We start from the raw sequence: 288,358 nt of genomic DNA, 5'->3' as shown, positions 1-288,358 counted from the left end.
CTTCACATGAACATTGGATAAAATACGCAAGTGCCTACCCTTGTGTGTTGTTAGTTGGTCTGATTGGACGTGGATAAGGGTGAGTGTGAGGGATGGCTAGTGAGATGGGGAAGTGATAATGTCGATAGAGATGGATGGGTGGAGGTGCAAAGTAAGTTGGTGTGAGTAAGGATGTGCAGGAGTAGGGTAGGGAAGGCAGAGTGATGGGAATGTGATGAGAGGCACAGCAGGGTGAGGTTGATTGTGATTTTGCAGTAATCTGTTGAGATCTTCTTTGGAATGGTAGTAGCAAAGCAAATCAAATGTCAATATTGAAGTTGGATGTCCAGGCCAAAGCTTCCGGTGTAACATCGTGGTATGTTGTAGGCTGGCTGAAAATTTCCTCTGAGGGCAGTGCTTAATGATGTGCTCCAGGGTCTGATTAATAGCTCCACAGTTGCTGATGGGGATGCTTTAATCTTCTGCCTATGGAGAAGGCAGCAGCATCTACCATGAAAGGTTCTGAGGCAATTGATGGTTGTCCACTGTTTGCAAGGGAGGTTTGATCCTCCAGGTTGTACTGTGGGGTCCTCTATAAGGAATCCATAATGTAGGCCACAGTTCATCCAAGCATTTCGCCATCGGTCATCAAGGCTGAGGGGAGATCGCTGAACGGCTTCTGCTATGATCAAAAATGGTCTCCTAAATTTGAGACGGGTTGGTGTTAGGTTATTCAAGTCGGTCTGGATCGGCATGTCTTTGCGGTGCAGTGGTTGTATTCTCTGGAGACTGAATATTTGCAACGTAGGAAATGGTGGTGCGATGTTTGCAAGCATGCGCAGCCAAGGTGTTGGTGTCAATAAAAGCGTGCCGGTGATATTTCTCAAAATACAATTCAGCTGGACATCAACGGATTTGACATGCGGGCTTGATAGCCGTGCGGAAGAGCAGTACTCCGCAGTAGAGTACACCAGGACGAGTGCTGGCGTATGAAGGCTTTGTGTGTCTGCTCCCCATGTGGATCCGGTGAGTTTCTGGATCAAGTTGACCCTACTTTTTAGATTCTTCCCAAGGTTCTGGAGATGTTGTCTATATGACAGGGTGCGATCAAGCATGACTCCTAAATAGGAGGTTTTTTTGCCATGGTTTCCCTCTGCGCCGCAAAGGGAGATTTTCAAAGCTTGATTTGCTTGATGGGTATTGAGGTGGAATGTCGAGGTGATGGTCTATTGTGGGTTTGGTCGGAGTCGCCATCCTTTGACACAGTTCATCATTCTATCCTTCCCCAACGCTTCTCCCCCATCATCCAGCTGGGTGAGACTGCACTCGCATGGTTCCATTCTTATCTATCTAATCATAGCCAAAGAATCACCTGCAATGGCTTCTGTTCCTGTTGCCGCATCTATACCTCTGGTGTCCCCCAAGGATCTATCCATGGCCCACTCATATTTCTCACCTACATGTTGCCCAGTGGCAACATCATCTGAAAACACAGCGTCAGTTTCCATATGTCCGCTGATAACACCCAACTCTCCCTCACTACCACTTCTCTCGACCCCTCCTCGATCACTAAATTGTCAGGCTGCTTGTCTGATAACCAGTTCTGGATGAGCAGAAATTTTCTCCAATTAAATATTGGGAAGACATAATCTATTGTTTTTGATCCCCGCCACAAACTCCGTTCCCTAGCCATTGACTACATCCCTTTCACCTACTTCTGTCTGAGGCTGAACCAGACTATTTGCAAACTTGGAGTCATATTTGGCCCTAACATCAATCACAATATGATTAGATGGTTGTTCAGATTTTAAAATCACCTTAACAGCACTCACAAATTAATTCAAAACTCCCAGAACTTGAAGCAGCCTTTTAAATGAGAAGTCCTCCAATTTACAAAATGGCTTCCATAACGCTGGGTTAAGGTCAGGTGAGTGCATCTTTTACTCAGCGTTTTTTTTGTGCGAGCGATGTTTCGCCGATATATGGGCGAGATGCCGAAAGCAAGGCTCAGCATTATTCTGGGTGGTTTCTGGGTGTTAGTTTCCATTCTAAACAGTATTCTGGGTGGTGCACTATTGTTGACGTCATGATTTAAAAAAAAATATGGGCGGGTGGTTTAACTCATTCTCGGTGTTAATTCAATGCCGAAACTAACACTGTCGATAAATGGGCGCTAAATGGACGTTAGTTTCCATTTTTAGGGAAAATGGGCGATAAATGGGTGGGAACCAGGTGAAACTGATGGAAAGTCTAGCCCAATTATGTTACAAACTTTATTGTCCTTTGGTCGACAAGTTAAAGAGAAAAAATAGCTCATACAATTTTTTCAAGAAGTGCAATACTTGATTTACCTGCTTCACTTTGAAAGAAATTTGCACAGGACTGAATTACAATTTAATACATTTGACAAGAATATTATTATGATGTAACTTTAATTTAATCAGTAGTGCGTTCTTTCTGACACAAGCTGCCTGCGTGAAGGAACTTTCCAGCTGATGATGGTAACAACTGCTTGTACAGTCGGCATGTGGTCCCTCGACCAGCAATTTAATCCACATCTAATTGGAAGCAGTGTCATTGAGCTGAGCAGTCAGTGACTGTGAGGCCCAGCTTTTAAAATGGTCAGTAGGCAACCTTCCACTAACCTTCTGCCACTCAGACAACACTTCATCTCAGGAATAAATTAGGAACTACATAAGTAAATTAGCTGGCACAAAGGGTAGTTGCAGTGTTAAGTAGTTGTAGAAAGACAGAAAATATTTTGCTGGCAATTCCTGGTGAATATTGTTGTTTATATTAAACATGGCTTGATCACAAAGTTCTGGTTCATTTCCATGTCTGCTTTCAACTTTTTGCCACTGAATAATGGCAGGGAAATTGTAGACTTTTGTTTCATGAAGGATTTGACAGACTGTTGATTAGCTTGCCAATCCTTCCAGTACTTCACAATATTCTTCCAAGGGAAGAGTGAAGACGCAAAAACAACAACAACTGATTTCTACAGAAGTTTTAACAACAATGAAAACAATTGTAAAGGTGATCGTTTTTGGAGTTGCTGTGTATTGATTTTTTAAGGAATGTTTAGAGAATATAGCAGCATTTTTAAAATATTCTTTTAATGTGTATTTATATCCACATTGTATTTGGCTAAACAGTTAATCACTTCAGTGATATCCTTCTCCATGCAAGACTCTCAACTATTGGAATGCTCCTCTGAGACTGTCACAATATTAAAGCCTGGCCCAAGTGTGCCTTACCACAGGAGTTACATAAGTGTTCAGTAACATCAGAAAAATAACTCTGTCCTTAACTTATTTGGATCCACCTCTTGCTTGTCTCAGTGGTTGTTCGTATTCTGTTTGTCCATTAATGGGAAACATTTCGCACAGGTCTGAGCCCAGATCACAAATTGTGACTTGTCACTAATGCTGTCTAACTGAATATTAAAGCTACATTTGTCATATTTTGACTTACACTAAGTTGGTGCACAAATTGCCAACACTCAGAACATAGCTCCCATTGTCACATGAAATCAAGGAAGCTGGTTATCAATGCAAGATTGACATCACAGTCAAATTTCCCATTACAGGCAAATTTCTAGCACTATATTGAATCTCTACATTGCGTGTTCACATACAGTGCCCGGGACAAGCAACTCACAGGTAAGGACTTGATATTGCTTTCCTAACATTATTCTATCTGTATTTTGCACTATTTGTGTATGGGTTGACAAAGTAGGATGAGGATTGTAAACCTGCTGGTTTTAATTAACCTTCCTGAATGAAATCGAGCATTGAACAGTTAGCACGATGAATGTTGTGTTGGGCATGTTCAGGGTTAATCCTACACCCTGCTTATTGCAAACTTCAGAACACATATATTTGGTGTGATACTAATGGAGATTTTATAATGTTATTCAGAAAATGTTCTGTGTGAAGTATTTTGTGAACCTATATATAAGTACACTGTTTAGTGGACTGTTATACACACTGGTCCTGAATTTCCTTAGGCCGAGATCGTGCCTCACATTTCCCTCCAGCACTGACCCTGCCAGAGTTTGCAGGATCTGCAGTGGGCTCCATATCTGTCGGGGACAGGTGCGCTACTTCGGGTGTAACTCTGGTACCTGCCTGCCCCAGGTTCTCAGAAACTCCTACGATCCTCTGCCGAGGTGGGTGGGGTCCGGGAGGCGGGTGGGGAGAGGGAGATTTGCCTGAACCTGGCAATGTTCCTTTCAGTCTTTGTGGTAGTCGGTGCTCCACTCACTTGGTGTTCCACCCTACGCACAAACGCTGGGTCTTGGCTCCGGATCAGGAATGGATCTCTGAGTTAAGGGAATTCCTGCCCATGCCCATCATTTGTGAGGAATTGACAGAAGTCCCACCACTTCTGTGTTACTGTGGAATCTCACAGAAACAGCGACAGCCGGTGTGCCCAGGGTTAGAATTTCAGGGCCACTATTTCTATCTTCCTGTTCTGGTCTGCTGTACATCTGACTAATGCAATATAGGTTTCTCATAATGTATGAGGGGCATGAGTACTGCCCCAGTGTGGCGCTGAAATTAACGACTGACGGATATTAATTCATGGTTTAAGATTTGGTGTCCTGTGAATGTAAAGCGGTTGATTGGAGAAGACTTTCCTTTGAACAAGTAGACACAGACATAAGATTAAATGTAGGAGATTTAGGACAGAGGAGATACATTTTTGCACAGAGAATCGTGAGGCTGTGGAATACACGACCAGAGTTAGTATTGAAGCAGAGACCATGTCAACATTTAAGAATAGGTTAGATAGGTGGGTGAGGGAACAGGGGATGTAGGGAAATGGGAACTGGATGGGCACATTAGATTAGGGCTACTGTTCATGTGGAGGATAAACACCATCACGAACTAGACCCCTCACCCACAGGAAACATTCTGTTTCTATCCACTCTGTCCCAACGTTATCTAAAGGTGGCTGCGCACCCAAACAAAATTAGGTTGATTATTGCTCTGTCCCCTCCCTTCATAATTCTAAACACCTCTCTCAAATCCTCATGTAACCTCCTCTGTTCTAATGAAAACAGACCCAATTTTTCATGTCTTCATATGTGTATTTCCTCACATCCGGCAGTATCCCAGTAAATGTAATCTGTGCCCTCTCTATTGTCTCGATATCCTTCCTATCGTGTGGAGACCAATAAGGCACACAGAACACTAACTGTGTGTTACTAAGGTGTTGTATAGATTTTTCATTACAATTTGATTTTTATATTCAACACCTTTTGCCATAATGCCAGTATCCCTAAATGAGACCTGCGAATGAGAAATGTGCCTATACTTCTACCATCGTCAATATGGCGGGTGGCAAACCTCTGGCGCAATATTGGACACGTTGGCACCTGTTTTATGCCAGGTGCAGTGTGAACACATTTCTGGCTCTATGCGCCCAAGTTTCCACATGATTTGCGCCTGATTTTTAGGAGAAACTGGTGGAGAACAGACTATCTTAGAAATCGCAATTCTCCACATTTTTTTTTCTGCAGTTCTAGTCAGTTAGAACAGTTTCACTTTGGAACAGAATTTTTTCTTCAAAAGGGGGCGTGTCCGGCCACTGACGCCTGATTTCAAAGTTTCCACAGTGAAAACGTACTCCAAACTAACTTAGAATGGAGCAAGTGAAGATTTTTGTCGAACTGAAAAAACCTTGTCTACACATTAAAAAATCAGGCGCAGGTTACAAATTAGGCATCCAGAACGAGGTGGGGGGGGGAGGGGAGGGAAGGGAAGTCATTAAATTCTATAATAAATCCTTATTTATACTTATACAAATATTATACAAATAAATCTAACCTGAATAAACATTTATAAGCAAAGAAAAGATTAAATAAACCATCTTCCTACCTGTGTGAAAGTGCTTCAGTCAGCTCAGCAGTGTGGCGTCATTCCCACGAACGGGAGGGAGGGAGGGGCAGTCGGGCAGTAAGCAGGCAGCAAGCAGACTTCCACTTGAGGTGGAAGCCTTACAGTCAGTTCAGCGGTGTGGCGTCGTTCCCGCGAACGGGAGGGAGGGAGGAGGCAGCCGTTCCCGACGGTGGGCCGGGGGGGAAGGAGGCAGTGAGAAGGCTGCAGGAAGCCTCAGAAGTTGAGCAGCCATTCCCGACGGCAGCCGGGGGGAGAGGCCGTCGGGAAACGGCTGCCTCAACTTCTGAGGCTTCCTGCAGCCTTCTCACTGCTGCAAGAAGCCTCAGTGCTGATCATAGAAGGGCAATGTGCTTTTATTAAAACATTTTCAAAAATTAAACAGCTACAAAGAATTACAAAAATGGCCGAGTGCCAATGTTTCCTTCACACTGCGCGTGCATGAACGCTCCAACGCGCACGCGCAGGGTTGCCGGCAGGAAAAAAACTAATTTAAATGGTACCCGCCCCCTCCCACTTACAAAATCGGCGCGAGTGGTAGGCTCCGCCCCCCTGGGCGCCGCGCCAAGCAGACATGGAGCTGCAGGGCGCTCTAGAATCGCGTGTTTTTTTTCAGGCGCCGTTTTTGGCGCGAAAAACGGGCGCCCAGCTCAGAGGGGCGCCCGTTTTGTAGCGTGTGGAAACTTGGGGCCTTTGTTTCTACTTTGCTGCTCGACAGATTATTCCAAATGTTTATTGCTCTTTGAATATAGCTCTTACTAAAATCTGTCTTACATTTATTTTAACCAAATTTAAATTTATTCACTCTGGTCATATTCTCAGTTGCAAGGCTAGTCTGATTCCTTACCCATATCTTTTGTTCTTTGATAATAATATGTGACATTGTGTGGGGTTAAAAACATGAGGATGAATGAAGTATTGACACGGCACTATAGTTAAAGATAGCAAAATGTATATTTGCAATTAAGATTTTGATTGATTGAATCTAAAATGGCTGGAATAGTTACATCATGCTACAATATTTATGTTGAAATCAGATTCTATGTTCACCTTATCTGTAACATTTAGGGGGAGAAATTGCCCCTTTTTTACGCTCCGTTCGTGCTTCTGAGGGGCGCTAACGGGACAAAAGGCAGTTTTTGCCTGGGGGAGGGGGGCACTAAAGTCTCCTGGGAAATTGCCCCGGAGGTTTGGGAGGCGAGGCCTCGGCAGCGCTGAGCCCCGCAGTTAATGCCCCGGACCGCCGTGCAACCAGCGATGACATCATCGCAGTGCGCACCAACCCCTTATCGCCCCGCGCCGACCCCTCAATGCCCCACGAGAGAAATTGTCCTGCAGGCCGCAAGCCAGACATAGGCAAATCAATGCCAGCTTCACGGGTCGGGCATTCGCTCTCGGGCGCTGTTTAATGGGGAGGCTTGCAGCTCCCTGGGACGCCATCTTGTTTCAACGGGCAACTCTCCAGTTGGCTTGACGATGGCAGCCCCAGCGTGGTCCGGGCCACCATTGTGCAGCCTGACGTTCCGTCTTGGGTGCTGGGCTGCTGGCCCGGTCTCATGCTACCCTGGTAGCCCAGTGGCAACTTCCAAAGGGCCAGGCAGAGTGCGCAGCGGCCCTCCCCTTTAATGGAAGGAAAGGGCTGTTGTAGCGCATCAGCCGCACTACCGCCCCGGGACCGCCCCCACAGGAAGTGGAGCACCAGAGACTGCGCTCCACTTCCTTTGAGGGGAGGTAGGCCCAATTCTGCCTCAGGGGCGGGACTTCTGTGCCGAGCAATAACAGTCCCGGTCCCAGAAGGTTACCAGCCCCGATCGGAGCGGGGCAATTTCACCCCCTTAATATTTAATACGCATTGATGATATCCTCCCTAAAATACCATTTTAGACTGCGCAGATTGAGTTTTATTTATTCGTTCATGCGATGTGGGCATGCCTGGCTAGGCCAGCATTTATTGCCCATCCCTAATCGCCCTTGAGGAGGTGGTGTGAGCCGCTTCCTTGAACCGCTGCAGTCCTTATGGTGAAGGCTCTCCCTCAGTGCTGTTCCTCTTCTTTGTAATGAATGAATGGCTTTCCAGGTACATTGCTGTGGGTCTGGAGTCACATATAGGCCAGACAAAGTAAAGACGCAGATTTCCTTCCCGAAAGGATATTAGTGAACCGGATGGCTTTTTACGTTAATCCAGTAGTTTCATGACCACCAATGCTAGCTTTCTATTCTAGGTTATGACCAGATGTAAACACAGTACTCCAAGTGAGATCTGACCAGTGGATTTTAAAGTCTTGGCCTAACATTTTATAGACTTGCATTCTGATATTCTGGCCATAAATCCCTGCATTCTCTTAAATTGTTTTTCTCATATTGTTCAGGCTATTGAAAATGTCATTCTCAGATCCCTTCCCAAATCTCCTCCTCCCAATTCAGTTCTGTTCATTACATGATGATGCACATTTTTTCAACTATTATGCACTATTTTACAGGATGTGTCGAGTGGCAATGGCAGTGTCAATAGCAGCATTAACAGTTTCTGCTATTGACGGTCTACTGCAGTATATAACCCTCGCATCAACCTGTGGCACGAATATTAACCCAGAACCACAAAACACTAATGGGAAAAATTCCACTGCTTCCCATTTAAGAGCAGTAACATCCGGGAGGAGGAACAATTTGCGCCAGGCGCGAAAGTCCCACCCCGCTCGCTAAATACGGGTTACCGCCCCCGAAAGGAAATGGAGCGCAAAATAACGTGCTCCACATGGGGCGGACCCGTTGGGAGTGGGACGCAGCGCTACACCCTGGGCCATGTAGCACTGCAGCATGGAACAGGCGTCCCCTGAAGCTGTCACTGGCATCGTCCTGTGCAGCATCAGGGGACGATGCCGAATTTAGCGTCTTGGATGCTAACGGGATGCTGCATGATGACGATAACATCATCGCCGGTGCCGTGGAGCGGGACACTATGGGTTACCGCCACCACGAAACTCCTGCTGAATTTAGTGGGAGTCATTAGTGGCACTGTACCTGAGCGAAAAGTGGTTAGTGTGGGATGTGCAAATGGCCCAAATTTCTAGGACTGGTACAATAAGGGTACAACAGTTATCATTGGTGACTTTAATCTACATATTGATTGGGCAGTCGGGAGCAGCGGCTAGAGGTGGAGCAAGCAGCAGCCTATAAAGGCCCAGCGGGAGTCCGGAGATCGGCGGCAGTCGGGAGCAGTGGCCAGAGGTGGAGCGAGCAGCGGCCTATAAAGGCCCAGCGGGAGTCCGGGGTCGGCGGCAGTTTGGGTACAGCTAGCTGCAGCTGCAACTGGGTCAGAAATAAGAAAGAAGTAAAAAGTAATCGAAGGGTGACGTCACAGCCAAGAGCGTAAGTGATTGTCTGGTTGAGTGGTGAGTAGGTTTCTTTTTATTTATTTTTCTTCTTGTTCTTAGCAGTAAGAAACCTTGTCATTGTTGCCAAATTAAGTAATCATAGAGTTAAGTCATGGCAGGAGAGCCCAGACCCGTGTCATGCTCCTCCTGTGCTATTTGGGAAGTCAGGTGCACTTCCAGTATCCCTGACGACTACATGTGCAGGAAATGCATCCAGCTGCAGCTCCTGACAGACCGCATTGCGGCACTGCAGCGGCACATGGATTCACTCTGGAGCATCCGTGATGCTGAGGATGTCGTGAATAGCACGGTTAGTGAGTTAGTCACACTGCAGGTAAAGGTTACACAGGCAGATAGGGAATGGGTGACCATCAGGAAGAGTAGTGGAAGGAAGGTATTGCAGGGGTCCCCTGTGGACATCTCCCTCCAAAACAGATATACCTCCTTGCGTATTGTTGGGGGAGATGACTCATCAAGGGAAGGCAGCAGCAGCCAAATCCATGGCACCAGGGGTGCCTCTGCTGCACAGGAGGGCAGGAAAATGAGTGGGAGAGCTATAGTGATAGGAGATTCTATTCTAAGGGGAATAGATAGGTGTTTCTGCGGCCACAAACGAGACTCCAGGATGGTATGCTGCCTCCCAGGTGCCGGGGTCAAGGATGTCTTGTAGCAGTTGCTCCACATTCTGGAGGGGGAGGGTGAACAGCCAGCTGTCATGGTACATATAGGCACCAATGGTATAGGTAAAAAACAGGATGAGGTCCTGCAAGCTGCGTTTAGGGAGCTAGGAGTTAAATTAAAAAGTAGGACCTCAAATGTAGTAATCTCAGGATTACGAGTGCAAGCCAGAGTAGCAATTCAGATGAATACGTGGCTTGAGGAATGGTTCAAGGGGGAGGGATTCAAATTCCTGGGGCATTGGAACTGGTTCTCGGGGAGGTAGGAGCAGTACAAACCGGACGGTCTGCTCCTGGACAGAACCGGAACCAATGTCCGAGGCAGTGTTTGCTAGTGCTGTTGGGGAGGGTTTAAACTAAAATGGCAGGGGGATGGGAACCTATGCTGGGAGACAGAGGGAAGTAGAATGGGGGCAGAAGCAAAAGATAGAAAGAAGAAAAGTAGAAGTGGAGGGCAGAGAAACCCAAGGCAAAAATCAAAAAGAACCACCTTACAGCAAAATTCTAAAGGGACAAGGTGTGTTAAAAAGACAAGCCTGAAGGCTCTGTGCCTCAATGCGAGGAGTATTTGTAATAAGGTGGACGAATCAACTGTGCAGGCAGCCATTAACGAATATGATAGAATTGGGATGACGGAGACATGGCTCCAGAGTGACCAAGGCTGGGAACTCAACATCCAGGGGTATTCAACATTTAGGAAGGATAGACAGAAAGGAAAAGGAGGTGGGGTAGCATTGATGTTTAAAGAGGAAATTAATGCAACAGTAAGGAAGGACATTAGCTTGGATGATGTGGAATCCGTATGGGTAGAACTGCGGAATACCAAAGGGCAGAAAACGCTAGTGGTGGTTGTGTACAGATCACCAAACAGTAGTAGTGAGGTTGGGGACAGCATCAAACAAGAAATTAGGGATGTGTGCAATAAAGGAATAGCAGTTATCATGGGCGACTTTAATCTACATATAGATTAGGCTAACCAAACTGGTAGCAATACGGTGGAGGAGGATTTCCAGGAGTGTATTAGGGATGGTTTTCTAGACCAATATGTTGAGGAACCAACTAGAGAGCTGGCCATTCCTAGATTGGGTGTTGTGTAATGAGAAAGGAATAATTAGCAATCTTGTTGTGCGAGGCTCCTTGGGGAAGAGTGACCATAATATGGTAGAATTCTTTATTAAGATGGGGAGTGACACAGTTAATTCAGAGACTAGGGTCCTGAACTTACGGAAAGGCAACTTCGATGGTATGAGACGTGAATTTGTTAGAATAGACTGGCGAATGATACTTAAAGAGTTGACAGTGGATAGGCAATGGCAAACATTTAAAGATCACATGGATGAACTTCAACAATTTTACATCCCTGCCTGGAGTAAAAATAAAACAGGGAAGGTGGCTCAACCGTGGCTCACAAGGGAAATTAGGGATAGTGTTAAATCCAAGGAAGAGGCATATAAATTGGCCAGAAAAAGCAGCAAACCTGAGGACTTGGAGAAATTTAGAATTCAGCAGAGGAGGAAAAGGATTTAATTAGGAGGGGGAAAATAAAGTATGAGAGGAAGCCTGCTGGGAACATAAAAACTGACTGCAAAAGCTTCTATAGATATGTGAAGCGAAAAAGATTAGTGAAGACAAACGTAGGTCCCTTGCAGTCAGACTCAGGTGATTTATAATGGGGAACAAAGAAATGGCAGACCAATTGAACAAATACTTTGGTTCTGTCTTCACGAAGGAAGACACAAATAACCTTCCGGAAATACTAGGGGACCGAGGGTCTAGCGAGAAGGAGGAACTGAAGGAAATCTTTATTAGTCAAGAAATTGTGTTAGGGAAATTGATGGGATTGAATGCTGATAAATCCCCAGGGCCTGATAGTCTGCATCCCAGAATATTTAAGCAAGTGGCCCTAGAAATAGTGGATGCATTGGTGATCATTTTCCAGCAGTCTATTGACTCTGGATCAGTTCGTATGGACTGCAGGGCAGCTAATATAACACCACTTTTTTAAAAAGGAGGGAGAGAGAAAACGGGGAATTAGATACTCACTGGTCTGACATCAGTAGTGGGGAAAATGTTGAAATCAATTATTAAAAATGAAATATCAGCGTTTTTGGAAATCAGTGACAGGATCGGTCCAAGTCAGCATGGATTTATGAAAGGGAAATCATGCTTGACAAATCTAGAATTTTTTGAGGATGTAACTAGTAGAGTGGAAAAGGGAGAACCAGTGGATGTGGTGTATTTGGACTTTCAAAAGGCTTTTGACAAAGTCCCACACAAGAGATTAGTGTGCAAAATTAAAGCACATGGTTTGGGTGTAAAGTATTGACGTGGATAGAGAACTGGTTGGCAGACAGGAAGAAGAGAGTAGGGATAAACGGGTCCTTCTCAGAATGACTAGTGACTAGTGGGATGCCGCAGGGCTCAGTGCTGGGACCACAGCTATTTACAAAATACATAAATGATTTAGATGAAGGAATTGAGAGTACTATCTCCAAGTTTTCAGATGACACTAAGCTGGGTAGCATTGTGAGCTGTGAGGTGGATGCTAAGAAGCTGCAGGGTGACTTGGACAGGTTAGGTGAGTGGCCAAATACACGGCAGATGCAGTTTAATGTGGATAAATATGAGGTTATCTACTTTGGTGGCAAAAACATGATAGCAGAATATTATCTGAATGGCGGCAGATTAGGAAAAGGGGAGGTGCAAAGAGACCTGAGTGTCATGGTACATCAGTCATTGAAAGTTGGCATGCAGGTACAGCAGGCGGTGAAGAAGGCAAATGGCATGTTGGCCTTCACAGCTAGGGATTTGAGTAATAGGAGCAGGGAGGTCTTATTGCAGTTGTTCAGGGCCTTGGTGAGACCTCATCTGGAATATTGTGTTCAGTTTTGCTCTCCTAATCTGAGGAAGAATGTTCTTGCTATTGAGGAAGTGCAGCGAAGTTTCACCACACTGATTCCCAGGATGACGGGACTGACATATGAGGAGAGACTGGATTGACTGGGCCTGTATTCACTGGCGTTTAGAAGAATGAGAGGTAATCTCATAAAAACATATAAAATTCTGACGGGACTGGACAGGTTAGATGCAGGAAGAATGTTCCCAATGTTGTGGAAGTCCAGAACCAGGGGTCACAGTCTAACGATAAGGGGTAAGCCATTGAGGACTGAGATAAGGAGAAACTTCTTCAGAGAGTTTTTGGTTTGTGGAATTCTCCACGGCAGGGAGTTGTTGATGCCAGTTCGTTCGATATATTCAAGAGGGAGTTAGATATGGCCTTGACTGCTAAAGGGATCAAGGGGTATGGAGAGAAAGCAGGAAATGGGTACTGAGGTGAATGATCAGCCATGATCTTATTGAATGGTGGTGCAGGCTTGAACAGTCGAAAGGCTTACTACTGCACCTATTTTCTATGTTTTTATGTTTCTAACCAAACTGGTGGCAATACTGTGGAGGATGATTTCCTGGAGTGTATAAGGGATGTTTTTCTAGACCAATATGTCGAGAAATCAACTAGAGAGCAGGACATCCTAGACTGGGTCTTGTGTAACGAGAGAGAATTAATTAGCAATCTGGTCGTGCGGGGCCCCTTGGGGAAGAGTGACCATAATATGATAGAATTCTTCATTAAGATGGAGAGTGACACAGTTAATTCAGAGACTAGGGTCCTGAACTTAAAGAAAGAAAACTTCGACGGTAGCTAATGTCACACCACTTTTTTAAAAAAGAGGGAGAGAGAAAAGAGGGAATTGTAGACCGTTTAGCCTGACATCGGTGGTGGGCAAAATGCTGGAATCAATTATTAAAGATGTCATAGCAGCGCATTTGGAAAACAGTGACAGGATCGGTCCAAGTCAGCATGGATTTATGAAAGGGAAATCATGCTTGACATATCTTCTAGAGTTTTTTGAGGATGTAACTTGTAGAGTGGAAAAGGGAGAACCAGTGGATGTGGTGTATTTTGGACTTTCAAAAGGATTTTGACAAGGCCCACACAAGAGATTAGTGTGCAAAATTAAGGCACATGGTATTGGAGGTAATGTATTGACATGGATAGAGATCTGGTTGGCAGACAGGAAGCAAAGAGTGGGAATAAACGGGTCCATTTCAGAATGGCAGGCAGTGACTAGTGGGGTGCCACAGGGTTCAGTTCTGGGACCCCAGCTATTTACAATATACGTTAATGATTTAGATGAAGGAATTGAATTTAATACCTCCAAGTTTGCAGATGACAAAGCAGGGTGGCAGTGCAAGCTGCGAGGAGGATGCTCGGAGGCTGCAGGGGGACTTGGACAGGTTAGGTGAATGGGAAAATGCATGACAGATGCAGTATAGTGTAGATAAGTATAAGGTTATCCACTTTGGTGTAAAAAAAAAAGGCAGAATATTATCTGAATGGTGACAGATTAGTAAAAGGGGAGGTGTAACGAGTCCTGGGTGTCATGGTACATCAGTCATTGAAGGTAGGCATGCAGGTAAAGCAGCCAGTCAAGAAAGCAAATGGCATGCTGGCCTTCATTGTGAGGGGATTTGAGTATAGTAGTAGGGAGATCTTACTGCAGTTGTACAGTGCCTTGGTGAGACCACACCTTGAGTATTGTGTGCAGTTTTGGTCTCCTAATCTGAGGAATGACATTCTTGCTATTGAGGGAGTGCAGCGAAGGTTCACCAGACTTATTCCTGGGATGGCAGCACTGACATATGAAGAAAGACTGGATCGACTAGGCTTATATTCACTGGAATTTAGAAGAATGAGAGGGGATCTCACAGAAACATATAAAATTCTGATGGGATTGGACAGGTTAGATGCAGAAAGAATGTTCCCGATGTTGGGGAAGTCCAGAACCAGGGGTCACAGCCGAAGGATAAGGGGTAAGCCATTTAGGACCGAGATGAGGAGAAACTTCTTCACTCAGAGAGTGGTGAACCTGTGGAATTCTCTACCACAGAAATTTGTTGAGGCCAGTTTGTTAGATATATTCAAAAGGGAGTTAGATGTGGCCCTTATGGCTAAAGGGATCAAGGGGTATGGAGAAAAAGCAGGAAAGGGGTAATGAGGTAAATGATCAGCCATGGTGTTATTGAATGGCGGTGCAGGCTCGAAGGGCCGAATGGCCTGCTCCTGCACCTAATTTCTATGTTTCTATGTTACACAGATGCGGTAGCAGAAGGACTGGGGTGGTAAAAGGATGCTATGCACGGTGATGTGACATCATCGCCGGTGCCGCGGAGCGGGATGCTACGGGTTACCACCATCGTTAAACTCCCGCTGAATTTAGCGGGAGTCATTAATGGCGCTCCACCCGAGCGAAAAGTCATTTGCGCGGGAGGTGCAAACGGCCCAAATTTCTAGGCCTAAACCCTTAACCTTGACCCCAACTCCTAATCTTAAACCCCTAACCTTAACTACTAACCCAAACCTGTAAATGACACGTTGTTATTAACATGATGCAGGGCTGGCTGCGCTGTCAATAGCAATTGTGTGCGTAATATTGCATTTTCCATCTGTTTCCCCAGCTCCATGGCTGGTCTGGTTCCTTCCCCAAATCTTTGCTGCAGTATACCTTTGTTCTTCTTTTATAATAATAATACGTGACATTGTGTGGGGTAAAAACATGAGGAGGATGAAATATTGACATCGTACTACAGGTAAAGATGGCAAGATTTGGATTTGCGATTAAGATTTGGGTTGTTTGAATCTAAAATGGCTGGAACAGATACATCGAGCTATGATATTTACATTATTGTGACTGTCTCCCTGCTCCGCCAGAACCTCCTGCGGCACTTGTTGAAATATTTTGCTATACGTTGTAGTTGCTGCAGAGACCATTGCATCTGTTAAGGGAAAGGTTGATAAATATTTGAAGCAGAGAATGACACATGCCAATAGGGAGGGAGCAGGGCAGTGGGATTAGCTTCAGATTGCTCCAATGAAGACCCAGCATAGACTTGATGGATCAAATGGCCTCCTTCGTTCTGCAATTCCTTGGTCCTTTGTGAGGTCAGGTAACTGTCTGGTGTGAAACACCCACTGTATGGAGTACACCACGTGCCCCCGACAACCTCTGACCTCCCAGTGCAGTCTTTGGCTGCCTGAGGAAAAGAGTGTTCGAAGACCAGGCCCTCAAATCTGCTACCGAGCTCATGGTCGACAGGGCTCCACTAATACCCGTATTCTGTATGGTTCAGAGACATGGACCAGGTACAGTAGACACCTCAAATCGCTGGAGAAATACCACGAACGATGACTGGGCAAGATCCTGCAAATCGCTTGGAGGACAGACGCACCAACATTCGCGTCCTCAACCAGGCTAACATCCCCAGCATTGAAGCACTGACCACACTTCATCAGCTCCGCTGGGCAGGCCACATTGTTCGCATGCCTGACACAAGACTCCCAAAGCGAGCGCTCTGCTCAGAACTCCTTCATGGCAAATGAGCCAAAGGTGGGCAGAGGAAACGTTTCAAGGACACCCTCAAAGACTCCTTGATAAAATGCAACATCCCCACCGACGCCTGGGAGTCCCTGTCCAAAGACTGCCCTAAGTCGAGGAAGTGCATCCGGGAGTGCGCTGAGCACCTCGAGTCTCATCGCCGAGAGCATGCAGAAAACAAGCGCAGGCAGAAGAAGTGTGCGGCAAACCAGTCCCGCCCACCCTTTCCCTTAATGACTGTCTGTCCCACCTGTGACAGGGACTGTGGTTCTCGTATTGGCCTGTTCAGTCACCTAAGAACTTAGTTTTAGAGTGGAAGCAAGTCTTCCTCGATTCCGAGGGACTGCCTATGATGATGATGATAACTCCTGGAGTAACCTCTCTTCATCTTCTAAAAAGGTCATCGAAATGTGCACTGTATGCCAGACTCACACTGTCGCAAACACAAAAATACTGCTTCCTCAACGTTGCTCTTTAGTTCCACTGTGGAATCTTGCCAGCTCACTTCCTGCATTGCAGTAGCACCTGCTTTAATTGTGTGTTGTAAATGCACAAATGTGTGAAGTACCACATCACTGTGATTGCCTTTTAACAAAGGTTTAAGAAGCAAAACTAACTTACCCACATAATCGTGTTACACCAGGTGGAGTTTTGGGGGAAGCAGTAAAAGCAGGGAAGTGTTGCATGAACTTAGGGGCGGATTAACACATAGGCTAATAAGGCTGAAGCCTTTGGCCCTCATAGTTTTTAGGCCCTCGACTTTAGGCCCTAATTCTTATATCATTAACCCTAAATCTTTGTCACAAGGTTGGTTAAGCAATATCATATCTAACTGCATAATTATATCTTCAGAGGTGCAAAATATTGCCTCCTTATGGCTCAAAGTATGTATAAGATTCTGTGACAATCTTGAAATATGTATAAATATCCAAAAAAAAATCACCTGGAGAGTTATGTACATAGGATAAACGCATAAATAATATAAAGTTTTGAAAATTGTGAATACTTACGAAAGGATGAAGAATTTTCATTTATCTTTTGAAAGTTGAAATGTTAAAGTCAAAAGTATTTAATAGAGTATGTATGTCCTCATAGATATCCCTAGATATATTCCTCATAGATACCCCGAGATATCCCTCATAGATACCCCGAAATATCCTACTCGATACTACTAGGGGTAAAACAGGAATATTCCAAATTAAGTCTGAAAGACTATATTGGAATTATGTATTTGTTTTTTGGGACAGAGACCTTTGGTGTCCTGGCAAATTGTTCACATAATATATCAAGCTTCCAAGTCAGTGAAGGTATCAGACGCTTATGTCAGAAATATCCAGATGACCTCTAAGTAGATTTTATTAAAGAATTTCTCCAATTTGTTGAATTTTCAACGTTCTCAAATATAGAAGGAAAAGAGGATGAGAATAGGTCTATTTGGATGTACCATGTCATCATTGAATCCAATGTGATGGAATGTTTCCCAAATGTAGAAACTGCATTACGGCTGTATTTGTCATTAATGGTCACTAATTGTAGTGGAGAACGTTCCACCTCTCTTCTCAAAAGGATAAAACATTTCTTACAATCCACCATGAATCAGGAGCATCTCGCTGATTTGTCTCTTTTGAGCATTGAGAGTGAAATTGTCAGGTCTTTAAATGTTGATGATATTATTCATGACATTGTCACAGCTAAGGCCAGGAAGAAACCAGTCTTTGTTTGAATTGTATGCTGTTTTTTAAATGTACATAGATTTGACTTTTGTTAGTTGTTAAATTTGGATAAATATACAATTATATGTGTTTGATGATTTTATGAATTATACGCAATATATAGTACATATATAGGCCCTTCCCTCCTATTGGCCATAGGCCCCTCACAGCCTTAATCCGGCACTGCATGAACTTCATGGGAGGATTCAGGAAAGAGTAAGTTTAAAAGCAGCAAGAGAAATGTCAAAGCTCTGGAGCAGAGTAGAGATCTGGGTAAAAATTAGCAGAGTGGGTCAGGAAGGGTCAGAAAAGTAACAAAGGTAATAAGGCATCAGTAACTCAGGTAACATCAGGGATAAATGGAAATAAGGCAAAGCTAAAGGCACTGTACCAGAATGCACGAAGCATTCGCAACAAAATAGATGAATAGCGCAGATAGAGGTGAATAGGTTTGATCTAATAGCCAATACGGAGACGTGGTTGCAAAGTGGCCAAGTTTGGGAACTAAATATTCCAAGATACTTAACTTTTAGAAGAAATAGGCAAAATGGAAAAGAAGGAGGAGTAACATAGAAACATAGAAACATAGAAAATAGGTGCAGGAGTAGGCCATTCGGCCCTTTGAGCCTGCACTACCATTCAATAAGATCATGGCTGATCATTCACCTCAGCACCCCTTTCCTGCTTTCTCTCCATACCCCTTGATCCTTTAGCAGTCAAGGCCATATCTAACTCCCTCTTGAATATATCTAACAAACTGGCATCAACAACTCTCTGCAGAAGAAATTCCACAGGTTAACAACTATCTGAGTGAAGATGTTTCTTCTCATCTCAGTCTAAATGGCTTACCCCTTATCCTTCAACTGTGCCCCCTGGTTCTGGACTTCCCCAACATTGGGAGCATTCTTCCTGCATCTAACCTGTCCAATCCCATCAGAATGTTATATGTTTCTATGAGAACCCCTCTCATTCTTTTAAACTCCAGTGAATACAGGCCCAGTCGATCCAGTCTCTCCTCATATGTCAGTCCTGCCATCCCAGGAATCAGTCTGGTGAACCTTCGCTGCACTCCCTCAATAGCAAGATCATCCTTCCTCAGATTAGGAGACCAAAACTGAATACAATATTCCAGGTGAGGCCTCACCAAGGCCCTGTACAGCTGCAGCAAGACCTCCCTGCTCCTATACTCAAATCCCCTAGCTATGAAGGCCAACATGCCATTTGCCTTCTTCACCGCCTGCTGCACCTGCATGCCAACCTTCAATGACTGATGTACCATGACACCCAGGTCTCGTTGCACCTCCCCTTTTCCTAATCTGCCACCATTCAGATAATATTCTGCCTTCATGTTTTTACCACGAAAATGGATAACCTCACATTTATCCACATTAAACTGCATCTGCCATGTATTTGCCCACTCACCTAACCTGTCCAAGTCACCCTGCAACCTCTTAGCATCCTCGTCACAGCTCACACTGCAATCCAGCCGAGTGTCATCTGCAAACTTTGAGATATTACTCTCAATTCCTTCATCTAAATCATTGATGTATATTGTAAATAGCTGGGGTCCTAGCATTGAGTGCTGTGGCACACCACTAGTCACTGCCTGCCATTCTGAAAAGGACCCGTTTATCCTGACCCACTGCTTCCTGTCTGCCAACCAGTTTTCTATCCATGTCAATACATTACCCCTTATACCATGTGCTTCAATTTTGCACACCAATCTCTTGTGTGGGACCTTGTCAAAATCTTTTTGAAAGTCCAAATACACCACATCCACTGGTTCCCCCTTTTCCACTCGACTAGTTACATCCTCAAAAAATTCTAGAAGATATGTCAAGCATGATTTCCCTTTCATAAATCCATGCTGACATGGACCGATCATGTCACTGCTTTGCAAAAACGCTGATATTTCATCTTTAATAATTGATTTCAACATTTCCCCACTACGGATGTCAGGCTAACCGGTCTATAATTCCCCGTTTTCTCTCTCCCTCCTTTTATAAAAAGTGGTGTTACATTAGCTACCTTCCAATCCATAGGAACTGATCCAGAGTCGATAGACTGTTGGAAAATGATCACCAATGCATTCACTATTTTTAGGGCCACTTCCTTAAGTACTCTGGGATGCAGACTATCTGGCCCTGGGGATTTATTGGCCTTCAATCCCATCAATTTCGCTAACACAATTTCTTGACTAATAAGGATTTCCTTCAGTTCCTCCTTCTCGCTAGAACCTCGGTCCTGTACTATTTCCGGAACGTTCTTTGTGTCTTCCTTCGTGAAGACAGAACAAAAGTATTTGTTCAATTGGTCTGCCATTTCTTTGTACCCCATTATAAATTCACCTGACTCTGACTGCAAGGGACCCACGTTTGTCTTCACTAATCTTTTTCTCTTCACATATCTATAGAAGCTTTTGCAGTCAGTTTTTATGTTCCCAGCAAGCTTTCTCTCTTACTCTATTTCCCCCCTCCTAATTAAACCCTTTGTCCTCCCCTGCTGAATTCTACATTTCTCCCAGTCCCTAGGTTTGCTGCTTTTTCTGGCCAATTTATATGCCTCTTCCTTGGATTTAACACTATCCCTAATTTCCCTTGTTAGCCACGGTTGAGCCACCTTCCCCGTTTTATTTTTACTCCAGACAAGAATGTACAATTGTTGAAGTTCATCCATGACATCTTTAAATGCCTGCCATTGCCTATCCACTATCAACTCTTTAAGTATCATTCGCCAGTCTAATCTTTCAAATTCACGTCTCACACCATCGAAGTTACCTTTCCTTAAGTTCAGGACACTAGTCTCTGAATTAACTGTGTCACTCTCCATCTTAATAAAGAAATCTATCATATTATGGTCACTCTTCCCCAAGGAGCCTCGCCCAACAAGATTGCTAATTTGTCCTTTCTCGTTGCACATCACCCAGTCTAGGATGGCCAGCTCTCTAGTTGGTTCCTCGACATATCGGTCGAGAAAACCATCCCTAATACACTCCAGGAAATCCTCCTCCACCATACTGCTACCAGTTTGGTTAGCCCAATCTATATGTAGATTAAAGTCGCCTATGATAACTGCTGTACCTTTATTGCACGCATCCCTAATTTCTTGTTTGATGCTGTCCGCAACCTCACTACTACTGTTTGGTGGTCTGTACACAACTCCCACTAATGTTTTCTGCCCTTTGGTATTCTGCAGCTCTACCCATACAGATTCTATTTCATCCAAGCTTATGTCCTTCCTTACTATTGCGTTAATTTCCTCTTTAACCATCAAAGCTACCCCACCTCCTTTTCCTTTCTGTCTATCCTTCCTGAATGTTGAATATCCCTGGATGTTGAGTTCACAGCCTTGGTCACCCTGGAGCCATGTCTCTGTAATCCCAATTATATCATAATCGTTAATAGCTGCCTGCGCAGTTAATTCTTCCACTTTATTACGAATACTCCTCGCACGGGAGTAAAGAATGGGATAAAGACAGTAGAGAGAAAGGATCTTAGCTCTGAAAATCAAGAAATAGAATCAGTTTGGGTGGAGCTAAGAAAAAGCAAGGGGCAGAAAACATTTGTGGGAGCTGTTTATAGGCCCAACTCAATATTTGTAACGTAGGGCAATGATTAAATCAGGAAATTAGAGGAGCATGTAACAAGGGTAATATCATGGTGGAGTTTAATCTACATATAGACTAGGCAAACCAAACTAGCAGTAATAGTGTGGAGGACAAATTCATGGCATAAAAGATAGTTTCCTCGATCAGTATGTTGAGGAACCAAATCGGGAACAGGCTATTTTAGATCTAGTATTGTGCAATGAGAAAAAGTTAATTAATAAGCTCGTAGCAAAGGGGCCACGAGCAAAGATTGACCATAATATGACAGAGTTTTATATTGAGTTTGAAAGTGATTTAATTAAATTCGAAACTAGGATCTTAAATCTAAACAAAGCATAGTACATAGATATGAGGAGTGAGTTTGGCTAAGGTAGATTGGGAAACTACATTAAAAAGGTATGATGGTAAACAAGGAATGGATAGCATTTAAAGAATTAAAACATAATTTACAACAAATATACATTCCTTTAAGGCACAACAACCCCACAGGAAAAGTGATCCAACTGTGGATAATAAAAGAAGTGAAAGATAGTATTAGATCAAAGGACAAGGCTTATAATGTTGCTAAAAAGAGTAGTAAGCCTGAGGATTGGGGGAATGCTAAAATTCAGCAAAGGAGGACGAAAAAACTGTTAAAGAAAGGGAAAATAGAATGTGAGAGTAAACAAGTAAGAGGCATAAAAGCTTCTATAGGTATAGAAAAAGGAAAAGATTAGCAAAAGTAAATGTGGATCCCTTACAGTCTGAGACAGGAAAAATTATAATTGGAAATAAGGAAATGGCAGAGAAATTAAACAAATACTTGGGCCAAGAAATTCGGGTGCACCCAATTTGGGGCAGTAATATGCGCGAGGCGAGAGACTTTGCGCCATGTGCAGAAGTCGCGCTTCTTGCGATAAACTGGGGTTACTGTCCCGCAAAAGAAGTGGAGTGCTAAATGAAGCACCCCACTTCCTGTCTGGGGCGGTAGTGGGGCGCATGGCTCGGGAGTGTGGCACACGGCTCAGCAGCGTTACGCACTGGGCCGCGTAACACTGCCACATAGGAGGGGCTCTTTCCTGAATGAAAGGAAAGGGCCCAAGCTGCACACTCTACATAATCAAACAGGTCCTCCCTGGGCCATCAGAGAGCTGGGGTGCAGCGCGATCAGTCTGACAATCATGCCTAGTGCCGGGCTGAGCGATCGTAGCATGGACCCTGAGTCCAAATCGGCACCGGCCTGGAAAATAAAAGCCGACATTTTTTTCAGCAGCAGCCAGCCACTTCGCCGTTAAATTTCACCCCGCTAGCGGCCAGCTACCTGGGCCGTGTCCCCTGAAGCTGTCGCTGTCATCGCTGGGTTGGTAATGGAGGATTGTGCACGCCGATAGTGTTACGATCTCCGGGCGCAAGGTATTGGAGCACAATGCAGTAGCACCGCCACTAAATCCCGCCGAATTTAGCGGGAGTCATTAGCGGCACCGCGCCTGGTCACAAAGTTTTTTGCGTCCTGTTAGCACCCCCTAGGTATGATAACAGGAGGCGTGAATTACCCCAATTTCTCCCCACTGTGTCTATCTTCACGGAAGAAGATGCAGAAATCTTCTTGGAAATAGTGGAGTACCAAGCAAGAATGAGGAACTCTATATTATATTATATATGAAAGAAATTAGTATTAGTTAAAAAAATAGAACTGTAGGAATTAATGGGACTGAAAGCCAATAAATCTCCTGGACCTGATGGCCGACATCCTCGGGTTTGGAAAGAGGTGGCGATAGAGATAGTGGATGCATTGGTTGTCATTTTGCAAAATTGCATAAATTCTAGAATGGTTCCTACAGATTGGAAAGTAGGAAATGTAAACCCGATATTTAGAAAGGAGAGAAAGAGAAAACGGAGAACTACAGACCAGTTAGCCTGACATCTGTATTAGGGAAAATGCCAGAATCTATTATAAAGGACGTAGTAACAGGGGACTTGGAAAAGAATAATAGGAGTTAACACAGATTTATGAAAGAGAAATCATATTTGACAAATCTGTTAGTTTGTTGAGGTTGTAATTAGCAGAATAAATAAGGGGGAACCAGTGGATTTGGTGTAGTTGGATTTTCAAAAGGCATTCGATAATGTGCGACACAAGAGGTTATAAAACAAAATTAGGGCTCATGGATTTGGGGGTAATATATTAGCATCGATTGAGGATTGGTTATGGGACAGTATACAGAAAGTAGAAATAAATGGGTCTTTTTCGGATTGGCAGACTGTAACTAGTGGGGTACTGCAAGGATCAGTGCTTGGGCCTCAGCTATTCACAATCTATATCAATGATTTGATGAGGGGACCAAATGTAATATATCCAATTTGCTAGGTGGGAATGTAAGTTGTGAGGAGGATGCAAAGAGACTTCAATGGGATATAGACAGGCTAAGTGAGTGGACAAGAACATTACGAATGGAATATAATGGGCCTAAAATTCCGGCCTTGCCGGGTCTGTACGGAGTATGCACGGACCCAGCAAGGCCTTGCAAAAGCTGGTTTTCGGGGCGCGATGCACATGCGCCAAAAACTGGCTTTTCCCATCTGTCAAAATTTTCCGAGACAGATCTTCCGAATCCCCGGAGAAGAGAATTCGCTGCGGGAGAGATTGGGCTATTTGCCCAACTCATGCCCAGCAAATGTCCTTCAAAATTTTACACCTGGTAAAAGCAGGTGCATAGCTTACTTTTACCAGCGTAAGAGTTTTAAATCATAATTTTATATTTAAACACTAATTTATATATAAAAAATTGTCCATAAAGTTAAGTTTATTTTTAACTCGAGTAAAACATGAAAAATAATTCCAAAAAAAATATTTTTTCTGCAACATTTAATTACATTTAATTTCAATTAATTTAAATATGTGAGGTGATTTATTTATATATTATGCTGTGTTTCGGTGTTTTAAGGGGTTATTGTCATTGATATTAATGGGAACTCATACAAACCGAGTAACCATTTTTATCACTGAGAATACTGTATAGTGATTGGTGGTCCAGGACCACATGACTCCAGCTTGTACATACGTACCTCAAAGACATCTCCCCATGCGTGGCGCAGTGAATCTAGGCCTCCGACTGGAATCCTATGTTCCTCCAGGACCACCAGGTACTTTCGTAGATTTTTTTTGCGTTCATACGAAGGAAGTCTCAGACCGCAATTTTCCTCCCAATATGGAGAAATGTGAAGTTATCCACTTTGGTAGGAAAATAGAAAAGCAGAGTATTTTTTAAATGGTGAGATATTGGGAAATGTTGTTGTTCAGAGGGACTTGGGTATCCTTGTACACGAAGCACTGAAAGTGAATATGCAGGTACAGCAAACAATGAAGAAAGCAAATGGTATATTGGCCATTATTACAAGAGGATTTGAGTAGAAGAGTAAAGACATCTTACTGCAATTATATAGGGCCCTGGTGAGACCACACCTGGGGTACTGTGTACAGTTTTGATCTCCTTACCTAAGGAAGGATATACTTACCATAGAGGGAGTGCAACAAAGGTTCACCGGACTGATTCCTGGGATGGTGGTTGTCCTATGAGGAGTGATTGAGTAGACTAGGCCTATATTGTGTAGAATTTAGAAGAATGAGAGGTAATCTCACTGAAACAAACAAAATTCTTACAGTGCTTGACAGGGTAGATGCAAGAAGGATTTTCCCCTGGCTGGGGAGTCGAGAACCAGGGCTCACAGTCTCACTGAAAGGGATCAGCTATTTAGGACTGAGATGAGGATAAATGTCTTCACTCAGTGGGTGTGAATCTTTGGAATTCTCTACCCTAGAGGGCTGTGGAGGCTCGGTCGTTGAGTATATTCAAGATGGAGATCGACAGATTTTTGGATATTAAGGGAATCAAGGGATATGGGGATAGTGCAGGAAAGTGGAGTTAAGTTAGATCAGCCATGATCTTATTGAATGGAGAGCAGGCTTGAGGGGCCGAATGGCCTATTCCTGCTCCTATTTCTTATGTTCTTTTATTCTTATGGTCATGGACCACAAGCTCCTCCACATTAACACCAATTCATCCATTGAATCTAAATAGGTGAATCTAAAGCCTGATGCAAAGTATAACCCAAGAAACTTTGGATTCCCTGTTTACTCCTGATAGATCAATGGTTGTAACAAGCAGACTAACTGGAGACCAGCTCTGCTGCACAGACCGAGCGTGCACACATATTGCAATGTGGGCTGGCCCGTGCTGCCCCTGGGCCCTCACCTCTTCTGGGCCCCAGATTCACGCCTCTCCTGGGCCCCGGTCACTTCCCTCTACAAACTCTTGCTGCTCCTGCTGTGCCTGCCCACACTGCAATCAGTGACCTGGCTTAGCAGCCATCGCCCTCCTGCAGCAGCACGCGCTGCTCCCTGCAGTGGTGTACAGCCGCACGCTGCTCCCTGCAGTGGTGTGGTGTACAGCCGCATGCTGCTCCCTGCAGTGGCCCCGACCTGCTGATGGTCTTGCAGGATGGGACCGTGCCGATTTCTGGGCCAGGCCGCCGCACGCTGCTCCCTCCAATTTAAACCTTGCCACTGGACCAAGACCTAGCTCTGTCAAGCCCCTGTGGTGGCTCGTGTGCAACGTTAAAAAAATCCAAGCACAGGCATCTTCCACCCTTCAGGATGTAAGTCGGGATCTGGAATATTAGGTCCTTCATTGAAACACCTGTGAACTCATCCCTTTTTAGCGTGGAAGCAAGTCATCATCGCTTCGAGGGACTGCCTATGATGATGATGTAACAAGCAAATCACATTTATTAATTGCTAATGTATTTATTTCTGGTCACACTGCCTCCGTTTTTATTTCCAGTCTCTGGTGTCCTCAGGTTATGAATCAGCTGTGGAAAGAGGACCGATGAGCTGCCCCAGCTTCTATCAGTGCTGTTTGACGTGGCCACTCACAGCTGTGTCCGAGCAGCCTGAGGACAGCTCTCCATCTGACCTTTTCTCTCCACCAAAATCTAAATCATTCACCCAAGCGATTCGCTGATCTCGATGACCACCAGTGTGAACTACATCCTGCCATTTTGTGTCACTGAATGTTGGTGCTCCAATGAGATTTAATCTTTTAAATAAATTTTAATTTTACACATTTCAGATATAACCAATATTTAAACAGTATTGACTTGGTGCTCTCATATTCAAAATGTTGATTTTCCAGAGGAGGAATACAGTGGAAGATGCCTCCCAAAGCAAGTTCCTTTCACAGACTGATGGCCTGTCGATGTCTTCTTTTATATTTCTTCTGGTTTCACACTGGAAAAGGTAATTGGTTTTTCAGCACTTCCTTTGTTTTCCATCTTTAAATCGCATTTCACTTTCAATGGTTGCACCGGGCTGGCGATCCAATGGGATACATCATGGGTTGTGTATCGCAGGATGAATGATGACCCGATTTAAGAATTTGTATAAACGCAAAGGCTGCCACTCTCTTAATGTGTAGTTGTTGTGGATCACACCCAGCACATGATGGTGAATGGCCAGTATCCTGGCAGCAGTCATGATGCCTTTATCCTGCGCCAGTCCGCTTTGCCAGCAATCTTCCAGCCACCTCATCGAACCCGAGCGTGGCTCCTTGGAGACAAGGGCGATCCGTTCTTCACCTGGCAGATAACTGCACTTTGTAACTCCACAACTCATGGCCAGCAATGAGATCCATGCTGCCATGAGAAACCTCATTGAGCAGGCCATCGGGTGCTCAAACAACGGTTCGACTGCCTTGACCGTTCGGGAGTAGCTCTCTTCGGCCTGGGTGGCAGCAGTCTGGGCTGGCTGGCTGACAGGCAACTGCGTGATTGCGATGGAAGTATGAATGCTGTCATCCTGAGAGAGGACTGCAGGTTCTTGATCTACAGAGGCACTGCCACTCTCCCCGGAGCGGCCCCTCAGCATTCTTCGCCATCTGTTGGAGGACAGAGTGCTGGACTGCTGTAAGCCCCTTTCCACACTCGTAAACCCAGCCACAATGGCAGCAAGCTGAGCCAACCTGGCAGAAGTCTGAGCTTTCACAGCAGCCCTGAGACCTTCGGTCGCTTCCGCTTGTGCTGCAATATCACTCATCACACCTGTCCCATTGAAATCCTCGTCTGAATCCTGTGCAGCAGAACACGTGTGTGACCTCGCCCTCTGCAGAGCTGACACCTGCACTATCCTTGCCCCCTGGCCTGGCTGTAGCCCACTCATGCCCGGTGACTCACCACGTGCAGAGCCCACCTCAATACTATCCTCTAGTTCACGCAGTGCTATTTTCTGAGCTGGTGCCTGGGAATGTCAGATTGAGTGATGCCTCTTTGCTATCCTTTACTTCTTGCTGCTCAGGCTGGGCTGCTGGCAGGTCTTGGGTATCTGAAAGGAGAAAGGCACAAGGGTCGGGTTGTGGTCAGGGGTGGGGGTGGAAAGAAAGATGTGGATGCATACACCATCAGTAGCTTGTAAGTGAGAAGAGATTGTGGGATGAGGGGGAAGTGTGATGTGAGAAGAAGGATCAGGTATGAGCATACCATCATCATCAATGCTTTTAGCCTTGCCGATCACCTCGGCCTCAGTGACGGCCCCTCCAATCATCTCCAGCAGAGTCTCCTCCAGCTGAGTCAGATTCTGCAGCTGTGCCTGTTTGTTCAAGCTCATATAGAAACATAGAAAATAGGTGCAGGAGTAGGCCATTCGGCCCTTCGAGCCTGCACTGCCATTCATGAGCTCATGGCTGAACTTGCAACTTCAGTACCCCATTCCTGCTTTCTCGCCATATCCCTTGATCCCCCGAGTAGTAAGGACTACATCTAGCTCCTTCTTGAATATATTTGGTGAATTGGCCTCAACAACTTTCTGTGGTAGAGAATTCCACAGTTTCAACACTCTCTGGGTGAAGAAGTTTCTCTTCATCTCGGTTCTAAATGGCTTACCCCTTATCCTTAGACCGTGACCCCTGGTTCTGGACTTCCCCAACATTGGGAACATTCTTCCTGTATCTACCCTGTCTAAAACCATCAGAATTTTAAACGTTTCTATGAGATCCCCTCTCATTCTTCTGAACTCCAGTGAATACAAGCCCAGTTGATCCAGTCTTTCTTGATGTCAGTCCCGCCATCCCGGGAATCAGTCTGGTGAACCTTCGCTGCACTCCCTCACTAGCAAGACCATCCTTCCTCAAGTTAGGAGATGAAAACTGTACACAATACTCCAGGTGTGGCCTCACCAAGGCCCTGTACAACAGTAGTTGCACCTCGCTGCCCCTGTACACAAATCCCCTCGCTATGAATGCCAACATGCCATTTGTTTTCTTAACCGCCTGCTGTACCTGCATGCCAACCTTCAATGACTGATGTACCATGACACCCAGGTCTCGTTGCACCTCCCCTTTTCCTAATCTGTCACCATTCAGATAATAGTCTGTCTCTCTGTTTTTACCACCAAAGTGGATAACCTCACATTTATCCACATTATACTTCATCTGCCATGCATTTGCCCACTCACCTAACCTATCCAAGTCACTCTGCAGCCTCATAGCATCCTCCTCGCAGCTCACACTGCCACCTAACTTTGTGTTATCCGCAAATTTGGAGATACTACATTTAATCCCCTCGTCTAAATCATTAATGTACAATGTAAACAGCTGGGGCCCCAGCACAGAACCTTGCGGTACCCCACTAGTCACTGCCTGCCATTCTGAAAAGTACCCATTTACTCCTACTCTTTGCTTCCTGTCTGGCAACTAATTCTCAATCCACTTCAGCACACTACCCCCAATCCCATGTGCTTTAACTTTGCACATTAATCTCTTGTGTGGGACCTTGTCGAAAGCCTTCTGAAAGTTCAAATACACCACATCAACTGATTCTCCCTTGTCCACTCAACTGGAAACATCCTCAAATAATTCCAGAAGATTTGTCAAGCATGAATTCCCTTTCACAAATCCATGCTGACTTGGACCTATCATGTCACCTCTTTCCAAATGCGCTGCTATGACATCCTTAATAATTGATTCCATCATTTTACCCACCACCGATGTCAGGCTGACCGGTCTATAATTCCCTGTTTTCTCCTCTCCCTTCTTTGTTGAAAAGTGGGGTTACATTGGCTGCCCTCCACTCCATAGGAACTGATCCAGAGTCTTTGGAATGTTGGAAAATGACTGTCAATGCATCCGCTATTTCCAATGCCACCTCCTTAAGTACTCTGGGATGCAGACCATCAGGCCTTGGGGATTTATCGGCCTTCTGTCCCATCAATTTCCTCAACACAATTTCCCGACTAATAAGGATTTCCCTCAGTTCCTCCTTCTTACTCGACCCTCTGACCCCTTTTATATCCGGAAGGTTGTTTGTGTCCTCCTTAGTGAATACCGAACCAAAGTACTTGTTCCCAGTTATGACTTCCCCCGATTCTGATTGCAGGGGACCTACGTTTGTCTTTACGAACCTTTTTCTCTCCATATCTATAGAAGCTTTTGCAGTCCATTTTAACGTTCCCTGCAAGCTTCCTCTCGTACTCTATTTTCCCTGCCCTAATCAAACCCTTTGTCCTCCTCTGCTGAGTTCTAAATTTCTCCCAGTCCCTGGGTTCGCTGCTATTTCTGGCCAATTTGTATGTCACTTCCTTGGCTTTAATACTATCCCTGATTTCCCTTGATAGCCACGGTTGAGCCACCTTCCCTTTTTTATTTTTACGCCAGACAGGGATGTACAATTGTTGTAGTTTATCCATGCGATCTCTAAATGTCTGCCATTGTCCATCCACTTGTCAACCCCTTAAGCATCATTCGCCAATCTATCCTAGCCAATTTACGCCTCATACCTTCAAAGTTACCCTTCTTTAAGTTCTGGACCATGGTCTCTGAATTAACTGTTTCATTCTCCAACCTAATGTTGAATTCCGCCATATTATGGTTACTCTTCCCCAAGGGGCCTCGCACAACGAGATAGCTAATTAATCCTCTCTCATTACACAACAGCCAGTCTAAGATGGCCTCCCCGCTAGTTGGTTCCTCGACATATTGGTCTAAAAAACCATCCCTTATGCACTCCAGGAAATCCTCCTCCACCGTATTGTTTCCAGTTTGGTTAGCCCAATCTATATTAGCCCAATGCATATTAAAGTCACCCATGATAACTGCTGCACCTTTATTGCATGCACACCTAATTTCCTGTTTGATGCCGTCCCCAACATCACTACTACTGTTTGGAGGTCTGTACATAACACCCACTAGTGTTTTCTGCCCCTTGGTATTCTTTAGCTCCACCCATACTGATTCCACATCATCCAAGCTAATGTCTTTCCTTACAATTGCCTTAATTTCCTCTTTAACCAGCAATGCCACCCGCCTCCTTTTCCTTTCTGTCTATCCTTCCTAAATGTTGAGTACCCTTGGATGTTGAGTTCCCAGCCTGGAGCCATGTCTCCGTGATGCCAACCACATCATATCCGTGAACTGCTACCTGCACAGTTAATTCGTCCACCTTATTCCAAATACTCCTCGCATTGAGGCACAGAGCCTTCAGGCTTGCCTTTTTAACACACTTCGAGCCTTTAGAATTTTGCTGCAAAGTGGCCCTTTTTGTTCTTTGCCTTGGGTTTCTCTGCCCTCCACTTTTACTCATCTCCTTTCTGTCTTTTGCTTCTGTCTCTAATTTGTTTCCCTCTGTCTCCCTGCATTGGTTCCCATCCCCCTGCCATATTAGTTTAACTCCTCCCTAACAGCACTAGCAAACACTCCTCCTAGGATATTGGTTCCGGTCCTGCCCAGATGCAGACCGTGCGGTTTGTACTGGTCCCACCTCCCCTAGAACCGGTTCCAATGTCCCAGGAATTTGAATCCCTCCCTGCTGCACCACTGCTCAAGCCACGTATTCATCTGAGCTATCCTGCGATTCCTACTCTGACTAGCACGTGGCACTGGTAGCAATCCCGAGATTACTACTTTTGAGGTCCTACTTTTTAATTTAGCTCCGAGCTCCTTAAATTCGTCTCGTAGGACCTCATCCCATTTTTTACCTATATCGTTGGTACCAATGTGCACCACGACAACTGGCTGTTCACCCTCCCTTTTCAGAATGTCCTGCACCCGCTCCAAGACATCCTTGACCCTTGCACCTGGGGGGGCAACATACCATCCTGGAGTCTCGGTTGCGGCCGCAGAATCGCCTATCTATTCTCCTTACAATTGAATCCGCTATCACTATCGCTCTCCCACTCTTTTTCCTGCCCTCCTGTGCAGCAGAGCTAGCCACGGTGCCATGAACTTGGCTGCTGCTGTTCCCCCCTGATGAGTCATCCCCCTCAACAGTACTCAAAGCGGTGTATCTGTTTTGCAGGGGGATGACCGCAGGGGATCCTCACTACCTTCCTTGCACTGCTCTTCCTGTTGGTCTTCCATTCCCTCTCTGGCTGTGGACGCTTTACCTGCAGTAAGATCAACTCACTAAACGTGCTATTCACATCATTCTCAGCATCGTGGATGCTCCAGAGTGAATCCACCTTCAGCTCCAATTCCACAACGCGGTCCGTCAGGAGCTGGAGGCGGATACACTTCCCGCACACGGAGTCTTCAGGGACACCGAAGGCGTCCCTGATTTCCCACATAGTACAGGAGGAGCATAACACATGTCCGAGCTCTCCTGCCATGACTTAACCCTGAGATTAATGTAAATTGGCAACAAGTGTTAAAAGTTACTCACTAATATTGAAGAGAGAAAAGAAAGGAAAAACTACTTACCAATCACCAGCCAATTACTTACCCCCTTGGCTGTGACGTCGCTTTTCTATTTCTTTCTACTTCTTTTTGCCTTCTCCCTGTAGCTGCACAAGCTTGCCTCTCCACGCACCTCTGACGCTGCTCCCGACTTAGCGACGCACCACCCGACCTCGCAGCCTTTATAGGCCTCTCCACGCACTGGTTGTGAGCCACCTTGGCCTGCAGGAGAAAGGGAAGTGTGTCCATGAGTGTGGTGCAATGTGCTTGGGTGATGGGTCTGTCATGGTTCAATAACTGACATTGTGTGCAAGGTGCGAGATGTGGGTGTGAGACTTGCAGCAGTGGTAAGTGTGTGAGGGTGAGCTGAAGCTATGATTGTGAGGGATGAGTCATGATTGCTAGAGGTTGTTGATAGACGAGTGAGAGGGAGGTGGTGCATTGAGCAGTGTGTGAGGCTAGTGGTGCAGTTGGTGGGATGTGGCATTTGAAGATGCATTCACTGACCTTGCCGACTCGTGGGAGTCATTAAACTTCTTCTGGCACTGGATAGATGGCCTAGGGGCAACAGTGTTAGCATCGACAGCTTCTGCGATCTCCTCCCAGTCCTTCATTCAGTGTCTGGAAGGCCTCCTGCCCCGCTCCCCCTGTGGGTAAGGACCCGTCTCCTCCAGTATACCTCCTGCATCAAGGCCTTCAGAGCTGCATCGGAGAACCGAGGTGCCCTTTCTCTCCTCTGCTGAGACATTACTCCAGCTCCAGTCACAATGAGGTACTTCTGTAACAAAGCCCCTCCCCTTTATGATGTGCAGACAGCCTTTCACTCTGCAGGCAACTTTTAAGGAGAGAGCATACTACACACAATATTAGTCTCCCTGTTAAGTGCTGAGACAACCAGCAGTGTGTTTAACGCTGGGCTCAGTTCATCAAAGTAACATATTAAAGTAACAATGCTGCTTTGCCCTCCGGACCCCTCCACTGTCTTTGCTTTGCCAGATCGCTTGTCCAATATCCTGCCTTGGATGAGCAGCAACTCCCTCCATTTAAATGTTGGGAAGATCAAAGACCCTGACTTCGGCCCCTGCCACAAGCCCCTTACCCTCGTCACTGGCTCCATCCCCTCATTGCCCTCTGTCTGAGGCTGAAGCAGATTGTTCAGAACTTTGCCGTTCTGTTAGACTCCGAGCTGAGATTCTGAACCCATATCCTCTCCATCACAAAGACTGCCGCCTTCTACCTCTGCAACGTCACCCACCTCTGCTTCTACCTCAGGTCATCTGCTGCAGAAACTCTCAGCCATGCCTTTATCACCTCCAGACTCGATTACTAGAAAGCTCTCCTGGTCTGCCTCCCATCCTGCACCCTTTACAGACTTCAACATCCAAAACCCTGGTACTGGTATCCTATCCAGGATCAATCCTGCTTTTCCCCAACACCCCTGGTCCCACTGACCTGCATTGGCTCCTGGTCCCCAAAGTCTCAAATTTATTGACTGTTCACACCACTATTCCCCTCAAATCCAGATTTAAAGGTAGAATTACACGAATCTCAAATTCTGAAGAGCTTGATCTCAAATAGATGACTGTTCACAAGAGTTGCTGTGACAGAGTTGTGATGAATGCTGAAACCTGACCTCCAGTCAGCTCCTCCACAGGCACATTCCAAAATCCACAGGGAATGTATTGCAATTACATTGAAGAGGTGACCTCGCAGAATGTGTTCATGTCAGTTGGGCACTTCAATGGTGCAAAGACCTGTGGGAGCATATTGACCCTGGTGCCATTTCAGCTGGGATTGATGAATTGGTCCTTATGTGCACAATCTGTAAATAATTGGGATTTTAATTCAATTCGATGTTTATAGTTTTCACAGTATGTAGTATTTCTAGCACCTTTTGTATCCTGAATGCCATAAAATCATTGTAATTCTGTGGTGGATGTGGCTGTAGAGGGTTTGGATCTGCAGCCACTGGGACCAGGTTAGGAATTTGCGCACACAATTTTGACAGACTGAAAACTGAGGGGCACATGTTCCACACCGGGAGGACAGTTTCATAAGAATCCCTCTTGCAGCCTGAAACCTATTCATTGTCACTGAATGCAAAGGAAAGAAAGAACTTCAGTCTATATGGCGCCTTTTACATCCTCAGGACATCCCAGTGCTCTCCCGCAGTACTGCAATGAAATGTCAGCTTATGTTATGTGGTCAGGTCTCAGGAGTGGGGCTTGAACCCACAAATTTCCGACTCAGAGGTGAGAGTGCTACCACTGACCCAAGGGTGATATCCAGTTGAATGTAGTTTTAAATGAAAATTGTTAGATAGCATACAGTGATTTTAATATTACTTTTAATCCTCTAAATTCTCTGTTGTGTGTTAAATGATTTGTACCACTATTCTGTGAACAATTTTAATATTAATAAAGTCTATATATATATTTAAATTTATATATAATCTTATGTTAACATAGAGTGGCATTTGCAGGTTAAATTGATAACAAAATGGATTTTCCCTGTAACTGAAATACCATAAAAAGCTGAAACACAACAAAGTATTATGGTATTTGCTGTTGCCAGGCATCTCCTGATTGGCTGCCATAATTACAGTGAAATCCTGGTCACGCAATTTATCTGGGATTTCGGTCAATCTTTGGCCAAAGTCACAGTGATTGATTGGGAGAACCCCCGAGGAAATTCTCAACGTCTTTCCTCGAGGTTGATTAATGGTTATCGTGTGATTATATTTGCAGTGATATTTGGAGCTGAATTTACATTTTGTGGGTACCTACACCACAGCATTAATAAGTCTCATCACCGTATTGAGCCTGGCCCCGGCCCCTGTTCATTGAATGTGTCCATAAACCAAGCAGGCTTACGAATAAAAGCTCGGCTCATTGGGAACGGCCCACCAATCTGTGCGGAAGATATTGCAACAACTGCACCCGATGGTTCGTCAGATGTCTGCGTCACTTGGAAAGGACACGTTGGCAAACTGTTCATAACTCGTGGTGCTGTCGTTAAGTCATATTCAACTGCCATGTCCACTAAAAGGAAATGTTGTCAAAATGTCATTCTTACCAAAAGCACTTCAAGTAATAATTCCCTGTTGCTGAGCGATATTATTTTCATAAATGGATCAAACTTCAGTCCTGTTCACATCGAAAATGCTTCTTATTTAGAATTTACTGGATCTGAAGGAGCGTGTGGTAAGTGGAATAAATTACACACTGTGAATCTCTCTCACAGTTTTAAAAGCTTAAGATTTCTAATAGATGAAAAATAAAACCGATATATAGGCCCAGACTTTCTGTGCTTCATCCTTGCCAATGTTTTGGTGGATCCACGGCAGGTGGGGACAAAATGTGTGCAGCGTTGTGCTGTTCCCTGTCCCCACCTCTGTGCACCTTCCCCCCAACACCCATCTCACCATTTCCCAGGGGGATTGGTCTGATCAGCTCAGAATATTCCTGCCCATATATTGATGGCATGGATGGCAATAAAGAAAGACTATGCAAATGAGAGAATTGTGGCTTCCACCATGTTTCCTGCCATTTCAGCTGTTTGAACACCGGATACAGGACTGTTAGTCCAGCCCAGGCATTCAAAGTTCATGGCTGGAAGAAGGGGTCAAAAATCAATCATTTAATAAGCAGAACAGAGGCTGCCTGTATCCTAATGCTGTGCAGATTCCCAGAAGACAGCCATATCAAAACTAATGTCTCCTTTCGACAGCACTCCTCGGTGGAGACCGGTGACCCTGCCTCCAGTATGCTAATGACCCTGAGGTCAGACAGTTGGCTGGGGTCAGGGGAACAGCTTCATGGAGGGCAGAGTGCCGCCCCTTGGAGATGTCCCCCAGTCAATCGGAGGAGGACATGGAAAGCCTGGGTTATGTTATTTAAGCCGCAAAAACCACTGAAAGAAAAACCTTAATTATGAAAACAATAATAATTAAATATCACTGAACAATTCATTTTCTGGCCTGTTTACTGAATCGAATGTTCTAAACACAGATTCTGAACTATGTGTTCCTTTAACCTTGAGACTATGTTCCTCAGGAAAACTACTCACAGTGTTAAAGGAATATTGGTCCCTGTCCAGTTAGAACTGAGCATGTCTATTCTAACCAGACTAATATTTAATCTTTATAAACATGTAATTAGTTTTGTTGTGAAGCAGTTTAATTGAAATATTGACCCTAACAGCAATAGATACAGAATCTTAGTCCTGGCTTTTGCCACATGGCAGGACCAGAGCTCAGGGCCTAATGTTCCTGTCTTCTGTCAGTCCCACAAGTGATTTACTGTCGTAGCCCGACGCTCTCATTCTCCCAAACTTGTATTGTTTTTGTTTCTCCCAATGTGCCTTTCACTAGGCTGAGACCACAGCAAGTTATCAAAATAAATAATCGTTGCAATGATTAGAATAATCAAAAAGTAAATATTAGGGCAGCTAGAAAATAAGACTTGGATCAAGTTACAAGACTGAAGATATTAAAATTCGGAGTTTCTCTGCTTGGGTGGATCAATAGAGAAAGGTAACACTGGGACCCCATTTTACCGTTGTGTGTGGAAGAATAAAGCTAAATGCAGGGCAATGATACGATGGCAGCAACATTGTTATTTTAGATCTGATGAAGGATTGTGGCCAACTCCAGGACAGGCAGAAATTTGGTCATTCTTACATATGGTGAGATTTTCTTTAAAGGACTCTGGTATGTTTCAGGCTCTCCCTCTCTGGATACTTTATATTTGTGTTCATTGCAGAAGTCATTTTGCTCAGGTGAACACGCAGTTCCGATGAACTGAAGCTGGACATTGTTGGCTGCCACATTTGCCTCCATAACATTAACTGCACAAAAAATAAAATCATTAGCATTCATAGCATTTTGAGACGTCCTGTTAGCAAAGGGTTAATTAGATGGGACTACTTTTAACACAAAAGTAAAATACTGCGGATGTTGGAATCTGAAATAAAAACAGAGAATGCTGGAAATCTCAAAGCGTCAGGCAGCATCTGTGGAGAGAAAAACAGAGTTAATGTTTCGGTTCGTTGAACCTTCGTTAGAACTGCCGAATGTTCGAAAAGAACACATTCTTAAGGATGCGACTATTTGTACTAACTGAAATGCAGCATTTCTCTCATTGGCTCTCCAGGATTGGCCCCCTTGGAGGTTAAGCCACACCCTGAAGTTCCTCTGGAAACACCCAGCACAAGTTCTGAATTTCCAATTTGTAATTCGATCCATTTTGACTTCAGAACCCATAGAGGATAGATCTTCCCAAAAGCCACTAAGTTCCAGCCAAAGTCCCTTACCCCAGCACAAGTGCATCCCTCCGCCAGCTGAAGACCCTTACCCCAGCAATCCCTCCGTCACCTGAAGATCCTTACCCAAGCGCAAGACCTTACCCCGCTCCCGCCCCCCACAGATGGGGCATTGTGTGCGGATTGTTAATGTTATGTATGAATGAAGAGTCTGACGAGATACTGTGAGCTCAAAGTAAAGTGTGACCGTAGCCTTTTATTGCAGGTCTCCAGAATGCCTCTCTAGCCTGTGAGGCCTCCTTAAGTACCTGTGCTCCCAAGGGATTGTGGGATCCCTTCGGACTCCAGGGGATGAGCCCTCTGGTGGCTATACAAGGTTTACAGGTTTACATATATAACAGTTAACATGTTGATTGGGTATGAAGTGAATAGTGACAATGTTGGGACTTCTGGATTTCATCCACCCCATTGATGTCCCTTGTCACACAGGCACTGAACTTGCACGCACCAGGGGGTAGGAAGACCATGATCTGTCTTCAGTAAGTTCCCTCTTTCCCCTCCGATTCCATCCTCACCACGTGTGTCTCTCTCTTCCCCCACCCGTCTCCGACCCAGGCTCTCTCTCCACCCCCACGCTCTCTCTCTCTCTCTCTGTCCCCTACGCCCAACCCATCTCTCCCCCACCTCAGGCTCTCTCTCACCAAGCTCTCTCTGCGCCGCCCCCCCGCCCCTCAAGCTCTCTCTCCCCCCTCAAGCTCTCTCTCCCAATCCCCAAACTCTCACTCCCTCCCCCAAGCTCTCCCCCCCAGCTCTCGCTCACCCCCAAGGTCACTCTACCCACCCCAAGCTCTCGCCCCCAAGAAACTCTCTCTCCCCAACCCCCCCACCCGCCAAGCGCTCTCTCCCTCCGCCCCCCCAGCTCTCCCCGCTCGCTCTTGCTCACCCCAAGCTCTCGCTACCCACCAAGCTCTCTCTCTCCTCAAGGTCACTCTACACTCCCCACCCCGCCCACCACCAAGCTCTCTCCCCCCAGAAGCTCACTTTCCCCCCCAAGCTCTCTCTCCCCCCTCCACCACCCAAGCTCTCTCCCCGCGCCCCCCCGCCTCGCTCTCTCTCTCTCTCTGCTGCCTGCTCTCCCTGGTGCTGTGGGGGGCTTGGGTCTGTGGGAGGCTCAGGGGATGCGTTCGGCTGCTCGGGCCTCAGGGCTGCTGCTGGATGGATCGGAGGCAACTTGGTGTTGGACACATCCGCAGAACAGGGTTCGTGGGAATTGCGCTGGGGGGGGGGGGGGAAGGGGGGCGGAGTCATCGATATTTGTCCTCACTCTCTGAGGAGATTAGAGACAAAATGGATGATGGGCCGAATTGAAATGGTAATGATAGAGGTTAGACAAAGGTTAATCTGGATAGGGTGTGAATGGCGCAGTAATGACGAGCTGCGAGGGACTACTTTTAATTTCTCCATATTAATTTCAACCCATCCGCCCTTGGGGGTTAAAATTCCCCCCGAGAGATGCTGTTGGTGCAGGTCTTGCCCTTTAAATAATTCCTTCAAATGCAATAAAAATATCTATACTTGTTTCAAAACATCTGCTAAAGGTCCCAAATCTCTTTCACTGTCTTTTCATTCAGAAACACCAGGGTCTGATTGTATAAAACTGAAAGACAAACTGACTCAACTCACAAAACTACAGCATGTCAATCTAAATGATGCTCGTTATGCAGTGCTAATTGTGAGTGGAATCCTGGAGGAATGTAATGCCAACATTTCAGTCGGGTAAGTGTCAACAGAGTGAAGTTGGGAAAAGTGTTGATGGTTCAGAAAGGACACGTTTTAGAAATCTCTGACACTAGAATTCAGCAGATTATTTGCTGGTTTTTCTGTTTCTCTGTGCTTCTATAATTTGTTCTGCAGATATTGGTCATCCAGTTTGCGTTTCCCCACAAATGGATACAATCTATTCCTCTTAACACAAAACTGCTTTTTCAAATTAAGTTAATTTCAATCAATATCGGACAAAAATGCGACCCATGAAAATACATCGAAAATGTGTTGCTTAGTTCAAACCTCTTGATTCTAATTTGTATTCCCACCACAAATGGGCTCTGAACAGTGTATTCTGACACTTTCATCGAATTCAACTCCATGATCAACACCAGGTGCCGAGGCGTCACAGCTTCTCCCAGTGGATGCACTGCATCATCAGGCGGAGGCAAAGCAGTTTGGAGAGTATGGCCAGCCAGAAGTAGAAGATCATCAAATATGTGGAGAAGCACCCTGGAGAAATGAAGAAAGTTGTGGTACAGAAATGTAACATCCCTCCCACCCGAAACAACAAGGAGAGTCGGTGCTGACTGCCAGCAGACCTTCTGCAGCCAAAGGAAGAGGACGTGCACTTCAATTTGTCCCAATATCCAATTTGTTGAGCTGGTTCAAGCAGGCGAGAGCAGCTAATCTTCCTGGGCTGTCCAACCTCGACTTGCAGGGAAAAGCGAGTGAGTGTCAGCATCACGGATCGGCCACTTTAAACACAGTTGTACAATCTCATCCACGCCCATACATGGGGAGGCAAGCGATGTTCTGACAGATAGTGTCAGCAACTGAATACCTGATAACAATTCCAGAAATGTTATCTTGTAATAAGCCTAAGTATATCTTTAATGCTTCTGAAATGGGCCTTTTTTAACGAGCTGTACCCATGCAGAGCACCAGCTTTCATCAATGAAAAATACTCAGGTATGTCTGGATACCTCTTCAAATAGTAGGCGTAGCCATGCATTGTTAAAAAGTGTATCAATGGTTAATTACGTATATAAAATAACAAGTGAACCAACCGGCACACACAGGAGCGAGGGTGAACAATGGGAGGTCACATGACGATGACGATGACGCAGATGCCACTCACAGCAAACGTGTGCCCGGCGTCACAAGGTGAAAAAAGTCAATCAGTGAATTGCCATCAGAGTTTGCATTAGCATAACTGAAGAAAAAAGAACGCTGGCAGTAACTGGGAGTGTGAAAGAGGCTCAAGTGTGTGGATCCAGCGAGCAGACGGAGAGAGGAACCAGTCTCAATTGTGAACTATTGATAACTAAGCTAAATGTCTCAATGGAACATTTCGCTTCATAGTTGCTGCTGGGTGGGAGCCTTGGGAATCAATCATAATGCTCATTTGCAATGTGACTCTATGTGACAGGCTCGATGGACCAGCTGGTCTTTTCCTGTTGGTCATTTTTCGTATGTTTGCAAATAGAGACAACAATTTTGTTGATAAATGTGCTGTCAGCAAGAAGCAAACCATAATCGCAGAGGTTTCACAAAGTGACTGAACTGTGCATTGTACACCTTGTACAGTACTTGGGTTTCAATCACATTCATTTAAATAGTTGCTTTGATGTTTTATGGTGTTTAATGGTAGTGTTTTCCTGCGTTGTTTTATTAAAATTGCTGAAGTCGCACTTGTTGGATTAATCAAATTTATTTCAAACAAGTAACAGCTCTCAATTAAGAGTAGATTGTACTCCCTGTTTCTTTACAAACTATCCTCTGTTGATTTGTCACTTTCTTATTTCCTGCTCAGAAGTTTCTAATCGCTGTTACCTGTTGGACATCTATCATTAAGTTGTAGGTTTTCTGTTCCTATCCTTCTCCTTTTCATCCATAACTAGAGGATTCTCCTTTCCATTCTCTTACCTGCTCCAATACTCCTGGAACTGAAAAGCCAGCTGATCTGTTGGTTTCTAGTAAAGCCATGCTCATCCTAAATTATCCTTTTCACCAATTTGCTATCCGGAGTGTTCCCTCTTCCAGATAAAGTTATATTTTTGAAAAAAAAATCTTTATGTCTGAGGCAAAGAAAATTGGTCAGACAGGATAGTCTTCGCCTGATTTAGACTCATATGGATGACCTTGCAAAGAGTAGTGAGAGAGGATTAAATGTAGCGAGAGCGAGGGGCAAATAGAGCAGACTCAATGTGGGAGAAAATGAACACTGGAACTAGAAGAGCTACATAGACCGAGATGTTATAGAATAGAAGCGGGGATGGTGGATGTCAGTTAGAGTACAGGCAGTAAAATAATAATAGCAGGTTTCTCAAGATGTGCTCCTGCTGAGTGCTGCTCCCCATTGGGAGTGCCAGATTGTGGAAGTACCCCTGTTACAATGGGACAAAGATGGACTAAGTGAGTTGGCAAAACTATGGTGGATGGAGTTCAATGTGGGGAAGTGCGAGATCTTGCACTTTGGATGTGAGAAAGAGGAATTGGAATATTTTTATAATGGTGAGAGATTAGGAGCTGTGAAGGAGCAAAGGGATTTGTGTCTATGTACACAAATCTATAAATCACTGCTGCCATTTAGTCATTTCCTGTTGTCCACTTTAGCACTTAGCAGTGCAGTCTATTTCTTTTCTCGTGTATGTGTTTATCCCAGTGATGTGATGATGGTGCAGCACAAAGCCCGGATCATAGGATTACACAGGATATGCGGCACAGAAACAGGCCATTCAGCCCAACCAGTCCATGCCGGAGTTTGAGCTGTCATTGCGGCCTCTGCTGTGTGGCCCTGGAATTGCTGCTGGATTCTTTCAGGCTTGTTGTCATTTGTTAGGATTTTCTGGACAGATCCTTCAATGAGCCCCAATCACACACACTCAGACAGCAAACTTCTCTTCAAGGCTGGGCTGTGGCGATCTGATTTGCCTCAGCAGCTGGAGAGGGAGTTGACCTTTTCTGCTGGCAAGTGGCTTTCTGCTCCTGTCCACCCATGCTCTGTGACTCATCACTTATGCAGCCTGTGTGCTGGCTGTCTGACCCTTTGGGAGGGTATGTATTGGAGTTCCTCAATGGGTGGGGTAAGTGCAGTGTTGGGGGTGCTGCTACTGGTGCTACTACTTCTCAAGTTTCCAACTCATCCTGGGACCAGCCAGTTCCAGAAACCAGAGCAGATCTCACAAAGGCACAAAAAGGACAATAATACAGAAAGGAAATAAGTATAGTAATACTAACACGGTACAAGCAAGTATTTCCCATGGTCCTACTGCTCCTGGACAGTATGTGTGAGAGTCCTTCTGATAGGATCTTACTGGACAATGTTCTGGAAGGAGCCTTGGGATGAAAACCCATTTAAAGGACATGCCCCCTCCTACTTCTCCATCTGTCACAAGCTCCAGGATTCAGTGTCCTTGGAAGGCAATGGCCCACTCCTTAAAGGGGCTGCGGTTCGTTATGGCTGCTTCCCCTCCTCCCATTGCCAGATGCTGCTTTCTATTGTGGACCCCATTCTCCTCTACAAAATTAAATGGGGCTGTTGCATTCTGAGAAGTGATAGTTACAAAGCTCATTGTCAGAAGGGGTAGGGGCTGGTGAGGAAGTGATGCGTATCCTACAGCTGAGGAGGTGGACAAGCTTGAAGCTTTTATCAGTGGGCATTCTTGTGCTATCGGAATGAGTACTGTTCAAAGAAGATGTAGAAAGGTGAAGACAGGTGGGCTTCAGAACCCACACAGAACAATACAGACTGTGAGGGACAAAGTGTACTGAGGTGCCCACAACAATCACCCTGTCCTTGCTGAGAAGCATTGCCAGCCAATGCCCGACATTGCTCCTTCCTAGTGACTCTCTTTTGGCACTGTATCCATGTGTGCTGGAACGTACAGACACCTTCAGTTCCTCACCAATTTGCTGCCATCTGTAGCTTCGAGCTGTTTTTCAGATTTTCCTGCAGAGGAGAAAGTGCAGCACCACCTTCCGTCTCTACAGCCTGCAGCAGCACTTCTGTGCTTGTCTCAAACTGAGAGAGAAAGAAAGAAAGAAAGAAAGAAAGAAAGAAAGAAAGAAAGATAAAGACAGAAAAAAAGAAAGATAGAAAGAAAGGAAGAAATACTTAAATTTATTTGGCGCCTTTCACGCCCACCGGACGTCTCAAAGCGCTTTACAGCCAATGAAGTAATTTTGGAGTGTGGTCACTGTTGTAATGTGGAAAACGCGGCAACCAATTTGTGTACAGTAAGCTCCCACAAACAGCAATGCGATAATGACCAGATAAACTGTTCATTGAGGGATAAATATTGCCCAGAACACCGGGGATAATTTCCCTGCTCTTCTTCGAAATATTGCCGTGGGATCTTTTCAACCATCTGAGAGGAAATAGGGGGCTTTGGTTTAATGACTCATCCACAAGATGGCATCACTGACAGACCAGCACTCCCTCAGTATTGCACTGGAGTGTCAGTCTAGGTTTTGAGCTCAAGCCACAGGATTGGGTCTTGAACCAACAACATTCTGTCTCGGAGGCGAGAGAGCTTTTTTAAATTGGATTTATTCAATATTAAAAACATTTACAACACAGTGATCATTCCATTGTACCATACAATCACCCTTCACCACTTCCAGCAGCAGAAAAAACTCATCACTAAAACATAAACAAGCTCACCACCATTCTGCCACTCTGCACAGTCATTCCTTTACCACATAGTAGTATCAAAAACGAAAGTTTAATTTGTCTCCCAAGATATCATAGAATCATAGAAATTTACAGCAAGCCCATCGTGTCTGCGCCGGCCGACAAAGAGCTATCCAGCCTTATCCCACTTTCCTGCTCTTGGTCCGTAGCCCTGTAGGTTACGGCACTTCCAGTGCACATCCAAGTACTTTTTAAAAGTGGTCAGGATTTCTGCCTCTACCACCCTTTCAGGCAGTGAGCTCCAGACACCCACCACCCTCTGGGGAAAAACTTCCCCTCAACTCCCCTCTAAACTTCTTACCAATTACTTTAAATCTATGCCCCTTGGTTGTTGACCCCTCTGCTAAGGGAAATAGGTCCTTCCTATCCACTATATCTAGGTCCCTCATAATGTTATACACCTCAATAAGGCCTCCCTTCAGCCTCCTTTGCTCCAAGGAAAACAACCCCAGTTTATCCAATCTTTCCTCACAGCTAAAATTTACAAGGAAATCTCCTTGTAAATCTCCTCTGTACCCTCTCCTGGGCCATTCAAATGAGGGAGTAAAAAGAAACATTGTAGTGGTAGGGGACAGTATCATTAGGGGGATAGATACGGTTCTCTGCAACCGAGAGCTTGAGTCCCGAGGCAATGTTGCCGCCTGGTGCCAGGGTTAAGAACATCGCCTCAGGGCTGGAGAGGAACTTGGAGTGGGAGGGGGAAGATCCAGTTGACGTGGTCCACGTGGGTACCAACGACATAGGTAGGAGAAAGAAAGAGGTTCTGCTGAGGGAGTATGAGCAGCTAGGGGCGAAATTAAAAAGCAGAATCACAACGGTAATAATCTCTGAATTACTACCTGAGCCATGAGCAAATATGCATAGGATAAATAGGACCAGAAAGATAAACACATGGCTCAAAGACTGGTGTGGGAGAAACAGGTTTTGGTTCATGGGGCACTGGCACCAGTATTGGGGTAAGAGGGAGCTGTGCTGTTGTGATGGGCTTCACTTGAACCATGCTGGGACTAGTGTCCTGGCAAATCGAATAACTAAGGATGTAGAGAGGGCATTAAACTAAATGGTGGGCAGGGGGGAAGTGGGGGTGAGGGTTCAGGTGAGCAGAAATTTAAAAAGTTAAAGAACAAGGAGAAGGCAATAGAGCAGGGTTGCACTGCTGGAAATGAGCGTGACAGGAAGGGACAGATTGCATAAACATAAAAATGTATCAGAAAGTGGGGTCAAAGCAAGAAAAAATGGTAAAAAAAATAAAATTAAAAGCTCTTTATTTGAATGCATGCAGCATTCATAACAAAATAGATGAGTTGATGGCACAAATAGATATAAATGGGTATGATCTGATAGCCATTACAGAGACGTGGTTGCAAGGTGACCAAGGCTGGGAACTGAAATTCAGGCGTCATTGACAATTTGGAAGGATAGACAGAATGGAAAAGGAGGTGGGGTAGCTCTGTTAATAAAGGATGAGATCGATGCAGTAGTGAGAAATGATATTGGCTCAAAAGATCAAGATGTTGAATCAGTTTGTGTGGAGATAAGAAATAGTAAGGGGAAGAAGTCACTGGTGGACGTAGTCTATAGGCCCCCTAACAGTAGCTAACATAGAAACATAGAAAATAGATGCAGGAGTAGGCCATTCAGCCCCTCGAGCCTACACCACCATTCAATAAGATCATGGCTGATCATTCCCTCAGTACCCCTTTCCTGCTTTCTCTCCATACCCCTTGATCCCTTTAGCTGTAAGGTCCATATCTAACTCCCTCTTGAATATATCCAATGAACTGGCATCAACAACTCTCTGCGGCAGAGAATTTCACAGGTTAACAACTCTCCTGCACCTATTTTCTATGTTTCTATGTTAGCTACTGTTAGGGGGCCGATAGACCACGCCCACCAGTGACTTCTTCCCCTTATTGTTTCTTATCTCCAGACAAACTGATTCAACATCTTGATCTTTTGAGCCAATATTATTTGTTGGATGGAGTAGAAATCAAGAAATAATGGAGGCTTGTAAAAAAGGAACAGCAATAATCATGGCCGATTTTAATCTTCATATTGATTGGACAAATTAACTTGGCCAAGGTCGGCATGAGGAAGAGTTCACAGAGTGTATCCGGGGTGGTTTACTTGAACACTATATTGCGGAACCAACCAGTGTGCAGGCTATCAGATCTGGTACTGTGTAATGAGACAGGCTTAATAAATGATCTCCTGGTAAAGGATCCTCCAGAAATGAATGATCATAGCATGGTTGAATTTCAAATTCAGTTGGAGGGTGAGAAAGTTGGATCTCAAACCAGTGTCCTAAGCTTAAATAAAGGAGACTCCAAAGGTATGAAGGCAGAGTTGGCTAAAGTGGACTGGGAAAATAGATGAAAGTGTAAGACGGTTGATGAGCAGTGGCAGACATTTAAGGAGATATTTCATAACTCTCAACAAAAATATATTCCAGTGAGAAGGAAAGACTTGAAGAGAAGGGATAACCATCCGTAGCTAACTAAGGAAATAAAGGATGGTATCGAATTGAAAACAATGGCATATAAAGTGGCCAATTATAGTAGGAGGCCAGAGGATTGGGAAACTTAAAAATAAATAGCAAAGGACGACTACAAAAATAGTAAAGAGAGGGAAGATAGATTATGGCCCCAAGTTTCGCCATGATTTGCTCCTGATTTTTAGGAGCAACTGGTGTAGAACGGAATATCTTAGAAATCGGAATTCTCGCCATTTAGTTCGCTCCAGTTCAAGTCAGTTAGAACAGTTTCACTTTGGAACAGAATTTTTTTTTCAAAAGGGGGCGTGTCCGGCCACTTACGCCTGTTTTCAAAGTTTTGTCAGTGAAAACTTACTCCAAACTAACTTAGAATGGAGTAAGTGAAGATTTTTGTACGCTCGAAAAAACCTTTTCTACACTTTAGAAAATCAGGCGTAGGTTACAAATCAGGCAGAGGGAATGGGCCGGGGTGGGGGGGGAGGGGGTGGTATAATGGGAAGTTTACAAACATTAAACACTTCAGTTTTACAAATAAAGAGCCATCATCAATAATAAATGATAAAAATATCAATAAATCAACCAATAAATCAATCAAAAAAAATTAATAAGAAATAATTTTTCAAAAAAATCAATAAATAAAACATTTTCTACTTACCGACTGCAGCACCGGGAGCCCTCCAACAGCGTGCTGGGATGCCCCACCCCCCCAGTGTGTCTCTGTCAGTGTTTCTATCTCTCTGTCTGTCTGTCTGTCTGTGTGTGTCTCTCATTCTCTGTCTGTCAGTGTCTATGTTTCTGACAGCGAGGGGAGGGGGAGGAGGGGGGGTAGAGGGAGAGAGAGGGAGGGAAGGGGGAGAAGGGGGAGGAGGGGGAGAAGGAGGGGGGAGGGGGAGAAGGAGGGGGAGGAGGAGAAGGGGGACGGGGGAGGAGGAGAATGGGGAGGGGGGGTGAAAGGAGATGGGGGAAGGAGATGGTGGGGAAGGAGCTGGGGGGGAAAGGAGATGGGAGGTGGGGGTGAAAGGAGATGGGGGGGGGAAAGGAGATGGGGGGGGGGGAAAGGAGATGGGGGGGGTGAAAGGAGAAGGGGGAGGGAGGCTGAACGGGCCGGGCCCGGCTGGGCCCAAGACTTCGGGCAGGGCCCGTCCACAGCACCAGATTTACAGGTAGGTGGCGTTGGGTCGGGTCGGGTCGGGATCGCGGGTCGGGTTGGGGGGGAGCGCGGGTCGGGGGGGTGGTGGGAGGGAGGTCGGTTCGGTTCGGGTCGGGGGGAGGGTGGGAGAGGGAGGTCAGGTCGGGTCCAGTCCGGGGGCGGGGCGGGGGGAGGGGAGGCGGGAGTCGGGTCGGTGTCGGGGTCCGGTCCGGAGGCGGGGGGGGGGGGAAGCGGGAGTCGGGTCGGGTCCAGTCCGGGGGGTTGGGTCGGGTCGGGTCCGGGGGCGGGGCGGGGGGAGGGGAGGCGGGAGTCGGGTCGGTGTCGGGGTCCGGTCCGGAGGCGGGGGGGGGGGGGGAAGCGGGAGTCGGGTCGGGTCCAGTCCGGGGGTTTGGGTCGGGTCGGGTCGGGTCCGGGGGCGGTGGGGGGGAGAGGAAGCGGGAGTCGGGTCGGTGTCGGGTCCGGTCCGGAGGCGGGGGGCGTGAAGCAGGAGTCGTGTCGGGTCGGGAGGAAGCAGGAGCTGGCCGTGGGAGGAGCCTTATTCATGCAGCCCCAGTGAGACCATTCGGCCAGGGCTAGGGGCTGCGTGCTTCAACCCCTCCCACACAGTTTTGGGCGCCTGGAGCTACTGCAGATGCGCGCCCACTGTAGCACGCATGTGCAGAGGTCCCGGCACTGTTTTCAGCGCAGGGACCTGGCTCCGTCCCCTACAGCTCGTGCTGCACTGCGCCGAGCTGCAAACGACCTGCAGGGAGCTGGAGAATCTGGAAGTTTTTTTTAGTGGCGCGAAAAACAGGTGTCCAGGTCGGGACTGCGCCGATCTTATGAGAGTAAACTAGCAAGAAATATAAAAACAGATAGTAAGAGTTTCCACAGGTATATAAAAAGGAAGAGGGTGGCTAAAGTAAATGTTGGTCCCTTCGAGGATGAGACTGGCGAATTAATAATGGGCAACAGGTAAATGGCAGAGACTTTGAACAACTATTTTGAATCGGTCTTCATGGTAGAAGACACTAAAAACATCCCAATGTGGGATAATCAAGGGGCTATAGGGAGGGAGGAACTTAAAACAATCACTATCTCTACAGAAAAAGTACTCGGTAAAATAGTCGGACTAAAGGTGGACAAGTCCCCTGGACCTGATGGCTTGCATTCTAGGATCTTAAAAGAACTGGCTGCAGAGATAGTGGATGCATTGGTTGTAATCTACCAAAATTCCCTGGATTCTGGAGAAGTCCCAGCAGATTGGAAAACCGCAAATGTAATGCCCCGATTTAAAAAAGGAGGCAGACAGAAAGCAGAAAACCGTAGACCAGTTAGCCTAACATCTGTCAATGGGAAACCTCTGGAGTCCATTATTAAGGAAGCTGTAGCAGGACATTTGGAAAAGCATAATACAGTCAAGCAGAGTCAGCATGGTTTTATGAAAGGGAAATCATGTTTGACAAATTTGCTGGAGTTCCTTGAAGTTGTAATGATAAGTGGGAACCAACAGATGAGGTGTATTTGGATTTCCAGTAGGTATTTGATAAGGTGCCACATAAAAGGTTACTGCACAAGATAAAAGCTCACAGTGTTGTGGGTAATATATTAGCATGGATAGCAGATTGGCTAACTAACAGAAAACAGAATCGGGATAAATGGGTCATTTTCCAGTTGGCAAATGGTAACTAGTGGGGTGCCACAGGGACTGGTGCTGGGGCCTCAACTATTTACAATTTATATTCATGACTTGGATGAAGGGACCGAGTGTAATGTAGCCAACTTTGCTGATGAAACAAAGATGGGTGGGAAAGCAAGTTGTAAGGGGGACACAAAAAATCTTCAAAGGAATATAGGCAAGCTAAGTGAGTGGGCAAACATTTGGCAGATGGAGTATAATGTGGGAAAGTGTGAAGTTATCCAATTTGGCGGAAAAAATAAAAAAGCAAATTATTATTTAAATGAAGATAAATTAAAAAAGGCTGCAGTACAGAGAGACCTGGGGTTCCTTATACATGAAACACAAAAAGGTAGTATGAAGGTAATCAGGAAGCCAAATTGAATGTTGGCATTTGTTGCAAAGGGGATGGAGTATAAAAGCAGAGAAGTCCTGCTGCAACTGTACAGGATATTGGTGAGGCCACACCTAGAGTACTGCATACAGTTTTGGTCTCCTTGTTTGAGGAAGGATATACTTGCATTAGAGGCAGTCCAGAGAAGGTTGACTAGGTTGGTTCCTAAGATGAAGGAGTTGACTTATCAGGAAAGGTTGAGTAAGTTGGGTCTATATTCATTGGAGTTCAGAAGAATGAGAGATGATCTTATTGAAACGTATAAGACACTGAGGGGGCTCGACAAGGTAAATGCAGAGAGGATGTTTCCCCTCGTGGGGGAATATAGAACGATGGGGCATAGTTACAAAATAAGGGGTCGCCCATTTAAAACTGAGATGAGGAGGAATTCCTTCTCAGTGGGTTGTAAATCTGTGGAAGTCTCTGCCTCAGAGAGCTGTGGAGGCTGGGTCATTGAACATATTTAAGATGGAGTTAGACAGATTTTTGAATGATAAGGGAGGGAAGGGTTATGGGGAACGGGCAGGGAAGTGGAGTTCAGCCCAAGACCAGGTCAGCCTTGATCTTATGGAATGGCGGAGCAGGCTCGAGGTGCCAAATGGCCTACTCCTGTTCCTATTTCTTATGTTCTTATATACCAGTGCAATCACATCTTTCCTGTAACATGGTGACCAGAACTGCATGCAGTACTCTAGCTGTGGCCGAACTAATATTTTGTAGATTTCAAGCATAACCTCCCTGCTCTTGTCTTCTATGCCCCAGCTAATAAAGACAAGTATTCTGTGTGACTTCTTAACCATCTTATCTACCTGGCCTGCAACCTTCAGGGATCTGTGGACATGTACTCCAAGGTTCCTTTGTTTCTCTATACATCTTAGTATCCTACCATTTAATATGTATTCTATTGCATTGTTAGCCCTTCCCAAATGCATTACCTCACACTTCTCCCAATTGAATTTCATTTGCCACTGTTCTGCTCGCCTCACCAGTTGATTGATATCTTCCTGCAGTCGACAGCTTTCTTCTTTATTATCAACCTCACAGCCAATTTTTGTATCATCTGGAAGCTTCTTAATCATATCCCCTACATTCAAGTCTAAATCATTGATATTTACCACAAAAAGCAAGGGACTGGGAGTTGCTGTCAAAGTAGCCTTGATGAATTGCTGCAGTGCAACTTATAGATAACACATTCTGCATCGGGGAGAGTGGTACCTGAGTTTTCAGAATCTAATGAATAGAGGGAGCAAGGATAATCCTGGTGGTCTTTTCACATCTTTCTTTTTAGTGTATATATCTGTAAACAAAATTTCAGATGATGTGACATGATGAATATAAAATATCTTACAAATGTTTTATAGCAATGGGCCCTGCCACAGGGCCCCTCAGGACAGGAAATTTGGGCACTCCCGTGGTTGCACATGCAAAGGAACTTCGAGTGTGCTGTGGGAGCATTTGTTTCAAATTCTGAACAGTTCAGTTCCAATTTAAAGTAGGAATCTTCATTGTCGGAAAATTGAGTTATGCTTATGTAGAACATGCTAACATATTTGCTTTTCAAATAAATGTAAGTATTTTATATATTAGCATAAATACAGATTATATTATGACAAGGACTGAAGTGCAATAACTAAGTAACATATTTGGAAAACTTTCCCAGGAAAAGCCACATGGTGTGATTATTGCAGCTGTGACTTGCCACACCCTCCATCAGCGTGACACGTCACAGCAGTGGTGCAAAGTCAGTGGGGTAGAGTGTGACTTTGTGCAATGATGTAAAACCAGTGAGAGCGAATCGGCAGCCCGGTTTACATCTCTCCCGAATTTTATTATCCGTTTTACACGAACGGACAAAGTTAAAATACACCCGACTGTCAATTCCTGTTTTATTATCAGGTCCAGTGCTAACTGTCTGTTTATTTTACAGCCTGGAGTCCGATCTACATAATGTACTGATGAATGTCAACTTTCCCGAGGACAATAAAACCTTTGTAACTCCGAATGTCAAGGCCACTGTGATCAAAGTGAAACTGACATCCAATCTCGAATTTGTTGTGACTGCCAATTTCTCTTGGGTAAGTGTTTCCACGATTAAAAGTGTTGGAGAAAGAAAATGTTACATTGTGTGTCTGGTGATAAGGGGATCACAATTGCCCCTTTCTATAAGGCCTCTGCCCGCCTGAAAGTGGCGGCCATGGGTTGTTGGGGAATGGGCGCCAAACCGCGGGGGACTGGCCGATGTTCGCGGCATTGACCTCATGGGTTTTTCGGTGGTGAGGATATCCGCCCCGCTCCTGCAGATATATCATTAATGACAACATCAGAGCGTGCCGGAATGTAAATTCACCTCAAATTCACTTCCAGCCAGCTGTCGGAACCAACGACAGGTTTTTGAGTCGATACACAGTGCTTGCTCAAGACCGGCAGCGGCCTTTAAAGGCGTGTTGCATGTAGCAGCATTCTTGTCGGGGAGATTTTTTTGACTTTTCCAAACATTGCGAGTTACCTTGTTGACAGCGGGATTGAGTTATAGTGGGCCAGGCTCTTCAATCTCTACAACAGGGAGCGGTGATTGTGGAGGCTCTGCTTATAGAGGAGAACTAAATGGAGTTAATGCTGGCAGCGAAATGCCTCCTGCACATTGTGTGTGGCAGGGAGGCATGCAGGAGAAGGCGTCGCTGGATCCAACGGCTGGAGATGCAGCAGGCAAGGGACGCAGCACACATGGCTGAGGGACATGCAGAAGGCCATGGAGATGGAGACAGAGCTGAACCCAGAGAGGTGCCCCAGGAAGGACCTCAGGAAAGGCCTGCCGTCAGGAGGAGGGTCAGGTACGCTGACCCCTCGCACAACATAGTGGGCCTGATGGACAGGAGGCAGCATGTACAGGAGGCAGATGCTTTCCAGCAGCAGGCTGCAGAGGGTGAGGACCAACAAGAGTAGGAGGGAGAAGGGATTGAGGCAGCTGTGAGAGGAAGAAGCCTGCAGAGATGTGGTAGCAGTAGGCCCTATCGACAAAGGGTCTACAGACAACAGTTCTCATACATGGACCTGATGGATGACCAGTATCTCCGGAGACTATAGTTCTGCAAAGACATCATGAGGGAGCTGTGCAATCTTCTGCAGCCAGACCTGCAGCCTCAAACAAGGTTGAGGACAGTTCTGACTGTCGCATCAAAGGTGACTCTCGCACTCAATTTCTATGCGACTGGATCTTTTCAAGCTGCAACTGCAGATATCTCGAACATCTCCAAGTTTGCCGTGCATAACTCCATCCGTCAGGTTACAGATGTTCTGTATAAGAGGAGGAGGGAGTACCTAACCTTCCCCATGAGCAGGAAGAAGCAGGTGGAGCGGCAGACTGGATTTGTGAGGATTGCGGGCTTCCCCAGGGTTCAGGGCACCATAGACTGAACCCATGTGGCATTAAGGGCACCATGGAACAGTCCAGAGATCTTCAGAAACTGAAAGGAATTCCACTCCCTCAGTGTCCAGCTGGTGTGTGACCACAATCAAAAAATCATGGCAGTTGATGCCCGGTATCCTGGCAGCAGCCACGATGCTTTCATCCTGTGCCAGACCGGTGTGCCAGGTGCCTTTGCTGGGCCAAACCAAGATTGCGGCTGACTCCTTGGAGATAAGTGCTACCCACTCTGCGCTTGGCTGCTGACTCCCCTTCGACACCCCAGGACTGCAGCGCAGCAATCGTACAATGACTCGCATTCAGCCACCAGGTGCAATATTGAGCAGACCATCGGAATCCTTAAACAGAACTTTATTTGCCTGGATCGCTCAGGAGGAGTGCTGCAGTACTTGCCTGAGCGGGTCTCCCTATTCATGGTCAGCTGCTGCATGCTTCACAATCTGGCAATCATGAGGACACAATCATTGGAGGACGAGGCAGCATTACCACCTGAGGAGGAGGACCATGAGGAGGAGGTGCAGGAGCATGACGTGCAGCAACAGGCGAGGAGGAGGAGGCAGAGGAGGAGGCACAAGAGGAGGACCAAGATAGGGGTCGCCGGGCACACAGGAGGCAGCGTCACCACCCAAACCCTGCAAAGGGAATTCCTAAACCATCTCACTGCTGCTCGTTTCCACTGAGTTCTTGTTCACTTTAGCCTTCAGCTGTGAATCTCCATGGGCAAACCAATGAGCCCTGTCACACAGTGTTCCCCACAATCAAATGAGAGATCTGCACAGATAATCAAACCCAAAATAATGATTTATTACACCAGAAATGATGGATCCAAAAAACATACACAGAATCAATTCTCACCCTTGTGCATTTCCTTCGAACCCCTCTTACACATTCCTGTTCTGGAACTACACTGCAGTGTCTCCACTGGCTGCATCATGGCTCTGGGGAGGCTGCTGTGTTTCAGGTGTAGAAGATACAGATGTCCTTCTCCGATGCCCTTGACCAGCTCTGGCCCTGAAAGGGCTGGCTGCAGACTGGGCCACATCCTCCTTGGCGCCTTCAGTCGGAATTGGCTGGGACAATTCCACGGTTAGCAGCAATGGCTGATTGGCAGGTCTCGGATCAGGACTACTGTGATCGTGAGAGACCACATCAGGATCCTGCCCCGATGAGCCTGCGCCACTCTCCCGGGGGCAGCACCTCACCATCACCACCAATTTGCTGGAGCACGTCGGTCGGGTGGCGTGGCACCGGAAGGTTCCTCATGGACCGTGGTGGACCCAGCCACGATGGCAGCAGTCAGATCTCACGTGGCATCCAGCTGAGACTGCATGAGAGCAGACACAGTCTCGATGCCACCAGAGACAACAGCAGTAAGATGCTCCGTGACCTGTTGCCGAAAGTGCATGAGAGCATTCTAAGCTTCCAGGCCAGTGGCCATTCTCCCCCAAAGCAGCACTCAGACATTTGTTCCCTTGAGCCTGTGCTGTAATGGCAGCGGTCACATTGCCCATGACATGCGGCATCACAGCTGGATCCGCACGGTCACTCTGGGACTCCACCATCGTCTGCACACTGGCAATGATGGGCTCCATGGTGTGGGCAGAGCTATCCACAATGCAGGAGGCAGACTCCTCCATGCTCCTGACCACTTGAGACAGGCTCTCGGGCACCCTTGTCATTGCCCCCAACATCTGGGAGTGCATGGCCTCCACTCTTATTTCATAAGCCCCAACATCGATCGACTTGTCTGATTCCTCTACATCAGAACTCGCGTGTGAACTCGCCCCCCAGAGAGATAGCACCCGAGGTTCCCTTTGCCCTTCACCATGCTGCAGCCCGGTCAGCCCCGGTGCATTACCCAGTGCTGACCCCTCTCCGAAATCTAACTGTAACGACCGCGTACTCCCAGTATCGGAGCTGGTGCGTGCAAGTGTAGGAAGCAGTGATGTGGTGCTGGCAGCAGTGATCCCTCTTCATCATCCTCATCGGACATACCGCCAAACTCTGCACTCGGCTCCAGGGTCTCGTCCTGACTCTGGCTCACACTCGGGGTCTCATCTGTAATCATAGATGTCACAAGGGGTCCCGTCAGGGTGAGGTAGGGCGCTGTACCATGTAGCGAGCAACTTGCACACAATCATAAGCAATTGAATGGTAGGTGCTTGGACTTTCAGGGAGAGATGGCATTAAAGGAAGGCCTTCACTTACCCATGCTGCCCCCAGCGGGATCCACACGACCGGCGGCCACAGGGAATGCAACATGTGGGCCCACTAGCCACTGCACCCTCTTCTATATCACTCAGCAGCTGGATATCGGCTCGTTCCAACAGTCCTCTGTTGCTCCAAACGCTTGTGCGAGACCTTTGCCTGCAAAGCAAAGGAGGGTTGCTGAGTAGCAGTGTCATGTGATCTCGGCAATTAGTGCAGGTGTGGGTCCATTACATGCAGGTATAACTTGATACGTCCTTACTATACAGTATAAATGCACACGAGGTCCATGCTTGAGAGAAGGTCAGTCTGTGACCTGTCCTTTATCCCATAGCACTCAAGTGATGAAGGTGGGTGGAGCTTCCCCTTTTATACCTGAAGGTCCAGGTTAGGAGTGTCTCCCAAAAGTTCACCACCTAGTGGTCATTATTCTTTTAGTGTGTAACTTGTCAGTTTATACATGAGTTACAATGCTAGTTGAATACATGACATCACCCCCCACCCCCCAAAGTTTTATTGGGATCACAGGTTGAGTCTCTCTGGTGGTTTACGCTCTCTTGTAGAGCGCCTGAGTTGGGGCTTCGGTTGTTGGGCGCTGGCCTGAGTGTCTGCTGTTTGCGGTGCCTCAGGCCTGTCCGGACTGCCCACAGTGACTGGGCTCTCCTCCCTTTGGTTCTGCTGTTCGGTCACCTGTGGTGGAGTGAACTCTATATCGTGTTCTTCCTCTGCTTCTTCTATGGGGTTGCTGAACCTACTTTTTGTTTGATCCACGTGTTTGCGGCAGATTTGTCCATTGGTAAGTTTAACTACCAGAATCCTATTCCCCTCTTTTGCAATCACGGTGCCTGTGAGTCATTTGGGCCCTGCAGCGTAGTTGAGGACAAAGACAGGGTCATTTACATCAATACATTGCACCTTCGTATTCCTGTCATGGTAGTCACATTGTGACTGATGCCTACTCTCGATAATTTCTTTCCTGGTAGTGTGTATAAGGGATAACCTGGTTTTGAGCGTCCTTTTCATCAGCAGCTCTGCAGGTGGAACCCCTGTGAGCGAGTGTGGTCAGGATCTGTAGGCCAACAGGAAGCGTGATAAGCGGCTTTGTAGGGAACCCCCTTGAATTCTGAGCATCCCCTGTTTGATTATCTGCACTGCTCGTTCTGCCTGACCGTTTGAGGCCGGCTTGAACGGTGCCGTTCTGACATGGTTAATTCCATTGCCTGCCATGAAGTCCTGGAATTCAGTGCTTGTGAAGCACGGGCCATTGTCGCTGACCAAGATATCTGTGGGCGGCAAACATTGCCCGTAGACTTTCTACCGTGGCAGAGGATGTGCTTGAATTTAAAATGTCACACTCGATCCATTTGGAGTAGGCGTCTACTACAACCAAAAACATTTTTCCCATGAAAGGACCCGTGTAGCCCACGTAGATGCGTGACCAAGGCTTGGCGGGCTTCCCTGGGAGCATTGCCCAGCTGGGCACACGTGTTGCAGCTGCGAACACAAAGTTCCAGATCTGCGTCTATCCCTGGCCACCAAATGTGTAATCTGGCAATTTCCTTCATCATGACAATGCCCGGGTGCCCATTGTGGAGTTCTCTGATGAACACCTCTCTGCCCATCTGGGGCATGACTATGCGGTTTCCCCACAGTAGGCAATCAGCCTGAATCGAGAGTTCATCGCTGCGCCTGTGAAATGGTTTAAATTCCTTAGGGCATGCCCCGTACATGGCTGCCCAGTCCCCATTCAGGATACATTTCATGTCTAAAGACAAAAATGGGTCTCTATTTGTCCAGACTTTGATCTGACGGGCTGTCAGGGGTGAGCCTTCGCTTCCGAAAGCTTCAACAGCCATGACCATCTCAGCAGCATGCTCGGTAGCCCCCTCAGTCGTGGCTAGTGGCAGTTTTCGGTGCCCGGTCTGTGCCGAATTGTATAGTCATAGGCGGCTAACGTGAGTGCCCACCTCTGTATACGGGCCGATGCATTTGCATTTATGGCCTTGTTGTCAGCCAAAAGGGACGTTAGGGGTTTGTAATCTGTCTCCAGCTCAAATTTCCTGCCAAACAGGTACTGGTGCATTTTCTTTACTGTATATACACATGCAAGCGCCTTCTTTTCTACCATCCCGTAGCCCGTTTCTGCCTGGGACAGACTTCTGGAGGCATAAGCTACCGGCTGTAACTGACCCTTGGCATTGACATGCTGCAACACACACCCGACACCATAGGACGACGCATCGCACATTAAAACTAGTTTCTTACACGGGTCATATAAGGTTAACAGATTGTTGTAGCATAACAAATTGCGTGCTATATGAAAAGCCCTTTCCTGGCTGTCCCCCCAGACCCATTCGCAACCTTTACATTGGAACACGTGTAGCGGCTCTAGCAGCGTGCTCAATTTGGGAAGAAAGTTACCAAAATAGTTCAGGAGCCCCAGGAATGAATGCAGCTCCGTCGTGTTACGGGGTCTGGGTGCTCTCTGGATCGCTTCCGTCTTGGACGCAGTAGGGCTCATCTTATCTGCTGCTACCCTCATCCCCAGGAATTCTACCTCTGGAGCTAGGAAGACACACTTCGCCTTTTTCAGTCACAGCCCTACCCGGTCCAGTCTGCGTTGCACCTCCTCCAGGTTGTGGAGGTGTTCTTCAGTATCGCAACCCGTGATGAGGATGTCGTCTTGAAAAACCACCGTCCCTGGAATCGACTTGAGGAGGCTTTCCATATTTCGTTGGAAGATCGTGGCGGCTGAGCGAATCCCGAACGGACATCTGTTGTACTCAAACAACCCCTTGTGTGTCGTGATGGTGGTCAGCTTCTTCGACTCACTCGCCAGCTTCTGGGTCATGAAAGCTAAGGTCAGGTCCAATTTTGAAAAAAGTTTGCCATCGGATAGCGTCGCAAAGAGGTCCTCCGTTCTTGGTAGCGGATACTGGTCTTGGAGTGACACCCGATTGATGGTGGCCTTGTCATCACCACATATCCTGACCGACCCATCCGCCTTGAGCACCAGCACAATCGGGCTCGCCCAGTCACTGAATTCAACTGGCGAGATGATGCCTTCTCTCAGCAGACGGTCCAATTCGCCTTCTATCTTTTCCTGCCTCACGTATGGCACCGCTCTGGCCTTGTGGTGTACTGTCCTGCCATCCGGGTTTATGTGAATCACGACCTTGGCCCCCATGAAAGTGCCAATGCCGGGTTGAAACAGTGAGTCAAATTTGTCCAGGATCTGTGAGCATGATACTCGCTCCACAGAGGAAATTGCATTGACATCGCCCCATTTCCAGTTCATGACAGCAAGCCAACTCCTCCCCAGTAGTGCGGGACCATCCCCCGGGACAATCCAGAGTGACAACCTGTTCTCTGAATTTTTGTGGGTCACGACTACCGTGGCGCTGCCTAGCACCAGAATGATCTCCTTTGTGTAAGTCCGTAGCTGTTCGTCAATCGGTGATAATTTTGGCCTCCTGGCCTTGGACGCCCACAACTTTTCGAACTGTTTGATACTCATCAGGGACTGGCTGGCCCCCGTGTCTAGCTCCATTGATACTGGGATGCCATTGAGGAGCACTTTCATCATTATCGATGGCGTCCTGGTGTATGAACTGTATACATGCTCCACATGAACTCGCTGAACTTCAGCTTCCAGCAATTTCCCCCAGCGTTCATTTCTGCAATTTCTGCAGGTATTTTGCTCATCTCTGCAAACTCTGGCTGAGTGTGTGCCTCCACACCTCCAACATGAGCTGTTGTTGGAAACAAAAGGTCCCTTGCCAGTCGATCGTCTCTGACTGCCTCTGTGACTGTCCTTAAGTGCGCTATTAACAGGTGTTGATGGCCCCATTACTGGCCGCATTGTCCCTTGCAATGGCGTGAATCGCCGTCCAGCTAGCCATTGACTCTGTCGAACTCCCCCTTTGGGCTCGACGACATGTTGGGACATGCCCAATTGCCCTTTACTGGCTGGAGAACTGCGTGCTGCTTTAACAATGTTGATTCTCTGTCCCAACCATTCCTTAACACAGTATCTCTCGTCTGTTCTGCTCGTGGCCATGCTCACGTGGTTTAAATCCCAGTTTCTCGTCGCCATTGATATGTCCTTACTATACAGTATAAATGCACACGAAGCCCATGCTTGAGAGAAGGTGACCTGTCCTTTATTCCATCGCACTCAAGTGATGAAGGTGGTTGGAGCTTCCCCTTTTATACCTGAAGGTCCAGGTTAGGAGTGTCTCCCAAAAGTTCACCACCTAGTGGTCATTGTTCTCACAGTGTACAACTTGTCAGTTTATACATGGGTTACAATGCTGATTGAATACATATGACATAACTCTCAACCCTCCATTGTGAGTATACACATACAGAAATACATGCCTGAGCAATCAAATTGTGCTTCACTGACTATATAGTGAAGGTGGGAAATAAGAGGTGAAGGAGAGGCTCGCAGATGGAAGGTGAGAAGTTGGGAGAAATGTACTCACTTTCATCAGTCGAATGTGGTCGTTCAGCCTTTTGCGACATTGGGTGGTGGTGCCGTCATGAATGGAGATCCCTGACACCTCCACAGTGATCTCTCTCCAGGCATTCACAAAGATGGTGCGAGTGGGTCTGCCTGTGTCTGGATACAGAAGGTTCCTCCTTCCCTCCACAGCTTGGATCAGGGTCTCAAATTCTACATCCGAGAAGCAGCTGGCCCTCCTTAGACCACTTGGATTATCCATTCCTTCGCAAGCAACAGAGACATACTCCGTGCTCGGGGCCTAGCTGCAAAGCCCACCCTTTAAGTCGGCCAGGTGAGGTGAGCAATCCTTCAATAGGTGGACTGAGAAACACTTCAGTGAGAAGAGACCTGGTGTGAATTGTAAGGCTGCTTTATTTTACAGATAGCAAGTTAACATATAGAGTAACAGGAATGTGATTCTACAACTCTGTTTTGACTGAGAGTCACTTCCACTGCTTTGACGTTGCAGTTTCTGAGCATTGAAAGGTACTTGTGAAACTTGCTGAGAATTTAAAGGGACCACTGGGTAGTGAAATAATGGATTTCTCTCTGGCGATCCCTTTGTTCCTGAGCTTTGAGGAGGAGGATGATGAGGATATGGAGGAGGAAAGAATGAAGACCAAGAGACTGCAGCAGCATGTACGAAGGCAACACCCGACCTGCAGGTATCCACATCACAGGGTCTACAGACTATGCAGGACCCATCTGGGTTTGTCTGTGTCTGAGAAGGCTGCGTTTTCCCTCTGACACCATCACAGAGATGTGCCAGCTGTTGGAACCTGACGTGCAGACACTTTCCACCAGGGCAGTGCCTTGTCTGTGGCTGTGAAGGTAACAGCAGCAATTAATTTTTATACACCAATTTGTTTCCAGGTGGCCTCTGGTGACATTAGTCATGGTAGTTAATCAGCAATTCATCACTGCATTAGACAAGCCACATCATCATCATCATCATAGGCCCGATTCAAGAATGCATCTGAACTTATTCAGCTCCACATTGTCCCAACAAAGGAGTGAGAGAGAGAGAGAGAATCCAGGATACCTGTACTCAACGGCTGCATTGTATTTCTCTTGCTACATTGCTTGTCTGACATTCAGTCCTGGATGGTTCTCAATTTCTTCTGGTTAAACATTAGGAAGACTGAAGCCATTGTCTTCAGCACTCACCACAAACTCCGTACCCAAGCCAACAATTGCCTGCCCTTCCCCAGCCACTGTCTCAGGCTGAACCAATCTGGGTATCATATTCAACCCTGATTTGAGCTTCTGACCCCATATGCTCTCCATTACAAAGACCGCCTTCATCCACCTCCTTAACGTCAGCCACCTCCACCCTGCCTCAGTCCACGTGCCGCTGAAACCATCATCTATGCCAGTGTCAGTTCCCAACTCGATTATTCAAACTCACTTCTGGCTGGCTTCCCATCTTCCATCCTTCATAATCATCAGCTCATCGAAACTCTGCTGCCTGTATCCGGTCCCATACCAGACCCAGCTCACCGCTCACCCCTGCTGTACAAACCGACATTGCCCCAGTGCCCCAATACTTTGAATTTAAAATTCTCATCCTCCTATTTAAATCTTTTCCTGGCACCACCTGTAATAAATCCGACCCTGATACCTTACGGGTGGTGGCCAGATACTTTATTGAGTTGATCCAATCAAGCATAAGTTAAGACAATTACAATGCTCGAGCGATAGTTATAAGAACAGAAGAAACTGTTGGAGGCACCGTGCGGCGGCCGCAAGATATTTGACCTGAATTGTGCTTGCGGGGCGGGAGATCGGCGGGGCGCGCTTTGATGACGCACTGAGAAGGGTTCGGCAGCCGCGAGCGGCGGCCATTCAACAGAAAAACGGTGGACATTCAACACTGCCGCGTGGCCGACACTTTTTGGCGGTAACAGGCCTTGTCGGGGAGGCTGAATTTCGGCACCACCGTCTCTAAACTACCCTCGACATTTCGTGCAGGACCATTTTCTGAGCTGGTGCCCGGAAGTGTCAGATCGAGTGATGGTGCATTTTCTTCTCCATAACTCTCCTCCTTTACTTCTTCCTGCACAGGCTGGGCTGCTGGCAGTTCCTGGGTATCTGAAAGGAGAAAGGCACAAGGGTTGAGAGGGGGAGCAAGATGTGCATCATCAGTAGCTTGAAAGTGAGAAGATATTGTGGGGTGAAGGGGAAGTGAGAAGAAAGATTAGATATGAGCAAACCGTCCTCATCAACGCCACAGCCTCAGTGATGGCCCCTCCAATTACATCTAGAACCGTCTCCTCCAGCTGGGTCAGGTCCTGCAGCCGGGCTTGCCCCCCGCCTGTTTGTTCCTGCTCGTGCTGGTTAAGCGCCACCTTGGCCTGCAGGGGAAAGGGAAGTGTGTCATTGAGTGTGGTGTAATGTGTTTAGGTGCTGTGCCTGTCATGGTTGAATAGCTGGTTGAATGTGCAAGTGGTGAGATGTGGGTGTGGGGCTTGCAGCAGTGGTAAGTGTATGAGGGTGAGGTGAAGCTATGATTGTGAGGTATGAGTGGTGATTGCTAGAGATTGTTGGCAGGTGAATGATGCGGGTGTTGTACATTCAGCAGTGTGTGAGGCTAGTGGTGCAGTTGATGGGATATGGCATTTGAAGATGCATTTACTCACCTTGAACACCGGTGTGAGGTCACTAAACTTCTTCTGGCACTGGATCCATGTTCTGGGGCAACTCTGTTAGCATTGACGGCTTCTGCGATCTCCTCCCATTGCCTTCGTACAGACTGTCTGGAAGGCCTCCTGCCCCCGCTGTGGGTAGAGAATCTGTCTCCTCCTGTCGACCCCTGAAACAAGGCCTCCAATGCTGCATCCGAGAACCGAGGTGCACTTTCTTTGCCCTGGTGTGACATTGCTCATTTCCCGTTTGCTTAGCTCCAGCCAGAATGAGGTAGTTCTGCAACAAAGCACCTCCCCTCTAAGAAGTGCAGACAATGTTTCACTCTGCAGGCACCCTTTAAATAGAGAGCAGACTTCCCACGATATTGAATCCCTGCTGAGCGTGAGCCAACCAGCAGCACGATCAGTGCTGGGCTCAGTGCTTCAATCATGTTAATGAGCAGGCAGCACACATTTCACATGCTCCCAGCATTAGTGTCAATGGGTGCGGAGAGATCACACATCGCCATCCCTGCACCCGTTTTCGGGCCTTATCCAATTTAGCCCCCCATAATTTCACTGAGTCCAACCTGAAAAAACCCTTCTATGAAATAGAACAGAGGAGGGACAGAGTGCTGTGGTAGGCACTAATGGGGCGCATACCCCTTTTTGCCCGAGGGTGGGCGACGGAAGCTCCACTCCCAGAATTGCCCCCATCATTTTGGGGCCGATAATGGTTTAGCGCTGTGCCTCCCACTTTGCGTCCAAGGTTGGAGTGCGCACGGCGATTATGTCATCACCGTGCGCTGACCTCTCATCACCCCAAGCCCCACGGGGGTATTGCCTTTTTCTTTGGCGGCCCGATAAAGGGGGCCGTTGTTTCGGCCGGGCCACCATCATGCAGTCCGGCACCCTCTCTTGTGTGCCGGGCCGCTGGCCTGTTAAAAAATGTCGGTGGTGGCCCAGTGCTGGCCAACAAAGGGTCATGCAGAGTCTGCAGCAGGTCTCCCCTTTAAATGAAGGGGAGGGATGTTGTGTGAGTCAGCGCTACACGGAGTGGGCGCGTAGTGTTGACGTCTTCAGCGCCATGCTGACCTGTTGAGCGCGGTGCTGAGCTGTGTGCCCGACCCCACTGCTGCCCTGGGAGCCCCCGAAATGACGTGGAATGCGTGAGACAGCGCTCCGCCTTGTTTCAGGGCGCTAGGGCCCTTTTCAGTGAGAGGGGCAGGACTTCCGACACAGGCGCAAAAAGGCCCAGGGCCGGAGGTTACCGCCCCAAACCCTGGCGAGGGCAATTTCGCCCCCTTTTACATTTATACTCATAACCTCTTGTAATAAAGGCCAACATACCATTTGCTTTCTTCATGGCTTGCTGTACTTGCATGTTAACCTTCAGTGTATAAGGACACCCAGGTCCTGCTGAACACCAACATTTCCTAACCTCTCACTGTTTTAAAAATACTCTTTGCATTCTCCTATCAACTTACATTCCCACCTAGCTTTGTATCATCAGCAAACTTGGATATATTACATTTGGTCCCCTCATCCAAATCATTGATATAGATTGTGAATAGCTGAGGCCCAAGCACTGATCCTTGCGGTTCTCCACTAGTTACAATCTGCCAACAGGAAAATTACCTGTTTATTCTTACTCTCTGATTTTTGTCCATTAACCAATCCTCAATCCTCAGAACCTTGCCCACTGCCATTTTGGGCTGGATGTGGTAGGTCTACACTCCTTTTCTCTGGTCAGTTGATTGTGGGACTGCTTAACTGTCTGGTCGCTTCATCAGCTTCATACCTCACTCTAAGGTCTGCCAGCTCTTGGTCCGAGCACCCTCGCCACTCTGCATTGAACCAGGGTTGGTCTCCGATTTTGATAGTGATTGAGATGTCAGCCATGGCTCAGTTATAGCAGTCTCATCTGAGAAAGAAGTTTATGGATTCAATTCCCACTCCAAGAACTGGAGCACAAAATCTAGGTTGATACTCCGGTGCAGTAGTGACAGAGTGCAGTCTTTCAAATGAGACGTAAAATTGAGTTGCCATCTGCTCTCTCCAGTGAATGTAAAAGAGCCCATGGTACTATCTCGAAGAAGGGCAGGGAAGTTCTCCCTGGTGTCATGGCCAGTAATAAACAAACATCACGAAAAAAATTGTCCGGTCCTTTTCACATTGCTGTTTGTGGGACCTTGCTGTGCAATTGTGGTCAGATGTGTCTGTCACAGGTAGATTGCTGAGGACAAGGATACACCCGCGTGTTGGTTCCATCTGACACAGGCTCAGTCTGGCAGCTATGTCCTTCACGATTTGGCCTGCTTGGTCAGTGATGGTACGACCGAGCCATTCTAGATTGTGGTCATTTAAGTTGCATGTTACTTTGCAAAGTGTACATCTGTGTTTTTCTATCCTGAGTACAGGTTTGGACATTGTTAATGGGCTGGTGAATGTGGTGAATGTCTCAGCAGCCCCTGGGATTGTGGTCGGACAGGAAGAGTGTCATGTATCCGACATGGTTACTGTTGGTACTATCACAAGGTGTGCCACCAGAGGGCACAGCAGCGGGAGACTTGTAGGTTACCTGTACAGGTGTGCCTGGCCTAGTATAAAAGGCAGGCCACCAGGTGTGATCCTCACTCTGGAGTTAACCAATAAAGGACTAAGGTCACTACAGTTCAAGTACAACACATTGCCTCGTGGAGCCATTACTAGAGCATCTAAGGACACAACAAAGAGCATCTACTTTGTATGGCTGATGTGCCGTCTGATGTATATATTGAGAGAAGGTTCCATAAAAAGTCTTGCTGCCACAGCACTATGTGCCATGATGTGTGTCCTTTCTATGGTATATATTAATGGAATTTCTATTCAATATTTTCATCCCACATGAAAGTGACATGATGCCACGTTCTAAACAAAAGAACCTTCAAAGGATGAACATTCGAAACCCACATTTCACAACAACAAATTAATTAGCAATTCAGCTGCATTTTATTTCCAGCTGCATTGAACCAATCCACAGAGGAAGACTGTGCACCATTCAGCACCTTTGTTTGATTATTTTTAGTGTATGATACAAACAGAATATATTCTTCCGAGATGCCTCAGTTGGTAAAGACACAATGGGTTGGATTTTCCTCCGCTATCCTACCCCAAATCAGGCAGAGTGGCCGGGGAAAGGCAGGAAAATCGGGCAGCGAGGCCTCCCACCACATTCCCAGCCTGACATCAATTTACCTCCCCACGTCCCAGCTGGGAAGGCTGCCAGCTACCTCTTCACCACCCATCACATGTAAATACCAGCAGGGAGGTGGGACCGAGCAATCTGTCCGATTCCCCTGTCTTCCACCGCTGCTCCTCGCCAACCCCAAGGACCACCAGGAAAATGTGTTGGTGCTCCCTGGGGCAAGGTTGTCAAATCCTTTAAAGTTCACTGTCTGCCTCCTTCAACTTATCATCATGGAATTATAAAAAGCAGTATTTCATTGCAGGTGGGTTGTTCAGCAAAATGCAATCAAAGGCGTTAAAAATATTCTTATCATTGTTGTACAGGTGGGCCCTGATGACCAGCCAATGATTGCTGCTGTTCAGCTGAAATTTCGAAGTCAGGTGCTCGCATTTCCTAAAGCCGTTGTCACTCAGTTCAAGAACAAAACCTCATTCCAGGTAATGGAGCTAATCTACTCCATCCGAATCTGCAATGGTATGGATTCCACACTGTCAGTGTTTATATTTGTTATTAAGTTTGTGGTTTAAGTCTGGGTACTATTCACTCTTTATGGGTAACATGTTGTTTGTACAGTATTTTTGGAGTGGCTCCTAATTATTTCAGCTAAAGCCAGTCTTTAATTCATGGGTTTCAAGTGAACAAGTCCTTAAATTTTCAAACTTGCTCACAACATCTGAGCTCTGTACTTCCATCCCATCTCCTCTGGTAACTCAATCAGGAAACACCAGGACCGGTTGATGAGAATGGTCAGGAGATTCAAGACTTAATAGATTGCGAGCGCAGGGCATTTCTGAACCTAAAACAACAACCCAACTTGGGAGCAGCAAAGCAGCATTACAGACGGCTAAAGGCTAAGGTCCAACAAAAAACCCGGGACCAAAAGAACAAGTGGTGGATGGAGAAAGTGCAGGAGATACAGCAGCTGGCCGACAGCCATGATGTGTGAGGAGTCTTCATCGCAGTCAAGGCCACCTATGGTCCAAATACCCAAGGCCCCACCCCGCTGCTGGCCAAGAACGGGGAAATACTCATCAAGGACACCAAGGCAGTCAGGGCCCACTGGAAGGAACACTTCGAAGATCTCCTCAATCGAGACTCTGCCTTTGACTCGAGTGTTCTCGACTCCATTCCGCAGCATGCCACCCACCAGCACCTCAGTGAGACCCCAACACTGCACGAGATAGAAAAAGCCATAAGACAGCTAAAAAACAACAAGGCTACAGGAGCGGATGGAATCCCTGCTGAAGCACTGAAGTATGGCGGGAAGGCACTGCTGGCGTGAATACACGACCTCATCTCTTTCATCTGGAGGCAGGAGAGCATGCAGTGGACAAGTCCGACTGCGGCAACTACAGAGGAATTTCCCTGCTATCAGCCACTGGGAAAGTCGTCGCTAGAGTCCTCCTCAACCGTCTTCTCCCTATGGTCGCGGAGCTCCTCCCGGAGTCGCAGTGCAGATTTCATCCTCTCCAGGGCACAACGGACATGATTTTTGCAGCGCGGCAGCTGCAGGAAAATGCAGGGAACAGCGCCAACCCTTATACATGGCCTTCTTCGACCTTACAAAGGCCTTTGACACTGTCAACCGCGAGGATCCATGGAGCGTTCTCCTCCGTTTCGGATGCCCACAAAAGTACGTCGCCATCCTCCGCCTGCTCCACGACGACATGCAGGCCGTGATCCTTACCAACGGATCCATTACAGACCCAATCCACGTCCGGACCGGGGTCAAGCAGGGCTGCGTCATTGCCCTAACCCACTTCTCAATCTTCCTCGCCGCCATGCTCCAGCTCACAGTTGACAAGCTCCCCGCTGAAGTGGAGCTAAACTACAGAACAGTGGCAAGCTGTTCGACCTTCGTCGTCTACAGGCCAGGTCCAAGACCACTCCAACCTCTGTCGTCGAGCTACAGTAGGCAGACAATGCATGCATCTGTGCACGAACAGAGGCTGAACTCCAGGACACAGTCAACGTAGTTACTAACGCATATGAAAGCATGGGCCTTACGCTAAACATCAGTAAGACAAAGGTCCTCCGCCAGCCTGTCCCCGCCGCTCAGCATTGCTCCCCAGACATCAAGATCCATGGCGTGGCCCTGGACAACGTGGACCACTTCCCTTATCTCAGGAGCCTCCTATCAACAAGAACAGGCATTGACGACGAGATCCAATACTGCCTCCAGTGCGCCAGTGCAGCCTTCGGCCACCTGAGGAAAAGAGTGTTTGAAGACTAGGCATTCAAAACTGTCACCAAGATCATGATCTACAGGGCCGTTGTATTACCCGCCCTCCTGTATGGCTCAGAAACGTGGACCATGTACAGTAGACACCTCAAGTCGCTGGAGAAATATCACCAACAATGTCTCCCTCCACAAGATCCTACAAATCCCCTGGGAGGACAGACGCACTAACATTAGCATCCTCATCCAGGCCAACATCCCCAGCATTGAAGACCGACCACACTTGATCAGCTCCGCTGGGCAGACCCCATAGTTCGCATGCCAGACACGAGACTCCCAAAGCAAGCGCTCTACTCGGAACTCGTCCACAGCAAACGGGCCCCAGGTGGGCATTGGAAACATTACAACGACACTCACAAAGCCTCCCTGATTAAGTGCGACATCCCCACTGACACCTGGGAGTCCCTGGCCAAAGACCGCCCTAAGTGGAGAAAGTGCATCTGGGAGGGCGCTGAGCTCCTCGAGTATCGTCGCCGAGAGCATGCAGAAATCAAGCGCAGGCAACGGAAGGAGCATGCGACAAACCAAGCTCCCCGCCCACCCTATCCTTCAACCACTGTCTATGACAGAGACTGTGGTTCTCGTATTGGTCTGTACAGCCACCGAAGAACTCATGCTAAGAGTGGAACCAAGTCTTCCTCGATCCCAAGGGACTCCCGATGATGATGATCACGACAATATAGCTGTGTCCCCACGGAACATTTACCTACAGAAGCGTATTATTGATCCAGAATGCAGAATCAGGATCTTATTGAATGTAAAGGTGGAGACATGGGTGTCGATTCTAATGGCAAGGCCTGATTTAAATAATTCTGTGCAGACTCCTGCCTGACAGCCGGCTGGATTGACTGCCTGGCTGGAGGCGGGAGCAGAGATTTAGCGGCAAGAGGCCGCAGTCTGAGACCCGGGATGGTCCCTGCAGTCAGTGTGGGACGGGGTGGGGTGGGGGGAAAGCCTCGAGTTGCGATTGGGAGGGAGGAGCCTGCTGATGGCCCTGATCGGGATGAGGGGGGGAGGGTGGGTGAGGCAGAACCTGCTGATGGCCCTGATCGGGAGGGCGGGGAGGGGAGGGGGTTTAGGGAGCCTGCTGATGGCCCTGATCGGGAGGGCGGGGAGGGGGTTTAGGGAGCCTGCTGATGGCCCTGATCGGGAGGGCAGGGAGGGGAAGGGGTTTAGGGAGCCTGCTGATGGCCCTGATCAGGAGGGCGGGGAGGGGAGGGGGTTTCGGGAGCCTGCTGATGGCCCTGATCGGGAGGGCGGGGAGGGGAGGGGGTTTAGGGAGCTTGGTGATGGCCCTGATCGGGAGGGCAGGGAGGGGAGGGGGTTTAGGGAGCCTGGTGATGGCCCTGATCATTCGTTGTTTTGAATGCTTGTAGTCCTGTGTTTTTGCTCCATCAGGTTGGCTTCTCATTTTCAGCTACGCCTGGTGCTGGGAAGACTGAAGCCGTTGTTTTCGGTCACCACCACAAACTCCGTTCTTTAGCCACTGACTCGATCCCTCTCCCTAACATCTGTCTGAGGCTGAACCTCACTGTTCGCAACCTTGGTGTCATATTTGACCCTGAAATAAGCTTCCGACCACATATCCGCAGCAAAACTAAGATCGCCCATTTCCACCTCCGTAACATCGCCCGTCTCCGCCCCTGCCTCAGCGCATCCCTTGCTGAAGCCCTCTACCATGCTTTTGATACTTCTAGACTTGACTATTCCAATGCACTCCTGGCTGGCCTACCCTATGTAAACTAAAGGTGATCCAAAACTCGGCTGCCCGTGTGCTAACTCACACCAATTCCTGCTCACCCATCACCCCTGTGCTTGCTGACCTACATTGGTTCTGTTCTGTCTTGAATAAAGGGTCAGATTAGATACTGCAAATTCAAAGTAAGGTGTGACCGTAGTTCTTTATTACAGATCTCGGAGTGCCTCTCTAGCCTGTGAGGCCTCGTTATATACAGGTGCTCCCAAGGGATTGTCCAGGGGATGAGCCCTCTGGTGGTTAGACATGGTATTTACAGGTTTACATAGAAAACAACATTCCCCCCCGCCCCCGCCCCCCAAAGTAAATAGTGTAACTATTTACAATGTGAGTCAATCTGGTGCCTTCCTATCCCTGGTTGATCGTCTCGATGCAAATGCTGGTTTTGATGAGTCGTTTGTTGGGCTCTCGCTGGTCTGCTGTGCAGCTGGCCTTGCTGGGCTGCAGTGGGTGGTGAGTCCTGCTGGGCTGCTGCGGGTGATGGGTTCTGCTGCATGGTCAACCGCTGGGTCGGTTGCCACTTGTGTGTGTGTTGGAGGGTCGAAAAAAATAGAGTCTATTGTGGATTGTTCATGATAGTCCGTAAATCTGAGTTTGGTTTGGTCCAAGTGCTTCCTGCAGCTGAAGTCCATTTGAGAGTTTGACCACAAACACCCTACTCCCCTCTTTGGCCAAAACAGTGCCAGGAAGCCACTTGGGACCTTGTCCATAGTTCAACACAAATACAGGATCATTTATCTCTATTTTGCATGACACATTTGCGCGATCATGATATGTATTCTGTTCAAGCCGCCTGTTCTCAACTTGTTCGTGCAGATCAGGGTGGACTAACGAGAGCTTTGTCTTAAGTGCCCTTTTCATGAGCAGTTCAGCAGGAGGAACCCCGGTGAGCGAGTGGGGTCTTGTGCGGTAACTAAGCAGGACTCAGGATAAGCGAGTCTGCAGTGAGCCCTCAGTTACCTTTTTCAAGCTCTGCTTGATTGTTTGAACTGCTCATTCTGCCTGACCGTTGGATGCTGGTTTAAACGGGGCAGACATGACATGTTTGATCCCATTGCATGACTCCTTAATTCGGCACTGGTAAAACATGGCCCATTGTCACTTAAAAGGACATCAGGCAGGCCGTGCATGGCAAACATGGCCCTTAGGATTTTAAAGGTGGCAGCGAACGTGCTTGCCGATATTATCACACATTCAATCCATTTGGAATATGCATCTATAACCACTCAAAACATTTTCCAGAAGAATGGGCCTGCATAGTCGACATGGACCCTAGACACGGTTTGGAGGGCCAGGACCATAAACTTAGTGGTGCCTCCCTGGGTGCATTGCTTAACTGGGAACATGTATTACATTTGTGCACACAGGACTCTTAAGTCTGCATTGATACTGGACCACCACCCATGGGATCTGGCTATCACTTTCATCACTATGATGCCTGGGTGGGTACTGTGGAAATCCTTAATGAAGGTGTCCCTGCCCTTCTTTGGCACCAATACCATATTACCCCATAGGAGGCAGTCTGTCTGTATAGACCTTTCATCTTTGCGCCGCTGGTACGGCTTTATTTCTTCCTACATCTCTAATGGGACACGAGACCAACTCCCGTGGAGCACACAGTTTTTTACTAAGGACAGTAAGGGGTCCTGGCTCGTCCAGGTTCTAATCTGTCGGGCGGTAACAGGTGATTGCTCACTCTCGAATGCTTCCATTACCATAACTAAATCTGCGGGCTGTGCCATCTCCACCCCTGTGGTGAGCAATGGCAGCCTACTGAGAGCATCAGCACAGTTTTCTGTGGCGGATGGTGTAGTTGTATGCGGACAACGTGAGCGTCCATCTCTGGATGCGGGCCGATACATTTGTATTTATCCCCTTACTTTCAGAAAAGAGGGATATAAGCGGCTTATGGTCGGTTTCCAATTCAAATTTGAGCCCGAACAGATATTGATGCATTTTCTTTACCCCGTAAACTCATTCTAACGCTTCTTTTTCAATCATTCTGTAGGCCCTCTCAGCCTTAGACAGACTTCTGGATGCATAAGCAACTGGTTGCAATTTCCCAAATTCATTAGCTTGTTGCAATACACACCCGACCCCGTACGACGATGCATCACATGCTAGTAGCAAACGTTTACATGGATCGTACAACACAAACAATTTGTTTGAACATAACAGCTTCCTAGCTTTCGCAAAGGCATTTTCTTGGCTTTTACCCCATTCCCATTTATCTCTTTTACACAGTAAAGAGTGCAGGGGTCCTAACAATGTGCTAAGACCCGATAAGAAGTTAACAAAATAGTTCAAGAGTCCTAGAAACAACCGCAGCTCCGTCACGTTCTGTGGTCTCGATGCGTTCTTGATTGCCTCCAGCTTCGAATCGGTGGGCCTGATGCCGACCGCCGCGATTCTTCTCCCCAGGAACTCCACTTCAGGCACCAGGAAAACACACTTTAAGCGTTTTTGCATGAGCCCCACATGATTAAGCCGACTAAGAACCTCCTCCAGGTTCTGCAGGTGCTCGACGGAGTCCCGACCTGTAACCAAGATGTCGTCCTGGAAGACCATGATGCGTGGGACTGACTTCAGCAAGCTTTCCATGTTCCTTTGAAATATCGCCGTGGCTGATCGAATCCCAAATGGGCACCTGTTGTAAATGAAGAAACCTTTGTGTGTGTTGATGCAGGTGAGGCCTTCGATGATTCCTCCAGCTCCTGCATCATGTAGGCCGTGCTCAAGTCCAGCATCGTGAATGTTTTTCCTCCTGCCAGAATCGCAAATAGGTCATCTGCCTTTGGTAGCAGGTATTGATCCTGCAGTGAGAAACAATTGATAGTTACTTTGTAATCACCACAGATTCTGACGGTGCCGTCTCCCTTGAGGACTGGAACAATCGGACAGGCCCACTCATTGAATTCGATTGGCGAAATGATGCCCTCTCGTTGCAGCCTATCCAGCTCGATCTCCACACTCTCTCATCATGTAAGGTACCGCTCTCGCCTTGTGATGGATGGGTCGTGCCCCCGGAATCAAATGGATTTGCACTTTTGCTCCTTGGAACTTCCTGATGCCTGGTTCGAACAGCAAGGGGAACTTGCTTTGGACCTGGGCACATGAGGTGTCGTCGATGGACGAAAGCGCTCGGACATCGTCCTAGTTCCAGCATATCTTTCCTGCCGAACAGCGTGGGGCCATCGCCCGGTACCACCCAGAGTGGTAATTCGTGCACCGCTCCATCGTAGGAGACCTTTATCGTGGCACTGCCAATTACAGGAATCAGTTCCTTTGTGTACGTTCTCAGTTTAGTGCAAATGGGAGTCAGGACTGGCCTTGAAGCTTTGCTGCACCACAGTTTATCGAAAGTCTTTTTGCTCAATATGGACTGGCTTGTGCCCGTGTCCAGCTCCATGGACACCGAGAATCCATTTAATTCAACCTTCAGCATTATTTGGGGACACTTTTTGGTAAATGTGTGCAGCCCATATACCTCTGCCTCCACGGTCTGAGGCACTGGCTTGTCGTGATCCACCGTGGATCTGTCCTCCTCTGCAGCATGGTGGTTTGCAGATTAGCAGGGTTTGCAGCTTGCCTGTACATACATTGGAGGTGTCCCATTGTTCCACAGCCCTTGCAAACGTAACCTTTGAAGCGGCATGAATGCATACAATGATTGCCCCAACAAGGTGTGAATGGCCTTATATTCACCACCCTTGATGGTGGACTCAGTCATCTGCGGACATGCAGCTGCACGGGTGTAAGTCCTGCTTTGTACATTTCGATTCGAAAACAACGTTTCTTTGTTCACAGTACTTGCAGCAGCACTCTGTGCAGAGACATTTGTTTGGTATTGTCAGTGGTGGCGATAAACGCCTGGGCTATCTCTATGGCTTTACTCAAGGTTGGGGTCTCTACAGTCAAAAGTTTGCGAAGTATTACTTCATAGCTAAGGCCAAGTAAAAAGAAATCCCTGAGCATGTGCTCCAAGTGCCCTTCAAATTCACAATGTCCTGCAAGGTGCCTTAGCTCGGTGGCGTAGATCGCCACTTCCTGGCCTTCAGACCACTTGACGGTGTAGAACCGATACCTCGCCATCAGAACGCTTTCCTTCGGGTTTAGATGCTCCTAGACCAGTGTGTACAACTCATCGTACGACTTTTCTGTGGGTTTCGCTGGAGCAAGCAGGTTTTTCATGAGGCCATATGTTGGTGCCCGGCAAACGCTGAGGAGAATCGCCCTTTGTTTGGCAGTGTTCGCTTCTCCTTCCAAATCATTGGCCACGAAGTATTGGTCGAGTATTTCTCCAGGATGCCCCTGGTTCTCTGCATTGTTGCGGTGAGGTTCATCATCTGTATCTCGTTGCCAGTTGTTATGTCTTGAATAAAGGGTCAGACTAGATACTGCAAGCTCAAAGTAAGGTGTGACCGTAGTCCTTTATTACAGATCTCAGAGTGCCTCTCCAGCCTGTGAAACCTCCTTATACACAGGTGCTCCCAAGGGATTGTAGGATCCATTGGGACTCCAGGGGATGAGCCCTCTGGTGGATAGACATGGTATTTACAGGTTTACATATATAACAGTCCTGATTAAGCAACGCCTCGATTTCAAAATTCTCATCCTTGTTTTCAAATCTCTCCATGGCTTTGCCCCTCCCTATTGTGTAATCTCCTCCAGCCCCACAAATTCCTGAGATATCTGCGCTCCTCTAATTCTGCCCTTGTGAGCATGCCTGATTATAATCGCTCAACCATTGGTGGCTCTGCCTTCTGTTGCCTAGGCCCTAAGCTCTGGAATTCCCTGCCTAAACCTCTCTAGCTCTCTTTCCTCATTCAAGACGCTTCTTAAAATCTACCTCTTTGACCAAGCGTTTAGTCAATTGCCCTAATTTCTCCTTTGTGGCTCGGTTTTATAATACTCCTGTGAAGTGCCTTGAGACGTTTCACTACATTAAAGGGCTATATAAATACAAGTTGTTGTTGTTGTTGTTGCTCCTGGTATGCTCTTCTACACTCCTCCTTGAACCAGGGTTTGTTCCCTGGCTTGGTGATAATGGTAGGGTGAGGGATATGCCGGGCCATGCGGTTACAGATTATGATATAATTCTGCTGCTGCTGATTGTCCACAGCGTCTCATGGATGCCCAGTTTTGAGCTGCGAGATCTATTCTGAATCCATCCCATTTAGTATGGTGGTAGTGCCATGCAACATGATGGAGGGTGTCTTCAGTGTGAAGATGGCACTGTGTCTCCACAAGGACTGTGCGGTGGTCTCTCCTACCAATACTGTCATGGACAGATGCATCTACGACCGGTAGATTGGTAAAGATGAGATCAAGTCGGTTTTTCCCACGTGTTGGTTCTCTCACCACCTGCCACAAGCCCAGTCTGGGAGCTATGACCTTCAGGAACCGGCCAGCTCGGTCAGTAGTGGTGCTAAAGAGCCACTCTTTGTGCTGAACATTGAAGTCTCCCATCCAGAATACATTCTGTGCCCTTGTTACCCTCAGTGCTTCTTCTATCTGGTGTTCAACATGGAGGAATACTGATTCATCAGCTGAGGGAGGGCGGTTGTTGGTAATCAGCAGGAGGTTTCCTTTCCCATGCTTAACCTGATGCCATGAGAATTCATGGAGAATGGAGTCAATGTTGATTACACTCAAGGCCACTCCCTCCCGACTGTCTCCCACTGTGCCACCACTTCTGGTGGATCTGTCCTGCTGGTGGAACAGGAATTGGGTTGGAGGAGTCTGGAACATTGCCTGAAAGTTTTAATTATGTGAGTATCACTATGTCAGCCTGTTGCTTGACTCGTCTGTGGGACAACTCTCCCAATTTTGGCACAAATCCCCAGATGTGAACCAGGAGAAACTGGAGTGTTCCCCCCAGATCCTCAAAAAAGCCTCGCGGCTGAGTTCGACCGACTGCCGCCCCCAACCCCTGCTCCTGAACCTCCTGCCCCTCGATTCGCCGAATCCCCCCACCACCAACCCCCGATCTTTGCCTCCCTCCTCATTGCAAGACTCCGATCCCTCCCACCAACTCCAGATCTTTCCAAATTGCTGGGGACCATTCTAGTCATGGTGAAAGAATGCCCCTTGTTTGTCCTTGCCCAATATTTTGGGCAGTGCAATACCGGCCGTAAATATACCCACGCATTTTCCCTGCCATATAGGTGCCTTAGTAGAGTCTGAAAAACATGGCGCTGTGCGGACCAATTTCTAGGCCTGTCTACTCTGTGCTGTTAATTTACTTTCTCTAGCTCTGAGTCTATTATTTCGATAAGGTGTTCCCTGAGTGAGATGAGCTTGAGCAGTGGGCAGCTGGGATAGTTCCCCCAGTGCCCGAAAAAACTGAGGTGATTCTTATCTTAGTGAAGTGTATATCCCAAAGCAACCAGCCGTTCTCTTGAGTGTGAAGTGGTATCAGACCCGACTCTGAAGCTCCTTCATGCACCGGTATTGGAGGGGGACTTAAGAAAGCAGCTTCATTGCCACTCTCCAGGGAGACAGCAACATCTGTGGCCACTTCTTTCTTCCCAGTGGTGCCGGAGTGCTACTGCTCAGTGTCATTAAACTATTCTCCACCAAGTCTTGGGAGTGCTGTGTAAGTGTAGCAGTCAGGCTGAGCTCAAGGCATCTATTGAAACAGTGCTAGCTGCCACTCCGGAAACCACCAATGTCCTTACTGCTTCCTCCAGGTGTCTTGTTAATGCAAAATTCCCCAAGAATGTCACTGTCTCCTGGGTATTCTGCATATTGTGAGAAACTTCCTGCATTGTGTCGTGGATTCCTCTTACTTCTTCACCATCTTCACTGCCTGCACACAAAATCAATGTTCCCTAATCATAGTTCTCTTAAATATTGGTCCCCAGAGATCTGGATCCCGAGGCTCTTGAGCTGAGGGCAGCGGTTTCTCCACAGTGGGGAAATGGCTCTCTCCCTCTCTTCCACTAACCGGTCCTCATGCTCATTACTGTGCAGCACTTCACTCAATCTAAACCCTTCTGACTAACTACTTTCCCCCGAGCGAGTGTTTCTCTGCTGGTGCTTGCACAGGCAAGATGTCATGACAGTGACATTTGTCCGTGAAGAAATAGCATGGACTTGCTTTCCTCTATATGAATGCATGAAGATGAAAGGTGCAAGTGTATTGTCCGTTTAAATGAATAGACCTTGAAGATTAGCAGAACACATTGTGGAAGGCTATGTGAGTTGACAGAGTGACTGTGAGTGCAGTTGGTGCTTGAGTGTTTGAAGAGGTTACCCAGGAGATGAGAAGGATAAGGAGATGAGTGAATCCTCTATCAATGGTACAGGATGTGGATAGCTAACTGTTCCTTGCCTTATCTGGGCCACCCATGTGAGGTCATTGAACCTCTCTGTGTCGTCATTGAACCTCTCTGTGTCAGTTCCTAGAGTGGTGGAGGTTTCGCTGACTGCCTCAGAAACCTTGTTCATACAGCCTGAACCAGTCTCTTATGGGGCTCACTGCCCTCGATGCTCAACAATCAATCCCTTGTCAGCCAGCAACACCTCCATGGAATCATCAGACAGTCTGGGAGCTCTCACTGCTGCTGACCTCCTGCAAGGCTGCCGTTCCTTGAGATTTTCTCATAGTCGTGCATCCTGTCACTCAGAAACTGATTCCATCCCTTATTAGTTGCTGCTGTTTAAAGGCTGAAAAAGGGCCTGCACATTCATCCTCCCAGTAATGGTAACCAGTGAGGAACAGTATCACAGAGCAACATAGGAACAGGAGTAGGCCATTCAGCCCCTCGAACCTGTTCCACCATTCAATGAGATTGTGGCTGATCCGTATCTTAACTCCATCTACCTGCCTTGGCTCCATATCCTTTTATACCCTTGTCTAGCAAAAATCTATTGATCTCAGATTTAGAATGATTAATTGAGCCAGCGTCTATTGCTGTCTGTGGGAGAGAGTGCCACACTTCTACCACCTTTTGCTAGAAGACGAACCTCCTAACTTCTCTCCTGAATAGCCTGGTTTTGATTTTAAAGTTATGTCCCCGTGTCCTGGACTCTCCCACCAGCAGAAAACGATTATCTTAATCTACCTGATGAATTCCTTTTGAAATCCTAAAGACCTCAATTAATCTTCTATATTTCAGTAAATACAAGCCTAGTTTCTGTAATTTCTCCTCATAATCAAACACTTGGAGCCCTGTTAACATTCTGTGAATCAGCACTGCATTTCTTCTGTTATGTATTTATTCTTGGGGTCACCAGACACCAGGGGGCGCCACTGTCGGAGGTCATCAGGCTGTACGCGCGCATGCGCGGTCACTGGTAGATAAGTGTGGGTACCATGTCATGTGGGTTACTTTGGGCGCGAATAAATTTGGATCAGGTTTACACCTGATGCAGTTTACAGTAACAAGTCTTTTGAGTCATTACATTCATTACATTTGGCGACGAGGTAACTTAAGAACCTTCACATGTTCAATGGGCATTATTGGAATTCTGGAGAGATTCGCGGATGGCGAGGATTGGGCTTTTATCGACCGCCTGGATCAGTATATTGTGGCCAACAAAATGGAAGGAGAGGCTGACACAATTCGGCGCAGAGCTGTTTTCCTCACTGTTTGTGGTCCAAAAATGTATGTCCTCATGAAGAATCTTCTCTCGCCTTTATGTCCAGCGGACAAAGAATACGGGGATTTGTGTGCTTTGATGCGTGACCATCTTAAGCCAAAAGAGGGGATTATCATCTCACGCTATCGCTTCTACACACATGTTCATGCTGAGGGCCAGGATGTGTCGGGATTCGTCGCCGACTTGCGACGTCTTGCTGAGCCTTGTAAATTTGGGAACGTGTTGGAAGACATGCTGCAAGATTTTTTCATGATAGGCATCAACCATGATGTGATTCTTCGGAAGTTATTGGCGGAAGAGAAGCTGGATTTGAGCAAGGTCATCGCGACTGCCCAGGCATGCATGACGACTGATGATAATTTGAGGCAGATATCATCGAAGAGTCGGAGCTCCACAGCAAGTACTGTAAACAAGATTGTGTCGTCGTCTGGCAGAACTGCTTATGGCAGGGCCTACTTGACTGCTTATGTGAAACCTGTAGCTGCTGAAAGTCTGCCAACTGGTACGAATCCGATTTTACCCTGATGGCGTTGTGGGGGCAATGATTGGCCTCATCAGTGTCGGTTTAAACAGTACTCCTGTAATGGCTGTTCCAAAGTGGGGCATCTTCAGAAAATGTGTCCACAACTGAGCAAGCGTGCTGCCGCTCATCACATTGCTGACGATGACCAGTCCAGTGCTGGCCCGGATACTTAACCTGAGGAGGAAGTGTATGGTCTGTCTTCGTTCTTGGGAAGGAGCCAGCCGATAATCGTTAATATGAAGCCGAATGGCATGCCTGTATCAATGCAGCTGGACACGGGTGCGAGTCAGTCGATAATGAGCCAAAGGACATTCGACAAGCTGTGGGACACTGAGGCTGTGAAGCCTAAGCTGAGTCCAGTCAATGCCAAGGTGCATATTTACACTAAGGAACTAATACCGGTGATTGGCAGTGCAGTAGTCAAGTTGTCATATGATAGTGTGGTTCATGATCTTCCATTATGGTTTGTCCCAGGCAATGGTCCAACGCTGTCGGCAGGAATTGGCTCGAGAAAATCAAGTGGAATTGGAATGATATCAAAGCATTATCATCGGTGGATGACACTTCGTGTGCTCATGTGTTGAGGAAGTTTCCTTCTTTGTTTGAACCGGACATTGGTAATTTTACTGGAGCCAGGATGCAGATTCACCTGGATTCTGATGTAAGGCCTGCCTATCATAAAGCTCGGTCTGTTCCCTACATGATGAGGGAGAAGATTGAAATTGAGCTTGACAGACTCCAGCGTGAAGGGGGCATATCACCGGTTGAGTTTAACGAGTGGACCAGTCCTATCGTTCCTGTGTTGAAGAGTGATGGCACTGTCAGGATTTGCGGAGACTACAAGGTTACGATTAACCGATTTTCGAAAGAGGATCAGTACCCGTTACCGAAGGCTGATGACCTGTTCGCCATGCTAGCTGGTGGAAAGTCGTTCACTAAACTGGATCTGACGTTGGCCTATATCACACAGGAGCTTGTCAACACTTCGAAGAAACTCACCTGTATCAATACCCATAAAGGACTGTTTGTCTACAACAGGTATCCTTTTGTAATTCGTTCGGCTGCAGCCATATTTCAGAAGAATATGGAGAGTCTACTGAAGTCCATTCCTAGAGTTTTCATGTTTCAAGATGACATTCTGGTCACAGGTTGCGACACTACTGAACATCTGAACAATCTTGAAGTCCTACATCATCTGGACAAATTGGGACTCAGGCTGAAACGTTAAAAGTGTGTCTTCATGGCACCTGAAGTTGAATTCCTGGGGAGGAAGATTGCTGCTGATGGCATCAGGCCTACTGATTCGAAAACCAAGGCCATCAAAAATACACCCAGGCCTCAGAATGTGACAGAGCTATGTTCATTCCTTGGGCTACTCAACTACTTTGGTAATTTCTTACCCAGATTGAGCACTTTGTTAGAGCCACTGCACGTGTTACTCAGAAAAGGCGACAACTGGTCTGGGGTGTATCTCAAGATAGAGCCTTTGAGAAAGCTAAGAATTTTCTCTGTTCCAACAAGTTGTCTTGTTCATTATGATCGGTGTAAGTGTCTTGTATTGGCCTGTGATGCTTCATCATATGGGGTTGACTATGTACTCCAACAAGCAAATAAGTCGGGTAAGCTACAACCTGCTGCATATGTTTCGAGAAGTGTTTCAAAGGCGGAAAGAGCTTACAGCATGGTAGAAAAAGAAGCTTTGGCCTGTGTGTATGTGGTCAAAAAGATGCATCGGTACATGTTTGGTCTTAGTTTTGAACTCGAAACGGATCACAAGTCACCCATTTCATTGTTTTCGGAAAACAACGGTATTAATATCAATGCATTGGTCCATTTCCAGAGGTGGGCGTTGACATTGTTTGCCTATGATTATGTTATTCTTCATAGACCTGGCACTGAGAATTGTGCCGATGCACTGAGTCGTCTGCCGTTGCCCACACCTGAGGTGGAAACACCTCAACCTGCAGATCTACTGTTAGTAATGGATGCTTTTGGGAGTGAAGGAACTCCTGTCACTGCTCAACAAGTTAGGATCTGGACCAGCCATGACCCTATTTTATTGGTTGTGAGATATTGTGTCCTCAGTGGTGATTGGTCTGCGATACCTATGGAAATGTGTGATGAGACCAAACCTTACAACCGTTGCAAAGCTGAACCGTTCATTCAGTCAGATTGTTTACTGTGTGTTAATCATGTTGTTATGCCCAGGAAAGGTAGAGAAGAATGTATAAGTGACCTACATAGCACTCATCCTGGTATTGTCATGATGAAACCCATTGCTTGGGTTCATGTATGGTCACCTGGAATTGACTCTGATCTGGAATCATGTGTGCATCAGTGCAATACTTGCATGCAGCTAAATAAAGTACCAGCGGAATGTCCGCTGAGTCTATGGTCGTGGTCATCTAAACCATGGGGGAGGTTCCACATCGATTTTGCGAGCCCTTTCCTGGGAAAGATGTTTTTTGTTGTGGTCGATGCATATTCCAAGTAGATAGAGTGTATTATTATTTCATCCAGTACGTCTACAGCTACTATTGAGAGCCTTCATGTCATGTTTGCTACTCATGGTTTGCTTGACATTGTTGTGAGCGACAACGGATCTTGCTTCACAAGTCTGGAGTTTCAAGAGTTCATGAAACTCAATGGTATTAAACATTTGAGGTCAGCCCCATTCAAACCTGCTTCTAATGGTCAAGCAGAGCGTGCTGTTCAAACGATCAAGCAGAATATGAAACATGTAACTCGAGGTTCACTGTAGATTCATTTGTCCTGTATAGTGCTTAGTTACAGGACCAGACCTCATACGCTTACTGGGATCTCCCCTGCTGAACTACTGATTAAGAGAAATCTCAAGAACAAGCTCTCTCTTGTTCATCCTGATTTGAATGACTGTGTTGAAAACAGACGTCAAAGTCAGCAAGGGTATCATGATCGTGCTGCTGTGTCACATGACATATCTGTCAACGATCCGGTTTATGTACTGAACTATGGTCAAGGTCCAAAGTGTAAAGCCAAGGAGGGTAACAGAGTGGTTATTGTCATGCTCAAGAAAGGGCAAATATGCAGGGATCATGTTGATCATGTTGTGTATCTGTAAAGCATGCACTCCCATGTTCCGCCACCAGGGAGCTCATCCCCTGAAATTCCAAGGGATTCCAGCATCCCTTGGGAGCACTGTATATAAGCCGGCCCCTAAGGCCTGTTGCTCACTCTGGAATGTCTTATTAAAGATTGAGGTCACTGTTACTTTAACCTCCCTGTGTGCAGCCTCATCTGTGTGAGGAACACAATAACTGGCGACAAGAATACGAATCCAACGCAAAGATGCAGCAAACTGTGGGCATCCTGGAAAAGTTCTCGGAGGGTGAGGACTGGGAAGCCTATGTCGAATGGCTAGACCAGTACTTGGTAGCCAACAAGCTGGATAGAGAAGGAAACGCTGCAAAAAGGAGAGCACTCCTCCTCACGGTCTGCGGGGTACCGACCTTGAGCCTCATGAAGAATCTTCTGACTCCGGTGAAACCCACAGATAAGATGTATGAGGAGCTGTGTACACTGGTTCGGGAGCATCTTAACCCGAGGGAGAGCGTGTTGATGGCGAGGTATCGGAACTACACGTGCCAGCGATCTGAAGGTCAGGAAGTGGCGAGCTACGTCTCCGAGCTAAGGCGACTTGCTGGACAATGTGAGTTTGATGGCTACCTAGAGCAAATGCTCAGAGACTTTTTTGAGCTGGGCATTGGACACGAGACCATCCTACTTTTGACTGTAGAGAAACCGACCCTCTGTAAGGCCATTGCGATAGCACAGGTGTTTATGTCCATCAGTGATAACACCAAACAAATCTCTCAGCACACAAGTGCTAGCAATGTTCATAAATTAACTGGAACTGTGTTTGCGAGCAGAAATATACAGGGCAGAAACCACGAGTCTGTAACTGCCCGCAGGCCTCAGGTAACCCAGATGACTCAGAGTCTGCAACAAAGGATGAATGCAAGGCAATTAACACCTTGTTAGCATTGCAGAGGCTTCCATTCAGCCTATTCATGCCGCATGAAAGCGTATGTTTGCAAGAGCTATGGAACAATGGGGCACCTCCAATGAGCTTGCAGACGAGCTGCAAGCTCTGCAAAACCTGCTAACCACCACGTGGCAGAGGAAGATCGGTCCATGGTGGATCAAAGCAATTTTGAGCCTCAGAGAAAGTAGGCAGATACTGAAATACATGGGGTGCACACACTTTTGACAAAATGTCCACCTATAATGCTAAACGTAAAATTGAATGGCTTACCCGTAGCCATGGAACTGCACACTGGCGCTAGCCAATCCATCATGAGTAAAAAGATGTTTGAGAGACTGTGATGCAACAAGGCACTCAGACCAGCCCTGAGCCCCATCCACACGAAACTGAGAACATACACCAAAGAGCTTATCACTGTCCTGGGCAGCGCCATGGTCAAGGTCATCTACGAGGGCATGGATTGTCCCGGGCGATGGCCCCGCACTGTTTGGAAGGAGATGGCTGGGCAAAATCCGCTGAAACTGGGATGACATCCGAGCGCTATCACATGTCGATGAGGCCTCATGCACCCAGGTTCTGAACAAATTTCCTTCCCTTTTTGAGCCAGGCATTGGAAACTTTTCCGGGGTGAAAGTTCAGATCCACTTGGTTCCAGAGGCACACCCATTCACCACAAGGCGCGAGCGGTACCTCACATGATGAGGGAGAGAGTGGAAATCGAGCTGGACAGGCTGCAACGCGAGGGCATCATTCCCCAGTGGAATTCAGCGAGTGAGCCAGCCCGATTGTTCCAGTACTCAAAAGTGATTGCACGGTCAGGATTTGCGATGATTATAAAGTAACTATGAATCGATTCTCGCTACAAGACCAATAACCGCTACTTAAGACAGACGACCTATTTGCGACGCTGCCAGGAGGCAAGACGTTCACCAAGCTCGACCTGCCTTCGGCCTTCATGACGCAGGAGCTGGAGGAGTCTTCGAAGGGCCTCACCTGCATCAAACATGCACAAGGGTCTGTTCATCTACAACAGATGCCCATTTGGAATTCGGTCAGCTGCAGCGATCTTCCAGAGAAACATGGAGAGCCTACTCAAGTCGGTACCATGCATGATGGTTTTTCAGGATGACATATTGGTCATGGGTCGGGACACCGTCGAGTACCTACAAAACCTGGAGGAGGTCCTCCAGCGACTGGATCGCGTAGGGCTGCGGCTGAAGAGGTCGAAATGTGTCTTCATGGCAACAGAAGTGGAGTTTTTTGGGAGAAAGATCGCGGCGGATGGCATTCGGCACAAAGACAGAGGCTATCAGGAATACGCCCAGGCCACAGAACGTCACGGAGCTGTGGTCATTCCTGGGACTCCAACTATTTTGGTAACTTCCTACTGGGGTTAAGCACCCTCTTAGAGCCTCTACGTGTATTACTGCATAAAGGTGAGAACTGGGTATGGGGGAAAAAACCAAGTAATTGCTTTTGAGAAAGCCAGAAACATTTTATGCTCCAACAAGCTGCTTATATTGTATCACCCATGTAAAAGACTTGTGCTAGCATGTGATACATCTTCGTACAGAGTCGGGTGTGGATTACAACAAGGTAACGTTGCGGGGAAGTTGCAACCTGTTGCCTATGCTTCCAGGACCTTGTCTAAGGCCGAGAGGGCCTACAGCATGATTGAGAAAGAGGCATTAGCGTGTGTGTTTGGGGTAAAGAAAATGCATCAGGACCTGTTTGGCCTCAAATTTGAGCTGGAAACCGATCACAAGCCCCTCATATCCCTGTTCGCTGAAAACAAGGGGATAAATACTAACGCTTCAGCCCGCATACAAAGATAGGCACTCGCGCTATCTGCGTACAATTATACCATCCGCCACAGGCCAGGCACCGAGAACTGTGCGGATGCTCTCAGTCGGCTACCATTGCCCACCACGGGGGTGGAAATGGTGCAGCCTGCAAACTTGTTGGTGGTGGCGCAGCCCGCAGACTTGTTGATGGCCATGGAAGCATTTGATAAATCACCTGTCACAGCCTGCCAGATTAGGACTTCGACCAGCCAAGATCCTCTGCTGCCGCTTGTAAAAAACTGTGTGCTGCATGGGAACTGGGCCCATTGAAATGCAAGAGATAATCAAGCCGTTCCATTGGCGAAAGGACGAGCTGTCCATTCAAGCAGACTGCCTGTTGTGGGGTAACCACGTAGTGCTATCTAAAAAGGGCAGGGATATGTTCACCTCTGATCTCCACAGCACACATCCGGGTATAGTAATGATGAAAGCGATAGCCAGATCCCACGTGTGGTGGCCCAGTATCGACTCTGACTTAGAGTCCTGTGTACGGCAATGCAGCATCTGTGCTCAGTTGAGCAACGCGCCCAGTGGGGCACCACTAAGTTTGTGGTCCTGGCCCTCCAGACCATGGTCGAGGATCCATGTTGACTATGCGGGCCTGTTTCTCAGTAAAATGTTCCTGGTGCTTTTTCAAAATTGATTGAATGTGAAATAATGCCGGTGCACCGTCACCGCCACCGCCACCGCCACCATTGAAAGCCTGAGGGCCATGTTTGCCACCCACGGCCTGCCTGACATACTGGTCAGTGACAACGGGCCATGTTTCACCAGTGCTGAATTTAAAGAATTCATGACCCGCAATGGGATCAAACATGTCACCTTGGCCCCGTTTAAACTTGCCTCCAATGGGTAGGCAGAGTGGGCAGTACAAACAATCAAACAGAGCCTTAAACGAGTCACAGAAGGCTCACTCCAAACCCACCTGTCCCGAGTACTGCTCAGCTACCGCACGAGACCCCACTCACTCACAGGGGTGCCCCCGGCTGAGCTACTCATGAAAAGGACACTTAAAACCAGACTCTCGCTGGTTCACCCCAATCTACATGATCAGGTAGAGAGCAGGCAGCAGCAACAAAATGTAAACGATGGTCGCGCCACTGTGTCACGGGAAATTGATCTGAATTACCCTGTTTATGTTCTAAACTATGGACATGGTCCTAAGTGGATTACGGGCACGGTGATAGCAAAAGAAGGGAGTAGGGTGTTTGTAGTCAAACTAGACAATGGACAAATTTGCAGAAAGCACCTGGACCAAACGAGGCTGCGGTTCACAGACTGCCCTGAACAACTCACCACAGACACCACCTTTTTCAAGCCCACAACACACACCCAAAGGATCAATGACACCACGCCGGACCAGGACATCAAACCCATCATGTGCATCAGCCCTGCAGGGCCAACAACACGCCAGCCCAGCTAGGGCACAGCCAACACACCAGAACAGACATTTGTACCGAGGCGGTCCACCAGGGAAAGAAAGGCTCCCAACTGCCTCACCTTGTAAATAATTTTCAACTTTGACTTTGTGGGGGGGGTGGAGTGATGTTGTGTATCTGTAAAGCATGCACTCCCATGTTCCGCCACCAGGGAGCTCATCCCCTGAAGTCCCAAGGGATCCCAGTATCCATTGGGTGCACTGTATATAAGCCGGCCCCAAAAGTCTGTTCCTCACTCTGGAGTGTCTTAATAAAGACTGAGGTCACTGTTCCCTTAACCTCCCTGTGTGCAGTCTCATCTGTGTTAGAAACACAATAGATCAGACAAAACTGCGGCACACGGATGAACTGGAACCGTTTGCGGAAGATGCGGTCAATGAACAACCAACCAATGTTCATTCATCAGAGGAAGTTGCTGTCATTATTGAAACTGGACCTCCAGTCTCTGATGTGGTCATTACCACTCCCATCAGATCGGTTACTCAGCCTTCAGTCACAACTGACTCAGAACGCTCGCCTAGAACTGAAGTTGAACTGAGATGATCAACTCATGAGCGGAAAGTCCCAGACCATCTTAATTTGTAAAAAGACTGATATTAAGATCTTGAAAGGGGGATGTTGTTATGTATTTATGCTTGGGGTCACCAGACACCAGTGGGTGTCACTGTCGGAGGTCATCGGGCTATACGTGTGCATGCGTGGTCACTGGTATATAATTGCTGGTACCATATCACATGGGTTACTTTGGGACTGAATAAAGTTGAATCAGGTTTATACCTGAGGCAGTTTACAGTAACAAATCTTTTGAGTCATTACATTCATTACATCTTCCAAGGTCAATTTATCATTTGTAAATTGCAGTACCCAGAACTGTACACACATGACTTCATAGGTGGTCTACCCAAGGCTTTGTGTAGCTGTATCAAAGCATCATCCCCTTTATATTGTTGCCCTCTAATTATAAAGGTTAACATTCCATTAACCTTTTCGATTAATTTTTGTAGCTGACATTAATGTTCCCTTTAAGCTGTGAGGCTGCACAGTGCTCTGCAGCTCCCGCGCAGACGGCTCCCCGGTTTTAAATAGGGAAAGCCGTGCATGCGCGGTATTTTGAATGCTGCACTTTAAAGGGGCCGCGTACCTCAAAAAATGAATAGCTACATTGCCGGACATATATTTCAGTGAACTGTGCACGGAACCCTAAATCTCTCTGGACCTCCACTGTTCCTAGGTTAGCATCATTTATATAAAGCCATCCTATCCTGACCAAATTCTCATGGGCAGAGAGGACGATCTTCTGCGAATCAAAAATGTAATAGGGAAGCAGGTAATCGATCATTTTGGGGATTGATCACCTTCCAGAGATGCCCAGACAGGTCATTTGGGAGTTAGAGTCGGGCCACTCTGGTGTACAAATGTGACTGTGCAGCACCTGATTTTCGGGCTCTAACTGGCCCACTTAGCCCTCTATATGGCAGGAATGAAGTGCGAGATTGGGAAAGGAAAGAAATGGTCTCCAGGGCCCATGCCTGAAACATGCGTTAGACCATTTACATATGTAAATCAGGGGCCTAACACCTGTTTGAAGCCCTCACTTCAAGATTAGTTTGCCCTGAGGCAGCCAGCGCTGCCTACGCTCAGTAAAACCAGACCTTGGGACCTCCAGTGACACTACAAGGTAAGCTTTTCACAATTACTTACCTGAATATGGAGCCCAGAGGAATAGGAGTGCTCCTCCTGACCCACATTTTACAAAAAGCTCACCACTGCTCCCTCCCTTCTGGTTACTACAGCTCCAGACCCCACCCCCCATCCAACCCCCCTCGGCCTCCGAATCCAACCCCCCATCCTCCTGACTCACCCTCCGATCCTTTCCCCCCAGCCTCTGACCCGACCCCCGGCTTCACTCACCTGAGGGTCGCTGCGACTCGACCAACGGCCTGATCTTGGTCTTCTCTCCGCCAGGTGACTGTTGCGTCACGCTGGCTCCTTTTGTAATAAGGCCCAAGGCCCAAAATCGGTGGCACCTTGGGTCTCACCATTAGGGCACAAGGCATGCAGCCAGCACACGCCACATGCCCAAAAATGGGGGCACCCGAATTTCCAAACCTGTATCTGGGCATGGTGTCACTCTGACTTTCTGGGGCAACTGGGGTGGGCATCACTGCTGTGCTTTTACGTGTTAATGACTCCCTCACTGCAATTTGGGACAGGGTCTGCAGAAGGCTTCATGGGCGGCTTGGAGTTGTGGGTCACCGCATTTCTGCCAGCAAGGAGGCCTCCCGGAATTTTAGCCCCCAAGAAAATATTTGTTACACTGATAAACCTGCACTGCTCACCATCACCACAGAAATGAACATCATTGAAATGTTTCTGTGTGTAATTAATCCTAAATCAGTAGATTTTCAGTAACTATTTTTTGTGTTGTTATAGGGTCAGGAGAGGAGCCCTGTTTCACCCAACATTATAATCAGAGTGAGGAGTTCGAGCATTGATGACCTCACATCCCCTCTGACAGTTACATTTCAAGACTTGTGGCTGTACCTGGTAAGATAAAACCGAACAAAATCATTGAGCTCACCGTGTGTGTGGCCATTTATGGGATTGGAGTTGTGCCGCAAGTCCATATTATAATCTCCAGTGTAAATGTGGAAGTTCGGCTGAATGACCCTGACATTCATGGCCCGAGGCCTGTAAATGGGGCACTTTCTACAGGTGGGGCAGAATTTGGAGCGGATCTCCTCACCTCATTAATGTCCATCAGAAGTTCTGATCATGATGGGGGTGTGGCCATATTATGATGCCATGCAAATGAGGAAAATTGGGTCTTGTGACATATTTTCCTTCACTTGCGCCCTGAAATTCCTATGGAGGATTTAGAAGGGAGGATCTGGGATAGGGCACAATTTTTGCCCACCCCATGGATGCGGCCCTGGCCCCTGGTCTCAGGGGCATTTACATATTGCCGATGGATACCCTCAACATTCTTGGTACATTAGGTTGCCCACCTCAGGTGAGGTGCCCCTGTTTAATCAGGCTTTTGTAGGTGTGGGGAATGATTAATTGAAAATGATTACGTTCTGGTTTTGCCACTTTACGAAATGCAATGATCGCAGAACGTCCCTTGTACCCCAGCATTACTGGGGCACAATTGGAAGAAAGTACTTCAATGATGTATTTTCCTCATTTGTGTGACATCAATAGGCCGACCCCAGCATGGCCAGAACTTCAGACCATCAGAAGAAGGGCAGGGAATCGGTGTAACCGGGCGATGCCCCTTTTTCATCCCGTCCGCCCAAAAAATGCTCCATTTACAGCCCAAGGGACGCAGAGTTTTGGAACCGTCACCTTTACTTCAGTAGCAAGGTCCCCATTTCAGTAAAATTACTTCCCCAAGTTCCATAAAGGCACTGTCCACTTTTTGTGAAATTAATGAAAATACAGAAACATTTATTTCACAGCCAGCACGACATTTCCTCCTAATTCTATGCTTCATCCCGTTACTCAGGTAAATGAAAATGTCTCACTGTTTAAGAACTTACACAGCTGATTAAACTGTTTTAGTGCTGGTTAATCTAATGATAAGATTTATCTTCTCCATTTTAGTCAAATGCTAGAGAGTGCGGCTTCTTGGATTCTGGACAAATAGGTAAATAAAGAGTTTTTAAAATGCTGACATCAATCAGTACTGGAATATGTAAATAAGGCAATGATTCTGATAATTAGTAACTCTCCATTGCAGTCGATCCGAATGGATGTAACTTTCAGACAGGAGACAATATCACCTGCAGGTGTGACCGTTTGGGTTTCTTCTTTGCTGTAACGCTGGAACCAAAGGTATGAATAATGTTCATCATTACAATATAAATAAACTTCAATATAATTTTACATTATCTTGGGAGACTAGACTGGTTTTAACATTCTCACTGCAGTCCAGTGGGGCTCTGCTCAGGTCTTAAAGACCCCTGTCCAAAATATTTTCTGGCCCTCCCACCCCAATATCTGAAATGTTTACACCATTGCCATCGGGGCGGCTCGACCTCCAGGGAGACTCACGGAAACAGCGGGCTGTATTACGCTTTAATAAAATGTTTGTTTTCAGAGGGGCTTGAGATGGTCTGGTGAGCGCAATGAGTGGGAGAGGCCCTCTGCTGTAACTCTTGCTTTAATAAAATGGCCAATTTGAATTTCCTCCCGAGACCCTGCTGTGCCCCTGATCCACCCCAGAAGCCCGTCCCACTAAATTTAAATGAAGCAGGGACATGTCCAAGGGTCCTCCGAGATTTCCCAGTATTTCCGCCCACTCATCACAGCAACAATAAGAACAAGAACTTGCCTTTATATAGCGCTGCTAATGTAGTAAAACGTCCCAAGGCACTTCACAGGAGCAGAATCAGACAAAATCTGACACCGAGCCAAAGAATGAGACATTAGAAACAAAGAAACAAAGAAATTTACAGCGAAGAAGGAGGCCATTTCGGCTCATCGTGTCCGCGCCGGCCGACAAAGAGCTGCACGGCCCTTGGTCAGCAGCCCTAAAGGTTACATATAAACCTATGAACAATGACGGAAAGGCAAAGAGCACCCATCCCAACCCATCCACCTCACACAATTACAACACCCCTTATACTGAAACATGCTACACTCCACCCAACTGGAGTCATGTGATCTCCAGGGAGAGGCAAAAACCAGATAAAAACCCAGGCCAATTTCGGGAGAAAATATCTGGGAAAATTCCTCTCTGACCCATCCAGACGATCGAAACTAGTCCAGAGATCACCCTGGCCATATTTGATTCCCTGTACTTACCATTATAGAAACATAGAAACATAGAAAATAGGTGCAGGAGTAGGCCATTCGGCCCTTCTAGCCTGCACCGCCATTCAATGAGTTCATGGCTGAACATGCAACTTCAGTACCCCATTCCTGCTTTCTCACCATACCCCTTGATTCCCCTAGTAGAAAGGACTTCATCTAACTCCTTTTTGAGTATATTTAGTGAATTGGCCTCAACAACTTTCTGTGGTAGAGAATTCCACAGGTTCACCACTCTCTGGGTGAAGAAATTCCTCCTCATCTCGGTCCTAAATGGCTTCCCCCTTATCCTTAGACTGTGTCCCCTGGTTCTGGACTTCCCCAACATTGGGAACATTCTTCCTGCATCTAACCTGTCTAACCCGGTCAGAATTTTAAACGTTTCTATGAGGTCCCCTCTCATTCTTCTGAACTCCAGTGAATACAAGCCCAGTTGATCCAGTCTTTCTTGATAGGTCAGTCCCGCCATCCCGGGAATCAGTCTGGTGAACCTTCGCTGCATGCCCTCAATAGCAAGAATGTCCTTCCTCAGGTTAGGAGACCTAAACTGTACACAGTACTCCAGGTGTGGCCTCACCAAGGCTCTGTACAACTGTAGCAACACCTCCCTGCCCCTGTACTCAAATCCCCTCGCTATGAAGGCCAACATGCCATTTGCTTTCTTAACCGCCTGCTGTACCTGCATGCCAACCTTCAATGACTGATGTACCATGACACCCAGGTCTCTTTGCACTTCCCCTTTTCCTAATCTGTCACCATTCAGATAATAGTCTGTCTCTTTGTTTTTACCACCAAAGTGGATAACCTCACATTTATCCACATTATACTTCATCTGCCATGCATTTGCCCACTCACCTAACCTATCCAAGTCGCTCTGCAGCCTCATAGCATCCTCCTCGCAGCTCACACTGCCACCCAAATTTGGAGATACTACATTTAATCCCCTCGTCTAAATCATTAATGTACAGTGTAAACAGCTGGGGCCCCAGCACAGAACCTTGCGGTACCCCACTAGTCACTGCCTGCCATTCTGAAAAGTTCCCATTTACTCCTACTCTTTGCTTCCTGTCTGACAACCAGTTCTCAATCCATGTCAGCACACTACCCCCAATCCCATGTGCTTTAACTTTGCACATTAATCTCTTGTGTGGGACCTTGTCGAAAGCCTTCTGAAAGTCCAAATATACTACATCAACTGGTTCTCCCTTGTCCACTCTACTCGAAACATCGTCAAAAAATTCCAGAAGATTTGTCAAGCATGATTTCCCTTTCACAAATCCATGCTGACTTGGACCTATCATATCACCTCTTTCCAAATGCACTGCTATGAAATCCTTAATAATTGATTCCATCATTTTACCCACTACCGATGTCAGGCTGACCGGTCTATAATTCCCTGTTTTCTCTCTCCCTCCTTTTTTAAAAAGTGGGGTTACATTGGCTACCCTCCACTCCATAGGAACTGATCCAGAGTCAATGGAATGTTGGAAAATGACTGTCAATGCATCCACTATTTCCAAGGCCACCTCCTTAAGTACTCTGGGATGCAGTCCATCAGGCCCTGGGGATTTATCGGCCTTCAATCCCATCAATTTCCCCAACACAATTTCCCGACTAATAAGGATTTCCTTAAGTTCCTCCTCCTTATTAGACCCTCCGACCCCTTTTATATCCGGAAGGTTGTTTGTGTCCTCCTCAGTGAATACCGAACCAAAGTACTTGTTCAATTGGTCCGCCATTTCTTTGTTCCCCGTTATGACTTCCCCTGATTCTGACTGCAGGGGACCTACGTTTGTCTTTACTAACCTTCTTTTTCTCTTTACATATCTATAGAAACTTTTGCAATCCGTCTTAATGTTCCCTGCAAGCTTCTTCTCGTACTCCATTTTCCCTGCCCTAATCAAACCCTTTGTCCTCCTCTGCTGAGTTCTAAATTTCTCCCAGTCCCCGGGTTCGCTGCTATTTCTGGCCAATTTGTATGCCACTTCCTTGGCTTTAATACTATCCCTGATTTCCCTTGATAGCCACGGTTGAGCCACCTTCCCTTTTTTATTTTTACGCCAGACAGGAATGTACAATTGTTGTAGTTCATCCATGCGGTCTCTAAATGTCTGCCATTGCCCATCTACAGTCAACCCATTAAGTATCATTCGCCAATCTATCCTAGCCAATTCACGCCTCATACCTTCAAAGTTACCCTTCTTTAAGTTCTGGACCATGGTCTCTGAATTAACTGTTTCATTCTCCATCCTAATGCAGAATTCCACCATATTATGGTCACTCTTCCCCAAGGGGCTTCGCACAACGAGATTGCTAATTAATCCTCTCTCATTACACAACACCCAGTCTAAGATGGCCTCCCCCCTAGTTGGTTCCTCGACATATTGGTCGAAAAAACCATCTGTTATGCACTCCAGGAAATCCTCCTCCACCGTATTGCTTCCAGTTTGGTTAACCCAATCTGTGTGCATATTAAAGTCACCCATTATAACTGCTGCACCTTTATTGCACGCACCCCTAATTTCATGTTTGATGCCCTCCCCAACATCACTACTACTGTTTGGAGGTCTGTACACAACTCCCACTAACGTTTTTTGCCCTTTGGTATTCTGCAGCTCTACCCATATAGATTCCACATCATCCAAGCTAATGTCCTTCCGAACTATTGCCTTAATTTGCTCCTTAACCAGCAATGCTACCCCACCTCCTTTTCCTTTTATTCTATCTTTCCTGAATGTTGAATACCGCTGGATGTTGAGTTCCCAGCCCTGATCATCCTGGAGCCACGTCTCCGTAATCCCAATCACATCATATTTGTTAACATCTCTTTGCACAGTTAATTCATCCACCTTATTGCGGATACTCCTTGCATTAAGACACAAAGCCTTCAGGCTTGTTTTTTTAACACCCTTTGTCCTTTTAGAATTTTGCTGTACAGTGGCCCTTTTTGTTCTTTGCCTTGGGTTTCTCTGCCCTCCACTTTTCCTCATCTCCTTTCTGTCTTTTGCTTTTGCCTCCTTTTTGTTTCCCTCTGTCTCCCTGCATTGGTTCCCATCCCCCTGCCATATTAGTTTAAATCCTCCCCAACAGCACTAGCAAACACTCCCCCTAGGACATTGGTTCTGGTCCTGCCCAGGTGCAGACCGTCCGGTTTGTACTGGTCCCACCTCCCCCAGAACCGGTTCCAATGCCCCAGGAATTTGAATCCCTCCCTGCTGCACCACTGCTCAAGCCACGTATTCATCTGCGCTATCCTGCGATTCCTACTCTGACTATCACGTGGCACTGGTAGCAATCCCGAGATTATACTTTTGAGGTCCTACTTTTTAATTTAGCTCCTAGCTCCTTAAATTCGTTTCGTAGGACCTCATCCCTTTTTTTACCTATGTCGTTGGTACCAATGTGCACCATGACAACTGGCTGATCTCCCTCCCTTTTTAGAATGTCCTGCACCCGCTCCGAGACATCCTTGACCCTTGCACCAGGGAGGCAACATACCATCCTGGAGTCTCGGTTGCGGCCGCAGAAATGCCTATCTATTCCCCTCACCATTGAATTCCAAATCACTATTGCTCTCCCACTCTTTTTCCTGCCCTCCTGTGCAGCAGAGCCAGCCACGGTGCCATGAACTTGGCTGCCGCTGCCCTCCCCTGATGAGTCATCCCCCTCAACAGTACCCAAAGCAGTGTATCTGTTTTGCAGGGGGATGACCACAGGGGACTCCTGCACTACCTTCCTTGCACTGCTCTTCCTATTGGTCTTCCATTCCCTATCTGGCTGTGGACCCTTTCCCTGCGGTACGACCAACTCACTACACGTGATACTCACGTCATTCTCAGCATCGTGGATGCTCCAGAGTGAATCCACCCTCAGCTCCAACTCCGCAACGCGGACTGTCAGGAGCTGGAGGTGGATATACTTCCTGCACACATAGTCGACAGAGACACTGGAGTCATCCCCGAGTTCCCACATGGCACAGGAGGAGCATAACACCCGACCAAGCCGTCCTGCCATGACTTATCCCTTAGATACACTTAAATTGGCAACAACAATGTTAAAAGTTACTCACTGATATAGAAGAGAAAAAAGAAAAAGTACTCACCAATCCAGCCAATCACTTACCCTCTTGGCTGTGATGTCACCTTTTGATTTCTTTCTACTTCTTTTTTGCCTTCTCCCTGTAGCTGCACAAGCTGTGCCTTTTATAGGCCGCTCCAAGCACCTCCTCGACGCTGCTCCCGACTGCCGCCGACGCTGGGCCCCGGACTCCCTGCTGTGCCTTTTATAGGCCGCTCCAAGCACCTCCTCGACGCTGCTCCCGACTGCCGCCGACGCTGGGCCCCGGACTCCCTGCTGTGCCTTTTATAGGCCGCTCCACGCACCTCCTCGACGCTGCTCCCGACTGCCGCCGACGCTGGGCCCCGGACTCCCTGCTGTGCCTTTTATAGGCCTCTCCACGCACCTCCTCGACGCTGCTCCCGACTGCCACCGACGCTGGGCCCCGGACTCCCTGCTGTGCCTTTTATCGGCCTCTCCACGCACCTCCTCGACGCTGCTCCCAACTGCCGCCGACGCTGCCGTCCAACAAAAGATCTAATCCCAATTACCAGCTCTGGGTCTGTAACCCTGCAGGTTACGACACTTTAAGTGCCCATCCGACCACCTCTTAAAAGTGGTGAGGGTTTCTGCATCCACCAATCATCCAGGCAGCGAGTTCCAGATCCCCACAACCCTCTACGTAAAGAAGCCCCCCCACCTCAAATCCCCTCTAAATCTTCCACCAACAACCTTAAAACTATGCTCCCTCGTAATAGACCCTTCCACCAATGGAAATAGGCCTTAATATCCACTATGTCCAGGCCCCTCAATATTTTGTACACCTCAATGAGGTCTCCTCTCAACCTCCTCTCTTCCAATGAAAACAAACCCAGCTTTTCCAATCTGTCCTCATAACTAACATTCCCCATTCCAGGCAGCATCCTAGTAACTCTCATCTGCACCATCTCTAGTGCAATCACGTCCTTCCTATAATACGGTGACCAGAACTGCACGCAGTACTCCAGCTGTGGCCTAACCAAAGTATTATACAATTTAAGCATAACCTCCCTGCTCTTATATTCTGTGTCTCGGCCAATAAAGGTAAGCATTCCGTATGCCTTCTTAACCACCTTATCCACCTGGCCTACTACTTTCAGGGATCTGTGGACAAGCACTCCAAGGTCACTTTGTTCATCTGCACTATTAAGTGACCTACCGCTTATGTGCATACCCTTTCCTTATTAGCACTCCCAAAGTGCATCACCTCACACTTCTCTGAATTCAATTCCATTTTCCACTGCTCTGCCTACCTGAACAGTAGATCAATATCCTACTGCAGCCAATAACTTTCCTCTTCATTATCAACCACACAGCCAATTTTCGTGTAATCTGCAAACTTCTTAATCATGCTCCCGATATTCAAATCTTAATCATTGATATATACCACAAAAAGCAAGGGACCCAGTACTGAGCCCTGTGGGACCCCACTGGAAACATTCTTCCGTTCACAAAAACATCCATCAATCATTACCCTTTACTTTGGATCCAACTTGCCACTTTGCACTGGATCCCATGAGTTTTTACCTTCATGATCAGTCTACCATGTGGGACCATATCAAAAGCCTTGCTAAAGTCCATATATACTACATCATACGCACTACCCTCATCGACCCTCTTGATTACCTCCTCAAAAAATTCAATCAGGTTAGTCAAACACGATCTTCCCTTAACAAATCCGTGCTGACTATCCCTAATTAATCCTTGCCTTTCCAAATGTAGATTTATCCTGTCTTTCAGGAATTTTTCCAATAATTTTCCCACCACTGAAATTAGGCTGACAGGCCTGAAATTACTCGGCCTATTCCTTTCTCCCTTCTTAAACAAGGGTACTACTTTAGCAGTCCTCCAATCCTCCGGCACCATGACCAGATCCAAAGAGGACTGGAAAATGATGGTCAAGACCTCTGCTATTTCCTCTTTTATTTTGCTCAACAGCCTGGGATGCATTTCATCTGATGATCCCTCTAACATATCATCCCTCCTCACCGCTATAATAGTTTCTTTAATCAGTACTGCGACCCCCCTCCTCTTTTTTACCCCCCTCTCTATCTTGTCTAAAAGTCCTGTAGCCAGGAATATTGATCTGTCAAACCTGCCCCTCTTTTAGCCATGTTTCTGTAATATCTTACTCCCAAGTTTCTACCTCTGCTCTTAGCTCATCCGTCTTATTCGCTATACTCCTTGCATTAAAGGATATACCATTCAGCACAGGAAGAACTCCTTGCTTACTACTTACCAAGCCTTGTTTCCTCTGTCGACAAGATTCACTTTCTAGATTCTTGCTATCCAATTTCTGCTTTACTTCCTTCCCTTTTGAATTTGTTCTCAGGTTCCCATCCCCCTCTCAAGCTAGTTTAAACTCTCCCCAACAGCACGAGCAAAACACCCCGCGAGGATATTGGTCCCGGTGCTGTTGAGGTGCAACCCATACGGTCCCATCTCCCCCAGAAGCGGTCCCAATGTTTCAAGAATTTAAAGCCCTTCCTCCCACAACAACTTTCCAGCCACATGTTCATTCTCTCTATCCTTCTATTCTTATACTCATGAGGACATGTCACCAAAAGCTTTGTCTTGATGCACATTTTAAGGAGCAGCTTAAAGGAGGAGAGAGAGGTGGAGAGGCCGAGCGGTTTAGGGAGGGTATTCCAGAGCCTGAGGCCTAGACAGCTTAAGGCACAACTCCCAATAGTGGGGTGAAGCAAGTCGGGGAGGCACAAGAGACCTGAGTTGGAGGAACTCAAGAGATCTCAAAGGGCTGTAGGATTGGAGGCAGTTGCAGATATAGAAAGAGGTGAGGCCATGAAGGGATTTGGACATGAGGGTGAGAATTTTAAAATTGAAGTGTTGCTGAGCCGGGAGCCAATGTCGGTCAGCGAGCAGAGGGGTGATGTGTGAAAGGGTCTTGGTGCCCCATCCAATCACTGCTGTTGAAAAGATGGCCGTGCTGAGCATGTAGGTGACCCACCGGCAGGAACAGATTGGGAAGGTGACCCGTCACACACGAGTGAAATTCTACAACAGTGTTTTGACTAGGAGTCACTTCCACTAGTTTGAAGCTGCAGTTTCTGAGCATTGAAAGGTACTTGTGAAACTTGCTGAGAATTTAAAAGGAGCTCAGCACAGCAAAATAATGGATTTCTCTCTGGAGGTTCCATTGTGTCTGAGCTTTGAGGAGGAGGTGGATGAGGACATGGGGGAGGAAAGGATGGAAACCGAGAGCGAACAGCAGCATGTACAAAGGCAACACTCGACCTGTGGGTGTCCACATCACAGGATCTACAGACGATGAAGGACATGTCTGGGTTTTTCCGATAGGCAGTCTCTGAGAAGGCTGCGTTTCCCTCTGACTCTATCACAGAGCTGTGCCAGCTGTTGGAATCTAACTGGCTGGAGTCATACCCAGCACAAAGGAAGATAGTTGTGGTTGATGGATGCCAATCATCCCAGCCCCAGGACATCGCTTCAGGAATTCCTCAGAGCAGTGACTGAGACCCAACCATCTTCAGCTGCTTCACCAATGGCTTTCCCTCCATCATGAGGTCAGAGTGGGAATGTTCGCTGATGATTGCACTGTGTTCAGCTCCATTCGCAACTCATCAGAAAATGAAATAGTTCATGCCCACATCCAACAAGACATTCAGGCTTGGGCTGAAAAGTGGCAAGTAATATTCGTGTGACACAAGTGTCAGGCAATGATCATCTTCAACAAGTGAGAGTCTAACCACATCCGCTTGATATTCAACCACCATTACCATCACCAAATCCCCCTCCATCAACATCCTGGGGGTCACCATTGATCAGAAACTTAACTGGACCAGCCACATCAATACTGTGGCAATAAGGACGGGTCAGAGGCTGAGTATCTCACCTCCTGACTCCGCAAAGCCTTTCTACCATCTACAAGGCACAAGGCGGGAGTGTGAGAGAATACTCTCCACTTTCCTGGATGAATGCAGCTCCAACAACACTCAAGAAGCTCAACACCATCCAGGACAAAGCAGCCCACTTGATTGGCAGCCCATCCACCACCTTCAACATTCACTCCCTCCACCACCGGCACACCGTGGCTGTACTGTGTACCATTTACAAGATGCACTGCAACAACTTGCCACAGCTTCTTCAGCAGGACCTCCCAAACCCACAACCTCCACCACCTAAAAGGACAAGGGCAGCTGGTGCATGGGAACACCATCAGCTGAAAGTTCCCCTCCAAGTTACACACCATCCTGACTTGGAAATATATCGCCATTCCTTCATCGTCACTGGGTAAAAATCCTGGAAATCCTTCCCTAACAGCACTATGAGAGAACCTTCACCACAACGACTACAGCGGTTGAAGAAAGCGGCTCACCACCACCTCCTCAAGGATAATTATGGATGGGAAATAAATACTGCCCTTGCCAGCGATGCCCACATCCCAGAACAAATTAACAAAAGACTATTTCCACCAGTGCACTGCCTTGTCTGTGACTGTGAAGGTAACAGCAGAGAGTGAGAAGGAGAATCAGATTTACAAGAGGGCACAGCGAGAGAGAGAGAGAGAAAGGGAGCGAGAGAGAGGGGGAGAGAGAGAGAGAGAGAGAGAGAGGGCAGAGGGAGAGAAAGAGAGAGAAAGGGATAGAGGGATAGAGAGAGAGCAAGAGGGAGAGGGAGAGAGAGAGGGGGGAGAGACAGGGAGAGGGAGAGAGGGAGCAAGAGGGAGAGGGAGGGAGAGAGAGAGAGAAGGGGAGAGAGAGAGGGAGAGAAGGAGAGGGAGAGAGAGAGAGAGATGGAGGGAGAGGGAGAGGGGGAGAGAGAGAGAGAGAGAGAGCGAGGGAGAGAGAGGCAGAGAGGAAATGAGAGAGAGAGGGAGAGAGAGACAGAGGGAGAGAGAGAGGGGAAGAGAGAAACGGGAAGAGAGAGGGAGAAAGAGAGGGGGAGAGAGAGAGAGGGGGAGAGGGTGTGAGAGAGGGAGAGAGAGAAGAGAGAGAGCGGGCGAGGGGGAGAGAGAGAGGGTGGGAGAGGGCGAGAAAGGGGGAGAGAGAATCGGGGAGAGAGAGGGGGAGAGAAAGCGAGGGGGAGGAGAGAGGGAGAGATGGAGAGAGAGAGAAACAGGGAGAGAGAGAGAGAAACGGGGAGAGGGAGAGAGGACAGGGAGGGTGAGAGGGAAGGAGAGCGAGAGAGAGGGAGGGAGGGAGAGTGAGAGGGGGAGAGAGATAGGGGGAGAGGGAAACGGGGAGAGGGGGAGAGAGAGAAAGAGGGATGGAGAGGGGAGAGAGAGAGAGAGGGGGAGAGAGAAACGGGAGAGAGAGAGAGAGAGAGAGAGAGAGAGAGAGGGCAGGGAGGGTGAGAGGGAGAGCGATAGCGGGAGAGAGGGCGAGAGAGGAAGGGATAGAGGGAGAGAGGGAAGGAGAGAGAGAGAGAGCGAGGGAGAGGGAGAGACAGAGTGAGGGAGGGAGAGAGGGAGGGGGAGGGAGAGAGAGGGGGAGAGAGAATGAGGGAGGGAGAGAGGGAGAGATAGAGAGGGAGAGAGCGGGCGAAGGAGAGAAAGAGGGAGAGGGTGGGAGGGAGAGAGAGAGAGAGAGAGAGGGGGGAGAGAGGGAGGGGAGAGAAAGAGAGAGGGAGGGGGAGAGAGAGAGGGAGAGAGAGAAAAATGGGGAGAGAGAGAGGGAGAGGGCGGGGAGGGTGAGAGAGCGAGGGCGAGAGAGAGAGGGAGAGAGAGAGAAGGAAGGATAGAAAGGGAGAGGGAGGGAGCGAGAGGGAGGGATAGAGGCAGAGAGGGAAGGAGAGGGAGAGAGAGAATTGGGGAGAGGGGGAGAGAGAGCGGGAGAGGGGGGGAGAGAGAGAGAGGGGGCGAGAGAGTGAGAGCGGGGAGAGAGAGAGACTGAGGGAAAGAGAGTGAGGGAGAGGGGGCGGAGAGGGAGAGGGGGGAGTGGGAGAGAGGGAGAGAGGGGGGAGTGGGAGAGGGAGGTAGAGAGAGTGAGAGAGAGAGGGGGGAGAGGGAGAGGGGGAGTGGGAGAGGGAGGTAGAGGGAGAAAGAGAGGAGAGAGGGAGAAAGAGAGAGAGGGAGAGAGGGGGAGAGAGAGAGAGGGAACGAGAGGGAGAAAGAGAGAGAGAGGGAGAGAGAGGGAACGAGAGGGAGATGGAGAGAGAGAGAGAGTGTAAGAGAATGAAAGGGAGAGGGAGAGAGAGAGCGAGAGAGAGAGGGGTAGAGAGAGAGAAGGAAGGATAGAAAGGGAGAGAGAGAGAGAGGGGGCGAGAGAGAGGAGGGAGAGAGAGAGGGAGGGATAGAGGCAGAGAGGAAAGGAGAGAGAGGGAGAGGGAAAGAGAGAATCGGGGAGAGGGGGAGAGAGAGTAAGAGGGGGGGATAGAGGGAGAGGAAGAGAGGGGGGAGAGAGAGGGAGAGAGAGAGAGCGGAAGTGGAAAGAGGGGGAGAGGCAAGGGGCAGAGGGAGAGAGAGAGGGAGGGAGAGAGATGAAGGGAGAGAAATAGAGGGGGGGAGAGAGAGAGAGAGAGGGAAAGAGTGAGGGAGAGGGAGAGGGGGAGGGAGAGTGAGGGAGAGAGAATGATTGAGGGAAGAGGGAGAGAGAGCGAGTGAGGGAGAGAGGCAGAGGAGAGGGGGAGAGAGATAGCGAGGGAAGCAGAGGGAGAGCGAATGAGAGAGAGAGAGGAAAGGAGAGAGAAAGATGAAGGGAGAGAGAGAGAGAGGGAGAGAGAGATAGGAGAGAGAGATATGAGAGAGGGGAGAGAGTGAGGGAGATAGGTGGAGAGAGAGGAAGGGAGAGAGAGGGAGAGAAAGAGAGAGGGAGAGTGAGATAGAAGAGAGGGAGAGAGTGAGGGAGCTAGATAGAGAGAGAGGGAGGGAGAGAGAGAGGGAGAGAGGTTGGGAGAGAGCGAGAGAGAGAGAGAGAGAAGAAGAGGGAAAGTGAGAGAGAATGAGCGAGGGAGAGAGGGAGTGAAAGATAGAGTGAGAGAGAGAGTGGGTGAGGAGAGAGGAGAGAGAGAGAGAGGGAGAGGAACGAGGGGAGAGAGAGAGAGGGAGAGAGAGAGAGTGAGGGAGAGAGGAGAGAGGCGAGAGGGGGGAGAGTGAGAGAGAGAGAGTGGGGAGAGAGGGGAGAGAGAGAGAGGGACAGTGGGGGGAGAGGGTGAGAGAGAGCGACTGAGAGAGAAAGAAGGTGAGAGGGAGATAGGGAGAGAGCGGGAGAGGGGGGAGAGATAGAGGGCAAGGGGAAGAGGGCAAGAGGGAAAAGAGGGGGGAGGGAGAGAGGGAGAGGGAGCAAGGGAGAGAGTGGGAGAGTGAGATGGGAAGGGAGAGGTGGAGAGAGAGAGAGGGAGAGAGGGAGAAAGAGGGGAAGGAGAGAGAGAGAGAGAGAGTGAAAGAGGGAGGGAGTGGGAGAGAGGGGGGGAGGAGAGAGAGAGATAGGGAGATAGAGAGGTGTGAAAGGAACAGGGGGAGAGAGAGAAAGAGAGGGTAGATGGGAGAAAGAGAGGGGGGAGAGGGAAAGAGGTAGAGAGAGAAGGTGAGGGAGAGGGAGAGAAAATGAGTGAGGAAGCGAGAGAGAGAGAGAGAGGATGGGAGAGAGAGAGAGAGAGAGAGAAGGTGAGGGAGAGAAAATGAGTGAGGATTCGAGGGAGAGAAAGATGGAGAGAGAGAGGGAGAGATGGAGAGAGAGAGGGAGAGAGAGGAGAGAAGCGAGAGAGATAGAGGGAGGGAGAGAGAGGAGAGAAGCGAGAGAGATAGAGGGAGGGAGAAAGAGAGTGTAGGAGAGAGCGAGGGAGAGAGAGAAAGAGAGAGTGGGATAGAGAGGGAGGGAGAGGTGAGAGAGGGGAGAGAGAGAGAGGTGAGAGTGAGAGAGGAAGAGAGGGAGAAAGAGGGGAAGGAGAGAGAGAGAGAGAGAGAGTGAAAGAGGGAGGGAGTGGGAGAGAGGGGGGGAGGAGAGAGAGAGATAGGGAGATAGAGAGGTGTGAAAGGAAGAGGGGGAGAGAGAGAAAGAGAGGGTAGATGGGAGAAAGAGAGGGGGGAGAGGGAAAGAGGTAGAGAGAGAAGGTGAGGGAGAGGGAGAGAAAATGAGTGAGGAAGCGAGAGAGAGAGAGGATGGGGAGAGAGAGAAGAGAGAGAGAGAGAAAGTGAGGGAGAGAAAATGAGTGAGGATTCGAGGGAGAGAAAGATGGAGAGAGAGAGGGAGAGATGGAGAGAGAGAGGGAGAGAGAGGAGAGAAGCGAGAGAGATAGAGGGAGGGAGAAAGAGAGTGTAGGAGAGAGCGAGGGAGAGAGAGAAAGAGAGAGTGGGATAGAGAGGGAGGGAGAGGTGAGAGAGGGGAGAGAGAGAGAGGTGTGAGAGTGAGAGAGGAAGAGAGGGAGAGAGAGAGAGGGCAGGAGAGAGGGAGAGTGAGAGGGGGGAGAGGGTGAGGGGGAGAGAGGGAGAGGGAGAGAGGGAGAGAGAGAGGAGGGGAGTGAGAGAGAGAGAGAGGGTGAGTGGGGAGAGGGGTGAGAGAGAGAGTGAAGAAGAGAGGGAGAGAGAGAGTGGGGGAGAGGGAGAGAGGGGAGAGAGAGGGGGGGAGAGATGGTGAGAGAGATGGGGAGAGAGATGGAGAGAGAGAGGGGAAGAGAGATGGGGAGAGATGGAGAGAGAGAGGGAGAGAGAAGAGGAGGAGAGAGCAAAGGAGGGAGAGCGAGAGAGGGAGAGACAGAGAGAGAGAGGGTGGTTGAGAGAGAGGGGAGAGAGAGAGAGGGGAGAGAAAGATGGGAAGGGGGAGAGGGAGAGAGAATGAGAGGAGAGAGAGAGAGAGAGTGATGTGGAGAGGGGCGAGAGAGAGACTGGGAGGGATATAGAGAGAGTGAGGTAGAGAGGGAGAGAGATAGAGAGCGAGGGAGAGAGAGTGAGGGAGAGAGAAGGGGCGAGAGAGAGAGTGAGAAGGGGAGAGAGAGGGGGAGAGATAGCGGGGGGAGGAGAGAGCAAGGGGGAGAGTGGGAGAGAGAGAGAGCGCGAGGGAGGGAGAGAGGGGTAGAGAGGGAGAGAGAGAGAGGGAGAGGCAGAGACGAAATGAGAGAGGGAGAGAGAGAGAGAGTGAGGGGGGGAGAGAGAGAGAGAGAGAGGGGGAGGGAGAGAGAGAGATGGAGAGAGAGGGGAGAGAGAGAGGTGGGGGAGAGAGATAGAAAGATAGGGAGAGGGGGAGAGAGAGGGAGCAAGAGGGAGAGGGAGAGTGTAAAATCCTGTCCCTGCAGTACAGATTCATACGAGGCACATACTGAAGTCAAGGTCACTCAGGACCTGCACCTTTATTACACAGCTCTCGAATGCCACACTTGCCTGAGACCTGTCTTTATATACCTATCTGGAACAGGTATCCAGTGTCTCCTGCAAGTGCACCCCTGGTGGTAAGGTAATCTTGTGGTTACAGGTCATCTCTAGTTACAGTCATGTACAGCATGGTAAGATACAGTTATGTATAGTAGTGTGAGATACATGACAGAGAAAGAGAGAGAGAGAGAAGGGGAGAGAGAGAGAGAGCGAGAGCGAGAGGGGGAGAGCGAGAGGGAGAGTGTCATGTATTCAATCAGCATTGTAACCCATGTATAATCTGACCTAAGTTGTACACTGTGAGAACACTGACCACTAGGTGGTGAACTTGTGGGAGACACTCCTAACCTCGACCTTCAGATATAAAAGGGGAAGCTCCACCCACTTCCATCATTTGAGTGCTATGAAATAAAGGACAGGTCACAGACAGACCTTCTCTCAAGCATGGGCCTCGTGTGCATTTATATTGTATAGTAAAGACGTATCAATGGCGACAAGAAACTGGGATTTAAACCACGCGAGCTTGGCCACCAGCAGAACAGACGAGAGGTACTGTGTTAAGGAATGGTTGGGACAGAGATTCAACATTGTTAAAGCAGCACACAGTTCTCCAGGCAGACAAGGGCAGTCGGGCATGCCCCAACATGTAGTCGAAGCCAGAGGGGGAGTTCGACAGAGACAATGGTAAGCTGAACGGCGATTCATGCCATTGCAAGGGACAATGCGGCCAGTAATGGGGCCATCAACACCTGTTAATGGCGCACTCGAGGACAATAACAGGGGCAGTCAGGGACAATCGACTGGCAAGGGACCATTTGTTTCAAATAGCAGCTCATGTTGGAGGCGTGGAGGCACACACTCAGCCGGAGTTTGCAGAGGTGAGCAAAATACTTGCAGAAATTGCAGAAATGAACGCTGGGGGAAATCGCTGGAAGCTGAAGTTCAGCGAGGTCATGTGGAGCACGGATACAGTTCATGCACCAAGACGCCACCGATAATGATGAAAGTGCTCCTCAATGGCATTCCAGTATCAATGGAGCTAGACACAGGGGCCAGCCAGTCCCTGATGAGTATCAAACAGTTTGAAATGTTGTGGGCGTCCAAGGCCAGGAGGCCAAAATTATCGCCGATTGACGCACAGCTACGGACTTACACAAAGCAGATCATACCGGTGCTAGGCAGCCCCATGGTAGTCGTGACCCACAAAGATTCAGAGAACAGACTGCCACTCTGGATTGTCCCAGGGGATGGTCCCGCACTACTGGGGAGGAGTTGGCTTGCTGTCATGAATTGGAAATGGGACAATGACAATGCAATTACCTCTGTGGAGCGAGTATCATGCTCACAGATCCTCGACAAATTTTTTTCAACCCGGCATTGGCACTTTCATGGGGGCCAAGTTAGTGATTCACATAAACCCGGACGGCAGGCCAGTACACCACAAGGCCAGAGCGGTGCCATACGTGATGCAGGAAAAGATAGAAGGCGAATTGGACCGCCTGCTGAGGGAAGGCATCATCTCGGCAGTCGAATTCAGTGACTGGGCAAGCCCGATCGTGCCGGTGCTCAAGGCGGATGGGTCGGTCAGGATATGTGGCGATTACTAGGCCACCATTAATCGGGTGTCACTCCAAGACCATTACCCGCAACTGAGAGCGGAGGACCTCTTTGCGACGCTATCTGGTGACAAACTTTTTTCAAAATTGGACCTGACCTCAGCTTACATGACCCAGGAGCTGGTGAGTGAGTCGAAGAAGCTGACCACCATCACGACACACAAGGGGTTGTTTGAGTACAACTGATGTCCATTCGGGATTCGCTCGGCTGCCGTGATCTTCCAACGAAATATGGAAAGTCTCCTCAAGTCTATTCCAGGGACAGTGGTTTTTCAGGACGACATCCTCATTACGGGTTATGATACCGAAGAACATCTCCACAACCTGGAGGAGGTGCTATGCAGACTGGACCGGATAGGGCTGCGACTGAAAAAGGCGAAGTGCGTCTTCCTAGCTCCAGAGGTAGAAATCCTGGGGATGAGGGCAGCAGCAGACGGGATCAGCCCTACTGCGTCCAAGATGGAAGCGATCCAGAGAGCACCCAGACCCCGTAACACGACGGAGCTGCGTTCATTCCTGGGGCTCCTGAACTATTTTGGGAACTTTCTTCCCAATTTGAGCACGCTGCTCGAGCCGCTACACATGCTCCTACGCCAAGGTCGCGAATTGGTCTGGGGGAACAGCCAGGAAAGGGCTTTTAATAGAGCACGCAATTTGTTATGTTCCAATAATCTGTTAACGCAAGTTTCTTACATGGGTCATATAGCATTAACGTGCGATGCATTGTCCTATGGTGTCGGGTGTGTGTTGCAGCATGTCAATGCCAAGGGTCAGTTACAGCCGGTAGCTTATGCCTCCAGAAGTCTGTCCCAGGCAGAATGGGGCTATGGGATGGTAGAAAAGGAGGCGTTCGCATCTGTATATGCAGTAAAGAAAATGCACCAGCACCTGTTTGGCAGGAAATTTGAGCTGGAGACAGATCACAAACCCCTAACGTCCCTTTTTACCGACAACAAGGCCATAAATGCAAACGCATCGGCCTGCATACAGAGGTGGGCACTCACGTTAGCCGCCTATGACTACACAATTCGGCACAGACCATGCACCGAAAACTGCGCCGCTGCACTCAGCAGGCTCCCACTAGCCACCACTGAGGGGGCTACCGAGCATGCTGCTGAGATGGTCATGGCTGTTGAAGCTTTCGGAAGTGAAGGCTCACCCGTGACAGCCCGTCAGATTAAAGTCTGGACAAATAGAGACCCGCTATTGTCTCTAGTCAAGAAATGTGTCCTGAATGTGTCACAGATAGATAGATTTTTAACCAATAAGGGAATTAAGGGTTACGGGGAGCGGGCAGGTAAGTGGAGCTGAGTCCACGGCCAGATCAGCCATGATCTTATTGAATGGCGGAGCAGGCTTGAGGGGCTAGATGGCCTACTCCTGTTCCTAATTCTTATGTTCTTATGTTCTTATGAATAGGGACTGGGCAGCCACGTACAGAGCATGCCCTGAGAAATTTAAACCATTTCACAGGCGCAAGGATGAACTCTCGATTCAGGCCGATTGCCTACTGTGGGGAAACCGCGTAGTCATGCCCCAGATGGCAGAGAGGTGTTCATCAGAGAACTCCACAATGAGCACCCGGGCATTGTCATGATGAAGGCAATTGCCAGATCACATGTTTGGTGGCCAGGGATAGACGCAGATCTGGAACTTTGTGTTCGCAGGTGCAACACGTGTGCCCAGCTGGGCCATGCGCCCAGGGAAGCCCCACTTAGCCCCTGGCCATGGCCCGCCAAGCCTTGGACACGCATCAATGTGGACTACGCAGGTCCTTTCATGGGAAAAATATTTTTGGTTGTAGTAGACGCCTACTCCAAATGGATCGAGTGTGACATTTTAAATTCAAGCACATCCTCTGCCACGGTAGAAAGTCTACGGGCAATGTCCGCCGCGCACGGTCTACCGGACATCTTGGTCAGCGACAATGGCCCGTGCTTCACAAGCGCTGAATTCCAGGACTTCATGGCAGGCAATGCAATTAACCATGTTAGAACGGCACCGTTCAAGCTGGCCTCAAACGGCCAGGCAGAACGAGCAGTGCAGATAATCAAACAGGGGATGCTCAGAATCCAAGGGGGTTCCCTACAAAGCCGCTTATCACGCCTCCTGTTGGCCTACAGAGGCCGACCACACTCACTCACAGGGGTTCCACCCGCAGAGCTGCTAATGAAAAGGACGCTCAAAACCCGGTTATCCCTTATACACCCCACCATGAAAGAAATTGTCGAGAGCAGGCGCCAGTCACAATATGACTACCATGACAGGAATGCGAGGGCGCGATGTACTGATGTAAATGACCCTGTTTTTGTCCTCAACTACGCTGCAGGGCCCAAATGGCTCGCAGGCACTGTGGTTGCCAAAGAGGGAAATAGGATTCTGATAGTTAAACTTACCAATGGACAAATCTGCCGCAAACATGTGGATCAAACAAAAAGGAGGTTCAGCAATCCCATAGAAGAAGCAGAGGAAGAACACGATGTAGAGTTCACTCCACCACAGGTGACCGAACACAGGAACCAAAGGGAGGAGAGCCCAGTCACTGTGGGCAGTCCAGACAGGCCTGAGGCACCGCAAACAGCAGACACTCAGGCCAGCGCTCAACAACCGGAGGGAGCCCCAACTCAGGTGCTCTACAAGGGAGCGTAAACCACCAGAGAGATTCAACCTGTGATCCCAATAAGACTTTGGGGGGGGGGGGAGGTGATGTCATTTATTCAACCAGTATTGTAACCCATGTATAATCTGACCTAAGTTGTACACTGTGAGAACACTGACCACTAGGTGGTGAACTTGTGGGAGACACTCCTAACCTAGACCTTCAGATATAAAAGGGGAAGCTCCACCCACTTCCATCATTTGAGTGCTATGAAATAAAGGGCAGGTCACAGACTGACCTTCTCTCAAGCATGGGCCTCGTGTGCATTTATACTGTATAGTAAGGACGAATGAGAGAGGGAGAGAGAATGAGAGAGGGAGAGAGAATGAGAGAGAGGGAGAGAGTGAGAGTGAGAGAGAGAGAGTGGAGACGGAGAGAGAGTGGAGACGGAGAGAGAGAGCGAGAGGAGAAACAATGAGTGAGGGAGGGAGAGAGAGAGGGAGAACGAGAGGGAGAGGAGAGTTGCGAGAGAGAGAGAGATGGAGGGGGAGAGAGAGGGAGGGAGAAGGAGTGAGAGAGCTAGAGAGCGCGAGGGAGGGGGAGAGAGAGAGAATGAGGGGGAGAGGGGAAGAGGGAGAGAGAGTGAGGTGGAGAGGGAGAGAGAGAAAGAGGGGGAGAAAGAGAGGGGAGAGGGTGTGAGAGAAGGGAGAGGGAGAGAGAGAATTGGGGAGAAGAGAGAGCGGGGGGGAGAGAAAGCCGGGGGGAGGAGAGGGAGAGGGAGTTAGGGAGAGAGAGCGGAAGAGGGAGAGAGAGAGGGGATGAGAGATAGAGGGCGAGAGCGGGGGAGAGAATGGGAGAGGGTGGGAAAAAGAGGGAGAGGGAGGGAGAAAGAGAGAGGAGGAGAGAGAGGAGGAGAGGGAGCGTGGAGAGAGAGAGGGAGAGGGAGAGAGGGAGCAAAGGCGAGAGTGGGAGAGAGTGAGGAGAGAGAGGTGGAGGGAGAGAGGGAGAGAGTGAAAGAGGGAGAAGGAGAGGGAGAGGGGGAGAGAGAGAGAGTGGGGGAGGAGAGAGGGAGAGGGAGAGAGAGGAGTGAGGGGGGAGAGTGAAGGGGCTGAGGGAGGGAGAGAGGCAGGAGAGGGAGAGAGAGAGGAGCGAGGTAGATAGAGATAGAGATAAAGATTGAGGGGGAGAGGGAGACGGCGACGGCGAGAGAGCGGGAGAGAGAGAGAGGGGAGAGAGAGAGAAAAAGGGAGAGGAGGAGAGCGAGAGGTCGGGGGAGAGGGAGACGAGAGAGGGGAGAGAGAGAGCGGGGGGAGAGAGAGAGAGAGTCAGAGAGAGGGGGGGAGAGTGAGAGAGAGGGGGGGAGAGTGAGAGAGAGAGAGAGGGACAGTGGGGGTAGAGGGTGAGAGCGCGAGAGAGAAAGAAGGAGATGGGGAGAGAGAGAGTGGGGGGAGAGATAGAGGGCGTGAGAGGGAAAAAGAGAGGGGGAGAGGGGGAGAGTGAACAAAGGAGAGAGTGGGAGAGAGGGAGAGAGAGAGGTGCGAGAGAGAGAAAGAGAGAAAGAAAGGGAGAGGGGGAGAGAGAGGGAGCGGGGGAGAGAGAGAGCGAGAGAGGCACCTGGAGGGAGAGGGAGAGGGAGAGAAGGAGAAGGAGAGGGAGAGAGTGGGAGAGGAGAGAGAGAGAGAGAGAGAGGGAAGGAGAGAGTGGGAGAGGAGAGAGAGAGGGAGGGAGGGAGAGAGATACAGGTAGAGAGGGTGGGAGAGTGCGCGGGGGAGAGAGGGAGGGGAGGGAGAGAGAGAGTGAAATGCACGAGGGGAGAGAGAGAGAGAGAGAGAGCAAGGGAGGGAAAGGGGAGAGAGATAGAGATAGAGAGCGAGGGAGAGGGGGAGAGAGGGAGCGAGAGAGAGGGAAGGAGAGAGAGATGGAGAGGGGGAGAGAGATAGAGGGGGAGAGAGAGGGATAGAAGAAGCAAGATGGAGGGTGTAAAGTCCTGTTCCTGCAGTACAGATTCACACGAGGCACATACTGAAGTCAAGGTCACTCAGGACCTGCACCTTTATTACACAGCTCTCGAATGCCACACTTGCCTGAGACCTGTCTTTATATACCTGTCTGGGACAGGTATCCAGTGTCTCCTGCAAGTGCACCCCTGGTGGTAAGGTAAGCTTGTGGTTACAGGTCATCCCTAGTTACAGTCATGTGTAGCATAGTAAGATACAGTTATGTACAGTAGTGTGAGATACATGATAGAGAGAGAGCGAGGGAGAGAGAGCGAGGGAGAAGGAGAGAAGGAGAAGGAGAGAGAATGAGAAAGGGAGAGAGAGAGAGAGAGAGGGGGGGCGAGAGAAAGAGCAAGGGGGAGAAAAAATGAGTGAGGGAGAGAGAGAGAGCGAGGGAGAGAGGGAGTGAGAGAGCAAGAGAGAGAGAGAGAGAGAGGGGGAGAGAGAGAGAGAGAGCACGATGGAGGGAGAGAGATAGAGAGAGGTAGAGAGGGAGAGAGAGTGAGGGGGAGGGAGAGGGGGGGAGAGAGAGAGGGAGCGAGAGAGAGGCAGAGAGGAAATGAGAGAGAGAGGGGGAGAGAGAGAGAGAGAGTGCGAGGGAGAGAGAGCGAGCGAGGGAGGGGGAGAGAGATCCAGGGAGAGAGAGAGAGAGAGAGGGAGGTTGAGAACGAAACGGGGAGAGAGAGGGAGAGGAGGAGAGAGAAAGAGGGAGAGAGAGAGGGAGGAGAGAGAGAGAGGGAGTGAGAGAGGGGGAGAGAAAGCGGGGGGAGCAGAGAGAGAGGGGGAGAGAGGGAGAAGAAGAACGAGAGGGGGGAGGGTGAGAGAGCGAGGACGAGAGAGAGCGTGGTAGAGAGATGGAGAGGGAGAGGGAGAGAGAAGGAAGGCGAGAAAGGGAGAGAGAGAGAGAGCGAGGGAGGGAGAGGGAGTGCTAGAGGGAGAGAGGGAAGGAGAAAGAGGGAGGGAGAGAGAGAGAATCAGGGAAAGAGAGAATCGGAGAGAGGCAGAGAGAGAAAAAGAGGGAGAGGGGGGAGAGGAAAGGGGCAGAGGGAGGGAGGGAGAGAGAGAAAGAGGGAGAGAGAGGCAGAGATAGAGAAAGAGGGAGAGAGAAGAGAGAGAGGGGGAGAGGAGAGAGGGAGAGGAGAGAGGGGGGAGAGGGGGGAGATGGAGGGAGAGGGAGAGCGGGGAGAGAGAGGGAGAGGAGGAGAGAGGGAGAGAGAGAGAGAGGGAGAGAAGAAGAGGGAGAGGGAGAGAGAAGGGGAGAGGGAGTGAGAGAGAAAGTGGGTGAGGAGAGAGGGGGGAGAGAGAGGGAGAGTAGAGAGGGGAGAGAGTGAGGGGGGGAGAGGGAGAGAGAGTGAGGGGGAGGGAGGGAGATAGGGAGAGAGAGTGAGGGGCAGAGAGAGCGGGAGAGAGAGAGGGGGACAGTGGGGGGGGGAGAGAAGGTGAGAGAGAGAGCGAGTGAGAGAGAGAGGGAGAGAGCGGGAGAGGGGAAGAGAGGGTGAGAGAAAGGGAGAGGGTGGGAAAAAGAGAGAGAGAGGGAGGGAGAAAGGGAGGGCTAGAGAGGGCATGGAGAAAGGGTGAGAGGGAGCAAAAGAGAGGGGGGAGAGAGAAAGAGAGAGAAAGGGAGAGGTGGAGAAAGAGGGAGAGAGAGGGAGGGAGATGGAGAGGGAGAGAGAAAGAGAGCGAGGGAGAGAGAGGGTGAGAGGGGGAGAGAGAGTGAAAGAGGGAGGGAGAAGGAGAGAGAGAGGGGGAGGAGGGAGAGAGAGAGAGGTGCGAGAGAGAGAGAGAGAGAGCGAAAGGGAGAGGGGCAGAGAGAGGGAGAGGGAACGAGAGCGAGAGGGAGAGAGCGAGCGGGAGGGAGAGAGAGAGAGAGGGAGAGGGAGAGAGAATGAGAGGGAGAGCAAGTGAGAGAGAGTGGGAGAGGAGAGAGAGACAGAGGGAGGGAGAGAGAGAGGTTGGGAGAGAGCGAGAGGGAGAGAAAGAGGGTGGGAGAGAGCGAGGGGGAGCGAGAGAAAGGGAGAGAGACCGGGAGAGAGAGGGAGAGAAAGGGAGAGAGAAAGGGAGAGAGAGTGAGGGGGGAGAGAGAGGGAGAGGAGAGTGGGGGAGAGGAGAGAGGGGGAGAGGGAAGGGGCAGAGGGAGGGAGAGAGGTAGGGAGAGAAGGAGAGGGAGAGAAGAAGAGGGAGAGGGAGAAAGAATGAGAGAGGGAGAGTGATACGTCCTTACATTATAGTATAAATGCACACGAGTCCCATGCTTGAAAGAAGGTCAGTCTGTGACCTGTCCTTTATTCCTCAGCACTCAAAGTGATGAAGGTGGGTGGAGCTTCCCATTTTATACCTGAAGGCCCAGGTTAGGAGTGTCTCCCACCTAGTGGTCATTGTTCTCACAGTGTACAACTTAGGTCAGATTATTCATGGGTTACAATGCTGGTTGAATACATGACATCACCTCCCCCCCTAAAGTCTTATTGGGATCACAGGTTGAGTCTCTCTGGTGGTTTATGCTCTCTTGTGGAGTGCCTGAGTTGGGGCTCCAGTTGTTGGGCGCCTGAGTGTCTGCTGTTTGTGGTGCCTCAGGCCTGTCCGGACTGCCCACAGTAACTGGGCTCTCCTCCCTTTGGTTCCGGTGTTCGGTCCCCTGTGGTGGAGTGAACTCTACATCGTGTTCTTCCTCTGCTTCTCCTATGGGGTTGCAGAACCTCCTCTTTGTTTGAGCCACGTGTTTGCGGCAGATTTGTCCATTGGCAAGTTTAACTACCAGAATCCTATTTTCCTGCGAGCCATTTGGGCCCTGCAGCGTAGTTGAGGACAAAAACAGGATCAGTTACATCAATACATCGCGCCCTCGCATTCCTGTCATGGTAGTCATATTGTGGCTGGCGCCTGCTCTCGATAATTTCTTTCATGGTGGGGTGTATAAGGGATAGCCGGGTTTTGAGTGGTCCTTTTCATTAGCAGATCTGCGGGTGGAACCCCTGTGAGCGAGTGTGGTCGGGATCTATAGGCCAACAGGAGGCGTGATAAGCGGCAGCGTAGGGAACCCCCTTGGATTCTGAGCATCCCCTGTTTGATTATCTGCACTGCTCGTTCTGCCTGGCCGTTTGAGGCCGGCTTGAACGGTGCCGTTCTGACATGGTTAATTCCATTGCCTTCCATGAAGTCCTGGAATTCAGTGCTTGTGAAGCACGGGCCATTGTCGCTGACCAAGACGTCCGATAGACCGTGGACGGCGAACATTGCCCGAAGACTTTCTACCATGGCAGAGGCTGTGCTTGAATTTAAAATGACACACTCAATCCATTTGGAGTAGGCGTCTACTACAACCAAAAACATTTTTCCCATGAAAGGACCACCGTAGTCCACATGGATGCGTGACCAAGGCTTGGCGGGCCATGGTCAAGGGCTAAGGGGGCTTCCCTGGGCGCATTGCCCAGCTGGGCACACGTGTTGCACCTGCGAACACAAAGTTCCAGATCTGCGTCTATCCCTGGCCACCAAACGTGTGACCTGGCAATTGTCTTCATCATGACAATGCCCGGGTGCTCATTGTGGAGTTCTCTTATGAACACCTCTCTGCCCATCTGGGGCATGACTACGCGGTTTCCCCACAGTAGGCAATCGGCTTGAATCGAGAGTTCATCCCTGCGCCTGTGAAATGGTTTAAATTCCTCAGAGCATGCCCTGTACGTGGCTGCCCAGTCCCCATTCAGGACACATTTCATGACTAGAGACAATAGTGGGTCTCTATTTGTCCAGACTTTAATCTGACGGGCTGTCACGGGTGAGCCTTCGCTTCCGAAAGCATCAACAGCCATGACCATCTCAGCAGCATGCTCGGTGGTGGCTAGTGGGAGCCTGCTGAGTGCATCGGCGCAGTTTTCGGTGCCCGCTCTGTGCCGAATTGTGTAGTCATAGGTGGCTAACGTGAGTGCCCACCTCTGAATGCGGGCCGATGCATTTGCATTTATGGCCTTGTTGTCGGCCAAAAGGGACGTTAGGGTTTGTGATCTGTCTCCAGCTCAAATTTCCTGCTAAACAGGTACTGGTGCATTTTCTTTCCAGCATATACACATGCTAGCGCCTCCTTTTCTCTCATCCCGTAACCTCTTTTTGCCTGGGACAGACTCCTGGAGGCATAAGCTACCGGCTGTAACTGACCCTTGACATTGACATGCTGAAACACACACCCGACACCATAGGACGACGCATCGCACGTTAACACAAGTTTCTTACATGGGTCGTATAATGTTAACAGAGTGTTGGAACATAACAAATTGCGTGCTCTATTAAAAGCCCTTTCCTGGCTGTCCCCCCAGACGCATTCATGACCTTTGCGTAGGAGCACATGTAGCGGCTCGAGCTGCGTGCTCAATTTGGGAAGAAAGTTACCAAAACAGTTCAGGAGCCCCAGGAATGAACGCAGCTCCGTCATGTTACGGGGTCTGGGTGCTCTCTGGATCGCTTCCGTTTTGGACGCAGTAGGGCTAATCCCGTCTGCTGCTACCCTCATTCCCAGGAATTCTACCTCTGGAGCTAGGAAGATGCACTTCGCCTTTTTCAGTCGCAGCCCTACCCGGTCCAGTCTGCGTAGCACCTCCTCCAGATTGTGGAGGTGTTCTTCACTATCGTAACCCGTAATGAGGATGTCGTCCTGAAAAACCACCGTCCCTGGAATCGACTTGAGGAGAATTTCCATATTTCGTTGGAAGATCGTGGCGGCCGAGCGAATCCCAAACGGACATCTGTTGTACTCAAACAACCCCTTGTGTGTCGTTATGGTGGTCAGCTTCTTCGACTCACTGGCCAGCTTCTGGGTCATGTAAGCTGAGGTCAGGTCCAATTTTGAAAAAAGTTTGTCACCAGATAGCGTCGCAAAGAGGTCCTCCGCTCTCGGTAGCGGGTACTGGTCTTGGAGTGACACCCGATTGATGGTGGCCTTGTAATCACCACATATCCTGACCGACCCATCCGCCTTGAGCACCGACACGATTGGGCTCGCCCAGTCACTGAATTTGACTGGCGAGATGATGCCTTCCCTCAGCAGGCGGTCCAATTCGCCTTCTATCTTTTCCCGCATCACGTACGGCACCGCTCTGGCCTTGTGGTGTACTGGCCTGGCATCTCGGTTTATGTGAATCGCCTACCTTGGCCACCATGAAAGTGCCGATGCCGGGTTGAAATAATGAGTCAAATTTGTCCAGGATCTGTGAGCATGATACTCGCTCCACAGAGGAAATTGCATTGACATCGCCCCATTTCCAGTTCATGACAGCAAGCCAACTCCTCCCCAGTAGTGCGGGACCATCCCCATGGAAAATCCAGAGTGGCAACCTGTTCTCTGAATCTTTGTGGGTCACGACTAGCTTGGCGCTGTCTAGCACCGGAATGATCTGCTTTGTGTAAGTCCGTAGCTGTGCGTCAATCGGCGATAATTTTGGCCTCCTGGCGTTGGACGCCCACAACTTTTCAAACTGTTTGATACCCATCAGGGACTGGCTGGCCCCCGTGTCTAGCTCCATTGATACTGGGATGCCATTGAGGAGCACTTTCATCATTATCGGTGGCGTCCTGGTGTATGAACTGTATACATGCTCCACATGAACTCGCTGAACTTCAGCTTCCAGCGATTTACCCCAGCGTTCATTTCTGAAATTTCTGCAGGTATTTTGCTCACCTCTGCAAACTCCGGCTGAGTGTGTGCCTCCACGCCTCCAACATGAGCTGTTGTTTGAAACAAAAGGTCCCTTGCCAGTCGATCGTCCCTGACTGCCCCTGTGACTGTCCTTGAATGCGCCATTAACAGGTGTTGATGGCCCCATTATTGGCCGCATTGTCCCTTGCAATGGCATGAATCGCCGGTCAGCTTACCATTGTCTCTGTCGAACTCCCCCTCTGGGTTCGACTACATTGCCCTTGTCTGCCTGGAGAACTGTGTGCTGCTTTAACAATGTTGAATTTCTGTCCCAACCATTCCTTAACTCAGTACCTCTCATCTGTTCTGCTAGTGGCCATGCTCGCGTGGTTTAAATCCCAGTTTCTCGTCGCCATTGATACGTCCTTACTATACAGTATAAATGCACACGAGGCCCATGCTTGAGAGAAGGTCAGTCTGTGACCTGTCCTTTATTCCTTAGCACTCAAGTGATGAAGGAGCTTCCCCTTTTGTACCTGAAGGCCCAGGTTCGGAGTGTCTCCCACCTAGTGGTCATTGTTCTCACAGTGTACAACTTAGTTCAGATTATACATGGGTTACAATGCTGGTTGAATACATGACAGAGAGAGCGAGTGAGAGCGAGTGAGATCGAGAGAGGGGAGAAAGAGAGGGAGAGAGAGAGGGGGGAGAGGGGGAGAGAGAAAGAGTGAGGGGGAGGGAGAGCGAGTAGGAGAGAGAGAGGGGGAGAGTGAGAGAGAGAGGGAGTGGGGGGGAGTGGGTGAGAGAGGGCGAGTGAGAGAGAGAAAGAAGGAGAGAGAGAGAGGGAGATAGGAAGAGTGAGCAGGAGAGGGGAAGAGAGAGGGAGAGAGAGAGGGGGGGAGAGATAGAGGGCGAGAGAGGGAGAGAGGGGGAGAAATAGGGAGAGGGTGGGAGAAAGGGAGGGCGAGAGAGGGGGCGCGGAGAGAGGGAGAGGGAGAAAATGAGCAAAGGAGAGAGTGGGAGAGAGAGGGGAGAGAGAATGAGATAGAGAGAGAGGGAGAGAGAGAGGGGGGAGAGAGAGAGAGGGGAGGAGATAGAGAGGGAGAAAGAAAGAGAGCAAGGGAGAGAGGGAGAGTGAAAGGGAGAGGGAGGGAGAGAGAGAGAAAGAGTGGGAGAGGAGAGAGAGAGAGGGAGAGAGAGAGATAAAGGTAGAGAGGGAGAAAGAGAGGGTGGGAGAGAGCGGGATAGGGAGGGAGATGGAGGGAGAGGGAGGGAGAGGGAGAGAGAGGGAGAGAGAGGGAGAGAGAGGGAGAGAGAGGGAGAGAGATGGAGAGAAGTATATAGAGGGAGAGAGAAAGCAAGGGAGGGAGAGGGAGAGCGGGAGAAACAGAGAGAGAGAGACGGAGAGAAGTAGAGAGAGGGAGAGAGAGAGCAAGGGAGGGAGAGGGACAGCGGGAGAAAGAGAGAGAGAGAGAGGGAGACAGCATGAAAGAGAGGGGGGATAGAGAGACGGGGCGGGAGAGAGTGAGAGAGAGAGGTAGAGAGGGAGAGAGATAGAGAGCAAGGGAGAGAGATAGAGTGGGAGAGAGAGCGAGAGGGGGTGAGAGGGAGCGAGAGGGGGAGAGAGAGAGAGGGAGAGAGAGAGAAGGGGCAAGTGAGAGAGAGGGAGAGAGAGGGGAAGAGGAGAGAGGGGGGAGAGGGGAGGGAGAGAGAGAGAGAGGGAGGAGGAGAGAGCAGAGAGAGAGGGAGAGATATATAGAGAGGGAGAGAGAGGAAGAGAGAGAGAGCAGGGAGAGAGAGAGAGAGACGGAGAGAAGTAGAGAGAGGGAGAGAGAGAGCAAGGGAGGGAGAGGGACAGCGGGAGAAACAGAGAGAGAGAGAGGGAGACAGCATGAAAGAGAGGGGGAGAGAGAGACGGGGCAGGAGAGAGTGAGAGAGAGAGGTAGAGAGGGAGAGAGATAGAGAGCGAGGGAGAGAGAGCGAGAGGGGGTGAGAGGGAGCGAGAGAGAGAGGGTTAGAGAGAGAAGGGGCGAGTGAGAGAGAGGGAGAGAGGGGGAGAGAGGGGGAGAGAGAGGGAGAGAGAGGGGGAGAGGGAAGGGGGAGAGAGGAAGAGAGAGGGGAAGAGGAGAGAGGGGGGAGAGGGAAGGGGGAGAGAGGGAGAGAGAGAGAGGGAGGGGGAGAGAGAGAGAGAGAGGGAGGAGGAGAGAGCAGAGAGAGAGGGAGAGATATATAGAGAGAGGGAGGGAGAGAGGGAGAGGGAGGGAGGGAGAGAGAGGGAGAGAGAGAGAGCGGGGAGAGACGGAGAGAAGTAGAGAGAGGGAGAGAGAGAGCAAGGGAGGGAGAGGGACAGCGGGAGAAACAGAGAGAGAGAGAGAGAGGGAGACAGCATGAAAGAGGGGGGTGAGAGAGACGGGGCAGGAGAGAGTGAGAGAGAGAGGTAGAGAGGGAGAGAGGGAGAGAGATAGAGAGCGAGGGAGAGAGAGCGAGAGGGGGTGAGGGAGCGAGCGGAGGAGAGAGAGATAGGGAGAGAGAGAGAAGGGGCGAGAGAGGGAGAGAGGGGGAGAGAGAGAGAGAGAGGGGAAGAGGAGAGAGGGGGCGAGGGAAGGGGGAGAGAGGGAGAGAGAGAGAGGGAGGAGGAGAGAGAGAGAGGGAGGAGGAGAGAGAGAGGGAGAGGGAGGGAGAAAGAGAGGGCGAGAGAGGGGGAGAGGGGGCGAGGGAGAGAGAGAGCAAAGTTGAGAGTGGGAGAGATGGGGAGAGGTGGCGAGAGAGGAAGAGAGTATGAGACAGAGAGAGAGAGAGAGGGAGGGAGATAGAGAGAGAGAGAGGTGCGAGAGAGAGAGAGGGAGAGGGGGAAAGAGGGGTAGAGAGAGAGAGAGAGAGAGAGAGCGAGCGGGAGGGAGAGAGAGAGAGAGAGAGAGAGAGAGAGGGAGTGAAGGAGAGGGAGAGAGAATGAGAGGGAGTGAGAGAGTGTGTGCGGGAGAGGAGAGAGAGAGAGAGGAAGGGAGAGAGAGAGCTAAAGGTAGAGAGGGAGAGAGAGGGAGGGAGAGAGACAGGGTGTGAGGGAGAGAGAGGGAGAGATAGAGATGAAGAGGGAGAGATTGAGGGAGAGAGTGAGAGGGAGAGAGATGGAGCGGGGGAGAGAGAGGGAGCTGGGGAGAGAGAGAGAGAGCGAGAGAGGGAACAAAAGGGAGAGAGAATGAGGGAGAGGGAGAGAGAGAGGGTGGGAGAGAGAAAGATAAAGGTAGAGAGGGAGAAAGAGAGGGTGGGAGAGAGAGAGAGGGAGAGAGGGAGAAGCGAAAGGGGAGTGAGAGAGAGGGGTGAGAGGGAGAGAGGAAGAGAGGGAGAGAGAGAGGGCAGGAGAGAGGGAGAGTGGAGGGATAGAGAGAAGGAGAGAGGGAGCGAGAGAGAGAGAGAGCGGGAGAGGGAGGGAGGGGGAGATAGATAGAGAGAGAGGGGGGAGAGAGAGAGGGGGGAGAGAGAGAGAGGCGGGAGAGAGAGAGGCGGAGAGAAGGAGAGAGAGGGAGAGAGAGGGAGGGAGGGAGCGGGAGAGAGATGGAGAGAGAGTGGGAAGGAGAGAGGGGGAGAGAGAGAGAGATGCTAGAGAAAGAGGGGAGAGATGGAGGGGGAAGAGAGAGAAAGTGGGTGGGAGAGAGAGAAGGAGAGAGGGGGAAAGGGGGGAGTGTTTTGTAATGATGTGTGTATCGTCCCAGTACCTTAAATGTAATGTAAGTACTATGCCACAGCACAGAGGGCGCTGCGGTGGGAAACCCTGGTAGTACCTGTAACAAGGACTATACAAGGGTGACCACCTCACCTGGGAGGCACTCTGGAGCTGAACAATAAAGGATGAAGGTCACAGCAGTTCGACTTACACCAGATCGTGTGGAGTCAGTGATTTTTGTGCTACATACACCACATTGGCAACGAGGAAGCAGACGAACTCCACGCAACCATGGCTACTCTGGGCTCGCTAAACGATTTTACCGTGGGCAATGATTGGGAGGCCTTTACGGAAAGGCTCGAGTACCACTTCACAGCAAATGACCTGACGGAGGACACATACGCAATGAGAGAGAAGCGTAAGGCGATATTGCTCTCCAGTTGTGGAGATGAGGTTTACTGTCTCGTCAGGGATTTGCTGGCACCTGGGAGTGCAGTTGAAACCGAAGGAGAGCATCCTCACGGCCAGATACAAATTTTACCATCACTGCAGACCTGAGGGCCAGGATGTCAACAAATATGCTGCGGACCTCAGGAGACTCGCGGCGCCGTGTGATTTTGGGGCACACCTTGACGAGGCTTTGCGGGACATTTTCGTTTTGGGGATTGGCCACGAGGGCCTCCTTCACAAGCTGTTAGCCACGGAACCCACAGTCACTTTGACAGAGGCCATCGCCATCAGCCGGGCACATATGACCTCGACTTGCAGCACCAAGCAAATAATCCACACAGTCTCGAACCCGCAGGCACTGTCCACAGGATAGCGCCCACCACAGACAAAACTGCAGAATGTGGCTCTGCCTGGGGCAGAGAGCACAGACCTCGGGATCCTGGAGCTCAGAGTCCGCTGAGGGGGGCCAATCAAGCAGCACCATGCTGGCGCTGTGGAGGAAGCCATGGGGCTCACCGGTGCAGGTTTGCGGAGTATACGTGCAATACCTGCCACGTTAAAGGCCACCTTCAGCGTATGTGTAAAAGAAATCAGACTCACCATGTGGCTGAGGAGATGGGGAATGATCCACTGTTCAGCGAGGAGCAGGTAGAAGATGAGGTGCTTGGACTGTATACGTGTACCGACGATTCGCCCCCGGTGATAAGTGAAGTAAAAATCAACGGAGTCCCTGTGAGTATGGAGGTGGACACGGGCTCAGGTCCGTCGTTGATGAGTCGGAGAACTTTTGATAAACTGTGGATTAACCCAGCTGCACGACCCAAGCTGGTCCCGGTCACGGCGAAGCTGCGTACCTACACCAGGGAACTGATGCCTGTTCTTGGCAGAGCGATGGTGCAGGTATCCCACGGAGACGAGACGCACGCTTTACCTTTGTGGGTCGTTGCAGGCGATGGGCCGACTCTCCTCGGCCGGAGGTGGATGGGGAAGGTCCGCGGGAGCTGGAAAGGCTTCATTCCTCCACAGGCTGCTGCTCCCCGGGGTGCTGCCATGCCCCGGGTCCCCAGAGAGCAGCGCCGACCGAGCTGGAGCTGCAGCCTCAATCCACCCACAGGCAAGTCCCAGGCCCGGACCTCACACAGAGACCCTGCAGCCTTAAACCCCACAGGCAAACCCCAGGCCCGGATCTCACACACAGACCCTGCAGCCCCCACAGAAAAGCAGCCCTGCACAGAGGGGCCTAAGGGGGGGTGGGGGTTGAGCCGGCGGTTCGGAAGGGCCCCACAGAGGAGCTGGTAACGTCGGGCGGCGGCCATGGCAGCCGCAGGGGAGGCCGCTACGGAGGCCACGGGGGACGCGGCAAGTGCGGCCGCTGGAGAGGCCACGATGGCCGCAGGAGAGGCGGCAAGTCAGCTGGCAGCGGAGGGGAGCAGAGGCTGCGACGGCGGAGGGTATCCGGAGCGGCTGAGAAGAAGATGGCGGCGGCATCGTGTCAGAGCTGCAGAGCATCAAAGATGGCGCCGCCCAAGGAGAAGCCTCGTGGAATTCTCCTGCATCAAAGATGGTGCCTTAAAGAGGAAATGCACCCGGGAGTCTTAAAAGGGCCTTACAAAGAGGTGGTCCCCACAAAGGACTTCTGTTTGGCAGAGCGAGTCTAAAATGAGCTATGTTAATGTGAGATAGTGAATTTATAATAAGAATTACTTTTTTTATGCTGAATGGCCACTGTATTTGTGTAAAATAATGGATGAAGTACAATTAATGATAACGGTTAACAAGGAAATCAAGGTTCCGCTACCAGTCAATAACCAGTTAATGTACCAGATAATATGTACCATACTAACGCACTGTCTATGCCCACCTGCCTTCCGTTGGACAAGTGTGATGTTATGTAATGATGTGTGTATCGTTGTCCTGCGTCCAGGTTGGGGGGGGGGGGGGGGGAAGGTGATCTTATGTAATGATGTGTGTATCGTCCCAGTACCTTAAATGTAATGTAAGTACTATGCCACACCACAGAGGGTGCTGCGGTGGGAAACCCTGGTAGTACCTGTAACAAGGACTATATAAGGGTGACCACCACACCTGGGAGGCACTCTGGAGCTGAACAATAAAGGATGAAGGTCACAGCAGTTAGACTTACACCAGTCAGTGATTTGTGTGCTACATACACCACAGGGAGAGATGGAGAGAGAGGGAGTTGGAGAGAGGAAGAGCAAACGAGAGAGAGAGAGAGAGAGAGAGAGAGAGAGAGAATGAGAGAGAGAGAGGGAGAATGAGAGAGGGGGAGAGAGAGGATAGGGAGAGAAAGGGAGAGAGGGCGAGAGAGAGCGAGAGAGAGAGAGGGTGCGTGAGAGAGAGAGAGAGGGGGGGAGGGAGAGAGATGAGAGCAAGGGAGAGGGAGAGAGAGAGAGAGTGTGCGGGAGAGGGCGAGAGAGAGGGATGAGAGCAAGGGAGACGGAGGGAGAGAGAGGGAATGAGGGAGAGAGAGAGAGTCGGAGAGACAGGGAGAGATAGAGAGGGGAGACAGAGGGAGAGAGAGAGAGAGGGAGATAGAGAGAGAGGGAGAGTGTGATGTCTGTAAGTGCTGTAAGCTTGTAATGCTTGTAGCTCCATACTGTGGATGTGGATGTATTGTGTACTGCAGCTGCAGAGTTATAATAAATAGACAGGCAGCTTCCGGTAGCTTCCGGACCTAGCAGCCTCCATGTTAGGAGCTGTGTGTATGTGCTCTGTAAAGATATCACAGTTGGCGACTGAGGATGTAGATTTTTCAGATGTTTAAAGCTTAATTTTTGTTGGTGAAGGATTCAGCCAGCCGACAGAAGACTTTGGAAGTTTCCGTCTTTGAAAAAAAAGCTACAAAATCCGAGGTAAACTACAGCACACGGTGCGAACAGCTAGAGATTAAACATGGCAGGTGTAATCGGATATTTGGGTGAATATAGACACGATCAGGAACGTTTTAAAGCGTATGTGGATCGGCTAGAAATGTATTTCAGTGCAAATAACATAATCGAAGTTCCAGACAATGCAGTCCAAAACCAGGCTGTGTTGGAAGGGAAGAAAGCGATTTTCTTATTGATGGCGGGTCCAGCATTGTACGAAACACTGATAAATCTGCTTGTGCCTGTCGAGCCAAAGGGCACAACGCTTAAAGAGATTTTAACAAAGCTGGAGCAGCACTATAACCCCAAACCGTTAGAAATTGCTGAAAGCTATTGTTTCGGGATACGGAATCAAAAGATTGATGAAAGTATTGCTGATTACATCATAGCATTAAAAAAGCTATTGATGCACTGTAATTTTGGGAACTTTCAAAACCGAACATTACGGGATTGTTTTGTTTGTGGGGTGCAAAATGATGCAATCAGAAGGAAGTTATTGACGACGGATGACTTGACTTTTGAGATTGCTTGTCAGATAGCGAGTTCGATGAGCATGGCCGAACAATATTCCCAAGAATTAAATAATGATTACGGTCGTCAGTCAACCAAGGTAAATCACCTGCAGGTCCAAGGTAAATCACCTGCAGGTTCAAAGTAAATCACCTGCAGGTCCAAGGTAAATCACCTGCAGGTCCAAGGTAAATCACCTGCAGGTCCAAGGTAAATCACCTGCAGGTCCAAGGTAAATCACCTGCAGGTCCAAGGTAAATCACCTGCAGGTCCAAGGTAAATCACCTGCAGGTTCAAAGTAAAAGACGGCCAGGGCCGAAACTGGAAATTCTAACAGAGCGTCGAAGTCGTGCTATAGGTGCCTGGGACAACACATTGCTAAAAGTTGTCCATACGTGAAGGCAGAGTGTTTCTTCTGCAGAAAGACTGGGCATCTTGCGAAAGCATGCCGACTGGAGGGTAAACCAGTTTTTAAAGCTATGAGACCAGCGTTCAAAGCTATGAATAGTAATCCAAAAAAGGCTACATGGCTTCGAAGAACAACAACAGGATGAGGAGATGTTAGAATTACACGTCATCAGGAGCACGAGGTTACCGGACAGCAATTCGGAAAGCATCAAAATCCACATAGATTTTGCGGGATTCAAGATACCAATGGAAATTGACATGGGTGCCTCCATAAGTGTAATACCGGAGTCACTGTACCGCAACAAATTGCGTGATTTCGAACTGGAGAAATCCAAGATAGAGCTGCGAGGCTACTCGGGAGAGAAAATTCCTATGGCCGTATCACCATACCGGTGAAATATAAAGATCAATTTCAGAACTTGCCTCTAATAATAGTGAAAGGAGACAAGACTGCTTTACTAGGAAGAAATTGGTTTAACTCACTGAAGCTGGATTGGAGTAAGATCTTCTCGTGGAAGCGAGATTTTCATCAATGGATGAGGTTATCAAACAGTATCCGAAGGTGTTCTGCGAAACGGGCAGTCCGATCCAAGGCTTCAAGGCGAGTGTCAGGGTACAGAAGGACGCTAGATCGGTTTACTACAAGCCACGTTCTGTACCATATGCACTCAAGGAGAAAGTTGAGCAAGAACTCAAAAGACTAGAGACTGAGAACATTATTTGTAAGGTAGAGCAATGTAATTTGGCTACACCCATTGTTGTTGTACCTATGTCTGATGGTAAGGTAAGATTGTCTGGTGATTATAAGGTAACTGTAAACCAGGTTCGAGAGGGTAATGTACCCAATACATTGACGCATATAGAAAATTTGTTCACAACACAAACAGGTGGTCAGATCTTCTCAAAACTGGATCTTACGAATGCTTACTTACAGCTTGAACTAGATGAGGAGTCCAAGTCATGTTTGACTATAAACACTCATCTAGGCCTATATCAATTTAATAGGCTACCGTTTGGGGTGTCTTCCGCCCCTGCCATATTCCAATGGGTGATGAACCAGATTTTGGAAGGTATTGAAGGGGTAGTATGTTATTTGGATGACATATTAATTTCAGCACCAAATAGGCAAATTCATAATAAGATATTGAATGAAGTCCTCAAACGGCTAGAGAAGCACAGAGTACAAGTGTCTGCTCGTAAGTGTGAGTTATTTAAAAACTCAGTGGAGTACTTAGGGTACAGAGTAGACAAAGATGGTTTACATCTGACCAAGGAAAAATTGGATGCAATCAGAAATGCACGCACTCCCAGGAATATCACTGAACTTCGTTCATTCTTGGATCTTTTGAACTATTATGGCTACAGTATGACATCCACTGAATGAACTTTTGAAAAAACAGGTCCAGTGGAAGTGGTCAAAAGAATGCGAAACAGCATTCAAGGAGTGTAAAAACAAATTGGTAGAGAGCACCATGTTAGTTCACTATGACATATCTATGGAGATTAAACTAGCATGTGATGCCTCTCCGTATGGAGTTGGGGCAGTAATCTCTCATGTATTAAGTAGTGGCGAGGAGAGACCAATTGCTTTTGCTTCATGCACTCTCAGTGTCAGTGAGAGAAATTATGCGCAAATTGAAAGGGAAGCTTTGGCATTCATTTTTGGGGTCAAGAAGTTTCACAAATACTTGTATGGTCGTAAGTCTACCATCGTTACAGACCATAAGCCCCTAACAGCAATCCTCCATCCAAAGTCCCCAGTTCCAACATCAGCTGCAGCCCGAATGCAGAGATGCACTTTGATTTTCTCAGCATATACATATGATATTGAATACAGACGATCAGCTGATCACAGTAATGCTGATGCAATGTCTAGATTGCCTTCCCCATCACAGGGTACACCCGATAGGGAAGAAGTGTTTTATTTTTCATACATTGATGAACTACCAGTCACAGCTGAAGAGATTGGTAGAGCAACCAAACGTGACCCCGTGATGTCAAAGGTGAATGAGTATATTGCAACTGGATGGCCAAACCAGGCAACAGACAAAGATACTCATCCATTCTTCATTCATAGGAATGAATTATCAGTCGATAAAGATTGTATCATGTTGGGTGCACGAGTGGTTATACCAAAGAAATTCAGGTCCAAATTATTAGGAGACCTCCATGACCAGCACCTGGGAATGTGCTTGACCAAGAGATTTGCACGCAGTTATTTATGGTGGCCAGGTCTTGATAAAGATATAGAGTACATCGTGAGTCAGTGTACGACACGTCAATCGGTAAGCAAGCAACCACCACCGGTACCATTACAGCCATGGAAATGGCCTCCCAGGGTGTGGTAAAGGCTCCATATTGATTTTGCTGAGTTCGATGGACAACAATTGTTCATGGTGATTAATAACCATTCAAAGTGGGTTGAGGTGTTCCCAATGTGGAAAATAACAACAAGTAAAACATTGGACATTTTACGAAAATTATTTTCTTCATTTGGCCTCCCTGAAGAAATTGTTTCGGATAATGGACCACAATTTCGTTCAGAAGAATTTGCAGAATTCACAAGCAAAAATGGCTTTAACAATGGGAATCTGGTTCGTGGCTGTCGTTTGAGAAACAACTCTGCTGGCGTTCTCCCTGTAGTTGTTTGAGGAATATTTCGATATGTAATCAAAAAATTAGCCAATCTGTGATCTAATGACAACTGTCATTTCCTTGGATTTGGATCTAACATTTGTTTTATGAGGACACGTTTGACAATTTGTACAGTGCGCTCTGCTGCACCATTCGAAGCAGGGTGGTATGGTGGAACCTTGATATGTTTCACACCATTTTTGCTCATGAACTGTGCAAATTCTTCTGAATGAAATTGTGGTCCATTATCCGAAACAATTCAGGGAGGTAAATGAAGAAAATAATCTTCGCAAAATGTCTAATGTTTTACTTGTTGTTATTTTCCACATTGGGAACACCTCAATCCACTTCAAATGGCTATTAATCACCATGAACAATTGTTGTCCTTCTAACTCAGCAAAATCAATATGTAACCTTTGTCACACTCTGGGAGGCCATTTCCATGGCTGTAATGGTACTGATGGTGGTTGCTTGCTTACCAATTGACGTGTCGTACACTGACTCACGATGTACTCTATATCTTTATCAAGACCTGGCCATCATAAATAAATGTGTGCAAAACTCTTGGTCAAGCACATTCCCAGGTCCCTGGTCATTGAGGTCTCCTAATAATTTGGACCTGAATTTATTTGCTATAACCACTTTTGCACCCACATGATACAATCTTTATCAACTGATAATTTATTCTTCAAATGAAGAATGGATGAATATCTTTGTCTGATACCTGGTTTGGCCATCCATTTGCAATAAAATCATACACCTTTGACATCACTGGGTCACGTTTGGTTGCTCTACCAATCTCTTCAGCTGTAACTGGCAGTTGATCAATTTATGAAAAATAAAACACTTCTTCCCTATCAGGTGTAACTTGTGATGGGAAAGGCAATCTAGACATTGCATCAGCATTACTGTGATCAGGTGATCATCTATATTCAATATCATATGTATATGCTAACAAAATCAAAGCCCATCTCTGCAGCTAATGTTGGAACTAGGGACTTTGGATGGAGGATTGCTGTTAGGGGCTTATGATCCGTAACGATGGTAAACTTACGACCATACAAGTATTTGTGAAACTTCTTGACCCCAAAAATTAATGCCAAAGCTTCCCTTTCAATTTGCACATAATTACTCTCACTGGCACTGAGAGTGCCTGAAGCAAAAGCAATTGGTCTCTCCTCCCCACTACATGATATATGAGAGATCACTGACCCAACTCCATACGGAGAGACATCATATGCTAGCTTAATCTCCTTAGATTTGTCATAGTGAACTAACATGGCGCTCTCTACCAATTTGCTTTTACACTCCTTGAATGCTGTATCACATTCGTTTGACCACTTCCAATGGACCTGTTTTTTCAATCGGTCATTCAGTGGATGTAATACTGCAGCCAAATTTGGTAGAAACTTCCCATAATACTTCAAAAGACCCAAGAATGAACCAAGTTCAGTGACATTCCTGGGAGTGGGTGCATTTCTAATTGCAACCAGTTTTCCCATGGTTGGATGTAAACCATCTTTGTCTACTCTGTACCCTAAGTACGCCACTGAGTTTTGAAATAATTCACACTTATGAGCAGACACTCGTACTCCGTGCTTCTCTAGCCTTTTGAAGACTTCATTCAATTTGTTATTATGAACTTGCCTATTTGGTGCTGAAATTAATATGTCATCCAAATAATGTACAACCTCTTCAATACCTTGCTAAATCTGGTTCATCACCCCTTGGAATATGGCAGAGGCGGAAGACACCCCAAACGGTAGCCTATTAAATTGATATAGGCCTAGATGAGTATTTATAGTCAAACATGACTTGGACTCCTCATCTAGTTCAAGCTGTAAGTAGGCATTCGTAAGATCCAGTTTTGAGAAAATCTGACCACCTGTCAGTGTTGTGAACAAATCTTCTATATTCGGCAATGTATTGGGGACATTACCCTCTCGAACCTGGTTTACGGTTATTTTATAATCTCCACACAATCTTACCTTACCATCAGACTTAGGTGCAACAACAATGGGTGCAGCCAAATTACATCGATCTCTTACAAATAATGTTCTCAGTCTCTAGTCTTTTGAGTTCTTGCTCAACTTTCTCATTGAGTGCATATGGTACGGATCGTGGCTTGCAGTAAACAAGTCGAGCGTCCTTCTGTACCCTGACACTCGCCTTGAAGCCTTGGATCGGACTGCCCGTTTCGCATAACACCTTCAGATAATTCTTGATTACATCATCCATTGATGAAAATCTCGCTTCCACACGGAAAATCTCACTCCAATCCAGCTTCATTGATCTCAACCAATTTCTTCCCAGTAAGGCAGGCTTGTCTCCTGCCACTACTATTAGTGGCAAGTTCTGAAATTGATCCTTGTATTTCACCAGTATGGTGATATGACCTACCTCAGGAATTTTCTCTCCCGAGGAGCCTTGCAGCTCTATCTTGGATTTCTCCAGTTGGAAATCACGCAATTTGTTAAGGTATAGCAACTCCAGTCATCATCATCATAGGCAGTCCGTCGTACCGGGTATGACTTGCTTCCACACCAAAAAGGGATGAGTTCACAGGTGTTTTAATGAAGGACCTAATATTCCAGATCCTAAACTACATCTTGGAGGGTGGAAGATGCCTGTGCATGGATTTTTTTTAATGTGTGGTGACCGTTGCACACCAGCCACCACACGGGCTTGACAGAGCTAGGTCTTGGTCCAGTGGCAAGGGTCAACCAAGACGACTGGAGACCAGCTCTGCTGCACGGACCGAGCGCGCACACATGTAGCAGTGTGGGCTAGCCCATCCTGCCCCTGGGCCCTCGCCTCTTCTGGGCCCCAGATTCATGCCTCTCCTGGGCTCCGGTCACTTCCCTCTACAAACTCTTGCCGCTCCTTCGCCCCTCCTGCTGTGCCTGCCCGCACTGCAATCAGCGACCTGACTTCGCAGCCGTCGCCCTCCTGCAGTGGTATGCCACCACACGCTGCTCCCTCTGATGGCCCCGGCCTGCTGATGGTCTTGCAGGCCGGGACTGTGTTGATTTCATTACTGTATAATCTTATAAGATGAATGATACCATCTGCCAAGATGTTGTGTGTTTGTTTTCAATCGTGTATCACTAACTTATTGAATATCTTTGATATGGTTGCATTTGTTTATACATTTACACAACATAGGTCTTTAAGACATTGTCAATTGTGGCTCAGTGGGTAGCACTCTCACCTGTGAATCAGGAGCTTGTGGGTTCATAGTCCCACTCGAGAGAATTGAGTATCAACGGAGTGCTGCTGGAGGTGCCGTCCTTTGCATGAGATGTTAAACCGAGGCCCTGTCTGCTCTCTCAGGTGGATGTAAAACACCACATGGCACTATTCTGATACTACACTCATAGATGCATCCGTGTCAATTTCCATTGGTATCTTGAATCCCGCAACATCTATCTGGAACTTGATGCGTTCCAAATCGCTGTCCGGTAACCTCGTGCTCCTGATGACATGTAACTCTAACATCTCCTCGCCTGTTGTTGTTCTTCCATACTATGTAGATTCTTAGGATTTCTACTCATAGCTTTGAACGCTGGACTCATAGCTTTAAAAGCTGGTTTACCCTTCAGTCGGCATGCCTTCGCAAGATGCCCAGCCTTTCTGCAGAAGAAACAATCTGCCTTCACGTCTGGATAACGTTGAGCAATGTGTTGTTCCAGGCACCTATAGCACGACTTCGATGCTCTGTTAGAATTTCCAGTTTCTGAGACTTTGGGCCCCCATCGCCTTTTAATTTGAACCTGCAGGCGAATTACCTCGGTTGACTGACGACCGTAATTATTATGGAATTCTCGAGAATATTGTTCGGCCATGCCCATCGACCTCGCTGTCTGACAAGCAATCTCAAAAGTCAAGTCATCCGTCATCAATAACTTTCTTTTGAGCGCATCATTTTTCACCCCACAAACAAAATGGTCCCGCAATGCTCAGTTTTGAAAGTTTCCAAAATTACAATGAATACTTAGCATTTTTAATACGACAATATAATCACTGATACTGACATCAGCCTTTTGATTCCGTATCCTGAAACGATACCTTTCAGCAATTTCTAATGGTTTAGGGTTATAGTGTTGCTCCAGCTTTGTTAAAATCTCTTTAAGCGTTGTGTCCTTTGACTCGTCAGGCACAAACAGATTTACAAGGGTTTCATACAATGCCGGCTCCACCTCAGAGAAGAAGATAGCTCTCTTACATTCCAATATTGCCTGATTCTGGACTGCATTGTCCAGAACTTCAATTATGTTATTTTCAGTTAAATATATTTCAAGCCGATCCACATACGCTTTAAAACGTTCCTGGTCATGTCTATATTCACCCAAATGTCCCATTACACCTGTGGGTGCTGCTATTTTAAATTCCAGCTGTTCACACAGTGTGCTGTATTTTACCTTGGATTTCGTAGCTTTTTTTCCAAAGACAGAAGCTTCTAAAGTCTCTCTGTCAGCTGGCTGAATCCTTCACCAACAAAATTTCATCTTTAAATCATCCAAAAAATCCATTCTCGCCGCCAAATGTGATATATTCACAGAGTGCAACACACACAGCTTTCTAACATGGCAGGCAGTTCTGCCGGAGGCTTCCAGAACATGCCTGGTTCTGTTTATTATTAACTCTGTGGTTGCAGTACACAATACGTCCACATCCACAGTGTGGCGCTACAAACATTACAAGCTTACAGACATTACAGGGAGGGAGAGAGAGAGATTGGAGGGGGAGAGAGAGAGAGAGAGAGAGAGAGGGCAAGAGAGAGAGAGAGAGGGGGAGAGGGGGAGGGAGAGGAAGGGAGAGGGAGAGTGGGAGAGAGAGAGAGAGAGAGGGGGGGAGAGAAAGGAAGAGGGAGACAGAGAGGGAGAGAGGGAGGGTAAGGGGAGAGAGAGGGAGAGAGGGGGAGTGGGAGAGAAAGGGGGAGAGAGAGGTAGAGGGAGAGAGAGAGAGAGGGGGTGAGAGCGAGAGAGAGAGAGTCCCGGATAGCTGTGCAGCTCACCCACAAGTAAAAGCCACTTCAGCCTTTTTGGAAATCTAAGACCGTGCCTGAAAACAAGTTCACTGAGGCCTTGGTCTGCAGACATTCCCTTGTATACATGCTCTCAGGTGCTGGCAATGCAGCAATCTCTTCATTTCTCACTCAAGTATTTCAAGAAATGTGATCTGGGACAATTGACTCGTGGGAGAGGAGGTGAACCCACGAGGGGGGATGGTGGGGTCTCTTGTGCCTACTAATGGTCACATTTATTTCTTCTGTTACACGATGTGGTCATGGATGGTTGGTGATGAGTCATATTTCCAGCAGTATCTCCACATCTGCATGGACACTTGAAGCTTCACTTAACACTGCCAGCTTGGTGAGGTCATCAAAATCTATCTGGCATTGAATAGCTGGTTTGGGGTCATAGGTTTGGCACTGGCAGCCAGTGGCACCTCCCTCCAGACGGCCAGCACACGGAGCATAACTCCCTGGCCCATAGTTCTGGCAGCATTATCTCCACTGCAGCTTCTGAGTATCTTGTGGACTTGGTCAGTACGGATCCTCATCCCAGAGAGTTCTTCTCGTTCTGCTATCGTACTTCAATGACCAAGTACAGCTGCAGCTCTGTCTCTCTTGCTCCCCTGCAGCAGCCTTTTAACTGCTGTCGCTCGTTCCACGTTCCCTCCCTTCCAGCAGCAAAGACCCAGCCAGGAGCAGCATTCTTTCTGAAATCCAAACCTGCATATTCAATCAGGCTGCCCAAGGAGAATGTGAATAGGTGGTAGTGGGATCATGTAGACAGGCAGGAGCCTATCCCTGCCATAGGTTGGGAAAATCCAGGCCGACCTCTTTTAGTGGTTCTCAGACCTAGTTCCACACTCCCTCCCTCCCAGCGGCGAAGGCCCAGTCAGGAGTACTAATGTCCTTTAATTTATACTTTATACATATAAATACATAGAAGTTACAACATGGAAACAGGCCATTTGGCCCAACCTGTCCATGTTGGCATTTACCGTCCACACGAGCAAATAGTTCTAATCACATTTACCGACTCTGTTCCCATATCCCTTCAACCCCTTTTCCTTCATCTACCGATCCCTGTTGACATAGTTTCTGCTTCAACCACTAACCCTGGAAACGAATTCCACAGCCTCACTACACAGATGTTTCTGCTCTCTGTTCTAAATCTCTTGCATTTAGTCCTGTATCTATGGTCCCTCATTTTGACCCCTGGAAACAGTCTGCTTCTATCACTTCATAACTTTAAACATTTCAATTACATCATCCCATAATCTACATTGTTCTAATGAAAATAAAGAACCCACTGTTAAGTCTTTTCTCATAGTTGTATTTAGTCATGCCAGGCAGTATCCCAGTGAAACTGCATTGGACCTTCTATAAAGCCTCAATATCCTTACTATAGTGTTGATCCCAATACAGGGTACTGCATACAAGACTCTGAGGTCTCTAAGGTTTAATATAAGCTCAGCATTACCTCTTGACTTTTATATTCTTTGCATCTTTTGAAGAAACTTCAAATTTCATGAGCTTTTTTCTAGCCTTATCAACCTGAGGTGCTGCTTTTAATGTTCTGTGAACTTCTGCCCCCAAATCCCTCTGTTATTCCACAGCGCCGAGCGGACTTCCATGTAGAGTATAATTACTGCTCTAATTTGTTTTCCAAAATTCACCTCACACTTACTGACATTGAATTCCAGTTGCCACTTTTTAGCCAGTTCTCCCATCTTGTATAAATCTCTTTGCAGCTTTCTTTAGTCATCTGAAGAATTAACTATTCCTCCTAATTTGCTTTCATCTGCAAATGAAGAGAAGCAACTCCAGAACTGAACCCTCTAGAATGTCACAAGCAAATTTTAACCACTCTGAAAAACCACTCTTAACTCAACATTGGTAAATGCTTTCCTAAAGTCCATGTATATGAAATCCTCTGCATTTCCCTCATCGACCATGCCTGCTACCTTCTCAAAAAATTTGAGGAGGTTTGTCAGCCATGTTAGCTTGTCTGTACTTACCCGGATGGGATCGGGCTCCCTATTTAAACATTGGGTGCCGTCTGCACCGCTTATAGCGGCCGTGTTCATGTGAACCTGATTTGCCCATCATAAGCAATGGCCAGTATAAAACATGCACAGTATGTGTCATGTATGTAGACCATGTATGCTAACTGTATAGTCACATAAGGTATGCCACCAGAGGGCACTGCGGTGGGAGACCTGTGGGTCACCTACATAGGTGTGCAGGGCCCAGTATAAAAGGCTGCCCACCCATGCTTGTGTCTCACTCTGGAGTTACAATAAATGGGACTAAGGTCACAACAGCTCAAGTACAATACTAGACCTCGTGGAGTCATTCATAAGAGTATTAAAGACAGAACAACTGGCGACGAGATTACGAACTTTCACGCAAAAATGACTAACATTGGTGCATTAGAAAAGTTCTCAGAGGGTGAAGATTGAGAAACCTTTACGGAGCGGTTCAACCAGTATTTTATAGCAAACGACCTGGTAGGCGATGATCCGGCCACGCTGGCAGATAAACGCAGAGCTATCCTGTTGACCAGTTGTGGGCCCGTGGTCTACGGCCTCATCAGGGACGTGCTTGCACCAGAGAAAACAACGACCAAGTCATTGTGCGAGGCCCCTTGGGGAAGAGTGACCATAATATGGTGGAATTCTGCATTACGATGGAGAATGAAACAGTTAATTCAGAGACCATGGTCCAGAACTTAAAGAAGGGTAACTTTGAAGATATGAGGCGTGAATTGGCTAGGATAGATTGGCGAATGATACTTAAGGGGTTCACTGTGGATGGACAATGGCAGACATTTAGAGACCGCATGGATGAATTACAACAATTGTACATTCCTGTCTGGCGTAAAAATAAAAAAGGGAAGGTGGCTCAACCGTGGCTATCTAGGGAAATCAGGGATAGTATTAAAGCCAAGGAAGTGGCATACAAATTGGCCAGAAATAGCAGCGAACCTGGCGACTGGGAGAAATTTAGAACTCAGCAGAGGAGGACAAAGGGTTTGATTAGGGCAGGGAAAATGGAGTATGAGAAGAAGCTTGCAGGGAACATTAAGGCGGATTGCAAAAGTTTCTATAGGTATGTAAAGAGAAAAAGGTTAGTAAAGACAAACGTAGGTCCCCTGCAGTCAGAATCAGGGGAAGTCATAATGGGGAACAAAGGAATGGCAGACCAATTGAACAAGTACTTTGGTTCAGTATTCACTTAGGAGGACACAAACAACCTTCCGGATATAAAAGGGGTCGGCGGGTCTAGTAAGGAGGAGGAACTGAGGGAAATCTTTATTAGTCGGGAAATTGTGTTGGGGAAATTGACGGGATTGAAGGCCGATAAATCCCCAGGGCCTGATGGACTGCATCCCAGAGTACTTAAGGAGGTGGCCTTGGAAATAGCGGATGCATTGACAGTCATTTTCCAACATTCCATTGACTCTGGATCAGTTCCTATCGAGTGGAGGGTAGCCAATGTAACCCCACTTTTTAAAAAAGGAGGGAGAGAGAAAACAGGGAATTATAGACCGGTCAGCCTGACCTCAGTAGTGGGTAAAATGATGGAATCAATTATTAAGGATGTCACAGCAGCGCATTTGGAAAATGGTGACATGATAGGTCCAAGTCAGCATGGATTTGTGAAAGGGAAATCATGCTTGACAAATCTTCTGGAATTTTTTGAGGATGTTTCCAGTAGAGTGGACAAGGGAGAACCAGTTGATGTGGTATATTTGGACTTTCAGAAGGCTTTCGACAAGGTCCCACACAAGAGATTAATGTGCAAAGTTAAAGCACATGGGATTGGGGGTAGTGTGCTGACGTGGATTGAGAACTGGTTGTCAGACAGGAAGCAAAGAGTAGGAGTAAATGGGTACTTTTCAGAATGGCAGGCAGTGACTAGTGGGGTACCGCAAGGTTCTGTGCTGGGGCCCCAGCTGTTTACATTGTACATTAATGATTTAGACGAGGGGATTAAATGTAGTCTCTCCAAATTTGCGGATGACACTAAGTTGGGCGGCAGTGTGAGCTGCGAGGAGGATGCTATGAGGCTGCAGAGTGACTTGGATAGGTTAGGTGAGTGGGCAAATGCATGGCAGATGAAGTATAATGTGGATAAATATGAGGTTATCCACTTTGGTGGTAAAAACAGAGAGACAGACTATTATCTGAATGGTGACAGATTAGGAAAAGGGAAGGTGCAACGAGACCTGGGTGTCATGGTACATCAGTCATTGAAGGTTGGCATGCAGGTACAGCAGGCGGTTAAGAAAGCAAATGGCATGTTGGCCTTCATAGCGAGGGGATTTGAGTACAGGGGCAGGGAGGTGTTGCTGCAGTTGTACACACCTGGAGTATTGTGTACAGTTTTGGTTTCCTAACTTGAGGAAGGACATTCTTGCTATTAAGGGAGTGCAGCGAAGATTCACCAGACTGATTCCCGGGATGGTGGGACTGATCTATCAAGAAAGACTGGATCAACTGGGCTTGTATTCACTGGAGTTCAGAAGAATGAGAGGGGACCTCATAGAAACGTTTAAAATTCTGACGGGGTTAGACAGGTTAGATGCAGGAAGAATGTTCCCAATGTTGGGGAAGTCCAGAACCAGGGTCACAGTCTAAGGATAAGGGCTAAGCCATTTAGGACTGAGATGAGGAGAAACTTCTTCACCCAGAGGGTGGTGAACCTGTGGAATTCTCTACCACAGAAAGTAGTTGAGGCCAATTCACTAAATATATTCAAAAGGGAGTTAGATGAAGTCCTTACTACTCGGGGGATCAAGGGGTATGGCGAGAAAGCAGGAAGGGGGTACTGAAGTTTCATGTTCAGCCATGAACTCATTGAATGGCGGTGCAGGCTAGAAGAGCTGAATGGCCTGCTCCTGCACCTAGTTTCTATGTTTCTATGTTTCTATATGAGGAGCTGAAAGTGCTAATTCGGGACCAACTCAAACCGCAGGAGAGCATCCTTACGGCCAGGCATCGATTTTATACACACCGCTGCCCCGAGGGCCAGGAAATCACGAAGTACGCTGCCGACCTCAGGCTGGCAGGACCGTGTGAATTCGGCGCATCCCTCGCCGATGCGTTGCAGGACGTCTTCGTAATTGTCACTGGTCATGAGGCCCTTCTTCACAGGCTATTGTCTGCCGAAACCACTGTCACTCTGCAGAAGGCCATCAGCATCAAAGGCACTCATGACCTTAAGCTGCAGCTCCAAGCAGATGATAACTCACTCTCAGGACACAAATCCAGCAAGTACTGTAAATAGTATGGCACCTTTCACAGGCAGAACGGTTGAACGTGAATCTGCCCAGGGCAGAGTGTACAGACCCCCGAGTCCTTTAACTCAGTGTCCGCCGAGGGGTGCAAACGTAAGGCGAGTAGCACCATGCTGGCATTGCGGAGGTAATCACAGGGTTCATCAGTGTCGGTTCAGAGACTATGTGTGCTAAGGCTGCAGCACAAAGGGCTACCTCCAGCGAATGTGCAAAAGAGCTGTGACCCACCATGTGGAAGAGGAGTCAGCAGATGGCTGTGAATCCAGCGTGGATTACGAAGAGATGGTTAGAGAGGCAGCTCAGTCCCAGGACCAAGTGTATGGAGTGTATACCTGCACCACAGATTGTCCTCCAGTGATAATGGTAGGCGAGATAAATGGCATTCAAGTCTTCATGGAAGTGGACACGGGGGCGAGTCAGTCAGTCATGAGCCAGGAAGCAAGAGGCTATGGAGTGATCAAGCTGAACGACCCAAGCTGGTCCCGGTTCAGGCAAAGCTGCGCACCTACACCAAGGAACTGATATCAGTTGTTGGTAGTGTGGGATGTAAGTGTATCCCATGAAGACCCGGTGTACAAGTTACCATTGTGGATTGTTTCAGGTGATGGACCAATGCTACTTGGAAGAAGATGGATGGGTAAGATTCATTGGAACTGGTAACCTCGGCCTGGTTCGTCCTGGTTGATTTGTGAGTGTGAGTCGATGACCATCCACTTCCCTCTTCCCCCCCCCCATGTAGAGATAATGCTTGCGATCCGGTGCAAGCATGTGGTATTAGCGGTCCTTACATGGGTGACACAAGTACCGAAACATAATCTCCAGTAGAAAGCAGGTACACATGGGCAGTACATTAGTATGCATTGAAGAGTTATATCAAAATGTTGCAGGTACACTGAACAGTTATTAAATCTCACCTCCACTGGGTGAGATGTGATGGCGGCATACTGCCCCTTTTTGCCCGAGGTAGTGGGCTGCGCTGAGACAGGGTATGGCAACTGGTGTGTTGCCTCTGTTCTCAGAAAATGGTTGCCTTTTGCGGCTTGTCTGCAGCCGCTGAACAATTGCTTAAAATCACATAAAATCAGAAATCGCATTAATCCATTAGTCATGTTAGTCACAGATCCATTAACCCTTTTAACTGTGCATTGTGATATTAACTCTTTTCACCAATCATCTCAATCATTTTAATCACAGAAATCATTTTAGCATCAAAATATTAACTCTTCACGTCATCATACAAATCACAGTAATCATTTTGACTCACTCTTGCCCTTACAAAAGTCTCTTTGTGGGGACTGGAAATGTCCCTTTGAAGACTCCTGGGTACATTTCCCTTTTAAGACACCATTTTGATTTTCCCACGAGGTTTCTACTGGGCGCCGCCATTTGAGGTGCTCTGCTGGTGCCTGCCTGCTTCTCTCTGCAGAACTCTGCTGCCACGAGCTCGCTGTGCTGCTGCCTGCTCTCCCTCTCTCTCTCCCCGCAAACAGCTGGTGACCAAAGCGGCCCGGAAGAGCGCTCTGGCCGCGGCGGAGTGAAGAAGTCTCATCGCTACAGACCCAGCACCGTGGCTCTGAGGGAGATCCGCCGCTACCAGAAATCCACTGAGCTGCTGCTGCTCTCCCTCTCTCTTCTCCAGCTCGGTCGGCGCTGCTGCTGGTTCCAGCGCCTCTTTCTCACTCTCAGACATTGCAGGGGAGAGTCAATGGCCGCCGCTGCTCTGCCCAACGCCACACACACGTCCTTTGCTGCCATCCGAAGGTGGAGGCCTGCTCTGCCTGTGAACATGGGGGACAGCGGTCTGTGGAGGAATGAAGTCTTCCCAGCTCCCACGGACCTTCCATCGATCTCCTGCCGAGTAGCGTCGGCCCATTGCCTGCAATGATCCACAAAGGTAAACCTTGCATCTAGCCATCATGAGATACCTGCACATCCGCTCTGCCAAGAACAGGTATCAGTTCCTTGGTGTAGGTGCGCAGCTTCACCGGGACCAGGACGTGCAGCTGGGTTGATCCACAGTTTATCAAAAGTTTCCTGACTCATCAGCGACTGACCCGACCCCGTGTCCACTTCCATACTGACTGAGACTCCGTTAATCTTGACTTCCATAATCACTGGGGACATGTATACAGTCCAAACGCATCATCTTCTTCTACCTGGGGCTGGGATGCCCGTTGAGCCAAACCACAATGCTCCTCGCTGGATAGCAGATCATCTACCGTCTCCTCAGCCACACGGTGAGTCGTGTTTCTTTTGCATATACGCTGAAGGTGACCTTTCGTGTGGCAGGTATTGCACGTATCCTCTGCAAACCTGCACCGGTGAGCCCCATGGCTTCCTCCACAGCGCCAGCATGGTGCGACTCGATTAGCCTCCCTCGGTGGACTCTGAGTTCCATGACCCTGAGGTCCGTGCTCTCTGCCCTGGACAGAGCCACATTCTGCAGTTTTGTCCGTGACGGGCGCTATCCTGTGAATAGTACCTCCGGGTTCGAGACCGTGTGGATCATCTGCTTGGTGCTGCAAGTCGAGGTCATAAATGCCCGGCTGATGGTGATGGCTTGCTGCAGGCTGACTGTAGGTTCAGTAGATAGCAGCTTGTGAAGGAGACCCTCATGGCCAATCCCCATAATAAAGACGTCTCACAGCGCCTCGTCAAGGTGTGTGCCAAAATCGCACGGCGCCGCAAGTCTCCTGATGTCCGCAGCATATTTTGTAATACCTGGCCCTCAGGTCTGCAGTGGTGGTAGAATTTGTGCCTGGCCGTGAGGATGCTTTCCTTCGGTTTCAGTTGGTTACGAATGAGTTCAATCAGCTCCTCATATGACTTGTCCTTGGAGCTCACGGGTGCCAGTAAATCCCTGACGAGACGGTAAACCTCCTCGCCACAAGTGGACAGCAATATCGCCTTACGCTTCTCTATCAGTGCGCTCGTGTCCCCTGTCAGGTCATTTGCTATAAAATAGTACTCGAGCCTTTCCGTAAAGGCATCCCAGTCATTACCCTCTGTGAAATCCTTTAGCGTGCCCAAAGTAGCCATAGTTGCGTGAAGAGCTCGTCCGTGTCCTCGTTGCCAATTTGTGATGTATGTAGCACTCAAATCACTGACTCCACACAGTCTGGTGTTGTAGTAACTGCTGTGACCTTGGTCCTTTATTGTGTAACTCCAGAGTGCCCTTCAGGTGTGGTGGGCAGCCTTTTATACTCTGTCTTGCAGGTACTTTTGGGTCTCCCACCACAGTGTCCCTTGTGGCACACCATTATAACTATACATTTAATGTACATGGACAGTACATAATAAGAAGTAACGGCAAGTGCCCTGAGCTCCGGCAGCCCGAGCAAAATGAGCTCACCTCGCCCACAGATCCACCAGCATGGGGCGCTGCGCCACCATCAGACGACCCGGATCTCATCCGGCTGTGCTGGAACTAGACGGTCCTTGTGTACCTGTACTGATATACCTGTACTGATCATGTAAATGTACCACACAAAAAGAAACGCAACTGTAATCCACCCAACAAATGTACCAAGATGTAAATGTGAAACCCATGTGATGAACTTGAATGCAACTTGCATGTAACGGGCCATTAGCATGATCTCTGTGTGGGGGGGAGGAAATGGAGTAGTCATGGACTCACAACCAGAAACCATGGGGACCTCCAGTGACAACAAATCTCACTGCCAATCAACCCAAGCTAAAAGCGACCCTCCAATGGTCAACCAGGAAGAGCAAAGCCCAGGTCACCGTCAATGTACGAGTCCATTTGCATTAAAGACTTGGGGGGAAATGATGTCATGTATGTAGACCATGTGTACAAACTGTATAGTCACATAAAGTGTACCACCAGAGGGCACTGCATTGGGAGACCTGAGGGTCACCTGTATAGGTGTGCAGGGCCCAGTATAAAAGGCTGCCCACCATGCTTGTGCCTCACTCTGGAGTTACAATAAATGGGACTAAGGTCACAATAGCACTAGTACAATACTAGATCTCATGCAGTCATTCATAAAAGTATTAAAGACATAACACTTTGGATTATGTGAGTGACCCTGTGCCGGCAGCCTCGGGGCCCGCTGCTGATACCCGACACCACACAGCCGGTCAGCACCACCCCGCTTCTCTCCTTCACTCACCTGTGTCCGACCCACCTCGCCGCCAGCACCATTCAATTATGTGGTGTATGTAGAATCCAGCCCATTGAATTCTTTACTCGCTTCATTCCTCATTGAAGGTTGAATAAATGTCCCTGGACATTGGCAGCAGATTACACGATTGCTACAAGAATTTCTCCCTGAGATAATACACTGCCTGATTTGTCCTCAGTTTTTGGTGATTAGGTCAGCTTCTCCCAATCAACTGTTTAAAAGCCAATACTTATTGTGCATGGTGTGTTCTTTTTGTTAAATATAAATATATTTAAATTAACATGCATCAGTTTTTCATGCATACTTCATTCATACAATTTCACAGGTGAGTAAGCACAGCAGTTTCTGCTGAAATAAACAAAAGATTTAAGAGGCTATAATCAGCAACTTTGGAATTGACATTAATGCAAAGTGCTAATGGTTATTGGGGTTTGGCCAATATAAGCATTTGTCCATTTCAAACATGGATGTTTTAAGTCGGCCATTCAGCCCCAAGAGCCACAATTCAATTAGATCAGGTCTGATCTCTACTTCAACTCCATTTACCCACCTTTTCTCCATCCCGCTGATAACCTAAGCTGACAAAAATCTATCAATCTCCTTTTGAAAACCTCAATTGACCCCCAGTATCCGCAGCCTCTTGGGGAAGTGAGTTCCAGAGTTAAGATTATATCCCTTAGTTCTGTAATCCCTCACCAGAGGAAATAGCTTCTCTGTATCTACCCGTTATCATTTTAAACATCTCAATTTGATTACCCCTTGACCATCTACACTCATGGGAATAGAAAGCCAAGTTTATGTAACCTGTCCTCATAATTGGGAAGTACATTTAATAATGAAAACTACAACAAAATACAAAAAGATATTCATAAACTTGCAGAATGGCCATGTAATTTGCAAATGAGTTTCAAAATAGATAATCTGAGTTCGTGCATTTTGATCGGAAGAATAAGGAGGGCACATACTCCTTTGAAAATAGGAGTCGAACTAGGACAGAGGAGCAAATGGATGTAGCCGTACTGATACACACATCACTAAACGTGGTGACACAGGTTAATGAGGCCAAAAAAACAAAACATTGGGGATCATTCCAGAATTGAAAAGCAGAGTAGTTATGTTGAAGTTGTATAGAGCCTTGGTTAGACCACACTGGGAGAACAGTGCACAGTTCTGGTCTCCATATTATAAAACGGATATAGAGGCACTTTGAAAAAGTACAAAAATAATTGACAAGGATGATAACAGAACTGAGAGGTTATAGCTATCAGGAAATATTGAACAAACTAAGTAATTTTATCTAAAAAAGAGAAGGCTGAGGGGATCTCCTTAAGATTGTGAAACGGTCTGATAGGGTAACGAAGAGAAGATGTTTCTACTTGTGGGGGAGACCAAACTGAGGGGCCGCTAATATAAGACAGTCACGAATAAATTCGATAGGGAATTCAAGAGAAACCTCTTTAACCAAAGAGTGTTTAGAATGTGGAACTCACTATCACAAGTAGTGATTGAGGTGAACAACATCGATACATTTCAGGGGAATCTAGATAAAGACATGAGGGAGAAAGGAATAGAAGGTTATGCTGATAGGGTTCGACGAAGAGGGGTGAGAGGAGGCTTATGCAGAGCATAACCACTGGTGTGGACAAGTTGGGGCGAATGGCCTGTTTCTGTGCTGTACATTCTATGTAATTCCATGTAACCATCGACTTCCTGGTATCATCCTAGTGGATCTGTGCTGTACCCGCTCCAAGGTCAATATATCGTTCCTGGTATCCAAAACTGAAGGCAGTACTCCAAATGAGATCTGACAAAGGCCCCATACAACAGAAGCATAACCTTCACTTTTCTATTCCAATGCCCCTTGAGATAAAGGCCAACATTCCATTAGCCTTTTTGATGACCTTTTGTACCTGTGCACTTCTACCACTTCTTGATCATCTTCTACAATTTGACAATCCTCTCCTCCCAGGGATCCTGCCTCTCTTTTAACCATTCATTTCTTACTGATATATTTGTAAAATACTTTACTATTCCTTTTGCCGTCTTTTGAATTCATTTTCTTCATACTCCTTGGGGCCAAAATTCAGCTCCCGAATAAGGCTCTTTACCGCCTGTTTGCAGCGGCCATGCGGCGGAGTCGAGCGGCTGCCGATTTCTGGTCAAATGGCCGCCACAAGCTAACTTCAGCAGGGGGAGTTTTCTGGCAGTCCCCACTTCTGCGCCGCCACTGCTGAGCGGCCGTGAGTGCATCATCAGTGTACGGACTGCCAACACCCCCCACCTCACGCCAAATTTAGCCATAAAAATATTATTGCCGTCAAGCAGAGCTTTTTCTGTCGGTGCCGTCCAATGTTCGATCGCGACTGATGGACGATTCTCTCCCATTTAACGGAGGTGAGATACGTCGTGACGCAGGCGCACAATGACAGCACCACCACTATGCTGCTGAGTGACAGCGGCAGAGAATCCATTCCGCCTCCCCTTCCGCCCTCAGAAGCACTTACCACCGCACTTCCGACCCCTTTATAAACAAATTCCTGACTGATTATAAAAAAGACAAAGGACTGAATTTCATGAAAGAGGAGACCTCTTCCAAAACGGTAAAAACTCTTAAAAAAGAGGAGGTTCACCACCTTTCAACGGAGATTGAATTTTGGTCTCTTATCTTTCCTTATCCCCCTCAAACTCTTTTCTTATTTTCTCATTTTATCCGTTAGTTTTTTCATCATTATTATCCTTATAATCCTCACAGGTTCTCTTCACCTTTATTGGTTTCTAAACTCCTTATTCATTCCTGGCATCCTAAAACTACTGGTTGTTTCCTTCTTTTATAATGGAATGTACTTTTTCCGTCAACATTCATGGGTAGATGAAAGGAAAAGGATGAAAGGGAGATTTACAAACTTGAATCAAAAAAGCTAAGGGAAGAAGTGATGCTTCAGTTGTGTCAAGCCTTGATCACATCCCATGTGGAGCACTGCGTTCTGTTCTGGGCACCGCCCCTCAGCAAGGATATGCTGGCCTTGGTGCAGCTGCAGTGCAGATTAACCAGAATGAAACCGGGACTTATGGGGCTAAATTATTAGGGCAGGCTACGTAAGCCTGGCTCGTATTCCCTTGAGTATAGGAGATTGAGCGGTGATCTGATCGAGGTGTTTACATAGAAAATAGGAACAGTAGTAGGCCATTCCCCTTCGAGCCTGCACCGCTATTCAATATGATCATGGCTGATCCTCTATCTCAAAACCATATTCCCGCTTTCTCCCCATACCCCATGATGACTTTTGTATTTATAAATCTATCTATCTCCTTCTTAAATATGTTAAGGATGCATGCAATAAAGGTACAGCAATTAGCATGGGTGACTTTAATCTACATATAGATTTTGCTAACCAAACTGGTAGCAATACGGTGAAGGAGGATTTCCTGGAGTGCATAAGGGATGGTTTTCTAGACCAATATGTTGAGGAACCAACTAGAGGGCTGGCCGTCCTGGACTGTGTCTTTTGTAATGAGAGAGAATTAATTAGCAATCTTGTAGGGCGAGGCTCCTTGGTGAAGAGTGACCATAATATGGTAGAATTCTTCATTAAGATGGAGAGTGACACAGTTAATTCAAAGACTAGGGTCCTGAACTTAAAGAAAGATATCTTCAATGGTATGAGAAGTGAATTGGCTAGGATAGACTGGCAAATGATGCTTAAAGGGTTGACGGTGGATAGGCAATGGCAGACATTTAAAGATTACATGTTTGAACTTCAACAATTGTACATCCCTGTCTGGCGTAAAAAATAAAACGGGGAAGGTGGCACAACCGTGGCTAACAAGGGAAATTAGGGATAATGTTAAATCCAAGGAAGAGGCATATAAATTGGCCAGAAAAAGCAGCAAACCTGAGGACTGGGAGAAATTTAAAATTCAGCAGAAGAGGACAAAGGGTTTAATTAGGAGGGGGGAAATCGAGTATGAGAGTAAGCTTGCAGGGAACATAAAAACTGACTGCAAAAGCTTCTATAGATATGTGAAGAGAAAAAGATTAGTGAAGACAAATGTAAGTCTCGTGTAGTCAGAATCAGGTGAATTTATAATGTGGAACAAAGAAACGGCAGACCAATTGAAAAAATACTTTGGTTTTGTCTTTACTAAGGAAGACACAAATAACCTTCCGGGAATATTTGGGGACCGAGGGTCTAGCGAGAGGGAGGAACTGAAGGAAATCCTTATTAGTCAGGAAATTGTGTATGGGAAATTGATGGAATTGAAGGCTGATAAATCCCCAGGGCCTGATAGTCTGCATCCCAGAGTACTTAAGGAAGTGGCCCTAGAAATAGTGGACGCATTGGTGGTCATTTTTTGACATTCGAAAGACTCTGGATCAGTTCCTATGGATTGGAGGGTAGCTAATGTAACCCCACTTTTTAAAAAAGGAGGGAAAGAGAAAACAGGAAATTATAGACCGGTTAGCCTGACATCGGTAATGGGGAAAATGTTGGAATCAATTATTAAAGATGAAATAGCAGCGCATTTGGAAAGCAGTGACAGGATCGGTCCAAGTCAGCATGGAATTATGAAAGGGAAATCATGCTTGACAAATCTCTAGAATTTTTTGAGATGTAACTAATAGAGTGGACAAGGGAGAACCAGTGGATGTGGTATATTTGGACTTTCAAAAGGCTTTTGACAAGGTTCCACACAAGAGATTAGTGTGCAAAATTTAAGCACATGGTATTGGGGGTAATGTATTGGCGTGGATAGAGAACTCATTGACAGACAGGAAGTAAAGAATGGCAGGTAGTGACTAGTGGGGTACCGCAAGGTTCAGTGCTGGGCCCCCAGCTATTTACAATATACATTAATGATTTGGACGAAGGAATTGAATGTAATATCTCCAAGTTTGCAGATGACACTAAACTGGGTGGCAGTGTGAGCTGTGAGGAGGATGCTAAGAGGCTGCAGGATGATTGGACAGTTTAGGTGAGTGGGAAAATGCATGGCAGATGCAGTATAATGTAGATAAATGTGAGGCTATCCACTTTGGTGGCAAAAACATGGAGGGAGAATATTATCTGAATGGTGACCGATTAGGAAAAGGGGAGGTGCAATGAGACCTGGGTGTCATGGGACATTGAAAGTTGCCATGCAGGTACAGCAGGCAGTGAAGAAGGCAAATGGCATGTTGGCCTTCATAGCTAGGGGTTTTGAGTATAGGAGCAGGGAGGTCTTACTGCAGTTGTACAGGGCCCTGGTGAGGCCACAACTTGAATATTGTCTTCAGTTTTGGTCTCCTAATCTGAGGAAAGACATTCTTGCTATTGAGGCAGTGCAGCGAAGATTCACCAGACTGATTCCCGGGAGGCTGGATTGACATATGAAGAAAGACTGGATCGACTAGGCTTATATTCACTGAAATTTAGAAGAATGAGAGGGGATCTCATAGAAACATATAAAATTCTGACGGGATTGGACAGGTTAGATGAAGGACGAATGTTCCCAATGTTGGGAAAGCGCAGAACCAAGAGTCACAGCCTAAGGATAAGGGGTAAGCCATTTAGGACCAAGGTGAGGAGAAACTTCTTCACTCAGAGAGTTGTGAACTTCTGGAATTCTCTACCACAGAAAGTTGTTGAGGCCAGTTCGTTAGATATATGCAAAAGGGTGTTAGATGTGGCCCTTAAGGCTAAAGGGATCAATGGGTATGGAGAGAAATCAGGAATGGGCTACTGAAGTTGAATGATCAGCCATGATCTTATTGAATGATGGTGCAGGCTCGAAGGGCGAATGGCCTACTCCTGCTCCTATTTTCTATGTTTCTATATTTCTCTGACTTGGCCTCTACAGCCTTCTGTGGTAGAGAATTCCACAGGTTCACTACCCGCTGAGTGAAGACATTTCTCTTCATCTCAGTCCTAAATTTCCTACCCCATATACTGACACTGTGACCCCTTGTTCTAGACTTCCCAGCCAGGGGAAACATTCAAATCCCTCCACATCCAGTATGTCCAACTATGCCAGCATTTTATACGTTTCAATGAGATCCCCTCTCAGTCTTCTAAACTCGAGTGAATACAGGCCTAGTCGACCCAATCTCTCTCTGCACTCCCTCTATGGCAAGTATATCCTTTCTTTGATAAGGAGACCAAAACTGCACACAATACTCCAGGTGTGGTCTCACCAAGGCCCTGTATAACTGTAGTAAGACATCCTTGCTCCTGCACTCAAATCCTCTTGCAATGAAGGCCAACATACAATTTGCCTTCCTAACTGCTTGCTGCACCTGCATGTTTGCTTTCAATGACTGGTGTACAAGGACACTCAGGTCCCTCTGTACATCGACATTTCCCAAGCTATCACCATTTAGATAATAATTTGTATTTATGTTTTTTTGACCAAAGTGGATAACTTCACATTTATCCACGTTATACTGCATCTGCCCTGTGTTTGCCCACTCACTTAACCTACGTCTTTGCATCCTCCTCACAACTCACAATCCCATGTAGTTTTGTGTCGTCAGCAAACTTGGAAATATTACCTTTGGTTCCCTCATCCAAATCATTTATTTAGTGAGTAGCTGGGGCCCAAGCATTGATCCCTATGGTACCTCACTAGTCACTGCCTGCCACCCTGAAAAAGACCCATTTTTTCCTTCTCTCTGTTTCCTGTTAGTTAATCAATTTTCAATCCATACCAGCATATTACCCCCAATCCTATGTGCTTTAATTTTGCACACTAACCTCTTACGTGGGACTTTATCAAAGGCCTGCTGAAAATCCAAATACACTACATCCCTTATCTATTTTATCAGTTACATCTTCAAAAGCTCCAGTAGGTTTGTCAAACAAGATTTTCCTTTCATAAATCCATGTTGACTTTGGCTAATCCCGTTGATATTATCCAAGAGTGCCGTTATCACATCCTTTATAATAGACTCTTAACATTTTCCCGACTACTGATGTTAGGCTAACCGGTCTGTAGATCCCTGTTTTCTCTCTCCCTCCTTTTTTAAATGTTAAAAGGATTTGATAAGGTTGACACGGAGATTTCCTTTGGTGGGGGAATCAAGAACAAGGGGACGTAATCTTACAATTAGAGTCAGGCCATTCTGGATTGAAATCAGGAAGCGTTTCTTCATAATGTCTGCAATGGAAGTCTGGAACTCTTACCCCAAAAGGCTATAAATGCTGGGTCAACTGAAGCGTTTAACACTGAGATCAATAGATTTTTGTCAGGTAAAGGTATTAAGGGATATGAAGCAAAGGCAGGTAAATGGGTCTGAGGTGCAGATCAGCCATGATCTAATTGAATGTCAGATCAGGCTGGAGGGGCTGAATGACCTACTCCTGCTCCTAGTGTTCCTATCAGATGCCTTTCAGTATTTGTTTGAGACTGCTGCTTTTGAATATGTTTTTAATATTTACTCAATGTTTTTAGATCTAAAGAGCACATGCAGATCTGTTTCAGTCCCACATGTGTATCCACAATGATGTGGCTTTGTTTGAAAGTTCCATTCCTAAATTGGACACCTCCTCCTAAACCATGCCCCAATTTTCTCCACGACTCTCTTTTTCAAATATGCTGCCTGTTCCTGGGGTATGAAATACATAGAAATACATCGAAGTTACAACCCAGAAACAGGCCATTCGGCTCAAACAGGCCATGTCGGTATTTACCCTCCACGTATGGACATAGGATCAGGAGTAGACCAGTCAGCACCTCGAGCCTGTTCTGCCACTAGCTTTTAGTGATTTTTATACATGGACACCTAAATCTCTTTGCTCTTCCACAGATCCCAGTTTCTCAACATTTAGAAAATGCTCCCATTTGTCTTTCTTGGATCCAAAGTAGATGACCTCACACTTCCCCACATTGAACCCAGTTTTACTCACTCACTGAATCTGTCTATGTCCCTTTGTAACTTTTAAGCACCTGTCTGTATTACTCACTGTGCTTCCCACTTTAATATCATCTGAAATACAATTCTCATCCAGTCAGTGATGTATATGGTGAAAAGCTGAGACCTCAGTACAGATCTCTGGGGACACCACTTGTCACATCCTGCTGATCAGAGTACGTTCCCTTTATCCCTACTCTCTGCCGCCTACCTTCCAAACCATTTCCAACCCATACTACAAGGATGTTTTCAGATCCGTGAGTTTTCATTTTTGCTAATAAACTCTTGTACAGAACCTTATCAAATGACTAATGGAAGTCCATATAGATAACACCATGTTCGTGACCGCCTCAAAAAATTAAATTAAGTTAGTCAGACATGACTGACTCTTCACAAATCCATGGACTGTCTGACCAGCTCAAAATTGTCCAAGTGCTCAGTTACTCTGGCCCTAATGACAGATTCTTGCAATTTCCCCACAACTGATGTTAAACTGGCAGGTCTGCAGTTATCTGGTTTTTCCCCACACCCTTCTTAAGTAATGGAGAGACTTTTGCAATTTCCAATCCAATGTCTCACTTCCCGAATCAAGAAAGATTTGGGAGATTATTCCTGACACATTTGCAATTTCCTCACCTACTTCTCCTAACAGCCTGGGGAGGAAACCATCAGGCCCTGGATGATTTGTCAATCTTCAATCTCATTATTTCCCCATTACCATGGGGGGGGGGGGGAAATTCCAGTTGGAGGCTTCCTTCGGACGAATGCCTCCGACCTGAACATTTTTTGCGAAAATACCCGGTGGTCTTGGAGGCACCGTCGATTCCAGTCAGAGGCCTGCATTCGATGTGCAGCTTACGGAAATGCTGGAGTCACGTGGGCCTGGACCACCAATCACTGTCTAGTAATTAAATGTTTTACAAAAAGTAATTTTTTTGTATGTGTTTTAATATTGTTTAAATTAAACTTACCTTAATGGACAGGGTTTTTGACATAAAAATGTATGATTAAATATAATTTTTATATGTTTTAAAACTCTGATGCTGGTAAAAGTAAGCTATGTGCCTTCTTTTACCAGGTGTAAAAGTTTGAAGGACATTGGCTGGGCATGAGTTGGTCAAATAGCCCAATCTCTCCCGCGCGAATGTCCTTCTCCCGGGGATGCGGAGGATCTGTCAAGAGAGCACTTAACAGATCGGGAAAGCCGGTTTTCGGCGCATGTGCATCATGCCCAGAAAATTGGCTTTTGCGAGGCCTTCCCGGGTCCATGCGCACTCCGTACGGACCCGGCAAGGCCAGAATTTTCGGCACAATATTAAATCCAACAAATTCTTCCCATAGATTTATTTTAGTTTTCCTTGTACCTGCTGGTATTTTGTCCTCTTCCTTTGCTGGGAAGAAGGACGCAAAGAAAGTATTTAACGAGTCTGTCATTTCCTGATTATTGATGACAGTATCTCCTGCGTCTGTGTTTAATGGTCCCGATTTTCCCTCAGCCACTCTCTTTCTCTGAATATACTATACAGGCTTTTACTGTTATCCTTCACATCCCTTTTATTGATATTCATTTTTGCAATTCTTAATACTTTCTTTGTATCTCTTTCTTGCTTTCTATACTTCCCCCAGTCTGCTGGATTTCCACTTTCCATCGGCCTCTTCTGTTACCTTTACATTGAATCTTACCCCATTTGTTGACCATGGTTTCCTACCTACACAAGTGGAACTTTAACCTTTTAAGCGTTTGTACAACTCTGAATGCCTACCAAAGTTTGTCGGTTTCCTCATTAACCGTTAGCCCAGGTTGCTGTGGTCAGTTTAGTCCTCGTTCTTTCAATATCAGCCTCACTTAAATTTACTACCTTTAGTTTGTGACTCTCCTTTCTCCCTCTCAAACTTTATATCAAATTTGATCATGTTATGGTCACTGTTCACAAGATATTGCCTTACCATCAGCATACTTGCTATGCCTGGCTCGCTAGTCATCACTAACTCCAGTATGGCCCATTTCCGTCTCGGTACTAAAACATATTATTCTAGAAATCTGTCCTGAATACTATCTAGGAATTCACTGCCTTTATGACTTGTGCTGTTCTACTTCTCCCAGTCAACGTGAAAATTAGAATCTCCCATTATACCCTCTTTGTTTTGATTATAAGCTTCTCTGATCATCGTATTTATGGATCCCACTTCTGTATCACTATTTTCAGGAGGTCTGTAAACAATTCCCACCAAACTCTTGTATCTTTTGCTGTTTCTTCATTTTCCCCAAAGTGTTTCCACTGCATGTTCACCCTTACTGATATCCCTTCCTCCAACTGCTGTAATAGTCTTTTTTCATTATTGCTACTCCTCCTCCTTTCCCAATTTCCCTGTCCTTTCGAAAGCCCTTATAGCTCCCAGTCATACCCAGCTTGTAGCTAGGTCGCTGTAATGGCTGCTACATCACACCCTTTGAGCTTCTAATCGCTTGTTTTATTTCTGATGATACATGCATTTGTGTACAAAACTCTTATTTGGCTAACAGACCGCACTCTGCCCATTTATCCTGATTAAGGGAGAAATGAAGAAGGACGTTAGCTCAATATGTTTTACTAAACCCACTCAGGCTCGATAACGGAAATTGGGATTGAAATGCTGAAGTTTCCGATTGGAATGGCGAAAATGCCAGGTCCCCTTCTGGAGATGCACCTGATATAAACACCAGCAATGCCCCCGCGATCAATGCCACCTGAGCAGAGGAGGCAGGCAACACAACACCCCTGAAGCCTTCAGTGGGAGATGACCAAGTCCAGTATGTCCACCCAATGACCTCATCTGCCCATTGATACACAACTGATGACTTATTCCAACATCCCCTCCCAGAATGTCACAGCACACACAGTCAGTCTTGATAACCAAAATGTTAATTTATGTGTGTTTAACAAAGACTGACCCTGGATAATTACCAGGATAATTACAGGATCAGTATCCTGTACCTGTTGTCATAGGGATAAGAAATTAAACAATCAGTATTATTTAGCAACCGCAAAAAGGATGCTGTGCGAGTCTTTATTTTAGAAGCATTTGTTGCAATATTTTTATTGTTTTTCTTTGCAGGATCATTTCAACCGAAAGTTTGATAATTCATTTAAAGTTACAACATGGAGTAACTATTCCACTAATGTCAGTGTCACTACACCAGTGGCAGACATCCCTTGTGAAACATCCCTGGTAAGATAGAATTAACATATTTCACCTACAAGTGATTAGAATAACATAATTCATTGAAAAATGATCTGATGTTGTAAATTTCTACTTTAGGAATCAACAACCAGTGTCTCCTCTTCACCAGGTAAATAAATGTTTTTATTTAATCTGTCATTCAGTTCTGGAAAATGTAAATCTAAAGTAAAAGCAGTTTAAATAGACAATTTTCTATTGGTTTCAACAATAAAACTAATATCAATAACCACAACAGAAATATTTCAGGGTACATGGCTGTGTTTACAGAGGCCCTTAATTACCACACGCTGAGTTGTGCAGCATTTGTGCCAATGTGAGATGAGATGTTCCAGAGATTTTGGCTCAGCTTACTTGCTCATCCATTGAAGGATTCATTGGTGTAAATCCCATTGAACCGGGAGCAATGTGCTGGGGTGCTTGGAAATTACAGTGCAGCTTTTAAAAAACTGTTCAGACTGAAGATTGCAGCAGGACTCTGGGGAGTAGCAGGTAAATCGCAGAGTGTTTGGCTCACTCAGTTCACTGTTAGCTAGCTTGATTTGGATGGGGTTGGATTCTCCTCTGAATTACCGACTGTTTTGGAGCAGATTTGGGATGTGGATAATATTACTGGACCAGTAATCCAGAGACGTGGGCCCCGATATTTACTGGGAGGTGGGGAGGGAGTGGGGTAATGTGGTAGTGGGGAGGAAACCTGGAAGTTCCGAGAATGTGGCAGTCCTTCCAAAATTAACCCCAGAGCCTCATTATCATATTTTTATTCAGTTTCCAGCCCGGATGCCGGCCGGAATTCTAGGCTTGCTGGCTGCCTGGCAGCAAAGCAGGCGGCAAAAGACCCACAGCTGGAGACAGTTGGGGCCGACCCCGGCAATCGGGAAAGTTCCCGGATTGAAGTAGGGAGTGGGGAGAGCTTGGACCAGCAATCGGAAGTAGGGAAAGATCACAGGGCAGAAGCCGGGGGCTTGGCAGATCGTGATACAGTAAGCTTGGGATCGTGGATTTGGAGGGGTGGGGTCGGCCGATTTGTCTGCGCGGAGAGGTTGCGAGCACTGGGAAACCTGGTCGACCAGCGTTGGACTTAAATCCGGCTCCCAATTACACTGTGGGAGCCTGATTTAAATATTATAATGAGAGATGCCACTCATCCTGCCACTGTAAAGATGGCGGCAGGTGTGTACGTGACAGTTTGGCGATCGCATTTCATGATTTCACATTTTTAATCCCTTCACCTGACCCTCTGCCGGGGGCGGTAATATCAACCCTGTGGACTAATAATCCGGAGAACCAGTTCAAACCCCACCTGGCAGTTTGAGAATTTCAAATCAACTTGTTCAATAAGGATGTTTTGGTGTTAACCTCATTATAATACATCTCCAGTGTAGTACCAGGTTTCCTTATTGGTTACTTAACTCACAGCTATATGGGGTACAGCTTGCCACCAATCAGCCATCATTTTATTTAGATTTTTCCAGTAAAAAGAGTAAAATGGATTGACAGAGAGAAAAGCCATTGTGAGCACTTTCACGAAGACAAGTATTTCCATGAACTATCTGCTGACCGTTGTTATGCATTTAACCCCTTGTAACCTGTATTACACTACCACCAGATGGCCTATCTGTTGAAGTTCCAAGGGATCCCAGCATCCCTTGGGAGCATGGTATATAAGCAGGCCACCCACTCTGGAATCTTATTAAAGGAGCTAAGGTCACACTTGCTCAATGTGCACAGTACTCAGTCTCATCCTTTATTATGAGTGTACCACCCTCGAACACAAACCATCCTTTGTTAATGAAATGAAATCCTATTATTAAACCAACAGATTGCAGTTGGAGCCGTCAGTACCAATATAGGTGTAATCAGTGACTCCCTGCAGCCTGGGAGAGCCAGAAATAAAGCACTCTTCCTGTCCTGTTGATGCTTCTGTTCCAATGTGAAGTTGCTGCATGTTGCCATGCACCGAATTAACGCGTCTGTCACTTTTATAATACAGTGGGTAGTGAACGGTCTAATATGACCAATGTTGCCAGTAAGGGACTGGAATGACCCTGTTCCATAAAAATTAAGAGTAATAATTCCCTTAACTGCTACTGATGATGCTGCTTTATTGGTGGAACATGGCTGCTTGTAACAGGTGGTAGAGGTTAGTCATGCTCTCATGTACAAATTTACAAAGTACACAGCTGGATTGAGCCGCCATGTGCTACAGTCACACAAACACATGGGAAGCACACAATGTTCTCAAAAATGAATCGTAATTCACTGAATGAAAATAAAGACACATCAGTGGAGAAAGAGAGAATGAGACTCCTAAGTGTCCTGAACATGTAAATGAGACACAAACCTTGAAATGTGCCTGTGAAACTTATTATGCTCCAATATTTGGGTGTGGCCATGAAGATCATAATATAAAATAGCACAAATGATACCTCTGGCAGGAAATGGAGTGCTCTCACGAGCAGGCACTGTAAATGATTTTTAAAGTGTGTTTGAATATTTCACAAATTCCAATAATTATAGGAGAATGCATGTGATCCCCTCAGTAATAAGGTGGGATTGTTGCTCTGTGCATTGATTAACGTGTCTGGTTGAAGTTCCTCTCTTCACGATTTGAATAAAGTCATCATTAATCCATTTAGTTTAAAATGGAAATTTCCCCCCAAATCATTAACCAATTTATTACAGAGCTGAGAAAGGAATTTCAGCTCCAAAATATAATAGCCATGTGAAGACCTTCTTTACATTGGGGCCATGCTCTGGGGTGTTTGCTACAGCTTTTCAATAAGGATTTCAATGGACTCGAGCTTATCTGTATTGACCTCTTCATTATATCCTCCCCTTCTCCATTTAGGTCTGAACCAGACTTCTTGTGATTTGCGGCACAGTCTGACTGTTAGTGATGGAAATGAACCACATTTAGATGCAGCTAGAAAAGTGACCAGTCTCATACAGAGATGTCTTGGTCAAATTTCTAATACGTAGGTAACCATTTTTTTATAATGTCAGTCTTAAAACACAATCAATTTCTGATATATAACTGAAATAAGCCATCTTTCTTGATGTTATATATGCAGACTATAGATATACTCTCTGTGTAGTCACTGTATTGTTGCATAAGATGGAGACTTGTTTACCTGATGTACAATCAATAAGGTTATACGTTTTTGGGGCAAAAACACAAAGGCAGAATATTATCTGAATGGCGGCAGACTAGGAAAAGGGGAGGTGCAACGAGACCTGGGTGTCATGGTTCACAGCAGGCGGTAAAGAAGGCAAATGGTATGTTGGTCTTCATAGCTAGGAGATTTGAATATAGAAGCAGGGAGGTCTTACTGCAGTTGTACAGGGCCTTGGTGAGGCCTCACCTGGAATATTGTGTTCAGTTTTGGTCTCCTAGTCTGAGGAAGGATGTTCTTGCTATTGATGGAGTGCAGCGAAGGTTCACCACACTGATTCCAGGGATGGCTGGGCTGTCATATGAGGAGAGACTGGATCAACTGGGCCTTTATTCACTGGAGTTTAGAAGGATGAGAGGGGATCTCATAGAAACATATAAGATTCTGACGGGACTGGACAGGTTAGATGCGGGAAGAACGTTCCCGATGTTGGGGAAGTCCAGAACGAGGGGACATAGTCTTAGGATAAGGGGTAAGCCATTTCGGACTGAGATGAGGAGAAACTTCTTCACTCAGAGAGTTGTTAACCTGTGGAATTCCCTGCCGCAGAGAGTTGTTGATGCCAGTTCACTGGATATATTCAAGAGGGAGTTAGATATGGCTCTTACAGTTAAGGGGATCAAGGGGTATGGAGAGAAAGCAGGAAAGGGGTACTGAGGTGAATGATCAGCCATGATCTTATTGAATGGCGGTGCAGGCTCGAAGGGCCGAATGGCCTACTCCTGCACCTATTTTTCTATATTTCTATGTTTACTGTGTATATACATGCTGGCACCACTAGAGAGTACAACTGGTGGAGGATGGGGTTTCCTGCCCTGGTGGCAGGGGCTGTATAAAAGGGGAGCCACCATGCGGCTGCCTCACCCTGGAGTTACGAATAAAGGACCAAGGTCACTACAGTGGAGTAATTCATAAGTACGTTACAGACACAACAACTGGCGACGAGAATACGGAATTTCACGCGATTATGGCTACCTTTCGCACACTTAAAGACTTTGCAGAGGATGATCATTGGGATGCCTTCATGGAAAGGCTCGAGCAATATTTTGTCGCAAACGACCTGGCAGGTGAGACGGACACATTGGCGGAGAAGCGCAAGGCTATACTGCTGACCAGTTGTGGGCCCGAGGTCTACCGCCTCATCAGGTTCTTACTGGCACTCACGAAGGCCAAGGTTGAGACATATGATGAGCTGACTGAAGTAATTCATGACCAAGTTAAACCAAAAGAGAGCATCCTCACGGCCAGGCACAGATTCTACACTAACCGCAGACCTGAGGGCCAGGAGATTGCAAAATATGCTGCCGACCTCAGGAGACATGCGGCACCATGTGATTTTGGCACGCACCTCAATGAAGCATTGCGAGATATCTTCGTTATAGGAATTGGCCACGACGGCCTCCTTCACAAGCTATTATCTGCCGACACCACAGTCGACTTGCAGAAGGCCAACAGCATCAGTCAGGCATTCATGATCTCGACCTGTAGCACCAAGCAAATTATTCATCCTGTGGACTCAAACCCAGCAAGTACTGTACACAGAATGGTGCTTTTCACAGACAAGACTGTAGAACATGGCTCTGCCCAGGGCAGAGAGCACAGACCTCAGGGTTCCAGAACTCAGAGTCCGCCTGTCATGTATCCTACATGGTTATTACTAGTACTATTACAAGGTGTGCTACCAGAGGGCACCGCAGTGGGAGACTTGCAGGTTACCTGTACAAGTGTGCCTGGCCTAGTATAAAAGGCAGGCCGCTATGTGTGATCCTCACTCTGGAGTTATTAATAAAGGACTAAGGTCACTACAGTTCAAGTACAACACGTTGCCTCGTGGAGTCATTATCAGAGAATCTAAAGACATAACAATTGTCGACGAGATAACGAACTTTCACGCGAAAATGGCTACCCTTGGTACGTTGCAGCAGTTCACCGACGGTGATGATTGGGACGCCTTTGTGGAGAGGCTCGACCATTTCTTCACAGCAAACGACCTGGCAAGCAACAATCCAGCCCACACTGGCTGATATGCGCAGAGCTATTCTGCTAACCAGTTGTGGGCCCACTGTCCATGGCCTTGTCAGGGACTTGCTGGCACCAGCGAAGACAACGACCAAGATGTACGAGGTAACACTGATTCAAGAGCAACTCAAGCCCAAAGAGAGCACCCTTACAGACAGACACCATTTCTATACACACCGATGGCTCGAAGACCAGGAAATTGCGAAATATGCTGCAGACCTCAGGAGGCTGGCGGCACCGTGTGATTTCGGCAACCACTCACCGAAGTGCTGCGAGACATCTTTGTCATTGGAATCGGCCATGAGGGCCTTCTTCATAAGCTACTGTCTGCGGATACCACAGTCACACTGCAGAAGGCCATCTCCGTGAGCCAGGCATTCATAACCTCGACCTGCGGCTCTAGGCAGATGACTCATCCTCAGGACTCAAACCCGGCAAGTACTGTGCACAGAATGTCGCCTTTTAGAGACTGGACTGTAGAACATGAATCTTCTCAGGGAAGAGAGAACAGGCCCCTGAATCCTTTAACTCAGAGTCCGCCGAGGGGGGTGCTAATCGAATAGCTCCATGCTAACGTTGCCGAGGGAATCATAGGGCTCACCAGTGCCGCTTTAAAGACAATGTGTGTAAAGACTGCAGCACAAAAGGCCACCTCCAGCGAATGTGTAAAAGAAATATGACTCACTGTGTTGATTAAGAGTCTGCAGATGGCCATGAATCCAGCGCGGATTATGAAACGATAGACAGAGCGGCAGCTCAGCCCCACGATAAGGTATACAGCATGTTTACCTGCACCACCGAGTGTTCCCTGTTGAGAATGGAAGTCGAGATAAATGGCGTTCCAGTCTTCATGGAAGTGGACACGGGGACGAGCCAGTCAGTAATGAATCAAGAAGCCTTTGAGAGGCTATGGGACAATCAGTCTGAACGACCCAAGTTGGTCCCGGTTCAGGCAAAGCTGCGCACCTACACCGATGAACTTATCCCAGTCATTGCGAGTGCAGATGTAAAGGTACTCCATGGTGGCGCGGTGCACAAGTTACCACTGTGGATTGTTGCAGGTGATGAACCAATGCTACTCAGAAGTAGATGGATGGAGAAGATCCATTGGAGCTGGGAAGACTTCATCCCTCCAGCAATCAATGTCCTCCGCGCTCAGAGGCAAAGCAAGCCCTCACCTGAGGGTGGACCCGGCAGCAGAGAGCAGACCAGCACAGCACCCGAGGCACAGACCGCTCAGCACGACTGCATGGAGATGATCCAGCTGAGACGACCGAACGCACCTTCCAGGCTCCAGTGGCAGGACTCCGGAGCAAGAAAATCTGATCCAAAGGCGATTTTGCAGCTTCAGTGGCAGAACCCGGGGAGAAGGGGATCACCGCAGTTGACATCGTGGATGGAGGAAAGATGGCACCCAAACTACGAGGTGATGCGCTGAAGAAAACGATGGCGGCTGCCAGACCACGAGGTGCAGCGCTGATGGAGCAACACGTGGCACCAAGTGGAGAAGAGGATTGGGGTAAAGAAGGCAAGGCTCTCTTAAAAGAGACCTGCAACCCACACACTTAAAGGAACAGTTCCACATTCTCAATCAATGTAAGAGCAACTGTGAGTTAGATGTAAAATGTGCAGTTGATGATCAGTATTGTGTACATGCAATAAGCAAAGAAAAGTTTCAATGTAATAGCAACTATGAGTTAGATGTAAAATGTGTAACTGATGATCAGTGTTGTGTACATGCAATAAGCAAAGAAAAAGCGCGCGATTGCGATCGGAGCTTCAGGTTATTTACAATTAGTAATGAATCATTGTGCGATTCAGGATTTCAACTGCATTCAGTCAATGCAGCGGGCAAACACCCATCGGGAGCACACATCTAGCAAGCTACCTAATGTAGTAGCCTGCGTCCCTGGGACCAGAATTATGCACCATGGAGTGTGGCCACAAGCAGCCAATACATACGAGCTGCAGAGCAAGCGATCTCAGGAGGGCAATGGCACCAGTATCAATACCCTGCCTCTGATCAGCTCCACCTCTCAGGCACCCTATGGCATCAACCACCACGAGCCTGAAAGAGCAAACCGCGCTAAGGTGCAACCCCCAGGCCCCATCGCCACCAAGGCTAACCCAGGAACAAAGGCTCACCCACAACGGTTCTCCCAAATGCGACCAGGATCAGCCAGAATCCCAAATCAAACAACGCCCAGGTAAGCGAGTCAGCAGTTCCCTGTGCACTACTAGAGGACTGCTCCTCAGAGAGTGTAAAGTCCTTACTCTACAACATGAAACCACATGAGACACATTCTGGGGACAAGGTCACTCTGTGACCTTGATTCTTTATTCACAGCACTCCACAAGTGATGACCCTGCGTGGAACCTCCCTTTATATACATGAGTGATCAGGTAAGGAGTGTCTCCCACAAGTTCACCCCTTGTGGTCAAGGTGTGCATCTAGGTTGTGTGTATACAGTAATACAGTGGTGTTACATTGTGGTTACATACATGACATCACCTTCCCCCCACAAAGTCTTATTAGGATCATAGGTTTAGTCTTTCAGGTGGTCAACGCTCCCTCGTGGAGCACCGCAGTTGGGGCTCTGGTTGTTGGACCCTGACGTGAGTGTCTGTCACCTGTGGTGATTCCGGCCTGTCCGGGCTGACCACAGGGACTGTGCATTCTTCCGATTGCTCTTGTGGCTCGTTCACTGGCGGTGGTGTGAGCTCCATCTCATGGTCTTCTTCAGGTTCCTCTGTGTCAATGCTGAACCTTTTTTTTACTTGGTCCAGATGCTTACGGCATATCTGACCATTGTTGAGTTTTACCACGAGGACCCTATTCCTCTCTTTGTCAATTACAGTACCCTTAAGCCATTTGGGCCCATGGCGTGATTGAGGACGAATACAGGATCATTTATTTCTATACATCTCCCCCTCGAATTACGGTCATGGTACTCGTTTAGTGACTTGCGCTTGCCCTCAACTATGTCGGTCAGGACTGGGTGAATGAGGGACAACCAGGTTTTGAGTGTCCGTTTCATTCGTAGCTCTGCGGGCGGGACCCCCGTGAGCGAGTGCGGTCAGGATCTATAGGCCAGCAGGAGGCGCGATAGGCGGCATTGTAGGGAGAGTCCTTGAATCCTGAGCTTACCTTGCTTAATGATTTGGACCGCACGTTCCACCTGGTCATTGGAGGCCGGCTTGAACGGCGCAGTCCTGATGTGGTTGATGCCATTGCCCGACATAAACTCCCAGAATTCTTAGCTTGTGAAGCATGGGCCATTATCATTAACCAGGATGTCCGGCAAGCCATGGGTTGCAAAGATCGCACATAGGCTTTCCACGGTGGTGGATGACGTGCATGAATTCAGAATGAAGCACTCAATCCATTTCGAGTACGCATCTACCACAATAAGGAACATCTTTCCCATGAACGGGCTCGCGTAGTCAACATGAATGCATGACCATGACCTGGTGGGCCAGGGCCATAGGCTGAGCGGGGCTTCCCTGGGGGCATTACCCAGCTGGGCACAGGTCGTGCACCCGCGAACACAGTGTTCCAGGTCAGAATCAATTCCAGGCCACCATATGTGTGACTGGGCAATGGCCTTCATCAGCACAATGCCTGGGTGCTCGCTATGGAGTTCCCTGATGAATGCCTCCCTGTCCTTTTGGGGCATAACTACCCATAGTAGGCAGTTGGCTTGGATGGAGAGCTCATCCATCCGTCTGTGGAACGGTCTGACCTCCTCAGGCCATGCTCCGTGTGCGGGTGCCCAATCCCCAGTCAGGACACATTTCTTAATCAGGGATAGGAGGGGATCTCTGTTTGTCTAGATTGTGATCTGGCGCACTGTGATGGGGGAGCCTGCGCTGTCAAAGGCATTGACAGCCATGACCATCTCAGCACTTTGCTCTGCTGCCCCCTCCATGGTGGCCAGTGGAAGCCTGCTGAGCGCGTCAGCGCAATTTTCAGTGCCGGGCTGGTGTCGGATGGAGTAGTCATAAGCAGCCAGCATGAGAGCCCATCGCTGTATGTGAGCTGATGCATTGGCATTGACAGCCTTGCTGTCTGACAATAGGGATGTTAATGGCTTGTGGTCCGTCTCTAATTTAAACTTCCTACCAAAGAGGTACTGATGAATTTTTTTTTACACCATAGACACATGCGAGCGCTTCCTTCTCGACCATCCCGTATCCCCGTGCTGCTTGAGAGAGCGACCTGGAGGCATAAGCCACAGGTTGTAGTTGACCCTCAGCATTGTCCTGCTGCAACACGCACCCAACCCCATAGGACAATGCATCACATGTCAGAACCAATTTTTTTTCAGGGGTCGTATAGGGTTAACAACTTGTTTGAACAAAGTAGGTTTCATGCCTGATCAAAAGCCCATTCCTGACAGTCCCCCCAAAATCAATCGCAACACTTACGCAGGAGCACGTGTAGCGGCTCCAACAACGTGCTCATGTTCCGCAGAATGTTCCTGACATAGTTCAACAATCTTAGAAATGAACGCAACTCCGATGTGTTGCAGGGCCTGGGTGCTCATCGAATAGCCTCTGTTTTGGATTCGGTGGGCCGAATCCCATCTGCAGCAACCCTCCTGCCCAGAAACTCAACCTCAGGAGCTAAAAACACACATTTAGACTTCTTGAGTTGCAGGCCTACCCGGTCCAATCGGCGTAGCACCTCCTGCAGGTTGTGGAGGTGTCCCTCAGTGTCTCGACCCGTGATGAGGATGTTGTCCTGGAATACGATCGTTGCAAGAATGAATTTAAGCAGGCTTTCCATGTTTCGTTGAAAAATCGCGGTCGCTGATCGAATGCCAAACGGGCATCTGTTATAAGCGAAGAGTCCCTTGTGCGTGGTGATGGTGGTCAGTAGTTTAGATTTGTCGGCCAGTTCCTGGGTCATATAGGCTGAAGTGAGGTCCAAACAGTGAACAGCTTGCCGCCTGCCAGCGTGGCGAAGAGGTCCTCCGCTCTCGGGAGCGGGTATTGATCTTGCAGGGACACCCGATTGATGGTGGCCTTGTAGTCGCCACAGATCCTGACAGCGCCATCCGCTTTTAGGATGGGAATGATGGGGCTCGCCCAGTCGCTGAATTCAACAGGCGAGATGATGCCCTCTCTCAACAGCCGGTCCAATTCGCTCTCAATCTTTTCCCGCATCACATACGGCACCACTCTGGCTTTGTGGTGCACTGGCCTGGCGTCCGGGGTGATGTGTATTACTACTTTGGTGCCTTTGAAAGTCCCGATGCCAGGTTGGAATAGTGAATCGAATTTTGTAGGACTTGTGAGCACGAACTTCGCTCCACAGATGACATTGCGTGAACATCCCCCCATTTCCAGTTCATCTCGGTTAACCAGCTCCTCCCCAACAGTGCGGCACCATTTCCCGGGACAATCAGGAGCGGCAGCCGATTCACTACCCCATTGTGTGTGACAGCCAACATTGCACTGCCTAGCACCGGAATGATTTCTTTAGCGTAAGTCCGTAATTGTGTCTCAATACATGCTAATTTGGGTCTACTGGCTTTAAGTTGCCATAGTTTCTCAAATTGCTGAATGCCCATGAGTGACTGGCTGGCCCCAGTGTCCAGCTCCATGCGTACTGGGATACCATTTAATAAAATCCTCATCATCATTGGTGGCGTTTTGGTGTATGAACTGTTCGCCGCATGGACCCGCTGAACCTCGGCGTCCATCAATTTGCCCCAAAAGTCATCCTGCCTCAAAGGACCCTCTTCTGATCCCTCCGCCTCATATATTAGTCTGGTTGCAGGCTTCCTGCACATTCAAGCTAAATGGCCACTGAGATTGCAGGTTCTGCAGACAAACTGTTGAAATCTGCAAGATCTGGCTGAGTGTTTCCCCCCACACCTCCAGTATGAGTTAAAGTTTCCATTGTTGGGGACAACGGGACTATGGCCAGGAATTCCGCGCTGACTGTCCCTTTGACTGCTCTTAAGTACCCTATTAGTGGGTGTCAATGGCCCCATCCCAGGCCGCATTGTCCACTGTGATGGCGTGAATGTCCATTCAGCCTGCCATTGTCTCTATTGAAGTCCTACTCTGGAGTCTATTGCTGCTTGGGGAATGTCGGACTGCCCCTGCCTGCCTGTGGGGCTCTGAGTCGCATTGATGATGTTGACTCCCTGATCCATTGCCGCGTTAGGGGCAGAATTGCGCGCATATATTATTTTCGTCACTTCCTCCCCCGCCACAAAAGTTTGAGCTAACAATGCCACCGCTTCCAAGGTCAAATCCTTGGTCGCAATTAATTTGCGGAAAATTCCCTCATGACCGATGCCCTCGATAAAGAAGTCCCTTAACATCTCCCCCCTGCAGGCATCTGTGAACTTACAGAGGCTGGCCAAACGCTGGAGGTCCGCTATAAAGTCCGGTATACTCTGTCCTTCACGACGTCGGTGGGTATAGAATCTGTGTCGGACCATATGTATGCTACTCACCGGTTTGAGGTGCTCCCCCATCAGTTTGCTAAGTTCTTCAAAGGTTTTGTCCGACGGCTTTTCGGGTGCTAGGACGTCCTTCATGAGCGCATATGTCTTTGGTCCGCAGCTTGTCGGCCGCTGCATCCCCCAGCCATTCTTTCATAACGAAGCTTTGCTGAAGTCTCTCGACAAAATCGTCCCAGTCTTCCCCAACACAGTACCGTTCCTCTGCACTACCGGTGGCCATTCTCGTGGGTCGTGAATTCCCGTTTCTCGTCGCCAAAGTAAAGTCCTTACTCTACAGCATGAAACCACACGAGGCATATTCTGGGGACAAGGTCACTTTGTGGCCTTGATTCTTTATTCACAGCACTCCACAAGTGATGACCCTGTGTAGGACCTCCCTTTATATACCTGGGTGATCAGGTAAGGAGTGTCTCCCACAAGTTCACCCCTTGTGGTCAAGGTGTGCATCTAGGTTGTGTGCATACAGCAATACAGTGGTGTTTCATTGTGGTTACATACATGACAGAGAGCAGCAGCGACCCGGGGCGTAAGGAAAGGACAGGGAGCTCACAGGCATCTGTGAAACTGCCCGACGCTAGGAGCAATGGCAAAAGCCCCGAGAGCAGGCAACTTGAGCCAACCGGGTTCCCACTGCCAGCACTGGCACCGTGCCACCACCAGACTACCTGGACACCATCCAGCAGTTCTGGCACTAGCTTGTCCTCACGCACCGGTGCTGACACCTGTACCGATTCCTTGTACGTATCAAGAATGTATCTCACCAGTCGAATGTACTTGCCTCACAACTGAACCACAAATGTAATGATGTTAGTGCAAATTTTTTTTTCTGGACTCGAATGTATATGAATGTAATGAGCCTCTGGCATAATCCACATGTGGGAGGGGAGAGAGAATGGAGTGGTCATGGACACACATACAGAAACCACCAGCAATCTACTGCCAATAAAACACCGACCACTCATCCAAGATAGAAATGACCCACCAAGGGTGAACCAAATAGAGCTAAGCCCAGAGCACAGTCAATGCAGAGGGCAAATTGCACTAAAGGCTTGGGGGAGAGTGATGTCATATATCCTACATGGTTACTACTAGTACTATTACAAGGTATGCCACCAGAGGGCACCGCAGTGGGAGACTTGCAGGTTACCTGTACAGGTGTGCCTGGCCTAGTATGAAAGGCAGGCCACCAGGTGTGATCCTAACTTTGGAGTTATCAATAAAGGACAAAGGTCTCTACAGTTCAAGTACAACAGATTGCCTCGTGGAGTCATTATCAGAGCATCTAAAGACATAACACCGCCGAAGGGTGCTGATCGAATAGCACCATGCTGGCGTTGTGGAGGAAACCATAGGGCTCACCTGTTTCGGTTTGCTGAGTACGTATGCAAAGCCTGTAACACGAAGGGCCACCTCCAGCGTATGTGTGAAAAAAATATGATTCACCATCTAGCAGAGGAGTCGGTAGATGACTTTGAATCCAGCGGGGAGTATGATGATTTGGCCAGAGAGGCAGCACAGCCCCAAGAAGAAGTGTATGGAGTGTATACGATTGTTCTCCAGTGAAGATGGAAGTCGAGATAAACGGTGTTCCAGTCTTCATGGAAGTGGACACGGGAGCGAGCCAGTCAGTGATGAGCCAGGATGCCTTTGAGAGGCAATGGAATGAAAAACGACCCAATCTGGTTCCATTCCAGGAAAAGTTGCGTACCTACACCAAGGAGCTGATCGCAGTCCTTGGTAGTGCGGATGTAAGTGTAATCCATAATGGCGTGGTGCACAAGTTACCCCTGTGGATTGTTGCAGGTGGATGGAAAAGATCCAGTGGAAATGGGAAGATCTCTTCACTCCAGCAATTGATGTCCTCTGTGCTCAGAGGCAGGGCAAAACCTCACCTTTGCTTGGACCAGGCACCAGAGAACAGATTAGCGCAGCACCAGAAGCACAGACCGTCCATCACGACTGCGTGGCAATGATCTGACCGGAACAACTTAAAAGTACCTTCCCGGCTCCAGTGGCAAGATTCCTGGGGAGGAAGATCGAATTCACAGCTTTTCCAGCTTTTGTGGCAGAATCACAGGAGAGAAGGATCAAGGCAGTCGACCTCGAGGACAGAGGCAAGGTGCCATCCCTGCTGCAGCGAGATGCAGCATAGCTGGAAAAAAAGATGGCCGTGGCTAGACCATGAGGTACAACGTTGAAGGGACCAACACATGGTGTCTAACAAAGGATTTAATTGGGGTAAAGCCAGCAGGCTTCTCTTAAAGGAGACTTGCAACCAACTGAACTTAAAGAGACATTGTATGCATGGCAATCAATGTAACGAACCGATTAAGATTGTGAACAAAATGTTGTTGCGAATTGTCGGTACTATTCCTAATGTAAAGAACAAAATGTTGTTGCGAGATGTCAGGAGTAGAGTGTCCCCAAAAGTAGCAAGCGAACGAATTCGGGAGGGTAAAGGCGCTGATCCTGATGCCCTGCCCCAGGTGTCCCCACAAGTTATAGGCCAGCGACCTCAGGAGGGTGAAGGCACTGATCCTGATACCGTGCCCCACGTCTATCCCACACTGCAAGTACCCACCCAGTCGCTAACTCGGCCATGTCCGGGAGCGAAATGTCAGAACCAATGAGTTCCACAAACGGGACCTGGAACAGCCAGGTTCCAAACACCATCAGAGAGTAGGCAGAAAATTCTGCAATCCTCAAAGGAGGACAGGGAGGCCACACATATCTGTGGCTCTGCCCACCACTAGGCAATGGCAAAGGCCCTGAGTCCTGGCAAGGTGAGCAAACCAAGCCCACCCCACTAGCAGGGGGCGCAGCGCCGCCATCAGATGACTAGGACCACGTCCGGTTGCTCTGGAACTAGCGTCCTCGCATACCTGTACTGCTAACTCAGTACTGACCATGAGTGAACTAATTATGCAATCTACCCAATCCTGGCGCACGACCATAAAAAACAACGAATGTAAGTTACAGAACCAAGATGTCACGATACACACTATAAAAAAAAATTTTTTTTTCTTCCTTTCTTTGTACTTGCACTGTGTCTGATCCTGTATGTTAATGTAATGGGGCAGCTGCATGATCTCGCTGTGGGGGGCGGCGGGGGGGTGGGAGGGGTGTGAAGGGGGGGCAGTGGGAAATGGATGTATGTAGCCATGGACGCACCCAGAACCCACTGGAACCTCCACTGCATCATCGAACCATCCAAACTGGTAACCACTATCCAACGTTGTGGCAAAAGGACTTGGGGGTTAACAGGGAGAGAGCCAAGCCAAAGCACAGCCAAGGTACAAGGGCTATTGGCACTTAAGTCTGGGGAGAGCTAAGCCAGAGCATATAGTGCAAAGGTAATTGGCACAAAGGACTTGGGGGAGAGTGATGTTATATATGCATATACTCTCTGTGTAGTCACTGTATAGTTGCATAAGATGGAGACTTGTTTACTTGATGTACTATCAATATATTTACACTGTGTATATATATGCTGGCACCACTAGAGGGTGCAACTAGTGGAGACCGGGGTTTCCTGCCCTGGTGGCAGGGGCTGTATAAAAGGGGAGCCACCATGTGACTGCCTCACTCTGGAGTTACAAATAAAGGACCAAGGTCACTACAGTTTGAGTACAACACATAGCCTTCTGGGGTCATTCATAAATGCATTACAGACACAACACTTGAATTGTCTATGTATCAAATAATGCCTGATGTTTTCCTGGTCTTCCACAAAATTGCCAGTCTGCTGCAGCACTAGACTCCCAGTCTTAAGGAGCTACCTGGCCTCCTTCTAATATAATACATGAAAATACTTTTCCAACTCTCATAGCAACCAATATTAGAGAATTGCTATTTGCTCCAAGGAGGTGATAGTGAATAGAGAATTCACTGCAAACACTTCCAAACTGCATACAGCTCAAAAGTTTCTTCCAAATCCTGAAGGATTCAGCTTCTGATATTGGAAAGTGAACAGCTGTGAAATGGTAGCTTTTACACCACTTCAGCTGTCAAACAGCCAAAGCAAAGGAGAGTCACTGAGAACCCGACACACTTACCTGACGTGAAACTCGAGGGGCAGAAAACTCATCAAAAAGTTGGTAAAATTGTAAGTGCTTGCTTTTAATCCTCTTAAATAGCATTAAACCACTGGTAAAGTAATTGGCCCGTCACTTGGTGTCGGGTCTGCGATCTGCACACAGACTCGACAGTTGAGAAACATACGAGGAGGCAGCGTAAGAGCAAGTTCCCGACCCACTGTCAATCTCGGCCATTTAGACAGTGGGCCCGCCTCCAAACCGGCAATCGCAGGGCTGGGAATATTGTGGCCCAGGTGGCTACAGACCTGTCAGTTTAACATCAGTTGTGGGGAAACTACCAGACACTCTCCTTAGATAGAGTGACTGAGCATTTGAAACATAGAAACATAGAAAATAGGTGCAGGAGTAGGCCATTCGGCCATTCGAGCCTGCACCACCATTCAGTAAGATCATGGCTGATCATTCACCTCAGTACCCCTTTCCTGCTCCCTTGATCCCTTTAGCCATAAGAGCCATATCTAACTCCCTCTTGAATATATCCAACGAACTGGCATCAACAACTCTCTGCGGCAGGGAATTCCACAGGTTAACAACTCTCTGAGTGAAGAAATTTCTCCTCATCTCAGTCCTAAATGGCTTACCCCTTATCCTTAGACTATGTCCCCTGGTTCTGGACTTCCCCAACATCAGGAACATTCTTCCTGCATCTAATCTGTCCAGTCCCGTCAGAATTTTATATGTTTCTATGAGATCCCCTTTCATCCTTCTGAACTCCAGTGAATAAAGGCCCAATTGATCCAGTCACTCCTCATATGTCAGTCCAGCCATCCTGGGAATCAGTCTAGTGAATCTTCGCTGCACTCCATCAATAGCAAGAATGTCCTTCCTCAGATTAGGAGACCAAAACTGAACACAATATTCCAGGTGAGGCCTCACCAAGGCCCTGTACAACTGCAGTAAGACCTCCCTGTTCCTATACTCAAAACCCCTAGCTATAAAGGCCAACATATCATTTGCCTTCTTCACCGCCTGCTGTACCTGCATGCCCACTTTCAATGAGTATTTGTTAAGGGCAAGGGTAAGACTAATCTAGTTGAATTTTTTCAGGAGGCCACTAATAAAGTAGATAAGGGAGTGTCGGTGGGTGTTATGTTTATGGAGTTCCAGAAAGCATTCTATAATGTGCCACGTAAAAGACTGTTAGCATAACTGAGAGCACAAGGAATTGGAGCTAGGCTTTTGACTTGGGTTGGGAGGTAGGAGGTAAAGTAGGGATAAAGGATGTGTACTCTGATTGGCACAATGTTTTTTTTAAATTCATTCATGGGATGTGGGCGGGGCTGGCAAGCCGCTTTCTTGAATTGCTGCAGTCCATGCGGTGAAGGTACTCCCACAGTACTGTTATGGAGAGAGTTCCAAGATTTTGACCCAGTGACGATGAAGGAACGGCGATATACTTCCAAATCAGGATGGTGTGTCACTTGGAGGAGAACTTGCAGTTAATGATGCTCTCCTGCATCTGCTGCCCTTGTCCTTCTCGGTGCTAGAGGTCGCTGGTTTGACAACTGTTGCCGAAGAAGCTGGGATGAGTTGCTGCAGTGTATCATCATCATGGGCAGTCCCTCGGAATCGACTTGCTTCCACTCTAAAAATGAGTCCTTAGATGGCTGCACAGTCCAATACGAGAACCATAGTCTCTGTCACAGCTGGGACAGATAGTCATTGAGGGAAAGGATGGGTGGGACTGCTTTGCCGCACGCTCTTTCCGTTGGCTGCGCCTGATTTCTGCATGCTCTCGGTGATGAGAAACGAGGTGCTCAGCGCCCTCCCGGATGCACTTCCTCCACTTCAGCAATCTTTGGCCAGGGACTCCCAGGTGTCAATGGGGATATTGCACTTTATCAGGGAGAGCTTTGAGGGTGTCCTTGTAACGTTTTCTTTGCCCATCTTTGGCTTATTTGCCGTGAAGGAGTTCAGAATAGAGCATTGTCTTTGGGAGTTTCGTGTCTGGCATGTGAACTATGTGGCCTCCCCAGCGGAGCTGATCAAGTGTGGTCAGTGCTTCAATGCTGGGATGTTGACCTGGTCGAGGACACTAATGTTGGTGCATCTGTCCTCCCAGGGGATTTGCCGGATCTTGCGGAGACATCGTTGGTGGTATTTCTCCAGTGAATTGAGGTGTCTACTGCACATGGTCCATGTCTCTGAGCCGTACAGGAGGGCGGGTATAACTACAGCCCTGTAAACCATGAGCTTGGTGGCAGATTTTTGGGCCTGGTCTTCAAACACTCTTTTCCTCAGGTGGCCGAAGGCTGCACTGGCTCACTGGAGGTGGTGTTGAATCTTGTCATCAATGCCTGCTCTTGTTGATAAAAGACTCCCGAGGTATGGGAAATGGTCCACGTTGTCCAGGGCCACTCTGTGATTCTTGATGACTGGGTGCTTGATGCTGCAGTGCATCTTATAGATGGTACACACTGCAGCCACAGTGCGCTGGTGGTGGAGGGAGTAAATATTTAAGGAAGTGGATGAGGTGACAATCAAGCGGGCTGCTTTGTCCTGGATGGTGTTGAACTTCTTGGGTTGTTGGAGTTGCACTCACTCAGGCAAGTGGAGAGTATTCCATCACATTCCTAACTTGTGCCTTGTAGATGGTGGATAGGCTTTGGGGAGTCAGAAGGTAAGACACTCACCACAGAATATGCTGCTTCTGACCTGCTCTTGTTGCCAAGGTACTTATGTGGTTCAGTTATGTTTCTGGTCAATGATGATCCCTCGGATGTTGATGGTGGGTGATTCAGCAATGGTAATGCTGTTGAAAGTCAAGGGGCAGTGGTTGGACTCTCATTTGTTGGAAATAGACATTGCCTGGCAAATGTGTGATGCAAATGTTACTTGCCACATATCAGCCCAAGCCTGAATGCCATCCAGGTCTTGCTGCATTTGGGCATGGACTGCATCATTATCTGAGGAGTTGCAAATGGTACTGAACATAGTGCAGTCATCGGCAAACATCCCTACTTCTTCCCTTATGATGGAGGGAAGGTCATTGATGAAGTAGCTGAAGATGGTTGAACCTTGGACACTGCTCTGAGGAACTCCTGCAGCGATGTCCTGGGGCTGTGATGATTGATCTCCCATAACCACAACCATTTTCCTTTATGATAGGTATGACTCCAGCCAGTGGAGAGTTTTCCCCCTGATTCCCATTTACTTCAGTATTACTAGGGCTCTTTAATGCCACACTCAGTCAAATGCTGCCTTGATATCAAGGGCAGTGACTCTCACCTCAGCTCTGGAATTCAGCTCTTGTGTCCATATTTGGACCAAGGCTGTAATGAGTTCTGGAGCTGAGTGGTTCTGGCGGAACCCAAACTGTGCATTTGTGAGCAGGTTATTGTTGAGTAAGTGCCGCTTGATAGCACTGTCAACGACAGCTTCCTTCACTTTGCTGATGATTGAGAGTCGACTGATGGGGTGGTATTCGACAGATTGGATTTGTCCTGCTTTTTGTGGACAGAACATAACTGGGCAGTTTTCCACATTGTCGGGGAGATGCCAGTGTTATAGCTGTACTGGAACAGCTTGGCTAATGGCGTGGCTAGTTCGGGAGCACAAATCTTCAGCACGACAGCCGGGATGTTGGGGCTCATTGCCTTTGTGCGCTCAGCCGTTTCTTGATATCATGTGGAGTGAATCAAATTGGCTGAGGACTGAATTCTGTGATGGTGGGGACCTCAGGAGGAGGCCGATATGGATTATCCACTCAGCACTTCTGGCTGAAGATATTTGCAAACACTTCAGCCTTGTCTTTTGTTCTTGTGTTCACTCATGTTTCTGGCTCCGCCATCATTGAGGATGTGGATATTCATGGAGCCTCATCCTCCCGTTCCTTGTTTAATTGTTCACCACCATTCAGGACTGGATATGGCAGGACTGCAGAGCTTTGATCTGATCCGTTGATTGTGCGATCGCTTAGCTCTGTCTATAGCATGCTACTTCTGCTGTTTAGCATGCATAGGGTCCTGTGTTACAGATTCCCCAGGTTGGAACCTCATTTTTAGGTCGGCCTGATGCTGCTCCTGGCATGCTCTTCTTCAATCCTTATTGAACCAAGGTTGGTCCCCTGACTTGTTGATAATGGCAAATGAAGGTTAATATGGCCAAGTGTGGTGACATCCACTTTGGACCCAAGAATGATAAATCAGAGTATTTTCGAAGTCGTGAAAAACTAGGAACTGTAGAGAAGCAAAGAGATTTGGGAATCCAAGTTTACAAATCATAAGGATTTGATTGGGTAGATGTGGAGGATTTATTTCCTGTGGTGGGGACTTGAGAATAAAGGACATCATCTTTAAATTAAAGCTAGGCCAATCAGGAGTGATATCAGGAAGCACTTTTACACACAAAGTGTCTTGGAAATCTGAAAATCGCTTCCCCAAAAGGATGTGGATGCTGGGACAAATGGAACTTTCAAGACTGAGATAGATTTTTGTTTGGCAAGGGTATCAAGGCTGTGGAACAAAGGTAGTTGAATGGAATTGAAGTGTAGATCAGCCACGACGGGCTGAATGGCCGACTCTTGTTGCTAATGTTTCTATGCTCCTATACAGTCAGCTGTATACACTTAACCATCAATCTTTCTCAGCTACAACTTTTCCATTCTAATACTGCTGAGGTGTCCCGGATATCTTCCTTTTATATTCCCTTTTGCAATTGATGCTGGATAAATCTGCTTTAACAATACGCTTTTCTGAAACTATTCAGGCAAACAGGTATAACACCTCAATCACCTTGAACATCCAATTATAGCAATGTATGATAGTTGACAATCATGTTGATAGATGTATGTGAAGATAAGATAATTTAGCTACCCTCATTAATCACATTGGTGATCAATCCCATTATCTGCAATCCTTCCAAGTGCAGTGAGTGGGAGACATGTGTTCACCCTCTGCACAGTGCCATCCTACATTTGCTGAAGCTGCTGTTATCAGTGGGTGGCCTCCTCTGTAGGGATTGCCTCCTACAGTCTGCAATAATGTGGAGTCTTCTTGAATAAGTGGACTTTCTGAGTTCTCCTTTCTCCTACTCAGAACTGTACATGCCATCATTTATGCACCTTTGGTTATGGTTAACAAGTGAGTAAATTTAATGGCACTGACAAAGTCACTCAGTACCTGTGCACAAATGTGCTGACCACACCAGCTAATTCCCGGTCAGTTAATTTACATAACTTTGTCTCAATCCAAGTGACTCTCGACATGCACGGAGTGCATTATCGAGCAACGCCTGTCTGCACTGTTCCACCAGCCAATTGTCTGGCTAACAGGAAGGTGCACAAGGCAGTGGGCAGATCGCGGGGTGTTTGGGCCAGCTGTCAGTAACTTGTGAGAATTTATTTTAATCGGGAATGTAGCCTCGTGTTCAGCATCTGTTCCTAATGAGTAACTGAAGCTCCAGCTGCATTATGGGTCAGCTGCCATATTTACATTAAAGACAGAGGCCTAATGAGCCTAGCGCCCAGCTTGTGCACAAGATTCAGCCTCTTTCCACTTGCACCTCCCCCACCCACCCCGTGTTCAGGCACCCTTGGGTGCATTGTAGGCCTCAGGCCACTGCACCGTAAAACATCATTAATCCTGATTAACACACACTCAGTAAATTAACCCTTACCCTCTATTGTTCGTTATTTCCTGGTCAGTAACATTCTTGCATTGTCGTTCTTTTATAGAGCTTCAATCATCTCATATCTGGAAAATATATTCATGGAGAAAGATTTCGAAGGGGAAAGTGAAGTTGGTGAAACAGAATATATAGCATTTTACATTCTAAAAATAAACACGGAAAATTTCCCAGGAGTCCAGTTTCCTAATCCAGATACGGTGAGCCTGTTGGGGATTCTTGTGGTGTCAGTTGGAAGTGTGGACAATGTCACTTGTGGTCCAGTTAGAGGACTTGTGGCAGGAGGAGTATCTGCCCGGCCATGCTGTGATGTATCTCTTTTCTCAGTACTGCAATTTCTTGCTTTTGTTATTGCTAATAATTTGAATGTATGATGTTCACTTGCTTTCTGCTCCGTCCCCCCCCACCCACCCCCTCCCCCAAACATACACTTCTCTTTTAATTTCTTGTTAAGAAAATGAGTGATTGTCTGATCCTGAATTAACAGCCCTGATATTTACGGGGTGGGGTTGGGGGTTGGTCGTAGCACTGGGAAACCCAGCAGATCAGCATCGATTTTACACACTTCAATAGAAAGTAAAATCCAGCGGCGTGTAAAACAGGCGGCCCTGTTGCATCAGTTTCCCAATGGGCAAGTTCGGTTAAAATTCCTCCAGAAGTTTTCTCGTGCAGCACTGAACTTGAATCCTATTCCTAGTAGAGCAAAATTCCAGCAGTGTGTTCAATAGCTTTGGGTGATCCGAACAATTATACTTCCGATGTTGTGACCCAACTTCCAATTATTGCTCAATCTTTCCACTCTCACTTATCTGATGGCCGTGATCATTTGTCTGGTCCCAGGCCCCTGTTACTATATTTTGATGTGGTGGTTACGACCAGTAGCGATAAATAACCCTCACAGCAAATGTCCAGATTTCCCACTAAAGTTAACCACTTTCACCCAGCCAGACTCTTTGAGTATGTTACTCCTGAATGTAAGAAGTGAAATGTCATTTCAGATTGCAACCAGATAACCAATTCATTTAAATTTTTATTCTTAAACATAAAACACAGAGGAATCTCTCTACCTTGGACCCAGCGATTAAGATCGAACTGCCACCAACACTCCTACACAACAGTAATAACCACTTTAATACAACTACATCTCGAATCAGTTTTACTATATACAAGAATACATCACTGTTCCAGGTAACATAATTAGAATCACAATTACTCTTTTCTAAATGTGAAATGTGAAGATGGATTTTATCAAATGGCAGTAAGAATATTTAACCCTACTTATAATTATGTCAATAATGATATCACTTTCTGCATTCTACTCATTGAGCACTTTAACTGTTAAGATATTTTTAGCTATTTGTGCACATTATTGTTTAACTCTTGCTGTGCCGAGTTGATGGATTGACCATGGACTCACCGGTATGCTAGAATTATAGAATCAGAGAAATTTACAGCACGGGAGGAGGCCATTTGAGCATATCGTGTCCACGCCGGCTGATAAAGTGCTATCCAGCCTAATCCCACTTTCTAGCTCTTGGTCCACAGCTCTGTAGATTACGGCACTTCAAGTGCACATCCAAGCACTTTTTAAATGTGCCGAGGGTTTCTGCCTCGACGACGCTTTCAGGCAGTGAGTTCCAGACCCCTACCACCCTCTGGTGAAGACATTTCCCCTCAAATCCCCTCTAAACCTCCTATCAATTACTTTAAATCTATGCACCCTGGTTGTTGACCCCTCTGCTAATGGAAATAGGTCCTTCCTATCCACTATATCTAGGCCCCTCATAATTTTATACACCTCAATAAGGTCGCCCCTCAGCCTCCTCTGTTCCAAAGAAAACAGACCGAACCTATCCAATCTTTCCACATAGCTAAACTCCTCCAGTCCAGGCAACATCCTTGTAAGTCTCCTCTGCACCCTCTCTAGTGCAATCACATCTTTCCTGAAATGTAATGACCAGAACTGCATGCAGTACTCTAGCTGTGGCTATAGAGTTCAAGCATGTCCTCCCCGCTCTTGTATTCTATGCATCAGCTAATAAAGGCAAGTATCCCATATGGTGTCTTAACCACCTTATCGACCTGGCCTGCTACCTTCAGGGATCTGTGGACCTGCACTCCAAGGGCCCTTTTTTCCTCTACACTTCTCAGTGTTCGACCATTTAATGTGTATTCCTTTGCTTTGTTTGCCCTTCTTGACTGAGGAGCATAACATGTGCGTGCAGGGGGCAAACCATACTGAAGGGAAAAAATGGGGAAAAATTACAATCTGCATTTAAAAATGATCACAATATGTTTTGACCTCAGGATCTTTCCAGGGACCAGATATATCAGTAAGTCTGCAGTGCATCACTCCATAAAACAGGTGACTGGAACATTGTTTGCTAGAGCAGCAGGTTACATCACCTTCCCCATGGACAACAAGGAGTAACAGGCCCAAGTTTTAGGTTTCGATCAGAGGAAAGAATTCCCTAAAATCAGACATAGAATCATAGCACCAAGATTGACCGTCTCAGAAAGGGCCGTTAGCACTTCCAGGAGGCGCTAACGGGATTTCAACCAGGCGTGGCGGACAGAGCATTCCCCCACAACCCCAAACCCCCACGCCCCCTCACCCCCCCACCCCCACAGCCCGCCCCCGGAATTACACCCGGGGCTTCGCCGCCGAAAAATGGTTTGCTCTATGCCCCGCGATTAGCGCGCCGACTCCTTGTCACTCCGCACCGACCCCTCGTCGGTCCGAGCTGACCCCTCGTCCCTCCGTGCCGACCCCTCGTCGCTCCGCGCCGACCCCTCGTCCCTCCGCGCCGACCCCTCATCTCTCCGCGCCGACCGCTCGTCGCTCCGCGCCGACCCCTCGTCCCTCCGCGCCGACCCCTCGTCTCTCCGCGCCGACCCCTCATCTCTCCACGCCGACCCCTCGTCGCTCCGAGCCGACCCCTTCTCGCTCCGAGCCGACCCCTTGTCGCTCTGCACTGACCCCTTGTCGCTCCGCTCCGACCCCTTGTCGCTCCGCTCCGATCCCTTGTCCCTCTGCTCCGACTCCTTGTCGCTCCACGCCGACGCTCCGCACTGACCCCTTGTCGCTCCGCACTGACCCCTTGTCGCTCCGACCCCTTGTCGCTCCGCTCCGACCCCTTGTCGCTCCGCTCCGATCCCTTGTCCCTCTGCTCCGACTCCTTGTCGCTCCACGCCGACGCTCCGCACTGACCCCTTGTCGCTCCGCACTGACCCCTTGTCGCTCCGACCCCTTGTCGCTCCGCGCCGACGCCTTGTCGCTCCGCTCCGACCCCTTGTCCCTCTGCTCCGACTCCTTGTCGCTCCACGCCGACGCTCCGCACTGACCCCTTGTCGCTCCGCACTGACCCCTTGTCGCTCCGACCCCTTGTCGCTCCGCACTGACCCCTTGTTGCTCCGACCCCTTGTCGCTCTGCGCCGACGCTCCGCACTGACCCCTTGTCGCTCCGCACTGACCCCTTGTCGCTCCGACCCCTTGTCGCTCCGCTCTGACCCCTTGTCGCTCTGCGCCGACGCTCCGCACTGACCCCTTGTCGCTCCGCACTGACCCCTTGTCGCTCCGACCCCTTGTCGCTCCGCGCCGACGCTTTGTCGCTCCGCTCCGACCCCTTGTCCCTCTGCTCCGACTCCTTGTCGCTCCGCGCCGATGCTCCGCACTGACCCCTTGTCGCTCCGCACTGACCCCTTGTTGCTCCGACCCCTTGTCGCTCTGCGCCGACGCTCCACACTGACCCCTTGTCGCTCCGCACTGACCCCTTGTCGCTCCGACCCCTTGTCGCTCCGCGCCGACGCCTTGTCGCTCCGCTCCGACCCCTTGTCCCTCTGCTCCGACTCCTTGTCGCTCCGCGCCGATGCTCCGCACTGACCCCTTGTCGCTCCGCACTGACCCCTTGTTTCTCCGACCTCTTGTCGCTCCGCACTGACCCCTTGTCGCTCCGCTCCGACCCCTTGTCGCTTCGCTCCGACCCCTTGTCCCTCCGCTCCGACCCCTTGTCCCTCCGCTCCGACCCCTTGTCCCTCCGCTCCGACCCCTTGTCGCTCTGCGCCGATGCTCCGCACTGACCCCTTGTCGCTCCGCACTGACCCCTTGTCGCTCTGACCCCTTGTCGCTCCGCACTGACCCCTTGTCGCTCCGCTCCAACCTCTTGTCGATCCGCACAGACCCCTTGTCACTCCGCTCCGACCCCTTGTCGCTCCGCTCTGACCCCTTGTCGCACTGAGCCGACCCCTTGTCACTCCGTGGCGACCCCTTGTCGCTCCGCACTGATCCCTTGTCATTCCGCGCCAACGCCTTGTCACTCCGCACCGACGCCTTGTCCCTCCGCTCAGACTCCTTTGCGCCCCTTGGGAGAAATTGCTCAGCGGAACACGAGGTCAGGGCGAGAAGCTGTGGTAGTTGGGGCACCCCGGTCTCACTTAAAGGGGAAGTTGTAGCGCAGCGGCGGGCATCTTTTTTCTATTGGCCCGACAATGGCAGCCGCTGGTGTGGCCGGGCCGCCAACATGCTGATTGGCGCACCCATTGGGTGCCAGCACACTGGCCTGGCTGACACCTTCCCTGGTGGCCCAGTGAGCGCCCTCTCCTTTAAAAGAATGTGTGACATTGTGATGCATTGTAAAGAGGGGGTGCCAGGCTGCCTGTTGGCGGCCCGGCCGAACCCAGGGGCATATTTATTGGGCCGACATGGCAGGCAGCCGACAAAAGAAAAATGGCAGCAGCGGCAGTAGACCCTCCCCTTTAAGAGAAGCCACACCACCGATGTAGAAGGCTATAGCCTCACTGTATCACTGGGTGAAAGTTTGTTTTGGCACTGCCGGACGTGCCGAAGATTTTTGGAGGGGAATGTTGCCATTGCCGGGGGGTAGATCGGCAGTGCATACTGTGGATTCAGGGCACCATCGGGAAAACTCAGGAGGGCAATTGGGCTATCAGTGGCCATTTCACCAAAAGTCGGTGGCCTCTCCACTCTGCAGCATGGCCGCCGATTTGCGGTGGTAACAGGACTTAAGGAAAGAGATAATTTCAGCCCCATAGAGTCACTACAGCACAGAAGGAGACCATTTGGCCGATCGAGTCCATACCTGCTCTCTGTGGAGCAATCCCGTCGGTCCCGTAGTCCTGCAAGTTTATTTCCCTCAAGTGCCTATCCAATTTCCTTTTTAAAACATTGATCGTCTCCGCTTCCACCACCCTCATAGGCAGCGAGTTCCAGATCATTACCACTCGCTGCGTAAAAATGTTCTTCCTCACATTCCCCCATATCTCTTGCCCAAAACCTTAAATCTGTGTCCCCAAGTCCTTGTACCATCAGCTAATGGGAACAGCTTTTCTTTGTCTACTTCATCTGAACCTGTCATAATCCTGTGCGCCTCTATCAAATCGCCCCTCAACCTCCTTTGCTCCAAGGAGCACACCCCGGCTTCTCTAACCTAACCCTGGAGCTAAAATCCCTCAGCCCTGGAACCATTCTGGTGAATCTCCTCTGCACCCTCTCAAGGACCTTCACAACCTTCTGAAAGTGTGGTGACCTGAACTGGATGCAATTCCCCAGTTGGGGCCTAACCAGAGCTTTGTAAAGATTCAGTATAACTTTGCTGCTTCTGTACTCAATACCTCTATTTATAAAGCCCAGGATCCCATATGCTTTGCTAACTATTCTCTCAATATGTCCTGCCACCTTGAAAGATCTATGCCCATGAAACCCCCAGGTCTCTCTGTCCTGACGCTCTTTAGAACTATGGGCTCAACTTTCACCTAGTGATTTGTGCCGTTTCTTTTGAGCAGGCTGCTTTTGTTGGCCAAATTAAAAATCCACCATTTCCCAATCAATTTGCACCAGTGTAATTCAGTTAGTTGTGATTTTTGTAGGTAAGATTTTTTTTCAGCCAAAGGGGGCATAACCTGCCACCCACGCCAATTCTGGCCATTTAGGCAAGTTTGGCCAGCTGAGAGTTACTCCAGTTCTGCTTTGGCCAGTGAATGTGGCCTCTGCAGAAAAACCTTAATTAAATAAATCGGCGAAGATAAGGATATCAACGTTGTCAGGAAATCGGCGCAGGTAAGGAAATCGGCGCAGGTAAGGAAATCGGCGCAGCTAAGGAAATCGGCGCAGGTAAGGTAATCGGCGCAGCTAAGGTAATCGGCGCAGGTAAGGAAATCGGCGCAGGTCAGGAAATTGGCAAAGGTAAGGAAATTGGCGAAGGTAAGGAAATCGGCGCAGGTCAGTGCAGCAGATGCCCAGACAGCAGCAGCAGGAAACGTACGAGAGAGGGAGAGAGAGAGAGGTGCGAGGTGAAAGGTTGTGTGGGGGCGGGCGGGAGAGAGTGGATGAGGAGGTGGGGGGAAGTTTTGGGTGTAGTTAGGTGCGGGGACGGGGAGGGAGGAGGCCCTTCGGCCTGGGCTAGGAGTGGGGAACGGGCCCGGTAAGGCACTCGGGGCCCGGGGCGGGTGGGGGAGCGGATGAGAAAACCCTTCGACCAGAGTTCAGGGCAGGGAGTGGGACCGGCTTTAATAATTGGAGGTTAAGTTGCTGCAATATATTTTAATGTGTTTTTAAGTTGATACAATGTGTTTTAATGTGTTGCGAGCTGGCTGTATGTTTCACTTTGCAGCATCAGCTCGCATTGTGTCCCTGGTTACCGTGGCAACCCGATCTTTTTGGTGCAGATCAAGGCTCCACACCCAAAACTAAAGAACAGGTAAGGCCACACCAAACTGAACAAATCCAACGGGGAAACTTAGAACTTTTTTGGAGGACGTACTTGGACCCCAAAAAAACGGCGTAACTCTTCAAGTTATGCCCAAAAAAGCTTTGGGGAAAATTGAGCCCTTTGTCATTAAGTCTATATTGACTATCCTTATCCCTTCTGCCAAAACCAAACACTTCTCTATATTAAAACCAGCTGCCACTTGTCTGCCCATTCTGCCAGCCTATCTATGTCTGTTGCAGTCGGTTGGTATCATCCTCACTATTTGCCACACCTCCAAGTTCGGTATCATCAGCAAATTTTGAAATTTTACTCTATATTCCAATATCTGAATCATTTATATATATCAAAAAATCCGTGGTCCTAGCACTGACTCCTGGAGACCAGCACTGTCCACCATCCTCCAGTCTGAAAAACAACCATTCACTACGACCCACTGTTTTCTGTCCTTAAGCCAATTTCTAATCCAAGCTGACACTAACCCTCCTATTCCATGGGCCTCAATTTTGTTAACAGCCTTTTATGTGGCACTTTGTCAAAAGCCATCCTAAAATCCATATAGGCAATATCCACTGCACCAAACCTCTCTGTTGCTTCATCAAAAAATTCAATTAGATTAGTCAAACACGATCTGCCTTTTACAAATTCATGCTGGCTCTCCTTAATGAACTTAAACCTCTCCAAGTGCCTGTTACTTTTTTTTCTGATTATTGTTTCTAAAACCTTACCCACCACTGATGTTAAACTGGCCTGTAGTTACTAGGAATGTCCTTACATCCTTTCTTGAAAAGGGTGTCACATTTGCCACTTTCCAATTCTCTGGTATCTCCCGCACATCCCGGGAAGATTGGAAGATTATGGCAAGCCCTTCCGCTATCTCTACCCCCACTTCCCTCAGCAACCTGGGATGCAAGCCATCCGGACCAGGTGACTTATCCAGTCTAACCATAGCCAGCCTTTTCAGTACATCCTGCCTATCAATTTTCACCACATCCATTACTTCTACCATCTCTGCTTCTACTGATATTTTGTCAACATCCTCTTCTTCAATAAACACCGATACAAAATACTCATTAAGTATTCTAGCATTGCCCTGCACCTTTAAGCATATATCACCTTCTTTGTGCCTCATCAGCTCCATCCTGCCTCTTACTAATCGCTTACTATTTAACATAGAAACATAGAAAATAGGAGCAGTAGTAGGCCATTCGGCCCTTCGAGCCTGCACCGCCATTTAATATTATCATGGTTGATCCTCTATCTCAACACCATATTCCCGCTTTCTCCCTATACCCCTTGATGCATTTTGTGTCTAGAAATCTATCTATCACCTTCTTAAATGTATTCAGTGACTTGGCCTCCACAGCCTTCTGTGGTAGAGAATTCCACAGGTTCACCACCCTCTGAGTGAAGAAATTTCTTCTCATCTCAGTCCTAAATGTGTGACCCCTTATTCTGAGACTGTGACCCCTTGTTCTAGACTTCCCAGCCAGGCCTGCATCCATTCTGTCCTGCCCCGTCATAATTATAAACGTTCCAATGAGATCCCCTTTCATTCTTCTAAACTAGTCGACCCAATGTCTCCTCATACAACAGTCCTGCTATACCAGGAATCAGTTTGGTGAACCTTCGTTGGACTCCCTCTATGGCAAGTATATCCTTTCTTAGGTAAGGAGACCAAAACTGGTCTCACCAAGGCCCTGTATAACTGTAGTAAGACATCCTTGTTCCTGTACTCAAATCCTCTTGCGTTGAAGGCCAACATACCATTTGCCTTCCAAACTGCTTGCTGCACCTTATGTTTGCTTTCAATGACTGGTGTACAAGGTTAATATTGTCTTTGTAAATGAGAAAATAAAAATGAGTCGAGACGAGCAGAGCTGCTGTTAGCTAGAACAGGAGAGAATCCCGACCCAGGGGGTCAAAGAGTTGTGATCATTAGCTGCAATGAATAGCACTGCTTGAAAATGTCAAGAATATCTGTTCTGCTTGCTTGTGTTTAACATTGAGATAGTATCTCAAACTCCCTATAGTCCATGATGCAGTATTTGACAACTTAATTTATTTAAGATGGCCGTCGGGGTGGCAGCTCCCTAGAGAGCTCCCGTGGCAAACAATCTTATCCTTGCCATCTTGACACCTTTTCACCCCCAATCTCCTCACTTACACTGTTTAAGCTTCCCCTGTCCTTAATAGGCCCTAATCGGGAGTGCATTTCTTACCCTAAAACCCTGAAAAACAAATCCCACAAATTTGGGCCTACTTCAGGCACGAGCCTTCCCTCCAAGCCTCCAAACATCAGCAGTGACTGGATAACCCTCCCTTCCAGCAGCGACTGGGCCTCTTACCGTCCTGCGGCGACTGGACTCTTTCTCCTTCAGCGGCGTTCGGACTTCCTCTCCCCCACAAGCCTCACAGGCTTATCTCATGCTCCTGACTGGACGTGGCCGACTCAGCTGCTCCTCCCGATCCCTGACGACGCCCGGTGAGCCCAGTGAGACTCTGACCACAAGTTTGGGCCTACCTCATGCTCCCCACTGGAAGTGGCTGACTCAGCTGCTCAACTCCAGCGGCGATTGGACTCCCTCCAGCGACGATCGGGCCCCCCCAGCGTAGATCGGGCCTCCTCCAGTGACAGCGGCTGGGCCTCTCCTCCTCAGCAGCGATTAGGTCTCCTCCTCTTCAGTGACAATGGCTGGTCTCTCCTCCTTCATCTGCAGCTGGACCGCACCTCTTCAATGGTGATCTGGCCTCCCGCCCTTCAGCAATGACTGGGCCTCTCCTTCCCCGCTGATGATCTGGCCTCTTCTCCCCCAGCACTTGGTGAGTACCATGGCTGTGACCACCCTGACCTTCCACACTGAACTCCAGCGGACCGCTGACCTTCTCAATGCCTATCCTCAACCAAGCAGCAGGCCACCTACCATCAAGGACGCTACTCAGTGCCGAGCTTGCGGCCAACATCTTGCCATAGGCAACCAGGCTCGCACAGCAGTGCCTGGTCTCCAGTCATCTTGGACCCCCTTGCCAGTGGACCAAGACCTTGCTCAGCTAAGCCCGTGTGGTAGTCGGCGTGCAACGACTACCCCACGCTAAAAGAACTCATGCACAGGCATCTTCCACTCATCTAATATGTTGTTCGGGGCCTGGAACGTCAGGACCCAAAGATAACTCCAACAGCGATAGACCGGAACGCCGCACCGCCATAGTTGCCCGGGAACTTAGACACTTTAACATTGACATCGCTACCCTAAGCGGGACCTGGCGGGCAGGGGAAGGCCAGCTCAAGGAACATGGTGGAGATTACACTTATTTCTGGAAAGGAAAACTAGAGGAAGAATGCTGCCTTCATGGAGTCAGCTTCACCGTCAAAAATGAATGGGTCAGCTGCTCTCAAAGACTCCCCTTGTGGGGTTAACAAATGCCTCATGACCATTCGCCTTACGCTGTCCCGGAACCAGTGCGCAACACTCATCAGTACGTACGCCCCAACACTCGATGCAACGGATGAGGCTAAAGAGGGTTTTTATAAAGACCTTGAGACATCCCTGTCCCGTGTCCCCATGGGCAACAAATTGATCCTCCTGAGTGACTTTAATGCAGGGTTGGCAAAGACACAGCCCTCTGGGGAGGCGTGATTGGCAGAGAGCGGGTAGGGAAATCCAACTCCAACGGCATTCTACTCCTGACAAAATGTCTAGAACACGAACTCTTCATCACCAACACCCTGTTCCGCCAGAGGGACAAATACAAGACATTGTGGCAACACCCTCGCTCCAAACACTGCCACCTGCTGGTCTATGTCATCATCCGAGCCAGGGATCGCAAGGATGTGCGCATCATCTGCGCCGTGACAGGAGCTGACGACTGTTGGATAGACCATCGCCTAATCCGATCCGTCATTAATATTAACATAGCCCCAAAGCAGAGAGGACAGCAGAAACAAGTGCCGCAAAAAAGTTAATACCAGGGCACTTAAAGACCCAGCTAAGAGAGCTCTATACAGCCAGCACCTCACAGTCATTCTGGCATGCCTTGATGACCCTGAGATTCTCAATGCCCACGGTGCTTGGTCTGCCCTCCAGGCCTCCATAACCAGTGCCTGTGAAGAAACACTTGGTCACTCAACCAGAAAACATCAAGACTGGTTTGATGAAAATGATCAGGAGATCGAAGAGCTAATAGATCGTAAGTGCAGCACATTTCTGAGCCTCAAGCAACAACCCAATTCGAGAGCTACAAAACAAAGTTACAGATGGCTCAAGGCTGAGGTCCAACAAAAAACCCAGGACCTAAAGAACAGGTGGTGGATGGAGAAAGCACAGGAGATACAGCAGCTGGCCGACAACCATGACATGCGAGGATTCTTCATTGCAGTCAAGGCCACCTACGGTCCAAACTCCCAAGGCCACACCACACTCCTGGCTAAGAATGGGGAAACACTCATCAAACACTCATCGAGGCTGTCAGTGCCCGATGGAAGGAGCACTTTGAAGATCTCCTCGATCGAGACTGCCTTTGACTCTAGTGTTCTCAATTCCATCCCGCAGCATACAACCCGCCACCATCTCAGTGAAACCCCAACACTGCACGAGGTAGGCAAAGCCATAAAACAGCTCAAAAACAACAAGGTTCCGGATACGGATGGAATTCCTGCTGAGGTGCTAAAATATGGTGGAGAGGCGCTGTTGGCGCGGATATATGGCCTCATCTCTCTCATTTGGAGGAGGAGAGCATGCCGGGAGATCTCAGAGATGCAGTGATCATGTCCATTTTTAAAGAGGGGAACAAATCCGACTGCAGCAACTACAGGAGAATCTCCCTGCTATCAACCACTGGGAAGGTTGTCGCTAAAGTTCTTCTCAACCGCCTTCTCCCTGTGACCGAGGAGCTCCTCCCGGAGTCACAGTGCAGATTTCATCCCCGACGGGGAACAACAGACATGATCTTTGCAGCGCGACAACTGCAGGAAAATTGCAGGGAGCAGCACCAGCCCTTATACATGGCCTTTTCCATCTTACAAAGGCCTTTGAGACTGTCGACCGTGAGGAATTATGGAGCATCCTCCTCCGTTTTGCATGCCGCTGAACGTTTGGCAATATCCTTCGCTGCTTGACGACATGCAGCCTGTGATCCTTACCAGCGGATCCATTATAGACCCATTTCACGTCCGGACCGGAGTCAAACAGGGCTGCGTCATCGCTCCAACCCTCTTCTCAATCTTCCTCGATGCCATGCTCCACCTCACTGTCAACAAGCTCCCCGCTGGAGTGGAATTAATCTACAGAACTAGTGGGAAGCTGTTTAACCTATGCTGCCTCCAGGCCAGGTCCAAGATCTGTCGTTGAATGCAGTATGCGGACGACGCCTGCGTCTGCGCACACTCTGAGGCTGCACTCCAGGATATAGTCGACGTATTCACCGAGGCATATGAAAGCATGGGCCTTATGTTTAACATCCGTAAGACAAAGGTCCTCCACCAGCCTGTCCTCGCTGCACAGCACTGCCCCCCAGTCATCAAGATTCACGGTGCAGCCCTTGACAACGTGGACCACTTCCCATACCTCGGGAGCCTCTTATCAACAAAGGCAGACATTGATGCGGAAATTCAACATCGCCTCCAGTGCACCAGTGCAGCCTTCGGCCGCCTGAGGAAAAGAGTGTCCGAAGACCAGTCCCTCAAACCTACCACCAAGCTCATGGGTCTACAGGGCTGTAGTAATATCCGCCCTCCTGTATGGTTCAGAGGCATGGACAATGTGCAGAAGACACATCAAGTCACTGGAGATATATCACCAATGATGTCTCTGCAAGATCCTGCAAATCCCTTGGGAGGATAGACGCACCAAGATCAGTGTCCTCACCCAGGCTAACATCCCCAGCATTGAAACACTAACCATACTCGATCAGCTTCACTGGGCAGGCCACTTAGTCCACATACCAGACGCAAGACTCCCTAAGCAATTGTTCTACGTGGAGCTCCTTCATGGCAAACGACCCAAAGTTGACAGCGGAAACATTACAAGGACACCCTCAAAGCCTCCCTGGTGAAGTGCGACATCACCACTGACACCTGGGAGACCCTGGCCAAAGACCGCCGTAGGTGGAGCAAATGCATCTGGGAGGGCGTTGAGCTCTTTGAATCTCAACGCTGCCAGCGTGAAGAGGTCAGACGCAGACAGCGGAAGGAGCGTGCGGTAAATTAGTCCCACCCTCCCTTCCCCTGATGAATATCTGTCCCACCTGTGACACGGTCTGTGGTTCTCATATTGGATTGTTCAGCCACCAAAGACCTCACTTTAGGAGTGGAAGCAAGTCTTCCTCGAATCCGAGGGACTGCCTATGATGATGATGTACAAGGACACCCAGATCCCTTTGTACATCGACATTTCCCATTACCATTTAAATAATACTTTGTCTTTATGTTTTTCTTACCAAATTGGATAACTTCACAATTATCCATGTTATACTGCATCTGCCATGTGTTTGCCCACACACTGAACCTATCTAAATCGCCTTGCAGTGTCTTTGCATCCTCCTCACAACTCACAATCCCACCTAGTTTTGTGTCTTCAACAAACTTGATAATATTGTATTTGGTTCCCTCATCCAAATCATTTATATATATTGTGAATACCTGGGCCCCAAGCACTGATCCCTGTGGTACCCCCACTAGTCACTGCCCTCCACCCTGAAAAAGACTCATTTATTCCTACTCTCTGTTTCCTGTCAGTTAACCAAATTTAATGCATGCCAGTATATTACCCCGAAACCTATGTGCTTTAATTTTGCACACTAACCACTTATGTGGGTCTTTATCAAAGGCCTTCTGAATATCCAAATACACTATATCCACTAGTTCTCCCTTATCTAATCTATCAGTTACTTCCTCAAAAATCTCCAGTGCGTTTGTCAAACTCGATTTTCCTTTCATAAATCCATGTTGACTTTATCTAATCCCATTGATATTATCTAAGTGTTCCGTTATGACATCTTTTATAATAGACTCTAGCATTTTTCCAAACACTGATGTTTGGCTAACCGATCTGTACTTCCCGGTTTTCTCTCTCCCTCCTTTTTTTAAATAGTCGGGTTACATTTGCCATAGAGCCTGGGTAGTAAGGGACAGTCTAGATTGCAGCCTCCTTTCCTCTTCCATCTTCTGCTCCTCCACCTCCCCATCCTCCTCCTGCTCCTCAGCTTCTCGCCTGATAGGCTGTTCTCCCACGATGTCAAGTTTGAGCAGCATGCAGTATATCACGACAAATCTTGAGACCCGCTCATCTAAGTACTGCAGGGCTCCTCCAGAACAATCTAAGCAGCGGAAGCATTGTGTGAGGATGCCAATGGTCAGCTCTATAAGATTCCTTGTGGCAGCATGACTCTCATTGTAGGCCTGCTGTACACATGTGTGTGGGTTCCAGAGCGGAATCGTAAGCCATGTCATGAGGGAATAACGCTTGTTGCCCAGTGGCCACACTTTGATTTGCAGTGGTGATTGAAGTAGAGCTGGCACAGAGCACTGCAGCAGAATGAACGAATCATGACTGCTGCCAGGATAATGGGCATTTACCTGCATGATGCGCTGCCAGTGGTTGCACACCAGCTGCACGTTGAGGGAGTGAAATCCCTTTTTGTTCAAGTAAATGGCCGAGTTGACATGAGACACACATAAAGCAATGTGCATACAGTAAATGGCACCCTCCGCCATGGGGAAGCCTGTAATCCGTGCAGATTCTTGTGTTCGCTCCACCTGTTTGTCTCTGACAAGAGGGATTGAGATGAAGTTGTCTCTCTTTGCACAGATAGCCTCAGTGACCTCCCTTATGCAGCTACACTGCTTATATCTCCAGCACCAGCCTGGAAGGAGCCAGTCGCATAAAAGTTCAGAGCCACAACCATCTTCACAGCCACTGACAATACGGTCCTTGCCCTGCTCTGAGGTTGGAGTTGGGGCTGCAGCAGTTGGCAGATTTGAGCTATAACCTCTTTAGTGACACACAGAGGTCTCAAACATTGCTGTCGCTGAAGTTCATGTCAGAGACTTGCTTCCTAAACACCCTCTGTGGATACGGCCTCCTACTGAGTGTCCTTCTCCCTCTCCTCGTCCTCCCTCTTCCAGCAGCTTGTCCTGCTCTGCGTTGCCTTGGCTCTTTCTCCCAGGCATGCTCAATTCCAAGAGGAGGTCTACCAGTGCATCCAGGTCTGAAAGCAAGTGGTTTGTGCATAAGCCTTTAAGTCACCCAAAAAGTAATTTAGCACGAGCCAGAGCACTTCCTGTAGATTATTGAAAATTTTAACAAGCATGGAAAAGCATCCAAATGTGGAGAATTGCAGCAACAGCCACCAGAAATAATGCAGCAACTAACCTGTAAGTAATTCATGATCCTTTTAGATAGCGCTGGTGGGGGTTCTTCATGTTCAGTTGTGCAAAGTTAAAAGACAGGGTAGGCTGGAGTGTACAATTCCAAAATGGCAGTGCTGGTGTCAAGTCAGCATTCCCGCTGATTGAAGTCATGATCTGCCTGCTCTGTATGCTGCCGGCGGTCGTTAGATGTGTGCACTCAAACCCTTTTATGAAGACAGCGTCCGCCACACTTCCTATTGGAATTATTCACGCGCGTTGCGATCACCATTTTCATAGTTTAAGATGCCTCGTAGTGCCCAAAAATACAGGGGCGACAGAGGTTAATTTCACCCCCAAAAAGAGGAAATATGTTAGGCAGATATCCTCAGGACAACTCATTGAACAGAGCCTTTGCCAAATAGTTATTGTAGTGTATGGAGAAAGAGTCAGACTGAACAGTGTGAGCTCAAAGTAATGTGTGACCTTAGTCTTTTATTGCAGGTCTCTAGAGTGCCTCTCCAACCTGTGAAGCACTCCTAAATACCTGTACTCCCAAGGGATTATGTGATCCCTTGGGACTCCAGGAAATGAGCCCTCTGGTGGATGTACATAGTATATACAAGTCCAGATACATAACAACATTCCCCTCTAAATTCAATAGTGTAACTATTTACAATGTGAGTCGATCTGGGGCCCTTCTTGCCCTGGTTGATCGTCTCGGTGTGAAGGCTGGTATTGTTGAGTCATTTGTTGGGCCCTCGCTGGGCTGCTGTGCAGTTGGCCTTGCTGGGCTGCCTGGTGTGTTGGGCCCTGCAGGGCTGCTGTGGATGATGGGTTCTGCTTTGTGGTCAACCGTGGTGTCGGTTGCCACTGGTGTGTGTGTTGGGGGATCAAAAAAGGTAGGGTCCAAGGTGGGTTGCTCAGGGTAGTCCGTGAATCTGAGTTTGATTTGGTCCAAGTGTTTCCGGTGAATGAGTCCATTTGAAAGTTTGACCCGAAACACCCTGCTCCCCTCTTTGGCCACGACAGTGCCGGAAAGCCACTTGGGACCTTGCCCATAATTTAATACAAATACAGGATCATTGACTTCAATCTCGCGTGACACATATGCGCTATCATGGTAGGCACTTTGTTGAAGCCGCCTGCTCTCTACCTATTCAAGTAGATCAGGGTGAACCAACGAGAGCCTTGTCTTAAGTGCTCTCTTCATGAGCTGTTCAGCAGGTGGGATCCCAGTGAGTGAGTGTGGTCTCGTGCGATAGCTAAGCAGGACTCAGGATAAATGAGTCTGCAGTGAGCCTTCAGTTACCCTCTTCAAGCTTTGCTTGATGGTTTGTACTGCTCTCTCTGCCTGATCATTGGACATTGGTTTAAATGGGGCAAATGTGACATGTTTGATCCCATTACGGGTCATAAATTCTTTTAACTCAGCACTGGTAAAACATGGCCGGTTGTCGCTCACCAGGACATCGGGTAAGCCATGTGTGGTAAACATGGCTCGCAGGCTTTCAGTGGTGGCAGCGGACGTGCTAGCCAACATTATCTCACATTCAATCCACTTGGAGTACGCGTCTACAACCACAAGGAATATTTTACCCAAGAATGGTCCTGCATAGTCGACGTGGACCGTAGACCAGTTTGGAGGGCCAAGACCATAAACTTAGTGTGCCTCCCTGAGTACATTGCTTAACTGCGAGCATGTATTACATCTGTGAACGCAGGACTCTAAGTCCACATCAATGCCGGGCCACCACACGTGGGATCTGGCTATTGCTTTCATCATTACGATGTCTGGGTGGGTACTTTGGAGGTCATTGATGAAGGTGTCTCTGCCTTTCTTGGGGACCACTACTTGATTGCCCCAAAGAAGGCAGTCTGCCTGTATAGACATTTCGTCTTTGTGCCACTAGAATGGCTTTATCTCTTCCTGCATTTCCACTGGACCAGCTCCCGTGAAGACACAGCTTTTGACTAGAGATAATAAGGGGTCCTGGCTTATCCAGATTTTGATCTGCCAGGCAGTGACGGGTGATGCTTACTCTCAAATGCTTCCATAACCATGGCTAGATCTGCGGGCTGCGCCATTTCCACCCCCGTGGTGGGCAATGGCAGCCTACTGAGAGCATCAGTGCAGTTTTCTGTGCCTGGCCTGTGGCAGATGGCGTAGTTGAAGGTGGACAACGTGAGCGCCCATCTCTGCATGTGGGCTGATGCGTTGGTATTGATTTCTTTGCTCTCGGAAAACAGGGATATAAGTGACTTATAATCAGTTTCCAATTCAAATTTTAGCCCAAACAGGTGTTGATGCATTTTCTTTACCCCATAGACACACGCTAACGCTTCTTTTTCAATCATGCTGTCGGCTCTCTCAGCCTTAGACAGACTCCTGGATGCATAAGCAACCGGTTGCCGTTTCCTGAAATCATTGGCTTGTTGCAATACATACCCGACGCCATTTGACAACGCATCACATGCTAGTACCAAACGCTTACATGGATCATACAACACAAGCCATTTGTTTGAGCATAACAATTTTCTCGCTTTTACAAAGGCATTTTCTTGGCTTTTGCCCCAAACCCATTCGCCCCCTTTTCGTAGTAAGACATGTAGTGGTTCTAGCAGGGTGCTCAGACCCGGTAAGAAGTTACCAAAGTAGTTCAAGAGTCCCAGGGACGACCGCATCTCCGCCACATTCTGTGGCCTCGGTGCGTTCTCGATTGCCTCCGTCTTCGCGTTGGTGGGCCTGATGCCATCCGCCGCAATCCTCCTTCGCAAGAACTCCACTTCAGGTGCCAGGAAAACGCACTTCGAGTGTTTTAACCTGAGCCCGACGTGGTTGAGCCGACTAAGAACCTCCTCCAGATTCTGCAGATGCTTGATTGTGTCCTGACCTGTGACCAAGATGTCGTCTTGGAAGACCACAGTGTTTGCGGGACCAACTTCAGTAAACTTTCCATGTTTCTTTGGAATATCGCCGCTGCTGATTGGATTCCAAACGGGCATCTGTTTCAACAAAAAGACCTTTGTGCGTGTTGATGCAGGTGAGGGCCTTTGATGATTCCTCCTGTTCCTGCGTCATGTAGGCTGAGATCAGATCCAGCTTCGTGAACGTCTTTCCTCCCGCCAGCGTTGCATAGAGGTCATCGGCTTTTGGAAGTGGGTATTGGTCCTGCAGGGAGAAACGATTGATAGTTACTTTGTAATTGCCACAGATTCTGATGGTGCCGACTCCCTTGAGGACTGGGACAATAGGACTGGCCCACTCGCTGAACTCGAACGGTGAGATGGTGCTCTCTCTTTGTAGCCGGTTGAGCTCGATTTCTACCCTTTCTCGCATCATGTATGGTATTGCTCTCGCCTTGTGATGGATGGGTCGCGCCCCCGGAATTAGGTGGATCGGCACATTTGTTCCTTGGAATTTCCCGTGCCTGGTTCGAAAAGCGAAGGAAATTTGTTTAAGACCTGTGCACTCGAAGTGTCATCAGCGGGCGATAGCACTCTGATGTCGTCCCAGTTCCAGTGTATCTTTCCCAGCCAGCTCCTGCCGAGCAGCGTGGGACCATCGCCCGGTACCACCTAGAGTGGTAGCTTGTGCATCGCTCCATCGTCGGAGACCTTTATGGTAGCACTGCCGATTACAGGAATCAGTTCTTTCATGTAAGTTCTTGGTTTCGTGCGAATTGGAGTTAAGACTGGCCTTGAGGCCTTGTTGCACCACAACCTTTCAAAAGTCTTTTTGCCCATGATGGACTGGCTTGTGTCCTTGTCCAGCTCCATTTGACACCGGGAATCCATTTAGTTAAACCTTCAGTATTATCAGGGGACAATTCGTGGTGAATGCGTGCACCCCATGTACCTCTGCCTCCTCTATCTGAGGCTCTGTTTCATCGTGATCCTCCATAGATCTGTCCTCCTCTGCAACGTGGTGGTTTGCAGGTTTAGCAGACCTAGCAGCTTGCCTGCACACTCGTTGGAGGTGTCCCATTGTTCCACAGCCCTTGCAAATGTATCCTTTGAATCAGCATGAATGGAAATGATGATCACCCCTTCAGCGCCAACAAGGTGTTAATAGCTTTGCATTCATCACCCTTGATGGTGGACTCTGAGACATCTGCGGACATGTAGCTGCAGGTATGTGTGACCTACCCTGTCTTTTACGATTCGAAAACAACATCACTTTGTTCACAGTACTTGTAGCAGCACTTGTACGCTGAGAGATTTGCTTAGTATTGTCACTGGTGGCAATGAACATCTGGGCTATTGCTATGGCCTTACTCAAGGTTGGGGTCTCTACAGTCAAAAGTATGCGAAGTATAGTTTCGTGGCCAATGCCAGGTACAAAAAAGTCTCTGAGCATGTGCTCCAAATGTCCTTCAAATTCACAATGTCCTGCAAGGCATCTTAGCTCGGCGACATAACTCACCACTTCCTGGCCTTCAGACCTTTTGTAGGTGCAGAACCGGTACCTCGCCATCAGAACGCTTTCCTTCAGGTTCAAATGCTCTCAGACCAGTGTGCACAAATCGTCGTACAATTTCTCCGTGTGTTTCGCTGGAGTGAGCAGATTCTTCGAGCCGCTCCACAAAAGTTTCCCAATCATCTCCCTCTGAGAATTTCTCCAGGATGACCACTGTTCTCTACATCTTTAGGTTTGCTATCTGTAACTCGTCACCAGTTGTGGTGTATGGAGAAAGAGTCAGACTGAACACTGTGAGCTCAAAGTAAAGTGTGATCTTAGTCTTTTATTGCAGGTCTCCAGAGTGTCTCTCCAACCTGTGAAGCACTCTTAAATACCTGTGTTCTCAAGGGATTATGAGATCCCTTGGGACTCCAGGGAATGAGCCCTCTGGTGGCTGTACAGAGTATATACAAGTCGAGATACATAACAGTTGTCATGAACCTGCTGTATGCAAGGTTGTGAGTCGGTACTTGTATCAGTAAATAGTATGGAGTGTAAAGGAAGACGTAGTGTTTTACCCACACTGAGCTGTGTCTATGCCTCCTGTTTATTTATCTCCTGCCTCCTCCTCTAATTCCAAGCCCTAAATTTGCAGGCATGCTCCTCAAACAGGATCAGAGGATTCAACATTACTGCCCTGCCTCCCCTCCATTTTCAAACATCTGCTTCCCAATCTGTGCTGCTTTGTCCAGCAAAAGCCCAAGTATACTTTGAATACATGACAATAGCTGCCTGGAGTCTGCCTACTCCCATGTTTGAGGGTGTGGTCTGTAGGTTGGGCTTTCTTGGCTGCTACCCATTCCATTTCTTGTTTTCTTCTTCAAAAGAAATTCTGTTACCATCTATATTTATGCATTTGCAGGATAAAAATCAGAGCCATATTTTAAGTACTGTAATTGGGATTCGAGTGAGGAATCGAAGCATTGACAATCTGACAGACCCTGTGATAATTGTGTTTAACAAAACATCATCGGTAAGAACCTGTTTTTTACTTTGGTTATTCAATCTGTTAAAAGAAACTATTTATGTTAAGGGCAGTAAAGAATTATTGTTAATCTTTTTCATTTTAGGAAAAGTTCATTCCAAAATGTGTCTTCTGGGAATTCAAACAAAATGGTAATAAAGGGAGTCATTTTTAATCAAATGTTTCTATCATGTTGAAACCAAGGAGCAGCTTCTCAGTGAGTTACTTTTCATTGCAGAGACCACAAGTATCGGGCACTGGAATGATTCTGGGTGTACAACAGAGAATACTGAAAATGAAACCATCTGCAGATGCAACCACCTGACCTTCTTTGCTGTCTTGCTGGTTGGTACAATGTAGTGCAATGTTATGTGTCTTTCCAGCTGGGCTTTGAGCAGCAAAAGTACCAGTAATAATCCTTCATTATACATAAACAAACAAAAAGGGATAGGAAAGACCAGTTGGTACATTAAGCCGGTGCCATCCCAACAAGGAGCAAGCTGCTCACCGCATTACACCCATTCCCTCTCCCTCTTCCCCAGAGTCCCGCAATCTCCTTGGGGAGACAAAAATAAAGAGAAAAGCTCCAAACGGGAATTTACGAAAAAGAACTTCGGGAATTTTCTCTCTGATCCCCACAGGCAAAAAGCAAGTTCCAGGAGACCATGATAACTGGTGGCACAACCCCTGTTAATCCGCTCACCTTGCACAACTGGAGATGTCTTCCACTCGCATAACTTCACCCAGCTCCCTTTGGAATGCTGGCAGCGAATCTCACACTCACCACGCATGCTGCCGACTTATTCCAGAGGTTGATACTCTCTGAAAAGAATAACTTCCAAGTATCTAACCTAACTCTCTGCTTTGTAACTTCAAGCGATGTCCACCCCCTCCCCACCACCCCCACTCCCATCTTCCCCGCCTATCCACATCAACAGGATCTAAACCATTCATTATTGTAAACACATTGGCCGTGAATTTCCTCGGATCTGCTCCTGCTCCTCCATCATAATTTTTCCAGAAATGGCATTTATATTGCACCTCTTCAAATTTACAGCACTGGAGTGGGAGCAACTCTGAGGAAATTCCCAGCCCTCAATCGTATCCTCTCAAAGTCTACACTTTTCCAAAGTAAAAAGTCCCAGCTTGCTGATCTGGTCCTGATATCTAAGGGCCGACAAGCTCAGTAGCAAAATAGTAGCTGTCCTCTGGACCTTTTCCCGGACTTGACATCCTCCACTATTTGAGGCTACCAAACCTAACACCAGATGTGGCTAGATCAAGGCCTTGTCCAATGTATGGACAGAGCAACGTATGCACCTGTGAGTATGCTCACAGGTTTGCAGAGCTGTTGCATTGTGAGTGGTTTAGCCAGTCATGTGATGTTCACAATACTCAATAATACCCAGTCATTTGGCTCTGGGTCATCTACGATGAGGTATGAAGCTGTGCGCCTGGTGGATGAACTGGTAATATTTAGTGTGATTGTTAAACCTTTGTTAATAAACCAAGTAGCTCTTCATAGTAATGTGTTGCAATGTGAAAGCAAAGAACCCATGAAACAAATACATTGCAGACAGTACTTCTGGTTTTATATTTAGCTGTTCTAACCATAAGTTCTGATATCCTATTTGCTTTTGCAACAGGCTTGTTATGAAATGCCTTCATTCCCATTTATTCTTGTAACTGGTTCACTAAAGTTCTTTAGGGCAGGAAACTTGCTTTTGTTCTTCAAAAGAAATTCTGGTACACTCTGTATTGGGCCGAAATTCAGCCTCCCGAAAATGGCTCTTACTGTCGGAAACGGCGGCCACGCAGCGGAGTCGAATGGCCGCCGCTTTGGGGTTGAATGGCCGCCGCTCGCGAAATTCTCCGAGGTGGTTTTTCTGGCGGTCCCCACTTCTGCCCCGCTGCTGCCGACCCCTCCTAAGTGCATCATCAAAGTGCGCCCCGCCGATCTCCCACACCTTCATTGAAATTTAGGGCAAAAACTTCCTGCCCGCCGAGTGTTGCCCCCGACAGCTTTTTCTGTCAGTGCACTGTGTCGGAAGTGTGTGCGACATGGCTGAGCGGCGGTTATTCAAGGGGAGGGCGCATTGCCCCGGTCACTGTTTTATTTTTTTGTCGGCTGACTGCTAGGTCGGCCTGACAATTGTGCCCCCAGGTTCGACCGGGCCACCAACAGGCTGGAAGGCATCCGCTCTTGGGTGTCAGGCTGCTGGCCCGGCCGAAACCCTCCCTGGTGGCCCAGTGGACCTAACTAAAATAATCGCAGAGCTTGCAGTGGCTCTCACCTTTAAGTGAAGGGGAGGGACGTGCTGACACACACGCATCATGACATCATCAGCGCCAGGCTGATGACTGACAACGGCGGAGACTCCGCCCCTCCTCCACTTCCGCCCCTCTAGAGTGCTCACCGCCGCACTACCGCCCCCAGTATGTCTGACTTCCGGTCCGCTCCAAAAAAATGACAAAGAGCTCAATTTCGGGCAGGAGGTCACCTCATCCACCGCGGCGGTGAAAACACATCAGAAGCGGTAAGTGCGCCCCGTTTCGGGCGGACCTGAATTTCTCTCCCATTGTCTCTTCTAAGCCGTCTGAAATGCCTCAGTGAGGCTCTCAGTTGTGCAGGACAATGAACGATGGGCAATAAATGCTGGCCTTGCAGGGACGGTGACATCCCCAGAATGATGTTTTTAAAAAGAGCTGTACAACAGAATAGCAGACCATTTTTTCCCACAATTCTCCAGGTGATCAATGTCTGATCTTAGCCCTGCTGCCCTGGGGATTGTGTGGAAGTCAAACAGCTCCTCACAGGAGGGAGAGTCGCCCAGAGTGTGCACCTCATTATGGCCAGCTTCAGATATGCTTTGGATGAGGCCTTGGACAAGGTATCCATGTGCCCTCTTGACAGGGGTGTGTGGATATCACAAGGGCTCCCAAGGAAAACATTACTGTAAAAATATATTGAAAGAAGAGCGTTTCATTTATTTAAAAGAAAAAATACCCAGTCCTCATAATAATGCTTAGCCTTTTCTTTATAAAGCAAATTGATGGGAGCCAATCCTTTGATGAGAAGATATTGAAATCACTAACATATATTACACAGATTGGTTGTGGTGTTTCTGCCATTTTCACAGCAATTACTGTCATCCTCCACTTTATACTCAGGTATGTATCCAGCATCAATGCTATAATCTCCAGTAAAAGCCACTTTAAATTAAGTGGCTCTGCAATCTAAATACACAATGAATTACCTCTTGAGGATAGAGCCCATGTGCACTTCACAGCAGCAGGTTTATTAAACTAAGTTTACTTCCGTTTGTAGATATATTAATTGCGAGAGTGCTGTAGCCAGGAACTAAATTGATTTGTTTTTGATTTTGGAAAACAATTTGTTATGCTATCAGTTTCTGTCTTTGCTCCTAAATGCTGTTTCCTTACTGAGACCGTTTTTTATCCCAGAAAAAGACAAAAGGAATGTTCCATCCAGATCCACGTGAATCTCAGTGCTGCCTTGTTTCTTCTCAATGTGAACTTCTTCACCAACTCATGGCTCACTTCCCTTAACATTGACAGTCTCTGTAAAGCCATTGCTGTGTTTCTGCATTACTCGTTCCTTTGCAGCTTTACATGGATGGGAATTGAAGCATTCCACCTGTACATCATGCTGGTCAAAGTCTTCAACACTTACATAAGGTGCTACATGCTGAAGCTGTGTCTTGTTGGATGGGGTGAGTGTAACGTACTTTGTTGCTGCATTAGTTGTATGTACATGGTCTGAATCCTTATTGTATAATACAGCCACATCTATTGTTTCATTACTACAAGAGAAAGAACATAGTTTAAAACAGTTGTTCTTTCGGGGTTCGGACTGTCTCCAGTCAAAGTTATGGCAGGCGAACCACTGCAGCATTTCAGGGCCAGCATGTTTAATAATCAAACTCGACTACAAAGAGGGAATCACAGTTGGTAAATGCACTCTCCTTACCAATCCAGAGCAGGTGAATGAGAATGGAAGTTATTTTTGACGGTCCAAATTTAGTTTTGTGTGGTCAAAGTTCCCTGAAATTCAACCCTGAACTGGCAATCTGATCAGAGAGGCTATAAGGGTGATTAGTTTTCAAAACAGGAACATCACAGTGGCCCGCTTCTAAGGGTAGGCTTTATAGCATAATTGATGAAATGTCTTTCCTGATTAAATAAATCTGGAATAAAAAGCTTGTGTCAGTAATGGTGACCATGCAACTATTGGATTGTCGAAAAAAAACCATCTGGTTCACGAATATCCTTCAGGGAAGGAAATCTGCCGTCCTTACCCGGTCTGGCCTATATGTGACTCCAGACCCACAGCAATGTGCTTTCCTCTTAACTATCCTGGAGGCCCACCACCACCTTCTCAAGAGCAATTAGGGATGGGCAATAAATGCCACCCTTGTTGACGATGGACAGAATAAATAAAAAAATAAAACCGGACGGACCATCCGGCATTGAACTCGGCACCGGCTTCACGCGACAATGGCCCACCCAGCCCCGTCGGCCCTGCAAAGTCTTCCTCACTTACATCTGGGGACACCCGCCAAAATTGGGAGAGCTGTCCCACAGACTAGTCAAGCAACAGTGATATAGTCATACTCACAGAATCATACCTTTCAACCAACATCCCAGACTCCTCCATCACTATCCCTGGGTATGTCCTGTCCCATGGGCAGGACGGACCCACCAGGGGTAGCAGCATCACGGTATACAGTCAGGAGGGAGTGGCCCTGGGAATCCTCATGGCTTCAGTTCAAGCATGGGCAAGATTACCACCTACCGTCCTCCCTGAGCTGATGAATCAGTACTCCTCCATGTTGAACACCATTTGGAAGAAGCACTGAGGGGAGCAAGGGCACAGAATGTACTCTGGACGGGGGACTTCAATGTCCATCACCAAGAGTGGTTACATAACACCATTACTGACCGAGCTGGCCAAATCCTAAGGACTAGCTACCAGACTGGGCCTGCAGTAGGTGGTGAGAGAACTAACACGAGGGAAAAACCTACTTGACCTCGTCCTCACCAACTTATCTGTAACAGTGATCATCGCTCAGTCAATGTGGAGACGAAGTCACATCTTCACACTAAAGACACCCTCCATCGTGTTGTGTGGCACTCATCATAGGCGGTCCCTCGAATGAGGATGACTTGTTTCCACATGGGTTCACAGATCTTTCAATGAAGGACCTGATATTCGAGTCCTGAACTCCAATTAAAGGGATAGAAGATGCCTGTGCGTGGGTTTTTTTTAACGTATGGTGACTGTTGCACATCAGCCATCACACGGGCTTGACAGAGCTAGGCCTTTATCCAGTGGCAAGGGTTAACCAGGATGACTGGAGACCCCTGCTCTGCTGCATGGACCTAGTGCGCACACAGATGCTGTGTGGGTTGGCCTGTGCTGCCCCAGGGCCCACGCCTCTTCTGGGCCCCGAACTCACGCCTGTCCTGTGCCCCGATCACGTCGCTCCACGATCACTCACCGCTCCTTCGCCCCGACCGTTTCTGCTGTACCTGCCCACGCTCCAATCACCGACCTGGACTTTGGTGACTTCCAATCCGGTTGCCCTCTTCACTGCCATCGCCCTCTTGCACCAGCTCGCACTGCTCCTTGAAGTGGTATGCCGCCACGCCGTTCAGGGACCGCTCGCCATTCGCCTTTTAAGGCCCCGACCTGCCGCTGGTGTTCTCATATGTGGCACTACCACCGTGATAAATGGGATAGATTCAGAACAGATCTAGTAGTTCAAAACTGGGCATCTATGAGGCATTGTGGGCCATCAGCAGCAGCAGAATTTTATTCCTCCACAATCTTGTAACCTCATGGTCCAGCATATCCCTCACTCTACCATTACCATCAAGCCAGGGGACCAATGAGGAGTGTAGAGGAGCATGCCAGGAGCATCAGGCGTACCTAAAAAAAATGAGGCACTACATGCATCCTAAGCAGTGGAAGCATCATGCTATAAACAGAGCTAAGCGGTCCTACAATCAACGGATCAGATCAAAGCTCTGCAGTCCTGCCACATTCAGTCATGAATGGCGGTGGGCAATTAAACAACTAACGGGAGGAGGAGGCTCCATGAATATCCTCATCCTCAATGATGGCGAAGCTCAGCAGGCAAGTGCAAAAGACAAGGCTGAACTGTTTGCAACTATCTTTAGTCAGAAGCACCAAGTGAATGATCCATATCGGCCTCCTACTGAGGTCCCCATCATTACAGAAGCCAGTCTTCAGACAATTCGATTCACTCCACCTGACATCAGGAAGTCGCTGAGCACACTGGATACAGCAAAGGCTATGGGTCCCGACAATATCCCAGCTGTCGTGCTGAAATTTGTGCTCCAGAACTAGCCGCGCCTCTAGCCAAGCTGTTTAAGTCAAGCTACAAGACTGACATTTATCCGACAATGTGGAAAACTGCCCAGATATGTCCTGTCCACAGAAAGCAGGGCCAATCCAATCTGGCCAATTACCGCCCATCAGTCTACTCTCAATCATCAGCAAAGTGATGGAAAGTGTCGTCACCAGTGCTATCAAGCGACACTTACTCACCAATAACCAGCTCACCGATGCCCAGTTTGGGTTCCGCCAGGACCACTCGGCTACAGACAATATTACAGCCTTGGTCCAAACATGGACAAAAGAGCTGAATTCCAGAAGTGAGATGAGAGTGACTGCCATTGACATCAAGGCAGTATTTGATCGAGTATGGCATCAAGGAGTCCTAATACAATTGTCGTCAATGGGATTCAGGGGGAAGACTATCCACTGGCTGGAATTAAACCTAGCACAAAGGATGATAGTTGTGGTTATTGGAGGTCAATCATCCCAGCCCCAGGACATTGCTGCAGGAATTCCTCAGGCCAGTGACCTAGGCCCAACCATCTTCAGCTGCTTCAGCAATGACTTTCCCTCCATCATAAGGTCAGAAGTGTGGATGTTCGCTGATGATTGCACAGTGTTCAATTTCATTCGCAACTCCTCAGAAAATGAAGCAGTCCATGCCCGCATGCAGCAAGACCTGGATGACATTCAGGCTTGGGCAGCTCAGTGACAAATAGCATTCATGCCACACAAGTATCAGGCAATGACTATCTCCAACAAGCGAGAGTCTGACCACCTCCCCTTGGTATTCAACGGCATTACCATTTCCGAATCGGATGGTCTGCACCTGGGCAGGACCGGAACCAATGTCCTAGGGGGAGTGTTTGCTAGTGCTGTTGGGGAGGAGTTAAACTAATATGGCAGGAGGATGGGAACCAATGCAGGGAGACAGAGGGAAACAAAATGGAGACAAAAGCAAAAGACAGAAAGGAGATGAGTAAAAGTGGAGGGCAGAGAAACCCAAGGCAAAGAGCAAAAAGGGCCACTGAATATAAAGGGGCTGCAGGAGGGGTCAAAACTAAAAATCATGGTTTAAAAACTAGGATTAAAACACTCTACCTAAACACACGCAGCATTCGAAATAAAGTAAATGAGTTGACGGCACAAATCATTACAAATGGGTATGATTTGGTGGCCATTATAGAAACATGGTTGCAGGGTGGCCAAAACTGGGAATTAAACATACAGGGGTATCTGACGATTCGGAAAGATAGACAAGAAGGGAAAGGAGGTGGGGTACCTCTGTAATAAAGGATGATATCAGGGTAGTTGTGAGAGACGATATTGGCTCTAATGAACAAAATGTTGAATCATTGTGGGTGGAGATTAGAGATAGTAAGGGGAAAAAGTCACTGGTGGGCGTAGTTTATAGGCCCTCAAATAATAACTTCATGGTGGGACGGGCAATAATCAAGGGAATAATGGAGGCATGTGAAAAAGGAACGGCAGTAGTCATGGGGGATTTTAACCTACATATCGATTGGTCAAATCAAATCGCACGGGGTAGCCTGGAGGAGGAATTCATAGAATGCATACGGGATTGTTTTTTAGAACAGTATGTTACAGAACCTACAAGGGAGCAAGCTATCTTAGATCTGGTACTGTGTAATGAGACAGGAAAAATAAACGATCTCCAAGTAAAAGATCCTCTCGGAATGAGTGATCACAGTATGGTTGAATTTGTAATACAGATTGAGGGTGAGGAAGTTGTGTCAGAAATGAGCGTACTATGCTTAACCAAAGGGGACTACAGTGGGATGAGGGCAGAGTTGGTTAAAGTAGCCTTGAAAAACAGACTAAACGGTGGCACAATTGAGGAACAGTGGAGTACTTTTAAGGAGCTCTTTCATAGTGCGCAACAAAAATATATTCCAGTGAAAAAGAAGGGTGGTAAGAGAAGGGATAACCAGCCGTGGATAACCAAGGAAATAAAGGAGAGTATCAAATCAAAGACCAATGCGTATAAGGTGGCCAAGATTAGTGGGAAACTAGAAGATTGGGAAAATTTTAAACAATAGCAAAGAATGACTAAAAAAGCAATAAAGAAAGGAAAGATAGATTACGAAGGTAAACTTGCGCAAAACATAAAAACAGATAGTAAAAGCTTTCACAGATATATAAAACGGAAAAGAGTGACTAAAGTAAATGTTGTCCCTTAGAAGATGAGAAGGGGGATTTAATAATGGGAAATGTGGAAATGGCTGAGACCTTAAAAAATTATTTTGTTTCGGTCTTCACAGTGGAAGACACAAAAACCATGCCAAAAATTGCTGGTCACAGGAATGTGGGAAGGGAGGACCTTGAGACAATCACTATCACGAGGGTGGTAGTGGTGGACAGGCTAATGGGACTCAAGGTAGACAAATCCCCTGGTCCTGATGAAATGCATCCCAGGGTATTAAAAGAGATGGCGGAAGTTATAGCAGTTGCATTCGTTATAATCTACCAAAATTCTCTGGACTCTGGGGAGGTACCAGCAGATTGGAAAGCAGCTAATGTAATGCCTCTGTTTAAAAAAGGGGGCAGACAAAAGGCAGGTAACTATAGGCCGGTTAGTTTAACATCTGTAGTGGGGAAAATGCTTGAAACTATCATTAAGGAAGAAATAGCGGGACATCTAGATAGGAATAGTGCAATCAAGCAGACGCAGCATGGATTCATGAAGGGGAAATCATGTTTAACTAATTTACTGGAATTCTTTGAGGATATAACGAACATGGTGGATAGAGGTGTACCGATGGATGTGGTGTATTTAGATTTCCAAAAGGCATTCGATAAGGTGCCACACAAAAGGTTACTGCAGAAGATAGAGGTACGCGGAGTCAGAGGAAATGTATTAGCATGGATAGAGAATTGGCTGGCGAACAGAAAGCAGAGAGTCGGGATAAATTCGGGTTGGAAATCGGTGGTTAGTGGTGTGCCACAGGGATCGGTGCTGGGACTACAACTGTTTACAATATACCTGGAAGAGGGGACAGAGTGTAGTGTAACAAAATTTGCAGATGACACAAAGATTAGTGGGAAAGCGGGTTGTGTAGAGGACACAGAGGCTGCAAAGAGATTTGGATAGATTAAGCGAATGGGCTAAAGTTTGGCAGATGGAATACAATGTCGGAAAGTGTGAAGTCATCCACCTTGGGAAAAAAAAACAGTAAAAGGGAATATTATTTGAATGGGGAGAAATTACAACATGCTGAGGTGCAGAGGGACCTGGGGGTCCTTATACATGAATCCCAAAAAGTTAGTTTACAGGTGCAGCAGGTAATCAGGAAGGCGAATGGAATGTTGGCCTTCATTGCGAGAGGGATGGAGTACAAAAGCAGGGAGGTCCTGCTGCAACTGTATAGGGTATTGGTAAGGCCGCACCTGGAGTACTGCGTGCAGTTTTGGTCACCTTACTTAAGGAAGGATATACTGGCTTTGGAGGGGTACAGAGACGATTCACTAGGCTGATTCTGGAGATGAGGGGGTTACCTAATGATGATAGATTGAGTAGACTGGGTCTTTACTCGTTGGAGTTCAGAAGGATGAGGGGTGATCTTATAGAAACAATTAAAATAATGAAAGGGATATACAAGATAGAGGCGGAGAGTTGTTTCCACTGGTAGGGGAGACTAGAACTCGGGGGCACAGCCTCAAAATACGGGGGAGCCAATTTAAAACTGAGTTGAGAAGGAATTTCTTCTCCCAGAGGGTTGTGAATCTGTGGAATTCTCTGCCCAAGGAAGTAGTTGAGGCTGTCTCATTGAATGTATTCAAATCACAGATCGATAGATTTTTAACCAATAAGGGAATTAAGGGTTACGGGGAGCGGGCGGGTAAGTGGAGCTGAGTCCACGGCCAGATCAGCCATGATCTTGTTGAGTGGCGGAGCAGGCTCGAGGGGCTAGATGGCCTACTCCTGTCCCTAATTCTTATGTTCTTATGTTCTTATGAATCCCCCACCATCAATATCCTGCAGATCAGAAAATGAACTGAACCAGCCACATAAATACTGTGGCTACAAGAGCAGGTCAGAGGCTGGGTATTCTGCGCTGAGTGTCTCACCTCCTGACACCCCAAAACCTTTCCACCATTACAAGACACAAATCAGGAGTGTGATGGAATACTCTCTACTTGCCTGCATGAGTGCAGCTGCAACAACTCTTAAGAAGCTCAACACCTTCCAGGACAAAGCTGCCCACTTGAATGGCAGCCCATCTACCACCTTCATCATTCACTCCCTCCACCACTGGTGCACAGTGGCTGCAGTGTGTACCATCTACAAGATGTACGACAGCAACTCGCCATGGCTTCGTCGACAGTACCTCCAAAACCCATGTCCTCTATCACCTAGAAGGTCAAGGGCAGCAGGTGCATGGGAGCACCATCACCTGCAAGTTCCCCTCCAAGTCACACACCATCCTGACTTTGAAATATTTCACCATTCATTTATCGCCGCTGCGTCAAAATTCTGGAACTCCCTCCCTAACAGCACTGTGGGAGTACCCTGAGGCTTTGCCTGAAAGAGAGTGTTGCCTCTTTTCATGCATTGCTGCTCAAAGACTATCGCTTCTCGGCCTTTTGGCTAAGATCAAGTGTAGTACCTGTTGATTGGGCATTCATATGCAAATTGACTGATTGCAGAAACTCGTTTTTTCCAGTTTTGCTGGCTCTGGCCTTTTGGCTTGGGCCAAGCGCCAATTGGAGAGAAGAGGAAAATCTGCATGTCGACCGACCAGTGGGCGGGCCCGGAGGCCCGCCAAGGTGCTGGACTGGCACCACAACAGATTGAAGTCTTCGGCCAAAATACATATCGAAAGGAGGAATCTGCAACCCGGATGGCGGCGAACCAGGCGTCCGAAACACCATCTGAGTGACGGTGAAGAAAGTGGAAGGACAGACAACCATCAACCGGGATCTTTTCATGAAGAAAATCCTGCTGGCAACATGTGGCATGAAAGTCGCCGACATTTTCACCTTGCAGGACCTCCCGAAGAGAGGTTACTTCGATGTGACCTTCAGAACCGTCACCCTCTGCCTGAAGTTCCTCAAGAGTTTGAAGGAGCCCAGTGAACCACTGCGCTCAGTGCTGACTTGGGAGCCACTGTTCACCCTCCCGTCGCAGAGAAGACGCACTATCACAGTGCAGATGTACAACCCCCACATCCCGGTCATTGATGTGCTAACTTTCCTCGCCAGGTATGTCGACGGGGCAGGAAACAGCAGCGACTTGAAAGACTTGCACGGGATATGGACCAGCAAGCGCCAGATCCAGGTCACCATGAAGGTGGACGCCAGCGGAACCATCCTGCACCCCCCCCTCCAGCTTTGCCATCGGAGGAAGTCGGGTCTACATGGTGTACGCTGGCCAACCCAACGAGTGCCGCACCTGCGGGAAGGCAGGCCATGTGGCGGCAAGCTGCAAAACTGTCATCTGCCAAAACTGCAAGAACGAAGGTCACCAGACAAAGGACTGTAAGGAGACCAAGTGCTTGCAACCTCTGTGGTCTGGCTGGGCACCTTTACAAAAACTGCCCCAAGCACAACTTCAGCTATGCGCAGGCAGCAAAGAACATTGCACCAGAGGAGGAGGAAGCTGAGGAACACAATGCTCCAGAGGAGAGCCACACTCTGCCCCCGACCAACGCCCCCGTGGACTCGGAACAAGTCGGCGAAGAAGAGAAGCCTGCCATGGCGAGCTGCGAGACACCAGCAGCCAGCAGCGAAGCTCTCCCCCAGCGTACCGAGTCCAGGAACGAGGAGACAGCAGACAATGAAGCGGGATGGGAGACCGTCAAGAAAAAGGCCCGCAAGCGTATGGAGAACAGGCGAGCAAGGGCCTCTGCGGAAACAACAGGGAAGAGACGGCTAGCAACCTCGACAGACAATAGCGACGGCAGCTCGTCTGATGAGGAAAGGCGAGAAAAAGCCTCTCACCACCGACACCAAAACAAGAGGCAATACGCCAACCCACAGCCACAGGCGACCGGGAGCAGTGAAGCGACCAGCACAGACCCGCTCCGGGAACCCGGGAGCAGCGAAGCGCCCAGCGCACACGAGCTCCGGAACACCGGGAGCGAAGAAGCGACCAACGCAGACCAGCTCCGGGATAACGGGAGCAGCGAAGTGCCCACCACACCCCGCCACCAGAATATCGGGAGCGACACAGCGATCGAAGCACACCAGCTCGAGAACGCTGTGACTGATGAAAAGAGGGAACCACCAACACCAGGCGAGGACAGTGCAAAGGACATTTCGGACTCTATCGCAGCACTGCAGCAGTCCCCTCATCAAAACACCCCCACGGCAGAGGATAACGAGCACGCCAGCCCAGGTGCAGTAGACTTTTATTGTAATCGCCTTTGCATTCCGGAAGTGGCCACTGGGCAGACCTCGGACTTAAAGGACAATTTATTTAAAGTGTAATGTTTGTAACTGTAAACAGTAACGTTAAAATGGATTTAAAAATTGCTACTACTAACGTGCGTAGCGTAAAATCCACTACGCGATGTGTTTCCACCTTGGGGTACCTCACCAAGGTCAAAGCGGACCTGCTGTTCTTGCAGAAGTGCGGTCTGCCGCACTTCAGCAGTTACCAGCAGTGGTCACGATGGTGGGACCATGGACCATCTGTATGGTCAGGAGGCAACGACTGCCGGGCTTCTGGCCGAGGCATTCTGCTGCGGGGAGGCCACTTCACCATCACCGAAGTTAAGGCGGTGGTGGGCGGCCGCCTCCTTGTAGCAGATGTAGTGTACAAAAATTCCCTTCTCAGGCTCATTAACGTGTATACCTCGCCTCTCAGAAGCGAGCGGCTGGCCCTCTTCCAGCAGCTCCCACTGCTGCTGGCGACGTCCAGGCTGGTCATTCTGGGCGGTGACTTCAACTGCATCATCGATGCGGCTGGACGATCCAGCAGAGCCGACAGCAAACTGGACACCACATCCAAACTCCTGATGGATGCGGTAAAAGACGTCAAGCTGTGCGACGTCTTCAGCAACCCTGCAGACGGAGCACCACGCAGATACACCTGGTCGAGACCAGACGGGTCTGTCCGTTCGAGAATAGACTTCCTGTTTGTGTCCCACACGCTCAAGGTCAGATACACCGACGTCATGCCGGTGTTCTTCTCTGACCACTGCCTCCTACTGGCCGACTGTCGCCCACAGGAAAACCAGAAAGTTGGCAGAGGGATATGGAAGCTGAACGTGAAACTGTTGACTCCGAAAAACGTGGAGGAACTCAAGAGGGATTACAAAGTGAGGAACCGTAAAACCCCTCTGCGATTCCCCGATGCACTGGTGGGAAACAATCAAGACAAACATCAAGAGGTTCTTCATCAAAGGTGTTCAGGAGGCGAGAGGGAGACAGAGGGAATTGTCCCAACTCCAGAAGAGCATGCAAAACCTGCTCCTGTTGCAGTCGATGGGGGTCGATGTCGCGGAGGAACTCGAAGAGGTGAAGGGCCAGCAAGCCTCGCTCTTCGCCTCAGAGTCCTCCAAAATCATTTTCCGCTCCAGAGTCCGCTCCGTCGAGCAGGATGAGACGTGGTCGCGTTTCTTCTTCCAAAAGGTACACAGGGGGAGCTCTGTGATCACCAGCCTAAAGGAAGAAGACGGTTCTGTGACGTTTTCGCAGCCTGACATGCTGAGGATCAGCAAATCGTTCTGTGCCAGGCTGTATGATGTCAGACCGTGCGGTCTCCCAGTTGTTTGTGTCGTCTATCACGGAGGTCCTAAACGACAGTGAGCGGGAGAGTCTGGACCACCCGTTAACTCTGGACGAGATGACAAAGGCCGTCCGGTCCCTTGCGACGAGTAAAACTCCCGGAAGCGACGGCTTATCGGTCGAGTTGTATTCGGCTCTGTGGGACTGGATGGGCCCAGATCTGCTGGAAGTGTACGAGGGTATGCTTCTGGCTGGCAGTATGTCAGAATCAATGAGGAAAGGCATCATCACCCTCAGCTACAAGCAGAAGGGGGAGAGGGAAGAAATCAAAAACTGGCGGCCCATTTCGCTGCTCAATGTGGACTACAAGATCCTGTCAAAGATCATTGCAAACAGGGTCAAGTCTGCTCTGGAGCTGATGATCCACCCGGACCAGACCTGCGCTGTCCCCAGCAGGAAGATCTCTGATTGCCTGACGCTACTCAGGGATACGATCGCCTACATGCGGGACAGGGGGGTGGACACCTGCTTTAATCAGCTTCGACCAGGAGAAGGCCTTTGACAGGATATCGTACACGTATCTGATGGACGTGCTCTCCAAAATGGGGTTTGGGGAGGACATCAGTAGCACAGTTCTAATCAACGGGTGGGAAACTGAAAGCTTTCCGATCAGATCTGGAGTCAGGCAAGGCTGTCCTCTCTCGTCTGTCTTGTTTGTGTGTTGTATCGAGCCCTTTGCCGGGTCCATCAGGAAGGATGCGGGCATTAGAGGGGTGATGATCCCAGGCAGCGGAGGTGCTCAGGTCAAGAACTCCCTGTATGTGGACGACGTGGCCATCTTTTGCTCGGATCCGCAGTCGGTCCGCAGATTGCTCACAATCTGCGACCAGTTTGAACTGGCCTCGGGAGCGAAGGTCAATCGCAGCAAAAGCGAGGCCATGTTCTTTGGCAACTGGGCCGACCTTTAGTCCCTTCACCGTTTAGCCAGATTACCTGAAGGTGTTGGGAATATGGTTCGGAGCGGACGGGGCGTGCGCCAAAAACTGGGAAGAGTGTATCGCCAAAGTGAAGCATGGATGGTGGAAGCTGCGCTTCCTCTCCATGGCAGGAAAGAACCAGGCATTAGGAGTGAGTGCTCTCGGGGTTGCTACACGTGGCACAGGTCTGGCCCATCTCTCGCTCCTTTGCCGCGGCAGTCACCCGGGCCGTCTTCCACTTTGTCTAGAGGTCCAAAATGGAACGTGTCCGCAGAGACACAATGTACAAATCTCTGGACAGTGGAGGAAAGGATGTTCCGAATGTGGCCCTCATCCTGATGACCACCTTTGTGTGCGGCTGCATCAAGCTGTGCACAGACCCCCAGTACGCAAACACCAAGTGTCACTACATGCTGAGGTTCTACCTGTCCCCGGTGTTGCGAAGGATGGGCCTGGCCATGCTGCCGCGAAACAGCCCCACCAGCTGGACCATGCCTGTCCACCTGTCCTTCGTGGAAAAGTTTTTCACAAAAAACCCCTTTGACCACAAGGCCATAAAACAGTGGTCAGCACGTAAGGTCCTGGACACCCTACGAGAGAAGGAGAGGGTGGACCCTGTCGGGTGGTTCCCTGAGCAGACTGTCGAACTCGTTTGGCAGAACGTCTCATCGCCAGAGCTTTCACACAAGCGCCAAGACGTAGCTTGGTTGGCGGTGAGGAGGGCCTTACCTGTCAGAGCGTTCATGCACAGCCGACGTCTCAGCAACACGGCACGGTGCCCCCGAGTCGGCTGCGGGGCGGACGAGACTGTCACCCATCTCCTTCAGGATTGCGCCTTCGCAAGGCAAGTTTGGAAAGAGATGCAATGGTTGCTGTCGAGGTTCATCCCAAGCAGTTCCGTAACACAGGACTCTATGCTCTACGGGCTGTTCCCAGGGACACACACCGAGATAGACATCACCTGCTGCTGGAGGGCCATCAACTCGGTCAAAGACGCTCTTTGGTCTTGCCGAAACTTGCTGGTCTTCCAGAGCAAGGAGATGTCCACGTCTGCGTGTTGCAGACTGGCGCAATCCAAGATCCAGGATTACGTGCTGAGGGACACACTTAAAATTGGTGCAGCCGCCGCAAACGCACGGTGGGGAAGGGCCACAGCTTAAAGCCCTTCTGCCATTGTAAACCCAGGGGCAGGAATCAGTACAAAACTCCCCTCGGGCTGTACTTGTAACTTCTTTTTTACATACATGGAGCACCATGATCTGTAAACACCTCTGTAGTGCCATGTACAATGCAAGGTCTGTTTCGTAATGCACATTGAAAAGAAAAAATGTAAATGTACCGTCACCCATTCCGTGTACTGTATAGTGACACATGTAATGTAATTTGTCAAATGTACCACAATGTATCTCGTATTGTACCGAATTGTACTTGAAATGAAAAGCAAGGAAATGTATCGAACGGAACTGCCGTCAGCATCCAAATGTAGTGTATGGGATTGCTGACCGCAGCTAAATGTACTGAACTGCTTTTGAATGTACTGTACAAATTTTTATATGAATAAAGTATCTTTTGAAATTTAAAAAAAACAAGGGCTGCAGTGGTTCAAGAAGGTGGCTCACCACCACCTTCTCAAGGACAGTTAGTGATGGGCAATAAATGCTGGCCTTGTCAGCGATGTCCACATCCCAGGAACAAATAAATAAAATAAACAAATTGTGGCCTTGATTGAAAGCTGGTTGTTCGGTCTCGACATTTTTGAACAAAAGAAAACATTGTCTTTGTTTCTTTCTTCAGAGATGCTGCCTGACCTGCTGAGTATATCCAGCACTTTTTGTTTTCATTTCAGATTTCCAACATCCACAGTATTTTGCTTTTGAAAGTTTCCTTCAGGCAGCTGCCTTCTTCCCGCTGCTGTGGCAAGGCCCCAAGGACTGCGCCAGCGAGCTTCCGTCTGCCAGTCTATCGCTACTCTCCAGTGGAGGCCGGGCAGCCCACCTCTGCATGTGTTCCTAGTACACAGAAGACAGAAAGAAAGGTCAGGGGTCATGGGTCAGCTCCATGGCAGATGGAAGTCTTGCCCTTCAGAATGTGGCCCCCAATCAGAAAATTGATGCCTTTGTCCAATGATCAGTTACCTCTCTGCTTAACTGACAGTCTAGCATACTTGAATATAATAACTCTTTGTAACCATGATTCTATGTATTCCCAGCCATTCCAGCTGCTATACTTATAATAATCATTGGAGTAAGCACAGACAATTATGGCCGGTATATGATTCTTGTCAACAACAAATACAGCTCTACTGCCATGTAAGTTTAATATTTTGGTTGTGATGGTAATTATTTGATTCTGTATTATCAAAGCTAATCTAGTGCAGCAAGATCTAAAATACAACTGGGGTAAATTTCCTTGAGGCTTCCCCCACTGTTGCTGTAACTTCAGCAGAAACACCAACGCTGCGCGTGAAGGAGAACGATATTACTGGACCTCTCCTCTGTTGTCCAGCTCCATGGAACCGCCCTTGTTTGACCATAGCCAGAGCATCTCTAGCGATGACTTCTCTTACCATCCCAGTATTGCCTCTGAATCCACTCTTGGACCATTCTTCCTGAGCTACATGCTGCCTGATGCTTGGTGACATTATCCTCAGGCATGAAGTCAGCTGATGACACCGAGCTCGACCTTTCCACCACCTCTCTCAAACCTCCCCTCTTTCTTTGCTATCAGACCGCTTTCCAGCATCCATTTCTGGAAGTGCTTTAACTTCTTCCTGATAAACATTGGGAAGAGTGAAGTGTCATTTCCCCCCTCGCCCCCAAACTCTGTACCCTCACCACCGATTCTATCCCCCTCCCTGGCCATTGTCTCAGGCTGAACCAAACCGTTTGAAACTTTGACATCCTGTATGACCCCGAGTTCAGCTTCTGACCACATATCCTCTCCATCACAAATACTGCCTACTTGCACCTCCGTAATATTAATCCTCTTCATTCCTATCCCAGCCTATCTGCTGCTGAAACTCTCACACATCTTTGTTAACTCCAGCCTTGATTATTCCAATACTCTTCTAGACAGCCTCCAATTCTCCATCCTCTGTGTACTTCAGCTTATCCAAAACTCAGCAACCCATATCTTCTCCTGCACTGTTCTAATCACCCATTGTCCTTCTCCACATTGACCTGCATTGGCTCCTGTTCTTCCTAATCCTCAGATTTAAAATTCTCATTCTTGCATCTAAATCCCCCATGGCCTTTCCCCTCCCGATATTGCTGTAACCTCCTCCATCCCTACTCCCCTGAACTGTCTGTTCCTCTCAGTCTGGCCTCCTGTGCATTCCTCCCTTCCTTCCTTTGCCACAGCATGGTGGCTTTCCACTCTCTGGAATTTCCTCCCTAAGCCCCTCCCCCTCTCCAACGCCCTTTCCTTCTTCAATAGTCTGTTTAAAATCCACCTCAATGACCAAACTTACCAGAACTATGTGAGAGTTAGTGATACTACTTACATATTTAAATAAGACATTTAAAACAGCTTTCAATGTAAGAGTTTTACAATGCCTTCCTCAGAAACATCTCTTTCATCTACACTTCCCAATGATGTCGTTGCAGGAATTGAATTTATTTCAAAAACTGATATTTTTTGAAAAACATTTCCTATATAGTATATTTAAAAAACTAACCTTAATATGTTTCCTGTTACAAATATCTCTTTGCTTACAATTTATTTTATTTAATTCCTCTGCCCTGAGTTTTAACAGTATTTTATTTTGGAACAATTCGTATTAAAAAGGCATTTTTGCTTGTAGTTCCTCATCAAATATTGCAATCCATTAAAAACTCCCAGGACTATTTAAGAGAAAGAACCAAGAAAAAGTTGTATTCATATAGCAGCTTTCACCACCTCAGGACATCCCAAAGTGCTTTACAATCAATTGTTCTTTTAAAAAAAAATAATCACTGTTGTAATGTAGGAAATACGGCAGCCAGTTTGCGCACAGCAAGCTACCACAGACAGCAATATAACATTGATTAGATAATTTGTTATAGTGATGTTGGTTGAGGGATAAATATTGGCCAGGACACCAGGGAGAACTCTCCTGCTCTTCTTCGAATGGTATCATGGGATCTTTTATGTCCACCTGAGAGGGCAGTTGGGGCAGCAGTTTAACATCTCATCCAAAAGACGGCACCTCTTACAGTGCAGCACTCCTTCAGTACTGTAATGAAGTGCCAGTCTAGATTTTGTGCTCAAGTCTCTGGTGTAGGACTTGAACACATGATCTTCTGACTCAGAGGCAAGAGTGCTTTTAAGTTAAGAGTATCCAGCCAGATTTATTGTTAAAATGTAGCACCCAAAAAAAATAACTTGAGCATAAACTTACCCAACAGCAGTAGTTTTGTTCCTTCAACCACTTGTCACCATGCTCCGAGAGATTTGTATCAATCACAAGCCGGGCATTCTATCACATCTTTCTTCTTCTCCATCCGTGCCCATACAACTTAGCAGAGACCATTTGTAACAAGTCCTGGTCTCATTGGGACTCACTGATGGAGGATGTAAGAAATCCAAGAAGACTGCTGCCTCCTGTGGTCACTTGACCTTAATCCGCACCTGTGGTATTCCTTACTTTTACTGCCATTTGCTTCTCCATTGGTTCTGTTTAACCTTGCTCTTTCATATGCGTACACTAGATGATCCTGTGCTAATTTCTGTGTCTCTGCTCTGAAAGTCCAAGTGGTAGATTTTGACTTTGTGCGATAATGTAAAACGGGTGATCGCAAATCGGCAGCCCGTTTTACATTTCACCCGATTTTTATTTCCTTTGATTTCAGTGAAAGTAACTGTTCGTACTGTTAAGTGTTTGAACTTCCCAGAATGTATAGCATAAATTTTGTGGGCTTTCCCAAAGATCAGCATGGTTTAAAACATTATTTGGAAGGTCCATTTTTATGCGAACAGCTCGGCACTCCAGCAAATTGCTGGGCTGACCAATCGCAGCATGGATCCAACATTCAAAGCACCAACATTCATAGCTCGGCAAAATCGTCTGAATTTTTTTTTTAAATAGCCCACACCTCCCCTTTAACTATCGCCCCATGAGCGGTCTGCCGCGCTGTGCACGCCTCTTGCAGTTGTCGCAGTCATCGCCCGTCGCAGCTTCAGGGGACGATACCCAATTTAGGGTCTGGGGCAATATTGGGGTGTTGTCCACGGCGATGACAGGTGCAGCGGAGTGGGGCGCTATGGGTTACTGTCACGGTTAAACTCCCGCAGAATTTAGCGGAAGTCGTTAGTGGTGTCGCGTCAGGACGAAAAGTCAGTTGCGCCCTATTAATGCCCCTGGGGCCGCTAACGGGACGTGCAAATCACCCGAATTTCTAGGCCGCTGACTTTGTTAAAAGAATGCACATAGGAATTTTACATGCGCACTTTTCCTATCTCTGTTAAAATAGCAGACAAAGAGATACGATTCGTGCTGAAAAGTAATTTACTCCATAGAGAGGATTGATCAATTTAAACGCCGCTTCTCACTTTTGATAAAAATTGCACCTTTGCATCTTTCTGCACAAATTCTTCTGGTGGTATTTTCATGGAAATTAGTTAAGCCGTTTTTCTGTTCTTTCACAGGTGCTGGATAACGAACAAGACTGTGCATTATGTTACAAATGTTGGCTATTTCCTACTTATATTCCTGGGTAACACAATCATACTGATAAGTCTGTGTGTAAAGGTGATCAGATTGAAAGGAGATAATAAAAAGAATATATTCACCATCCTGGGTCTGACCTGTCTGCTGGGCACAACATACGGCATAGCTTTGTTTTCACATGGACCGATGACTATACCTGCAATGTACACGTTCTGCATCCTCAACCCTCTGCAAGGTTAGTCAGAATAGAATTATACGTATTGACCTGACATAAAAACTTACACTTTCAGTAGTCAATTGATTTTGATAAACTCTTACTTGCAGGCAAATTAATAGCCTCCGTTATAATTTGAGCAGAATACAATCAATTGAGTTTTTGGTGGAATAACATGCTTGTACTCTTCCATACAGTACAAATTTGTGTCGATGATTCCTTGCATGGCAAGTTCCCCAACTCTGTCCTGGTAGACATTGAGTTGAAGTCTTGTGATTCTCCACACGGAGTGAGGAAAATTGGCAAAACCTGGGCCACTCTGACATATCTCGTGTTGGGCAATTAGAGAGTGACGTGGTAAACACGAGAGAGCAAATCAACCGAACAGCCTTCTTGGTACAGAGAGTAATGAATCCGAAAAGTTTGGAAACACTAAGATAAATTTATTAACATAAATCCATCAATGGAACAATTTTCCTTGTTGTAAAGCACAAAATTAACCTTGACCATCTCTATTATTTATAAAGCTTTGCAATTATTAATGACTAGAAATATTTCCAAAAACTAATATAGTTTATATAAACACTGAAACAAGCTACTTAAATCGTTTCTTTTTGTTTGCAGGGTTTTTCATATTCGTATGGTACTGTATGTTAACACGACCATCCTCGGCCAGCGAGACATCAAAAACAAGCAAAAGTACAACTACTAATGAATATAACTGAAATGTTTGCCCATCTAATTCTGAAGCCCAATGGTAAACTTTAATCTTTAGTTCACTTGTGCAGAGCTTCACACACCAAAAACACATACAGCGAATTCAGGGAATGCCCCCCACAACTTTCCATCATGGACAGAAAATGATGTGGGGTGTGTGGGGTGAATTCCTGATGTGTGCACCGAGCACGTGAAGCTCTGCACTGGGAGTGCTAAAGACAGAAAGTCACCCATTCCATGTCCACAAATTTGCCAGCAAATGATTCCATACTATGTTAAATATATTTTACCTGTGACTGTTGTAGCAGCTGTCAGGCACTGTGCAAGATTGCGAGAACATTATGCTGATAGGGTTATATGAAAATGTGGGGGGAAGAATTGTGTGGAGCATAAACACTGAATGGTCTGTTTCTGTGCTGCAGACTCCATGTAAGATTGTAGCCTGTACTATATTTCTGGTAAATCCAGAACCAACCTGCTAGAGTTTTTTTTTAGATTTTTATACATATTTAGAATGCAAAATAACATACATAAATAGAATATGCTTTAATCTCCTTTAGTATACAAAATATACTTGACTTCCAACTATGAGCTTCATATGTGGTTGAATCACTCATTGAGATAATTTTGTATACATACATCTTGCTTTAATTGAAGTTGTATTTAATGTCCAATCCTGTTTCTGTCTCTCCTCTCTGTAACTGGGGACAATGCTCAGACACAGCAACAGCTGTTGTCATTACACAGCAACTCATGCTGGAACCATGGTGATATTTTTACCCTGAAGTTTTAATGGGGTTTATACATTTGATGAAAAGAGATGCCATTACTCGATCTATAGTCACTGATTAGCTGATTTTATGTGGTAGAATCACTATGGTAAAATGATAGTTATATTATTTGACAATGTTTAGGAATTCCGTTGATTAATACTTTTCTTGTGTTTTAATTTTATTTTATTTTTATCTCCATATTTTTATTTGTGTTAAGGAAATCTCTGTAACATAGTAAGTTTAATGAAAGATGAGAGACCAGATGTGTATGTCATTGAACATGGTCACCCTTCAATCACCAATCTGAAGTCTATTGACATATCAAAAACAGATTCCATCTGAAACATTTGGGATTTCAAATTCTGTAAAGCAGTGCTACATGTTTGCTCCGAGCAGTTTATTTTTTGCTGCCATGTTTGATGAGACCAGAAGCAGTTTCTTCTGCAGATCCAGCCAGAAATTCAACCTGAACTAGTTGCACGCATTATCTGCAATTTGCTCTTGAAGGTGTGGAGCATTTTCAACTGATTGTAGGCAAGAATTCAGCACCAGTGAAAAGCTACAACCTTGCCATTAGCTGTAGGAAAGTTAAGGCCATGAATCAGCCACCACTAGGAAACATTTTCTTCCACCCATAGACCTCATCAACAGTATAAAGCTGAATGCCATGGTTCAGTTACCTTCATAATGTGCTCTGTAATGATGACCCCATTAATCAGAAAGTACAAGTGCAAATCAAAAAAGATGAGCTCATCTACATAAACATACATGGAGTTAGCATGTTCCCACCCTGAAAATCTGGCTGATAGTCTAAAGTTCAGTCATGCCCCCAATTGTCTTGTATTTCCATGAGACATGGATGTGCTACAGGCATCACATGAGAAACTCACCATATTTGACATCCATCATCTGTGATCAGTACTATGCATCAAATGGCTGAACAAGATCTTCCAATCAGAGTGGTTTTCTGGAGAGAAAGACAGTTAATGTGTTCGAATATACTTCATGTGAGTGAAACTAGAGAAAGTAAACTCAGATTAGCCCAAGGCTTCAGTTGCTGTTTGCTCAAAATCCACTTATTTCAGAAGTTCTTGAGTTCTTTAATAATTTCTTGTGTGCTTTGCACAAAAATACCCCTCTATATTCATGTCGTAAATAGTTATTTTATTATTGCATTATTTGGTGTGAAACATTGCCGATATTTATCCAAACTGTTGTAGAATCTTTCATGTGTTATATTGGTGAATTGCATTTTAATTACTATGAAGTAATTTATAAGATTTAAATGCTTTATTAGTTGGATTACATTTCTAGATGCTTATTAAACTTATAAATTGGAATCATTGCTTTTATTATTTTCAATAGTTGAGCTGATTTCTCATTATAATGTCATCTTGGAAAGTTACCCTTAAGCATGGGCCACTATCCTACTGGCCCCGATATTTGCGGGTAGGCGGGAGGGTGAGGGTTAGGCCGAACATGGCTGAAGAACCCGGCAAGGCCGGGGACACGGAGGTCCTGCTAATATAACACCAGGGCTTCATTTGTATCTTGTATTTCTGACTCCCGCCCAGCAGCCGGCCAAAAGGACAGCCTGGCAGAAGGTCCGGAGGGAACACCAGCGGCGGGAGGCCGCAGCCTGAGACCCTTGGGGACGGTCCCCACCAATCCGGAGGGGGGATAATCAGCAATTAGGAGTGGGGGGGTGGTGGGGGGCGGAAGCTCCAGTTGGCAATCAGAGGGGAGGGGGTGAGGAGGCCTACGAGCAGGAGGATGGAGATCTGGGCTGGAGGAGGCCGAAAGCTTCCTTGAGGGGTCCGGGGAGCACTCCTGCTCCTCCTGGCCCATGAGGAATGCTGAAAGAACCACTTACCTTGCGGAGCTGGCAGCTCTCATCTCTGTTTCACTGTGGAGTTTACCGACCCCTGGGAAACCCGTGTGGTATCAGTTCATTTCAAATGGGTCTCTCAATTGCATTGTAGGAGCCCAATTTAAATATGTTAATAAATGTCCAGCCTTTCCATGGCGGATACCCGGATGCGCCGATATCAGCTGATGTATAAATGTCGGCGGACACAGCATGTTGGGATTGGGTTGGACTTTTTAGCCTGCTCTGACTCTAACCCACCCATCGTGAGGAGGTTAATATCGAGGTCATTGTATGTGTTGAGAGGAGTGGTGGGGCTTGAAATTCAGTACCGCTGGAAAGCTGATGCTGCCCCCGCCTTTTTGGGGCCTTTAGCGGCAAAACATTTTCGTGGCTGGGCCACCGCATATTCAGCTCCAAAAGTGAAAAAATAGATTCCAGCGCTAATGAACAAAGTGGATTTTTCAGAGGTGTGGCTCTCTTAGTTTGAGCATCATGACCACTGAGAAATTCAGCATGCAGGTAAGGGCTTCTAATGAGCCAGGTGCTCCCTGGCCTTTTTAAAGGCCTGGGTTTGCAGCAAGGCCCTGAGGGAGGAACGAGGTTGCAAGGATTTTGGAAGGAGGTTGGAAGGATGGCTGGTATCAGAGGTGCAAGGAGAGCCAACAGATTCACTGATATGGAGCTGGAAACACTGATGGACGGTGTGTAGGACAGAAGAAGAGGCGATGGATGCTGGGTCAATTGACATTTGCAAGACTGAGCACACTAGATATTTTAAATTCTTCCCTCCCAGGGCCTCAGCAATATTATATGCAGGGCCTCAGAGGCATCCCTTGTGCCCAGCATTGCTCAGGTGCAAATGGAGGGAAATAGGTCATGTGACATATTACCACCCTCCTTTGCATAGCATCATAAGATGCCTTCCCATTTGTGGGCAGAAGTAATATGTGCCTGGAATTTCTGAGAGAAACACAAACCTGGCCCCAAATTCCACGCCCAGAAACATTTCTTTCACGGGTCCAGCTAGGCAGAATTGCATCCTCATACTTTCATTTCAATGGATCTGCAGTCCTTAGAGATACATGGCTTTCTCAGTGGTCTGATCTTGCTGATGCTATACTCAAATTTCACCCCAGAACACCCCAGCAGCAAAGAACAAGAATGATCTATACACTCGAACATAAAATGCAACCATGAGCAATATGTGAGCAGCGTGAGTGCTTTAATAGAAAATGTATACCCAATTATTTGGCTGATCATTTGTGAGGGATCTTCTGCAATTATATATCATCACAAATACTGCTATTTATGTAGAAGAGCGGCTTTAACAAAGTTAGTATTATAGCATTCTGTACTGTCACAATAACCCTGTACTGCAACATTTTGTGATGTAACTGTATTTTTTATAGCTCACTCATTCATAGAGAGAACTTTGTAACTTTCCCCCTCACTATTGCACATCACACAAGGCTCTCAAGGGCAGTCTCTCACATTGTAGAAATCTGGGACTTACTCCTTCAAAAGACAAACGGACCCGATCGCAGCAAAATCCAGCGGTGTCGCGTTCGTGCACCGATTGGAAAACCTCGATGGGGCACCACTGGGAAAAACCCTACCTTTTTGGTGCTCAATATCGCTGGCCTGGCCGCTTTTCAGCTGCCCGCAGGCTGCTGAGGTCACCGCTGCACAACGAACTTTACCGGGCTTCACCGCGCCGTTTACAGCGGAAGTGCACACCGCTCAAATCCCCCCAGAGCTGAATATGGCTCAGGGAGGGACAAACACCCGACCGCGGCAGCCGAGCGATTTTTTTCTATCGGCCTCCCAAACCCCGCGGTAGCCGTGAATTTCAGCCCCGTGGTCTTTTTACATTCTGAAAGTTTGGAAAGTCTGACAGTTGCTTCAATCTAAATTAACAAGCAATGTTATCCCGATCAGTTTGCTGAAGTACCATGGACTACAGCAAGAATTGTTCATTCAGCTTTATACTGTTGGATTCCTCCCAATGAGCTCCCCAGTAGTCAGCAGAATCTGATTAGAGAAGCAAAGGATGTAATGGTTAATTCTTTAACCCACTATTCGCCACAATACCTCTGTCGCAGTCAACCTGTTAACTGTTCTCTTATGTCTATCTTTGATGCCTCTGTCTCCAGCAATATTTGACTCTTTCCCATGCCGCTCGACCCCTTGGTGTGGTGCCCATCTTTGCTCCCTCAGTCCAAGGGGCGCAGACTCGATCATAACTGGTTTAGCCATCCATCACCAGTTCAGCTGGACGACATCAAGCACTGCCGGCCTTCACTCGCCCCTAAACCACCCGCTACTCCAGGATCATCCTGGAGACCGAAAATTATCCTTGGCTTCCTTCTGCACCAGCAACCATTTCCTGAAATATATATTAAAAACAAACATTTAATTGTTACTAACATATGCCACTTAGATTTATGTGGCTGCATTCCTTGAACTTTACCCATCATCCTTTGTAAGGAGCTATTTAAAGTTCCCCATGGAGAGGATTGATCGATTTAAATGGCGCTTAAACCTACCCAAAGCAGGATTGGTCCTTTTTAACATCTGCAGGTGGAGTCCTGATGACGTCATCGTCACCCGACTGCAATTTTATATCAGCGGCTTGAGCGGGAAGTGGGAGTGAGTTTCCAGCCAGGTGAACCCAGTGGAAAAGAGGACCGGGGCTAAAACGGATCCAATATTTACTATCTAATCTTTCCTTGTGGGGCCGGGGAAGCAGGAGTTCCCCAATCGCGGGATCCCTGCAGAATGTTCCGGCAGAACGGTCGCGCCACTAACCCCCTGTCGGCTGTGTGATTGTTTGCTGCTTCAAGCCCAAAGGTTGTCGGGATTGAAATGAGGCCAAGGAGTTAAAATGTCCTGGGCCTCATTTCTGGAGCAGCGGCTGAGTTTCTACCTCACAACGTTGCTCATCCGCCGAAAACCAGCCCAGAGTTAAAAATAGGGCCTAGGCGTATATTTAATGCACTATTCAGGAGAGAAGGGGGAGAAAACGTGAGAATGAGAGGAGGGAGAAGGGGCACCAGTGGAATGAACAATCAGGATTCATCATAGGCGGTCCCTCGAAACGAGGATGACTTACTTCCACGCTAAAAAAGGATGAATTCACAGGTGTTTCAACGAAGGACCTAATATTCCAGGTCCTGAACTGCAGCCTGAGGGGAGGAAGATGCCTGTACGTGGATTTTTTTAACGTGTGGTGACAGAGCTAGGTGTTGGTCCAGTGGCAATGGTTAACCAAGACAACTGGAGATCTGCTCTGCTGCACGGACCTAGTGTGCACACATATCACAGTGCGGGCTTACAAGGATATCTTTTGGTCAAAAGCCCTTCTAAAATATTGAAAAATAAAAGATAAGCTGCTGACCCCAGGACTGAGTTTTCAGGGTCAGTCATTGACATCGGAGCAGGTGGGTACAAGCACCACAACTTTAACATAATTGTGCACAGTTTTGGTCTCCTTCCGAAAAGAAGGACATATTTGCCATAGAGGGAGTGCAACAAAGGTTCACCAGATTGATTCCTGGGATGGGGGATTGTCTTATGAGGAGTGATTCAGTAGACAAGGCCTATATTTTCTAGAGTTTAGAAGAATGAGAGGTGATTTCATTTAAACATACAAAATTCTTAAAGGGCTTGATAGGATAGAGGCAGGGAGCATGTTTCCTCTGGCTGGAGGGGTCTAGAATCAGGGGTCCCAGTCTCAGAATAAGGGGTCGGTCATTTAGGAATGAGATGAGGAGACACTTCTTCACTCAGATGGTGGTAAATCTTTGGAATTCTCTACCCCAGCGAGCTGTGGAGGCTCAGTCTTTGAATATATTCAAGACAGAGATCAATAGCTTTTTGAATATTAAAGGAATGAAGGGATATGGGGACAGTGCAGGAAAGTGGAGTTGAGTTAAAAGATCAGCCATGACCTTATTGAATGGCAGAGCAGGCTCGAGGGGCCGAATGGCCGACTGCTGCTCCTAATTCTTGTGTTCTGATTTTCTTATGTTCTTAATTAATATCATACCTGATATAATAGGAGTGTTGAAAAATAAGAAAAAGTGTGATCATTTAAAAACTGTGAGGAAAGCACCATGAATGGATATTGGCAGATTGGGGACTGTTACACAAATGAGAGATCCCAACACTAATGCACATAGCATAAGGAATAAAACAAGTGAATTAGAAGCTCAAATTCAGCTCAAAGGGTACGATGTTGAAGTTGGCTACAGATCTCCCAACAGCAGTGTTGCAGTAAGAGGGATGTATAAACACGGAGATCAGAGAATCATGTATCAAATGCAAAGTGGTTATAATGGGAGATTTTAATTATCACATAGACTGGGAGGTACAAAACAGCGCGGCGGCCGCCATCTATTTTCTGTTGGCTGACTTTTGTGTCGGCCCGGCAATGGCGGTCACTGGTGTGGTCATCTGTGTGGTCGAGCCACCAACATGCAGACTGGCACCTCCTCTTGGGTGCCAGGCCACTGGCCCGACCAACACCTTCCCTGGTGGTCCAGTGGGCGCCACTAAAGAGGCTGCAGAGTTCACAGTGGTCCACCCCTTTAAAAAAAAAGAAAGACTTGGATTTAAATAGTGCTTTTCATGACCACCGGTCGTCTCAATGCTATTTACAGACAATTAAGTACTTTTGGAGTGTAGTCACTGATGAAATGTGGGAAACGCGGCAGCCAATTTGCACACAGCAATTCAATAATGACTAGACGTTATGTTGGTTGAGGGATAAATATTGGCCAGGACACTGGGGATAACTTTCCTGCTCTTCTTCGAAATAGTGCCATGGTATGTTTAATGTCCACTTGAGAAAGCAGATAGGACCTCGGTTTAAATTCCCTAACGAATGACACACCTCCGACAGTGCTGCACTCCCTCAGCACTGTACTGGAGTGTCAGCCTAGATTTATGTGCTCAAGTTCCCAGAGTGGACTTGAACCCATAACGTGTGACTCAGAGGCGAATTTGCTACCCACTGAGCCACAACTGACACTGACAAGAAGGAGTGGGACGTTCTGACACATCAGCGTGATGCAGCACGTCCGTGTCGCACTGATGTCATCAGCAGCGTTCTGACATCATTAGCATTGCGCTGATGTGCTGAGTGATGTGCCGATGTGCAGAGAGCGGTGCTGAGCGCCATGCCCCACGAGCGCCGTGCGAATACTCCGTTACCGCAAGCAAGTGCTTCTTTACTCAAGGAGGACAAAAAGATCACATAGGGGCACGGGGCAATTTGGGCCCCAGTAAATCTCTAGCATGTATCCAGGATAGTATTTTTTTGAACCAACAAGGGAATAGGCCATACTAGATTTACTAATGAGTAATGAGTCAAAATTAATTAATAATCTGACAGTAAGGGAGCAGTTTACAAATAGTGGCCATAACATGATAGAATTTGACATCAAGTTTGAGAAGGAGAAAGGTTTTGAATTTAAGTCAGTAAGATGAACACGTTAAACGAGGCTGAGCTTTTAATACATAAACCTACAGAAAAACCGTGGTGGATATTCAAAGAAGTATTCCATACAGTACAAGACCAATACATAACCCTAAAGAGCAAACGTTCCACTTGTCACGGTCAACATATGAGGTGAAACAAAAGATAAAACTCAGGGAAGTGAGTTACACAAAGACCAAGAACTGCGGTAATCCAGCAGCCTGGCAGAAATATAGAAAGCAACAAAAAATATTAGGAGCTGCAAAAGGAAATTTTTTAAAAACTTGCAAGTAATATTCTGGCTATTATTTAACGTTTTATCACATGCATGCTTCAGTTGTATAACACTTTTGTCACACTCTGAGTACTGCGTCCAGCTCTGGGCACTGCACCTCAGGAAGGAGATCTTGGCCTTGGAGGGGCTGCACTGCTGATTTACCAGAATGATACCAGGGCTTAGAGGGTTAAATTATAAGGGCAGGCTGCATAACCTTGGCTTGTAATCCCTTGAGTAAAGAAGATTAAGGGGTGACCTGATTGAGGTGTTAAAATGATATAAGGATTTATAGGCTAGATACAGAGAAATTATTTCCTCTGGTGTGGAAATCAAGAACAAGGATACGTCATCTTAAAAATAGAGTCACACTATTTAGGTGTGAAATCAGGAATAACTTCTTCACACAGAATACAATAGAAATCTGGGTCTCTTGCATCAGAAAGGCTGTGGATAGTAGGACAATTGGAGATTTCAAAACTCTGATAGATAGATGTTTGTTGGGTAGCCAGAGAGAGATGTTTGTCCCACCAAATTACTGACCACTCAACTTCCTTTTCTGGCTCCCATGTAAGCTGCCATTGTTAATGGTTCCCTCTCCACAGGGAATCTCCCCTTTTCCATCAAATCTGCCGTCATTAGATTTGAATATAAGGAATATGATTAAGAAGTTTGCAGATGACACTAAAATTGGCTGTATGGTTGATAATGAAGAGGAAAGTCATGGGATGCAGGACGATATCAATCTACTGGTCAGGTGGGCAGTGCAGTGGCAAATGGAATTTAATTCAGAGAAGTGTGAGGTGATGCACTTTGGGAGGGCTAATAAGGAAAGGGTATACACATTAAGCGGTTGGACACTTAATAATGTAGATGAACAAAGCGATCTTGGAGTGCTTGTCCACAGATCCCTGAAAGTAGCAGGCCAGGTGGATAAGATGGTTAAGGAGGCATATGGAATGCTTGCCTTTATTGGCTGAGGTGTAGAATATAAGAGCAGTGAGGTTATGCTTAAATTGTATAATACTTTGGGTAGGCCACAGCTGAAGGTCTGCGTGCAGTTCTGGTCACCATATTATAGGAAGGACGTGATTGCACGAGAGAGGGTGCAGAGGAGATTTACTAGGCTGCTGCCTGGAATGGAGAATCTTAGTTATGAGGACAGATTGGATAGGCTGGGTTTGTTCTCATTGGAACAGAGGAGGTTGAGAGGAGACCTCATTGAGGCATACAAAATATTGAGGGGCCTGGATTAGTGGATAGTAAGGGCCTATTTCCATTGGTGGAGTGGTCTATTATGAGGGGGCATAGTTTTAAAGTGGTTGGTTGAAGGTTTAGAGAGCGTTTGAGGGGGGTCTTTTTTACGCAGAGGGTTGTGGAGATCTGGAACTCGCTGCCTGGAAGAGTGGTGGATGCAGTAACCCTCACCACTTTCAAGAGATGGTTGGATTGGCACTAAAAGTGCCGTAACCTGCAGGGTTACGGACCGAGAGCTGGCAATTGGGTTTAGACTGGATGACCTTTTGTTGGACGGAGCAGATACAATGGTAAATATTGCAGGGAATCGAATATGGCACGGGTGATCTCCTGGACTAGTTTTGATCATCTGAATGGGTCGGAGAGGAATTTTCCCAGATTTTTGCTCCCTAAATTGGCCTGGGTTTTTATCTGGTTTTTGCCTCTCCCAGGAGATGGCTCCAGTTGGGTGGAGTGTCGAATGTTTCATTATAAGGGGTGTCGCAGTTGTGTGAGGCAGACAGGTTGGGCTGGGTGCTCTTTGGCTTTCCGTCATTGTTCATCGATTTATATGTAACCTTTAGGGCTGCTGTCCAAGGGCCATGTGGCACTTTGTCGGCCGGCGCAGACACGATGGGCCGGAATGGTCACCTTCTGCGCTGTAAATTTCTATGTTTCTATGTTTATATCACCGCTCTCCTCAAAAAACCAACCCTCAACCCCTCTGTCCTTACAAACTACTGCCGCATCTCCAACCTCCCTTTCCTCTCCAAAGTCCTTGAATGTGTTGTCGCCTCCCAAATCCGTACCTATCTTTCCCGCACTTCCATGTTTGAATCCCTCCAATCTGGTTTCCACGCCTGCCACTGTACCGAAATGGCTCTGATCAAAGTCACAAATGACATCCTTTGTGACTGTGACGAAGGCAAACTATCCCTCCTCGTCCTTCTTGACTTGTCTGCAGCCTTTGACATGGTTCACCACTCTATCCTTCTCCAACGCCTCTCCACCATCGTCCAGTTGGGTCAGACTGCACTCGCCTGGTTCCATTCTTATCTATCTAATCGTAGCCAGAGAATCACCTGTAATGGCTTCTCTTCCCACCCCCGAATCGTTACCTCTGGTGTACCCCAAGGATCTATATCTGGCCCCCCTCCTATTTCTCATCAACATGTTGCCGCTTGGCGACATCATCTGAAAACATAGCGTCAGTTTCCACATGCACGCTGATAACACCCAGCTCTACCTCACAACCATTTCTCTCGACCCCTCCACCATCCCTAAAATGTCAGACAGCTTGTCCAACGTCCAGTGCTAGATTAGTCGAAATTTTCTCCAGTTAAATATTGGGAAGTTAGAAGCCATTGTTTTCGGTTCCCGCCACAAACTCCATTCCCGAGCCATTGACTCCATCCCTGTCACCTAGTTCTGTCTGAGGCTGAACCAGACTATTCGCAACCTTCTGTGGTTTGAAATACATAGAAATAAATAGAAGATACAACACAGAAACAGGCTATTTGGCCCAGGCTGTCCATTTCAGCATTTACCCTCCACGTGTGGGAATAGTTCTAATCGCGTTTACCCACCTTGTTCCCATATCTCTTTGTCCCTTTTCCCGTCAACCACCTATCCAGTCCAATACTGAATGTTGCCATTGTTTCTGTCTCAACCACTAACCCTGTAATTGTGTTCCACAGCTTCACAACTCTCAGTGTGGAGAGGTTTCTCTTGCTCTGTTCTAAATATTTTACATTTAATCTTGTATCTACCACATCTAGACACTACATCCATGGGAAACAGTCTGTTTCTATCTATCCTGCCCCATTCTTTTATCATATTAAACACATGTATTATATCGCCTCATAATGTGCGTTGTTCGAAGGAAAAGAGCCAAATCCTGATTTTAACTCAGGGTACGAGCGGGAAGCTCAGATGGCGGTGTTGGCAGGAGGCCCAGGAGATTTTAACTCCTGGAGCTGAGTCTCCCACCCAAATGTGGCGGGAATCAGTACCTGGCTGGCGGTGGGCAGCCGAATCTCAGCTGGCAGGAGGCCACCGCCGGGGATGAGGGAATGGTCCCCAATACTAAAAAAAAGAAGCGTTCGGGGTGAGTTGGGAGATGGCGAGGGTGGGTGCCTGGGGCAGGGAAGGCCGAAGGTTTCTATGTGGGGCCACAAGGAAACCATAAAAAGATTAAAACAAATGACCTTCTTTGACCTCTTCTGGTCCTAATAGGATCCTAGAATTTAAATTTAATGAGGCCCCTGCCTGCCTGCAGCCTCGGCGCTGCCAAAAACCCGGGAGTTAAAATGACATCAGGCGTGAACGCATTGGATCTGCATCGGGTCGCACCCAACCCCCACTTTTACCCCCTCACACCCCGTTCCCATGGTGCAGGCAGGGTTAAAGTCTGGCCTCCAATTTTTCAAATCTTCCTCTGTATTTGTATTTCCTCATACCAGGCAGCATCCTAGAGAATCTAAATCCACAATGTCATTCCTATAGTGTGGAGCCTACTATTCCCCTCACTGTTTACTGCATTTCCAAGTTTCGTGTCATCTACAAACACGACATGGGCCCCCGCTATACCCAAGTACAGGCATGAATATATCAGAGCAGTGATCCAATACCACCATATACTTCCCTTCCGTCTGTAAAATAACCATTTACCACTACTCTCTGTGTTCTGTCTCTCAGCCAATTTCATATCCACTCTGCCACTATCCCTTTAATCCCATGAGCTAACCAACCTATTGGGGTCAAGTTTCAGGCTGAGTTGCTCCTATTTTTTTGGAGCAACTAGTTTAGAATGGAGCATCTTAGAAATTGGAATTCTCGGCATTTAGTTTGCTCCAGTTCTAGTCAGTTCGAACGGTTTCATTTTAGAACAGATTTTTTTTCAAAAGTGGGCCTGTCCAGCCACTTACGCCTGTTTTGCAAGTTTAGGCAGTAAAAACTTACTCCAAACTAACTTAGAATGGAGTAAATGTAGATTTTTGGACGCTCAGAAAAACCTTGCCTACACTTACAAATCAGGCATATGGAACGAGAGATGGGGGGGCGGGGTGTGGGGGCAAGGGAAGTAATTACATTTTACAAGCATGCAACAAATAAAGAGCCATCCTGAATACTAAATGACCAATAAAGCAAATACCTGTCTGAAGCAGCAGCAGCAGCCTTCGAACTGCGAAGATATCGGCTGTTCAGCCAGGAGATAGGGCGGAACACGGTTGGGGCCACACACAGGGGCAACGCCTCCCGGGCTACGCTGTGACTTCGGCCGTTCGGCCAGGAGACAGAGGCGGGACACGGTTGGGGCCACACACAGAGGCAATGCAGCAGCCTCCAGAGCTGTGAAGTTGTTTTTATAGGCTGCAGGCTGTTCGACCAGGAGACAGGGGAGGCGTACAAAGCACTGGGAGGGAGAGCCAGCCAGCCAGCCAGCCAGCGAGCCAGCCAGCAAGTTTAAAAGTTACATTTGTAATTCAAGTCTGCGTGCTGCATTATCAACACCACGGATTATGCAATGGTTCTCCATCAATTCACTAGGAACGTCATAGCCCATAGGCTGATGGGCAGGAGACCTTAACCACGTCGGCAATATAGAGCCAGGCGTTCGTACCTGGACATGAGTGAGGCTGGTTGTGTCAAAAGGCTGCGTTTCCGCAGAGAAGTTGTTGTTGAGATCCGTGATATGCTGAGAGCAGATTTGCAGCCCAGAATCAGAACGCTGACTGCCTTGTCTGTTGAAACATAGAAACATAGAAAATAGGTGCAAGAGTAGGTCATTCGGCCCTTCGAGCCTGCACCACCTTTCAACAAGATCATGGATGATCACCCACCCCAGCACCTCCCCCCCACGCCCCCTCCACACCCCCCGACCCCCCCCAGCCGCAAGGACCACATCCAATTCCCTCCCGAACACATCCAATGAACTGGCATCAACAACTCTCCGCGGCAGGGAACCCCACAGGCCAACAACTACCCGAGTGAAGAAGTCTCTCCCAATCCCAGCCCCAAACAGCCCGCCCCCCATCCCAAGAGCGTGCCCCCGCCCCGGCTCCGGACCCACCCAACACCGGGAACACTCCCCCCGCACCCAACCCGCCCCGTCCCGTCAGAATACTTCCCAAATGCCGAACACCCCCAGATGTCGAGCCCCCAGCCCCGGCCACCCCGGAGCCACGCCCCCGCGACGCCAACCACACCACATCCACCAACCGCCATCTGCGCAGTCAACCCGTCCACCCCACTCCGAACACTCCCCGCACTGAGGCACAGAGCCCCCAGGCCCGCCCCTCCAACACACTTCGCTCCCCCCAGACCTCCGCTGCAATGTGGCCAATCCTGTCCCCCGCCCTGGGTTTTGCCACCCCCCACCTCCACCACTCTCCCCTCCATCCCCCACCCCCGTCTCCCCTCAACTTCCCTCTGCCTCCCCGTGCAGGCTCCCATCTGGGGGGCGGTAACCTTCTGGGGCAGGGAATGTTAGCCCCCAGCGTGGAAGTCCTGCTCCCGCCGCAGAATTGGCCTTACCACCCCTCAATGGAAGCGGAGTGCAATTTCCCACACTCCACTTCCCTTGGGGGGCAGTTACCAGGGCATGACTGGATGCTCCTGCGACAGTTTGAACTGATGCTCTCCACTCTCCTATCCTGTGACAGTTGGAACTGGCGCTCTTCACTCTCTCGTCGTGTGACAGTTCGAACTGGTGCTCTCCACTCTCTCTCCTGTGACAGTTTGAACTGGTGCTCTCCACTCTCTCTCCTGTGACAGTTTGAACTGGTGCTCTCCACTCTCTCTCCTGTGACAGTTTGAACTGGTGCTCTCCACTCTCTCGTCGTGTGACAGTTCGAACTGGTGCTCTCCACTCTTTCTCCTATGACAGTTTGAACTGGTGCTCTCCACTCTCTCTCCTGTGACAGTTTGAACTGGTGCTCTCCACTCTCTCTCCTGTGACAGTTTGAACTGGTGCTCTCCACTCTCTCTCCTGTGACAGTTTGAACTGGTGCTCTCCACTCTCTCGTCATGTGACAGTTCGAACTGGTGCTCACCACCCTCTCCCCTGCGACAGTCCGAACTGGTGCTCTCCACTCCCTCTCCTGTGACAGTTCGAACTGGCGCTCTCCACCCTCTCCCTTGCGACAGTCCAAACTGGTGCTCTCCACTCTCTGTGAAGGTAACAGCTGCACTTGCCTTCTATGCCTCGGGATCGTTTCAAGCTACAACTGGAGATGTATGCGCCATCTCTCAACGTGCAATACATGCCTGCATTTACCAGGTCACGGCTGCACTGTATGCGCGGAGGAATGACTTCGTCAAGTTCCCAATGACCGCGCAAGCAATGCATGACAGGGCTGTGGGCTTCTTCAGGATTGCTGGCTTCTCAAAGGTGCAGGGCTGCATTGATTGTACCCACATCGCCTTGCGAGCACGTGTGGAGGATTCCGAGCAGTACAGGAATAGAAAAAGTTTCCACTACATTAATGTGCAGCTCGTGTGTGACGACAAGCAGCGCATCATGTCAGTCGATGCGAGACACCCTGGCAGCACCCATGATGCGTTCATCCTACGCGACAGCATTATATCTGACATGTTTGAGCAGCAGCCAGAAGGGCAGAGCGGGCTACTGGGAGACAAAGGGTATGGCCTGGCCAACTGGCTCATGACGCCCCTACGCATAACACGGACGGAAGCTGACCATCAATACAACATGGAACACATTGCGACATGCAGCATGATAGAGAGGACCATTAGCATCTTGAAACAGCGTTTCCAATGCCTGGACCATTCCGGAGGCCACTTGCAATACTCTCCTCAGATTGTCGGTCACTTAATTGTAGTGTGCTGCATGCTCCATAACTTAGTCATCATGAGGCAGCAGGAGCTGGTAGTGGAACCAGAAGACCCACATGAGGGGGCAGTGCCTGATGATAGTAATTTGGAAGAGCAGGATGAGGATGATGGTGATGATCAGGAAAGCATGTAAGTGCCTGATGCCGGAGCACGAGGTCGGAGGAGGGCAGTCCATCGTGCTCCTTTAACGATTGCTCGAGCCCTGTGTCAGCAGCTCATCCTTGAACACTTCAATTACTGATGCCTGAGGGCTCTGCGACAACTGTTGAGCACGGACATGTTTATTCTTTGGAGTTGTTCCTATGTTGTGTTGTGTTGTGTTAAAGGAACATGATTCAGTTTTAATGAAATAATATTTTATTGAAAAGTTAATGTTAGTGTAATAAAATATTTGTTGTATCAAAGTTTACTTTTTGATATGACTCTTTAAGATCACTTAAAAACTTTAAGATCACTTATAAACTTGTAAAATTACAAAAGTTACAAAACAATTTCAATGTGAAAAATCTTACACTCTTAAGATCACTTAAACTTCAAGATCACTTTTTAGGTGCAAAATTAAATAAGTTACATGAGAGCATTTACATTATAAGATCACTTAAAAACCCTACGATCACTTATAAGTTGTAAAGTTACAAACTTACAAAACAATTTCAATTTGAAAAACGTTACTACAGTTACATCAAGAACAAGAACAAAAGCAGCAAAGAAAGGCTGCAACCATCGCTCATCCACATCTCAGTGAATGTTAATTTTTTCATGGGGGTGTCATTTGATTGGCCGGGCTGTGTGCCCTTATTGCAGCAGCTACCTCACCCAGGCCCTCCCTGATGGCCTGTGCCATCACTTGCATGCCCTCCCTGACGGCCTGTGCCGTCGATTGCACTCCCTCGGACATTCCCTCCCTCATTTTCCATGTCATTACTGCTATTTCTCCCGTCAGTGCCGTCACTTCTTCACCCACTGCACTGACGCTGCCCACGAGTGATCGGGTAAGGTTATTGGTCTCCACACCCAATGCCACAACCTGAGCCGCATCTGTTGCACGCTGCATCTCAGGAGAGCGTGTCCCCAATCTCCTTCTCCTCTGCCTGGGTCTGCCTTGTGGTACCACTAAACTGGGAGCCACGAGCTGGGATGGTGGGACCCTCGGTGTTCCAAACGGCAGCACTAGAGTGGGAAGCGCGGGCTGGGACGGTGCGGGCCTGGGTCTTGCATCCAGCACCATTCCAGTGCGAGCCGTGGGCTGGGATGGTGGGTCAGTGGCTGTAAACTGCTCCATTATATCACCAGCACTACTGGGACCTGCAACATCGGAATCAAAACCATGGAAGGTGGAACCAGAACCTATGCAAGGGGTTGAAACTCTGATGTCCATTAATGTGGGCTCATAAATATTAATTTGGAAGGTCTCCCCGAAGACATTTCAGTCATCGCCGCCTGCAGCCAGTCTGGATCGTCCGCATCTGGTTCTTCTGGTTCTTGTTCTCGATCTTCAGGATCTTCAGGGTTGGCATCATCATCATCATCATCTTCTGCAAAATATATCAGAACAGTCAAATGTTTAGCAGCAGAGGAGGGGGCAGGATGGGTGGCATGAGTACTCTCACACATAGCAGGCCAGGCAGCAGGTTGATTTGAAGGGCCACGATGCATTTTCAGGACTTACCCTCTTCCTCGTGTGCGGGCCCAGCTTGTGCAGTACTGATTGCTTTTCTCCATGTACGACTCATCATAGCAGCTACCCTCCGTTCCAATGGTGTCAGTGGATGCAGATTTGGCACGCCTCCTCCTGTTCGAGTTCTTTCCCTTTTGTTGTGGGCCAATTTCTTCTGCAAAGATTAAAATATAACTTTTTACAGAGTGCATCTTTCTGCAGGGTGGGTCATACAGATAGTCACATTTACAATTACGATACCATTAAAAAATGAAAATATTACTTACACTAACTACTAGATGGAGGTCGTGCCATTTCTTTTTACACTGGCTTCCAGATCTCCTGGTATGCACCACTGCGCAGTAATCTTCTGCAACTTGGTTCCAGCATTGCTTCATTTCATTTGGGTGGCACTTTTATGCGACCTCTGTTGCTGGTATTCAGCTCCTGCCATCTCTGCTCAATGACGTTAACTAATATCTCCACTTCCTCATGCAAAAATTCTTTGTTCTTGGTGGACGTTGTTCCATTGCTGTATTGAATTGACACTCTGATTTTTCAAAACACACACTCCTTATTTTGCATGCACCTATGCAGCACTTGTTCTGGAAGTTTACCAGCAAAAAGCAGCACTCACTGATTTCAGCAGGTGATTTCTTCAACAGTGCTGCTAAAAGCACTCCTTCAGGCACAAAAAAAATCACCAAAATTCATTCACAATCCTTTCCACAGCTCCACAAAACAAAACAGGACTTTTCCTCAGGCACCTTTTAAAATGGCCGAGTGCCAATGTTTGTATCACACTGCGTGTGCACGCACGCTCCAGCGCGTACACACAGGGCTGCCGGCAGGACATCTTCTGCTCTGAGCGAGCTCCCCCCCGCCCCCCCCCCCCCGCAGTTTCAAAATCGGCACGGCGCTTTGGCCCTGAGCTCCAAGGAAGCTGCTGCGAGGCCAAGAATTCCTCCGTGAGTTTTTGACGCGCTTTTGAGCGCGGAAAACAGGTGTGGGTGTCGGGGCTGCACCGTTCTAGGCACGCCCCGAAACTTGAGCCCAAGATGTGACACTTCATCAAATGTCTTTTGAAATTCCATTTGCACAACATCAGCTGCACCACCTGCATCAACTCTCCTTGTTATTTCATCGAAGATTTCAAACAAGTGGAAAGAAAGAACAATTAGGATGATGTTTTGGTCATAAGCCCTTCTTCAAAATTGAAAAATAAAAGATAAGCTGCTGACCCCCAGCACTGAGTTTTCAGGGTCACTCATTGACCTCGGAGCAGGTGGGTACAAGCTCCACAACTTTAACATAATTGGCACCCAGAAACTTGGTGCTGTGCTGGGTGCGAAGTAGAGGCTGCTTTTAAAATTCATCTAGCAAGGCCGGCATCTATTGTCCAAATGTAGTAACCCCCAAGGAAGTGGTAGTGGGCCGTCTTCTTTGTAGAAGTTTGTGACTTGCTACCATTATGTCTCAGCATTCACTGCAACTCACTAAACCACTTCCAAAGGTGCACACAGATCCGTCGAAGAACACATGCCGGAGAGCAGTACTCCTCTGTCGAGTGCACCAGGGCGAGTGCCGGCTTACAGAGGCTTTGTGTGTCTGCTCCCCATGTGGATCCGGTGTGTTTCTGGATCAAGTTGATACTACTCTTTAGATTCTTCCCAAGGTTCTGGTGATGTTGTTTATATGAAAGGGAGCGATTAAGCTAAATAGGAGGGTTTTTTGGCATGGTTTACCTCTGCATCGCAAAAGGAGATTTTCAAAGCTTGATTTGCTTGATGGGTGTTGGGGTGGAATGCCAAGGTGACAGACTTTTGCGGGTTTGGTCGGGGTCGCCATCGGCGGAAGTAGTCCTCCATCTTCTGTAAATCACTGGTTGGGGTCTTCTTCAGTGATGGACAGATTTGTGTTGTGTGTGGCCAAACCAATGTCATCAGCGTACACGAACTTGCGGGACTCTGTTTCGGGCAGATCACTGGTGTAAACGTTGAATAACATGGGTGCCAGGACAGAGCCCTGTGGGACTCCGTTGTTCAATGTCCTATATCTACTCTTCTGGGTGCCAGAGTACACACAGAAGTGTTGGTTGCTAAGCATGGAGTTCAGGAGATTGATCGTTGTTCTGCGTTTAGTCCATCCAAGGTGAGTGGATCAGACACAGTTGACGATCTTGTTGCCACCATCAAGTTTGTCGAAAGCTTCCACTTCATCTGCCGTCAAAATTCTTTGTCCACCGGAACCTTTGATGTTTGCATCAAGTGGAATGCAATGGCATCTGCTCTGATGGTCGTCCTGTGTTTATAGGCGGGGATTGCCCCACCAGGTTGACAGAGCAGGGTCCATACTTTCCTGCTGGTGTGAGTGAAGTTAGATTTCTGCATAAGGTTCCTCCACCTTTCACATCTCGCCAAGTTCAAGGACTCCAGCATTGTGGTGGCTGTGGCTGGGTTCTTGTTCAGCAAATACTCCTGGTAGAGAGCCTCGCTTTCTTCCGTCCAATGTATCTTTCTAAACCCCCGAGGCATGCTGCGTTTTGCATCAGCTTTAATTAATCCTATAAATCTGTTGAAGGCATTGGTGGTTGGAGGAATCCACCTGATATTGGTGTCAACTGATCTTTGGAAGGTTTCCCAGTCTGCTTTTTTGAAGTTCCATCGTGGTTCCAGTGTTGATGTAGTGACAGCAATTTCAATGCCAACGTTGATGATTGAGCACCTGTGTTGAATCCTTGGGAAGTTATTGGTCTTGAAATTCAGACTTCCCGGGTCTGTACGGAGTGTGTCCGGACCCAGGAAGACATCGGAAAAGCCGGTTATTGGTGCACAAAGCGCACGCGCTGAAAACCGGCTTTTCCGATCTGTCAAGTTTCTGGTTTGACAGATGGCCGCATCTCTGGAGCGAGGACATTCCCACGGCAGAGATTGGGCTATTTGCCGATCTCTTGCCCAGCAAATGTCCATAAAACACTTGTGCCTGGTAAAAGCAGGCACATCGCCTACTTTTATTATCGTAAGAATTTAAAAACATATCTAAAACATATAAAAATAAAATTTAAAAGTACAGATGTTAAAAACCCTGCCCACTCAGATAATTTTATATTAAAACATAATAAAAACATTTTTTTAAATCGGCAATTTTTTTTTCAAAAATACTTCTATCAAATTTAATTTCTATAATGTATTTATGTGAGGTGTTTTTTTTAATGTTTTATGTAGTGTTTGGGTGTTTGGGGGTGTTTCTCATTCATAGTAAGAGGAGTTTCGGACTTAGGAAACTCCGATTACTATGAACGTTAAAATACTTTACCGTGATTGGGTGTACAGGCCCACGTGACTCCTACTGATGTCCCAATGTGAATGCGCTGCGATGCACAAGAAAAGGAGGCCTCAAGACCGGGATCTTTGGTGAGCATTCGACCAAATGTAAGTGCGCATCTTTTCTCCTATTTTTAGTTGAACGCCCACGGGAAGAAGAAACCGGGATTTCTGGGCCATTGAGAATGTTTCTGGAGGCAATAATAGGGTTTCCTTTGCTGTCTTTAGAGAGGAAACATAGGTCTGGGTTATATTCTCTCTGCCACCTTGACACATGAAACGTATCTCGATCTTTGGCATCCAAATGGAGGAATTTATTCTCCAGTGAAGCCCACTGTACAATTGCTTCTCCATTATAGTTGGCATCTGCATTAGTCCCACATTGTATGGTGACTATTAAAGTCTTTGAGATGGATGGATGTTGAACAGGAGGGAGCGATGGGTCAGGCACTACACAAGTGGTGTTTGTAGATATTGAAGATTGTTAGCTGTCCTGCGCATATTGCTGTCGTGAAAACTCTGGCAATACTGGTACGCTCAAGTTCAGTGCAGCCTTCAATGCCTTGTTTAACACAGCACACTAGGCCATATTTGGGATGGTTATTGAATGCAATTAGGTCAAAACCTGTGATACGGCCTCTTGTGTCGAACTGGTGGATGTGTTCGATGTGTGTTTCTTGAAGCACCAGAACATCGATGCTGTGTTTCAGTAACCTTTCGAGGTATTCGCATTTTGAACGAGAGATGCCTTCAAAGTTAAGTTGGCATATTCGGATGGCTGGGTCTACATGAAGTTTGCTTTGGAGAGGACCGTTTGATTTGCCTGGTTTGTTACAGTCACCAGGAGGTCGATTTAACGACACGTTCGGTGTCCTGTGAGACGACATTAGTTGTGATCTAAGAGCTACGATCGTTGAAAGGTTTGCGCCACTGCAGCCAGGTCATCCTGATGACATCCCTGCTTGCATCCTCCTGTGCAATGTGCACCCAACCTGTGTTGGTCTCCTGGGGAGGCCATAGCCACCCATTGGATGGGAAGAGAACCTCCCATCATGCTGTGATTCCCACCCATAAGCATATGGAGGAAGTCATGGGAGAGCCTGTGTGCAACCGTGCACCTCTGTGTAGTGCTTGTCCGTATTTGCAGCACCTCAATGCTGCAGAACACTGACAGCACAACTGTCAAACTAAATTTGCGCATGATAATTTTAAGGAAACCTGCTGGCGGTGCGCATCAAATGATGTCATCAGATCCGTTCCCTTCGATTGGCCGGGAAACTCGGTGGGCGGGCTTAATAAGCCCAATCTGGTCAAAATCATTTTGGACAACGGATGGAGTGAGCAGCGAGGCCGGGTCCCACCACTGACGTTGCCCACCATGGACCCAACAAGGGTGGTAAAATCCAGCCTATTTTCTTTGAATTATTAATCCACTACATTACCACAGCCTCTTCTAGATTCTAGAAAATCAAAAGGAAGAATCATGCCTGGCTAGTATCCTGTGACTGGTTGCAGGATATATTGGAAGAACAGAACAGAAAGGCTGTACTTATAAGAGATTCAATAATTAGGGGCATAGACAGCATCCTTTGCAGTCACGATCGAGAGTCACGAAGGGTCTGTTGCCAACCTAGTGCCAGGGTAAGGAATATCTCAATGTGGCTGGAAAGGGAAGGTGAAGAAGCAGTTGTGATGCTCGATGTTGGGACCAATGATGTAGGAAAGAACAGGGAGGAGGTCCTGCTAAGAGAGTATCAGGAGCTATGAGCTAAATTAAAAAGCAGGGTCTCGAGGGGAGTATTCTCAGGATTATTACCATAGCCACATGCTAAGTGGCAGCAGGACAAACAGATCAGGAAAGTGAATGTGTGGCTAAAAGACTGTTGTGGGAGAGAGGGGTCAATTTCATGGGTCATTGGCACCAGTGCGGGGACAGGAAGGAGCTATACTGCTGGGATGGACTGCCCCTGAACTGGGCTGAGACCAAGGACCCAGTGCAAAGGATAAGTTGGCTGTAGAAAGAACTTTAAACCAAGAATGTGGGGGGTGGGGTGGGATGGTAGGAGGGAGAGTTCAGCTAGAAATAGTAAAACTGATAACTTAAAGATGAGAAAAAAAAGTAAGAGAAAAGGTCAGAATGCAAAAATATATAAATAATCCAAGTTTAGACAATAGTGCTGGAATTGCCGGGACTGAAAGCCGATAAATCCCTTGGATCTGATGGCCTACATCGTAGGGTTTTGAAAGAGGTAACTATAAAGATAGTGGATGCATTGGTTGTCATCTTCCAAAATTCCATAGATTCTAGAATGGTTCCCACAGATTGGAAGGTAGCTAATGTAACCCCACTATTTACAAAAGGAGGGAGAGAGAAAACGGGGAACTACAGACCAGTTATCCTGACATCAGTAGTAGGAAAAATGCTAGAAACTATTATTAAGGATGTGGTAGCAGGGCACTTACAAAATAATAATAGAATTGGCAGAGTCAATATGGATTTATGAAAGAGAAATCATGTTTGACAAATCTGTTAGAATTTTTGAGGTTGCAGGCAATGGAGTAGACAAGGGGGAGCCAGTGGATGTGGTGTATTTGGATTTTCAGAAGGCTTTCGATAAGCTGCCACACAAGAGGTTATTGAACAAAATTAGGACTCATGGGATTGGGGGTAATTTATTAGCATGGATTGAGGATTGATTAATGGACAGAAAAGAGAGAGAAGGAATAAACGGGTCATTTTCGGGTTGGCAGACTGTAACTAGGGGGTGCTGCAAGGATCAGTGCTGGGGCCCCAGCTATTCACAATCTATATCAATGATTTGGCTGTGGGGACCAACTGTAATATATCCAAGTTTGCTGATGATACAAAGCTAGGTTGGAATGTAAGTTGTGGGGAGGATGCAAAGTGGCTTCAAAGGGATATCGACAAGCTAAGTGAGTGGGCAAGAATATGGCAAATGGGTTATAATGTGGAGAAATGTGGAGTTATCCACTTTGGTCGGAAAAATAGAAAAGCAGAGTATGTTTTTAAATGGTGAGAGATTGGGAAATGTTGGTGTTCAGAGGGACCTGGGTGTCCTTGTACACGAATCATTGAAAATTAATATGCAGGTACAGTAAGCAATTAAGAAATCAAATGATCTTTATTACAAGAGGATTTGAGTATAAGAGTAAAGACATCTTATTGCAATTATATAGGGCCCTGTTGAGACCGCACCTGCAGTATTGTGTACAGTTTTGGTCTCCTTATGAAAAGAAGGACATATTTGCCTTAGAGGGAGTGCAACGAAGGTTCACCAGACTGATTCCTGGGATGGGGGGATTGTTCTATGAGGAGTGATTCAGTAGACTAGACCTATATTTTCTAGAGTATAGAAGAATGAGAGGTGATTTCATTTAAACATACAAAATTCTTAAAGGTCTTGATAGGATAGATATAGGGAGGATGTTTCCTCTGGCAGAGGGTGGGGTTTAGAACCAGGGGTACCAGTGTCAAAATAAGGGGTCGGCCATTTGGAATGAGATGAGGTGAAACTTCTTCACTCAGAGGGTGGTAAATCTTTGGAATTCTCTATCCCAGCGAGCTGTGGAGGCTCAGTCTTTGAGCATATTCAAGACAGAGATCGATAGATTTTTGAATATTAAAGGAATCAAGGGATATGGGGACAGTGCAGGAAAGTGGAGTTGAGATAAAAGATCAGCCATGACTTTACTGAATGGCAGAGCAGGCTCGAGGGGCCGAATGGCCGACTGCTGCTCCTAATTCTTGTGTTCTGATTTTCTAATGTTCTTAATTAATAACATACCTGATATAATCGGAATGTAGAAAAATAAGAAAAAGTGTGATCATTTAAAAACTGTGAGGAAAGCACCATGAGTGGATATTGGCAGAATGGGGACTGTTGAACAGATCAGAGATCCCAACACTAATGCACATAGCATAAGGAATAAAACAAGTGAATTAGAAGCTCAAATTCAGCTCAAACGGTACAATGTCAAGGCTGTCTACAGACCTCCCAACAGCAGTGTTGCAGTCAGGGGATTATAAATACGGAGATCAGAGAATCATGTATCAAAGGCAAAGTGGTTATAATGGGAGATTTTAATTATCACATAGACTGGGAGGTACAAAACAGCGCGGCGGCCGCCATCTTTTTTCTGTTGGCTGACTTTTGAGTCGGCCCGGCAATGGCGGTCGCTGGTGTGGTCATCTGTGTGGTCAAGCCACCAACATGCAGACTGGCACCTCCTCTTGGGTGTCAGGCCACTGGCCCGACCGACACCTTTTCTGGTGGTCCAGTGGGCACCACTAAAGAGGCTGCAGAGTTCACAGTGGTCCTCCCCTTTAAAAAAAAAGAAAGACTTGGATTTAAATAGTGCTTTTCATGACCACCGGTCGTCTCAATGCTATTTACAGACAATTAAGTACTTTTGGAGTGTAGTCACTGATGTAATGTGGGAAACGCAGCAGCCAATTTGTACACAGCAACTCCCACAAACAGCAATTTGATAATGACGAGACGTTATGTTGATTGAGGGATAAATATTGGCCAGGACACTGGGGATAACTCTCCTGCTCTTCTTCAAAATAGTGCCATGGTGTGTTTAACGTCCACTTGAGAAAGCAGATAGGACCTCGGTTTAAATTCCCTAACGAATGACACACCTGTGACAGTGCCACACTCCCTCAGCACTGTACTGGAGTGTCAGCCTAGATTTATGTGCTCAAGTTCCCAGAGTGGACTTGAACCCACAACGTGTGACTCAGAGGTGAGTTTGCTACCCACTGAGCCACAGCTGACACTGACAAGAAGTAGTGGGACGTTCTGACACATCAGCGTGATGCAGCACGTCCGTGTCGCACTGATGTCATCAGCAGCGTGCTGACATCATTAGCGCTGCGCTGATGTGCTGAGCGATGTGCCGATGTGCAGAGAGCGGTGCTGAGCGCCATACCCCACGAGCGCCGTGCGAATACTCCGTGACCGCAAGCAAGTGCTTCTTTACTCAAGGAGGACAAAAAAAATCATATTGGGGCACAGGGCAATTTGGGCCCCAGTAAATCTCTAACATGTATCCAGGACAGTATTTTTTACAACCAACAAGGGAATAGGCCATACTAGATTTACTAATGAGTAATGAGTCAAAATTAATTAATAATCTGACAGTAAGGGAGCAGTTTACAAATAGTGGCCATAACGTGATAGAATTTGACATTAAGTTTGAGAAGGAGAAAGGTTTTTAATTTAAGTCAGTAAGATGAACACGTTAAACTAGGCTGAGCTTTTAATACATAAACCTACCGAAAAACCGTGGTGGTATTCAAAGAAGTATTCCATACAGTACAAGACCAATACATAACCCTAAAGAGCAAACCCTAAAGGTAAAACAAAAGATAAAACTCAGGGAAGTGAGTTACACAAAGACCAAGAACAGCGGTAATCCAGCAGCCTGGCAGAAATATAGAAAGTAATAAAAAATATTAGGAGCTGCAAAAGGAAATTTAAAAAAAACTTGCAAGTAATATTCTGGCTATTATTTAAAGTTTTGATATGTGCATGCTTCAGTGACACACTTTTGTCACACTCTGAGTACTGCGTTCAGTTCTGGGCACTGCACCTCAGGAAGGAGATCTTGACCTTGGAGGGGCTGCACTGCAGATTTACCAGAATGATACCAGGACTTAGAGGGTTAAATTATAAGGGCAGGCTGCATAACCTTGGCTTGTAATCGCTTGAGTAAAGAAGATTAAGGGGTGACCTGATTGAGGTGTTATAATGATATAAGGATTTGATAGGCTAGATACAGAGAAATGATTTCATCAGGTGGAGAGATCAAGAACAAGGATACGTCATCTTAAAAATAGAGCCATGCCATTTAGATGTGAGATCAGGAAGAACTTCTTCACACAGAATATAATAGAAATCTGGGTCTCTTACATCAGAAAGGCTGTGGATAGTAGGACAGTTGGAGATTTCAAAACTCTGATAGATAGATGTTTGTTGGGTAGCCAGAGAGAGATGTTTGTCCCACCAAATAGCTGACCACCCAACTTCCTTTTCTGACTCCCATGTTAGCTGACATTGTTAATGGCTCTCTCTCCTCAGGGAATCTCCCCTTTTCCATCAAATCTGCTGTCATTAGATTTGAATATAGGGAATATGATTAAGATGTTTGCAGACGACACTAAAATTGGCTGTGTGGTTGATAATGAAGAGGAAAGTCATGGGATGCAGGACAATATCAATCTACTGGTCAGGTGGGCAGTGCAGTGGCAAATGGAATTTAATTCAGAGAAGTGTGAGGTGATGCACTTTGAGAGGGCTAATAAGAAAAGGGAATACACATTAAGCGATTGGACACTTAATAGTGTAGATGAACAAAGGGACCTTGGAGTGCTTGTCCACAGAACACTTTTTGTGAGAAAATTAAAACATTAAATCATTAAATCGTGTCCCCCCGAACTGGGGGGCGCACCAAACATTTCCAAGGCCCTTTTATTGTGTTTTATTTTGTGTTTTTGTTTTTTTTAAAGTTTTTTTTTTGGGCACTAAAATCATATTTTTTTTTTTCCTCCAAGTGCCCCCTATAAAAGGAGAGGGGGACACTAAAAACACCGGCAATGAAAACAAATTAACTTGAAAACATAAAATCAACTTAAAATTTGGTTGCCGGGCGTGATGATGCACTCCAGTCCCTCCGGTGCCCACCTCTCGCGGAAGGCCGCGAGCGTACCGGTGGACACCACGTGCTCCATCTCCAAGGACACCCTGGCGTGGATGTACGCGCGGAAGAGAGGCAGGCAGTCAGGTTGAACGACCCCCTCGACCGCCGGCTGCTTGGACCGGCTGATGGCACCCTTGGCCGTGCCCAGGAACAGTCCTACGAGGAGGCCCTCGGACCTACCCGCTCCCCTCCGCACAGGGTGCCCAAAGATCAGGAGTGTGGGACTGAAGTGCAGCCAGAATTTCAGGAGCAGCCCCTTTAAATAATAAAACAGGGGCTGCAACCTCGCACATTCCATAAAAACATGGAACACGGACTCTTCCAGACCGCAGAAATTGCCTGGGAGCCCGTGAACCGGCTTAAAAATTTATTGCACGGGACTGCTCCGTGCACCACCCTCCAGGCCAAGTCCCCGATAAATATTGGGAGGATTCCCGCGTAGAGTGCCCTCCATCGGGGACCCCTGCCTCCTCCGGACGGCAAGATGGTACGCCATGGCGTGTCCGGACGACAGGCGAGGATGGCAGAGTTGAGAGTGTGCAGGAGCAGCCTGTACAGGAAACTCCTCCGCGCGGAACTGAAAGGCACGGAGGGGATTTCCTCGAGGCGGCTCAAGTTGTGAGGCGCCGGCTCCCGAGGGACGTTCCGGGGTTTGGCGCCGATGAGGAATTCCGTCTGGACGGTGGTCAATTCGGACGGGATCTCCCCACGTGCTTGAGCCTCCTCGATGCACCTAATGGAGTCAGGGCCCAGAGCCACCTAAAACCTCGGTCGTGGAGGTACGGATTCCCGAGCAGCGGCTCCTGCAGGACAGCCGCCACTCCAGCCGGTGGAGAGCTGCGCTTGGTGGAGACTTTGTTCCAGACCCTGGTGAGTTCCTTGTAAAAGACAGGCAGCTCCTGGAAGGCGGTCCTGACGCCCCCCAAGCTCACAAACAGGAGCTGCGTGTCGTAGTTGAGGCCGTGCTGCTGGCGGAAGAAATACGTCGCCAGAGCATGCCACCTAGGAGGGGGCTCGACGTAAAGGTATCTCTGCAGGGTCTGAAGACGGAAAGTCGCGAGCTGGGTGCTGACGCACACCAACGACTGACCGCCCTCCCCAAGCGGAAGACTCAAGACCGCAGCAGGGACCCAGTGCTTCCTGTTGTTCCAGAAGAAGTTCACCAGCTTCTTCTGTATCTTGGTGACAAACGCAGGGGGAGGGGTCAAAGTGACCAGTCGGCACCACAACATGGCGGCCACTAGCTGGTTTATGACGAGTGCTCGACCCCTGTAGGACAGCACTCGGAGCAGTCCTGTCCAGCGCCCTAGGCGAGCGGCGACCTTGGCCTCCAGCTCTTGCCAGTTCGCCGGCCAGGCTTCCTCGTCGGGGCTAAGGTAGACTCCCAGATAGAGGAGATGGGTCGTGCTCCAGGCAAAAGGCCTGAGCTCCTCCGGCAGGGAGTCCACCTGCCACTGACCCACCAGGAGTCCGGAACATATCTCCCAGTTGATCCTGGCAGAGGATGCGGCCGAGTAAATCTCCTGGCACTCACGCATCCTTCGCAGGTCAGCGGGATCCTCTACCACGAGGAGCACGTCATCGGCGTAAGCCGAGAGGACGACCTCCACGCCCGGCCCTTGCAGAGCCAGTCCCGTCAACCTCGTCCGCAGGAGGCGCAGGAAAGGCTCCACGCAGATGGCATATAACTGGCCGGACATGGGGCATCCCTGGCGCACCCCTCTCCCAAAGCGAAGGGGCGCCATCAAGGACCCGTTAACCTTTATCAGACACTCCGCGGCGGCGTACAAAAGTCGGATCCGGGCGACGAAATGCATCCCGAACCCGAAAGCGCGCAGAGTTCCGAACAGATAGTCGTGATCCACCCTGTCGAACGCCTTCTCTTGGTCGAGAGATAGGAAGGCGACCGACAGACCAGCATCCTGGCAATGATGGATGAGGTCCCGGACCAGATGGATGTTATCGTGGATTGTCTGGTCGGGGTGGATCATGTGGTCCAACACGGCGCTAAGGCGAGCAGACATCGCCCTGGCGAAGATTTTGTAGTCCGTGCTGAGGAGGGCGACCAGGCGCCAGTTCTTAAGGAGGCGGAGATCGTTCTTCTTAGGCAGCAGGACGATGACTGCCCTGCGCCAAGAGAGGGGCATCCCCCCGGTCGCCAGACTTTCCCCCAGGACCCGTGCGTAGTCGCCTCCCACGACGTCCCAGAACACTCTGTGGAACTCCACGGTCAGCCCGTCCAGCCCCGGGGCTTTTCCCCTCGAGAGCCGGGCGAGGGCGCCGGTCAGCTCCGCCAGGCTTAGCGGAGCTCCCAGATTTTCGGCACCCTCCGGGCTGACCTTCGGCAGGTCCTCCCACAAAACTCTACCCGGTTCCTCACTGGACGGCTCCGGAGAGAACAGAGCCCCGAAATATTCACGGGCCCTGTTGTTGACGCCCTCCGGATCCGAGACGAGAGAGCCGTCGTCGGCCAGCAGCGTCAAAAGACACTCTGTCTTTTTTCCAGCGAGTAAAAGAAGGGGCAGCCGCGGTCCAGATCCCGCAGGAACCGGATCCGCGACCTCACGAACGCGCCTTGGGACCCGACGAGCTGCAGGTCCTTCAGCGCGGCCTTCTTCGCTTCGTACACCATCCGCAGGGCCGGGTCCACGACGACTTGACCGAGACGGGCCTCCAGGTCGAGCACCTCTTTTTCTAGGCGCCCGACCCTGGCCGCCCGCCTCTTGGTCGACCCCCTCGCATACTCTTGACAGAAGACGCGGACGTGAGCCTTGCCCACGTCCCACCATAGCCTCAAGGAAGGGAAGTTCCCCTGCTTCCTTCTCCAGTCGGCCCAGAAACGACGGAACGAGTCCTGAAACCGCACGTCTTCCAGCAGCTGGTTGTTAAAATGCCAGTATGCGGACACCGTCCTCGCGCGGAGCGAAGCGAACTCCGCCCACACCAGGTGGCGGTCCGAACACGGAACCGGTCGCATGGAGGCCGCCGGGACGCAGGAAACGTACGCCCGAGACACGTAAAGGCGGTCGACTCTGGACCATCCTACTCCAGGCCTCACCCAAGTAAAGGCGCTGGAGTCAGGATGGAGATTTCGCCAGACGTCCACCAAGTCAAAGGACCCGACCAGGTCCCTCAACAGGTCCATCGCTGTCATGCTCTGCGGGGCACCGGAGCGGTCCCTCGCCTCGAGGGCGCAGTTAAAATCCCCCCCAAGGACAATGCAGTCGCCGACGTCGACGGAGCCAAGAAGAGCGGACACCTCTTCGAAGAAGCGCGTTTGCTGCGGTCCGGGCTGAGGGGCGTACACGTTCACGAGATGGAGCGGCACGTCCCCCAGGCGAACAGTGACGTGCAGCAAGCGGCCTGGCATGAGCTCCTCGACCCCCAAGATCTCCGGCTGAAAATGCGGGGCCAACAAGATGGCCAACCCACAAGAAGTGGTAGTGAGGTGGCTCATGCGGACCTCTCCTTGCCATTCCAGGAGCCACGTGGCTTCGTCTCCCGGAACGGTGTGGGTTTCTTGCAGGAAGCACACCGCATATTTCCCCTCCCGCAGGAGCAAAAAATTGTTAAACCTACGGTGTGCCTCTCTGCCGCCGTTGATGTTGAGGCTGGCTATGGTTATCTTCATGACAAAAGCATAATGCAACCTCTACCTAACCTATTGTGGGGGGGGGAGTGGAGTCGTTTGTTGACCTCCACTCCTTCAGCAGCCCAGCGAGGAACCCTTTGAGTCGGCGCAGCTCAAGGCCTTGCGCCTTTGATAAGGGCCCGCCCGCGGCCATGGTTTTAGCGGCGGCGCAGACGGACGCGACGAGCAGCCCCGGCTCGGACCATCTTTCCAGGGCCAGATGGGCTCGGTTGCGGTGACCCTGGCTCTGGACCAAAAAGTCCCGGAGTTCCTTTGCAGGAATGAGGGGGGACTCAGCGGCGGGCACGAGGAGATCCACCGCCTCACTGGCGATGGACTCGAGATCTTCTCCCTCGTCCCCCACCGAGTCGCCGTCCCCATCTGGGAGGTCACCGCCAGCAGCCGGCCCATCGACCGCACGAGGTACAGCAAACAACCCGGCCGCTCCATCCGACCCTGGCTCTGCCCCGATCCCACCCCCAGGATCGTCGGCAGAGGAGTCCCCACTGGGATGTTTTAAAAGTGGTGCTGGGTCAGGAAGCGACAGCGGAAGGGGTTCCTCCTCCGCCCCAGGAACCGGGGAACACGGAGAGACCTGGCCAAAGTAATGTGCCAGCTCCTCCAAGTACCCCAGCTCCAAAGTAGGGGGCAAGGGTTGTTGTTCTTCCCCCTCCCCGCCGCCACCCCCCGACCCAGCGTGTAGATGTTCTGTAAAATTATCATTTTCAGTTTCTGCCGAGTCGAGCAAATCCCGGGGGAAGTTAGATATTGGCTGGGCGGGCTCAGGTTCGGCCTTTTCGACCACGCCCGCCTCAGTCCCCGGGACGCCCGACCCGGTGGCATCGTATTCCTCCACTGGCCCCACGCCCCCCACGAGAGGCAGATCCTCCACGCCATCCCCGGGAGGCAGAGTCTGGGCAGCCTGGACTGCCCCTCCCTCCCCGGGGACAGATTCCTCTCGCCTACAGGGCAGCTTGGGGGCGCTGGTGGGGGACGCGGGACACGCGGGGGGCACCAACTCCTCCGCGGAGGGATGTTGTTCCCCCTCCGCCTCATTGGAGCGGCGCCTCCTTTTGTTCCTGGGGGGGCGCGGAGGCAGGGAGACCTCCATGTCTGCCGAGGCCTCCCGCTCCCCCTCTCTCCAACTCTCTGTAGTAGCAATAAATGATAAATTTCCTGCTCTCCTCCTCTCCCTCTGGACGTTGAATGTGTAGTAAGCCAGCCCTCTCCTCTTCTTCCTGGGCTGTTCTCAGGGTTCACTCCCGGCTTTCGAGACAGGAGCTTCAGCAGGGAATTCCTTCTCTCTCAGCAGCACAGCTCCAACTGATCAGGCCACGCCTCCAAAGCTCCACCATTGGTCCACAGAACTCTTTTTGTGAGAAAATTAAAACATTAAATCATTAAATCGTGTCCCCCGATCTGGGGAGCGCACCAAACATTTCCAAGGCCCTTTTTCTGTTGTTTTTTTTTTGTTTGTTTTTTTGTGTTTTTGGGTTTTTTTTAAGTTTTTTTTTTGGGCACTAAAATCATATATTTTTTTTCCTCCAAGTGCCCCCTATAAAAGGGGAGGGGGACACTAAAAACACCAGCAATTAAAACAAATTCAAATTTAAAACATAAAATCAAATTAAAATTTGGTTGCCGGGCGTGATGATGCACTCCAGTCCCTCCGGTGCCCACCTCTCGCGGAAGGCCGCGAGCGTACCGGTGGACACCGCGTGCTCCATCTCCAAGGACACCCTGGACCGGATGTAAGAGCGGAAGAGAGGCAGGCAGTCAGGTTGAACGACCCCCTCGACCACCCGCTGCCTGGACCGGCTGATGGCACCCTTGGCCATGCCCAGGAGCAGTCCGACGAGGAGGCCCTTGGACCTACCCGCTCCCCTCCGCACAGGGTGCCCAAAGATCAGGAGTGTGGGACTGAAGTGCAGCCAGAATTTCAGGATCAGCTCCTTTAAATAATAAAACAGGGGCTGCAACCTTGTGCATTCCATAAAAACATGGAACACGGACTCTTCCAGACCGCAGAAATTGCAGGCGGCCTGGGAGCCCGTGAACCGGCTTAAAAATTTATTGCATGGGACTGCTCCATGCACCACCCTCCAGGCCAAGTCCCCGATAAATACTGGGAGGACTCCCGCATAGAGTGCCCTCCATCGGGGACCCCCGCCTCCTCCGGACGGCAAGATGGTACGCCATGGCGTGTCCGGACGGCAGGCGAGGATGGCAGAGTTGAGAGTGTGCAGGAGCAGCCCGTACAGGAAACCCCTCCACGCGGAACTGAAAGGCACGGAGGGGATTTCCTCGAGGCGGCTCAAGTTGTGAGGCGCCGGCTCCCGAGGGAAGTTCCGGGGTTTGGCGCCGATGAGGAATTCCGTCCGGACGGGGGTCAGTTCGGACGGGATCTCCCCACGTGCTTGAGCCTCCTCGATGCACCTAACGGAGTCAGGGCCCAAAGCTGTTTTTAGTGACTCAATGGCATCGGCCGTGCGGCGGACGTTGGCGGAATTTAGGCGCCGCGTCAGCATGTCTGGCGCCATCCAGCCCGCTCCTCCGCCATCGAGCAGGTTCCTAACACTGGTCACCTCACCAGCCACAGCCCTCTCGTCCGACCGCCACCTAAAACCTCGGTCGTGGAGGTACGGATTCCCGAGCAGCAGCTCCTGCAGGACAGCCACCACTCCAGCCGGTGGAGAGCTGCACTTGGTGGAGACTTTGTTCCAGACCCTGGTGAGTTCCTTGTAAAAGACAGGCAGCTCCTGGAAGGCGGTCCTGACGCCCCCCAAGCTCACAAACAGGAGCTGCGTGTCGTAGTTGAGGCCGTGCTGCTGGCGGAAGAAATACGTTGCCAGAGCACACCACTTAGGAGGGGGCTCGACGTAAAGGTATCTCTACTGGGTCTGAAGACGGAAAGTCGCGAGCTGGGTGCTGACGCACACCAATGACTGACCGCCCTCCCCAAGCGGGAGACTCAAGACCGCGGCAGAGACCCAGTGCTTCCTGTTGTTCCAGAAGAAGTCCACCAGCTTCTTCTGTATCTTGGTGACAAACGCAGGAGGAGGAGTCAAAGTGACCAGCCGGTACCACAACATGGCGGCCATCAGCTGGTTTATGACTAGCTCTTGACCCCTGTAGGACAGCACTCGGAGCAGTCCTGTCCAGCGCCCTAGGCGAGCGGCGACCTTGGCCTCCAGCTCTTGCCAGTTCGCCGGCCAGGCTTCCTCGTCGGGGCTAAGGTAGACTCCCAGATAGAGGAGATGGGTCGTGCTCCAGGCAAAAGGCCTGAGCTCCTCCGGCAGGGAGTCCACCCGCCACTGACCCACCAGGAGTCCGTAACATTTCTCCCAGTTGATCCTGGCAGAGGATGCGGCCGAGTAAATCTCCTGGCACTCACACATCCTCCGCAGGTCAGCGGGATCCTCTACCGCGAGGGGCACGTCATCGGCGTAAACCGAGAGGACGACCTCCACGCCCGGTCCTTGCAGAGCTAGTCCCGTCAACCTCGTCCGCAGGAGGCGCAGGAAAGGCTCCACGCAAACGGCGTATAACTGGCCGGACATGGGGAATCCCTGGCGCACCCCTCTCCCAAAGCGAAGGGCGCCGTCAAGGACCCGTTAACCTTTATCAGACACTCCGCGGCGGCGTACAAAAGTCAGATCCGGGTGACGAAATGCGTCCCGAACCCGAAAGCGCACAGAGTTCCGAACAGATAGTCGTGATCCACCCTGTCGAACTCCTTCTCTTGGTCGAGAGATAGGAAGGCGACCGACAGACAGCCTCCTGGGAATGATGGATGAGGTCCCGGACCAGATGGATGTTATCGTGGATTGTCCGGCCCGGGATCGTGAAGGACTGGTCGGGGTGGATCATGTGGTCCAGCATGGCGCCAAGGCGAGCAGACATCGCCCTGGCGAAGATTTTGTAGTCCGTGCTGAGAAGGGAGACCAGACGCCAGTTCTTAAGGAGGCGGAGTTCACCCTTCTTAGGCAGCAGTACGATGACGGCCCTGCGCCAAGAGAGCGGCATCTCCCCGGTCGCCAGACTTTCTCCCAGGACCCGCGCGTAGTTGCCCCCCAGGACGTCCCAGAACGCCCTGTGGAACTCCACGGTCAGCCCGTCCAGCCCCGGGGCTTTTCCCCTCGAGAGCTGGGCGAGGGCGCCGGTCAGCTACGCCAGGCTTAGCGGAGTTTCCAGATTTTCGGCGCCCTCCGGGCTGACATTCGGCAGGTCCTCCCACTAAACTCTACGCGCTTCCTCGCTGGATGGCTCCGGAGAGAACAGAGCCCCGTAATATTCACGGGCCCTGTTGTTGACGCCCTCCGGATCTGAGACGAGAGAGCCGTCGTCGGCCAGCAACGTCAAGAGCTGCTTACAACGTCAAGAGCTGCTTACGGACACTCTGTCTTTTTTCCAGCGAGTAGAAGAAGGGGGAGCCGCGGTCCAGATCCCGCAGGAACCGGATCCGCGACCTCACGAACGCGCCTCGGGACCCGACGAGCTGCAGGTCCTTCAACGCGGCCTTCTTCGCAGGGCCGGGTCCTCGACGACTTGACCGAGACGGGACTCCAGTTCGAGCACCTCTTTTTCTAGGCGCCCGACCCTGGCCGCCCGCCTCTTGGTCGACCCCCTCGCATACTCTTGACAGAAGATGCAGACGAGAGCCTTGCCCACGTCCCACCATAGCCTCATGGAGGGGAAGCCCCCCTGCTTCCTTCTCCAGTCGGCCCAGAAACGATGGAACGAGTCCTGGAACCGCACGTCCTCCAGCAGCTGGTTGTTAAAATGCCAGTACGCGGACCCCGTCCTCGCGCGGAGCGAAGCGAGCTCCACCCACACCAGGTGGTGGTCCGAACACGGCACCGGCCGCATGGAGGCCGCCGCGACGCAGGAAACGTACGCCCGAGACACGTAAAGGCAGTCGACTCTGGACCATCCTACTCCAGGCCTCACCCAAGTAAAGGCGCTGGAGTTAGGATGGAGATTTCGCCAGACGTCCACCAAGTCGAAGGACCGACCAGGTCCCTCAACTTCTCCATTGCCATCATGCTCTGCGGGGCACCGGAGCGGTCCCTCGCCTCGAGGGTGCAGTTAAAATCCCCCCCAAGGACAATGCAGTCGCCGACGTCGACGGAGCCAAGAAGAGCGGACACCTCTTCGAAGCCGCGCGTTTTCTGCGGTCCGGGCTGAGGGGCGTACACGTTCACGAGATGGAGCGGCACGTCCCCCAGGTGAACCGTGACGTGCAGCAAGCGGCCTGGCACGGGCTCCTCGACCCCCAAGATCTCCGGCTGAAAATGCGGGGCCAACAAGATGGCCACCCCACAAGAAGTGGTAGTGAGGTGGCTCATGCGGACCTCTCCTTGCCATTCCAGGAGCCACGTGGCTTCGTCTCCCGGAACGGTGTGGGTTTCTTGCAGGAAGCACACCGCATATTTCCCCTCCCGCAGGAGCGAAAAATTGTTAAATCTACGGTGTGCCTCTCTGCCGCCATTGATATTGATGCTGGCTATGGTTATCTTCATGACAAAAGCATAGTGCAACCTCTACCTAACCTATTGTGGGGGGGGGGGAGTGGAGTCATTTGTTGACCTCCACTCCTTCAGCAGCCCAGCGAGGAACCCTTTGAGCTGGCGCAGCTCAAGGCCTTGCGCCTTTGATAAGGGCCCGCCCGCGGCCATGGTTTTAGCGGCGGCACGGACGGACGCGACGAGCAGCCCCGGCTCGGACCATCTTTCCAGGGCCAGATGGGCTCGGTTGCGGTGACCCTGGCTCTGGACCAAAAAGTCCCGGAGTTCCTTTGCAGGAATGAGGGGGGACTCAGCGGCGGGCACGAGGAGATCCACCGCCTCACTGGCGATGGACTCGAGATCTTCTCCCTCGTCCCCCACCGAGTCGCCGTCCCCATCTGGGAGGTCACCGCCAGCAGCCGGCCCATCGACCGCACGAGGTACAGCAAACGACCCGGCCGCTCCATCCGACCCTGGCTCTGCCCCGATCCCACCCCCAGGATCGTCGGCAGAGGAGTCCCCACTGGGATGTTTTAAAAGTGGTGCTGGGTCAGGAAGCGACAGCGGAAGGGGTTCCTCCTCCGCCCCAGGAACCGGGGAACACGGAGAGACCTGGCCAAAGTAATGTGCCAGCTCCTCCAAGTACCCCAGCTCCAAAGTAGGGGGCAAGGGTTGTTGTTCTTCCCCCTCCCCGCCGCCACCCCCCGACCCAGCGTGTAGATGTTCTGTAAAATTATCATTTTCAGTTTCTGCCAAGTCGAGCAAATCCCGGGGGAAGTTAGATATTGGCTGGGCGGGCTCAGGTTCGGCCTTTTCGACCCCGCCCGCCTCAGTCCCCGGGACGCCCGACCCGGTGGCATCGTATTCCTCCACTGGCCCCACGCCCCCCACGAGAGGCAGATCCTCCACGCCATCCCCGGGAGGCAGAGTCTGGGCAGCCTGGACTGCCCCTCCCTCCCCGGGGACAGATTCCTCTCGCCTACAGGGCAGCTTGGGGGCGCTGGTGGGGGACGCGGGACACGCGGGGGGCACCAACTCCTCCGCGGAGGGATGTTGTTCCCCCTCCGCCTCATTGGAGCGGCGCCTCCTTTTGTTCCTGGGGGGGCGCGGAGGCAGGGAGACCTCCATGTCTGCCGAGGCCTCCCGCTCCCCCTCTCTCCAACTCTCTGTAGTAGCAATAAATGATAAATTTCCTGCTCTCCTCTCCCTCTGGACGTTGAATGTGTAGTAAGCCAGCCCTCTCCTCTTCTTCCTGGGCTGTTCTCAGGGTTCACTCCCGGCTTTCGAGACAGGAGCTTCAGCAGGGAGTTCCTTCTCTCTCAGCAGCACAGCTCCAACTGATCAGGCCACGCCTCCAAAGCTCCACCATTGGTCCACAGAACTCTTTTTGTGAGAAAATTAAAACATTAAATCATTAAATCGTGTCCCCCGATCTGGGGAGCGCACCAAACATTTCCAAGGCCCTTTTTCTGTTGTTTTTTTTTTGTTTGTTTTTTTGTGTTTTTGGGTTTTTTTTAAGTTTTTTTTTTGGGCACTAAAATCATATATTTTTTTTCCTCCAACTGCCCCCTATAAAAGGGGAGGGGGACACTATAAACACCAGCAATTAAAACAAATTCAAATTTAAAACATAAAATCAAATTAAAATTTGGTTGCCGGGCGTGACGATGCACTCCAGTCCCTCCGGTGCCCACCTCTCGCGGAAGGCCGCGAGCGTACCGGTGGACACCGCGTGCTCCATCTCCAAGGACACCCTGGCCTGGATGTACGCGCGGAAGAGAGGCAGGCAGTCAGGTTGAATGACCCCCTCGACCGCCCGCTGCCTGGACCGGCTGATGGCACCCTTGGCCATGCCCAGGAGCAGTCCAACGAGGAGGCCCTTGGACCTACCCGCTCCCCTCCGCACAGGGTGCCCAAAGATCAGGAGTGTGGGACTGAAGTGCAGCCAGAATTTCAGGAGCAGCCCCTTTAAATAATAAAACAGGGGCTGCAACCTCGCACATTCCATAAAAACATCGACCACGGACTCTTCCAGACCGCAGAAATTGCAGGCGGCCTGGGAGCCCGTGAACCGGCTTAAAAATTTATTGCATGGGACTGCTCCATGCACCACCCTCCAGGCCAAGTCCCCAATAAATACTGGGAGGACTCCCGCATAGAGTGCCCTCCATCGGGGACCCCCGCCTCCTCCGGACGGCAAGATGGTACGCCATGGCGTGTCCGGACGGCAGGCGAGGATGGCAGAGTTGAGAGTGTGCAGGAGCAGCCCGTACAGGAAACCCCTCCACGCGGAACTGAAAGGCACGGAGGGGATTTCCTCGAGGCGGCTCAAGTTGTGAGGCGCCGGCTCCCGAGGGAAGTTCCGAGGTTTGGCGCCGATGAGGAATTCCGTCCGGACGGGGGTTAGTTCGGACGTGATCTCCCCACGTGCTTGAGCCTCCTCGATGCACCTAACGGAGTCAGGGCCCAAAGCTGTTTTTAGCGACTCGATGGCATCGGCCGTGCGGCGGACGTTGGCGGAATTTAGGCGCCGCGTCAGCGTGTCTGGCGCCATCCAGCCCGCTCCTCCGCCATCGAGCAGGTTCCTAACACTGGTCACCTCACCAGCCACAGCCCTCTCGTCCGACCGCCACCTAAAACCTCGGTCGTGGAGGTACGGATTCCCGAGCAGCAGCTCCTGCAGGACAGCCGCCACTCCAGCCGGTGGAGAGCTGCGCTTGGTGGAGACTTTGTTCCAGACCCTGGTGAGTTCCTTGTAAAAGACAGGCAGCTCCTGGAAGGCGGTCCTGACGCCCCCCAAGCTCACAAACAGGAGCTGCGTGTCGTAGTTGAGGCCGTGCTGCTGGCGGAAGAAATACGTTGCCAGAGCACGCCACTTAGGAGGGGGCTCGACGTAAAGGTATCTCTACTGGGTCTGAAGACGGAAAGTCGCGAGCTGGGTGCTGACGCACACCAACGACTGACCGCCCTCCCCAAGCGGGAGACTCAAGATCGCGGCAGAGACCCAGTGCTTCCTGTTGTTCCAGAAGAAGTCCACCAGCTTCTTCTGTATCTTGGTGACAAACGCAGGAGGAGGGGTCAATGTGACCAGCCGGTACCACAACATGGCGGCCATCAGCTGGTTTATGACTAGCTCTTGACCCCTGTAGGACAGCACTCGGAGCAGTCCTGTCCAGCGCCCTAGGCGAGCGGCGACCTTGGCCTCCAGCTCCTGCCAGTTCGCCGGCCAGGCTTCCTCGTCGGGGCTAAGGTAGACTCCCAGATAGAGGAGATGGGTCGTGCTCCAGGCAAAAGGCCTGAGCTCCTCCGGCAGGGAGTCCACCCGCCACTGACCCACCAGGAGTCCGTAACATTTCTCCCAGTTGATCCTGGCAGAGGATGCGGCCGAGTAAATCTCCTGGCACTCACACATCCTCCGCAGGTCAGCGGGATCCTCTACCGCGAGGGGCACGTCATCGGCGTAAACCGAGAGGACGACCTCCACGCCCGGTCCTTGCAGAGCTAGTCCCGTCAACCTCGTCCGCAGGAGGCGCAGGAAAGGCTCCACGCAAACGGCGTATAACTGGCCGGACATGGGGAATCCCTGGCGCACCCCTCTCCCAAAGCGAAGGGCGCCGTCAAGGACCCGTTAACCTTTATCAGACACTCCGCGGCGGCGTACAAAAGTCAGATCCGGGTGACGAAATGCGTCCCGAACCCGAAAGTGCACAGAGTTCCGAACAGATAGTCGTGATCCACCCTGTCGAACGCCTTCTCTTGGTCGAGAGATAGGAAGGCGACCGACAGACAGCCTCCTGGGAATGATGGATGAGGTCCCGGACCAGATGGATGTTATCGTGGATTGTCCGGCCCGGGACCGTGAAGGACTGGTCGGGGTGGATCATGTGGTCCAGCATGGCGCCAAGGCGAGCAGACATCGCCCTGGCGAAGATTTTGTAGTCCGTGCTGAGAAGGGAGACCAGGCGCCAGTTCTTAAGGAGGCGGAGTTCACCCTTCTTAGGCAGCAGTACGATGACGGCCCTGCGCCAAGAGAGCGGCATCTCCCCGGTCGCCAGACTTTCTCGCAGGACCCGCGTGTAGTTGCCCCCCAGGACGTCCCAGAACGCCCTGTGGAACTCCACGGTCAGCCCGTCCAGCCCCGGGGCTTTTCCCCTCGAGAGCTGGGCGAGGGCGCCGGTCAGCTACGCCAGGCTTAGCGGAGTTTCCAGATTTTCGGCGCCCTCCGGGCTGACATTCGGCAGGTCCTCCCACTAAACTCTACGCGCTTCCTCGCTGGATGGCTCCGGAGAGAACAGAGCCCCGTAATATTCACGGGCCCTGTTGTTGACGCCCTCCGGATCTGAGACGAGAGAGCCGTCGTCGGCCAGCAGCGTCAAGAGCTGCTTACGGACACTCTGTCTTTTTTCCAGCGAGTAGAAGAAGGGGGAGCCGCGGTCCAGATCCCGCAGGAACCGGATCCGCGACCTCACGAACGCGCCTCGGGACCCGACGAGCTGCAGGTCCTTCAACGCGGCCTTCTTCGCTTCGTACGCCATCGGCAGGGCCGGGTCCTCGACGACTTGACCGAGACGGGACTCCAGTTCGAGCACCTCTTTTTCTAGGCGCCCGACCCTGGCCGCCCGCCTCTTGGTCGACCCCCTCGCAGACTCTTGACAGAAGATGCAGACGAGAGCCTTGCCCACGTCCCACCTTGGCCTCATGGAGGGGAAGCCCCCCTGCTTCCTTCTCCAGTCGGCCCAGAAACGATGGAACGAGTCCTGGAACCGCACATCCTCCAGCAGCTGGTTGTTAAAATGCCAGTACGCGGACCCCGTCCTCGCGCGGAGCGAAGCGAGCTCCACCCACACCAGGTGGTGGTCCGAACACGGCACCGGTCGCATGGAGGCCGCCGCGACGCAGGAAACGTACGCCCGAGACACGTAAAGGCGGTCGACTCTAGACCATCCTACTCCAGGCCTCACCCAAGTAAAGGCGCTGGAGTCAGGATGGAGATTTCGCCAGACGTCCACCAAGTCGAAGGACCGACCAGGTCCCTCAACTTCTCCATTGCCATCATGCTCTGCGGGGCACCGGAGCGGTCCCTCGCCTCGAGGGTGCAGTTAAAATCCCCCCCAAGGACAATGCAGTCGCCGACGTCGACGGAGCCAAGAAGAGCGGACACCTCTTCGAAGCCGCGCGTTTTCTGCGGTCCGGGCTGAGGGGCGTACACGTTCACGAGATGGAGCGGCACGTCCCCCAGGCGAACCGTGACGTGCAGCAAGCGGCCTGGCACGGGCTCCTCGACCGCCAAGATCTCCGGCTGAAAATGCGGGGCCAACAAGATGGCCACCCCACAAGAAGTGGTAGTGAGGTGGCTCATGCGGACCTCTCCTTGCCATTCCAGGAGCCACGTGGCTTCGTCTCCCGGAACGGTGTGGGTTTCTTGCAGGAAGCACACCGCATATTTCCCCTCCCGCAGGAGCGAAAAATTGTTAAATCTACGGTGTGCCTCTCTGCCGCCGTTGATATTGATGCTGGCTATGGTTATCTTCATGACAAAAGCATAGTGCAACCTCTACCTAACCTATTGTGGGGGGGGGAGTGGAGTCATTTGTTGACCTCCACTCCTTCAGCAGCCCAGCGAGGATCCCTTTGAGCTGGCGCAGCTCAAGGCCTTGCACCTTTGATAAGGGCCCGCCCGCGGCCATGGTTTTAGCGGCGGCACGGACGGACGCGACGAGCAGCCCCGGCTCGGACCATCTTTCCAGGGCCAGATGGGCTCGGTTGCAGAGACCCTGGCTCTGGACCAAAAAGTCCCGGAGTTCCTTTGCAGGAATGAGGGGGTCTCAGCGGCAGGCACCGAGGAGATCCACCGCCTCACTGGCGATGGACTCGAGATCTTCTCCCTCGTCCCCCACCGAGTCCCCGTCCCCCTCCGGGAGGTCGCCGCCAGCAGCCGGCCCGTCGACCGCACGAGGTACGGCAAACGGCCTGGCCGCTCCATCCGGCCCTGGCTCTGCCCCGATCCCACCCCCAGGATCTTCGACAGAGGAGTTCCCACTGGGCTCTTTGAAAAGCGGTGCTGGGTCAGGAAGTGACAGCGGAAGGGGTTCCCCCTCCACCCCAGGAACCGGGGAACTCGAAGAGACCTGGTTTATGAAATTCTCCAGGTCCTCCAAGTACCCCAGCTCCAAAGTAGAGGGCGAGGGTTTTTGTTCTTCTCCCTCCCCGCCGCCACCCCCGGGCCCAGCGTGTACAGAATCATTTAAATTGTTAATACTCTGTATTTCTGCCGAGTTGAGCAAGTCCCGGGGGAAGTTGGGTATTGGCTGGGCGGGCTCAGGTTCGGCCTTTTCGGCCCCGCCCGCCTCAGTCCCCGGGACGCTCGACCCGGCGACTACGCATTGCTCCGCTGGCCCCACGCCCCCCACGACAGGCAGATCTTCCACGCCATCCCCGGGAGGCAGAGGCTGGGCAGCCTCAACTGCACCTCCCTCCCCGGGGACTGACTCCTCCCATCTACGGCGCAGTTTGGGGGCGCTGGTGGGGGACGCGGGACAGGCGGCGGGCACCGACTCCTCCGCGGAGGGATGTTGTTCCCCCTCCGCCTCATTGGAGCGGCGCCTCCTTTTGTTCCTGGGGGTGCGCATAGGCAGGGAGACCTCCATGTCGGCCGAGGCCTCCCGCTCCAACCCCCTCTTTTTCTTATCTTGCCCGCGCTGAGCCCGTCTGTGATATTGGTCAAGGGCTCGGGCACGGGCTCAGGGCACCCCGCGCTCGCCAGTGACAGGGTTGGGCTGAGCGTGGTGATCAGACTGTCTGGCGTACTGAGGGGACCCGCCTCAAGATGTTTCGCCTTCCTCCGCGCCTTCTTTCCGATCGGACGTTCTCCCTCCCCCCCGCCGGAGGCCGTGAAAACAAAGGCCTCCGACAATGCCCGCGCACCTACGGCTCCCGGCACGCGGACGCTACTAGGGGGAGGGGTGGCAGCGGCGCCAGCCTTGGCCGCCTTCGGTGGTTTGGCGGCCTTGGAGGCGGGGCAGTTCTTGCGAACGTGCCCCACCTCCCTGCAGGCATGGCACCGCATGCCGTCCGACGTCCAAAAGACGCGGTAGGCAGGCCCCTCGTGCACCACATTAAAGTTGCCCTCCGTCGTCTCCTCCCGCGCCAGCCGGACAAAGTGCTGGCGGCGGAAGGAGAACACATGGCGCAGGCTGTTCTCCCTGAGGCCGAGCGGTATAGGGTTGATCCCCGACCTTACCTCCCCCAGTTGGTGTAGGTGAGGGAGGAGGAGCTCCGCGGGAACAAAGTGCGGGGCGTTTGAAATGATGACCCTCTGCGCGGTGGCCTCGAGAGGGTCCACCGGCAGGAACGTCCCGCCCACCGTGAACCCCTTTTCGAGGGCCAGGCACACCGCCCGCTCTGACCCCAGGAAGAATACAGCCTTCCCAGACATCTTGGAGGCTGCGACAATGGCCGAGGGTCCGACTACCCCAGCCATCGCCCGCACGCTCTCCTCGATGCTCATTGTCGGGTGAGTGTAGCTATTGACCCCGTGTTTTTTTGTTATGAGTCTGAATGGTGGCAGGGCATCAGGAGGCGCATAGGTGCCGTGGATGTGGACGCCGCCTGCGCATATGTCCTAGCTGGCCCTGCCACCGGCGTGAATGGGGTCGCCATCACGGGGTCCCTTTAAGGGCTACACCCACCCCAAAGTCACAGGCCTTAATGGTCTTTAATTGGCCTCGTTGGTGTTTTGAGCAGAGGGAGCTCTAAAAGAGGCACACCTCTCCCCTAGTTAACGAATGGGGAGGGGCCTTGCTCCCTCTGCTCAGTTGTTTTAATTGTTTTATAATTAGGAGGAAAGGGCTCTCAGAGAGAGAGGGGAGAGACAGAGAGAGAGAGAAAGAGTGTGGGGGGTGGGAAAGAGGGAAGCTGCAAGGGCAGGTCTCCCCTCACAGCGATGGGTGGGTGTTTCTTGGGGTGCACTCCCCAGATGGCAAAAAAACACAGTCTTTGTAGAATGGTCTTCGGGTGGGGGGAGAAGATGTCTTCACCTGGGGTAGCTGGAGCCACCCAGGCACACACTCCCAATGATGTTTAATAGGGTAATTAGTACTACTTCAGCCAGGTAGCTCCAGCTATCCCAGGCTAGGCAATGGGGGTGGGGTGTTTCAGTGGTGTGTGGGGCCTAGCTGTAAGCAAGACCCCCACACACACTTCCACACACACACACCCGCGGCGATGTTCCGGCCCTCGAAAGGTCTTCTTTCCTTCCCCCACCGATACAACAAAGTCTTTCGGGGAATGCACCAACACCCACCTGTAGAATGTTGTAGAATCTCCCTTCTTCCACACAGGTTGTTGGTCTTTTCCCCCTCTCTCCAACTCTTTGTAGAAGTAAATAAAGTTGTTGAATTTTTCTGCTCTCCTCCTCTCCCTCTGGATGTTGAGTTGTAGTAAGCCAGCCCTCCCCTCCTCTTCCTGGGCTGGTCTCAGGGCTCACTCCAGGCTTTCGAGACAGGAGCAAAAGCAGGGAGTTCCTTCTCTCACTGCAGCTCAGCTCCAACTGAATAGGCCACGCCTCCAAAGCTCCACCATTGGTCCACAGAACTCTTTTTGTGAGAAAATTAAAACATTAAATCATTAAATCGTGTCCCCCCCGATCTGGGGGGTGCACCAAGCATTTCCAAGGCCCTTTTTTTGTGTTTTATTTGTGTTTTTGTTTTTTTTTTAAATTTTTTTTTGGGCACTAAAATCATATATTTTTCCTCCAAGTGCCCCCTATAAAAGGGGAGGGGGAAACTAAATACACCGGCAATTAAAACAAATTAAACTTTAAAACATAAAATCAAATTAAAATTTGGTTGCCGGGCGTGACGATGCACTCCAGTCCCTCCGGTGCCCACCTCTCACGGAAGGCCGCGAGCGTACCGGTGGACACCGCGTGCTCCATCTCCAAGGACACCCTGGACCGGATGTACGCGCGGAAGAGAGGCAGGCAGTCAGGTTGAACGACCCCCTTGACTGCAAGCTGCCTGGACCGGCTGATGGCACCCTTGGCCGTGCCCAGGAGCAGTCCTACGAGGAGGCCCGCGGACCTACCCGCTCCCCTCCGCACATGGTGCCCAAAAATCAGGAGTGTGGGACTGAAGTGCAGCCAGAATTTCAGGAGCAGCTCCTTTAAATAATAAAACAGGGGCTGCAACCTCGCGCATTCCATAAAAACATGGAACACGGACTCTTCCAGACTGCAGAAATTGCAGGCGGCCTGGGAGCCCGTGAACCGGCTTAAAAATTTATTGCACAGGACTGCTCCATGCCCCACCCTCCAGGCCAAGTCCCCAATAAATACTGGGAGGACTCCCGCGTAGAGTGCCCTTCTTCGGGGACCACCGCCTCCTCCGGACGGCAAGAAGGGACGCCATGGCGTGTCCGGACAGCAGGCGAGGATGGCAAAGTTGAGAGTGTGCAGGAGCAGCCCGTACAGGAAACCCCTCCGCGCGGAACTGAAAGGCACGGAGAGGATTTCCTCGAGGCGGCTCAAGTTGTGAGGCGCCGGCTCCCGAGGGAGGTTCCGGGGTTTGGCGCCGATGAGGAATTCCGTCCGGACAGGGGTCAGTGCGGACGGGAACTCCCCATGTGCTTGAGCCTCCTCGATGCACCTAACGGAGTCAGGGCCCAGAGCTGTTTTTAGCGACTCAATGGCATCGGCCGCGCGGCGGACGTTGGCGGAATTTAGGCACCGCGCCAGCGTGTCTGGCGCCATCCAGCCCGCTCCTCCGCCATCGAGCAGGTCCCTGACCCTGGTCACCTCACCAGCCACAGCCCTCTCGTCCGACTGCCACCTAAAACCTCGGTCGTGGAGGTACGGATTCCTGAGCAGCGGCTCCTTCACGACAGCCTCCACTCCAGCCGGTGGAGAGCTGCGCTTGGTGGAGACTTTGTTCCAGACCCTGGTGAGTTCCTTGTAAAAGACAGGCAGCTCCTGGAAGGCGGTCCTAACGCCCCCCAAGCTCACAAACAGGAGCTGCGTGTCGTAGTTGAGGCCGTGCTGCTGGCGGAAGAAATACGTCGCCAGAGCACGCCACCTAGGAGGGGGCTCGACGTAAAGGTATCTCTGCAGGGTCTGAAGACAGAAAGTCGCGAGCTGGGTGCTGACGCACACCAACGACTGACCGCCCTCCCCAAGCGGGAGACTCAAGACCGCGGCAGAGACCCAGTGCTTCCTGTTGTTCAGAAGAAGTCCACCAGCTTCTTCCGTATCTTGGTGACAAACGCAGGGGGAGGGGTCAAAGTGACCAGCCGGTACCACAACATGGCGGCCACCAGCTGGTTTATGACTAGCGCTCGACCCCTGTAGGACAGCACTCGGAGCAGTCCTGTCCAGCGCCCGAGGCGAGCGGCGACCTTGGCCTCCAGCTCTTGCCAGTTCGCCGGCCAGGCTTCCTCGTCGGGGCTAAGGTAGACTCCCAGATAGAGGAGATGGGTCGTGCTCCAGGCAAAAGGCCTGAGCTCCTCCGGCAGGGAGTCCACCCGCCACTGACCCACCAGGAGTCCGGAACATTTCTCCCAGTTGATCCTGGCAGAGGATGCGGCCGAGTAAATCTCCTAGCACTCACGCATCCTCCGCAGGTCAGCGGGATCCTCTACCGCGAGGAGCACGTCATCGGCATAAGCCGAGAGGATGACCTCCACGCCCGGCCCTTGCAGAGCCAGTCCTGTCAACCTCGTCCGCAGGAGGCGCAGGAAAGGCTCCACGCAAACGGCGTATAACTGGCCGGACATGGGGCATCCATAACGCACTCCTCTCCCAAAGCGAAGGGGCGCCGTCATGGACCCGTTAACCTTTATAAGACACTCCGCGGCGGCGTACAAAAGTCGGATCCAGGCGACGAAGTGCGTCCGGAACCCGAAAGCGCGCAGAGTTCCGAACAGATAGTCGTGATCCACCCTGTCGAACGCCTTCTCTTGGTCGAGAGATAGGAAGGCGACCGACAGACCAGCCTCCTGGGAATGATGGATGAGGTCCCGGACCAGATGGATGTTATTGTGGATTGTCCGGCCCAGGACCGTGTAGGACTCGTCGAGGTGGATCATGTGGTCCAGCACGGCGCCGAGGCGAGCAGACATCGCCCTGGCGAAGATTTTGTAGTCCGTGCTGAGGAGGGAGACCGGGCGCCAGTTCTTAAGGAGGCGGAGATCGCCCTTCTTAGGCAGCAGGACGATGACTGCCCTGTGCCAAGAGAGGAGCATCTCCCCGGTCGCCAGACTTTCCCCCAGGACCCGCGCGTAGTTGCCCCCCAGGACGTCCCAGAACGCCCCGTGGAACTCCACGGTCAGCCCGTCCAGCCCCGGGGCTTTGCCCCTCGAGAGCCGGTCGAGGGCGCCGGTCAGCTCCGCCAAGCTTAGCGGAGCTTCCAGATTTTCGGCGCACTGAGGGCCGACCTTCGGCAGGTCCTCCCACAAAACTCTACGCGCTTCCTCGCTGGACGGCTCCGGAGAGAACAGAGCCCCGTAATATTCACGGTCCCTGTTGTTGATGCCCTCCGGATCCGAGACAAGAGAGCCGTTGTCGGCCAGCAGCGTCAAGAGCTGCTTACAGACACACTGTCTTTTTTCCAGCGAGTAGAAGGGGGAGCCGCGGTCCAGATCCCACAGGAACCGGATCCGCGACCTCACGAACGTGCCTCGGGACCCGACGAGCTGCAGGTCCTTCAGCGCGGCCTTCTTCGCTTCGTACACCATCCGCAGGGCCGGGTCCTCGACGACTTGACCGAGACGGGACTCCAGGTCGAGCACCTCTTTTTCTAGGCGCCCGACCCTGGCCGCCCGCCTCTTGGTCAACCCCCTCGCGTACTCTTGACAGAAGACGCGGATGTGAGCCTTGCCCACGTCCCACCATAGCCTCAAGGAGGGGAAGCCCCCCTGCTTCCTTCTCCAGTCGGCCCAGAAACGACGGAACGAGTCCTGGAACCGCACGTCCTCCAACAGCTGGTTGTTAAAATGCCAGTACGCGTACCCCGTCCTCGCGCGGAGCGAAGCGAGCTCCGCCCACACCAGGTGGTGGTCTGAACACGGCACCAGTCACATGGAGGCCGCCGGGACGCAGGAAGCGTACGACCGAGGCACGTAAAGGCGGTCGACTCTGGACCATCCTACTCCAGGCCTCACCCAAGTAAAGGCGCTGGAGTCGGGATGGAGATTTCGCCAGATGTCCACCAAGTCGAAGGACCCGACCAGGTCCCTCAACTTCTCCATCGCCGTCATGCTCTGCGGGGCACCGGAGCGGTCCCTTGCCTCGAGGGTGCAGTTAAAATCCCCACCGAGGACAATGCAGTCGCCGACGTCGACAGAGCCAAGAAGAGCGGACACCTCTTCGAAGAAGCGCGTCTGCTGCGGTCCGGGCTGAGGGGCGTACACGTTCACGAGATGGAGCGGCACGTACCCCAGGCGAACCGTGACGTGCAGCAAGCGGCCTGGCACGGGCTCCTCGACCCCCAAGATCTCCGGCCGAAAATGCGGGGCCAACAAGATGGCCACCCCACAAGAAGTGGTAGTGAGGTGGCTCATGCGGACCTCTCCTTGCCATTCCAGGAGCCATGTGGCTTCTTCTCACGGAACGGTGTGGGTTTCTTGCAGGAAGCACACCGCATATTTCCCCTCTCGCAGGAGCGAAAAATTGTTAAATCTACTGTGTGCATCTCTGCCGCCGTTGATGTTGAGGCTGGCTATGGTTATCTTCATGACAAAAGCATAGTGCAACCTCTACCTAACCTATTGTGGGGGGGGGAGTGGAGTCGTTTGTTGACCTCCACTCCTTCAGCAGCCCAGCGAGGAACCTTTTGAGCCGGCGCAGCTCAAGGCCTTGCGCCTTTGATAAGGGCCTGCCCGCGGCCATGGTTTTAGCAGCGGCGTGGACGGACGCGACGAGCAGCCTCGGCTTGGACCATCTTTCCAGGGTCAGATGGGCTCTGTTGTGGTGTCCCTGGCTCTGGACCAAAAAGTCCCGGAGTTCCTTTGCAGGAATGAGGGGGGACTCAGCGGCAGGCACGAGGAGATCCACTGCCTCACTGGCGATGGACTCGAGATCTTCTCCCTCGTCCCCCACCGAGTCCCCTTCCCCCTCCAGGAGGTCGCCGCCAGCAGCCGGCCCGTCGACCGCACGAGGTACGGCAAACGGCCTGGCCGCTCCATCCGACCCTGGCTCTGCCCCGATCCCACCCCCAGGATCGTCGGCAGAGGAGTCCCCACTGGGCTCTTTTAAAAGTGGTGCTGGGTCAGGAAGCGACAGCGGAAGGGGTTCCTCCTCCGCCCCAGGAACCGGGGAACACGGAGAGACCTGGCCAAAGAAATGTTCCAGGTCCTCCAAGTACCCCAGCTCCAAAGTAGGGGGCGAGGGTTGTTGTTCTTCCCCCTCCCCGCCACCCCACCGGCCCAGCGTGTAGATGTTCTGTAAAATTATCATTTTCAGTTTCTGCCGAGTCGAGCAAATCCCGGGGGAAGTTGGATATTGGCTGGGCGGGCTCAAGTTCGGCCTTTTCGGCCCCACCCGCCTCAGTCCCCGGGACGCTCGACCCGGCGGCTACGCATTCCTCCACTGGCCCGACGCCCCCCACGACAGGCAGATCTTCCACGCCATCCCCGGGAGGCAGAGGCTGGGCACCCTCGACTGTCTCACCCTCCCCAGGGACAGACTCCTCTCGCCTACAGCGCAGCTTGGGGGCGCTGGTGGGGGACGCGGGACACGCGGCGGGCACCGACTCCTCCGCGGAGGGATGTTGTTCCCTCTCCGCCTCATTGGAGCGGCGCCTCCTTTTGTTCCTGGGGGGGCGCGGAGGCAGGGAGACCTCCATGTCTGCCGAGGCCTCCCGCTCCACTTCCCCCTTTTTCTTATCATGCCCGCACCCGGGCCCCTCTGTGACATTGGTCAAGGGCTCAGGCACGGGCTCAGGGCACCCCGCGCTCGCCGGTGACAGGGTTGGGCTGAGCGTGGTGATCATACTGTCTGGCGCACTGAGGGGACCCACCTCAAGATGTTTCGCCTTCCTCCGCGCCTTCTTTCTGATCGGACGTTCTCCCTTCCCCCCGCCGGAGGCCGTGAAAACAAAGGCTCCCGACAATATCCGCGCACCTACGGCTCCCGGCACGCGGACGCTACTAGGGGGAGGAGTGGCGGCGGCGCCAGCCTTGGCCGCCTTCGATGGTTTGGTGGCCTTGGAGTTGGGGCAGTTCTTGCGAACGTGCCCCACCTCCCTGCAGGCATGGCACCGCACGCCGTCCGACGTCCAAAAGACGCGGTAGGCAGTCCCCTCGTGCACCACATTAAAATTGCCCTCCATCGTCTCCTCCCGCGCCAGCCGGACAAAGAGCTGGCGGCGGAAGGAGAACACATGGCACAGGCTGTTCTCCCTGAGGCCGAGCGGTATGGGGTTGATCCCCGACCTTACCTCCCCCAGTTAGTGTAGGTGAGGGAGGAGGAGCTCAGCGGGAACAAAGGGCAGGATGTTTGAAATGATGACCCTCTGCGCGGTGGCCTCGAGAGGGTCCACCGGCAGGAACGTCCCGCCCACCGTGATCCCCTTTTCGAGGGCCAGGGACACCGCCCGCTCCGACCCCAGGAAGAACACAGCCTTCCCAGACATCTTGGAGGCTGTGACAATGGCCGAGGGGCCAACTACCCCAGCCATCGCCCGGACGCACTCCTCAATGCTCATTGTGGGGTAAGTGTAGCTCTTGACCCCGTGTTTTTTTGTTATCAGTCTGAATGGTGGCAGGGCAGTAGGAGGCACAGGAGGCACCGTGGATGTGGACGCCGCCTGCGCATATGTCCTAGCTGGCCCTGCCACCGGCGTGGATGGGGTCGCCATCACGGGGTCCCTTTCAGGGCTACACCCACCCCAAAGTCACAGGCGTTAATGGTCTTTAAATGACCTCGTTGGTTTTTTTTTGAGCAGAGGGAGCTCTTAATGGGGCACACCTCTCCCCTAGTTAACGAATGGGGAGGGGCCTTGCTCCCTCTGCTCAGTTGTCTTAATTGTTTTTACAATTAGGAGGAAAGGGCTCTCAGAAAGAGAGGGGAGAGACAGAGAGAGAGAGAAAGAGTGTGGGGGGTGGGAAAGAGGGAAGCTGCGAGGGCAGGTCTCCCCTCACAGCGATGGGTGGGTGTTTCTTGGGGTGCACTCCCCAGATGGCAAAAAACGCAGTCTTTGTAGAATGGTCTTCGGGTGGGGGGAGAAGATGTCTTCACCTGGGGTAGCTGGAGCCACCCAGGCACACACTCCCAACGATGTTTAATAGGGTAATTAGTACTACTTCAGCCAGGTCGCTCCAGCTATCCCAGGCTAGGCAATGGGGGAGGGTGCTTCAGTGGTGTGTGGGGCCTAGCTGTAAGCAAGACCCCCACACACACTTCCACACACACACACCCGCCGCGATGTTCTGGCCCTCGAAAGGTCTTCTTTCCTTCCCCCACCGATACAACAATGTCTTTCGGGGAATGCACCAAAACACACCCACCTGTCGAAGATTGTCGAAATGGCTCTCCCTCCTTCCACACTGGATGGTGTTTTCTCAGGATGTTCTTTTCCCCCTCTCTCCAACTCTCTGCAGTAGCAATAAATGATAAATTTTCTGCTCTCCTCCTCTCCCTCTGGACATTGAATGTGTCGTAAGCCAGCCCTCTCCTCCTCTTCCTGGGCTGTTCTCAAGGTTCACTCCAGGCTTTCGAGACAGGAGCTTCAGCAGGGAGTTCCTTCTCTCTCAGCAGCAGAGCTCCAACTGAATAGGCCACACCTCCAAAGCTCTACCATTGGTCCACAGATTCCCTGAAAGTAGCAGGCCTGGTGGATAAGAAGGCAAAAGGAATGCTTGCCTTTATTGGCCGAGGTGTAGAATATAAGAGCAGGGAGGTTATGCTTAAATTGTATAATACTTTGGTTAGGCCACAGCTGGAGTACTGCGTGCAGTTCTGGTCACCGTATTATAGGAAGGACGTAATTGTATGAGAGAGGGTGCAGAGGAGATTTACTCTGCTGCTGCCTGGAATGGAGAATCTTAATTATGAGGAGAGATTGGATAGGCTGGGTTTGTTTTCATTGAAACAGAGGAGGTTGAGAGGAGACCTCATTGAGGTGTACAAAATATTCAGGTGCCTGGATTAGTGGATAGTAATGAGGCCCTGCCTGCCTGCGGCCTCGGCGCTGCTGAAAATCCATGAGTTAAAATGATATCAGGCGTGAACGCATTGGAACTGCATCGGGTCGCACCCAACCCCCACTTTTACCCCCTCACACCCCATTCCCATGGTGCAGGCAGGGTTAAAAGCTGGTCTCCAATTATTCAAATCTTCCTCTGTATTTGTATTTCCTCATACCAGGCAGCATCCTCGAGAATCTGCATTGTACCCGCTCTAAATCCTCAATATCATTCCTATAGTTTGGAGCCTACTAGCCCCCTCACTGTTTACTACATTTCCAAGTTTCGTGTCATCTACAACCCGACATGGGCCCCCCCTATATCCAAATACAGGCATTAATATATCAGAGCAGTGATCCAAAACCACCGTATACTTCCCTTCAGTCTGTAAAATAACCATTCACCACTACGCTCTCAGCCAATTTCATATCCACTCTGCCACTATCCCTTTAATCCCATGAGCTAACCAGCCTATTGGGGTCAAGTTTCGGGCTGAGTTGCTCCTATTTTTTTGGAGCAACTAGTTTCGAATGGAGCATCTTAGAAATTGCAATTCTCGGCATTTAGTTTGCTCCAGTTCTAGTCAGTTCGAACAGTTTCATTTTAGAACAGATTTTTTTTCAAAAGTGGGCCTGTCCAGCCACTTACGCCTGTTTTGCAAGTTTAGGCAGTAAAAACTTACTCCAAACTAACTTAGAATGGAGTAAATGTAGATTTTTGGATGCTCAGAAAAACTTTGCCTACACTTACAAATCAGGCGTAGGGAATGAGAGTTGGGGGGGCGGGGTGGGGGCAAGGGAAGTAATTACATTTTACAAGCATTCAACAAATATAGAGCCATCCTGAATACGAAAAGACCAACAAAGCAAATACCTGTCTGAAGCAGCAGCAGCAGCCTTCGAGCTGCGAAGATTCAGGCCGTTCGGCCAGGAAAAAGGGGTGGCTTCAGGCCAACCACCCACAGTGACGGCAGCAGCAGCCTTCGAGCTGCGAAGATATTGGCTGTTCGGCCAAGAGACAGGGGCGGGACACGGTTGGGGCCACACACAGAGGCAACACCTCCCGGGCTACGCTGTGACTTCGGGCGTTCGGCCAGGAGACAGAGGCGGGACACGGTTGGGGCCACACACAGAGGCAATGCAGCAGCCTCCAGAGTTCTGAAGTTGTTTTTATAGGCTGCAGGCTGTTCGACCAGGAGACAGGGGAGGCGTACAAAGCACTGGGAGGGAGAGCCAGCCAGCCAGCCAGCCAGCGAGCCAGCCAGCAAGTTTAAAAGTTACATTTGTAATTCAAGTCTGGGTGCTGCATTATCAACACCACGGATTATGCAATGGTTCTCCATCAATTCACTGCATAGGAGAGAATTGATTAGAGCTCACCACACCAGGAACATCATAGCCCGTAGGCTGATGGGCAGGAGACCTTACCCACATCGGCAATATAGAGCCAGGCGTTCGTACCTGGACATGAGTGAGGCTGATTGTGTCAAATGCTGCGTTTCCGCAGAGAAGTTGTCGTTGAGATCCGTGATCTGCTGAGAGCAGATTTGCAGGCCAGAAGCAGATCGCTGACTGCCTTGTCTGTTGAAGTGAAGGTAACAGCTACACTTGCCTTCTATGCCTCGGGATCATTTCAAGCTGCAACTGGAGATGTATGCGCCATCTCTCAATGTGCAATACATGCGTTTACCAGGTCACGGCTGCACTGTATGTGCGGAGGAATGACTTTGTCAAGTTCCCAATGACTGCACAAGCGATCCATGACAGGGCTGTGGGCTTCTTAAGGATTGCTGGCTTCTCAAAGGTGCAGGGCTGCATTGATTGAACCCACATCGCCTTGTGAGCACCTGTGGAGGATTCTGAGCAGTACAGGAATAGAAAAAGTTTCCACTCCATAAATGTGCAGCTCGTGTGTGACGATAAGCAGCGCATCATGTCAGTCGATGCGAGACACCCTGGCAGAACCCATGATGCGTTCATCCTACGCGACAGCGTTATATCTGACATGTTTGAGCAGCAGCCAGAAGGGCAGAGCTGGCTACTAGGAGACAAAGGGTACGGCCTGGCCACCTGGCTCATGACGCCCCTACGCGTAACAAGGACGGAAGCTGACCATCAACACAACATGGCGCACATTGCGACGTGTAGCATCATAGAGAGGACCATTGGTATCTTGAAACAGCGTTTCCAATGCCTGGACCATTCCGGAGGCCACTTGCAATACTCTCCTCAGATTGTCGGTCAGTTCACTGTTGTGTGCTGCATGCTGCATTATTTAGCCATCATGAGGCAGCAGGACCTGGTAGTGGAACCAGAAGACCCACATGGGGGGGCAGTGCCTGATGCTAGTAATTTGGAAGAGCAGGATGAGGGTGATGACGATGATCAGGAAAGCATGCAAGTGCCTGATGCCGGAGCACGAGGTCGGAGGAGGGCAGTCCATCGTGCTCCTTTAACGATTGCTCGAGCCCTGTGCCAGCAGCTCATCCGTGAACACTTCAATTATTGATGCCTAAGGGCTCTGCGACAAAGGTTAATTTTTTGGAGTTGTTCCTATGTTGTGTAGTGTTAATGGAACATGATTCAGTTTTAATGAAATAATATTTTATTGAAAAGTTAACGTTAGTGTAATAAAATATTTGTTGTATCAAAGTTTACTTTTTAATATGACTCTTTAAGATCACTTAAAAACTTTAAGATCACTTATAAACTTGTAAAGTTACAAAAGTTACAAAACAATTTCAATGTGAAAAATCTTACAGTCTTAAGATCACTTAAACTTCAAGATCACTTTTTAGGTGCAAAATTAAATAAGTTACGTGATAGCATTTACACTATACGATCACTGAAAAACCCTAAGATCACTTATAAGTTGTAAAGTTACAAAACTTACAAAACAATTTCAATTTGAAAAGCGTTACTACAGTTACATCAAGAACAAGAACAAAAGCAGCAACGAAAGGCTGCAACCATCTCTCATCCACATCTCGGTGAATGTTTATTTCTTCATGGGGGTGTCATTTGATTGGCCGGGCTGTGTGCCCTTATTGCAGCAGCTACCTCACCCAGGCCCTCCCTGATGGCCTGTGCCATCACTTGCATGCCCTTCCTGACGGCCTGTGCCATCGATTGCACTCCCTCGGACATTCCCTCCCTCATTTCCCATGTCATTACTGCTATTTCTCCCGTGAGTAGCGTCACCTCTTCACCCACTGCACTGACGCTGCCCACGAGTAATCGGGTAACATAGAAACATAGAAACATAGAAAATAGGTGCAGGAGTAGGCCATTCAGCCCTTCGAGCCTGCACCGCCATTCAATGAGTTCATGGTTGAACATGCAACTTCAGTACCCCCTTCCTGTTTTCTCGCCATACCCATTGATTCCCCGAGTAGTAAGGACTTCATCTGACTCCCTTTTGAATATATTTAGTGAATTGGCTTCAACTACTTTCTATGGTAGAGAATTCCACAGGTTCACCACTCTCTGGGTGAAGAAGTTTCTCCTCATCTCGGTACTAAATGGCTTACCCCTTATCCTTAGACTGTGACCCTGGTTCTGGACTTCCCCAACATTGGGAACATTCTTCCTGCATCTAACCTGTCTAAACCCTTCAGAATTTTAAAAGTTTCTATGAGATCCCCTCTCATTCTTCTGAACTCCAGTGAATACAAGCCCAGTTGATCCAGTCTTTCTTGATAGGTCAGTCCCACCATCCCGGGAATCAGTCTGGTGAATCTTCGCTGCACTTCCTCAATAGCAAGAATGTCCTTCCTCAAGTTATCAGACCAAAATTGTACACAATACTCCAGGTGTGGCCTCACCAAGGCCCTGTACAACTGTAGCAACACCTCCCTGCCCCGTACTCAAATCCCCTCGCTATGAAGACCAAAATGCCTTTTGCTTTCTTAACCGCCTGCTGTACCTGCATGCCAACCTTCAATGACTGATGTACCATGACACCCAAGTCTCGTTGCACCTCCCCTTTTCCTAATCTGTCACCATTCAGATAATAGTCTGTCTCTCTGTTTTTACCACCAAAGTGGATAACATCACAGTTATCCACATTATACTTCATCTGCCATGCATTTGCCCACTCACCTAACCTATCCAAGTCACTCTGCAGCCTCATAGCATCCTCCTCGCAGCTCACACTGCCACCCAACTTATTGTCATCCGCAAATTTGGAGATACTACATTTAATCCCCTCGTCTAAATCATTAATGTACAATGTAAACAGCTGGGGCCCCAGCACAGAACCTTGCGGTACCCCACTAGTCACTGCCTGCCATTCTGAAAAGTACCTATTTACTCCTACTCTTTGCTTCCTGTCTGGAAACCAGTTCTCAATCCACGTCAGCACACTACCCCCAATCTCATGTGCTTTAACTTTGCACATTAATCTCTTGTGTGGGACCTTGTCGAAAGCCTTCTGAAAGTCCAAATATACCACATCAACTGGTTCTGCCTTGTCCACTTTACTAGAAACATCCTCAAAAAATTCCAGAAGATTTGTCAAGCATGATTTCCCTTTCACAAGTCCATGATGATTTGGACCTATCATGTCACCTCTTTCCAAATGTGCTGCTATGACATCCTTAATAATTGATTCCATCATTTTACCCACTACTGAGATCAGGCTGACCGGTCTATAATTCCCTGTTTTCTCTCTCCCTCCTTTTTTAAAAAGTGGGGTCACATTGGCTACCCTCCACTCGATAGAAACTGATCCAGAGTCAATGGAATGTTGGAAAATGACTGTCAATGCATCCGCTATTTCCAAGGCCACCTCCTTAAGTACTCTGGGATGCAGTCCATCAGGCCCTGGGGATTTATCGGCCTTCAATCCCATCAATTTCCCCAACACAATTTCCCAACTAATAAAGATTTCCCTCAGTTCCTCCTCCTTACTAGACCCTCTGACCCCTTTTATATCCGGAAGGTTGTTTGTGTCCTCCTTAGTGAATACCGAACCAAAGTACTTGTTCAATTGGTCTGCCATTTCTTTGTTCCCCATTATGACTTCCCCTGATTCTGACTGCAGGGGACCTACGTTTGTCTTTACTAACCTTTTTCTCTTTACATATCTATAGAAATTTTTGCAATCCGCCTTAATGTTCCCTGCAAGCTTCTTCTCGTACTCCATTTTCCCTGCCCAAATCAAACCCTTTGTCCTCCTCTGCTGAGTTCTAAATTTCTCCCAGTCCCCGGGTTCGCTGCGATTTCTGGCCAATTTGTCTGCCACTTCCTTGGCTTTAATACTATCCTTGATTTCTCTTGATAGCCACAGTTGAGCCACCTTCCCTTTTTTATTTTTATGCCAGATAGGAATGTACAATTGTTGTAGTTCATCCATGCAGTCTCTAAATGTCTGCCATTGCCCATCCACAGTCAACCCCTTAAGTATCATTCGCCAATCTATCCTAGCCAATTCATGCCTCATACCTTCAAAGTTCCCTTCTTTAAGTTCTGGACCATGGTCTCTGAATTAACTGTTTCATTCTCCATCCTAATGTAGAATTCCACCATATTATGGTCACTCTTCGCCAAGGGGCCTCGCACAATGAGATTGCTAATCAATCCTCTCTCATTACACAACACCCAGTCTAAGATGGCCTCCCCGCTAGTTGGTTCCTCGACATATTGGTCTAGAAAACCATCCCTTATGCACTCCAGGAAATCCTCCTCCACCGTATTGCTTCCAGTTTGGCTAGCCCAATCTATGTGCATATTAAAGTCACCCATTATAACTGCTGCACCTTTATTGCATGCACCCCTAATTTCCTGTTTGATGCCCTCCCCAACATCACTACTACTGTTTGGAGGTCAGTATACAACTCCCACTAACGTTTTTTGCCCTTTGGTGTTCTGCAGCTCTACCCATATAGATTCCACATCATCCATGCTAATGTCTTTCCTAACTATTGCATTAATCTCCTCTTTAACCAGCAATGCTACCCCACCTCCTTTTTCTTTTATTCTATCCTTCCTGAATGTTGAATACCCCTGGATGTTGAGTTCCCAGCCCTGATCATCCTGGAGCCACGTCTCCATAATCCCAATCACATCATATTTGTTAACATCTATTTGCACAGTTAATTCATCCACCTTATTGCGGATACTCGTTGCATTAAGACACAAAGCCTTCAGGCTTGTTTTTTTAACACCTTTGTCCTTTTAGAATTTTGCTGTGCAGTGGCCCTTTTTGTTCTTTGCCTTGGGTTTCTCTGCCCTCCACTTTTCCTCATCTCCTTTCTGTCTTTTGCTTTTGCCTCCTTTTTGTTTCCCTCTGTCTCCCTGCATTGGTTCCCATCCCCCTGCCATATTAGTTTAACTCCTCCCCAACAGCACTAGCAAACACTCCACCTCGGACATTGGTTCTGGTCCTGCCCAGGTGCAGACCGTCTGGTTTGTACTGGTCCCACCTCCCCCAGAACCGGATCCAATGCCCAAGGAATTTGAATCCCTCCCTGCTGCACCACTGCTCAAGCCACGTATTCATCTGCGCTATCCTGCGATTCCTACTCTGACTAGCACGTGGCACTGGTAGCAAATCGAGATTACTGTTTTTTAGGTCCTACTTTTTAATTTAGCTCCTAGCTCCTTAAATTCGTTTCGGAGGACCTCATCCCTTTTTTTACCTATGTCGTTGGTACCAATGTGCACCACGACAACTGGCTGATCTCCCTCCCTTTTTAGAATGTCCTGCACCTCTCCGAGACATCCTTGACCCTTGCACCAGGGATGCAACATAACATCCTGGTGTCTCGGTTGCGGCCGCAGATACGCCTATCTATTCCCCTCACAATTGAATCTCCGATCACTATAGCTCTTCCACTCTTTTTCCTGCCCTCCTGTGCAACAGAGCCAGCCACGGTGCCATGAACTTGGCTGCTGCTGCCCTCTCCTGATAACTCATCCCCCCCAACAGCACTCAAAGTGGTGTATCTGTTTTGCAGGGGGATGACCACAGGGGACCCCTGCACTACCTTCCTTGCACTACTCTTCCTGCTGATCTTCCATTCCCTATCTGGCTGTGGATCTTTCTCCTGCGGTCAGACCAACTCGCTACACGTGCTACTCACATCATTCTCAGCATCGTGGATGCTCCAGAGTGAATCCACCCTCAGCTCCAATTCCACAACGCGGTCCGTCAGGAGCTGGAGGCGGATACACTTCCCGCACATGTAGTCATCAGGGACACCGGAAGTCTCCCTGAGTTTCCGCATGGTGCAGGAGGGGCATATCATGTGACCGAGCTCTCCTGCCATGACTTAACCCTTAGATACACTTAAATTGGCAACAACAATGTTAAAAGTTACTCACTGATATAGAAAAGAAAAAAGAAAAGCTACTCACCAATCACCAGCCAATCACTTACCCCTTTGGCTGTGACGTCACCTTTCTGTTTCTTTCTACTACTTTTTTGCCTTCTCCCTGTAGCTGCACCGGCTGGGCCTTTATAGGCCTCTACTGATCCCCGGACTCAAGCCTCAGCGACCACGAACTCCCGCTGCCTCTCGCGGCCTTTATAGGCCTCTGCTGATCCCCGGACTCACGCCTCAGCGACCACGAACTCCCGTTGCCTCACGCAGCCTTTATAGGCCTCTGCTGATCCCCGGACTCACGCCTCATAGGGTAAGGTCATTGGTCTCCACACCCAATGTCACAACCTGAGCCGCATCTGTTGCATGCTACATCTTAGGAGAGCGTGTCCCCAATCTCCTTCTCCTCTGCCTGGGTCTGCCTTGCAGCACCACTAAACTGAGAACCGTTGGCTGGGATGGTGGGATGCTCGGTGTTCCAAACGGCAGCACTCGAGTGGGAACCACGGGCTGGGATGGTGCGGCCCTGGGTCTTGCATCTGCCACCACTCGAGTGCGATCCATGGGCTGGGATGGTGGGTCAGTGGCTGTAAACTGCTCCATTATATCACCAGCACCACTGGGACCCGCAACATCGTAATCAAAACCATGGAAGGTGGAACCAGAACCTATGCGAGTGGGAGGCGCAGGCTGGTATGCTGGGGAACTGGCTGTAATCTGCTGGATTACACCAGCAGCACCACTAGGACCCGCAACGTCAGAATCAAAACCATGTAAGGTGGAACCAGAACCTATGCAAGGGGTTGAAACTTTGATGCCCGTTAATGGGGACCCATAAATATTAATTTGGAAGGTCTCCCCTAAAGACATTACAGTCATCGCCGCCTGCAGCCAGTCTGGATCGTCCGCATCTGGTTCTTCTGGTTCTTGTTCTGGATCTTCAGGATCTTCAGGGTTGGCATCATCATCATCATCATCATCTACTTCTGCAAAATATATCAGAACAGTCAAATGTTTAGCAGCAGAGGAGGGGGCAGGATGGGTGGCATGAGTACTCTCACACATAGCAGGCCAGGCAGCAGGTTGATTTGAAGGGCCACGATGCATTTTCAGGACTTAACCTCTTCCTCGCGTGCGGGCCCAGCTTGTGCTGTACTGATTGCTTTTCTCCATGTACGACTCATCATAGCAGCTATCCTCTGTTCCAAGTGTATCAGTGAATGCAGATTTGGCAGGCCTCCTCCTGTTCGAGTTCTTTCCCTTTTGTTGTGTGCCAATTTCTTCTGCAAAGATTAAAATATAACTTTTTACAGAGTGCGTCTTTCTGCAGGCTGGGACATACAGATAGTCACATTTACAATTACGATACCATTAAAAAATGAAAATATTACTTACACTAACTACTTGACCAAGGTCGTGCCATTTCTTTTTACACCGGCTTCCAGATCTCCTGGTATGCACCACTGCGCAGTAATCTTCTGCAACTTGGTTCCAGCGTTTCTTCATTTCTTTAGGTGGCACTTTTATGTGACCTCTGTTGCTGCTATTCAGCTCCTGCCATCTCTGCTCAATGACGTTAACTAATATCTCCACTTCCTCATGCAAAAATTCTTTGTTCTTGGTGGATGTTGTTCCATTGCTGTATTGTATGGGCAGGACCGGAACCAATGTCCTAGGGGGAGTGTTTGCTAGTGCTGTTGGGGAGGATTTAAACTAATATGGCAGGGAGATGGGAACCAATGCAGGGAGACAGTGGGAAACAAAAAGGAGGCAAAAGCAAAAGACAGAAAGGAGATGAGGAAAAGTGGAGGGCAGAGAAACCCAAGGCAAAGAACAAAAAGGGCCACTGTACAGCAAAATTCTAAAAGGACAAAGGGTGTTAAAAAAACAAGCCTGAAGGCTTTGTGTCTCAATGCAAGGAGTATCCGCAATAAGGTGGATGAATTAACTGTGCAAATAGATGTTAACAAATATGATGTGATTGGGATTACGGAGACGTGGCTCCAGGATGATGAGGGCTGGGAACTCAACATCCAGGGGTATTCAACATTCAGGAAAGATAGAATAAAAGGAAAAGGAGGTGGGGTAGCATTGCTGGTTAAGGAGCAAATTAAGGCAATAGTTCGGAAGGACATTAGCTTGGATGATGTGGAATCTATATGGGTAGAGCTGCAGAATACCAAAGGGCAAAAAACGTTAGTGGGAGTTGTGTACAGACCTCCAAACAGTAGTAGTGATGTTGGGGAGGGCATCAAACATGAAATTAGGGGTGCGTGCAATAAAGGTGCAGCAGTTATAATGGGTGACTTTAATATGCACATAGATTGGGTTAACCAAACTGGAAGTAATACGGTGGAGGAGGATTTCCTGGAGTGCATAAGGGATGGTTTTTTAGACCAATATGTCAAGGAACCAACTAGGGGGGAGGCCATCTTAGACTGGGTGTTGTGTAATGAGAGAGGATTAATTAGCAATCTCGTTGTGCGAGGCCCCTTGGGGAAGAGTGACCATAATATGGTGGAATTCTGCATTAGGATGGAGAATGAAACAGTTAATTCAGAGACCATGGTCCAGAACTTAAAGAAGGGTAACTTTGAAGGTATGAGGAGTGAATTGGCTAGGATAGATTGGCGAATGATACTGAAGGGGTTGACTGTGGATGGGCAATGGCAGACATTTAGAGACCGCATGGATGAACTACAACAATTGTACATTCCTGTCTGGGATAAAAATAAAAAAGGGAAGGTGGCTCAACTGTGGCTATCAAGAGAAATCAGGGATAGTATTAAAGCCAAGGAAGTGGCATACAAATTGGCCAGAAATAGCAGCGAACCCGGGGACTGGGAGAAATTTAGAACTCAGCAGAGGAGGACAAAGGGTTTGATTTGGGCAGGGAAAATGGAGTACGAGAAGAAGCTTGCAGGGAACATTAAGACGGATTGCAAAAGTTTCTATAGATATGTAAAGAGAAAAAGGTTAGTAAAGACAAACGTAGGTCCCCTGCAGTCAGAATCAGGGGAAGTCATAACGGGGAACAAAGAAATGGCGGACCAATTGAACAAGTACTTTGGTTCGGTATTCACTGAGGAGGACACAAACAACCTTCCGGATATAAAAGGGGTCGGAGGGTCTAGTAAAGAGGAGGAACTGAGGGAAATCCTTATTAGTCGGGAAATTGTGTTAGGGAAATTGATGGGATTGAAGGCCGATAAAAACCCAGGGCCTGATGGACTGCATCCCAGAGTACTTAAGGAGGTGGCCTTGGAAATAGTGGATGCATTGACAGTCATTTTCCAACATTCCATTGACTCTGGATCAGTTCCTATGGAGTGGAGGATAGCCAATGTAACCCCACTTTTTAAAAAAGGAGGGAGAGAGAAAACAGGGAATTATAGAACGGTCAGCCTGACATCGGTAGTGGGTAAAATGATGGAATCAATTATTAAGGATGTCATAGCAGTACATTTGGAAAGAGGTAATATGAGAGGTCCAAGTCAGCATGGATTTGTGAAAGGGAAATCATGCTTGACAAATCTTCTGGAATTTTTTGAGGATGTTTCCAGTAGAGTGGACAAGGGAGAACCAGTTGATGTGGTATATTTGGACTTTCAGAAGGCTTTCGACAAGGTCCCACACAAGAGATTAATGTGCAAAGTTAAAGCACATGGGATTGGGGGTAGTGTGCTGACATGGATTGAGAACTGGTTGTCAGACAGGAAGCAAAGAGTAGGAGTAAATGGGGACTTTTCAGAATGGCAGGCAGTGACTAGTGGGGCACCGCAAGGTTCTGTGCTGGGGCCCCAGCTGTTTACACTGTACATTAATGATTTAGACGAGGGGATTAAATGTAGTATCTCCAAATTTGCGGATGACACTAAGTTGGGTGGCAGTGTGAGCTGCGAGGAGGATGCTATGAGGCGGCAGAGTGACCTGGATAGGTTAGGTGAGTGGGCAAATGCATGGCAGATGAAGTATAATGTGGATAAATGTGAGGTTATCCACTTTGGTGGTAAAAACAGAGAGACAGACTATTATCTGAATGGTGACAGATTAGGAAAAGGGGAGGTGCAAAGAGACCTGGGTGTCATGGTACATCAGTCATTGAAGGTTGGCATGCAGGTACAGCAGGCGGTTAAGAAAGCAAATGGCATGTTGGCCTTCATAGCGAGGGGATTTGAGTACAGGGGCAGGGAGGTGTTGCTACAATTGTACAGGGCCTTGGTGAGGCCACACCTGGAGTATTGTGTACAGTTTTGTTCTCCTAACCTGAGGAAGGACATTCTTGCTATTGAGGGAGTGCAGCGAAGGTTCACCAGACTGATTCCCGGGATGGCGGGACTGACCTATCAAGAAAGACTGGATCAACTGGGCTTGTATTCACTGGAGTTCAGAAGAATGAGAGGGGACCTCATAGAAACATTTAAAATTCTGACGGGGTTAGACAGGTTAGATGCAGGAAGAATGTTCCCAATGTTGGGGAAGTCCAGAACCAGGGGACACAGTCTAAGGATAAGGGGGAAGCCATTTAGGACCGAGATGAGGAGGAATTTCTTCACCCAGAGAGTGGTGAACCTGTGCAATGCTCTACCACAGAAAGTTGTTGAGGCCAATTCACTAAATATATTCAAAAAGGAGTTAGATGAAGTCCTTACTACTAGGGGAATCAAGGGGTATGGTGAGAAAGCAGGAATGGGGTACTGAAATTGCATGTTCAGCCATGAACTCATTGAATGGCGGTGCAGGCTAGAAGGGCCGAATGGCCTACTTCTGCACCTATTTTCTATGTTTCTATGTTTCTATGTTTCTATGAATTGACACTCTGATTTTTCAAAACACACACTCCTTATTTTGCATGCACCTATGCAGCACTTGTTCTGGAAGTTTAGCAGCAAAAAGCAGCACTCACTGATTTCAGCAGGTGATTTCTTTAACAGTGCTGCTAAAAGCACTCCTTCAGGCACAAAAAAAATCACCAAAATTCACTCACAAGCCTTTCCACAGCTCCACAAAACAATTCAGCACTTTTCCTCATGTACCTTTAAAAATGGCCGAGTGCCAATGTTTGTATCACACTGCATTTGCACGCATGCTCCAGCGCGTACACACAGGGCTGCCGGCAGGACATCTTCTGCTCTGAGCTAGCCCCGCACCCGCTGGAGTCTCAAAATCGGCGCGATGCTTTGGCCCAGCCCCCGCTGATCTCTGCACGCCACACTGAGCTGCAAGGAAGCTGCTGCGAGGCCAAGAATTCCTCCGTGAGTTTTTGACGTGCTTTAGAGCGCGGAAAACAGGTGTGGGTGTCGGGGCTGCGCCGTTCTAGGCACGCCCCGAAACTTGAGCCCAAGATGTGACACTTCATCAAAATTCCATTTACACAACATCTGCTGTAATTATACTCGTGTCACTGCCTACAATAGTTACTACCGAGCAAAATAGGTAGAAAGTCTTTGATATTAGTTATGATGCTGTGCAAATGAGTTCTTTTAAGAGCTGAAGTTAGAGCAGTTGTGTTCTTTTTCTAAGAACACCACCTGCATCAACTCTCCTTGTTATTTCATCGAAGATCTCAAACAAGTGGAAAGAAAGAACAGCCAGGATTATGTTTTGCTCATAAACCCATCTTCAAAATTGAAAAATAAAAGATAAGCTGCTGATCTCCAGCACTGAGTTTTCAGGGTCACTCATTGACCTGGGAGCAGGTGGGTACAAGCACCACAACTTTAACATAATTGGCACCCAGAAACTTGGTGCTGTACTGAGTGCGAAGTAGAGGCTGTTTTTTAAAATTCATCTGGCAAGGCCGGCATCTATTGTCCAAACGTAGTTACCCCCAAGGAAGTGGTAGTGGGTCTTCTTCTTTGAAGAAGTTTGTGACTTGCTACCATTATGTCTCAGCATTCACTGCAATCACTAAACCACTTCCAAAGGTGCACACAGATCCGTCGAAGAACACAAAGCATTGGAAATAAAGATTTCAATGTTTGACACCATATTAACAGAAACTTCACATGAATCAATTCCGTATGTCACAATTCTTCCAAGCATTTCACCATCGGTTATCAAGGCTGAGGGGAGATAGCTGAACGTCTTCAGCGATGGTCCAAAATAGCTTCTTGATTTGAGACGGGTTGGTGTTAGGTTATTCAAGTCGGCCTGGATCGGGAGAAGTAGCAGTTGTATTCTTTGGAGACTGCATATTCATGGTGTAGGCGTGGTGGTGCGATGTTTGCAAGCACGCGCAGCCAAGATATTGGTGTCGATAAAAGCGTGCTGGTGATAATTCTCATAGTAGAATTCAGCTGGACATCAACAGATTTGACATGCGGACATGATAGCCATGCCGGAGAGCAATACTCCTCTGTCAAGTACACCAGGGCGAGTGCTGGCTTACGGAGGATTTGTGTGTCTGCGCCCCATGTGGACCCGGTGCGTTTCTGGATCAAGTTGAAAGTACTCTTTAGATTCTTCCCAAGGTTCTGGTGATGTTGTTTATATGAAAGGGAGCGATTAAGCTTGACTCCTAAATAGGAGGGTTTTTTGGCATGGTTTACTTCTGCGTTGCAAAAGGAGACTTTCAAAGCTTGGTTTGCTTGATGGGTGTTGGGGTGGAATGCCGAGGTGACAGACTTTTGCGGGTTTGGTCGGAGTCGCCATTGGCGGAAGTAGTCCTCCATCCTCTGTAAATCACTGGTTGGGGTCTCTTCAGTGATGGACAGATTTGTGTTGTGCTTGGCCAAACCAATGTCATCAGCGTACACGAACTTGCGGGCCTCTGTTTCGGGCAGATCACTGATGTAAACGTTGAATAACATGGGTGCCAGGACAGAGCCCTGTGGGAGTCCATTGTTCAATGTCCTATATCTACTCTTCTGGCTGCCAGAGTACACACGGAAGCGTTGGTTGCTTAGCATGGAGTTGAGGAGATTGATTGTTGTTCTGGAGGATAAAATGGTGCAGAGCTTGAAAAGCAGTCCATGCTTCCACACTGTGTCATACGTCACTGACAGCTCCTCGAGTGCTACGGCAGTCATGAGCTGGCGTTGGACGCTTGCTTTGATGTGCGTTGTTAAAGCTACCACTTGGTCACAGCAGTTACGGCCACTCCGGAAACCCACTTGCTCCTTAGGAATGGTTGGCTCGATGATGGGAGCTAGTGTATGAAGTAGTAGCCTCTCCAGCACTTTATAACTAGTGCAAAGTAAGGAGATCGGGTGTTAGCTGGAAGCTTCACAAGCATTGTTGTGCTGTTTCAGGTGGGCAATTATTTTAGTCTCCCTCCAAATAGATGGAACTTTACCAGTTGCCAGTACCTCAGAGAAGGAGATCAACCATCTCTTTGCTTTGGGTCCCAGTGCTTTTAACAATTCTGGGTAAACACCATCTGGACTAGCAGCTTTTCCAGATTTTATCGTCGAGGGGCTGCATTTAGTCCGTCCAAGGTGAGTGGATCAGACACAGTTGACGGTCTTGTTGCCGCCATCAAGTTTGTCGAAAGCTTCCACTTCATCTGCCGTCAAAATTCTTTGTCCACCGGAACCTTTGATGTTTGCATCAAGTGGGATGCAATGGCATCTGCTCTGATGGTCGTCTTGTGTTTATAGGCGAGGGTTGCCCCACCAAGTTGACGGAGCAGGGTCCATGCTTTCCTGCTGGTGTGAGTGAAGTTTGACTTCTCCATAAGGTTCCTCCATCTTTCACATCTTGCCGAGTTCAAGGACTCCAGCATTGTGGTGGCTGTGGCTGGGTTCTTGTTCAGCGAATACTCCTGGTAGAGAGTCTCGCTTTCTTCCGTCCAATGTATCTTTCTAAACCCCCGAGGCATACTGCGATTTGCATCAGCTTTAATAATGCCTATAAATCTGTTGAAGGCATTGGTGGTTGGTGGAATCCACCTGATATTGGTGTCAACTGATCTTTGGAAGGTTTCCCAGTCTGCTTTTTTGAAGTTCCATCGTGGTTCCAGTGTTGATGTAGTGACAGCAATTTCGATGCCAACGTTGATGATTGAGCATCTGTGTTGAATCCTTGGGAAGTTATTGGCCCTGAAATCCAGACCCCCCCCCGGGTCTGTACGGAGTGTGTCCGGACCCAGGAAGGCATCGGAAAAGCCGGATTTTGGCGCACATGCGCACGCGCTGAAAACCAGCTTTTCCGATCTGTCAAGTTTCTGGTTTGACAGATGGCCGCATCTCTGGAGCGAGGACATTCCCACGGCAGAGATTGGGCTATTTGCCCATCTCTTGCCCAGCAAATGTCCTTAAAACACTTGTGCCTGGTAAAAGCAGGCACATCGCCTACTTTTATTATCGTAAGAATTTAAAAACATATCAAAAACATATAAAAATAAAATTTTAAAATACATATGTTAAAAACCCTGCCCACTCAGGAAATTTTATATTAAACCATAATTAAAGCTTTTTTAAAAAATCGGCAAATCTTTTTTTTTCAAAAACATTTCTATCAAATTTAATTTCTATAATGTATTTATGTGAGGTGTATTTTTAATGTTTTATGTAGTGTTTGGGTGTTTGGGGGTGTTTCTCATTCATAGTAAGAGGAGTTTCGGACTTAGGAAACTCCGATTATTATGAACGTGAAAATACTTTACCGTGATTGGGAGTACAGGCCCACGTGACTCCTACTGACGTCCCAATGTGAATGCGCTCCGATGCACAAGAAAAGGAGGCCTCAAGACTGGGATCTTTGGTGAGCGTTCGACCAAATGTAAGTGCGCAACTTTTCTCCTATTTTTAGTCGAACGCCCGCGGGAAGAAGAAATCGGGATTTCAGGGCCATTGAGAATGTTTCTGGAGGCAATGATTGGGTTTCCTTTGCTGTCTTTAGAGAGGAAACATAGGTCTGGGTTATATTCTCTCTGCCACCTTGACACATGAAACGTATCTCGATCTTTGGCATCCAAATGGAAGAATTTATTCTCCAGTGAAGCCCACTGTACAATTGCTTCTCCATTATAGTTGGCATCTGCATTAGTCCCACATTGTATGGTGACTACTAAAGTCTCTGAGATGGATGGATGTTGACCAGGAGGGAGCAGTGGGTCAGGCACTGCACAAGTGGTGTTTGTAGACATTGAAGATTGTTTGCTCTCCTACGCGTATCGCTGTAGTGAAAACTCTGGCAATACTGGTACGCTCAAGTTCAGTGCAGCCTTCAATGCCTTGTTTAACACAGCACACTAGGCCATATTTGGGATAGTTATTGAATGCAATTAGGTCAAAACCTGTGATACGGCCTCTTGTGTCAAACTGGTGGATGTGTTCGATGTGTGTTTCTTGAAGCACCAGAACATCGATGCTGTGTTTCAGTAACCTTTCGAGGTATTCGCATTTTGAACGAGAGATGCCTTCAAAGTTAAGTTGGCATATTCGGATGGCTGGGTCTACATGAAGTTTGCTTTGGAGAGGACCGTTTGATTTGCCTGGTTTGTTACAGTCACCAGGAGGTCGATTTAACGACACGTTCGGTGTCCTGTGAGACGACATTAGTTGTGATCTAAGAGCTACGATCGTTGAAAGGTTTGCGCCACTGCAGCCAGGTCATCCTGATGACATCCCTGCTTGCATCCTCCTGTGCAATGTGCACCCAACCTGTGTTGGTCTCCTGGGGAGGGCATAGCCACCCATTGGACGGGAAGAGAACCTCCCCACATGCTGTGATTCCCCCCCGTAAGCAGTGGAGTGAGTCATGGGAGAGCCTGTGTGCAGCCGTGCACCTCTGTGCAGTGCTTGGCCGTGTTTGCAGCGCCTCAATGCTGTAGAACACTGACAGCACAACTGTCAAAATAAATTTGCACATGGTCGCTTTACGAAACTGGCTAGCGATGCGTGTCAAATGATGTCATCAGACCCGCTCCCTTCAATTTGCCGGGAAACGTGGTGGGCGGGCTTAACAAGACCAATCAGGCCTAAGTGGCTGATCATTTTGGACAATGGATGGAGTGAGCAGCGAGGCTGGGTCACACCACTGACATCGCCCACCACGGACCCACCGAGGGTGGTAAAATCCAGCCCATTTTCTCTGAATTATTAATCCAGTAACATAACCACTACACTAATCAAAAGGAAGAATCATGCCTGGCTGGTATCCTGTGATTGGTTGCAGGATATATTGGAGGAACAGAACAGAAAGGTTGTACTTATAGGAGATTCAATAATTAGGGGTATAGACAGCATCCTTTGCAGTCACGATCGAGAGTCACGAAGGGTGCGTTGCCGACCTGATGCCAGGGTAAGGAATATCTCAATGTGGCTGGAAAGGGAAGGTGAAGAACCAGTTGTGATGCTCGATGTTGGGACCAATGATATAGGAAAGAAGAGGGAGGAGGTCCTGCTAAGAGAGTAGCAGGAGCTACGAGCTAAATTAGAAAGCAGGGCCGCGAGGGGAGTAATCTCAGGATTATTACCCTAGCCACATGCTAAGTGGCAGCAGGACAAACAGATCAGGAAAGTGAATGTGTGGCTAAAAGACTGGTGTGGGAAAGAGGGGTCAATTTCATGGGTCACTGGCACCAGTGCGGGGACAGGAAGGAGCTATACTGCTGGGATGGGCTGCCCCTGAACTGGGCTGAGACCAAGGACCCAGCGCAAAGGATAAGTTGGCTGTAGAAAGGACTTTAAATCAATAACGTGTGGGGTGCGGTAGTGGTGGTAGGAGGGAGAGTTCGGCTATAAATAGAAAAACTGATAACTTAAAGATGAGAAAAAAAAGGGATAAGAGAAAAGGTCAGAGTGCAAAAATATATAAATAATTCAAGTTTAGCCAATAGTGCTGGAATTGCCGGGTCTGAAAGCCGATAAATCACCTGGACCTGATGGCCTATATCCTAGGGTTTTGAAAGAGGTGGCTATAGAGATAGTGGATGCATTGGTTGTCATGTTCCAAAATTTCATCGCTTCTAGAACTGTTCCCGCAGATTGGAAGGTAGCTAATGTAACCCCACTATTTAAGAAAGGAGGGGAGAGAAACAAGGAACTACAGGGAACCAGTTACCCTGACATCAGCAGTAGGGAAAATGCTAGAAACTGTTATTAAGGATGTGGTAAAAGGGCACTTAGAAAATAATAAAATGATTGGCAGAATCAATACCGATTTTTGAAAGGGAAATCATGACAAATCTGTTCAAATTTTTTGAGGTTGTAAGTAGTGGAATAGACAAGGGGGAGCCAGTGGATGTGGTGTATTTGGATTTTCACAACGCATTCGATAAGGTGCCACACAAGAGGTTATTAAACAAAATTAGGGCTCATGGGATTGGGTTTAATATACTAGCATGGATTGAGGATTGATTAATGGACAGAAAAGAGAGAGTCGGAATAAACAGATTATTTTCGGGTTGGCAACTAGTGGGGTGCTGCAAGGATCGGTGCTTGGGCCTCAGCTATTCACAATCTATCTCAATGATTTGGACGAGGGAACCAAATGTAATATATCCAAGTTTGTCGATGATACAAAGCTAGGTGGAAATGTAAGTTGTGGGGAGGATGCAAAGAGGCTTCAAAGGGATATCGACAGGTTCAGTGAGTGGGCAAGAACGTGGCAAATGGGTTATAATGTGGAGAAATGTGAAGTTATCCACTTTGGTAGGAAAAATAGAAAAGCAGAATATATTTTAAATGCTGAGAGATTGGGAAATGTTGTTCAGAGGGACCTGGGTTTCCTTGTACACGAACCATTAAAAGTTTACATGAAGGTAAAATAAACAAGTAAGAAAGCAAATGGCCTTTATTACAAGAGGATTTGAGTATAAGAGTAAAGACATCTTATTGCAATTATATAGGGCCCTGTTGAGACCGCACCTGCAGTATTGGAAACAGTTTTGGTCTCCTTACGAAAAGAAGGACATATTTGCCAAAGAGGGAGTGCAACGAAGGTTCACCAGACTGATTCCTGGGATGGGGGGATTGTCCTATGAGGAGTGATTCAGTAGACTGACCTATATTTTCTAGAGTTTAGAAGAATGAGGTGATTTCATTTAAACATACAAAATTCTTAAAGGGCTTGATAGGATAGAAGTAGGGAGGATGTTTCCTCTGGCTGGGGAGTCTGGAACCAGGGTTCCCAGTCTCAGAATAAGGGGTCGGTCATTTAGGAATGAGATGAGGAGAAACTTCTTCATTCAAAGGGTGGTAAATCTTTGGAAATCTCTAGCCCAGCGAGCTATGGAAGCTCAGTCTTTGAGTATATTCAAGGCAGAGATCGATAGATTTGTGAATATTAAAGGAATCAAGGGATATGGGGACAGTGCAGGAAAGTGGAGTTGTGGTAAAAGATCAGCCATGACCTTATTGAATGACAGAGCAGTCTCGAGGGGCCAAATGGCCGACTGCTGCTCCTAATTCTTGTGTTCTGATTTTCATATGTTCTTAATTGATAACATACCTGATATAATAGGAGTGCTGAAAAATAAGAAAAAGTGTGATCATTTAAAAACTAAGGAAAGCACCATGAGTGGATATTGGCAGAGTGGGGACTAAAGAACAAATCAGAGATCCCAACACTAATGCAAATAACTTAAGGAATAAAACAAGAGAATTCGAAGCTCAAATTCAGCTCAAAGGGTACGATGTTGAAGTTGTCTACAGACCTCCCAGCAGCAGTGT

General features: G+C 48.6%; 1 protein-coding gene and 1 pseudogene across 1 annotated transcript; both read left to right on the top strand.

The window, feature by feature from the left end:
• Nucleotides 1-51,529: 51,529 nt before the first annotated feature.
• Nucleotides 51,530-217,918, top strand: LOC139278720 (adhesion G-protein coupled receptor G5-like). Its single transcript, XM_070897792.1, has 20 exons — nt 51,530-51,553; nt 51,731-51,878; nt 66,119-66,232; nt 88,661-88,774; nt 89,834-89,876; nt 89,970-90,064; nt 152,258-152,371; nt 152,462-152,492; nt 155,232-155,358; nt 173,829-173,979; nt 174,833-174,967; nt 180,409-180,495; nt 194,173-194,283; nt 194,381-194,426; nt 194,513-194,619; nt 197,321-197,445; nt 197,740-198,008; nt 211,538-211,637; nt 214,954-215,210; nt 215,814-217,918. The coding sequence occupies exons 2-20, from the start codon at nt 51,759-51,761 to the stop codon at nt 215,912-215,914; spliced, it is 2,247 nt and encodes a 748-aa protein (XP_070753893.1). The 5' UTR covers nt 51,530-51,553; nt 51,731-51,758; the 3' UTR covers nt 215,915-217,918.
• LOC139279132 (U2 spliceosomal RNA) lies at nt 205,249-205,383 on the top strand (annotated as a pseudogene).
• Nucleotides 217,919-288,358: the final 70,440 nt, after the last annotated feature.

Source organism: Pristiophorus japonicus, chromosome 13 (genome assembly GCF_044704955.1).
Source record: "Pristiophorus japonicus isolate sPriJap1 chromosome 13, sPriJap1.hap1, whole genome shotgun sequence".
Taxonomy (NCBI): domain Eukaryota; kingdom Metazoa; phylum Chordata; class Chondrichthyes; family Pristiophoridae; genus Pristiophorus; species Pristiophorus japonicus.
The sequence above is the reverse complement of the archived record's forward strand: the minus strand, read 5'-3'. Positions and strand labels throughout refer to the sequence as shown.

Excerpts from the sequence above, each read along its gene's own strand:
- LOC139278720 (XM_070897792.1), top strand. The coding sequence starts at position 51,759 with ATGAATGTCAACTTTCCCGAGGACAATAAAACCTTTGTAACTCCGAAT. Across the intron at positions 173,980-174,832 it reads AGTTTCCTAATCCAGATACG|AGGAATCTCTCTACCTTGGA; the intron begins GTGAGCCTGTTG and ends CATAAAACACAG. Across the intron at positions 211,638-214,953 it reads AAATACAGCTCTACTGCCAT|GTGCTGGATAACGAACAAGA; the intron begins GTAAGTTTAATA and ends GTTCTTTCACAG.